The sequence below is a fragment of the Mobula birostris genome, chromosome 22, assembly GCF_030028105.1.
Source record: "Mobula birostris isolate sMobBir1 chromosome 22, sMobBir1.hap1, whole genome shotgun sequence".
In the NCBI taxonomy this organism is placed as follows: domain Eukaryota; kingdom Metazoa; phylum Chordata; class Chondrichthyes; order Myliobatiformes; family Myliobatidae; genus Mobula; species Mobula birostris.
The window spans coordinates 46,444,220-46,732,577 of record NC_092391.1 but is presented as its reverse complement, the minus strand read 5'-3'; the positions used below and the strand labels follow the sequence as shown (position 1 = coordinate 46,732,577).

Sequence of the window (288,358 nt, the reverse complement as noted above, 5' to 3'; positions counted from 1 at the left end):
GTAAATGATGTGGATTACGTGATAAAAACTCCAGATTGAAGAAAGCCAACACAGTTGTGTCATATAAATCTGATAAAACCATATTATGAGACAGAAGTTGCTACTATGACTGTTGTGGTCAGTAATAAGTCTGATCTTTATAAAAACTTAATGGATGATTCATCTGAAACTCATTTTAAACCCAACATTATTTCCGCTAGGTTACCAAATTCAAAAATTCTAAAAAATATTGATGAAAAATTAGCTCATTTACAGCCAGAGCAGAGAGAGCAGATGAAACAGTTAATTTTTAAATATAAAGATTTATTTCCAGACGTCCCTAGAAGAACCACCGTAGGTTCACATGATGTAGATGTTGCAGATGGAAAACCCACAAAACATCCATATCGAATGAACAGGGAAAAATGTGAACTTGCCGAACAAGAAATTAAGTATACGTTATAGAATAATATTATTAGACATTCTAATTCGAATTAGAGTTTACCGTGTGTTATGGTGCCTAAGCCTGACAATAGTATTAGGTTTTGTACAGATTACAGGAAGGTGAAAGCTGTGACAAAAACTGATGTATATCCAATCCCTAGGGTAGATTATTGTGTGGATAAAGTTGGACAAGCCAAATTCCTTACAAAGATTGATTTGTTAAAAGGTTATTGATGTGTTCCATTGATGGATAGAGGTAGAGAGATTTCAGCATTTGTAACCCCATCTGGGTTATATGAATATAATGTTCTTCCATTTGGGATGAAGAATGCACCAGGTACTTTTCAGAGGATGATTAATAGTGTGTTTCATGGATTAAAAGATACAGATGCCTATATTGATGATTTAGTTACAGGAAATAACACATGGAAAACACATATTACTGCAGTGGAGAAACTATTTGAGAGACTTTCAAAAGCTAACTTAACTATTAACTTAGCTAAAAGTGAATTTGGTCATGCCACAGTGACTTACCTTGGTTATGTTGTGGGTCAGGGAAAATTAGCATCTGTGCAAGCAAAAGTTCAGGCAATTTTAGAAGTACCCACTCCAACTGGTAAGAAAACTCTCAGAAGATTTTTGGGTATGGTAGGATATTACAGAAAATTTTGTAAGGATTTTGCAAACATTGCTCTTCCATTAACTAATCTCTTGAAGAGAAATGAAAAGTTTGTTTGGACAGAGTCTTGTCAGGAAACATTTGATAAATTGAAAACTATAATATGTAGTCAACCTGTAATCAAATCTCCTGACTTTGAAAAACCATTTTTGTTAGCTGTAGATGCTAGTGATGAAGCTGCAGGAGCAATGTTACTTCAAAGAGATGATGGTGATGAAGTTGATCATCTGGTAGCTTATTTTTCTAAGAAATTTAATGCCGATCAAAGAAATTATTCAATAATAGAAAGGGAATTATTATCCCTTGTTCTGGCTTTACAACATTTTGAAATGTATGTTAGTACTACTCATAAACCACTCACAGTTTATACCGATCATAATCCGTTAGTGTTTTTGAGTAAGATGAAAACAAAAATAGAAGATTATTAAATTGGAGTTTAATGTTACAGGAGTATAATATTTTGATCACTTATATTAAAGGTAAAGATAATGTGATCACTGATTGTCTATCTAAATGTTAAATGTACAATGAAAATTGTTTTTATGGAGTAGTATTTTAACATTTGTAACACTCCCACTGTATAATAGTTTGTAAAGTGCTGAAAGATAATACTGTGTATATTGTGTATGTTGTAGATTTTATACGTTTGTATTTTTTTGTGTAAATTGTTAATTGTTAAAATTTTGCTCCTTAAAAGACCAAAATTTTTTTTGGAGGGCGGTGTTACATACCTCAAGGAGATCTTGAGACTTTCTTGTGAGAATGATGTAATGGTCTTTTGGAGGTCACCTGATGTAATTTTCCCACCGATGTGAGGCCATGTGATGACTTGTTCACCACGGGTACAAAAGGGAAGAACCCTAGTGACGCAGTTAGTTTTCCAGCTAGAACATTAGTCAGAGTCTCTGTACCATTGCATATTTTCTTTATGTCGCAGTTTTATTTTTAAAACAGAGTTGTACGTTCTATTGTCAGGTAGAAATGGGTAAACTGCTGGACTGGCAGTTTACCCATTTCTGCCAGATTTGTTGATGTACCTTTTCAGTAGTATTGGAGAGTGAAGACTTTATCGAAGTACAGGACCTGAAGGATTAAGAGAAGTTGGTATTGTTTGGCAGTTTAATAAAGGATCGACCTTATTGAGTCTTCGTTGAAGAAGTAGTGACCTGCATCGAAGATAACTCCTGCCAAAACAGCAAGGAAGTTCATGCAAGGTTAGCTCTCTGGAAATAAAGGTCAGTTGTTTTAAGCAGTTTATTTCCTTCATCGTGAATCCTTTGGATAGAACCAGCAGGAAACTCACATCTATGAAGAAATCCTTCTCCAGAGAAGTCTCTCCCAATTGAATGTATAAATCTGTTGGACTTTCGACTTTACTGCTTTAAGAACTGTTTTCACTTTTATCGCTTTAAGAACCAGTACCGAGTGGCAATTTGTTGAATGGCCGCATAGCGGTTAACTTCCGGTTAAGGTTGTCGTTTGTTTTTTAATTGTTTATCAGTGTTTAATAAATGTTTGGTTGTTTTTATATAACCTGACTTGATTGATATTCATTGTTGCTGGTTACGTAACACATGCGTCTCATTATTAACTCTTTACTGGCTGATGGCTAGCTGTGTTGCCGCATCAGTGAAGGGTATATTTACAAGTTACCTCAGTGACTGTAAAGCACTTTGAATTGCCAAGTGGATGTGAAAGGCACTACATAAATGCACAGCTTGGCCAACCAGCTAGGCGACAATCTCTTGTCAGATAAAAGTAAAAGTGGCAGGCCGACAAATCCAGGGCAAGCATTAAAAAGGGCCACTTTTCAGCATAATTGTATAAGGGCTAAGAGAGTTGTAAAAGAGCGCCTGAAGGCTTTGTGTGTCAATGCAAGGAGCATTCGTAATAAGGTGGATGAATTGAAAGTGCAGATTGTTATTAATGATTATGATATAGTTGGGATCACAGAGACATGGCTCCAGGGTGACCAGGGATGGGAGCTCAACGTTCAGGGATATTCAATATTCAGGAGGGATAGACATGAAGGAAGGGGAGGTGGGGTGGCGTTGCTAGTTAAAGAAGAGATTAACGCAATAGAAAGGAAGGACATAAGCCGGGAAGATGTGGAATCGATATGGGTAGAGCTGCGTAACACTAAGGGGCAGAAGATGCTGGTGGGAGTTGTGTACAGGCCACCTAACAGTAGTAGTGAGGTCGGAGATGGTATTAAACAGGAAATTAGAAATGTGTGCAATAAAGGAACAGCAGTTCTAATGGGTGACTTCAATCTACATGTAGATTGGGTGAACCAAATTGGTAAAGGTGCTGAGGAAGGGGATTTCTTGGAATGTATGCGGGATGGTTTTTTGAACCAACATGCCGAGGAACCAACTAGAGAGCAGGCTATTCTGGACTGGGTTCTGAGCAATGAGGAAGGGTTAATTAGCAATCTTGTCGTGAGAGGCCCCTTGGGTAAGAGTGACCATAATATGGTGGAATTCTTCATTAAGATGGAGAGTGACATAGTTAATTCAGAAACAAAGGTTCTGAACTTAAAGAGGGGTAACTTTGAAGGTATGAGACGTGAATTAGCTAAGATAGACTGGCAAATGACACTTAAAGGATTGACGGTGGATATGCAATGGCAAGCATTTAAAGGTTGCATGGATGAACTACAACAATTGTTCATCCCAGTTTGGTAAAAGAATAAATCAAGGAAGGTAGTGCACCCGTGGCTGACAAGAGAAATTAGGGATAGTATCAATTCCAAAGAAGAAGCATACAAATTAGCCAGAGAAAGTGGCTCACCTGAGGACTGGGAGAAATTCAGAGTTCAGCAGAGGAGGACAAAGGGCTTAATTAGGAAGGGGGAAAAAGATTATGAGAGAAAACTGGCAGGGAACATAAAAACTGACTGTAAAAGCTTTTATAGATATGTAAAAAGGAAAAGACTGGTAAAGACAAATGTAGGTCCCCTGCAGATAGAAACAGGTGAATTGATTATGGGGAGCAAGGACATGGCAGACCAATTGAATAATTACTTTGGTTCTGTCTTCACTAAGGAGGATGTAAATAATCTTCCAGAAGTAGTAGGGGACAGAGGGTCCAGTTTGATGGAGGAACTGAGCGAAATACTTGTTAGTAGGGAAGTGGTGTTAGGTAAATTGAAGGGATTGAAGGCAGATAAATCCCCAGGGCCAGATGGTCTGCATCCTAGAGTGCTTAAGGAAGTAGCTCAAGAAATATTGGATGCATTAGTGATAATTTTTCAAAACTCGTTAGATTCTGGGCTAGTTCCTGAGGATTGGAGGGTGGCTAATGTAACCCCACTTTTTAAAAAAGGAGGGAGAGAGAAACCGGGGAATTTTTGACCGGTTAGCCTAACGTCGGTGGTGGGGAAACTGCTGGAGTCAGTTATCAAAGATGTGATAACAGCACATTTGGAAAGCAGTGGAATGATCGGACAAAGTCAGCATGGATTTGTGAAAGGAAAATCATGTCTGACGAATCTCATAGAATTTTTTGAGGATGTAACTAGTAGAGTGGATAGGGAAGAACCAGTGGATGTGGTATATTTGGATTTTCAAAAGGCTTTTGACAAGGTCCCACACAGGAGATTAGTGTGCAAACTTAAAGCACACGGTATTGGGGGTAAGGTATTGGTGTGGGTGGAGAATTAGTTAGCAGACAGGAAGCAAAGAGTGGGAATAAACGGGACCTTTTCAGAATGGCAGGCGGTGACTAGTGGGGTACCACAAGGCTCAGTGCTGGGACCCCATTTGTTTACAATATATATTAATGACTTGGATGAGGGAATTAAATGCAGCATCTCCAAGTTTGCGGATGGCACGAAGCTAGGTGGCAGTGTTAGCTGTGAGGAGGATGCTAAGAGGATGCAGAGTGACTTGGATAGGTTGGGTAGTGGGCAAATTCATGGCAGATGCAATTTAATGTGGATAAATGTGAAGTTATCCACCTTGGTGGCAAAAATAGGAAAACAGATTATTATCTGAATGGTGGCCAATTAGGAAAAGGGGAGGTGCAACGAGACCTAGGTGTCATTATACACCAGTCATTGAAAGTGGGCATGCAGGTACAGCAGACGGTGAAAAAGGCAAATGGTATGCTGGCACTTATAGCGAGAGGATTTGCGTACAGGAGCAGGGAGGTACTACTGCAGTTGTACAAGGCCTTGGTGAGACCACACCTGGAGTATTGTGTGCAGTTTTGGTCCCCTAATCTGAGGAAAGACATCCTTGCCATAGAGGGAGTACAAAGAAGGTTCACCAGATTGATTCCTGGGATGGCAGGACTTTCATATGAAGAAAGACTGGATGAACTGGGCTTGTACTTGTTGGAATTTAGAAGATTGAGGGGGGATCTGATTGAAATGTATAAAATCCTAAAGGGATTGGACAGGCTAGATGCAGGAAGATTGTTCCCGATGTTGGGGAAGTCCAGAACGAGGGGCCACAGTTTGAGGATAGAGGGGAAGCCTTTTAGGACCGAGATTAGGAAAAACTTCTTCACACAGAGAGTGGTGAATCTGTGGAATTCTCTGCCACAGGAAACAGTTGAGGCCAGTTCATTGGCTATATTTAAGAGGGAGTTAGATATGGCCCTTGTGGCTACGGGGGTCAGGGGGTATGGAGGGAAGGCTGGGGCGGGGTTCTGAGTTGGATGATCAGCCATGATCATAATAAATGGTGGTGCAGGCTCGAAGGGCCAAATGGCCTACTCCTGCACCTATTTTCTATGTTTCTATGTTTCTAAAATGCATTTATCAACGTTACTCTATAATGGACAAGCCACCCGAAGGCCTAGCTGGACATGGATAAAATTCAGAGACACCAGACATCAAGAGGTTAGTCATGGGCGTTTGTGAAGAATGAGATGTCCTGGACTGTCCAGTGGTAGTTACTCTCAAGACAATGGTCCAAGTTCTCCCACTATGCTCCGAAAGGATTATTGCACATTGAACAGAAATAGTTGTGAATATCTGGGGAAAAAATCAGCATTTCATGATGTAATGTTTAGGAAAGCACCATTGTGCAATTGTACTTCCAGACAATAGAGATTTATTGTTGCCTTAGTGGATAAGTTCCATGTCTCTTAAAATGGTGTGGTCACAATGATGCCTTTTTAGCAACTCACACATAACCGCAGGTAGCCCACAGATTGTTCCATTGAAACATTAGATCAACTCAGGATACCAGTCCAAAAGTGACACATGCACCTTGGCTAATGCTCTGCCTAGTTCTCTCGGGTCAGCTGACAGGCCGCCAGCTTGTGCACATTGCCTACACCACACAGCCATAAAGTCTGACAACAGCCCCCACACCCACACTTACCATGGCCTGTGGCCAAACCGCTCTCATCACTTTTTACTACAAGAGGCTCAGTTAAGCTGTTGGTTTGGCTGTCCACACTTCTTGTTCCCTCAGTAAAGCAGACAGCGTAATTAGTGACCTCGTTTAAACCACTTGAACTACCCTGGATGCTCTCTGTTCTCCTCTTCCGCCAGAAGGTGCAAGAACCTGAAAATGCATCCCACCAGGCTCAAGGACAGCTTCTAGTCAACTGTTAGAAGACAATTGAGTGGTCCCCTAGGAGGAAAAGGTTGACTCTCGACCTCACAATCTACCTCATTATGATCTTTCACCTTATCGTTTACCTGCACTGCACTTTCTCTGTAACTGTAACACTTTATTTTGCATTATTTTACCTTCTCCCATCTCAATGCACTGTGTAATGATTTGATTCATATAAACAACATGCAAGATAAGTTTTTCACTGTATCTAAGTATGTTTGACGATAATAAACCAATTCCAATTCCAATTCCCAGTTTATAGGTTTCACCATCTCTCAAAGAGTGGCCTTGGACTTTGTGGGACCTGTGCTTGCCCATCTCATCTGCTCTGACCTGATTTTAAATTGCCCCCTCCTGAGTAACAAACAGAGGTGACGTGGGCAAGAAGTGGAGAGGTGGCAGTGAAAACAATACCAGATCTGGTCCTTCAGTTCAATTCCATCCCAGCGTTACCTAATTTTAACTGAGACACTCGCATCAAGGACGGGAGACCTTCCATGGAAAAGAGCAATATCATGGGACCCAGAAGTTCAGCCAATCTGCAGGCCATTAAAGCAGTTCTGCATCAACTCACTGGACAGGAATAATACATGGAAACCTGAATTCTAGGCAAGAAAATACAATTTATCATTCATTTTTCAATTCTAATGAGAAAGCCTGGGCCTAAGAAGTCTGGTAAAGGGGAGATATAATGATAGGACATATATAATGCATGGTAGGGCCTTAAGGAGTATTGGAGGATAGAGAAACCTTGGCATGATTCACCAAGTACCTTGGGCAAACTTCTAGAAAAGCAGAGCCTTCTTTGTAATGGCATTTCTATGCTGATCCCAGGACAAATCCTCTGAAATGATAGCACCAAGGAATTTAAAGTTGCTGACCCTCTCAACCTCTGATCCCCTAATGAAGACTGGCTTATGAATCTCTGATGTCCTCCTCTTGCAGTCAATAATTAGCTCTTTGCTGACGTGGGAGAGGTTGTTGTTATGGCACCATTCAATCAGATTTTCAATCTCCCTCCTATATTCTGATTCGTCACCACCTTTGATTCGGCCAATGACAGTGGTGTTGTCAGCAAACAAATATGGCATTGGGGCTGTACTTGGCCAGACAGTCATAAGTATAAAGTAGTTAGGGCAGGGGGCTAAGCACACAGCCTCGTGGTGCTCCTGTGCTGACAGAGATTGTGGAGCAGATGTTGTTGCCAATCTGAACTGACTGAGGTCTGCACGTGAGGAAATCAAGAATCCAGTTGCACAAGGAGGTATTGAGGCCAAGGTCTTGGAGCTTATTGATTAGTTTTGAGGGGATGATAGTGTTGAAAGCAGAGCTATGATCAATGAAGAACATCCTGATTGTATGCATCTTCGCTGTTGAGATACTCTGGGGCTGAGTGAGGAGCCAACAAAATGGCATCTGCTGTTGAGCTGTTGTGACGGTAGGCAAGTCAGAGTAGCTTCAAGTCACTCCTCAGGTAGGAGTTGATATGTTTCATAACCAATCTCTCAAAGTGCTTCATCACAGTGGATGTAAGTGCTACTGGATGATAGTCATTGAAGCAGGTTAGAATGTTCTATACGGGTGTTGGTATGATTGAAGCCTGCTTGAAGCAGGTGCATATCTCAAATTGCCAAAGTGAGAGGTTAAAGATATCAGTAAACATACCAGCCACTTGATTAGCACAGGTCTTCAGCACTCAGCCAGGGACATCATCTGGGTCAGATGCCTTTTGTGGGTTCACTCTACAGAAAAGTGCTCACCAGTCAGCCTCAAAGACTGAAACCACAGAGAATGGTAAATGTGACTTCCTGAGTTCAAATATTATTTCTAATCCACTTAAAAATAGCTCAAGCTATCACAGGTTTGTATAAGAGATGTTGCAGAATATTATGTCCAATGAATTCCTTCCGGGAATGTTAAATTTGGTTTGGGAAATTAAAAACACAAGAAGGTCTGCAGATGCTGGAAATCCAAAGCAACACACATAAAATGCAGGAGGAACTCAGCTGGACAAGCAGCATCTATGGAAAAGGATCGATAGTCAATGTTTCAGGCCAAGACCCTTCTTCAGGAAAATTACATGTCCCAACATGAAGATTAAGTTAAATTTTGACACTGCTGGAAGGACAGCCCAATCACCAAACAGTCCCTGGATGTGGTGTCTGCATTGAGGGATTTGGTTTACATGATTTTCATGTAACCTTTTCCTAAATCATTTAAAAAAATGTATTTCAATGCATTTTAGTACAACTTTAAAGCTAAGCATGCCATTGATTTACAGCTGGAACTTTTATGAGGATTTTCTTTCAGCATGTGTATAATTGTTACTGGTTACAAAAACATTTGATGTATGTTCTTGCTCCAAGCACTACTTGTCCTTTGTATCAACTTGTTTTTCTATATCAAATCCCATATGAATTCTATTTTTATAGCTTTCTTGTGGGAAATCAGTGGTGAGTAATGCTACACTAATTGGATATCCTTGGTTAATGGTGCGGTCTTGCGTTAATGCAGAGAGGATGCAAAGGGATGCAGTGAAGGGCTGGTAATTTATCTGCAAGCCAGTGTAGTGTGTAATCTAGAGGTGACACTGTTCCCTGGGCAATTCTGCCCTTGTTCTTGTTACTAGAACTCATTAGTACTGAGCTGATGAGGCATCAGTGCATCCTGCAATGGGTACTTACTGCAGTCATAGTTCCCTCTAAGCTGTGCGCGTGCGCACGCACACACGTTTTTCAACCAGCGCACAAAAGGTTAGTTACCTAAAATAATGTAGTAGTTAGTAACTATACTTATTAAAAATAATCTTTTAGCTAAATGCTTCTGTTAACTATTTAGCTGGTTTTTCAAATACCAGAATGCACGTCACTAATTTACGTCACCTCACCTATCCTGTTCCAGTTTGTACAGCTGCATCACGGTGGCGGCCATGTTTAGCAGACAGTGTTCATATCATAAAGTTTACAAAGATCTGTTTCAAATCCTGTAGATAACTTACTAGGTTTTTACTGGAAAAAATATTGATTCACTATGTCGAATTCAAAAGAAGCGAAGGGCGTGAAGCGCAAAAGAACAGCAAATTTGTTTAAAGTTGAATGGCTTAACAAAATAGTAGAAACTATTACACCGAAAGCTCATGACGTCATGAACATTCCGCTATGAGAAATATTTATGTATGATCCGGAAACTGGAGTTATCTGTTTGTATTGTCATAATGCGAAATTTGCTGGAGAATTTGCTAGTGGAAAGAAATGGGATGATATTTGGAAACTTGACTTTTTGAAACATCATTTGGCAAATAAATCGCATTTGGACGGTGTACAAAAGCTCAGGCAACAGAACCCGTCATTACCCGTTACAGGAGTGCTACGCATGTTACGGTTGAATGCAGATGAGCGAGAGCGAAAACGATCAAACCCAGAGTAGATCAAAGTTGAGGTACAAGAATGGTCAGCTTTTGATTTCTCCGCAATTGCACATTGTGACCTCACATTTGGCAATGAACAAGTTAATGCCTTATATCTAAAATATCATGATTTTCTAGCTGAAAATATTGTAATAGTAAGACAGTTTAATGATTTCAACTTTTCCATGCAAGAAGAAATTAAATCCACACCAATTTCAAACTTTGCTCAAATGATGGCATTTGTACTTCACAATGACCTGTTTTGCGACCCTGCACAGTTGATGGACATTGGGGGAACCTTGTGCCTCATGCGGACTGTGAGCGAGGTTTTAGCCTAATGAATCAACTCAGAAACAAACTGAGAAACTGTTTAGGTGAACGTCATTTGGATATGTTAATGAGAATCAAAAGCTATCAACGGGATAGAAGTTCTATTAGACGAGACAGAGTTTACAAAGAATGGGTAAATGCCGAAGACAGGAGAGAGAAAAAATAATTGAGTGACTTAAATATGATAAAAATTAAATATCTCCAACCTGATGGCATGAACATTGACTTCTCTAACTTCCGTTAATGCTCCTCCTCCCCTTTATACCCTGCCCCTTATTTATTTACTATTTATTTATTTATTTATTTGTTTGTTCTCCCTTTTTTTTCTCTTTTTTTCTCCCTCTGTCCCCCTCACTGTAACTCCTTGCCCATCCTCTGGGTTTCCCACCCTCTTTCTTTCTCCAGTCCCATGATCCTCTCCCTTCTCCAGTCTCGTATCCCTTTTGCCAATCAACTGTCCAGCTCTTGGCTCCATCCCTCCCCCTCCTATCTTCTCCTATCATTTTGGATCTCCCCCTCCCCCCCCACTTTCAAATCTCTTACTATCTCTCCTTTCAGTTAGTCCTGACACGGGGTCTCGGCCCGAAACTTCTACTGTACCTCTTCCTATAGATGCTGCCTGGCCTGCAGCGTTCACCAGCATTTTTTGTGTGTGTGACTTAAATATGTATGTTATTTTGTTGTTATGCTGTGCAGTTTTATGCCAAATATTTTGTAAACCTACTTAATCTGTCCCATGTGTGCATTCAGTGCGCACATACTTTTGTCACAGGAAAAGAATTTGAACAACATAAGATTTTTGCACACACTGACTACTAAAAATTAGAGGGAACATTGACTGCAGTCACTGCAGAAGGGCATTAAGTACACTAACAGGCATGCAGGTCAAGCACTTTGAGTTTTATGTTCTGAACCTGAGTGAGGTTTCCGATCACACTCCTCGCTTGGGCCTTGTCGGAGAAATTCAGCAGATGAGGCCCAAGCTCTCTCATGTTTACAAGAATGAGAGATGGTCACATTAAGGCACACAATATCATATGGCCTGACAGGTAGATGAATGTTAATGCTGCCCCTGGCAAAGGTGTCTGGAACCAAGAGTCATTGTCCCCTAATACAAAGACGATAAGCCCATAAGACATAGGAGCAAAATTAGGACACTTGGCCCATAGTGTCTGCTCCATCATTTGATCATGACTCATTGACTTCCCTCTCAACCCCATTTTCCTGCCTTCTCCTTGTACCTTTCATGCCTTGAATTATCAAGAATCTATCAACATTTGCCTTAAGTACACCCTGTGCAGCCATTCTGCAGATTCAGCACTCTCCGCCTAAAGAAATTCCTTCTCATCTCCATTCTAAAGGGTCATCCCTCTATTCTGAGGTTGTCCCTCTTGTCCTAAACTCCCCCAACATAGAAAACATTCTCTCCACACTCTATTCAGGCCTTTGAACACTCAATAGGTCTCATGAGATTCCCCCCTCACTTTTCTAAGTTCCAGCAAGTACAGGACCAGAGCCATCAAACACTACTCATATGATCAGCCATTCATTCCAGGAATCATTTTCATGAACTTCTCTAGTGTCAGTACATCCTTTCTTAGAAAAGGGGCTCAAAACTGTTCACAATACTCCAAGTGATGCCTCCCCAGTGCTTTATAAAACCTCAGCATCACATTCTTGTTTTTATATTTTAGTCTTCTCAAAATGAATGCTAATATTGCATTTGCCTTCCTCATCACTGATTCAACCTGCAAGTTAACCTTTAGGGAATCCTGCACAAGGACTCCCAAGTCCCTTTGCATCCTGGATGTTTGAGTTTTCTCACCATTTAAGAAAATAGTCTACATTTTTTAATCCTTCTACCAAAGTGCAGGACATACACTTCCTGACACTATATTTTATCTGCCACTTCATTGCCCAATCTCCTAATCTATCCAAGTCCTTTTGCAGCCTCCCTGCTTCATCAACACTACCTGCCCCTTCACCTACCTTTGTATCGTCTGCAGACTTGGCCACAAAGCCATCAATTCTATTATCCAAATCATTGGCAAACAACATAAAATGAAGTGGTCCCGACACGTACCCCTGTAGAACACCACTAGTCACTGGCAGCCAATCAGAAAAGGCTCCCTTTATTCCCACTCTTTGCCTCCTGCCAATCCACCAATGTTTCATCCACGCTAGTGTCTTTCCTGTAATACCATAGGCTGTTATCTTGCTAAGCAGCCTCATATGCTACACCTTGTCAAAGGCTTTCTGAAAATCCAAGTACACAATATCTACTACTTCCCCTTTGTCTATCCTGCTTGTTATTTCCTCAAAGAATTCCAACAGATGTGTTGGGCAGGATTTTCTTTTAAGGAAACTTCAGCCTACTTTATCATGTATCTCCGAGTACCCTGAAACCTCATCCTTTAACAATCGACTCTAACATCTTCCTAACTACTGAGGTCAGACTAACTGGCCTGGTTTATACTTAGAGGACTGGGTGTAGCCCTGATCACTTCATTACAGCCTTTATAGGAAGTACTGTATGTCGTACTTTTGGAGGCTTACCAGTGCAGCCTGGAATGGAGGACATGAGCTGTAAGGAAAGGTTGGACAAGCATGAATTGTTTTCTCTGGAGTGTCGGAGGCTGTGTGAGGACCCAGTAGAATTTTATAGATTTATGAGAGGCAGTGATGGGATGGATAGATCCTCTTTCTCAAGCTAGAATATCAGATACCGGAGGACATGAATTTACAGTGAGGGGAAGAAATTTGAAGGAGTTGTGCGGGACAAGTTATTTCATAGAGAATGGTAGGTATCTGCAATGAACTGCTGGATAGCCTGACTGAAACAGATATGATAGCGCCATTTACGAGGCCATCAGATAGACATGTGAATATGCAGGAAATAGATATTGACAGACAAAAGAATGTAGAAGATAGAGAATAGAAGAGTACAACACAGGAACAGGCTACTTGACCAATAAAGTTGTGCCGAACCAGCTAAAAATCAAAGCAAAAAACGCTCAAAACTAATCCCTCCTGCCTACTCCATTTTCATATCTCACCATCAACCTATATCCATCCATGTGCCTACAAACACCTCTTAAAAATCTCTAGTATATTTGCGTCCACCACCATACCAAACAGTGCTTTCCAGGCATCCTCAACTCTCTGAGTTAAAAACTTACCCCTCACAACCCCTTGAATCTATCCCTTGTCGCCTTCAATTCATGCCCTCTGGTATTAGTCATTTAAATCCTAGGAAAGAGATACTGTCTGTCCACTCTACCTGTGCCTCTTGTAATCTTATAAACATCTGTCAGATCGCCCATCAACCTCTGGTGCTCCAGACATCACAATCCAGGTTTATCCAGCTTCTCGTGATAGCACCTGCCCTCCAAACCAGACAGTATCCTGGTGAACCTCTTCTGCACGCTCTCCAAAGCTTTAACATCCTTCTTATAGTGGGGTGACCAGCACTGTACGCAATACTCCAGATGTGGCCTAACCAGAGTTTTATAAAGTTGTGGTATAACCTCTTGACATTTGAACTCAATGCCTCAACTAATAAAGGCAAGTATTCCATAAGCCTTCTTAACCACTTTATCAACCTGTGTATCCACTTTCAAGGAGCTATGAACTTAGATCCCAAGTTCACACAACCAAGAGATTTAGTTCAATTCAGCACTTTGTTTGGCATGGGCATTGGGGTCTAAAGTGCCTGTTTCTGTGCTGTACTGCCCTAAATAAAAGTGTGTTTTAAAAAAAAGAATATTGTATAATCTGCTAGTTGAAAGTTGCCATCAAGATGTGGCAATGATTCATTAATGACAGGAATCTTCATGCACATAATGAATTGCTCTGGAATGTCAGCTGTAGTTTCTAGACATCAGTTGACAGACTACCATAGTCTGCAACAATCACAGATCAACAACACCCTTGTAAAACAATGCCAATAAGAAAAAAAACCATTGGGGACTTGATCACTTACATTAATTAGTTGCGCAACAGCTAAACCATGTTCCCCTGGCTCTCTGTACGAGCCTCTGATGGATTTTGCTTTGGGTTTTGGTGATTCTTCAAGAGTACCCCTTAGAAGTGATTCACAGCCTAATGTCAAGCTGCAGATGTCAGGAAACAACATTTGTTAAAGTCCTCAAGCCTCCTTGAGTCAACACTTGGATGCGTTATTTCACATAACTTCTCAGTGTTTGAAATTTATGAACCAGTTCTTTACTGAGGTCTGAAAAACCAAAATTACTCATTTGGATCCAAGTAAATCCCCAACAATTTCCTTTCACCTTAAAATCTTCCAACTAATTTTCAGCAGCAATTGTCAATGTGAAAAATAAGCCAACAATATTTCTCAATCCATCAGTTACACACACTTAAAGAAAGGCTTTCTTATAGAGCCAATAACCATTAGGTTCTTCCCTGAGGTGATTCTCTATTACAGTTTTTTAGTGGTAAATAAGCTCTCAGCCATTGAACAAATAATATAAGATACCAGTCAACACCTAGTCTGGGGTCTAGTGATACATTTAGACCATATCCAGCTCCAACAAACAATAGACCCAGACGGTGTAGTTAGATTTTTGCATATGAATTGCATAGTTCAAATCAGTAGATTTTCATCATTTTTTTCCCTTCTGCTCAGTTACAAGGATAGTTTATGGGATCCTCCTCTACATTCCTGCTATCCAGTACCCATATGTGAAAGATTAAACCTGACAGGCATGAGGAAATCTTTGACATCTCTGCCTACTGTTGAATACTTTGTAACAGGATGCATGAAGCATCAAAACCCCAATGATAAATTGTTCAATGAACAATACTTTTACTTTTACTTTAAACCCTCAGAAGTTTGGACGAAATGGCGCGTTTGGTGTTTGGTAATGATGAGTTTGAGTACAGAGAGAAAATTAGGAACCTGGTGGCATAGTGCGAAGACAATAACCTATCCCTCAACATTAGCAAGACGAAGGAATTGGTTGTTCACTTCAGAAGGAGTAGCGGACAGCACGACCCAATTTTCATCGGTGGTGCGCAAGTGGAACAAGTCAAAGCTTTAAGTTCCTCGGGGTCAATATCACAAATGACCTGACTTGGTCCAGCCAAGCAGAGTTCACTGCCAAGAAGGCCCACGAGCACCTTTACTTCCTGAGAAAACTAAAGAAATTTGGCCTGTCCCCTAAAACCCTCACTAATTTTTATAAATGCACCATAGAAAGCATTCTTCTAAGGTGCATCACAACCTGGTATGGAAGTTGTCTTGTCCAAGACCGGAAGAAGCTGCAGAAGATCGTGAACACAGCCCAGCACATCACACAAACCAATCTTCCATCCTTGGACTCACTTTACACCGCTCGCTGTCGGAGCAGTGCTACCAGGATAAAAAAGGACACGACCTACCTAGCCAACACACTTTTCGTCCCTCTTCCCTCCGGGAGAAGACTCAGGAGCTTGAAGACTCATACGGCAAGATTTGGGAACGGCTTCTTTCCAACTGTGATAAGACTGCTGAATGGATCCTGACCCGGATCTGGGCCATATCCTCCAAATATTCGGACCTGCATCTTGGTTTTTTTGCACTACCTTACTTTCCATTTTTCTACTTTCTATTTATGATTTATAATTTAAATTTTTAATATTTACTATCGATTTGTAATCCAGGGAGCGGGAAGCGCAGAATCAAATATCGCTACGATGATCGTACGTTCTAGTGTCAATTGTTTGGTGACAATAAAGTATAAAATATAGTTTGAATTCATGAAGCAACGGGAGCAAACAAGTAGCTGAAAAGTAAAAGATACAAAAAAACTGCAGATCCTGGAATCTGAAGCAAAAGAGAAACTGTTGGAGGACCTCAATGAGTCAAACAGAGTCAGCGGAGGCAAAGGGATGCAGGCCTCAGCACAAAATGTTGACCATGCCTATACTGGCACTGATGCTTCCTAATCCACTGAGTTCTTCCCACCAGTTTGACATTTGCATCTCATAGGTATTGTGGCCAAACACATTACAGAGTATGTTATAGGTATGTAAAAAGGAAAAGACTGGTAAAGACAAATGTAGGTCCCCTACAGACAGAAACAGGTGAATTGATTATGGGGAGCAAGAACATGGCAGACCAATTGAATAATTACTTTGGTTCTGTCTTCACTAAGGAGGACATAAATAATCTTCCAGAAATAGTAGGGGACAAGGGGTCCAGTGAGATGGAGGAACTGAGCGAAATACTTGTTAGTAGGGAAGTGGTGTTAGGTAAATTGAAGGGATTGAAGGCAGATAAATCCCCAGGGCCAGATGGTCTGCATCCTAGAGTGCTTAAGGAAGTAGCCCAAGAAATAGTGGATGCATTAGTGATAATTTTTCAAAACTCGTTAGATTCTGGACTAGTTCCTGAGGATTGGAGGGTGGCTAATGTAACCCCACTTTTTAAAAAGGGAGGGAGAGAGAAACCGGGGAATTATAGACCGGTTAGCCTAACGTCGGTGGTGGGGAAACTGCTAGAGTCAGTTATCAAAGATGTGATAACAGCACATTTGGAAAGCGGTGAAATCATTGGACAAAGTCAGCATGGATTTGTGAAGGGAAAATCATGTCTGACGAATCTCATTAAATTTTTTGAGGATGTAACTAGTAGAGTGGATAGGGGAGAACCAGTGGATGTGGTATATTTGGATTTTCAAAAGGCTTTTGACAAGGTCCCACACAGGAGATTAGTGTGCAAACTTAAAGCACATGGTATTCGGGATAAGGTATTGATGTGGATGGAGAATTGGTTAGCAGACAGGAAGCAAAGAGTGGGAATAAACAGGACCTTTTCAGAATGGCAGGCGGTGACTAGTGGGGTACCGCAAGGCTCAGTGCTGGGACCCCAGTTGTTTACAATATATATTAATGACTTGGATGAGGGGATTAAATGCAGCATCTCCAAGTTTGCGGATGACACGAAGCTGGGTGGCAGTGTTAGCTGTGAGGAGGATGCTAAGAGGATGCAGAGTGACTTGGATAGGTTGGGTGTGTGGGCAAATTCATGGCAGATGCAATTTAATGTGGATAAATGTGAAGTTATCCACTTTGGTGGCAAAAATAGGAAAACAGATTATTATCTGAATGGTGGCCGATTAGGAAAAGGGGAGGTGAAACGAGACCTGGGTGTCATTAAACACCAGTCATTGAAAGTGGGCATGCAGGTACAGCAGGCGGTGAAAAAGGCAAATGGTATGCTGGCATTTATAGCGAGAGGATTTGAGTACAGGAGCAGGGAGGTACTACTGCAGTTGTACAAGGCCTTGGTGAGACCACACCTGGAGTATTGTGTGCAGTTTTGGTCCCCTAATCTGAGGAAAGACATCCTTGCCATAGAGAAAGTACAAAGAAGGTTCACCAGATTGATTCCTGGGATGGCAGGACTTTCATATGAAGAAAGACTGGATGAACTGGGCTTGTACTTGTTGGAATTTAGAAGATTGAGGGGGGATCTGATTGAAACGTATAAAATCCTAAAGGGATTGGACAGGCTAGATGCAGGAAGATTGTTCCCGATGTTGGGGAAGTCCAGAACAAGGGGTCACAGTTTGAGGATAAAGGGGAAACCTTTTAGGACCGAGATTAGGAAAAACTTCTTCACTCAGAGAGTGGTGAATCTGTGGAATTCTCTGCCACAGGAAGCAGTTGAGGCCAGTACAATGGCTATATTTAAGAGGGAGTTAGATATGGCCCTTGTGGCTACGGGGATCAGGGGGTATGGAGGGAAGGCTGGGGGCAGGGTTCTGAGTTGGATGATCAGCCATGATCATAATAAATGGCGGTGCAGGCTCAAAGGGCCGAATGGCCTACTCCTGCACCTACTTTCTATGTTTCTATGTTTCTATGTTCATGATCATCTTGATTGGTTGCCGTAGATTATGTTGATGGTCATCCTGATTTTCTATGGGACTTCTGTTGGAGAAGGGCTGAAAATGTACCATCCAAGACTGAGTGTGCTTTGAGGGCTTGGGACAGTGAGCCAGCTGCAACTGGCCCGTTAAGAGCTGGTGTGAGGGAAGCAGATTTAGTGGATGGGAAATGGGCTTGAGGATTAAGCAGGTATCTAATTCGAGGAAAGTACTACTCCATGGCCTGGGTAGTGAACACTCAACTTGTCCTTGCTTCAACAATGTGTAAAAACATTCCTGTCAGTTTGCACTGTGGCCTGGCATTGCAATTCCAAAGAAAGGGAAGAGGCTGAAGAGCAGGTTGTGCCTTACAAGTCTGATAGAGTTTTATGGAAATTTGCAAAAATCTTTGATGACTTACGGAATCTGCTGTAACTGCTGACAAAGCAGAGGGGCTAACATGCCTTCCTCGTGGTAGTACTGATGTGTGGGTTCTGATAGATACTCCAAGATGTTGACACTCACACTTTCCACCGCTGACCCCTCAATGAGGATGGATGTGTGTTCTGACACCTTCCCCCTGCTGTTGTGCACAATCAATTCATTGATCTTGCTGACATTGGATGCAATACTGTTGTCGTCTTAAACCTTCTGGACCAGCCCATCATGAGGGACATTGTCAAATCCTGCACAAGAGCCCATGTCGACAGTATCAACTGCCTTACATTCACCAATCATCTTTGTCATCTTTTCAAAAATTTCAGCTTTTTAAGGCATGACCTGCACTGTACAAAGCCATGCTGACTAACCCTGATATGCCTGTACCTTTTTAGATACGTCATTCTTGACCCTAAGAACCTTGCACAGTAGTTTTCCTACCACTAATGTATGGCTCACTGGCCTATAACTTCCTGGATGATCCCTGTTGCCCTTCTTAAACAAAGGAAAAATGTTGGCCTGTGCTGAAAGAGGAGATAAAATCTCTGTCAAGGCCCCAATAATCTCTTCCCTTTCCTCCCACAGTGTTCTGGGATAGATTCCATGAGCCCTTGGGAATTATCCAACTTAGATAAGGTCACCTGTCTCCAGACTACGGATCCCGCTCACTCCAACTCTGGCACCAATGGCCCTGGACGCCTCCAGACCAGGGTCCCTGCTGCCTCCTGTTCGGACCTCCATTTGATCAGGCACCTCCAGACCGTGGATCCCACCACCGCCAACTCTGATTCCGATGACCCCAACACTTTCGGACCATGAATTACATGGCCTCTAGCTCTGGCTCCAGCCCAGACATGGGCAGCCACCATCTCCAGGTTGAGAGGTTTCTCACTGCCACTGAGCGTTCAGCCTCCCCCTCCCCCACCACCACTGCTCTCCAAACTCGGGTCTCTCAGGTTCCTCCATCACCTCATGGGTCCTTACAATCTCCATCCTACCTTTCCTGAACACCTCAACCATCCCCCCCCCTCCTCTGACACCACCAACTCTCCACCTCCCACCACACCCCATTCCCAGCTCTAATCCTTACTGTGTGCCTTCAGCATTCCTTCCAACATTCCCCTCTCTGAAGTGGAATGTTCTGTCCTCAGCAAGGGTTTTACCTTTGTCCCCTTGACCCCTTCTCCTTCCTTCAACCCTCCTCCTCTTCTTGGACTCCCCATTCTGGTTCCCTGCCTGCTCTGCATCTTTTCATCCCTAATTGCCGATAAGACATCAACCAGCTCGACTTCAGCACTCCTCTTTCCTACTCGGAACATGCCTCCTCTGAATGCACTGCCCTCCACTCTCTCTACACCAATCCCAATCTTACCACCAAACCCCCAGACAAAGAGGGTGCTGTCTGTTGTACTGTGGAACTGACCTCTAACTGAAAGGCCGGGCAGCAACTCTCCGATACCTCTTCATAGTCACCCCTCGAAAACAGCCCCTCTCTGAACCATCAGAAAATTGTCTCTGACACCACCACTAACCTCATCAACTCCGGAGAACTTCCATCTACTGCCACCACTCCCTACCAACTCCTGCCCCCCCCCCCCCCCCGCCACATGGATTATTTCTAGCTCCTAAGAAAGATCCACAAATCCGACTGTCTGGGTAGGCCCATTGTATCTGCCTGCTCTTCCCCCACTGACTTTTGCCTGCAAACCTTGACTCCATTCCATCCCCCTTGGTTCAGTCCCTTCCAACCTTCATCCTTAACACTTCACGTACCCTCCATTTCCTCAGAAACTTTTAATTCCCTGACCCTGTCCACCTTACTTTCACCATGGATGTCAAGTCCCTATAGACTTCTATCATCCAACAAAAAGGCCTTAAATCTCTCTGCTTCTTTCTCAATAAAAGACCCAACCAGTTCCCCTCCACCACCACTCTGTCTGGCAGAACTGGTTCTCACACTCAACAACTTCTCCTTCAGCTCCTCCCACCTTCTCCAAACTCAAGGGGTAGCCGTGGCAGCCACATGGGCCCCAGCTATACCTGCCTTTTCATTGGCTTTGTGGAACTGTCCACAGCTCCAAGCCTTTCCTGGTAATGCTCCCTAACTCTTCCTCCGCTACATTGATGACTGAATTGGTGCTGCTTCATGCACCTATGCTGAGCTCATCAATTTCATCAACTTTGCCTCCAACTTGTACCCTTCCCTTCAATTCACTTGGTCCATTTCTGATACCTCTCTTCCCTTTCTCAATCTCACTGTCTCGAACTATGGAGACAAAATGTCTACCGACATCTTTTATAAACCTATCGATTTTCATAGCTATCTTCACTATACCTCTTCCTACCCTGTCTCCTGTAAAAATGTTATTCCCTTTCCTTAGTTCTTTCACCGCTGCCACATCTGTTCCCAAGATGTCAAATCAAAAGAAACATTTCAAAACCTGTCAACAATTTACTAAACATTAAAAATCAGAATTGTGAGGCTGAGAAAGTATTCATGCTATGGGGATGCTTTTCAGCATCAAGGACTGGAAAATCTGGTCAGGATTGATGGGAAAATGAATGTTAATGCTACTAAATACAGAGAAATCCTGGATAAAAACCTATGAGCCTCTGTCAGGGAGCTTAAAGTCAGTCTTTCAACGGGACTTGGCCCAACAGGACTGTCAGAGCAACTATGGAATGGCTTAAAATGAAGAGAATTGATGTCCTTGAGTGGCCAGTCAGTGTCCTGACCTTAACCAGATCGATCACCTCTGGGAAGACCTCTAGATTGCTGTTCATCAGCACACCCCAACTAACCTGGTATGGTTTGAGCAATTTTGCAGGGAGGAATAAGGCTAGCAGGAAGGAGCTTAAGAAGGCTAGCTGTAAGGAGTTTAAGAATGAAATTAGGAGAGCCAGAAGGGGCCATGAGAAGGCATTGACGGACAGGATTAAGGAAAACCCCAAGGCATTCTACAAGTATGTGAAGAGCAAGAGGATAAGACGTGAGAGAATAGGACCAATCAAGTGTGACAATGGAAAAGTGTGTATGGAACTGGAGGAGATAGCAGAGGTACTTAATGAATATTTTGCTTCAATATTTACTACGGAAAAGGATCTCAGCAATTGTAGGGATGACTTGCAGTGGACAGAAAAGCTTGAGCATGTGGATACTAAGAAAGAGGATGTGCTGGAGCTTTTGGAAAGCATCAAGGTGGATAAGTCATTGAGACTGGATGAGATGTACCCCAGGCTACTGTGGGAAGTGAGGGAGAAGATTGCTGAGCCCCTGGTGATGATCTTTGCATCCTCAATGAGGACGGGTGAGGTTCTGGAGGATTGGGGGTTGCGGATGTTGTTCCCTTATTCAAGAAAGGGAGTAGGGATACCCCAGGAAGTTATAGGCCAGTGAGTCTTACTTCAGCGCTTGGTAAGTTGATGGAGAAGATCCTGAGAGGCAGGATTCATGAACATTTGGAGAGGCATAATATGATTAGGAATAGTCAACATGGCTTTGTCAAAGGCAGGTCTTGCCATACGAACCTGACTGAATTTTTTGAGGATGTGACTAAGCACATTGATGAAGGTAGAGCAGTAGATATAGTGTATATGGATTTTAGCAAGGCATTTGATAAAGTACCCCATGCAAGGCTTATTGAGAAAGTAAGGAGGCATGGGATCCAAGGGGACGTTGCTTTGTGGATCCAGAACTGGCTTGCCCTCAGAAGGCGAAGAGTGGTTGCAGACGGGTCATATTCTGCATGGAGGCCGGTGTCTAGTGGTGTGCCTCAGGGATCTGTTCTGGGGCCCCTACTCTTTGTGATTTTTATAAGTGACCTGGATGAGGAAGTGGAGGGATGGGTTAGTAAATTTGCTGATGACACAAAGGTTGGGGGTGTTGTGTATAGTGCGGAGGGCTGTCAGAGGTTACAATGGGACATTGATAGGATGCAAAACTGGGCTGAGAAGTGGCAGATGGAGTTCAACCCAGATAAGTGTGAGGTGGTTCATTTTGGTAGGTCAAATATGACGGCAGAATATAGCATGGTAATGGTAAGACTCTTGGCAGTGTGGAGGATCAGAGGAATCTTGGGATCCGAGTCCATAGGACACTCAAAGCTGCTACACAAGTTGACTCTGTGGTTAAGAAGGCATACGGTGCATTGTCCTTCATCAATCGTGAGATTGAGTTTAAGAGCTGAGAGATAATGTTGCAGCTATATAGAACCCAGGTCAGACCCCTCTTGGAGTACTGTGCTCAGTTCTGGTCACCTCACTACAGGAAGGACGTGAAAACCACAGAAAAGGTGCAGAGGAGATTTACAAGGATGTTGCCTGGATTGGGGAGCATGCCTTATGAGAATAGGTTGAGTGAACTTGACCTTTTCTCCTTGGAGCGACAGAGGATGAGAGGTGACTTGATAGAGGTGTACAAGATAATGAGAGGTATTGATCGTGTGGATAGTCAGAGGCTTTTCCCCAGGGCTGAAATAGCTAGCACGAGAGGGCATAGTTTTAAGGTGCTTGGAAGTAGGTACAGAGGAGATGTCAGGGGTAAGTTTTTTACGCAGAGAGTGGTGAGTGCGTGGAATGGGCTTTCGGCGGCAGAAACGATAGAGTCTTTTAAGAGATTCCTGGTTGGATACATGGAGCTTAGAAAAATAGAGGGTATGTGTAAAGCCTAGGTAGTTCTAAGGTAGGGACATGTTCTGCGCAGCTTTGTGGGCCGAAGGGCCTGTGTTGTGCTGTATGATTTCTATGTTCTATGAATGAGAAAATCTTGTTGTATCACATTGTTCAAAGCTAATAGAGGCTTATCCAAAAGATTACTGGCTGTAGTAACTGCGAGGGGTAGTTCAACGAAGTACTGGGCAAAGGGGATGAATACTTTTGAAATGCTGACATCTCAGCTTTTGAATTTTTAGTTTTTCATGCTTTACAGTTTTCCCTATTTTGGCGGGCTCTATTGTGAAAAAAAGGAGTGTGTGATTCACAAATATAAATTCTCAGTTAAGTTTATCAAAATCCCTGGTTATAATACTCATTTATGTGAACAGAGCTGGGGCTGAATACTTCTACAAGGCACTGTATCTGTAGAATAGAGATTATTATATGCCCGTTCACGTCCTATGGCTCTATTATTGTTGCTGTTTCTGTTCTTATATCACACCTGAGTCTCAGTGCTGTGACTTACAGAGCTGCTGCCTGACCCAAGTTTGATCCTGAACTCTAGAGTTGCCTGTGTGGAGTTTACATGTTCTGGCTGTGACCACTTGAGCTCCTCGCAAGTCCTCAGGTACCACTCCATCTGCAAAGACGTGCAGGTCGGTCAATTAATAGTCTCTAGCGTGTGGGTGAGTGGTGGGATCTGGGAGGAGCTGATGGGAGTGTGGGGGAGAGTGTAACGGGTTAGCTGTGAGCTTGTTGTGAATGGGTAGTTGCTGCTCAGCACAGATTTGATTGGCTGAAGGACCTAAATCTGTGCTGTTTGACTCTATCACTCTGTGACAAAATCTTAAACCTTCAGTGCTCATCCTGCACCTTTGATGGATTATAAATTCTCTGCAATCACTTAATCTCCTTGTAGGAGCCCACAGGATTGTTCAGCTTGTAAAGAATTGTCCTGTCATTTTCTGTGACAGTCCTTGAAGCAGTGATCCTTTACCATGTCCTGGTTCCTCAGTGTCTGTGGTAAACCATATATATATATGTTGTAACTGGGTTACCTGTCTGGACACGCCCCTCTGCTGACTGCTCCTGTGGCTCCTCCCACAGACCCCTGAATAAAGGCGATTGTACCACTGCTTCTCCCTCAGTCCAGGGCAGATACTCAGCATGGACGTTGGTCCATTTACTGTTAATAAAAGCCTTCCAGTATTTACTCTACTTCCAGTCTTTTGGAGTAATTGATAGTGCATCAGTGTCCCAGACGGATGTGGTCGGCCAGGGCCCGACGACACCACCACTTTCATCTCCAGGTACGTTCCAGGGAGCTTCAGGGAAATTCTGCATCATTTGCTCGAGAGCGCATAACACTTTGACACCACCCCACCTGGTGAGGCTGGCCAATTGCACCATTTCCCCTCCCCAATGGCGCAAAGAAGGCAGACTTCAGTCCAGAGTAACACCTGACTCCCCTCATTCAGAAGTGGATACAGACTGCACACATGTAGCCATGAAGGTACCAGGGATCCGCTCTTGCCAACTCCAAGGGTTTCTACTCCGTCACCGTCCAGCTGCCCTGCCATAATCCTGAACAGATTCGTTCAGACTCACAGATAGCTGTCTCCAGGCCTTTTATTGTGTATTAGCCAATCATCCTCCCAGGTCACCCTCCCACCCACCCCTCCCGTTCACCCTGCAACATTAGATGAAGACTTTGAGAGGTTACCATAAAGAGATTCAGGGAAAGTTTTTCCACCTGGTCAATGAACTGGCCACTGGGCGGTTTATGTAAGGTCAGCATCACCAAGAATGAAGATCTGAGGATGTAAACGTCCTACTAGAGAGAGTGGTCCACAGTAACTCTTAAAGGAAGAACAATTAAGTGTACGAAAGTGCCTTGTAAATAAATACAAGAAAATAACATGAGGAAAATACAATGAGACAAATGTCAAATTGTGTGCAGTAAGTTTGATGATAAAGGGAATATATTGGAAATTTCAGATATAAGCACTGAAGTAAACATTTATGTTTTCATAAGATGAGGAAGTCAGAATAAAAAAAAATCATTATTTCTTTGGTCCAAGTAATTTGACAGACATCCCAATCACATTCTAAGTACTGGGAGAGGAATAATAGAGTTAATTTGTGAATACTATAACGTCCACACAAATGTACCCATTGTTAACTAAAATGCTGCCAGTCTGAAGCTTGCCAAGATGTTATTGTCTGCAGATTTCAGAGAGCACTTATCATACCCTCAGGGAATCCCAAAGGGCATGGCAGCCAATGCAGGTTTCTTGGTAACTTGAAATTGTACTGCGATGCTTTTCTTGAAGCACCTAACTTCAGGAGTTTTAGAACATAGGACATTATAACACAGTACAGGCCCTTTAGCCCATGATGTTGGGTTGAACGTTTCAAAGTCCAAAGTAAATTTATTATCAAATTGCATATTGGTCACTATATGCTACACTGAGATTCTTTGAGGCCCTTTGATGAGGTTCTGCATGGGCGGTTGGTCAAGGAGGTTCAGTCACTTCAGTTAAACAATGGCTTCACTGGAGAAGCCAGAGGGTGGTAGTAAATAGTTGCCTCTCTGACAGGACTTCTGTGACTAGTGGTGTGCTGCAGGGATCGGTGCTGGGTCCAGTGTTGTTTGTCATCTATATTAACGATCTGGAAGATAAAGTAGGTAACTGGATCGACAAATTTGTGGATGGCAGCAAGAAGACTATCAGAGCTTGCAGTGGGATCTGGACCAGCTAGAAAAATGGCAGGTGGAATTTAATGCAGACTAGTGCAAGTTGTTGCACTTCTGCAGGGCCAACTAGGGTAGGTCTTACTCCGTGAATCATAGGACACTGAGGAGTATGTTAGAACAAAGGGATCAGTGAACACAGACCCATAATAAATTGAAAGTAGCAGCACGGGTAGATAGGGTCATTAAGAAAGCATTTGGCACATTGGCCTTCCTAAATTAAAATGCTGAGTACAGGAGATGGGAGGCTATGTTGATGTTGTGTAAGACATTGGTGAGGCCTAATCTGGAGTATTGTTGCAATTTTGGTCACCTACCTACAGGAAAAATGTAAATAAGGTTGAAAGAGTACGGAGAAAATTTACAAGGATGTTGCCAGGACCAGAATTATAAGGAAAGATTGAATAGGTTAACGCTTTATTTGTTGGAACGTACATGGATGGGAGGGGCATGGAGGGCTATCATCCAGGTGCAGGTCGATGGGGTAAGGCAGTTTAAATGTATCATCACAGACTAGATGGGCTGAATGGCCTGTTTCTGTGCTGTACTTTTCTATGATTCTATGACTCCCTCCAATGAGCTGCTTTCAAGTTATAGCGACAGAGAGTTATACAGTACAGAAAAGGGCCTTCCAAGCCACAGCCCCCAGACTGAACTTCTTGCCCATCCACACTAATCCCATTTACCTGCATTAAGGCCATATCCTACCATGACTTACCTTCTTAAATGTCTGTCTAAATGTCTCACAAATATAATGATTGCATCTGATTTCACCACCTCCTGTGGCAATAAGACCCAATTCTTAAAAATCCCATGAAACTCCCCAAAACGCCCTCCCACAAGTCACTGACTTTCTCTCCCTCCATCCAGGCTATGACACTCTCCATATCTCATCATGGAACTTAATCCACAAACTCCCTGCCTCCCTGAAGATCTTAATTATCTCCATTCTCTCACAATCCATTGAAGTTCTAAATTTGCTGCTGTTCTGCTCCTCTCAAGAAATCTCTCTCCTCCCCTCAAGAGGGTACATATCTCTCTATTGCTCCCTAAGAACTGAAGCTCTTCCTGTCACTCCCAGTGATCTTCCCCTCGGTGCCAACTTCCTTCCACTGCTCTCCAACTTCATGCTCCTCCTTCAAAGGGTTCTCTCCTTCCACTAAATATATGCTGGGTTTTTTAATGCCGTTAAGATTGTTGACTCTCTTTCCCTAACCCCAAGGACTAACTTGATTTTCCCTTTCCTTCTTGAAGCTGACTTTCTTCTTTATCACTCTCAATCATTTGGCTTTCCATTCCTCCCATTATCCCCTCACTGATGCTCTCAAACCCTCCCCTAAAGTAATAATTTTATATTCCTCCCTATAAGGGCCAACCCTCCTTCCTCTAACGTTGATCTGCTTCTATTCATCCACTTTCCCTTAAACTACAGACCCATTCCCACTTCCCTCAGCTCCCTCTCCCTTCAAGGACTGGAGGTAATTCTTCCCTGTAGTTGCTCACCCTCTTCCACACCAAGAACTGGTGCTCATCTTCTCCCAACGTACTGTGTGAGGCATTGACATATCCCTCATCCCCTCGAGCCCCATGATAAACTCACTCCAGCATTAAAGATGCTGACATTCATACCCCCCTCCCCAACACTCCCACAGATGGTGACTGTCTTTGCCATCCCGTAAAGCTGTTGACTCTATCCCTTTTTTCATTGTCATTGGACAAACCAAGAAATTACGAGAGAAATCAAAAGCAACAGTCAGTGAGGCTATAAAAGCCAGGTGGTTACACAGAACTGAAAGAAGCCCAATTCTGACACCTTGAAGGATTTGGAGAAGCACAGAGGATCCTTAGTACCTTAGGACAGAGAGATGGTTTCCACTCAGGGTTGAGAAAACTTTCAGTTGTTTTCCTTAGAGCAGAGAAGCTGAAAGGGGATCTAAGAAAAATGTTTAAGTTCCTGAAGTGTTTGGATGCAAAACTGTCAGAAGTCCAAGGGTACACATTTCAAATTGGTTTAAACACAGTGATGTGCAGATGCTGCTCTGGCCTATGGTTAGGCCACACTTAGATCCCCTCCAGTTCGCCTACCAGCCCTGACTAGGAGTTGAGGATGCCATCGTCTACCTGCTGAACCGTGTCTATGCCCACCTGGACAAGCCAGCGAGCACTGTGAGGGTCATGTTTTTTGACTCCTCCAGTGTGTTCAACACCATCCGCCCTGCTCTGCTGGGGGAGAAGCTGACAGCGATGCAGGTGGATGCTTCCCTGATGTCATGGATTCTTGATTACCTGACTGGCAGACCACAGTACGTGTGCTTGCAACACTGTGTGTCCGACAGAGTGATCAGCAGCACTGGGACTCCACGGGGGACTGTCTTGTCTCCCTTTCTCTTAACCATTTACACCTCGAACTTCAACTACTGCACAGAGTCTTATCATCTTCAGAAGTTTTCGAATGACTCTGCCATAGTTGGGTGCATCAGCAAGGGAGATGAGGCTGAGTACAGGGCTACGGTAGGAAACTTTGTCACATGGTGTGAGCAGAATTATCTGCAGCTTAATGTGAAAAAGACTAAGGAGCTGGTGGTAGACCTGAGGAGAGCTAAGGTACCGGTGACCCCTGTTTCCATCCAGGGGGTCAGTGTGGATATGATGGAGGATTACAAATACCTGGGGATACGAATTGACAATAAACTGGACTGGTCAAAGAACACTGAGGCTGTCTACAAGAAGGGTCAGAGCCATCTCTATTTCCTGAGGAGACTGAGGTCTTTTAACATCTGCCAGACGAAGCTGAGGATGTTCTACGGGTCTGTGGTGGCCAGTGCGATCACGTTTGCTGTTGTGTGCTGGGGCAGCAGGCTGAGGGTAGCAGACACCAACAGAATCAACAAACTCATTCGTAAGGCCAGTGATGTTGTGAGGATGGAACTGGACTCTCTGACGGTGGTGTCTGAAAAGAGGATGCTGTCTAAGTTGCATGCCATTTTGGACAATGTCTCCCATCCATTACATAATGTACTCGTTGGGCACAGGAGTACATTCAGCCAGAGACTCATCCCACCGAGATGCAGCACTGAGCAGCATAGGAAGTCATTCCTGCCTGTGGCCATCAAACTTTACAACTCCTCCCTTGGAGGGCCAGACACCCTGAGCCAATAGGCTGGTCCTGGACTTATTTCATAATTTACTGGCATAATTTGCATATTACTATTTAACTATTTATGGTTCTATTACTATTTATTATTTATGGTGCAACTGTAACGAAAACCAATTTCCCCCGGGATCAATAATGTATGACTACTACTACTACTACAACACCTCAGGATGTTGCAGGGCCTGAGTTATAGGGAAAGGTGAAATAAGTTAGGACTTTATTCCTAGAACATAGAAGATTGAGGGGAGATGTAATAGTTATACATAATTATAAGGGGGATAGTTAGGGTAAATGCAAGCGGGCTATTTCCACTGAGGTTGGGTGAGACTATAACTAGAGATCATGGGTTAAAGGTGAAAGGTGAATTGTTTAATTGGGGACGTGAGGGGGAACTTCTTCACTCAGAGGGTATTGAGAGTGTAGAGTTGATTTCAATATTTAAGAGAAATTTGGAAGGGTACATGGATGGGAGGGGTATGGAGGCCTATGGTACAGGTGCAGGTCGGTGGAACAAGACAGATTAATAGTTCAATATAGACTAGATAGGCCAATAGGTCTGCTTCTGTGCTGTAGTATTCTATTACTCTATGATTCTGTACTTTCTTACACGGTTAAAGTTAAAGTCTGTCCCGAGCCTTGCGGCCCATCAGGCCAGTGCTTACACCGGTTTCCGTGACATGAAGCGATTGAGAGTACAAGACTCCCCCCCCGGATAGGACGCCAGTCTATCGCGAGGTTAACCCCCAGCATTTTCCGGTACCCATTTTCAGCTGGGTGGACTGGAGCAATGTGTGGTTAAGTGCCTTGCTCAAGGACACAACACACTGCCTTGGCCAAGACTCAAACCCACGACCTTCAGTTCGTGAGCCCAACGCCCTAAACACTTGGCCACGCGCCACACACTTCCTTAAACAAAGGGCCCAAAGTTGCACACAATACTCAAAGTGTCATCTGGCAAATGCCTTATAAAGCCTCAGAATTGCATAGTTGATTTTTATATTCTAGTTATCTCAAAATAAATGCTAAAATTGCATTTACCTTCCTTTATGCTGAATCAGCTTGCAAGTTAACCTATAGGGAATCATGCACGAGGACTCCCAAGTTCCTTTGCTCCTCTGTTTTCTGAATTTTCTCCCCATTTAGTAAATGGTCTATGACTTTATTCCTTTAACCAAAGTGCATGATCATATGCTGCATTCCATTTGGAGACCTGGTTGCTGTGGCTTTCTCTCAGTAGTCCATCACCCAAACAGTATCCAAAGCAGGATTCTTGTTATTGAGGGCAAACGGACACAGGGGTACTCTGCACGGTCTGCCTATTTATTTTCCCCCTCCTAGCAATCATCCAGCTATCAGCTTCCTACAACTTAGGGGTGACTACCTCACTGTAGGTCTGATGTATCTCCTCGTTCTCCAGTATGAGCCCTTGGTCATCCAGCTGCAACAACATGGTCTGTGGGGAGTTGCAGTCGGATGCACCTCATGCCAATACTAGAGGGAAGGATGATTTTGGTAGCAGAAGAGAGGACCTAACAAAAGTAACAAGGAAAGTAGCATCTGTGCAGGCAGAGGGATGGAATTCATTTCAGGATGACACCCTGATGCAGTGGAGGGGGAAGATAGTTAGTTTACAGAAGTGAGAGGCAGGGGTGAAACTGGGGCTAGTAGGTGACATGTGGAACCTGAGGTGGAGACAGGAATACTGGGCAGACAGGCCAGGTGGGGTAGGGAAGCAGCGAGGAGACAAGAGGATGGTGGATAACAGGTTGAAACAGATAAGAAAAAAGATAAGGAAGGTAGAACGTGAATGGTCTGGTAGGAGTGGATAGAGGAATGCAGAGGGTGTGGGCTAGCTGAAAATGGAAACCCCACTGTTCATACCATTGGATTGCAGGCTGCTCAAGTGGAATATAAAGTTTTGATCTTCTAGTTTGTGTTTGGCCTCACTGTGACAGAGGAGAGGGGCGAGGATGAGGAGCCACAGACTCTCACAGCTATGTCACCCACACCTTCTCCTACTCTGTAAGAACGCCATCCCTTTCCCTTGGTTTCTCTGTCTCTGCCATATCTGTGCTTGAGATGAGGCCTTCTACTCCACCACATCTGAAGCAGCCTTCTTTTTCGGGAAGCATGGCTACCCCGCGACTGTAGTTGTTGGTGCCCTCACAAGCATTTCCTCCATTTCTCACACATCCGTCCCCAACACAAACAGAGATTCCCTGGTCCTACCTTTCACTCCACTGTCCACCTCATCCAGCATTTTATCCTTCAGCATTTCCTCTAACTGCAATGGGATGCCACCAGTTACATGTTCCCTTCTTTTCCTGGTCTACTCATCTGTCCCCATCCACCCCTCCCTCTCCCCAAGGCCTTTCCCCTGCAACTGCAAGAGATACGACTCTTGTCTCTACTTCTCCTCCCTCACTACAATCCAGGGACCCAAACGGCCCTATCAGGTGAGGCAGAGATTCATGCACACCTCATCAAACCTCGTATACTGCATTCGATGCTCGTGTTGTTGTCACCTCTACATCAGTGGGGCCAAGAACAGATCAGTTGACCGTTTTACAGAACCACTTGAGCTCCACACATGGCGGCCATCTTGAACTTCCAATTTCCTGTCATTTCTGCTCACCTTCCCATGCCCACACCGACCTGCCTGTACTCGGTTATCGCCAGTGCTGGGGTGAAGCCAAGCACAAACTAGAAGAGCAACACCTCGTATTCTTCCCAGGTGGCCTGCAACCCAATGGTATGACCACTGAGCATTGCATTTTCAGGTAACTCTGGGTCCCTTTCCCACTCCCAGCAGTCTTTTCAGGTGTGCTCACTGTGACTAAGCAATAGCAACTGAAGCTGGCAGTCACAAAAGGTTAAGTAGGTGATTACAGCCACTCAATTGTAAGTAAACGTTAATTTAATTTATTCATCTATTTATTGAGATACAGCATGGAATCGGCCCCTCTGCCCCTTCAAGCCATGCCACCCAGCAATCCCCCAATTTAATCTGAGCCTAATCACAGGAAAATTTACAATGACCTATTAACCTACCAACTGTTATGTTTTTGGAATGTGGGAGGAAACCGGAGCACCCGGAAGAAACCCACACAGTCACAGGGAGAATGTGTAACTCCTTACAGGCAGCAGTGGGAATTGAACCTGGGTTGTCTGCACTGTGAAGCGTTGTGCTAACCACTATGCCACTGTGCCACCCCATCGTACTGTTGTCTTTGTGTTTCACGAGTATAAGACACTTCAACAAGCAAACATTCTCTTGGAGATCCTCCAATGGAATCACCCCAAGATAGCAGCCAATAGCTACCAATGTCTTGCTTACTTCAGTATTCTGTGTCTGATAAATAGTTCCACTGGGTTCCATCTTTACAATGGCTGCACATTGTAACAGACAGCACACCTCTGAATGCTCAAACCACTTGCAGGAAAAAAGTAATTCACATGAGTGGTCTAAAACAGGGATTCCCAGCCTTTTTTTATGCCAGCGGTCCCCAACCACCGGGCCGCGGACCGGTACCGGGCCGCAAAGCATATGCTATTGGGCTGCGAGGAAACGATATGATTTGGCAATATGAGTCAGCTGCACCTTTCCTCATTCCCTGTCATGCATTGTTGAGCTTGAATGCACGCGAGGTCATTACCCGCACATCATCCATGTCAGTGCGGGAAGGAGATCAACTCCTCGAGCTTGCAAATGATGGCGGGCTGAAAAGTATGTTTCACATAACATCTCTGCCGGCATCCTGGATCAAAGTCAAGGCTAAATATCCTGAGATAGCCACGAAAGCACTGAAAACGTTGCTTCCATTTCCAACATATCTCTGCAATGAATGCAACGAAAACAAAATTGTGGAATAGACTGGACATAAGGAACCCCGTTCGAGTATCACTGTCTCCCACCACCCCTCAATAGGACCGTCTTGTTGCAGGGAACAAGTATTCAGCCCAGGGCTCCCACTGATTCAGCGATATTGGTGTGTTGCAATGATTCTATATGTTCATACGGGGAAAATATGTGCTGTGTGTTTAATATCCAAACATTACTTAAAATGTTATGATGTTATTGACTTATAAGTGACTTATATAACCATATAACCATATAATAATTACAGCACGGAAACAGGCCATTTCTGCCCTTCTAGTCCATGCCGAAACCTACTCTCACCTAGTCCCACCGACCTGCACTCAGCCCATAACCCTCCATTCCTTTCCAATCCATATACCTACCCAATTTTTCTTTAAATGATAATATAGAATCTACCTCTACCACTTCTACTGGAAGTCCGTTCAACACTTGCTTCAAGCTCCCCCTGTCCTCCCCTGATAATTGACTTATCACTATATTCATGCGAGGAAAATATGCGCTGTGTGTTTAATATTAAATTCGTTTGATAAAACCTTTTAGAAATGAAATTGAGTATTTTAGCCACTTATCACCTATATTCCAGTCGTGATTAACACCCCCTGCCCCTGAACAGAATCACTAAAAACGATTTGTAGGAAAAAAATTGGCACGTACACGCATGCGCACTGGTGCCCACGCAAGGCTTCATGGTCATTGTAGTCTTCCTCGGGGTAAACACAACGTATTTGACCGGGTTGGCCGGTCCGCAAGAATATTGTCAATAATAAACCGGTCCACATTGCAAAAAATGTTGGGGACCTCTGTTTTATGCCACGGACCCCTCCCATTAATTGGCGGGTCCATGGATCCCAGGTTGGGAACTACTTAGACTCTAAAAGTTTCTGAAGACTGAACCCACTCTGCACAACCCCACCTCCCCCCGACATCCAACGCTAGTTACAATGATCCCAATTTATGATAGTTAGAGCGAATATAGTTGGAGGGAAAGAAAGGAAGAGGAAGGCAAAGAACAACGTGGCTGGACAACATCAAGGATTGAACCAAGCTGGACAGGACTAGGGATATTGTGGACAAGTGTCGGGACAGAGGGGCGTGGAGGGAAATCGTCCGCCAACTGGAAATTCCAGATGCAACCTAACGACGAGGAGACCGAATATGCTCTTCACTGGATCTGATGTGCTAAATGACAAAGTGAATCTGGTCTGGAAACTTCTTTGACCCCTAGCACATAACTTAGCTGAAGATGTCTGACGCCTGGTTTGATGGAAGCCTGTTCTCATGCCTGCACTGTCAGATGTCTGTCTGATGCAGACCAGAGGGTCTCGTGGTGATGCCAGGAGCCTCCAGTTGTGGGCCAGTATCTGTGATCAGTATCCAGTGCAAATTGTTTCAAAGCTGCACTTCAATAACAAAATTGATTACATTTGAACAGGTTCTTTGAAGACCAGTTCTCATTTGAATTAACTGGCCGCTACTCCTGTTCTGTAACCCCATGTCATTTCTCTAACACCATACCCACTCTTCCTTTATTCATCCTTCCCAGTCCCACCTATCCATTACCCATCCACCTGGTTTTCTTCTCCCCTGACCTTCCCTTCCTCTTCTGATTCCTTCAGCTCACCTGGTTCCACCCGTCACCTTCCAGCCCCGGCCTCACTCCTCCCCCTCATCTCGTTATACTTGTCTTCTTCTCCACAACATCCTCAGCCGTGATCAGAATCAGAATCAGGTTTACTATTACTGAAACATGTCATGATATTTGTTGTTTTCTTGCAGCAGTACAGTGCAAGACATGAAGATCGCTATAAATTACAATAGAAGCAAATAATAAATTAATATAGTTACAATAAATAAGTATTCACTGCTGCTGCTGCTGTGCAATCGAGATTCTCCGGAGGGGAAGGCCCCGAATCCTCGGCTTTGCCTGGTGCTTGGCGGCCGGGGCTGGGGTCGAAGCACTCGGCAGAGATGGTGCTCGGTGCTCGGTGTCGGAGGGCTGGTTGGAGGCTCGAAGTTTTCGGACAGACTCAAGAGTCAGCTGTGGTCGGGTGCTTCCAGAATGCTGCATCGGCAAGTTTGTGGCGCTGGAGGTTCATGGCATGGAGAGTTTCTCCCTTCTACCATCTGTGTGAGATGATGGAACTTTTGAGAGATTTTGAGACTTTTTTTTTACCGTGCCCGTGGTCTACTCTTTATCAAATTATGGTATTGCTTTGCACTGTTGTAACTATATGCTATAATTATGTGGTTTTTGTCAGTTTTTCAGTCTTGGTCTGTCTTATGTTTCTGTGATATCACACTGGAGGAACATTGTATCATGTCTTAATGCATGCATTTCTAAATGACAATAAAAGTGGACTGTGTGTCCTCATAATCTAATCTAAAAATCTAATACAAACGAGAAATACTGAGGTAGTTCATGGGTTCACAGATCGATCAGAAATCTGATGGCAGTGAGGAAGAAGCTGGTCCTAAAATGTTGAGGCTTCAGGCTCCTGTACCTCCTCACTGACACTAGTAATGTGGAGAGGACATTTCTCAGATGGTGAGGGCCCTTAATGATGAATGACACCCTCTTGAAGCAGCACCGCTTGAAGAAGTCCTCGATGGAAGGGAGGGTTATGCCCGTGATGGAGCTGGCTAGGCCTACAACCTCTGAAGTCTCTTTCGATCCTACACTTCGGAGCCTCCATATCAGGCGATGATGGAACCAGTCACAATGCTCCCTACTCTGTAGATATTTTCTAGAGTCTTTGGTGACACGCTAAATCTTCTCAAGCTCCTTAATCAAATATAGCCGCAGGCTCTCGACCTGAGATTCTACCGTGCATTTCTCTCCACGGATGCTGCTCGGTCTGCTGAGTTCTTCCAGCAGTTTGCTTTTTGCTCCAGCTTTCAGCATCAGCAGTGACTTGTTTCTCCTGGCAATTGTAGAACAGGGCCAGATGCTTGTGGTTAAAATGACATTTGCTAAGTGGGAGTCTTTCAAAAGGGAGTTAGCAAGAGTTCAGGGCCAGCATGTTCCTTTCAGAGTGAACGGAAAGATGGCAAGGTCAGGGAACCTTGGATTACGCTGAAGGTTTGATCAGGGAAACAAGGGCGTGTAGGCAAACGGAATCAAGGGACTCTCTTCAGGGATATAATGTGTGTAGGAGAGAACTAAAGGAAAGAGAGGTCATGAAATATCCTCAGCAAGTTAGACATTCCATAAGCATATCAAGAACAGGAGAATAGCCAGGGAATGTGGGTCCTATTAGGAAGCAAAGGAATAATCTGTGTGTGGGCCCAGAAGTTGTGAGTGAGATTCTAAATTAATGCTTCTCACCTATATTCATCGGGAGAAAGGTGTGAAAGACAGTAAGTTCAGGCAGATGTTATGTGGATACGAACAGATCCCTGGTTACCACACGGTATCTTTCCACCAAAGTGTTTGTAACCCATATGCAGGTAAGTCAGAAATGAGCACAGAGAGTATGTGGGCGAGGTCACGGGAGAGCGAGCAGGCCCGGGGAGAGTGGCTGCCAGCCGTGTCCACTAATCCAGCAAGCGAGTGAATCCGATCAGCGATCCCACCTCTGCTCACCTCCACCCAGCCCCTAAACATTGTGTCTCGGGTGAGGCATGGGAAAGAGAAGACATATGGAAATTCTCCCCTCCAGCCCATCAGGAAATGCCTGTAGAACCCGCAAATCCATCCCCATAGTTCCTGCCGGTCTCTATGTTTGGGGTGTTCATAAGTCAGATGATCATAATCTGGGAAGGAGTTGTAACCTGAAACAGGTCAGTGTTAGGAAGGGAGATGTGTCCGATGTGATGGAAGACAAGGTCTGATGCGCCTGCAGAACCAAATGATATATATCCCGGGTTGTTAGGAGGAAATACTGGGGCCTGATGGAGATTTTGCATCTTTCTTAACCATATGGGAGGCACCAGAAGATTGGAGGATACCTAACGTTGTTCCATTATTTCAGTCATAGGGAAATTAGTAGAGAAAATCCTCAGGGATAAGATTGATTGATGTACATTTGCAAAGAAAGGGGCTGATCATGGATAGCTTTGTTTGGGGGAAATCCTGTCTCGTTAATTTGATTGAGTTTTATGAGGAGGTAACTAAGGAGACTGATGAATGTAGGGTGGTGGATCTTGCCTACCTGGACTTGATAAGGTTTTGACAAAGTCCCACAGGAAAAGCTGTTCCGGACATATGGGATCCAAGGCAAGCTAGCATTTGGATCCAAAACTAGCTTGGTGATAGGTAGAAGAAAGTGGTGATAGGAAGAAGCTTTTCAAGTTCAAGATAGTTCAAGTTTAATTGTCATTCAGCCATACACATTTATACAGCTAAATGAAATAATGTTCTTCCAAGCCTAAGGTGCAAAACATTACATGGCATATATAGTTATGATCGCACATACAGTCATAAAAAAAAATATTAACACAAGTCCCTGTGTTGCATGGTCTGAAGACAGACGGCACATAGGATGTTGTACTGGAGCCATGTTTCTGCAAGAACAAGCACACAACAGTTCCTCATCTCTCATCATCATGAAGCAGATGAAGGCAAAAAAAATTGTCTCATGCTGGGTCAGCTGCAGGCGAAACCCAGTTTGTCTTCCATCGAGTGAACACTAGATAGCAGCCTGATGAAAGAGGTCAGCCTCCAACCCAGCACAGATTCCAGCACATTTCTGTTCTCTCCCACACAGCCTCTGGCGCCTCTTCCCCAGGACTGCTGTAACAGGTGACTCTGTGACATGCGGGTGCGGTCTGTACAATTACTAAGGCCATGCAGCTCCTCGCCATCGGTCTCGTCATTGAACCAATGAGTTGGACTTGCACTATTTTATATCGCCAATGTCCAACAGGGTCTTGCAATCACCAGAAAAATGATTGAAAGTGTGACCAGGGATCGGTGCTGGGACTTCTGTTGTTTCTTATGTATATCAACAAATTGGATACAAATGTAAAAATTATGATCTAAAAATTTGGAGATTTCTGGCAAAATATTAGTGCATTTAAACCTGTAGGTACCAATGAAGGTCTGTTGAACAACAGGGGCAAAAATAAAGCTCATTATTATAAACAATTCTCCCTGCAATATTCCCTCATAATTCTAACAGTCATTAATATTTATATAAATTCATAACTGGCTTTGTTTCCTTGGAATATCTTAAGATGGATAAAGAGGCTGTCTATGTTAATGTTTTTTTTTACCTCACTGGGAGCAATTCCATAATGTGAGATGAAGAACATGATTTGAATAACTCTTCCAAAGAATTCCTGTGTTCTTTGACTTCAGAATGTTGTTTCATTCATAAAAATGAATGGTCTTTACCCAGATAATTTTCTAACTTGTGCTCCCAGAGGCAAAATGTACAACTCCCTCAACCTCACTAGGACTTGGTTCAATTGAAGGAACAGATGGTGGCATAGAGCATGAGGGATGAAGTGAAGTAGTTGTCATTTGAATTCTAAAATAAGATAGCTGTCTTATTTTCACAAACAATACTCACTGTTGTGCGCTCATGTGGTTTAAAGTGACATATCTGATGTCCACTCATTCATTAAAAAGTAATCTGTAAATCAATAGACAGGCATACTTTCCAACAGAGAATTCCATACAGACTGTTCATCTTAATTTGTGGCAGGTTGCTGATGTTAGTCTAATAAAATGCAATAGTTTTTGGTAAATATTTAATGCTAGTGACAGGAGAGGTTAGATTCATGATTACAAATATACTAACGAAAGAATACCACTCTTTCAAGAGCTTTGCCTCTGAGTTAAGATGTGCTGAGAGGGAGAAACCTAGGACAAGTTCTGATCCTTGCCAAGGAAAATGGTGGTAGGAAAAATCAAGGGTGAGTGCTTATGGATAGATGAAGGAGACTTTGAAAGGCGAATGTGTTCCCCCTTGACATTTGTGATGACTGAATCGATGGACAGTGACATGAAAAAACAAATGTCGGACTTACCCAATGCCCATTCAAAATAAATTAATAATGCTTTGAGAGACTGACATTTGTGGAAGGAATTGCTCAGTTAGTGAGGGCAACAATCTCAGAAACCCATATGAGCTCAGCAATGAAATAACGTCTAATCTCGTCAGTGATCTGGCCCACACCATCTGCGTAAGATGGTGTCAGATACAGTCAGCCTGCAACTTTTAATGAAAGGTCCCAGTTATTTCCTCCTGCATCACTGGATATATTGATGCTGCCTCATAGTGACAGCACCACAAAATACATCGGGCTCCTTCCGGACACTGACAACACCCAGTTCTACCTCACCACCACTTCCCTCAACCTCGCCTCTGTCTCGGGCTTGTCATGCAGTTTGTCCAGTAAGTCTGGTAAATAGTTTGCTCTTCTCTCAATTACTCTGTCTCCGCTGCATCTGCTCTCAGGATGAGGCTTTTCATTCCAGAACTAAGGAGGTGTTCTCCCTCTGCAAAGAAACGGGCTTCCCGTCCTCCACCATCAATGCTGCCCTCAGCCACATCTCTTCTGTTTCACCCCATCCTTCCACCACCCCACCAGGGATAGGCTTTCTCTTGTCCTCAGCTACCCACCCCACCAGCCTCTGTGTCCAGCACATTGTTCTCAGCTACTCAAAGAAGCAAATAATAAGTGATTTTCGACACCCGTTTGCACAAGGACCATCAATGAGTCTGTTTGACCCGTCCCTTTAACATTGTTTGATGCAAGTGTGGGAGTATGGTTTACGGGCTTCCCAGATACGTGGACGTAGGCTGGAAGGACCCCTCCTAAACATGAAGGTTGGTGCACATCCTTGGGAACAGAGAAAACATAAAAGATAGAACAATGCAGCACAGTAAAAGCAGTCTACGGTGTAGTACAACCTTTTAACCTACTCCAAGGTCAATCTAATGCTTCTCTCCCACATACTCTCCATTTTTCTTTCATCCTGTGCCTATTAACTATCCATAATGTGTCTGCCTCTGGCAGTGTACAGCAGGCACTCACCACACTCTGTGGGAATAGCTAACCTCTGAAAACCTGACCATACTTTCCTCCAATCACACTTTTGCAGACTGAACTCCGTCTTCCGGTTCTCAGCTCAGCTCTGCATCCAATCGGTGTCCCACTGAAACCTACGGCAACCTTCTACATTACCCACAACATCACAACCTTAGTATCAACTGCAAACATATTAACCCACCCTTCCGCTTCTTCATCCAAATCATTCATAAGAATCACAGTGAGCAGGGTTTTCTGCAGATCACCGAACTCCAGACAGAATACACTCCATTGACTACCATCTTCTACCTTCTATGGGCAAACCAATACTGAATCCACACAGCAAAGTTTCCCTGGATTCAATGCCTCCTGACATTCTGAATGAGCCTACCATGGGAAAGCTTGTCAAACGCCTTACTAAAAACCCTTATACTCCTCATCCACTGATCTACCTTCATCAAATTGTTTTGTCACTTCCTCGAATAATTCAGTTGGGCTCATGAGGTGTCACCTGGCCTTCATAAAGCCATGCTGACTATCCCTAATCAGGCTATGCTTCTCCAAATGCTCAAATATCCTGTTCCTTAGAACCCCCTCCAATAGTTTGATGTAAGACTCACTGGTCTATAATTCCCAATGGTATCCCTATTACTTTCTTAAATAAAGGAATAACATTTGCCACCCTCCAATCTTCTCCAATCTGTGGCCAGGAGATCATTGCTAAAAGGACAGCAATGTCTTCTCTCTCTTCCCATAATACCTGGGGTACACATCCAGCCCAGAGACTTATCTATGCTAATGTTTTTCAGAAGTTCCAACACTACTTCTTTCTTAATGTTGATATGTTCCAAAACATTGGCCTGTTCTATGCTGTCCACACATTCGTCAAGAACTCTCTGACTGGTGAGTACTGCAGCAAAGTATTCTTCAAGGACCTCCCATACCTCCTTTGACCCCCAGGCATATATTTCCTCTTTTATCCTCATTCTAGTCATCCTCCTGATCTTCATGTATGTGTAGAATGCCTTGGGATTTTCCTTAATTCTACGGACTAAAGCTTTCTCATGCCCCTTCTAACTCTCCCAAGACTCTTTTTAAGCTCCTTCCTGGCTACCGTATAACTCTCAAGAACCTATCTGATCCTTGCTTCCTAAAACTTAATATGCTTCCTTCTTCCTCTTGACCAGGTGTTCCACATCTCTTGTCAACCATGGTTCCTTCATCCTACCATTTATTCCCTGCCTCAATGGGACAAATCTATCCAGAACCTCATGCAGATGCTCCCCAAACAATATCCACATTTCTAATGTGCTTTTCCCTGGGTAGATCCGTTCTCAATTTATGCTCCCTGCCCAGGTTCATTGCCTAGTACTAGATCCAGTATGGCCTGTCCACATATTGTGTCAGGAATCCTTCCTAACACATTACGCCCTAAGTAAATCTTTTGCTCTAAGAGGTGAACTAAGCAAAGGCAGCTGTTTGTTATCCTGGCAATGGGCAAGATTCTTCCTTCTTCGACAGTCATCTGTACCACTTGTGTTCAACCTGGTTTGGGATACAAGGGCCTGTCTGTGGACAGGTGAATTATCCACACACTGTGGTCTGGAACTCATCCACAGAAGCACCACAAACCTACAAAGGAAGCCAACAGAAACTGAAATTGCTGGAGTTAACACTTGAGGTCTAACTCACCACATTTGCGGCTTGACTTTCAAATTTTTATTTCAGATTTCCATTTTAGTTTTGATTTTCATTTAGAAAAAGAGTAAGATTGCTAGAAAGAACTTTATATACCGCATCTGTGTGTCCAAAGCAAATCTACCTCCATCAGTAAGATTGCGAGAAGGATCCTTATACAGCACACCTGTGTGTCCAAAGCAAATCTACCTCCATCAGTGCTGGAGGTGTACTGCAAAACTGAATAAGTGCTACATTTAGTAATAGTGTGTCCATGTCACTAGTATATTGGAACTTGAGACAGATAATCAAGAGGCAGAGGAAGGTAATAGTGAAGAGATGAGGGTTGAGGAGGAGGGATAACAGAAGAGTGCAGAAGAAAATAAGGGGAGAGATTGAATTTAGTGCTTTAAACTAGACTCTGAGTAACTAGATAATCCATGATCAATTTCAAATACTGCCACTTGCTCTCTGGTAGCCTCGCACACCTGGCCTTTCCTCTATCAATGTAAGCACAAGTATAACACCAAACAAAATCACCGAACATTTAATCCCGATCCTGTTCTCCAAATCTGTCTATCACATAACGTCTTCAAGAAGTGCTTAGAATGATATAGGGCAAATGCAGGGGAATGGGACTGAGCTAGGTCGGCAGCTTTGGACAGCTTGGATGGTAGCTTCTGTGCTGTGTGACTCCGTGACGCAAGGATTCCTCACAATTCAACTGCACATCTTTGTGCCCTTCCCGGTGCCTGTCGAGCACATGCCTTTGATACTCTGATGCCCCAGTGAAGCGATTCCCAGCACAGGCCTCTCACTGACTGGGAAGCACTGACACCCACAGAAAGTCACCTGGAGCAGATCGCACGTTGACCTGCACCGTCCCCGCACCAGACCAGGTAACTCCAAGGGCACCAAAGGTTGCTGAGGGCGGGGACAGAAACACTGCCACCCTGAAAGAGGGCAGCAGGTTCGCATTCCACAGAGCTCAAACGAACCTGGGAGGGTCTTCAAGCACTGTCCAGAAGGCCACCCAAAAGCATGCATATGTATTTGATCATGCTCCCTAACTCCATACCACGTGGATATGAGCCACGGGGTCTGGAACTTGTACTTGGTACAACAGTAGATGTGAACCTTCTCTGTTAGCACACACAATGCCAGCGGTGTACTGATGGAGGAGAACACCAAGCTCTGTATCAAGTTCTAGGCCTCACTCTCTGCACTCCTTTACACTGGTGTCCCTGGGCACTATCAGAGGACAAATGGTCTAATTTTGATTTTGTGGCTACCAGCACCGCTATGGGATCCACCATCAGCTGAAATTGTGGACAACAAGACGTCACCAACCGTTGTAACTTCTAAGCAGGGCATGGGTGGCATGGTGTACCGTTGGCAGGTGGCATGCATCGGACTCCTTCTGAAGGGCCGCTCCAGCTACTGGTGAGATAATTCTGTCCTTGAAGCACTGCCCTGAGATCGCAGATCAGATGGAAGCCCATTTAATCTCTGCCGACAAGGAAGTTGCTCCAATCAACCGTCCAGTGCAAGTTCATTTCCCTCAAAGGAACAACATCCTTCTCGGTCATCTGCAATCGTATCTCTGAAATCACGCGTCTCCCTCAGATTCCAGCTCCCTCCCTCCTTTCACATCAAATTCCATCATCTGCTGACTCTTGTCCCTCTCTTTATCTCCTGCTGGCCTCTGTCGCTGCCTCCACCCTCCCCTCTCCCCATTTTCACTTCTTTTCTTTCTCCTCTGCTAGCCACTGGCCACTAATTCCTGACTCTGCCGCCCCCTCCCCCTCCCTCATCAGACTCCATCCTGCCCTTCCTCGCCTAGCTCCAGCTATCACCTGCCAGCCCCTGCCTCACCCCTCCCTCTAACTTCCTTACACTAGCTGTCTCTCCTCTACACTCTCAGTCCTGACCCAGGGTCTCAACGCCAACATGTCAATTATCCTTCTGGCTCCACAGATGCTGCCTGACCTACAGAGTTACTCCAGCAGTTTGTTTTACACTCAGGACTGCAGCATCTGTAGTCTTGTGTGTCTCATCACTTTTGCAGCCATGGTTCAGCCCACATGTCGGCTGATTCTCCATTTTAATCAATGGGTGTGGTCTAGAAACCATAACCCTCACCCAGATTTAGAGTCAATTCATCCTTCTTTATAGGTTCTTTTTATAGTCTCATGGAATCATAGAGATACAGCACCGAAACAGGCCCTTCGGCCCTTTAAGGTTGACCATCAACCAATCACATAATTACACGAATCCTACCCTAACCTTTTTTGTTTTCTCCATTTTCTGAACAGCTCCTTCCAGGTTTTACTACTCATTTATACCTGAGGGGTGGTTTCTGGGGGCCAGGTGACCTATCAGCCTACAGAGCATTGGGATGTGGGAGGAAAGTGCCCGAGAGAATCCCACACAGTCACAAGGAGAGCAAGCGGACTCCACAGGGGCAGCACCAGAGTTCGGGGTCGAGCTCAAGCGGTTCTGTTAGTTGTGCCATTGAACCCTAATGAGTCCTGTTGAATGAGGGCAGAGGGTCAATGTTTCTGCTGAACAGATACTCTGGATCCCTCGAACTCCACAGCAGCTGGAACAGAGCAAGCTGAACAACGGATGTTTCTCTTGCTGGTGTCACTGGTGTTGCTTTCATGCTTATTCCTTCTGGAAAAGTCTGTCTACCCATAGATTTTTGTTCAAGAGCCTGTAGGGTTGAGAAAATATTCTTTAGCACTCCAATAAAGTGATGATGGAAATATTGGTAAGTTCCCAGACCAGACTCTCGGTAAGAGTATAAGAATTTGGTGACTACTCAACAGCTTAAGCCTAATTTATACTTGTGTGCACAGGCTATACCGTAGCTACGCCGTAGGCCTGATTTATACTACTGCGTAGCCCTACGCCGTAGCGAGCATGCGTGGTGTGTCTGCGTCGCTCTGCAATTCACCACCAAAGCACTAGATGGCGGTGGGGTTTCTACGCCACTGTGTTGAGTTTCTTCATGAGAGACATGGACAAGCAAATGCATTTCAAATATTTTCGGATGTAGGCAGGAAGACTTGACGATTTGGTTCATCATCTCCAACCATTTATTTCGCATCAGTATACAGATATGGCGGAGGAAAGCAGCTGGGAATGCGTAGGAGGAAATGCGGTACTACCAAGCAGACCAGTCACAGCTGTTGCGGTCTGCGTCGCTAGGATGCGTGAGTTAATTTTTTGGGGAGGTACACGTCACCCTATGGCGTAGGGTATGGTATAGGGTACGCGGTACCTACGGCGTACATTTGACGCAGAAGTATAAATTGGGCTTCGGGCAACAACTTTGGAGAGAGAGGGATACATAATCTTCCATCAGAAGTTATCAATCTGCATTTATTACTCTGAGGAGGTGTTCCATTCACCGGACAAACCGGATAAAAATGTGCTGCTTGTGCTCTCCTGCCTATCTCTCTCACCATCCTGTTGGGAAACTCACAGGTGGCAAGATCAGAAAGGCCTTTGATCTGCAGCAGACAGGGGAAATCAACGGGTCGAGCAGCATCAGCGGGAGGAAAGGAATTGTCCATATTTCTTGACTAAAACCTGCATCAGGACCTGATGGATCATGCAGCCCCGAATCAGGGTTTCAACCTAAAGTGTCAACAATTCCTGTCTTCTCAAAGATGTTGCCCGAGTTCCTCCGGCAGACTGTTTGTTGCTCTAGATTCCCGCATCTTCAGTCTTTTGTGTCTCCAAGCTTTCTATCCGACTTGCTTCATTAACCTATCAACCAGATGGCTTCATCAACAACGTATCCTCCCGGCAAATCCGTCCTCACACTATCAGAGATATTCCTTTTCTCCTAGCCATCTCTTTGTCTTCTTTGCAATTTAAAACAAATATATTTTCACTCATTCCCAGTTTCTGATAAAGCATTTTTGACCTGGAACTTTAACTCTGCTGCTCCCTCCAAAGATGCTGCTGACTTGCTGAATGTTTCCCGCATTTTGTTGTATTATTCGCTATTAAAAAGATGTTTTACTTTACTTAATTTCACAGAAAAATAACAAATAACTCGTACAGTAGTTATTGCTGGGTTCTCTTCACAGAAGCAATGCCAATTATCCTCGAGTCAAATATAATGAATCCACATTCTTCTCCTTATTTGACCCAAAGTTTCCCTCAGTCTGAAGACTTCAGTCTTTCTGTGTCACTGGTTCTATTTTTAATCTCCTTTGTCTATGTAGAAATGGAAAAGTCTCCTAAATTGACCCAGGAGAGTACCAAGGTCAGAGATTTCCCAGTGCCCTGATAGAAATATGTGCAGCTTACCTAAAAAGGCCATTGAGTTTCGGATTGTTTACAATTTTTCAGCATTACATTTAACATAAGTGTTGCTTATCAAATTTCAAGATGCATTTTGTTTAAAAAAACACTTCTTACCAGCAATTATACCTTCCCATTCAGTGGAAAAGTACCGTATTGTGAAATTCTGGGGAATAACATAGCAGCAGGGGATAGTTTAAAAATGAGAGTCAGTGGGGAATAGGGAGTTTGGAACACAAATTCAATGCCTCAAGGAAACAGATAAGATACATCACTAGTCTATCTATAGTTGCAGTTTTGGATTTATACAGATGCTATAGAAGTGCAAGCAGTCAGTTTCAGAGACAGTTTGGACATATGAATGTATCCTAAAGCTACTGTTGTGTTCTAGCATGATATTAAGCTCAAGTTCATTGCTATTTCAACTGTAGATATGTATACTGCCAAACAGAACAATGTTCCTCCAGATCAAGTTGCACAACGCAGTACGTATAACTCACTTGCAACCCATAAAGTAATACTACCACACAAATTTACAAATAATAAGGCACATTTATGTCAGAAGTTAAAAAGTAAACAGTATAACACTACTGGCATTTCCTATGTGATGGGGTCTGAGTGGTGACAAGGAATTCAGTAGTTTCATAGACTGGGGGATGAAGTTGCTTCCCACCCTAACAGTCCTTGTCCTAATGCGACAGTAGCTCCTGCCTGACGGTCAGGGGTCAAGGAGATTGTTGGACGAATGGGTGAGATCACTGACAATGCGAAGGGCCCTGCATATGTAGCGCTCCTGGTATGTATCACGGATGGGTGGAAGAGAGACCCCAATGATCCCCTCAGTAGTCCTCACAATTATTTGTGGGGTCTTTTGGTCAGGTGCCTTGCAATTCCTGTACCAGACAGTGATACAGCTGGTCAGGACACTCTTGATGGTGCTCCTATAAAAGCTGGTTAGAATAGGGGGTAGGGCAACCTCACTCACCTCAGTTTCCTCAGGAAGTGGAGACACTGTTGTGCTTCCTTGGTTGAAGAAGTGGTGACATCAAACCCTGAACCATTAAACAGCATCCTGGCGTACGAGGCCCCATTTCCCAGGTGCGACAGGGCGGAGTGGAGTGCAGAGTCTATGGCATTTCAGTTATAAACGACCTGGAAAGGGTTACATTGTTCAATTTCAGTGATGTATGTAATTTCAGCGAGGGCTTTATCTGTCATTTGTGTCAGGACTATTTTGTTTTGCCTCAATTTTTAAAGGGACGATTTGTATGTTTAAAACTTATGAGTGATTTAAAAATGGCAGCCTGCGTTATCAAAATATTTCATATTGAGTAACTGAGTTTTAGTTTGTTAGAACAGTACAGCACAGGAACAGATCTCTTGCCCACAGTGTGGCGATTGGTGCTAAATAGTAATCAAATGGACAACTAAACTAATCCCTTCTGCCTACACAATGTCCATACCCGTCCACTTCCTGCATATTTACTGTATGAGCTTATCTAGGAGCCCCTTGAACGTCCCTATCATATCTGCCCCCACCACCACCCCAGGGCCTCAACATTCTCTGTAAAAAGCTTTCCCCGCACACCTCCTTTTACCCCCTCTCACCTATAACCTCTGGTATGAGTCACATCAGGCCTGGGGATAAGATACCGATCGTCTACTCAATCTATGCCTCTAATAACTGCATAACCTTCCATCAAGCTTCCCGTCAGCCTCCGCCACTCGAGGGAAAGCAACCCAAAATTGTCCAATCTCTCCTTATAGCATATGCTCTCATATCCAGGCAGCCTCCTGGTAAACCTCTTCTGCGCCTTCTCCAAAGCCTCCGTATCCATCTCTACAAAAGGGCAACAAGAATTAAATAGAGTTGTTCTCTTTATCCTTGAGCACACACACCTTTATAATCATACGGGGACGTTTCTCTCCAGACAGTGAGTGTTAATTTGCAAAGCAGAGCATTGAAGCATTTGTTCACAAATAGAATATTTCTCAAAGAGGGCACTTTGTTTCTCACTTAGTCCCAGCTGCATTGCCAATATGTGGAGCTTCCTGTACTCTGTTAGAGCATCAATTTGGACAGAGTTGGAGTTGAGTAACAGATACAGACAAAAAGTACTCTCTCTTTCTGCCACATAACACAAACTCATTTCCTAAGCAGATTCCATTGAACCAAGGCTGGGAAGGGGAGGTGACTGCTGCCGTTGTGCAATTGTCCCCTGGCAATGTCTTACACAAAGCTCGAGATTTCCTGAGTTCTTTTGGTCAGAATGTTTTGGGAAGTATGGGAAATAAATTTCCCACTATCACTGTGGGTGGTTGAGGCTCTTTGCCAAAAGTGGATGCTCCTAGAATATACAGGAATTCCTATTTTCCAGAGGGTATATGTGCCAATATCAATTATGAAAACAATGTTTTCCTCAGCAGTTTATTTATGGTGCTAAAGCACTACAGACACCAGGCTGTGACCATGAATCCAGGGCACCTGGTGACGAAGTTATCAACGGGCTGAAGAGAAGAATGTGAAGAGGATGAGCTAAAGCTAGGTCAAAAACCCCTGCATAACGTCTGATAATTCCGTTCATCGGCACAGTCAGATATGGTCACACTTACAGACATTGCATGAGATGCATCTGAACCTGACAACAGACCTTGTCAGAAGGTAGGAACATTCTGAGAATGCAAACTTTCAGATAATCTGTGACAGCTGGGAATTTTTCTTGGCCAATGTATGATGTGCATTTTGCCGAAACATGCAGCCACATATCTGCGTATGTGTGCACACATACGTGGACACAATTGTATGATATACACACAGGCCATTCACACAGACCCATGTGCCCTTGTGTATACATGTAACTCACACACAAGTTCAAAACCACCTGCATCCCTTCAGTTCCTGAACCAACTGGCACAACACTAATCACAACAGTTCAGCAAAACAATTACCATTTTAATCACTTTGCACTAAAATAGACTTCTTTTGTTCTGGTTGTGCTCTTTCTGTAAAGATTGTGTGTGATTTATGATTAGTTTGTGTCTTTCTTATGAATGCTGCTAATATTATTCTGTGTGCCTAGGCTGCTGCAAGTACGTTTTACTTTACACCTGTGCATACTGTATGTACTACTGTTTTTAACTTTCACACAATCCCTGTAACATTCTGCTTGATATGAATTTTAAACCACTGCTTTGCATTGAAGTAAAAAGAGAAACGATTTAGTCTCTATCTCCATAAATAAGAAATATTTAAATTAGGAAATATCTACCAGTTTTATAAACATTTTACTTACAATAGTTCCATAGCAGTTGCTTATTTTTAAAACATAATAGGATACAGTTGGCACGTGGCCAAGTGGTTAAGGCATCGGTCTAGTGATCTGAAGGTCGCTAGTTCGAGCCTCAGTTGAGGCAGAGTGTTGTGTCCTTGAACAAGGCACTTAACCACACATTGCTCTGTGACGACACCGGTGCCAAGCTGTATCGGCCCTAGTGCCCTTCCCTTGGACAACATCGGTGACATGGAGAGCGGAGACTTGCAGTATGGGCAAGTGCCGATCTTCCATACAACCTAGCCTGCGCCCTGGAAACCTTCCAAGGCGCAAATCCATGGTCTCATGAGACTAATGGATGCCTATATAGAATACACAAATAATATTTAAATATAACATTGGGACCTGTGCATAAACACATCCTGTATCCGTACTCCAAATCCCACAAAGTTCAGATTTAGAGACTTCTGCTGTAACAACATCCCAGCTATTGTGATTCACTTAACTGCAAGTAACAGAGAGTAACATCTTTATTCTGTTCCACCCAGTCAAGTTAAAAAAAAAATTGAACAAAATCATCATTATTGTTAACTGCAATCTTGTGATTTATTTTGAGGTAGGTTCTTGATGCTGAGGATGAGAAGTGGGTGGTGGCTCAGACTGATGGCCCAAGGGCACAGGATCCCCCTGGAAGTGATGGTGTGATGGTCTTCATCAGCTGTGGGATTGAGTTCAAGAGCCGTGAGGGAATGTTACAGCTATAAAAGACCTTGGTCAGAGCCCACTTGGAGTACTGTGTTCAGTTCTGGTCACCTCACAACAGGAAGGGTCTGGTTAATATAGAAAGTGTGCAAAGGAGGTTTACAGGGATGTTGTCTAGATTGGAGAGCGTACCGTATGAGAATAGGTTGAGTGAACTTGTAGTGATGGAGGATGAGAGGTGACCTGATAGAGATGTATAAGATGATGAAAGGCATTGACTATGTGGATAGCCAGAGGCTTTTTCTCATGCTGAAATGGCTAACAAGAGGGGGCATAGTTTTAAAGTGCTTGGAAGTAGATCAGGGGTAAGTTTTTCACACGGAGGGTGGTGGGTGCGTAGACCACACTGCCAGCGAAGGTGGTAGAGGTGGATAAAATAGGGTCTTTTAAGAGACTCATAGTTAGGTCCATGGAGCTTAGAAAAATAGAGGGCTATGTAGTAGGGAAATTCCAAGCAGTTTCTAGAGTAGGTTACATGGTCAGCACAACATTGTGGGGCAAAGGGCCTGTAATGTGCTGTAGGTTTCTGTGTTCTATGTTCTATCTTTTTTTTTCTTTGGATTGTGAATTACCACAAATTTCTGGGAAATTGAATTACTTTGAAGCTTTGATTTGCTCTCATCTAGACTGCATTCACGTCAGGAAGGATGCAGAGGCTTTGTAGAAGGGATTGACCAGGATGCTGCCTAGATTTATATTTTTGTGTGTGTGTGACTGTATTTTACTGACATCTTATATGTGCTTGCTACCTTATGTGTGCTACATAATGCTTGTGCTGTGTGTGACTGTTGGTGTTGTGTTTTACACCTTGGCACCAGGGTAACGCTGTTTCAATTGGTTGAATTCATGGGTATTCATGTTTGACAAATTGAACTTGAACTTAGAGGGAATGTGCCATAGAGAGAGGCTGAGCAAACTTGGGTTGTTTTCACTGGAACAGCCAAGGCTAAAGCCTGATATATACTTCTGGGTCAACGCGTCGCCGCAAACCCTACGCAAAGCCGACCCAGATCCCTACGCCAGAGCTTGCGTTGCTGCAACGCGCACCTCTCCCAAAACGTAGCAACGCAGACTGTAAGAACTGTGATTGGTCCGCTTGGTAGCATTGCATTTCCTCCTACGCTGCAATAGCTTCCCATTGGGCGACTGAAGGGCAGGGAAGGAGCTCTGGCTGCAATGCTTTCCATAAAGCTTTATAGACTTCCGAAATTATGGAGGACACATTTCGCTTTTATGAAAAAAGACGCTCGCTTCTTGTTTACCCCGAGAAAGACTACCATGACCATGAAGCCTTGTGCGGGCAGGTGTGTGTGCACGCGCGACGTGCCGGAATTGCAGAGTGACACAGACACACCAATGCACAAGTATAAATGCTCACAACGCGCGTAAGTCACTTGCGTAGGTTACAGCGTCCAGTTAACGCAGAAGTATAAATCAGGTTTAAGGGGAGACCTGATTGAAGTTTATAAGATTACGAGAGGCGTAGATAATGAAGACAGCCAGCGTCTTTTTTCCCCAGGGTGGAAATGGCTACGATTAAAGGCCATGCATTTATGGTGAGAGGTGGAAAAATAAAAGGAGATGTGTGGAGGGCAAATTTTTTTACACAGAGAGTAGTGGATGCCTAGAATGCACTACCAGGTGTAGTAGTAGAGACAGATACAATAGAAGCATTCAGACTAGATATGTAGATGAATATCCAGAGAATGGATGAATGTGGACTGATTCACTGATATATTGGACAGACGGCGGGAAAGCAACATGGCTTCAGTCACAGTGAAGACGGCAGTGTGGCATGGAGACCAGGCAGGAGTTGGTGCTGCCCCCCAGTGTTCACTCAGCAGAAGACAAGCTGTATTGTGGTTGTCTGCAGATTTCTGTATGTGCTCCATGTGCCTTGCGCTGTGTGTGACTGTTGGTACAGTGTGTTTCACCTTGGACACAGAGGAACACCGTTTCATTTGGCTGTACGCTTGTATATTCATGTGTGGCTGAATGACAACTAAACAAACATGTGCAGGCAGAAGTGATTAGTTTAATTAGGTCTCCTTAGCTCGCTCTACCAGTATGAGTCTGAGACGCCAGTGTATGTAATGTGACCCTGAGTTGTGTGACACCTGCACACACATTCACACTGCCAGCATGCAGCAGGAACATCAACTTTCATGTAATGTGCAATTGACTTCACTGGTGCAACAATGCAGTGGGATCTTCTCTCTCTGAACAGCGAGCGTATTGGCCTCTCAGAGCAACTTAAAAGGACAGAGCATCTTCATTCCTCTTGGAAGCTCACAATGGATGCAGCAATGATGCACTGATGGACCGGGTCTTCCAGCAGTTTGCTGATAAGACACTTATTGTGATTTTCCTTGGTCAGATGGCACATAAAACACACGCGCTGTGTGATTTCTCAGGTGTTGTGAGCCCAGCTAGAATTACTTCCAGTTGACATTAACATCCGGTTATTAAAACACTGAAAACATTATAAAGATTCCTTCAATTTGTATTGATTACAGAAAGGTAAAGACAACCTCAGTTCCTTAAGGTTGTCATAGCCGAGGTGGGTAGTGGGGATAAGCTCCCACTACTTATTAAATGCTCCCCATGGCGTCTGTCTCAAATAACCCCTGACAACCAAGTCCAGCTCCTGGCCTTCATGTGTGGCTTAGCTGCTAAGCCTGCCAGAACCATTTCTATTGACCAGGTTACCGGTGCCCTAAAACCAGTCACTTTGGGCAGATGAGGCTCGTCAGCTCATCTAGGAGAAGGGAAACTCTGACCTCAAACCTTTGCTCCCTTGCGGCTATACACAGACATGGGGAGGGCTTCAGGATTACATCCAGAGAAAAAATCCAGAGCTGAGGTCCCTAAGACAGTCCTACACTGAGTTCAATGCTGACTGGAAATTCCTGCGACGCCACTGGTGCCAAACTTCAAGGGTCTCTATCGTTCCATTGGATTCATCAGCTGCGTGGGCAGGGGGAGTCTGCTGTGTGGGCAACAGATAGCTCTCCACGCGGCACTGCCCTGGTTTGTGTGCCAGTCCACATTTCACATGGACAGCTAGGATGAAATATTCATGGTTAACCTTGACCAGTGGAGGGCCAGTCAAAGAAAATGTCTCTATTCTGAGGTTGGTGTTCTTTGCATAGATTTAGAAATTGAAAGCACGTAAAATTATAATGGATTAGCATCTTGTGCTGGATTTACCTATTATCTGAAATCTGGTTGTTTTAGAACTTTCCACATTAATTGTAAGGTTTGCTTAGACAACAAAGACAGCTCCATACTAAACTAATGCCTATTAACTTTCAAGGTCAATATTCCCTTAAATTTTATGTGCATAAGAATGAGCAACAAAATGGCAGTTTAATATAATCCTGGGAAATGTCTCTTTTTTTGTGAGCTTCTTTTAAAAAGCGGCTTTGGAATGGGGATAAATTATTCGATTTTGATGTCCAGAGGTTCCGTCTGTTGAGGATGCATGTGTTGTGCATGAAACATGGAAATAAAAGTACAACAAACTGAAATGTAAATATCATGTTGCTTTTTATTGTATGAGATCAAGAAGTATGGCTAAAATTATATCACACCTGGAGGATTTCGGTATCTTTGGTCTCCATACAAAGGAATGATATTCTTGCCTTGAAGAGGACATAACAGTGCATTGAGAGGATGTTTCTTGTGTTGAGGAGTTGTCCTGTCGGTAGAGACTGAGTGTGATTTCCAATATTCAATGTAAAATGTAAGTTCTACATTGTTGCTGAACAAGTTGGAATAGAAATGTACAACTGAAGGTATTTCCTTCCACATGCACTTAAATCAAATGAAAATACATTGAAAATAATTGCAAAGCTGACAATAAAAACAAAGAGGCATAAATTATGGTGTAGAACTCCCTGACTGTGATTAACTGCCCGTGCTTGGCCTCATCTCATATCAAAGTTTAAATGACCTTTTGCAAATTTATGAAATTTATTTCCTGACTGAAGCCATCTTTTAAGAGACTCTTAGATAGGTACACGGAGCTTAGAAAAATAGAGGGCTATGCAGTAGGGAAATTCTAGGCAGTTCCTAGAGTAGGTTACATGGTCAGCACAACATTGTGGGCTGAAGGGCCTGTAATGTGCTCTAGATTTTCTATGTTCTATGTTCTAGCCCTTTCTAAAATGGTGTCAAAAAAAAACAAATTACTGGAAGTACTCAATAGGTCATGCGGTATCTGTGGGGTTGAGCAGACATGCCACCCTGTAAAAACTCATTTCAGGGAGGTAGCACCATCAATTTGCAGGAGACTCCTGGAAATTCCGGGAGAGGTGGGATGTCTGCAATAGAGTCGCTCCTTAGCAGCTAGCCAGCTAGTTTAAATAACGGTAACCTGTTAATCTCACCTCAACATGTCTTTTACAGTCTTAACCCATCATGGGCAATAGAAAAGTCACTGTTGCAAACAGTGCAGCAAGCAACGCTGCCATTATTTTTGACCCCTATTAGGCAGGGGTACACTTCAGTGTAGTCTGGGGTGACGTACATTTTATATTTTCTTTTTTTTTTTGGAACACTCTGCTATGGCACTCTCTCTTGTTCTCTCTCTCTCTCTCTCTCTCACTCTCTTGCTCTCTCTCTCTCTCGCTCTCTTGCTTTCTCTCTCTCTCTCGCTCGCTTGCTCTGAAAAAAATCAGTTTCCAGGATATTGTATAGAGTTTGCGGGCATCAAGGAACCACTATCAATATGCGGGAGACTCCCGGAACTTCCGGGAGAGGTGGAATGTCTGGGTGAGAGCATAACCAACATTTCAGGCCAAGACTCTGCAATACAGCCGTGTGCTCAGAGGGCAATTAACCAGTATAAAGTGGTCAAAAAGAGGGCTGAGGTACAGGCTAGTAGGTGATAGGTGGAACCAGGTAAAGGACAGATGATGGGCAGAAGGAATCAGATGGGGGAAGTGATGAGTCTAGGTAACAAGGAAGGGAGGGAATAAAGGTGAACAAAGGGAGGGAGGGAGAACTGGGGAACACTGGTGAGAGTGGAAATGAATACAGGCATTGTGGGTTACCTGAATGGGGAAAATTCACTATTCATACCATATGCGTGTAGGGATATAAAATATTGTTCTTCTAGTTTCAAGTTCTCTCCGGCCTCCTTTTTAAATGACAAAGTCACTAAACACATCCTATTACGTTAGTCACTATCTTAGTCAACTGTCAAACCTAGTAAAAAACTATGAATGTCTTCATCAACTATAAATATTGAAAAACATTTTAAATTATTAAAGATCTACCAAATAATAGGACACAGAAGAGTGATAAAATCAATCCTGACCTCTGGTGCTGTCTGAGTGAAATATTCTCAGTTTCCTCTGCGTTCCCCAGTTTCCTTCCAAATTCCAAAGATGTGTGGATGGACAAGTCAATTAATCACTGTATTTTGCACCCACTGTGTAAATGTGCAGAATCTGGGGGAAGTGGCTGAGATCTGTTCCATCCAGAAGTCCAGTAATTGAGTAGAAATCTGTACAGACAGAAGCAGTGTGTTAATTGTGAGGAATGGGATACGGGGAAATGCCGCAGAGAATGGGTTATAGCAAAAATGTCCTGGACAGTGGGTTATGCAGAAAATGTCCCAGAGAATGGGTTATAGAGAAAATGTTCCAGAGAATCGGTATCAGGGAAAATGCCCCAAAAATTGGGATGCACTGTGACCTGGCATAGATGCAGAGTTACACAGAGTGAGGATGAAATTTGGAACGCACTGCCAGAGGAGTGGTGGAACCAGGTATTATCATACATTTCAGACGCATTTTTTGACAGACTCTTGAACAGGCAAGGCCAGAAAGGATGCCATTCTGATGTAGGCAAAGGGGATTCATGCAGATGGGTAGAAAGATCAGCATGGATGTACTTTCTTTCTTTGTCCTTTCTTTGCTGTTCATCTCTATAGCTCTATGAACTGATGAGCAGAACTAACCTCCATGAAAATCAACAAACTGCAGACAACAGAAATCTGAAGTAAAAACAGATAGTATTGTAAACACTGAACAGGTCAGGCAGCATCCTTGGAAAGAGGAAAAATTAAGGTTTCAGGTCCCATATCCCAACCATTAACTTTCTCTTTCCATAGAGCCTATCTGACCTATGTGTTTTCAAACTTCTATGTTTTTAATAGAACACAGAACATCAAGCATTACAGCCCACAATGTTTTAACCTACTCTAAAATCAATCTAACCCTTCCCTCCTACATAGCCCTCTAGTTTTTTCTTTCATCCATGTGCTTGTCTAAGACTTTCTTAAATGCTCCTAGTACATCTGCCTCTACCACCACCCCTGGCAGGGCATTCTACACACTCACCACTCTGCCTAAGGGTTATGTACCCCCTGTACTTTCCTCCAAACACCTTATAATTATTCCCCCGGTATTAGTTATTTCTGCCCCGGGAAAAAGTCTGACTATCTACTCTATTTATGCCTCTTATCATCTTGTATACCTCTATCAAATAACCTCTTATCTTCCTTTGTTCCAAATTCTGGACTTTTACTATATTACGAGAAAGTAATAGAAATATTTTTAAAAATTAAAATTCAGAAAGACCTAAAACATCTAAAAATGATTAAGAACATCTCAGAATCATTAAGGACATCTTACCTTTCTCCTTTGCAGCCATTCCTCTCCAATCAAGTAAGTGTCAAATCTGTTTAAGCACCTACTCTGGTCTGGTGCATTGCAAGTGGATTCTAAGTACGGCAAAACTAGTGTAACTGAACACCTTGCCACTAATCTTCACAAGGAGTCCACTGTCAAAATACTGTATCAGCCCAAGGAAGAGTAACCACCAAACTTTGAATATCTGTTCACACATAGGAATCACATCCTTAGTGCTTTTGTTTGGGAAAATGATGCAACTGGGTCATGAAATTGCTGACATTTGCCTACAAAATCCGGGCTCAAGGAGCAATGATTGATAAGAAATGTTGAAGTCCACCTGAAAGGACCATACTGCTTGTAATAGACCAGCCTCACGGGAAGGGTTGCAAGATGTTCGTGATATGCAGATGTGAATGGCCTTAAATTTCTACTTGTCTCAATTCTGGAGAAAGATACGGTAGTTCAAGCTTATTCATGTCAACTTCAAGCCAGCCTTCCTAAATAAATATTAGGAGGATATTCTCTTTGTAGGAGAATGTGTATATTCCCCATACCCTCATTGTCCAGTTAAAGTTACTTATAAAGTTTGTGACTGTCCAGTAGAACAAAGCGAACAGGAGACGGGCACATTTAGAAACTTTCACTGCATGTTAGTCAAAATAGTTTTATTTTTTCCAGCATTATGCATTTTCTAATTCTGCGATTAGTTTTGGAAACACCATTAGCAATTGAATGAAAGAGGATGCAGGGGTCTCATTCTTTACGACGAATTCTGCCCACAAGAATGTGAGCAGAAGTTAAGAAGTCAAGTGTTACCCAGAATTACATATGGAAACAAATATGTTTAAGCAATCTTGAACTATGTTTTGAAATGTTCCCCTGTGTTCTATCATATTCCATAAAATAAATTTGCTTCCTGTTCATCTACTTCCTTTGTAGACTGGAACATAAAATGAAGGATGGGGGCAATGGCTGAGTATAATTAAGATTTTTTTTAAGTGTATAACTAAAAGATAAGAGACTCATTTTTTCAGCTGCATTGGCGACATTAAGTTTCCATTCAACTGTTTGTTAGCAACAATTAATCCTTAGCTTCCCTCTGTACAGATCTCCACTCATTTACTGGACTGCTGGATGCTGCAGGGGTAGAGAACAGAAATGTTTCCTGAGGGATGTCTTGTACTTCCATGCACCATGATGAAAAATATTTCAGATTATGGTAGTGATGTATAGATTCAAGAAATGAAAAAAAAAATCCAGAACTGTTTAAACATATGCCCATAAATCTCTAACTGCAACAAATTCAATTGCAGGAATGAATGAAAAGAAAAGAACAATACATTTTGGTCACACATTAAATAATAACAAATTTCTCTTTATGAATCGAGATTAGATAATTCAAAGTCAGGATGCTGGTCAAAGTCCTGAACCTGATGAGTTATGATATTCAAGCCATCATCCACCACGTAAATTTGCAATAAAAATCTGGTACAGACACAAATGGGACTAAAAAGAGTCATAAATGTTTCGAGCACAGAAACAAGCCATGCTGGTCTTTTTGCCCATCTTCACTAACCCCAGTTGCCCATGTTAAGACCATGTCCTCTATACCTTGTCTAATTGTGTCCCTGTCTAAATACCTCCTTAATATAGTAATTGCATTTGATTTCTCTCTCACTTCTGGCAGCAACTTCCACTCTCTATGTAAAAAAATCCTACCTTCAGGTTCCCTTTAAAACTCCTTGCTCTCTCCTTTAAGATGACACGCTCCTATTTGTAGATACCCTTACCACAGGAAACAAATTCTATCTACTTATAACTCCTCTTATAACCCCTCAGCCTACATCATTCCAGAGAAAACAAGCCCAGTCTATTCTATAAGTCCCTGCAATATCCTGGTGAATCCAGCCAACACCCTCTTCACCCCTTCAAAGACAACCATATTTTCCTCCAGTGCCTCCAAGTGTGTTTTGTAAAGTTGCAATATAACATCCTAACTTTTATATACACTACCACAACTTATGAAGGAACATATGCCCTATGCCGACTGAGGCCTCTGTCAGTCAGAGTTGACCGTGGATAATGTGTCCTAGCTGTCTAGATACGCAAACCTGGGCAGTACGATATGGAGAGCAAGCTGTTGCCCATGTAGCAAGCTCCCCCTCCCCATGCATCTGATGAACCCAAAGGAACAGCAGGGACCGATACAGTTTGGTACCAGCAGCGTTGCAGGAGCTGCCAGTCAGCGTTGAACTCAATGTGGGACTGCCTTATGGACTCCAGCTCTGTATTCTCCCTCGGGGTTTACAGTAGATGTGCTCAATGGTTGGGAGCCCACCCATGTGAAACGCAGTCATAAGACAATCTTCTGGAGCCCACAGAGAATTGCCAATGATCACCAGCGCCATCTTGCTGACTTTAACATCCCCTTTAATGCTGATACTCAGCTGCTTCAAACTATCAACACACCAATCTGTGAACTCACAACCTTCCGCATCCTTCTCCCTGGTGAATGCAGAGGAGAGGTATTCATTTAGATCCTCACACAGCTTATCCCTTTGGTTCCACTCTTTTCCTGACTACTTTCTGCTGATGTACCTGGAGAATGTTTAGGATTCAGTTTAATCTTTCTTGCCAACAGTATTTCATGGCCACAATTCTACCTTCCCAGTTTCTATCTAAGTTCTCTCCCACACACTCTGCATTCCTCAAGAGACTCCTTTGATTCCAGTTGCCTATACCTGTCATATGCATAAATTTTGCTGATCAAAACATGCCCTTTGCTATCCAAGTTTTGCTAATAATCCTATCTTTACTCTTCATTCTTATTGGAACACACTGGCCTCAAACTTTTACTAACTCTCTTTTAAAAGATTCCCACTTGGTAGGTGTATTTTACATCTGCTCCCCATCTACTTCTGACAGGTCTTTCTACTGCTAATGAAATCAACTTTATTCAAGACCTTACCTTGAGGACCAAACTTATCCCTTTCTATAAGTGCCTCGAGACTTATAAAGTTATGGTTGCAAAGTGTTCCCTCAACCAGACTTCCACCATCTGCCCAAATTCATTTCCTGCGATCCTAAAATTTCCCCAGTATTGACTGGGTCAGCCAGGGAGTTAAGTGCCTGGATAGGATGGAATGCGTGAAATGTTCCAGGATACTTTCCTGAGTCAATATACAAAGTATAAAGAGCCCTACTCAGAAATATGCAATAATGGAGTCCTCTTGGGGAATGAGGAAGGCAAGTAGCTGAGATGACAATCAGGAGGGCCTCGTGACCATGATTTTAGTAGCTTTATGATAGTGATGGAAAAGAAGGACAGTCTAGAGTCCTAAGGTGCACAAGGGCTAATTTTGATGGAATTAGATAGGATCTGGCAGAGAGTCACACACAAAGTGACGGAAAATCCTGCTTTTTGTGGTGGATGGAGCTCAGTGAAGCGGTCTCCCAGTCTATGTTAGGACTCATCGATATGCAGGAGGCCACACTGGGAGCACCGGATATAGTAGATGACCCCAACAGTAGATGGCTGATGAGAGATATTGAGTATCTGTACAAGAAACAGAAGGGGGCATGCATTAAGGTTAGGAGATCAGAGATAAATTAATCCCTTGATGGCTACAAAAGATAGAGAACCCCAAACAGTGGGAAGGACATGGTCTATGAATTGCAACAGGAGATAGAAAATGCATGCCAAAAGGGCAATGATAGTCATAGAGAATTTCAATATGCAGGTAGATTGGGAAAATCAAGCTGATGCTAGATTTCAAGAGGAAGAATTTCTAGAATGCCTATAAGATGGCTTTTTAGAGCAGCTCGTGGTGGCTGAGCCCACAGAACATCAGCTATTCTGGATTGGGTGTTGTGCAATAAACCGGAATTGATTAGAGAGCTTAAGTTACAAGAACCCTGAAGGGCCAATGATCATAATATGATTAAATTCACCCTGAAATTTAAGGAAAAGCTAAAGTTAGATGTATCAGTATTACAGTGGAGTAAAGGGGCATGAGAGAGAAGTTGGCCAGAATTGAGTGGAAAAGAACACTGGCAGGGATGACAGCAGAGCAACAATGGCTGGAATTTCTGGAAGCAATTGAGAAGGCACAGGAAAGATACATCCCAATCCAGGAAAAAGTACAGAATGCAACTCAAAAAAATCATTAATAAGATAAAAATAGAATATGAAAGTAAGCTAGCCAATAGTATTAAAGAAGATACCAAATGTTTCTTCAGATACATAAGGTGTAAAAGGGAGGTGAGAGTAGATATTGGACCATTGGAAAACAATGCTGGAGAGGTAGTAAGAGGAGACAAGTAAATGGCAGGTGATCTGAATAAGTATTTTGCATCAGTCTTCCCTGTGGAAGACAGTAAATGTATGGTGGAAGTTCCAGGTGCCAGGAGTCAAGAAGTGAGTGAAGTTACCATTACTAGGGAGAAGGTTCTTGGGAAACTGAAAGGTCTGAAGGTAGATAAGTCACATGGACCAGATGGTGCACACCCCAGTGCCTTGAAAGCGCTGGCTGAAGTGATTGTGGAGGCATTAGTAACGATCTTTCAAGAATCACAAGATTCTGGAATGGTTCTAGAAGACTGGAAAATTGCAAATGTCACTCCACGCTTCAAGAAAAGAGAGAAGCAGAAGAAAGGAAACTATAAGCTAGTTAGCCTGCCCTCAGTGGTTGGGAAGATGTTGGAGATAATTATTGAGGATGAGGTCTCAGGGTACTTGGAGGCACATGATAAAACAGGCTGTAGTCAACATGGTTTCCTCAAGGGAAAATCTTGCCAGACAAATCTGTTGGAATTCTTTGAAGAAATAACAAGCAGGATAGACAAAGGAGAATCAGTTGATGTTGTGTACTTGGATTTTCAGAAGGCCTTTCACAAGGTGCCACACATGAGGTTGCTTAACAAGCTACAAGCCCATGGTATTACAGGAAAGATTCTAGCATGGATAAAGCAGTGGCTGATTAGCAGGAAGCAAAAATTGGAAATAAAGGAAGCCTTTTCTGGTTGGCTGCCAGAGGCTAGTATTGTTCCACAAGGATCTGTGTCGGGATTGATTCTTTTTACGCTATACATCAATGATTTGGATGGTGGAATTGATGGCTTTATTGCAAAGTTTGCAGACGATATGAAGATAGGCGGAGGGGCAGGTAGTTTTGAGGAAGTAGTGAGGCTACAAAAGGAGCTAGAGTAGGAGAATGGGCAAAGAAGAGGCAGATGGAATACAGTCAGCAACCGTATGGTCATGCACTTTGTTAGAAGAAATGAAGGGGTTGACTGTTTTCTAAATGGAGAGAAAATACAAGAAACTGAGATGCAAAGGGACCTGGGAGTCCTTGTGCAGGATTCCCGAAAGGTTAATTTGCAGGTTGAGATTGTGGTGAGGAAGGCAGAGGCGATGTGAGGACTAGAATATAAAAGCAAGGGTGTAATGTTGAGACCTTATAAAGCACTGGTGAGGCCTCACTTGGAGTATTTTGAGCAGCTTTGGGAACCTTATCTTAGAAAGGATGTGCTGAAGCTGGAGAGGGTTCAAAGGAGGTTCACGAAAATGATCCCAAGTTTGAATGGTTGTCATATGAAGAGCATTTGATGGCTCTGGGCCTGTATTTACTCAAATTCCACAGAATGAGAGGTGATCTAATTGAAACCTATTGAATAGTGAAAGGCCTTGATAGGGTGGATGTGGAGAGTGTGTATCTTGAGGTGGGAGAGCCCAAAACCAAAGGACACAGCCTCAGAATAGAGGGCTGTCCTTTTAGAACAGAGATGCGGAAGAATTTTTTTAGCCAGAGAGTGGTGAACCTGTGGGATTCTTTGCCACGGACAGCTGTGGAGGTCAAGCCTTTATGTATATTAAGGAAGAGGTTAATATACTCTTCATTGGTCAGGGAATGAAACAATACGGGGGAAGGCAGGAGATGGGGGCTGAGAAGAAAATTGGATCAGCCATGACAAAATGGTGGAGCAGACTTGATGGGCTAAATGGCAAAATTCTGCTTCTATATCCAATAGTCTTATGGTGTAATGGTCTCTCGCTGTGGAAGGAGTGACATCTCTCTCCCTTGCTCGTGAGAGAGAGAGATAACCTGCAGGTTGTCGAAATGATGGAGTGAACAGTTCATTTTTGATGAACTATAGATCATGGTCTCCTTTTGGGGGCTTTGCTGTTGCTTGCATGGTGGATGGTGAGAACGCTGATGCTTTATTCTTGAAGAACTTGGGGGGAGGGGAGGGGAGCAGAGGGCTTTGGGGCTCTACAATTTCTTTCTGCCTCTCATTCTTTGGGGTTTTTCTTCTGTTTTTGAGGATGCCTGTGGAGAGTAAGCATTTTAAGTTGTATACTGAGAACATTCTCCGAAATTAAATGGAACCATTGAACCATTAAACCTTCAAACTCTTGGAGATCAGCAGCGCTGTCTATATCTCCAGCAACAAGAGATGGGTGGGATTTTTAACAAGCATTTGCCCTTTGTGTTTACTGAGGGGAAATTTATAGTTACTCAAGAGATGCGGAACAAAGTGGAGATGTTTTGGAGAATACTCATATTACCATGGAGGAGGTATTTGCATCTTTACAGCACAGTAAGGTGGATAAATCCCAGGGTCTGACCAAGTGCTTCCTTAGACTTGTGAGTGGCTATAGAAGAAATCGTGGTGGGCGTTGCAAGTGATACTTGTTTCATTGTTAGCCACTGGTGATGTTCCCAAAGGGTGGAAGGTGGTTAACATTATTCTGTTGTTTACAATTAATAGCAAGGACAAGCCAGAGAACTAGTCATCTTGACATCAGTAGTCAGGAAGTTACAAGAGGGCATTCTGAGAGATAGGATCTACCAGCCTTTGGATAGAGGGAGTCAGATTAGGAGCAATCAGCATGGGTTTGAAGAGGGTACCAAACATTAAATGATAGTATGGCAGTGGATGTTGTCTATTTGGACTTTGACAAGACTTTGATAAGGTCCTGCATGGTAGGCTGGTCTGGAAGGTTAGGACCCATGGAATCAAGGGAGAGTTATCTAAGTGATTCAAAATTAGCTGAGAGTTTAGGAAGCAGTGGGTGGTGTTTCTCAGAATGGGGACTGGTGACTAGTGGTGTGCCGCAGAAATTGGTGTTGAGACTCTTGTTATTTGTTATTTATATAAATGATTTGGATGTGATTACACAAGGCTCGTTCAGTAAGTTTGCAGATGGAACTAAATTAGGAGGTGCTATTGAAGGTTATCGGATATTTCGAGGGGAGCCTGTTCATCTAGGAAAGTGTGCCAAGGAGTGGCAAATGGATTTCAATACAGGTGAGAGGCGATGCATTTTGGAAAGTCAAACTGAGGTAAGACTTACACTACGAATGGTACGGCACTAGGGAGTGCAATGGAACAGAGGGACATCAAAGTACAAATGCATAGTTCTTTGAAAGCGGCATCACAGGCAGACAGGGCTTTGAAAAAGGCAATTAGCACACTGGCCTTCATCAGTCAGGGCACTGAGTATGCATGTTATGATATTACGTATGTTATTGGTGAGGCCACACTTCAAAGTTCAAAGTACATTTATTATCAAAGTATATATACTACATTCAACCTTGAGATTTGTCTCCTTATAGGCAGCCACAAAACAAAGAAACCCATAGAACCCATTAAAAAAGAAGACCACCAAATAGCCAATGTGCAAAAATAAGAACAAATTGTGCAAGCATTAAAATGTAAGCATATAACACCTTGAACTAAAGCTCACAGAAGTGAGTTCATCGCCACGAAGCCAGTCATGACTACAACCAGTGCAGGAGCCCATTAGTTGCAGGCCGTAGCCTCAGTTCAGCACACAGACGAGTAAACTTGGCCAAGCAACAAGATGAACACCAGCACATTTCTCACCTCCGACCCCGCAAACCTGACCTTTTCAACCTAGCCCGGCACTTAAATCAGCCAAACCTCTTCACTCTCAGACCCGGGCCCTGCAGTTTCAATACATTCTCCACCACCTTCATTCCCTTTAAATGGTGCTGGTAAAACACAGCGACGACTGACTGGCAGCAAACAAAATGAATAATTGAAGTACTGTGTATGATCACTGCTACAGGAAATAATGTGTGGTTAAACTCAAAAGAACTCAGAAAAGATTTATGGGGGTCTTGCCAGGACGAGAGGGCCTGAGTTATGGGGATAGATTGGCCAGACAGGTCTTGGTTCCTTGCAATGCAAGAGAATGATTGGCAACTTTATACAAATGTTTAAAATTATGAAAGGCATAGATAAAGTTGGGTGGTAAGAGCCCTTTTCCCTGGGTAGGTAGATCCAAACTAGGGTGCACAAGTTTAGGGGAAAGACTTAAAAGGTACCTGAGGGGTAACTTTTCCACGCAGAGGATGGCGCGTCTATGGTACAAGCTGCCAGAGGAAGAGGCTGAGGTAAATGTAACAGTATCATGTTGGAAACACTTGGAGGGGTGGGATTTGGATAGATATGGGCAGGGCACAGGAAGTTCAGCCCATTGGGCAGGCACAATGTTCGGCACGGACGAGTGGGCTGTAGGACCTGTATCTGCACTGTATTACTCTGCGAGTCTGTGGCATATTCTCCCATATCTCGTATAATTGTCCGCATACTGTATGGTCTCAAAAAACTTCCTTTGACAATTTAAACAAATTCTTCTAAATTGCACTGAAGTACTCCCAATCAGTATTAGGAAATCTAGAATCTCCCCCATTTCTACAACCCTATTGCTCTTTCTGTGATTCACTTTTCCTCTGTAGTCCCTCTGTAGTTCCTATTGACCTTTTAGAGGTTTATGGTATCAGCCCAACAATGTGAACACCACCCTCTTATTGCTCTGCTCTACCTATAGAGTATCATTGGATGATCCCTCCAGGATATCTGCTACAAGTCTACCGTGCTGTTCTCCCTTTCCCAACAACACCCAGCACCCGTCCTCTTTTGTATCCCCCTCTGTCCCATCCAAAACCTCTACACTCCAGAACCCTCAACCAATTTTTTTCTGAGCGGAATTAAAAGTTTCATTATGCACCTACATTGACGAAACAGAAAGAGAATCAGGTCTATTATCACTGGCATCTGTCATAGAACATAGAGTACAGCACAGGAACAGGCCCTTCAGCCCATAATGTTGTACTGAACCCGTTAAATTAGTAATCAAATGGCTAACTAAACTAATCTCTTCTGCCTACACCATGTCCATATCCTTTCCATTTCCTTACATTCATGAGCCCATCTAAAAGTCTCTTAAAAATCCCTAATGTTTCTGCCTCTACCACTACCCCAGGCAGTGCATTCCAGGCATTCACCACTCTTTCTGTAAAAAAACTTGCCCCTCACATCTCCTCTGAAATTACCCCTTCTCACCTTAAATACCTGCCCTCTGTATTAGACATCTTGTGGTAAACCATATATATATATTGTAACTGGGTTAACTGTCTGGACACGCCTCTCTGCTGACTGCCCCTGTGGCTCCTCCCACAGAGTCCTGTATAAAGGCGTTTTGCCTTGCCCCTCTCCCTCAGTCCGGGGGCAGACACTCACCATGGAGGTCGTGGAGGTCGTATTGTACAGCGAATAAAATTGAAGCACCTTCAATAACTCCAAAACACTGAGGTTTGGTAAAATACTGAAAAGCTTTTATTCGCTGTACAATACGACCTCCACGACATCCACGGTGAGTGTCTGCCCCCGGACTGAGGGGGAGGGGCAAGGCGAAGCACCTTTATACAGGACTCTGTGGGAGGAGCCACAGGGGCAGTCAGCAGAGGGCGTGTCCAGACAGTTAACCCAGTCACGATATATATATATATATGGTTTACCACACATCTCAACTCTTGGAAAAAGATTTTGTCTGTCTGGTCTATCTACACCTCTCGTAATCTTACAAATCTCTTCCATATCTCCCCTCATTCTCCAGCACCCCAGAGAAAACAGCCCAAGTTTATCCAACCTCTTGTTATAGCACAAGGCCTCTAATCTAGGCAACATCCTGGTAAACCTCTTCTACACCCTCTCCGAAGCCTCAACATCCTTCCTATAATGGGGTGACCAGAAATGAATGTAATACTCCAGATGAGGCCTAACCAGAGTTTTATAAAGCTGCAATATAAGTTCTTAACTTTTGAATTCAGTACCTTGACTAATGACGACGAGCATGCCAAATGCCTTCTTAACCACCCTATCAAGCTATGTAGCTACTTTTTGAAAACTATGAACTTGGATCCCAAGATCTCTCTGCTCATCAGCACTGTTAAGGATCTTGCCTTTAAAAGTGTACTGTCTCTTTGAATTTGGCCCACCAAGGTACAACACTTCACATTTGCCCATGTTGAACTCCACCTGCCATTTCTCCACCCATATATACAACTGATCTACATCCCATTGTACAGTATCCTTGCCAGTCTTCTACGCATGCAATTAAATTTGTTGTTTGGTGACAGCAGTACAGAGCAAGACAGAAAAAGTTCTAAATGTTATTAAAGGTTACTAGAGGTTCTGCACTGTATCTCTAAATAAAATATATTTATAATAAATAAATAGTGCTAAAGAGGAATAGGGAGGCAGGTCAGGAATCTGAATGCAGAGAGAAAGAAGCTATTCCTGAAACAATGATATTGGTTCTTCACCCTTCGATTGACTTGTAGTTGAATAGCAGCAGGAGAAAAGAAGGCAGAGCTTGACAGGTTCTTGATTGGACATGGCATCAAAGGTTATGGGGAGAAGGGTGGGGGAAGAAGGATCAGTCATGATTGAATGACGGAGCAGATTCAAAGGACCAATTCTGCTCCTATATCTTATGGTCTTACAGTCTAAGATAGGACTAGTCCAATTACAACCGGTTTTCCTGCAACATCCCAGGAACTGGCATCCTGGGGGCTTCAGGGAACACAGACAGCCTAGGTGTTCAACAGAAACAGGCAAAAACATTATCAACTGCTTAAGATCAAGGTCATATGGTATGTATAGGATTGATACAACTTCCAATGTATACCCTCCACTCATTACTGCCTGCAATGAGCAAACATAGAAAGGATTTCGGATGGTGGTGAATATTGGTAGCTTGGGTTGAGGCAAGCTAGTTGCAAAGCTCAGCGAACACCATAACATCAATAGAAAGGGCTCTAAAAAGGCACTGCTGAATGCCATTCAAGAATGCGTCATTTTGGAGGTTTTTAATTAATTCTTGTCGCTCAATGAATGTTTCTTCTGGGCCTACACCAATCCTCCCACCCACACTTGGGCTCTCCATGCCCTCTGCTCAGGATTTCCTTCCATCAACCTCACGCCTCACTGAAGGTGTCAACACTTCAAGGATGTCATTTATAAACTATGCCCGTGTGTTTAAAACCTTCCATTGGCAGGGAGCTCTGTGAAGCTGTAAAGCTTCTTTCTTACATTTCCCAGGACACAAGAAAGACATACGGATTTTACTACACCTACATATTATTTTAAGTCCAGTAGGAAAACTTAAATCAACATTCTTTTACTAAACTTACCATTGACTTTATAATACACAAAGGTTCCTTAAATTAAAGTTTAACAATCTCAGAGTAAGTTATATGTTTTTTTGTTCAAAATTTAAAATAAGAATATCATAGAGGGTCATGGAGTGGAGAAATACAGGATGATGCAAGTGCTTCAACTCAGCGAGTCTATGCTGACTGTACTGTCTAGCCAGATATTCCCAATTTCCCGTGATCAGCTCGTACTTCTCTAACGCCCATCTGTCCACGTACCTATCCAAGTGCTCCTGCTGGCATAGCCACTGGTGCTGCAATCTCCAACACCATCTTCCGTCCTCTCCTGCAAAGATGTGAATGTGGGGACAATCACTTGGGTTTTCCGCGAGTGCTCCAGCTACCCCCAAATCCCAAAGATGCACAAGTTGGTAAAGTGATTGGCTGCTGTCAAATTGCCCTCAGTGGATGGTCGAATTGGCAGGGAAGAATAAAGTGGAATTAGTACAGGCTCAGTGTCAATGGGTGGTTGATAATTGTCACAGACATTGAGTTTGGTTTAGTATAGTCACATGTACAAAGATACAATGAAAATGTTTTGTTTGTATGCCATCCCTATGCATCATTCCAAACATAAATACATCGAGCCAGTACCAAAGGAGAACAATAACAGCATTCAGAAGTGCAGTGCAGGCAGATAATAAGATGTAAGTGCTGTGTTGGGGGTGGACTGAGAGATCAGGAGTTCCTTGATCATACCATGAGTCTTTAAGCCACAGGAGCAGAATTAGGCCATTGAGTCTTCTCTGTCATTCCATCATAGCTGATTCATTATCCCTCTCAACCCCATTCTCCTGTCTTCTCCCTGTATCCTTTGACACCCTGACTAACCAAGAACCTATCAACCTCCACTTTAAATATTCTCAATAACTTGGGCTCCACCATGGTCCATAGTAATGAATTCTACAGGTTCACCACATTTTCTAATCCTAAGAAATTCCTCCTAATCTCCGCTCTACAGTAAATGGACGTCCCTCTATTCCCAGGCTGTGCCCTCTAGTCCTTGACTCACACTCTATAGGAAACGTCATCTCCACATCTACTTGGCCTTTCAATATTTGATAGGTTTCAATGAGATCTCCCCTCACTGTTCTAAACTCCAGTGAGTAGAGGCCCTGGGCCATCAACACTCCTCATATGTTAACCTTTTCATTCCTGGAATCATTCTCATCAATCTCCCCTGGACCCACTCCAATGCCAGCAGACCCTTTCTTAGATAAGGAGCCCAAAACTGCTCACAATACTCCAAGTGCAGTCTGACCAATGCCTTATAAAGCCACAGCTTTACATTCTTGCTCTTACAGTATATTCTAGTCCTCTTGAAATGAATGCTAACATTGCATTTGCCTTCTTTACCACCGATGCAACCTTCGTTAATCTGTAGGGAATCCAGCACAAGGACTCTCAACTCACTTTTCATCGCTGATTTTTTTTTTGAAATTTCTCCCCACTCTGTGCATTCCTTCTACCAAAATATATAACCATACACTTCCTGACACAGTACTCCAGATGTTTCTTCTTTGTCCATTCTTCCAATCTGTCCAAGTCCTTCTGCAAACTCCCTGCTTCCTCATCACTACCTGCCCCTCCACCTATCTTCATATCATCTCCAAACTTGGCCACAAAGCTATCAATTCCATCATCCAAATCATTGACATATAATGAGAAGTGGTCCCAATACTGAATACTGCAGAACACCACTTGTCACCAGCAGCCATCTTTTAGACGACATGCTGAATCTTCAAGACTCCCGAGGAAGTAGAAGCACTGTTGTGCTTTCTTTGCATTTATATTTCTATGATGGGTCCAGGACAGGTCCTCTGAGATAGTGACGCCCAAGAATTTAAAGTCACTGAGCCTTTCCACCTCTGATCTTTCGATGATTATTGGCTCATGGACCTCTGGTTTCCCTCTCCTGAAGTCTACAATCAGTTCTTTGGTCTTATTGACATTGAGTGAGAGGTTGTCTCAATTTCCTTCTTGTATGCTGATTCATCACTGCCTTTGATTCCGCTTGCAACAGTGGCGTCATCAGAAAACTTGTATATGGTATTGGAGCTGTGCTTAGCCACACAGTCATAGGTGTAAAGCGTGTAGAGCAGGGGCTAACTACACATCTCCGTGGTGCACCAGTGCTGATGGAGATTGTAGAGGAGATGTTTTTGCCAATTCGAACAGAATTGGGTCTGCAAGTGAGGAAATCCAGGATCCAATTGCACAAGTGGGTATTGAGGCCCTGGTCTTGGAATTTACTGATTAGTTTTGAAGGAATGATGGTACTAAATGCTGAGCTGTAATCCATAATGAGCATCCTGATGTATGCAGCTTTGCTGTCCAGATGTTCCAGGGTTACGTGAAGAGCTAGTGTGATAGCATTTGCTGTACAGTATGTACCTATTGCTTCAGTAGGCAAATTGGAGTGGATCCAAGTGGCCACTCAGACAGGAGCTGATTTGCTTCAACATCAGCCCCTTCCAATCAACTTTGGCCAGCTCCTCTCTCATGCCTCTGTAATTCCCTTCACTCTACCATGATACTGATACATCTGACTTTACCTTCTCCCTCTCAAGCTTCAGAATGAATTCTATCCTATTATGATCATTGCTTCCTAAGGGTTCCCTTATCTCATGCTCCCTAATCAAATCTGGGTCATTACACAATGCCCAATCCAGAAACACCTTTCCCCTAGTGGGCTGAAACACAAGCTGTTCCAAAAAGTCATTTCATAGGCATTCTATAAGTTCCCTCTCCTGCGATCCAACACCAACCTGATTTTCCTAATCTACTTGCATATTGAAATACCCCATGACTATAATAACATTGCCCTTTTTTAAATGCCTTTTTCTATCTCCCATTGTAATTTATATCCCACATCCTGGCTACAGTTTGGCGGTCTCTTATAATTCTCGTCAGGATCTTTTTATCTTTGTAATTTCTGAACTATGCTCACAAGATTCTATATCTTCTGATCCTATGTCACCTCTTTCTGGTCTCACAGTACCACTGGCCTGGCTGCAGCTTTTGTACCCTGATAGGTCACCGCCCCTGCCCCAGCAGTATTCACAGGGGTATACTTGTTGCTGAGGAAAATAAGCATAGGCTGCCCTGCACAAACTGCTTACTCTCCTGGTGGTCAGTCAGCACTCTGGGTGTTACCACCTCAGTAAAAGTTTCATCTAAAAGGTTTTCAGTCTCCCAAATGGTCCTGAGTGCATCCAGCTCCAGCTCCAGTTCCTTGACCTCATCAGTCAGGAGCTGAAGTTTGCACTTCCTACAGATGTAGTCTTCAGGGAGAGCATTAGTTACCCTGCACTCCCACATCTTATAGGAGAAACATTCCACCACTATAACTACCATCCTGCCTACATTTGTTGTACCTTTGGCCATATCTTCTTAAGCTTAAGTTCTACAATCAACTAAAGATCTCCAAAGGGCTCAGGCACCTTTATCCTCTGCCTATTTATGCCAAAGCCTGGCCACTCTAACACTGGCCCACTCTAACATTAGCCGCTCCCACAATTACACTTCTTTCTTTTATTGGCTCAAATAAGACTCCTCCTGATGAGACTTCCTGATTTCAAATGGCTGCTCTTTCACTCAGTATGTCAAACTATAACTCACTCCAACCAGACTTACTGTTTCAAAACGGCTCCTGCTCTGTAAGATGTCACTGTCTCACTCATTGTTTCAAACAATGACTCACTCCCGATCAGACTTGTTGCCTTCAAATGTCTCCCACCCTGCAAGATTTCGCTCTCTCATTCGCTGCTTCAAACAGTCACTCACCCCCAATGAGACCTGCTGCTTTCAAATGGTTCCCGCTTTTCAAGATATCATGCTCTCACTTGCTATTTCTAACAAGAAGCTTGTGCAAGAGTGTTATCACAGCAGGATAGAGCTGTCCTTTAGCCTATCCATGCAACATGACTCTGTGACTCTTCATACAGCAAATGTAGAATGTCTTAGCCTCCAAGTTATCATTCTTCAACAGAAGAATAGTCCTGCAGTCATTTCTTTTTTGCAGCTTGTACCCTTCCCTGCCAAACATCTTATCCACTTTACTATGAATGCATCAATAATATAAGAGGACCACTGTTATCCTCCACCAAAAAATAATCTCTGCTTCAGCTCCTTAAGCTTGTGCAGTGAGGATTCCTGCTTGTGACCCACTCCGTGGGACTTGCCTCATACCCTAGCTTGGAAATGGATGTAACACTAAATCACCTTGCCAAGTCGCAGAGAATTTACCCCAGGCTTCCACGTATAGTGTGAACAGTGGTAAACGCACTTTTCAACCAAACTGAATTGGAATAGGAATTGGAATTGTTTATTACTTTCATACACAGTGAAAAACTTGGCTTGAATACTATTCATACAGTATGCGGTGCATTGAGGTAGAACAAGGTAAAGCACTAGCAGAATGCAGAATAAAGTGTAACAGCTACAGAGAAAGAGCAGTGCCGGTAAACAATAAAATACAAGATCATAACAAGGTGTAGGCATCCGTTAGTCTTGTGAGTCCATGGATTTGCACCTTGGGAGGTTTCCAAGGTGCAGGCCTGGGCAAGGTTGTATGGAAGACCGGCAGTTGCCCATGCTGCAAGTCTCCCCTCTCCACGCCACCAATGTTGTCCAAGGGAAAGGCACTAGGGCTGATACAGCTTGGCACCGGTGTCGTCGCAGAGCACTCTGTCGTTAAGTGCCTTGCTCAAGGACACAACGTGCCGCCTCAGCTGAGGCTCGAACTCACGACCTTCAGATCACTAGAGCAACGCCTTAACCACTTGGCCACGCGCCAACATAACGAGGTAGATAGTGAGGTTAATAGTCTACCTTACCATATTAGGAAACATTCAGTCGTCATATACTGTAACAGGAGGGGAGAAGCTGCCCGTGAGCCTGGTGGTACATGCCTTCAGGCTTTTGTATCTTCTGCCCGATGGAAGAAGGGAGATGAGATCATGTCCAGGGTGGGTAGGGTCTTTGATCATGCTGAAGATATGAATCTGGATTTAAATCTGGAAATATGAAAAATACTGTGTGGGAAAATTTAATCACATGACAGTGTGGATTATTCCTAATCTGTTTCCTGAATTGTAACATAGTGCAACATATGCTCTCTCATTGGTTCTGCTCATGTGGTTTGGGACTGTGTTACAAGATGTTGTAAACACAACTGCATGAAATTATTTAACTAAACTGAAGGGATTAATGAAAGGATGCGGAGGAAGATATCATTTTCTGATCCACATTAGATCAAGTTTTCCCTTTCAATAATCCTAGTGCCTAACATACAATCGTGGAAATATTTGAGGAGGAAAGGTGGAGGGAGGGGAAGACTGCATAAGTAGGGTTTATGCAGAAAACTTACATGGTAAACATTCTCTTGATCTGATGACTAAAGCCCATGAGGGGCATAAATAAGGTGAATAGCAAGTCTTTTCCCCAGAGTAGAGGAGTTCAAAACTACAGTAACTGCCCTGACTGGTGATTTACTACACAATGTTTCTGGTGATGGGCACTGCATTCAGAAGTTAATTTGCAACATTGGGAGACTTTGCAGTATTGGGAGACTTTGCAGTTCTTCGAACAACGTTTGTGTGTAGCCCCCCTGGCCAGCCTCAGGGTTGCTCGGCTCGCTGTTGTCTAGGGAAACAGCCCTCGGCCCCGCCAAACTAGGTAATTAGTTTGTGTGGATGCTGTGTGATGTACCCCACCCCGCCCAAATAACAGACAATACACCATATACGATTAAATGATTTACAGTTTGTAGATATTACTGGAACTATATAATTAATAGAGAGTAAAATATAAAAGGAAAATAAAAGGCGCCACACTTATCAAAGTTCAATCTCTTCATGCACAAACAGTTGGAGCTCAGGACCCTTCTTCTTCACCCTACGACTCCTCGGCTGGGACTAACAACGATGGTCGACCAGACACTCCCCACGAGTCCGTCTCCATTTCTTCTCCTTGCCGAACGCCCCACTCTGGGCCCAACCTCGTTAGCGGACTCACAGCACCTGATCCATCCTCTGTCTTTCTCTCCCGCCTTCTCCCCAAAACTCCACGCATACAATATCTTCAAATACACCAAAAACATAACAACTAGCCCAATTGGTTCGTAACATATTCTTATCACACTCTAACCCAAAACAAGCTGCTAGCACAAGAACTTTCTCAGCATTTAACATAACAAAGAAGCATTCCCAAGCATAACATAACATAGAAGCCATTTTAATTAGCCTATGCAGTAACATAAAAGACGAAACCCTCTTACACTCTCTCCCGCCAAACAAAGTCATGTCCTTATGACTTCTAAATAACTTGCCAGTCCTACAGACACACAACACACACATACACAGATACACACACTGACAGTGCTCCCCAAGCAGTGGACCTTACGCCAGTCCCACGAGCACTACATAGGCCAACCTCTCTGGGAGCTTCTTAACTCTCCGAGACCTCCGTACCCCCTCACCTAAACCCAAAAGGCTCAGACACTACTAGGGATACCTCGGGCCTGCCTGCCAACTCCTCTGTCACTCAGGCCACCATTACAACTCGAAGCCCTCTGTCCCGTGTCCAGGGCCCCGCTTCTTTTCCTTCCTGGTCCTGCCGTAACTCAGACTGCCCACAGCTAGCCCTCCCCACTACACCTGACTCAGTGGGAGCAGGGTCAAAGGTCTCTTCCTCAATCACAGGGAAGTTAGCGAAAGGCAGCAAGTACCACATGTCCAGCACATCATCCTTCGAATCCGTATTCTTCCTCATTCCCTCGATCGGTAGTTGCGGTTTGAGTTTCTGGGTTACCCCTTCAGCCTCCTGGTAGTTCGGAGCGTCTACTAAGAGGGTCTCACCCCAAGCTACTTTCCCCAGGCCGTACCACCACTGGGTCTCGTTTAAATTCGCTTCCCTCTATCTGTAACGACACCCTAGGGCGTGGTCCCTCTAAGCCTTCAGGAATAGGGTCTTTTCCTTTTGGAAATTCATTGGTACATTGCTGGAAACATGCTTCCCTGGAGACCCAAAGCCGTTCCCCCACTGGGCCTCCACTAATTTTCCCGACACCTCTCTGGTCAGCTGAACAACTGAAGGAGGGACTGATCCCCTGAAATGATCCCCCTGACACTGCAAGCAATTTAGCCGCCCTCCTAGCCAGAGAAGACACACTGAAAACTTTCTCCCCTCTTTCAAATAACTGACATCTGTCACTACGGTGTAAGTGAACCTGACAGCTCTAACACCGTCAGCAGCCCGCCTAATAAACTTTCAACCAATCCCTGTCGCTCTCCCTCAACCGAGCACTGCCACTCATCTAACAACTGCAAGGGAAGCGATGCTAAAGCCATCCTCGACCCCGGGGCGCAGGTGAAGTTGTTGTACAGTTCGTTTTACAACCGGTGTCTGAAGCATTTACCCTTGACAACCGCAAGGGCACCGGAGATTTTGGGTACCAGTGCCAGAAGTTATCCAGAAGATGATGATTGGTTAATGACCCTGGAGTTCATGGGGGCTTTGTCTGGGCACCCAGCGTGTCGAGTTGCTTCTGAGGACATGTGTAGCAGCCTTGAGCCGGTACCGAATTGTATGTAAACTCTGACTGTGACCTGAAAAGCACTTGTTGTTTGGTTATAATCATTTATGTTAACAGACTGAGATAGAACATGGAACACTGAACATAGAGTAGACAGGGAGTATCTGTTCCCCAGGGTTGAAATGTCCAACATGAGGGGTTATGCATTGAAGGTTAGAGGGGATAGGTTCAGGGGGGATGCGAGGGGTAAGTTTTTTACTCAGAGTGGTGAATGCCTGGAATGCGCTACCTGGTATGGTGGTAGAGGCAAATATATTAAAGGCTTTTAAAAGATATTTAGATAGGCACATGAATATGGGGAAGGTGGAGGGATATGGACATGGTGTACGTAGGAGGGATTAGTGTTTGGGTGTTTTTGATTTGCTTTTTAGCTGATTCAGCACAACATTGTGAGCTGAATGGTCCGTCCCTGTGCTGTACTCGTCTATGTTCTGTTCTATGTTAACAATACAGCGCAGTACAGGCCCCATGGCCCATGATACTTTTCGATCTATTAAACTACTCCAGGATCAATCTAACTCTTCCTTTCATTTTTCTTTCATTCATGTTCCTGTCTAAGAGTCTGTTAAATGTCCCGAATGAACTGGCCTCTACTATCACCCTTGGCGGTGCGTTCCACACACCTGTCACTATCTGTGTAAAAAATCTACCTCTGACATTCCCCTTGTACTTTTCTCCAATCTCCTTAAAATCACACCTTCTTATATTATCTATTTACACCCTGAGGAAAAGACGCTAGCTGTCCACTATATCAATGCCTCTAATCATCTCATACACTGCTGTCAAGTTATCTGTCATTCTCCTTCAATCCAAAGAGAAAAGCCCTAGCTCATTCACCTTTCCATATAAGGCATGCTTTTTTAATCAGACGACATGTTCATGTCCAGATTCACATTTTGTGTGGACTTCTTTTGATTGCTTTTTTCTTGTTTTTCTTTTGTTAAATACAGTTAAACCTTGATCCTTGCTGTTCTGTATGTACTCTAGCCATGTGGTGCCCTCTGGACTTGGAAGAGTTCCAATAAGTCAGCAGGGACCACATAATCCTACTTCAGGGACTCCGAGGTCCTGTTGGATAAGGATCTAAATCGTGATGCTGCCTGACCTGCTGCGTTCACCAGCAACTTTGATGTGTGTTGCTGTAATTTTTTCTTGTAGTTTAACTTTCCTCACGTTTGCTTATACACTGGACACTTTATTAGGTACGCCTGAATGCCGGCTCGTTAATGTCAATATCTATTCAGTCAATCATGTGGCAGCAACTCAATGCATAAAAACATGCAGACATGGTCAAGAGGTTCAGTTGGCGTTCAGAGAAAACATCAGGTTGGGAAGAAATGGGATCTAAGTAACTTTGAATGTGGAATGATTGTCGGTGCCAGACAGGGCGGTTTGAGGATCTCAGAAACTGCTGATCTCACGCACAACAGGCTATGTAACTTACACAGAATGGTGTGAAAAACAAGAAAATATCCAGTGACTGCCAGTTTTGTGAGCGGAAACACCTTATTAATGACGCAAACAACAGGAATTCTGCAGATGCTGGAAATTCAAGCAACACACATCAAAGTTGCTGGTGAACGCAGCAGGCCAGGCAGCATCTCTAGGAAGAGGTACAGTCGACGTTTCAGGCCGAGACCCTTCGTCTCTTCCTAGAGATGCTGCCTGGCCTGCTGCATTCACCAGCAACTTTGATGTGTGTTACCTTATTAATGAGAGAGGTTAGAGGAGAGGCCAGATTGGTTCAAGCTGACAGGAAAGTAACAGTAACACAAATAACCACATGTTATAACAGCAGTGTGCAGGAGAGCATCTCTGAATGTACAGTACAACACATATAACATTGAAGTAGGTGAGCTACAGCAGCAGAAGGCCATGAACATGCACTCAGTGGCCACTTTATTAGATACAAGTAACTTCCAGTGGATTTTCAGTAATTTGTAGTACAGCTGGTTCTCTACTCTTTGTAGTTTCTTTATCTGTAAGCCTGTGTAACAGAAGCGTAAACCACAGACTGTCCTTGTTGCCTCATAGGCTGCTCTTGCCCTCGGAGGAACACTGTTTCATTTGGCTACGTTCATGTATGCTTGAATGATAATTAACCTTGATAACAGCTCATACCATGTCCACCTCATCCTAAGCCACCACGTAGAGACATGGAGCCATAGAGCACAACAGCACATAGAAAAGTTCATTTGGCCCACCTAGTCCATGCCAGCCAGGATTTCTGTCTTGTCCCAGCTATCTGTACCTGGACCATTTCCCACCATACTTCTCCCATCAATACACCTATCCAAGCTTCTCCTAAATTTTATAATTGAACCCATATCTATCACTTCCGCTGGCAGTTTGTTCCGCACTCAGACCACCCTCTGAGTGAAGTAGCTCCCCTCAGATTCCTGTTAAATACTTCACCATTCACACTAAGTTCCAGTCTCATCCAACCTGAGGGGAAAAGTCTGCATGCATTCGCTCTATCCGTGCCCCTGATGGTTTTGTATACCTGTATAAGATTTCCCCTCATTCTCCTGTGCTCCCACAATACAGTCCCAACCTACTTAGCCAATCCCTGGGGCTCAGGCCCTCAAGTCCTTGCAGCATCAGTATGGATTTTCTCCACACTCTTTCAAGCATATCGATATCTTTCCTGCAGGCAGGTGACCAGATTTCCTAAGGGATGTTATGAATATCTCTCAGCTTATCACAACCAGAAAGTGAATTGGTTAAAATGTGTGGTCAAACTAAGCTTACATGTCTTGGATTTAGCAAACTGTCTCTTTTCTCCCAGCGGCAAAACCCACACCATCTCCCCTCCTCCCACAACTCCTCACCCCACCTACCCGCTCGATGCCTGCAACATCTGGCTTTGCTTTACAAACATGTGCAGATCCACTTTGATTTAAAAAGCAAAACCTTGAGCATAATCAAGTCTTAAGATCTTTCCCTTGAAGATGAAAGTCATCAGATCCCGAAATTTCATTGATCTCCGCTGTTCCCACTTTAGAAAAACAAGTATTTCTCCATAACTGTAATCACCACAATGCACCTCCTCCCACTCTGCCCACCAGGCATCTCGTCCCCATTCCATCCCCTGCCCTTCCCAACAAATTACATTTGAACCATTTTTATTGAAAGACCAAGATAATCCCAGGAAATGTTTTTAAAAAGATGTCCTTGGACTGTGGTTGAAGAAAAACATTTGAATGGAAGAGATCAGGTTTAAGGAACATCAAAGACCTATGAAGTGTAGTGGAACTTGAGAGGAAATAAGCAGTCACATCAGTGATTCTTCATTGAGAATTACTTCAGAAAGGATTCTCAGAACAAAAGCAGTGTTCTTCAGGGCTCAGAGTTTAATTATGCATAACTAAACACAAGATGCTGAAAACGGACCCAGGACATTAACCAGCAGCTTTATTGGTTTTGGATCAGTGCAAAAAGTTTACAATTTTTTACCCCCCACTGGCTTTGGCAAAACAACTGCCTGGCAAAATGAAAGCATAACCCAATCAAAAGGTGCCCCGTTCCTGTGAAGTTAGCTTTGTTAGCCAGATTTAGTAGTTACTAAATCTGGCTAACAAAGCTGCCCCCACCCAGCAATACGCAATGAAGTTTCAAACCGATATAATGTAAGAAGGCCAAAATAAATAACAAACAAGAACAAAGCATATAAATCATTGATTTTCAAACAAAGTTCTGCTTTATTCGTCCATGAAGCCAACTAGCCTGGAGAGAAGATGGAAAATATAAATCATAAAGGTTTTGCTAAGTAAATTTTATCTTTTGCGGTTGGTGTGAATATCTGACATGCCATTATTAAATACCTAATCTACTCATAGCAGGGAATTTAATATAATCAGCAATTAGTGAGAGTCACCCAGGCACTTCCAATCCTAAAGTATATCTGCCCACACAGTAAGGCTCATGCTTGTCAGGCAACTTGGGTGCAACATTTCGATGTTCATATACACGAGAGATGCTAGAAATCCAAAGCAACACACACAGAATGGTAGAGGAGCTCAGCAGGTCAGGCAGCACCTATGAAAATGAATAAACAATCAGTGTTTTGGTCCAAGGTCATTCATCAGGACTTTGATGTTTCTCACCTGATATTTCTGTAGTATTTCCGCTGACTCCAGTGGAATAAACTTCAGGGTCAGTGTACTGATATAATTATATAGGACATACAACTGTAACTCTCGCTTCGGCTAGTAGCTTAATATAGCAGCTTCATAAGAAATCTCGTTGGGTGGACGCCGCACGATGTGTCCCTTGTTACAAGTCAGTACTCCGAAGTAACAAACAGTACACGAAATGCGATTAAATGATTGAGTTTTATAATTCTTACTTTGACTATATGGTTAGTAAAGAAACACAAAAAAAAAGGGCACATTCTCATGAAACAGTCTATTGTGCGATGTTGGAGCTCACTGATAAGCCGGTCGTCCTCCATCGACCTCCTCTGATCATCGCTGACCTTCGGACCCTCGCTCCAAGTCCACTCCGTCCGGCAGTCGACCAACTCTCTCCATTCGCGTCTTCTCTCCTCATCCCTCCCCGGCAAAAGACCACGAAGGTCTCTCTTCCAGGCTCACAAGAAAGAACAACATTTCTCTTGTTGGATAGCCCCACATTCCAAACCCCGTTATCTCCAGTCATAACCCAAACATCGCTGCTACAGAGAAACCATTACATTAGCAGTGAAACCTTACAACATGTTACACAACATTACTGAGAAGCAAAGAACGTGGAGGCACAAGTATAAATTGCTACTAATCTCCTCATCGAAAATTAAATGGGGAATCTCAGTCCTTCAATTTTTAACTGTGTTAGGTGCTTCAGGTGTGGGCACGTGACCAAGTGGTTAAGCCATTGGACTAGCGACCTGAAGGTCGTGAGTTCGAGCCCCAGCCGAGGCAACGTGTTGTGTCCTTGAGCAAGGCATTTAATCACACATTGCTCTGCGACGACACCGGTGCCAAGCTGTATGGGTCCTAATGCCCTTCCCTTGGACAACATTGGTGTCGTGGAGAGGGGAGACTTGCAACATGGGCAACTGCTGGTCTTCCATACAACCTTGCCCAGGCCTGTGCCCTGAAGTGTGAAGACTTTCCAGGCGCAGATCCATGGTCTCGCAAGACTAACGGATGCCTTTAGGTGCTTCAAAAATGTTGATTTTTTTTTTAACTTCTCAATTATACCTATAGCTTTACACACTAATGACCTCATCTTCTCCCTCTTCCCGTTTTGAACCTGATTTGGCTCTGACAAGTCTGGTGAAGTGCTTTAAAAAACAGGAAGATTTTTCAGCGGGAGTCATTGATGGGAGTACTGCGCAGACGCAGGAGGACCTTTCCGGTGCAAGTCTGGTGAAGGAGAAGTGAAGAGAATGACAGCAGCAACAGGGGATTCTATAGTCAGTGGACAGACAGGCAATTCTGTGGACACAAAAAAGAAACACGGATGGTAGTTTGCCTCCCAGGTGCCAGGGTCTGCGATGTTTCGGAACACATCAATAACATCCTGAAACGGGAGGGTGAGCAGCCAGAAGTCATGGTACATATTGGTACCAATGACAGAGGTAGAAAAAGGGAGGAGATCCAGAAAACAAAATGCAGGGAGTTAGGAAGGAAGCTGAGAAGCAGGATTTCAATGGCAGTAAGCTCAGGATTGTTGCCCGTGGCACACGACAGTGAGGATAGAAATAAAATGAGGTGACAGATAACTGTGTGGCTGAAGAATTGAGCAAGAGGCAGGGATTCAGATTTCTGGATAATTGGGACTGGTGTGACCTGTACAAAAGGGACGGGTTGCACTTGAAACACGCATCAAATTTGCTGGTGAACGCAGCAGGCCAGGCAACATCTCTAGGAAGAGATACAGTCGACTTTTGACCAGCAACTTTGATGTAACATTGACTGTACCTCTTCCTAGAGATGCTGCCTGGCCTGCTGCGTTCACCAGCAACCTTGATGTCTGTTGCTTGAATTTCCAGCATCTGCAGATTTCCTGTTGTTTGGGTTGCACTTGAATCTGAGGGGGACCAATATTCTTGAGGGCAGGTTTATTAGAGCTGTTGGGAGTGGTTTAAGCTAATATGGTATGGGGATGGGAACCAGTATGATAGAGCTGCGGATGAGACAGCAGGTTTACAAGTAAATGATGTATGTAACATGAACGTAAAGTACAAGCCAATGATTGGGTACAAATGCAGACAGAGCAAAGCGTTAAATTGTACCACAGAGGCAAATTTCAAAAGGGTGAAGAACGTCGGACTGAAAGTGCTGTATTTAAATGTGCATAGCATTTGGAATAAGGCGGATGAACTCTTGGTGCAAATAGAGATTGGTTGTATGCCATTGTGGGCATCACTGAGTCGTGGCTGAAAGGAAGTTATTGTTGGGAGCTTAACATCAAAGGATATACTTTGTATCGAAAGGACAAGCAGGAAGGCGTAGGCGGTGGTGTGGCTCTGGTGGTAAGAGATGGAGTTACACCTTTAGAAAGAGGTGACGTAGGGTCAGAGAATGCTGAATCTTTGTGTGTGGAGTTAACAAACTGCAAGGGTAAGATAAAACATTATGGGAATCATATATAGGCCTTCAAATAGTAGCCAAGTGTGGGGTTGAAATTGCAAAGGGAGCTGTAAAAGGCATGTAATAAAGGTAACGTCACACTTACAATGGGGGACTTCAAAATGCAAAAGGATTGGCAAAATCAGGTTGGTGTCAGATCGAAAGAGAGGGAATTTGTTGAATGCCTACGAGATAGCTTTTTAGAGCAGATTGTGCTTGAGGTTACTCAGGGAAAGGCTATCTTAGGTTGGGTATTGTGTAGTAACCTAGATCTTATTAGGGAGCTTAATGTAAAGGAACCTTTAGAAGGCAGTGATCATAATATAATTGAATTCATACTGCAATTTGAGAGGGAGAAGCATAAGTCAAATGTATCAGTATCACAAAGGAATAAAGGGAATTACAGAGGCATGAGAGTGGAGCTTGCCCAGGTGGGTTGGAGGAGGATACTGGCAGGGATGACGGCAGAGCAGAGATGGCTAAAGTTTCTGGGAATAGTTCACAAAGCAGTATAGATATGTCCTAAGTTGGATGATGAGGAAGCTTTTAAAATCCAAAAAAATGGCAACTGAAAAAGCTATAAGAAGGGAAAAGATGAAATTTGAGGACAAACTAGATAATAAAAAGCAGGATACTAAAAGTTTTTCTGTCATATAAAGTGTAAACGGGAGGTGAGAGTAGATACTGAACCACTGGTAAATGATGCTGGTGAGGTTGTAATGGGGGACAAAGAAATAGCAGATGGACTTAATAAGTACTTTACATCAGTCTTCACTGTAGAAGACACTAGTAGTGTGCCAGAGGTCTGTGAGTGTCAGGGAACAGGAGTTAGTGCCATTGCTATTACAAAGGAAAAAATGCTAGGCAAACTCAAAGGTCTTAAGGTGGATAAGTCACTTGGACCAGATGGACTACATCTCAGATTCCTAAGAGAGGTTGCTGAAGAAATAATGGATGTATTGGTCATGAACTTTCAAGAATCATTTGATTCTGGCATGGTCCTGGAAGACCGGAAGATTGCAAATGTCACTCCACTCTTTAAGAAGGGAGGAAGGCAAAAGAAAGGAAATTATAGGCCAGTTAGCCTAACCTCAGTGTTGGGAAAGTGTTGAAGTCCATTATTAAGGATGAAGTTTCGGGGTACTTGGAGACTTATGGCAAAATAAGTCAAAGTCATCATGGTTTCTGTAAAGAGATATCTTGTCTGACAAATCTGTTCAAGTTCTTCGAGGAAGTAACAAGCAGTGTGGACAAAGGAGAGGCAGTGGATGTCATTTACTTGGATTTTCAGAAGACTTTTGATAAGATATCACACATGAGGTAGGAACAAAGTAAAATCCTATGGTGTTACAGGAAAGATATTGGCATGGATAGAGGAATGGCTGACAGACAGGAGGCTGCAAGTGGGAATAAAAGGGACCTTTTCTGGTTGGCTGCCAGTGACTAGTGGTGTTCCTCAGGGGTCAGTACTGGAACCGCTACGTTTTGCATTGTTTGTCAATGACCTGGATAATGGAATTGGTGGTTTTTTGGCAAAGTTTGCAGATGGTACGAAGATAGGTAGAGGGGTAGGTAGTGCTAAAGAAGCAATGCGATTGTAGCAGGAATTAGACAAATTAGAATAGTGGGCAAAAATGTGGCAGATGGAATACAGTGTTGGGAAATGTATGATGATGCACTTTGGTAAAAGGAACAATAATAGTGCAATCTATTATCCAAATGGTGAGAAGGTTCAAACATCAGAGGTGCAGAGGGACTTGTGCAAGACTCCCAGTTAATTCACAGGTTGAGTTTGTTGTAAACAGGGCAAATGGAATGTTGGCATTTATTTCAAGGGGAATAGAATATAGAAGTAAGGAGATAATGCTGAGGCTTTATAAGTCAGGCCAAATTTGGAGTATTGTCAACAGTGTTGGGCCCCATATCTCAGAAAGGATGTGTTATCATTGGAGAGAGTGCAGAGGATGTTCATGAGAATGATTCCCGGAATGAAGGGGTTAACATATGAGGAGCATTTCACAGCTTTGGGCCTGTACTTACTGGAATTTAGAAGAATGCGGTGGAATCTCATTGAAAACTGCCAAATACAGTGTTGAAAGGACTAGATAGGGTGGATGTGGAGAGGATGTTTCCTATGGTGTTGGTATCCAGAACTAAAGGGCACAGCCCTCAAAATTGTGGGGCAACCTTTTAGAACAGAGGTAAGGATGAATTTTTTTTCACCAGGGAGCAGTAAATTTGTGGAATGCTCTGCCACAGACTGTGACGGAGGCCAAGTCCATGGGTATATTTAAGAAAGAAGTTGATAGTTTCCTGATCAGTCAGGACATCAAAGGATTTGATGAGAAGGCAGGTGTTTGGGGTTGAGTGGGATCCAGGATCAGACATGATGGAATGTAGAGCAGACTCGATGGGCTGGATGGCCTAATTCTGCTCTTATGTCTTATGGCCTAACCATTTTGATTTATATTCAAGTCTTTGCTCTGTTCATTTTATGATCCTTCAGTAGTTAGGTCCAGGAAATATCCTGTTCAGTCAGTTCCCAGGTTCCCGATTTCTCGTTATCAGCTCACAATTCCATGCATCTAACCAGACGGAAAATGAATATCTCTAAACAAGCAATAGCAAACTTGTTTTTAATAATGACAGGTGCTCACAAGATGCTGGAGGAACTCAGCATGTCAATCCTGATGAAGGTTCTTGGCCCAAAATGTGGACTGTTTATTCCTCTCCATAGATGCTGCCTGACCTTATGAGTTCCTCCAGCATTTTCTGTGTGTTGCTCTGGATTTCCAGCATCTGCAGAATCTCTTGTGCTTATAAGTGGCAGATGCTGCTAGATTCACTCTTCACTAATGTATGGCCCAATGGTTTGATTAAGCTCGGATATTCCAATAAGGATGAGCAAAGATGTTCAAAAGTAATGTTAAAGTATTTTCAAAAGATGTTGAAAAAGCTGCTCACTGTGTTTACAGCTGCTCAGTTTCAGTGTCTGAAAATGTTAAGTTTATTACCACCGACATATGTCATTAAATGTGTTGTTTTGTGGCAGCAGTAAAGTGTAAGAGAAAAATATTAGCAGAAGTTACAATAAATAAATCAATAAATAGTAGATAAGAGGAGTGGTGAGGTAGTGTTCATGGGTTTATGGACCATGCAGAAATCAGATGGTGGAGGGGAAGAAGCTGTTCCTGAAATATTGAGGTGGAGGTGGGGGAGCTGAATTTTCAAGCTCCTGTGTAGAGAGCTTATATGCTATTCAAATATCTTCCCACACCAAATCCAATAATCTGTTTTAAACTTCTATGACATATCGCGTCATTTCAAAATGCTTTACAAGCAGTGAAGTGCTGTGGGGATCGAATGAAGTACTCTTGTTGTAAAGCAGCGAACAAAGCAGACAATTCTTGCACATTAAACTCCCACAGACAGGAGTGGTATCAGGACAACCTTGCTTTATTTTTAAAGAACTCTTCATGCAGCAAATGCCTGATCAAGTTTGCATAGCCCTCATTAATGCACCTGTGAAGGACTAGAGGGAGCTTGCTAAAATGGCTGATAGTCTACATTCAGCTAGGCAGCAGTTCATCAGTTCGCCTCCTTTCTCTGCCTCAATAAACCTAGTCAGCAAGGCCTCCAACATGAAGGTGCCTGCAGCTACAACACAGACAATACCAAGCTCGTGTTTTTATCGTGCTCGCTTTGCTATGAGCACTACAAGTGCTGACCACCTTGCAGCTTCAGTAGTGCCAGAGGTCCGTGAACACCGTGGGTTCCAGCTGCCAGGATTGTCTACTGTTCATCACAGACACCTTTTCAGGGCCTTGTTTCCTGTGTGACACGGGTGCTCAAGTGAGTGTGTTGCCAGCAATGCCTATCGATCAGGAGGCAAGGAGCGACGAAACCTCGCTGGTGGCCACCAACAGCAGCAGGATCCTGATTTACGGGACACGACAGGTGAAGTTCTGCTTCTGTGGGGGACGTTACACATGGGACTTTGTCCTGGTTAAAGTGGCCAGACCTCTGCTCGGTGCAGATTTCCTGTGTGCCCAAGGTCTGTTAGTCAATCTTAAGAACTGTCGGCTTGTGGGTGTCGAGGACTTTTGGTCTTTCCCCTGCTCACCCAGTAAGTTCCTCAGAGTGACGCTGTCAAACACACGCACCAGCACATGTCAGTTTACTTGACCCCTGCAAGCCCACATTCCCCACTGCAGTCGCAAAACATGGGGTCAAGCAAAGTACTTCCACAACTGGCCCACCAGTCCATGCCCACGTGCATTGACTGGACCCAGAAAAGCTAGCAACAGCAAAGGTTGACTTTGCCAAACATGGAAAGACCTGGCATTGTTAGCCTGTTGAATAAACCCTGGGCTTTGCCCCTCCAAGTGGTCCCTAATTCCGATGCTGGTTGAGCCCCATGTGGTGATTACTAACTCCTTAATGAGGCCACCACTTCCATTCATTACTTAGTCCCACACACCCAAGACTCTTTGGAATAATCTGGTTAGGGGCTGAATCAGGTGCTTATGATAACCCCATTTGGCCTCTTTGAGTTTCTGCGCCTGCCACTTGGACTGAAAGATGCAGCACAGACTTTCCAATGGCTGATGGACTCTGACTGAGGTTTTCTTTTTGTTTACCTGGATGGCATACTTGTCACCAGTGTGTCCAAATCCGAACACGTATCTCACCTCCGCACACTTTTCGAGCATTTAACCCAACGCAGGTTGATTCTGAACTGGAACTTCCTACCATATTCCCACAAAAGTGTTTTAACACAAGAACAATAAACGGTGTTGGCCAACCCTGCTAAATGCCAATCTCGGTTGTCAACCATTAACTTTCTCAGCCATCGCATCTCCGCAGAAGGTGTGAAACCCTTCCTGTCAAAAGTAGCAGCTATTACAATAAAACTACGAAAAAAACTACAGGAGTTTTGAGGTGTGGTAAACTTATATTACCCCTTCATTCCACAAGCTGCTGAACCTATGCCTCCCCTGTATCGAGCTCTCAAAGGCAATACCACTAATCACGTGCTTGACTTGTCAGCGGACATGACCAGGGCATTTGAAAATACCAGACAAGCTCTTTCCAACGTGACCCTACTGGCACACCCACTCCCCAAACACCAATAGCCATTACTACTGATGCTTCAGACTATGTTGTGGGTGCTGGGCATGAACAGTTAGTCAGAGGTGTGTGGCAGCCAGCAGCATGTTTGACCGTGATCTTCTCAGTCTCTACCTGGTTCTCTGCCTTTTTCAATTCTTCTAGAGGGTCGCCATCCCACAGCATTCATTGATCACACACCCCTCATGCACGAGGTGGCCCAAATATCAGAGCCTTGGTCTGCACGGCAGCAATGCCACGCGGCCTACAGATCCGAGTTCACAACTGATATACCACATATCAAGGAGAAAAATAATGCCCTGGCAAGCATTTGGTCCATAATGACAGACATGGAAGCTCGTTAACTCAACAACCGTTTTATTTTATTTTTTTTATTTGAAAATAAAATTATATACAATAAACCATTCAATGACTCTCAAACCTTTATATACATATGTTTCCATTATGGTCTCTACGTATCCATACTTTTGGCCACCCACATGGCAATCCGTTGGTTCACCTTACCACACCATTGTTGGGGGGTATACTCCCCGCCACCCGACCCGCCCCACTCCCGCGGATGAAGAACCCTAAGCCGTGGTCCTTCCCCAACGGGCCCTTGCGGAGGCTGCACCAAGTTTCAGTGCGTCCCTCAGCACGTACTCCTGCGGCCGAGGATATGCCAGTCGGCAGCATTCTCCCACGGACATTTCCATGTGCTGGTAGATCAGCAAGTTTCGGGCTGACCAAAGAGCTTCTTTTACCAAGTTGATGATCTGCCAGCAACACCGGACTGTTTTATTGTGATAATCACAAAACTGACCAGGGAGTGAACCCAACCAATCTTATACAGACGAGGGAGGTGACCATCACACAGCCCGGTTACAGTTTGGCATCAGTTAGTCTTGCGAGACCATGGATCTGTGCCTGGAAAGTCTTCACTCTCCAGGGCGCAGGCCTGGGCAAGGTTGTATGGAAGACCAGCAGTTGCCCATGCTGCAAATCTCTCCTCTCCACGACATTGATGTTGTCCAAGGGAAGGGCATTAGGACCCATACAGCTTGGCACCAGTGTCGTCGCAGAGCAATGTGTGGTTAAGTGCCTTGCTCAAGAACACAACACGCTGCCCCGGATGACCCACAAATACACAGGTGAATAACTGTATAACCCAAGCTAAAATGTAACAATAAATGAACTGGAACTTCCCACCATAATCCCACAAAAGCATTTTAACACAAGAACAATTAACAGCACTGGTCATTAGAAATGCAAGATGGGCTGTTGACCGCACCCCCCAAAAGCGTCACACTGCCCCCACCGAGGGGTCAGTCGTCCCCGGCAACTCCAGAGTCCATAACAAAGTCCAGGACACTGCCACCTGGGGCACTGGAGACCCTCCAGGGGAGGCCCTGCTTGTATGAGGCAAGAGACAGGGCTCATGGAGTGTTGTTTCCTTCCTTCAGCCCTGCTGGGCTAGTGGTGGCCAAGGGCTGAGGCAGTGCCAGCTGGTCCTGGTCATGCCTTCCGCACCCGATATACCAGTGGCTTTCCAGCCTGGGTGGGCAGTAGACCCATACTGGGGCCCCCACCATGTACTGCTGCATTGGTACCCTAGGCTGTCAGCCTGGCCCCTTCTGTGATGTGCAAGCATCGCAGACTGCAGAAGCAGCTCCACATCCTGCCTGTACCCTGGCCAGTAGAAGCGTGCACACAGCCTGTCCAATGTCTTTGCAACTCTGAAATGGCTGGCCTCCACCAGCCCGTGCACCGACCGCAGCACCGTGGCATGGAGCTCCTGGGGGACCACCAGCTGCAAGAGGTGTCTGTCACCATCGGACAACCGCCACCGCCGAAAGAGCAACCCGTCACGCACATCCAGCGTTCCCCACTGCGAGTGTGGGGCTTTGGTCTCTGGGTCCAGGGCGGAGACCTCTGCCCACTCCGGCCGTCGTCCCACACTCAGCCACCGCCTCACCCGGGCCAGCATGGGATCGCTCACCTGTTTGCTGGTCCGTGGTGGGGAGGTGGTCGCTGGCTGTCACTGTCGCTTGCCCAAGTTCAGCTGTGTTGCGCCACTGTCGGGAGTGCCACACTGCCCGGGTGGTTGCGGCCCCAGCTGAGACCGCTTCCTGGAGCTGCCCTGGGAGAGTGTTGCACCTGACACATCTACATGGCCCCCGCCCCCAGAGGGACAGCAGGATGCAGGATTCTCGGATGTCAACGAGGCACACCTCATGCTCCTCTGTGTTTCTCCCAATGCGGTGTGCAGCCTCCTCTTCCCTCGCATCACCGCAGTCACTGGTGACTGCAGCCAGCTGGGCCATCGTCGTCACCGCCCAGGAGGGGATGGTTGGCCCGTGTTGGGGAGAACACCGGGATGACTGATAGCGATGGTTGACCCCGTGTCCACCAACGCACGACATCTGATGCCCTCCACCATGCATCCATGGAAAAGCCTTGTTTTTCATTCACTCAGCCCACTTGGAGGGGCGACAACAGAGGGGTTCTGCTGGAGGTCTCGGGCGGTGCTGCCCACTCGGTGTTTCCTGATGGCTTCTGCCGTATGGTGCCGGTGTGTCACAGAGCGTCACGATACTGTGACTGATTGCCTCTCACGGCCAGCCATTGGGGCTGTTCACATAGGGGTTGATTATGCCGGCCAAGCCACGGTAGCCAATGAAGCTATTGAGCCAGAGCTCCAGGCTTACCGGACAGCAGTCATGGGCCTGCAGTTGGCTGACATTAAATTCAGGGAAGCTGGGACTCCTCTCCAGTGCGATCTCTCAAATGGTTGTCCTTATCCCATCGTGTCCGCAAACTGGAGGCAGGAGGACTGTTTTTGACTGAATACGTGGCCTCTCGCATCCAGGCCAGAAAGACACACAGAAACTAGTTACACTAAAGTTTGTGTGGCATGGCCTTAAAAAGGACGTGTGAATAGATTGCAGCCTGAGTGGATTGCCAACGGGCAAGGATTTACCATCATATTCAGGTGCCATTGGCACTTTTTGAGGTCCCTGAACGATGGTTTGACCATGTCAATGAGGACCTTCTTGGTCCTCTTCCCCCCTCCCACGGATTCACGCACCTCCTTACCACGGTGGACAGTACCTCCAGGTGGTCAGAGAAGGTCCCTCTAGTATCAACGACTGCCACAGACGTGGCTCAGGCGTTCATCAGCACCTGAGTTGTTTGGTTTGGCACCCCATCTGACATTTACTCTGGCAACAATCCCCAAATCAGCTCAGACCTCCAGGCTGTGAAGGCCAAGCACCTTGGTGTCATTGTCCGGATCGGAGTCCCTTTAAAATTACCTTGTTTATGTTACAATCTGGACCGTTGGTTCCCTGTTTTCCCGTGTCCCTCGACTTTGGTGATTAGAGGCAATTAACGCTCGGCTGAACCGGTAGTTTATAGTCTCCGGCTTTCAGTCATTTGGCGCAGGAGCGTCTGCAAAGTCACGGCGTGCCAATGCCATCTGGCCAGAGCAAGCCTAGTCTCTGCCGAAGCGAGTGCCGGTAATGCGCCTCTCCTCACCGGAGCAACCTTGTCTAGTTACCTTGCCGAAGCGAGCCTGCAAAGTTTCCTCATCAAGGTGGCTCAGTCAGTTAACCCGCCGAAGAGAATCAAGAGCCACTGTCTACTGTTCCCGGGCCGAGTCCAGAGCTCGCCACTACCCGGAGGTTCCAAGCACCACGTCCTGGCCCCGGCGGCGTCCAAGTACCACGTCAAGTCCTGGCTCTGGCAGCATCCAAGTACCACGTCCACGTCCTGGCCCTGGCGGCTTCCCAGTTCTGAGTCTGGCCCTGGCGGTCTGTGATTCCTGTCCTACCCCCTTGTCTGAATCCCTTCTCTGCCCCTTTCGCCTCTAGCCCTCGTCTGCAGCCCCCGCCTGCACTTCGGTCTAGTTCTATCGTCGGAGCTAGATAGGTACTGTCTGGTGTTCATTCGCATTGGTCTTGTCTTGTCTTGTCCTCGCCTCCGTGGGGTAAGTCTGGCCATCTTGCCATTGCCCCGCGGGGAGTCATGTCTCGTCCTTTTCTTGCCTCCGTGGGGTAAGTCAGGCTGTCTTGCCCTATGTCCTGTACCCACGGAGGGGTCCTGGCTCTCTGTGTCCTGTACCCAAGGAGGGGTCCCGACTCTGTGTTCTGTGTATGTGTCCATGGTTCCATGTACCTGCTCTCCCGAGACCAAGGCTCTGTGTTCCCATGTTCCTCCTGTCCCTAGCCCATATCATGTCCATGCCTGGTTCTGGGGTCCGAGCCCGAGGCAAGACCCAGGTACTGGGTCCTTGCCTAGTCTCGGGCTCGGAGTCCATACCCTAGCCTCTCCATGTCTCCTCTAGTTCTGGGAGCCGATTCCGAGCCCTAGCCCAGACCCTTGGTCCCAGCGTAGTCGTGGTCCTCAGTCCTTGTCCAGTTCGCTACTCCTGCTCCTGCCTAGCTCTCCTGATATCAAACAATAAACTAAACTTATTTAACCTCACAAGATGTGTCTTGCATTTGGGTCCACCCTTGCTCCCAATCCCCCGCCATTGTGACACTTGGCATTCGGCTGCATCGTGCCATGGTGTTTCACCCGCAGTCCAATGGCCCTCACTGCTCCTTCAAAGCTGCTCTGAAGGCTTCCCTGATGGATGAGTGATGGCATGATGGGTTCTGCTGAGGCTCAGAACAGCTCCAAAAGAGGGCCTGCAGTCGCCCACAGCTGAATTGGTATACAGGCAGCCGTTACGAGTGCCAGGTGAATTTATTCCTAACTTCCTGCTCATCCTCTCAACAGTGTTCCACCCTCCTCAGTAAATTCAATTTCTTTATGCCATTTCCAACCTCCATCATGTACAGCACTGTTGGGTTCCTGTTGACTAACATTCCTCCTCATTTGTTTTCGTCTGCCATGACGCTCACCAACATCCCTTTAGGCCCCCTTACGATGGCCCGTTCCACATTCTGGAATGCAAAGGAAAGACTTTCATCATAGTTAAGATGGATAAACCTAAATGTATTTTGCCCCAAACTGGCCCACCAAGATTTGGAGGATTCCACTATCATGCCCCTGCCGTCACAACATGGCCGTAAGTGTGTCAACACACCTCTGGACGAGCTCGAGGCCTCTGCGGTTCCTCCACCCCTGGAACATAGGACCTGAGCTGGGCCGTTCGTCCACACTCCAGACCAGGCTCACAATGCTGGTGTTAGTAAATCCTGTGGGGGGGGAGGGGTCCTGTGTAGGGTAATGTCATTGGTGGAAGCATACATAATTCACAGTCACCGACATTGAGTTAGGATTCACTTTATGATGATGTTATTATGTAAGGTAATTTTACCGCACTTTATGTTCAGTGTTTGGAGTACAATAAATGAGCTGCTGTGATTTTCTTAAACATAAAATGCTCCGCTGTTTTTATTTGCAAAAACCTACATTGTGTGACCCCGATACTCTAGGACGATTCCAGAGTTATTGAACATGTTGGCCAACGCAATCGCTTTGATCTGGCCACTACAGCCCTCTATGACAACAAATTCCACAGATTCACCACCTCCTAGCTGAAGAAATCCTCATCTCAGTTTTCAAAAACCACAACACCAGAGGCGAAGAGCAAGAAGGTGGGGACAAGGGAGAAGGAGGAGCATTTGCATGATTGCTTTGAGTTAGTGCACGGGACAATATTCAGGGATTCATCTTCAAACCTGAATGAATACACCACAGTTGTTATCGACTTTATCAAGACCTGTGTGGATGAGTGGGTGCCTTGAGAACATACTGGACATCCCCAAAGTGGTGGATGAACCAGGAGATTCATAGTCCACTGAGGGATAGGTCTGTGGCATTGAAGATCGGTGATCCACAACCATACAAGAGGTCCAGGTACAACCTACAGGAAACTATTTTATGAGCGTAAAAACAATTCTGGTTGAAGTTAGAGATGGAATCAGATGCACGTCAGCTCTGGCAGGGTTTGCAGGCCATCACTTCCTACAAAGTGAAACCTACCATCATGAATGACTGTGCTGCTTCAGCTCCAATTGAACTCGATGCCTCTTACGCAGGCTTTGAAAGGGGAAATAAAACTACACCTGTGCTAATTGCTGCAGCATCTGGTGACCCAGTGATCTCTGTCTCAAAGGCCAACGTGAACCCTTGCAAGGCATCAGGCTCTGATGGTGTACCTAGTAGAGCTCTGAAAAACTTTGCAACCTACTAGCGGGAGTGTTCAAGAACATCTTCAATCTCTCATGGCTGCAGTTGGAGATTCCCACCTGCTTCAAAAGGACGACAATCATACCAGTGCCTCAGAAGAGCAGGATGAGATGATTCAATGACTATCGCTCAGTAGCATTCACATCTACTGTGAGGAAGTGCTTTGAGAGGTTGGTTATGGTAGAATCAACTCCTGTCTCAGCAAGGACCTGGACACACTGCATTTTGCCTATTGCCACAATAGGTCTACAGTGGATTCAATCTCATTGGATCTCCAGTTGGTCTTGGAGAACCTGGACAATAGCAGTAGCTGTGTCAGCGTGCTGTTTACTGACTAAAGCTCAGATTTCAGCACAATCAGACCCTCAGTTGTAATCAACAAGTTCCAAAAGCTGGGCCTCTGTACCTCTCTCTGCAACTGGATCCTCGAGTTTCTCATCAGGAGATCACAGTCTGTGCAGATCAGAAATAAGACCTCCTCCTCACTGACAATGAATACCAGTGCCCCTCAACAGTATGCACTTAGTCCACTGCTCTACTCTGACGGTATGGCTAGACACAGCTCAACACCACCATCTACAAATTTGCTGATGACGCAACTGTAGTTGGCAGAATTTCAGATGGTGACGAGGAGGTGTACAAGAGTGAGGTAGATCAGCTGATTGAGTGGTTTTGCAACGGTGATGTTGCACTGAATGTCAATAAGATCGAGGAATTGCGGACTTCAAGAAGTCAAAGGAACACATACAAGTCCTCATCAAGAGATCAGCAGTGGATAGGGTGAGCAGTTTCAAGTTCCTGGATGTCAACATTTCTCAAGATCTATCCTGTTCCCAACATTTTGATGCAATTATGAGGAAGGTATGACAGCAGCTATATTTTGTTCAGAGTTTGAGGAGTCTTGGTATGCTATCTGTACAGATATACTATCAAGACCATTCTAACTGCCTGCGTCACTGTCTGGTATGGAGGGACCACTGCAGAAAGTTGTAAACCCAGCCAGCTCTCATCATGGGCACTAGGCTCCTCAACATCGAGGAAACCTTCAAAAGGCAATGTCTGAGGAAGGTGGCATCCACCATGAGGGACCCCTCACCCAGGACATGCCCCCTTCTCATTGCTACCATCAAGAAGGAAGTATAGGAGTCTCAACGCACACACTCAACATTTCAGGAACAGCTATATATATATACTTCGTGTAATTTATGTTTTTTTAATATTATGTATTGCAATATACTGCAGCAGCAAAACAACACATTTCACAATATATAAGTAATATTAAATCTGACACTAATGCTGATTTTAAAAGTATACCTGTTTATCTGAGGCCATGCCCTCTGGTCCTAGAATCCCCGAATGGAAATATCTTCTCTGTGTCCACTCTATCCAGGCCTTTCAGTCCGGACTCTTTCTTTTATGCAAGCAGAGTGAAAGGACCAAGGCTTCACCAAAGATTCCAGCAAGGTTCTACAGATATTTGGTGGAGAGCATTATGACTGGCATCGCTGCCTCATATGGAGGTGTCACAATGGGGTGCTGGGAACAGACCCAAATGCAAGACACAGACACTGAAGTACAAGGAACAGGACTTGACTGGAGTAGAGATGCGACAGGATAGAGGCCAGGAGCAGGGACAAGAACGCAGACTTGGGCTAGGGAAAGCGGGACCAGGACTAGGAACCATGGACTAGGAGACAAGGCTTGGACTCCGAGCCTGAGGCTGGACAAGGACCCAGAACCTGGGTCTTGCCTCGGGCTTGGATCCCAGAACCAGGCAAGGACATGACATGGCTGGGGTCTAGAGGCCTGAGCTTGGAGACAGGCTGGGGACTTTGCTCTTGAGGCTGAGTTCTTGAGTCTTGAGCTTGGCTTGAGGCTGGGGTCTTGGGTCTTGAGCTTGGCTTGAGGCTGCGGTCTTGGGTCTTGAGCTTGGCTTGAGGCTGGGGTCTTGGGTCTTGAGCTTGGCTTGGGATCCTCGGGTCTTGGGGCTTGGGATCCTTGGGTCTTGGGGCTTGGGCTTGGCTTGGGATCCTCAGGGCTTGGTTTGGGATCCTTGGGGCTTGGCTTGGGAACCTCGGGGTTGGGGTTCTTGGAGCTTGGCTTGGGATCCTGGAGGCTTGGGTTCTTGAAGCTTGGCTGCGGAATCCTCGGGACTTGGGTTCTTGGAGCTTGGCTTGGGATCCTGGAGGCTTGGGTTCTTGAAGCTTGGCTGCGGAATCCTCGGGACTTGGGTTCTTGGAGCTTGGCTTGGGATCCTCGGGGCTGGGGTTCTTGGAGCTTGGCTGCGGGATCTTCGAAGCTTGGGTTCTTGGAGCTCAGGGACAGACTGGGAACCGAACATCAACATAGAGCCAGGACTTATCCTTCAACAAGCCGGGACTCATCTTTAACACGACACTAACATGAGACAGGACAGAACATAGACATAGAGCCAGGACTTATCCTAAGACAAGCCAGGACTCAACTTCATCTCCACACCAAGGTGGGACAGGTCCCTCCATCAGGTAACGGCAGAACGGCCAGACTTACCCAACAGAGGTGAGGACAAGACAAGACAGATCCCCCCACAGGACTATGGCAAAACTGCCTGGATTACCCCACAGAGGCAAGGACAAGGGAAGACAAACACCAAAGAACGACAGACAGTCCCATCTCTGCTCTGGGGAAGCTCCAAGTCTCAGTTTGGCCAGCAACCTCAGCTGGCTACGGAAACAGTCGGATCCCTACCTAGCTCAGAGTGGCTGGCAGCCATTCAGCTGGCCTGGGAAACAGCCAAATCCATACCACAAAGACAGTCCCAACTACCAACAGCAAGGCTCCATGAAGCAATGGTTCTCTAATACGGCCTAAAGATGACAAATGGCCGCTCTAGCCTTCCACCAGCAGATTGCTCCAAGGGGGACTGACAAAACAAACCAGCAGCCCACACTCAACCCCAAAGCTACTTATATTCAAAGCTCCAAGATGGGAATTAGGTGCCTATTGTCATGTGTGAAGCCAAGCAGAACGGATGATGTTAATGAGAGAGATAACCAGAGACAATGGAGAGCCATTCAAAATGCTAATAAGAGAGAAGAGAGAGATAACAAGAGAGAGACACATAATTCAGATGTTGGCATCTGCCATAGACAGTTTGCTTTGAACCTGAACTGTTCATTAACAATCCTGCTGAGACAATAGGAAGTGTGAAGTTTGATGGACAGATGATACCCCATCAGGGGGATAAAAATAGCAGGTTTGCTAAGGCACAACACACCCGCCATGAGACCCTGGAAAGAGCATTCTGCCCCACAAGTTGGTGGGAGTTTGGAGGACCGATTCGCGGGAATCGGCCAGAGGCTCACAGGGTGTAAAGGTATGACCGGTGGAGACCTGTTGTGTGTCCGCCCTTGCCTGGGTGCCAGGTTCACCACGGAAGAACGGTCGCATCCGGAATGGAGGGGTCACAGTCGGTGACCACAGCGGGATCAGAAGGCATCGAAAGGTTTGCCTGAGACCTCAACTGTATCTCTCACTCTCTCTCTCTCTCTCTCCAACGCTACAACAACAGCAATTACTTTGAACTACACTAAACTGAACTGAACTCTGCTTCACCTTAAGACTGATCATTTTACCCCTAGACTGCAATAGAGCTTGGTTGATTCCTATTACCCTATGTCTGTGTATATGTGTATACTATCATTGCTAAGCTGTTACATTTATATCCTTGCGGTTAGTGTACTGTATTACTTATTTTTGTTAATAAAACTTTATTAGTTTCTAGTAATCACAGACTCCAATGAGTGTTCCATTTCTGCTGGTTTGACAACCCAGTTACGGGGTACGTAACACTATGCTTAACTCAATCAAACGAGGGACAGTTGGAAGACCCGGAGTCCTGAGTCCACGGACCGGACCGTGAACCGGAATGCGGAATTCACGGACCAGACCACGACAGGAGGCTACTATGTGCAAAATTGAAAGAGGCTGCAGAGGCTGTAAACTCAACCAGCTCCATCATGGGCACAACACTCCCTGACATCAAAGACATTTCAAAAAGCATCCACAAGTATCCATCATGAAGGAGCCTCAGTATCTAGGACATGCCCCTCTTCGCACTACATCCATTTGGGAGGAGGTACAGGAGCCTGAAGACACTTACTCAGCATTTAGAAACAGCTTCTTCCCCTCCACCATCAGATTTCTGAACTCGTGAATACCACCTCACTATTCCACTTCTATATTATTCATTTATTTGAATTTTTATTTTCTGTTATAGTTTTTTTATGTCTTGCATTGTACTGCTGCCACAAACAACAAATTATATGACACATGTTAGCGATGATAAACCTGATTAATCCCTGAACCTCTACAATGCACTGGCCTCACCACAGACATTATTTGCAAAGGGATTACAAGACGCCAAACTAATGAATGAGAACTCTGTGCCTGTTACTGTCTAAATTCATGGTTTGCAGCTGACATCCATACATTTCTTGGTACTGTTAGGTTGGCATAGAGCCACGGAAATGATAGTCTGGTAATAATTATGAAGTTACTCACCAAAGAGTCCTGGGATTTCCGTAAGTCTACCAGTGATTGTTATCATTATTTCACAAGTAGTCTGGCAGTGTGACCTCGGAAAAACGGAACACAAGTCTGGAAGACTGCTAACATTGAATGGGATGATAAACTGACTAATCAGTTTATATTAAGATTACAAGGATGTTGCCAGAATTTGAGAACTTGAGTCAGAGGGAAAGGGGGAATAAATTGGGACATTATTTCCTGGAGTGCAGAAGAATGAGGGAAGATCTTATAGAGATGAATGAAATTACATGGGGCAGAGAGAGATTGAGTGCATGCAAGCTCTTTCTCCTCGGGTTTGCTGAGACTAGAACAAGCAGTCGTAGGTTTAGGGTGAAAGGTGAAATGCTTAAGTGGAATCTCAGGGGAAATTTCTTCACTCAGAGGGTGGTGGGAGTGTGGAATGAGCGGCCAACAGAAATGGTGAATGTCACATTTGAGCTAAGTTTGGATAGGTGCGTGAATGAGTGAGGTTTGGAGGGATATGTTCTGGGCACAGGTACATGGGACTAGGCAGAAGGTGGGTCAACATTAACCGGAAAGGCCAATTGGTCCTGTTCTGTGCTGCAGTACTCCATTGAGGGCAACAGCAACATCATTTGAAAAACCACAATCTTAACAAAAGCATTTTTCAAGAATTTGTTCATGAATATTGTAACCAACTAATCCAATTTAATTCCTCGAGATGACAAAAAAGTTTGATGAGACCATTCAGTTTGATGCCGTCTCAGTGGATTGAATGAGGCTTTTAACAAGATCCTAAGCACTAGGCTTGTTGATGAAGTGGAAGTCTGAAGGTAGATACTGTAAGCCACTTGGATCAGATGGACTATACTCAGGGTCCTGAAAGAGGTAGCTGAAAAGATTGTGGAGGCATTAGTAGTGATCTTTCAGGAATCACTAGATTCTGGAATGGTTCTGGAGAATGGGAAAATTGCAAATGTCATTCCACTCTTTAAGAAGAGATGATGGCAAAAGACAGAAAATTATAGACCAATTAGTCTGACTTCAGTGGTTGGAAAAATGTTGGAGTCCATTATTAAGGATGAGATTTCGAGGTACTTGGAGATACATGTTAAAATAGGCCAAAGTCAGTATGGTTTCCTTAAGGGGAAATTTTGCCTGACAAGTCTGTTGGAATTCTTTGAGGAAGTAACAGGCAGGAGAGACAAAGGAGAGTTGGTGGATGTTGTTCACCTGGATTTTCTGAAGGCCTAGCATGAATAGGAGATTCATTGACTAGTAAGAGGCAAAGACTGGGAATAAAGATGGCTTTCTCTGGTAGGCTACTAGTCATAGTCATAGTCATAGTCATAGTCATAGTCATACTTTATTGATCCCAGGGGAAATTGGTTTTCGTTACAGTTGCACCATAAATAATTAAATGGTAATAAAACCATAAGTAGTTCAATAGTAATATGTAAATTATGCCAGGAAATAAGTCCAGGACCAGCCTATTGGCTCAGGATGTCTGACCCTCCAAGGGAGGAGTTGTAAAGTTTGATGGCCACAGGCAGGAATGACTTCCTATGACGCTCTGTACTGCATCTCGGAGGAATGCGTCTCTGGCTGAATGTACTCCTGTGCCCAACCAGTACATTATGTAGTGGATGGGAGACATTGACCAAGATGGCATGCAACTTAGACAGCATCCTCTTTTCAGACACCACTGTCAGAGAGTCCAGTTCCATCCTCACAACATCACTGGCCTTACGAATGAGTTTGTTGATTCTGTTGGTGTCTGCTACCCTCAGCCTGCTGCCCCAGCACACAACAGCAAACATGATCACACTGGCCACCACAGACTCGTAGAACATCCTCAGCATCGTCCGGCTGATGTTAAAGAACCTCAGTCTCCTCAGGAAATAGAGATGGCTCTGACCCTTCTTGTAGACAGCCTCAGTATTCTTAGACCAGTCCAGTTTATTGTCAATTCGTATCCCCAGGTATTTGTAATCCTCCACCATGTCCACACTGACCCCCGGATGGAAACAGGGGTCACCGGTACCTTAGCTCTCTTCAGGTCTACCACCAGCTCCTTAGTCTTTTTCACATTAAGCTGCAGATAATTCTGCTCACACCATGTGACAAAGTTTCCTACCATAGCCGTGTACTCAACCTCTTCTCCCTTGCTGATGCATCCAACTATGGCAGAGTCATCCGAAAACTTCTGAAGATGACAAGACTCTGTGCAGTAGTTGAAGTCCGAGGTGTAAATGGTGAAGAGAAAGGGAGACAAGACAGTCCCCTGTGGAGCCCCAGTGCTGCTGATCACTCTGTCGGACACACAGTGTTGCAAGCACACGTACTGTGGTCTGCCAGTCAGGTAATCAAGAATCCATGATACCAGGGAAGCATCCACCTGTATCGCTGTCAGCTTCTCCCCCAGCAGAGCAGGGTGGATGGTGTTGAACACACTGGAGAAGTCAAAAAACATGACCCTCACAGTGCTTGCTGGCTTGTCCAGGTGGACGTAGACACAGTTCAGCAGGTAGACGATGGCATCCTCAACTCCTAGTCGGGGCTGGTAGGCGAACTGGAGAGGATCTAAGTGTGGCTTGACCATAGGCCGGAGCAGCTCCAGAACAAGTCTCTCCAGGGTCTTCATGATGTGGGGGGTCAATGCCACCGGTCTGTATTCATTGAGGCCGCTGGGTCGCGGTGTCTTCGGCACAGGGACGAGGCAGGACATCTTCCACAGTACAGGAATCCTCTGGAGCCTCAGGCTCAGGTAGAAGACATGGCGAAGTACTCCACATAGCTGAGGGGCACAGGCTTTGAGCACCTTGGTACTGACACCATCTGGTCCTGCAGCCTTGCTTGGGTTGAGACGTTTCAGCTGTCTTCTCACCTGTTCAGCCGTGAAGCTCACGATGGTGGTTTCGTGTGGGGAAGGGGTATAGTCATGAGAGCAGGGTGGGGGACTGTGAGGAGGGGTAGGAGGGGAGAGCAGAATATGTGTTGGTTGGGGACCGACAACAGATGACTCATGTGGGGGATGGGCAGGGGTCACAATGTCAAATCTGTTAAAGAACAGGTTAAGTTCGTTGGCCCTGTCCACACTGCCTTCAGCTCCTCTGTTGCTAGTTTGCCGAAACCCAGCGATGGTCCTCATCCCCCTCCAGATTTCTATCATGTTGTTCTGCTGGAGTTTCCATTCATGCTTCTTCCTGTACCTGTCTTTAGCCTCCCTGACTCCGGCTTTCAGGTCCCTCTGTATTACCCTCAGCTCCTCCCTATTTCCATCTCTAAACGCCCTCTTTTTAGCGTTGAGGATGTCCTTAATGTCCTTTGTCACCCATGGCTTGTTATTTGAGTAACAAAGGATAGTTCTTGTCAGAACATTGCAGTCCACACGGAAGTTAATGTAATCAGTGATGCACTCTGTGAGCCCATCAATATCCTCTCCATATGGCTCACAGAGTGCCTGCCAGTCTGTCACCTCAAAACAACCCTGGAGCGCCTCATAAGCCTCCTCCGACCATTTCCTCACTGTCCTCGAGGTTGCAGGTTTACTATTCACCAGAGGCACGTAGCAGGGTAGTAGTGACTAATGTTATACGCAGAGGTCAGTGTTAGGACCGCTTCTTTTAACTTTCTATGTCAATGAATTGGATGACAGAATTGATGACTTTATGGCCAGGTTTGTGGACAGTGCAATGATAGGTGGAGGGGCAGGTAGTGTTGAGGAAGCAGGAAATCTGAAGAAGAATTTAGACAGATTAGGAGAATGGGCAAAGAAGTGGAAGATGGAATACAGTGCAGAAAAGAGTATGGCAGAAGGGGAAAAGGGGTAGACTATTTTCTAAACAGGAAGAAAATTCAGATATCATGGGTACAAAGGGACTTGGGAGTCCTCATGTAGGATTCCCTAAAGGCTACCTTGCAGGTTGAATGGGAGGTAAGGAATACAGATACAGTGTTAGCATTCATTTAGAGAGGACTGGAATATAAAAACAAGGATGTCACGCTGAGGCTTTATAAGGCATCGGTCAGACTACTCTTGGAGTATTGTGAGCAGTTGTGAGCCCCTTATCTAAGAAAATATGTGCTGGCATAAATAAAATGGGCTGAACGGCCTGTTGTGTTATAAACTTTCTATGATTTTTCTATGCTTCTATGCAAAGGATTGTACAAACCATCTCCAGTTACATGTCTGCACTCACATAATGGTCCCTTGCACCGTCCGTTGTGTATCAAGGTATGAAGGATAGTTCTTCATCCAATGTTTTGACTCACTGGGACAAGGGTGGTCAGAGGGAAGAGGTCTGTGGGAAAGAGGGAGAAGGGGAAGCTGGAATGGGCATAATGGAAAAAAAATAACTCCCTCTCAAGTTTAAGTTTATCAACCTCAAACATTAAACTTGTTTCTCTCTCCACAGATGCCCCCAGACCTGCTGCACTTCCTGTTTTTTTTTATCTTCTTTCCAATATTGTCATCCTCTTCAAAGCCAATTACAGGTGGGTGAGGTGCTCACTGGTGCCTTAGCCAAGGTCTTCAAGAACCCTCACAATTGACTGGCTAGCTTCACAAGCCTTCTGCACAGCATTAACTTACAGTGACAGAGGGATACAATATGGAAACAAGCCCGTCAGCCCATCAAGTCCAACCACCATCAACTACCCATTGACATGAATCCCATAGTAATCCTATGCTTTGATCACTAACCCCTCCTCCACCCACCTACCCACCACCCCCCCCCCCCCCAGCCCAATGCTCAGCTACACACTGGGAACAATTTTCAGCCATCGATTAGCATACAAGCTTCTTTGGGCTGTGAGGGAACACCAGGACAAAACAACACAGTCACTTTGGGGAGTAAATAAATAAATCCTGTACAGACAGCACCCAAGGCCGGGCTTGAACCGGTGTCTCAGGGACTCAGGGGCAGCTCATAGTTCCCGATTTTCCTTCTGGGCCCAGTGTCACTGAGTTGTTCTGGAGGCCCCAGGATCCCTGGTTGAAAGATAAGTAGAACTCTCTGTGCTAGTTGGTAAAACTTAACACTTATTTTTTAAAAAACCTCGGCTGGAATGCCCAGGTATGTTGGCTGTGAATTGGAAGCACTTTCAAGTTTCATGAGCCAATCTCCATCGGTTTGAAGATACAGGAAAAAAAAATAACATCTTGGACTCAATGTTTTTTGAGTCCTATCCTGACAGTCCCGCAGCAAGGTTAATTTGATATAGTCAGTAACAACGTAGAATGTTAAGCATAGATAGAAAAACAAACTTACCTTTCTCTCTGTCAGAGCACAAAACTGCTCAAGTGCTTCCATGGTAGGGTCGGGTTTGCAGAGAAGAAAGACAAAAGTTCTCTCCGCCAGTTCAAGAACTTCTGCCATTCAGCTGGGATTTTCTTGCGGTAGAAGTTTACCCCAAGATTGCAAACAATACTGAGGGCTGTGACCTGACCTCCTCTTCTGAAATCTCGCGTCAGTGCTGCAGTGGAGCTGACTTACAGAAACAAGAGTTCAAAGTGTGGTCTCTACCACGTCACACTTAAATACAGTGGCAACTGAAGGGTGAGTTTCTAGCTCAAACTAAGAACTACCGTTCAATGCTTGTATTTACATCTTTGCAAATCATTCCTGGTGCTTAATCACAGATTATTTCTGTGGAGGAGCTCCTTATTTTAAGCTCGCTCTGCCAAAATATTCTAGTTTCGATCAATACACTGTTACTTAATAAAATTACCATTAAAATTGTTGCACTCCCTGTCAAAATTAAATATTGATTAATTGAACAAAGAGAATGGAAGTATTTCAGCCTGCAGAAAATGAATACAGATGAAAGCAGAGTTAATGCCTCATTTATGTTGAAATAGAAACAGAAAATGTTCTGATGGTCAAGCAGCACTTGTGGACAAAACAGAGTCTGAAAGCTTTGCTGTGCACCGGAAGGGGAGCATCTCCTAATGGCTACCCATTTCAATTTAACCTCCAAATCCCATTCTGGCATGTCTGTCCATTGCTTCCTCTACTACCATAAGGCCAAACTCCTGTCTGAGGAGCAACTCCTCATATTCCATATGGTTAGCCTCCAACCTGATGGCATGATCATCGATTTCCCAGACTTCCAGGGACTTATTCTCCTTCCTCCTTTTCTCTTTTTCCACTCCACGTTTGGGTTATCCATTCCCCATCTTTATTCTCCTCAGCTGCCCATCACCTCAGTCCGGTGCCCCTCCTTTTCCACTTGAGAATTGAGAGAAGGGAATGGCACATTCAAATTGGCAATGGATTCACTACCTAAGGTCCAAGGGAGCACAGAACCCCACTAACCCGAGGGGCACCCCGATTAACGCTGGCCACACCTCCACAAACCCGCAGCCACTACGCTACCCTGTCCACCAGAGCCCGACATGCTCACCACGCAATGTCAACAAATATACTCAAAAACTTCTATAGTTGTATCGTGGAGAGCATTCTGACAGGCTGCATCACTGTCTGGTATGGAGGGGCTACTACACAGGACCGAAAGAAGCTGCAGAAAGTTGTAAATCTAGTCAGCTCCATCTTGGGCACTAGCCTACAAAGTACCCAGGACATCTTCAGGGTGTCTCAGAAAGACAGCGTCCATTATTGAGGATCTCCAGCACCCAGGGCATGCCCTTCTCTCACTGTTACCATCAGGTAGGAGGTACAGAAGCCTGAAGGCACACACTCAGCAATTCAGGAACAGCTTCTTCCCCTCTGCCATCTGATTCCTAAATGGACATTGAACCTGTGAACACCACCTCACTTTTTTTAATATACAGTATTTCTGTTTTTTGCATATTTTTAATAATCTCATTATAGGATGAATTTGGAAGCTTTAGAGAGGATGTCAAGGAGGTTCTTACGATCCTTACAATCCTTAGGATCTTTACGAGGATAGATTGAATGAGCTAAGGCTTTTGCCATTGGAGTGAAGGAGGATGAGAGGAGACTTGATAGAGGTGTACAAGGTGATAAAAGGCATAAATCAAGTGGACACCTGGAGATTTTTTCCCAGGGCAGAAATGGCTAATAACAGGGGACATCATTTTAAGGGGATCGGAATAAAGTATAGAGGGATGTCAAAGATACATGTTTTACACAGAGACTGGTGGGTGTGTGGAAGGCCCTGCCAGAGTTGGTGGTAGACGTAGATACATTCAGAGCACTTAAGAAGCTCTGAGATAGGCACACAGATAATAGAAAAGTGCAGGGCTGCGTAGGAGGGAAGGGTTAGATCGATCATTGATCATAGATTGATCGTGTTGTGTTAAAATGTCAACAGCCCATAGGGTCATGTATTGCACTGTCCTGTTATATATCATAATGAGATCCAGCACATCCTCAGAGAGAGTCCGTTTCCAGGCAGTAGCAGATTTTCAGTGAAGACAGCAGGGGCAAGCATTTTGAATTATATTTCAGAAACTCAGCAGTATCAACAGCATTAGAACATTTGTCCAGATGAAAATGAAATGAAAATAAATAATTCCAAATGACCTGTCATTTGGAGATCACCACATGAATGATAATGCAGTACAGTTCCTGTAAAGCTGCAGGAATTAATCATCTAGTTCTGGTTTCTAAATACATCATGATTTAAAAAATGACCAGATGTGTGATTTACCCTTTATAAAAGACAACAGCTTTACAAGTCTGCCATCCTGTGGAGATTCCTTGTATGGCAGCTGCATAAGGACATTCAACTTCTCGGACATACAGCTTGTGCCTACCACATTGCCTTTGTCCACCATTGTGTGTACTCATTCCTGATCATTAGCTCTTTGTGAACTAGTGGAGGTGGGAGGGAGGGACGGGGGGAATGTCACAGGAGCTTATTGTGGTATCACTGCCTGATTGTTGAGTAAGCAACTTCAAGTTCCTGGGTGTCAAGATCTCTGAGGTTCCAACCTGGTCCCAACATATTGATGCAGCTATAAAGAAGGCAAGACAGCAACTGTATTTCATTAGGAGTTTAAAGAGATTCGGTTTGTCAATAAAACACCTGAAAACTTCTATAGATGTACCATGGAGTGTATTCTGACAGGCTGCATCACTGTCTGGTATGGTGGGGGTGGGGGGGTGGCTACTACAGAGGACTGAAAGAAGCTACAGAAAGTTGTAAAATTAGTCAGCTCCATCCCGGGTACTGGTCTCTGTAATATCCAAGACATCTTCAAGCAGCGGTGCCTCAGAAAGGCAACGTCCATTATTAAAGACCCCACCTCCTGGGACATTCTCTCTTCTCATTGTTACCATCAGGTAGGAGGTACAGAAGCCTGAAGGCACACACTCAGCGATTCAGGAACAGCTTCTTTCCCTCTGCCATCCGATTTCTGAATGGACATTGAACCCTTGGACACAACCTCATTTTTCAAGTATATATTATTTCTGATTTTGCACTGTTTTAAAACTACTTAATATACATATACAGGTTTCCCCCGCCATGCGAAGGTACAGCGTTCCTATGAAATGGTTCGTAAGTCAAAATGTCGTAAAGCAAAGAAGCAATTACCATTTATTTATATGGGAAAAATTTGTGAGCGTTCGCAGACCCAAAAATAACCTACCAAATCATGCCAAATAACACATAAAACCTAAAATAACAGTAACATATAGTAAAAGCAGGAATGATATGATAAATACACAGCCTATATAAAGTAGAAATACTTTTCCACAATCATTACTGAACTGTTCTCCGTAGCAAAAATCTCACGCAAGCGCCGTCGGCAGAAAATCTCACGCAAGCGCTGTTGGCAAAAACACGGTGCAAGCACTCTCCAGTAACCTTTAAGCTATGAAGCTGCCAAATCATACCAAATAACACGTAAAAATACACAGCCGATATAAAGTAGAAATAATGTATGTACAGTGTAGTATCACTTACCAGAATCAGGACAGCGCAGAGCACACTGATGGTGGTGTGTTAGACTGAGTCGTCGCAGGTTGGGTGGTGCAGTGGCCCCACCCTTCCAGCTGCTGACAGATACCGAACCGCGAAGCACGCAGGGGTGCAGCAGTAGCCGGGAGGCACCCAGCACATCTTTAAGAAAAAAGCCGAAATAAACATGCTAATTAATTAGGCGCCACCCGTAATTGTCGGCCCAGATCAGTGCCGATTTCCGATTGCATCGTCTCTGATCTGGGCTGACAATTACATGTCAGGCAGCACCTAATTAATTAGCTTGTTTATTTCGGCTTTTTTCTTAAAGATGTGCTGTGTGCCTCCCAGCTACCGCTGCATTCTCCGCGAATCGCGGTGTGGTGGGACACTGGGTGTCATCTCGTCATCTGTTTCCATTAGAGCAGGCAGCTCATCTTCTCCTATGACTGCCTGCCTCGATGTCGAAGGTCGAGGTTCATCGCCTGCTGTGGCTGATGTGGAAGGCTGGCTTGACTACTGAGCCGCGCACATTTTTCTATCATACAGTTCTTTGTAAGGACTCAAACCATCCTGCAAATATCCCATAAACCTACGTACCCTTTCAAAATTAAAGTTGTACTTTATCATTGCAGCGAAAATCTCATGCAGTTGCTTCACATTCAGTTCCTGGATGACTTCACTTTCGGTCCATTCGCTACTGCATTCGGTTTCGATTGTTATCCTTTCCTCTTCCAATTGCATCAGCTCTTCATCTATCAGATCTTGGTCATAGAATTCCAAAACCTCTTCAACATCATGTTCATCAGCTTCCACAAGCCAAACTCACTTAGTCCTTACTTTGTTCACCACGATCTAAATGCTTAATTATGTCTAGTTTTACGCTAAGTGTAACACCCTTACAAGCTCTTTTAGGCTTTTCCAATATGTTAGAACTCATCTTGCTAACGGCTGCTCACAGGCACGTGTTTAAGCAAAGCCGGCGAGAATGCAGTTCCGAATCCAGGGGAGAGCGGCTGCTCGGGGCGCCCGCTGCCTTTTATCGCGCGCTGATTTTCCCTGTGCGCTGCTTTTTTTTCGTAACAGTGAAAACACTTTCTGAAAGAGAGAACGGTACTAACGTAGGTCTTTCGTAACAGTGAGGTTTCGTAAAGCGAACGTTCAAAAAGCGGGGGACACCTGTATACACTTACAGTAATTGATTTACTTATTTGCTTTCTTTCTTTTTATACTATCACAAATCGCATTGAACTGCTGCTGCTAAGTTAACAAACTTCGCGACACACGCCGATGATAATAAACCTGATTCTCCTTGTTGACACGTGCCACTTTTCTCTGATAGGTTGGTCGTAAGCAGGATTGCAAGAAATAGTTAAAGTATAGCCTCTCACTTCATCTTCAAGCCAAAGCACTGTGACAAAGACTGTAAGTCAGCTTGAACTGGGAAATGCCTCACTGAACACCGTGATGCAAAGGCCAGAACCCTTTGATGTCTTGGTTATCAGTAGAATGGAACATAAATGTGTTTCCAAGGCTGCAGGAGAACCCACAGAACTGTACCTCCATCAGCATCTTCAGGAGAAGGGAAGAGAAAGTTAACAAGAATGATCCACAAGGAAATTTCTGGTGGACCTTTGGTTCAAGAGTTGGACGACAGAGCCATCCAGGGACACACCTTGGAGAGACCATTTGCAAGCTGAGGCACTGATTTTGTCATATAAATAATATTTTACCTTATAAAGGCTTTGACACAATAATGTTGCAAGTTATAAGGTGTTGGATGAGAAAACTATCAAACACAAAATGCCTAATTTCGTTTTATTTGCAAAAGCCCACATTGGTGACCCTGATGCTTGAGGACGATTCCAGAGTTATTGAACATGTCAGCCAGCCCAGTCGCTTTGAAAGTGCTGGAGCTTTGGGAGAAAAATGCCAATGCTTGGTTTGTACAAGCTGAGGCCTAGTTCGCTTTTGGAGAATCACCGCCGACGATACCAAATTCTACTATGTGGTAGCGTCGCTCAGCAGTTCCACGGCTGCGAGAGTGGTGAGTCTGCTAGAACACCCGCCTGAACACGATAAATACCGATCACTGAAAACTCACCTTTTACAGACCCTTGGACTGAGTCTGTGCGCCAAACAGTTGTTTCCCTCTCCGGGTCTCGGCAATGATAAGCCTTCAGAGCTAATGGACTATATGCTGTCTCTTCTGGGAAATCACCACCCTTTTTTATTTTTAAAGAACTCGTCATGCAGAAAATGCCTGATCAAGTCGCATAGACCTAGATAATGCACTATAGGGAGCTCACTAAAATAGCTGATAGTCCACACTTAGCCAAGCATTGATACATTATTCCTCCTTTTTCCCTGTCTCAGTAAGCTCAGTCAGCAAGGCCCCCAACGTAAGGATGCTAGCTGCTGCGAACGCATGGTACCAGGTACGCGCTTCTACCACATGTGCGTTGGTACGAATGCTAGGAAGTGCTAACCCGCCTTGTAGCTTCGACAGTGCCAGTGCCAACTGGGACATCAGAGGTCTGTGAACAACATGGGTTCCAGCTGCCAGGGTTGTCTACTGTTCATTACGGACACCCTTTCAGGGTGATGCTTCCTGTGTGACATGGGTGCTCAAGAGCGTTTCCTGCCAGCATCACCTATTGATCAGAAAGCAAGGTGGGACAAAAGCTCTCCAGAGACCCCCCATGGCAGCAGGGTGCAGACTTACGGGACACGACGGGTGACGCTCTGCTTCAGTGGGCGACGTTACATATGCCACCTCATCATGGTGAAAGTGGCCAGACCTCTGCTCAGTACAGATTTCCTGTGTGCCCAATGACTGTCGGGCGATCTTAAGAGCTGCCGGATTGTGGATGTCAAAGTCGTTGGGTCGTTATCCTGCTCCCCCAGTAAGTTCCCCACATCGACTCTGTCAAGAGCATGCACCACCATATGTGAGTTTACTCGACCACTGGGCGAATTCCCAGACCTCGCCAAGCCCACAGCCTTCACTACCGCCGCAAAACATGGGGTGGAGCGCCATATCCTCACAATTGGCCTGCCAGTCTATCCCCGCGCATGTTGACTGGACCCAGGAAAGCTGGCAAACGTGAAGGCTGAGTCTGCCAATGTGAAAAGACTTGGTGTTGTACGCCGGTCGAAAGCCCCTGGGCTTCACCCCTCCACATGGTCGCTAAGTCCGATAGTAATTGCTGCCCATGTGGTGATTTCTGACGCCTTAAAGAGGCCACTACCCCCATTCCCACACATCCAAGACTTCTTGGCATGCTTAGCCAGAAAACTAATTTCCAAAGTCCATCTAGTTAGGGGCTACCATCATGTGCCTGTATGCTTGGAAGATGTTCCCAAGATGGCTATGATAACTCTATTTGGTCTTTTTGAGTTTCTGCACGTGCCACTTGGACTGAAAAATGCAGCACAAACTTTCCAACAGCTGACGGACTCTGTATTAAAAGACTTAGATTTTCTTTCTGTTCACCTGGATGACATACTTGTTGCCAGTGTGTCCAAATCCAAACACGTGCCTCATCTCCTCACGCTTTTCGACCACTTAAGCCACCACGGGTTGATTATTAACCCTTCTAAATGCCAGTTTGGATTGTCAACCATTGGCTTTCTCAGCCGTTGCATCTCCACAGAAGGTGCGCAACCACGCCCAACAAAAGTAGGCGATCTTTGGATTTCCCACTGCCCTGAATTACAAAAAAAAATTACAGGAGTTTTTAGATGTGTATTTCTATCACTATTTCATTCCTTAAGGGCTGAACGTCTGCTCCCCTGTACCGTGCTCTCAAAGGCAATACCCCTAATCACGTGCTTGACTGGTCAGCAGACATGGCCAGGACAGTTGAAGATACTAAACCGGCTCTTTCTAAATGTGACTCTACTGGCACTTCCACTCCCAATGCACCCAGAGCCATTACTACTGACACCTTAGACTATGCAGTGGGTGCTGTGAACGAACAGTTGGTCGGTGGCACGTGGCAGCCGCTCGCCTCCTTCAGCCGGCGGCAGCGTCTCCCTGAAAGAAAGCACAGCACATTAGACAGTGAGCTTCTCGGTCTCTATCTGGCTGTCCACCATCTTCCTTTTCTTCCAGAGGGTCACTATTTCACAGCGTTCATTGACCACAAACCCCTCGTGCATGCGGAGGCCAAAATATCAGACCCTTGGTCTGCACAGCAGCAACGCCACCTGGCCTACATATCAGAGTGCACAACAGGTATACAACATATCAAGGGAGAAATTACTGCCGTGGCTGAATGCCTCTCATGGTCAACCATTGAGGACGTACACGTAAACGTTGACTATGCTGGCATGGCAGACAACCAAGTTACTAACTCAGAGATCCAGGCTTACAGAACAGCAGTCATGGTCCTGTGGTTGGTTGGCATTAAGTTCATAGAAACTGGAGTTTCTCTCCTGTGCGATGTCTCAACCAGTTGCTCTCACCCCATCGTTGCCACAAACTGGAGACGGACTGCTTTTGCCTCCGTACGTGGGCCGTTCGCATCCCGGCCAGAAAACCTGACAGAAACCGGTTGCACTAAAGGTTGTCTGGCTCGGCCTCAGAAAGGACGTGTGTGATTGGACTGCAGCCTGTGTGGAGTGCCAGCGGGCAAAAATTAACCATCATGTTCAGGCGCCGTTCTCACCTCTCGAGGTCCTGAGCAACAATTTGACCATGTCAATGTGGACTTATCTTCCCCCGTCACACAACTTCTTTCCATGGTGGACTGCACCACCAGGTGGCCAGCGGTCCTCTCCCTCACATCAACAATGGTTGTTGACGTGGCTCGGGCATCCATCAGCACCTGGGTTGTTCAGTTTGTCACCCCATCTGACACTCCCTCTGACTGCCATCCCCATTCATTTCAGACTTCTAGGCTGTGATGGCCCAGAACCTTGGCGTTAGGCTACATCACCCCACAGCATATCACCCGCAGTCCAATGACGTTGCGAGCCTTTCCTTAAAGGCTGCTCTGATGAATGAGTGTTGGCATGATTGTCTCTGAAGTGCTGAGGCTCAGAACTGCTCCAAAAGAGGGCCTGCAGTAGTCCATGGCAGACTTGGTATGCAAACTGTTACAAGTGCCAGGTGAATTCATTCCTGACACCATGGCCGCCTAGTCGGCCTCTCAACAGCCTTCCACCCTCCTCAGTAAGTTCAATTCCTTTTCCCCTTTTCCTACCTCCTATCATGGTGTATAGCACTGTTGGGTTCCTGTTGACCTACATTCCACCTCGTTTGGTTTTATCCACCATGATGCACGCCAACATCTCCTTAGGGTCCCTTACGATTTCGTGACATATGCCGGTGTAACCGTCAGGCTCGGCCAGCACGTGTTCGTCTAGGGGAAGACAACTTCTGGCCCCGCCAAACTGAGAAATCTCGTTTGCGTGGATGCTGCGTGATGTGTTGCCCGGTTACAAATCCGCACCTCAAAATATCAAACAGAACACCACAATATGCGATTAAACGATTGACCTTTATAATTCTTAATTTGACTATAGGGTTAGTAAAGAAAATAAAAAGAAAAAAGGGTCATTTTAATGAAAAAAGTCAATTGCGCATTGTTGGAGCTCACTGTTCATTCATTTGTTCCCGTCAACCTCCTCGGACCCTCATTCCTCATTCCACTCCATCCGGCGGTATTCTGACTCTCTCCATTCGCGTCCTCTCTCTCCATCGCTCCCCGACGAAAGACCGCGAAAATCTCTCTTCCAGACTCACAAGAAAAAACGTTATTTCTCCCATTGGATAATATGCATTCCAAAGCCCTGTTATCTCTAGTCATAACCAAAACATTGCTGCTACAGAGAAATCTTTACATTAGCAGTGAAACATTACATAGAAGCCATTACATTAGCCTTAGCAACGAAACCTTACAATGTGTTACAACAGTAATATCAAACCTGATTCTGGTTAACACTACAATGAACAGAATACAAACAAAATATGCCCGAACCTGGAACAACATACAAACTGCTGGCAGAAGGCCATGATTCAAGCAGTGTCTGTGGAGGGAAATGTCAATATTTTGGGTTGAGACTTTTCATTTGATCCATTAAGTTCCTCCAAGAGCTTAGTGTGTTGCTTGGAATATATATTGCATTAACTCATTATGGAATATCCTGAAGCCTTTTATTATTCTTATTATTATCTTGAAAAATGCTTTTTAAAGTATGTGGAAATTTAAATGCAGTTCAATTTCCATAAGCCAGGTCATCCGTAACCTGGGAAACACTATATTTTATACCAACTTCCCCTCTTGTTCATGTTTTATTGATTTACAACACTGAATCACAGGGAATTTAATTTAGCTTTTTTGACACTGATCAATAGAAAAGACTCTTTTCTGTCAAAGTAAAAACAACTTTCTACAAATTGGTCTAAATTTATTACAATTATTAAACGCAAAATAATTGATTGCATAATTACTCACCCCCCTTCAAGGCAGTATTTAGTAGATGCATCTTTGGCAGCAATTACAGCCTTGAGTCTGTGTGGATAGGTCTCTATCAGCTTTGCACATCTGGACACTGCAAATGTTCCCCATTCTTCTTTACAAAACTGCTCAAGCTCTGTCAGATTGCATGGGGTTTATAAGTGAACAGCCCTTTTCAATTCCAACCACAAATTCGCAATTGGATTGAGGTCTGGACTCTGACATGGCCACTCCAGGACATTAACTTTGTTGTTTTTAAGCCATTCCTGTGTAGCTTTGGCTTTATGGTTGGGGTTATTGTCTTGCTGGAAAACAAACTTGTAGAATGTATCAGGTTTTCCTCAAGCATTTTCCTGGATTTTGCCTGATTCATTTAACCCTCGACCTTCACAAACCTCCCAAGGCCTACTGGAGTGAAGCATCCCCACAGCCTGATGCAGCCACCACCATGCTTCACGGTAGGGATGGTGTGTTTTTGATGATCTGCGGTGTTTGGTTTGCACCAAATATAATGTTTAGACTGATGGCCAAAAAGATTTATTTTGATTTCATCAGACCATAGAACCTTCTCCCAGCTGAATCCAGAGTCTCCCACATGCCATCTGGCAAACTCTAGCTGAGATTTCATGTGAATTTTTAATCAACAGTGGCATTCTCTTTGCCACTTTCCCAGAAAGCTGTAACCGGTGAAGCACCCGGGCAACATTTGTTGTATGCGCAGTCTCTCCCATCTCAGCCACTGAAGCTTGTAGCTCCTCCAGAATTATCATAGGTCTCTTGGTGGCCTCCCTCATTAGTCTCCTTTTTGCACTGTCACTCAGTTTTTGAGAATGGCCTGATCTAGGCAGATTTACAGCTATGCCATATTCTTTCAATTTCTTGATGATTGACCTAACTGTACTCCAGGGGATATTCAGAGACTTGGAAATTTTCTTGTATCCATCTCCTGACTTGTGCTTTTCAATAACCTTTTCATGGAGTTGCTTGGAGTGTTCTTTTATCTTCATGATGTAGCTTTTGCCAGGGTACTGACTCACCAGCAGTTGGACCTTCCGGATACAGGTGTATTTTTACTACAATCAATTGAAACACCTTGACTGCACACAGATCTCCAAACACAGATCTCCATTTAACTAATTATGTGACTTCTTAATACCAATTGGCTGAACCAGTGATAGTTTGGTGTGTCATATTAAAGGGGGTGCATACTTATACAGTTAATTATTTTGTGTTTTATGTTCATAATTAAAAAAGACACCTCCAACTTTCAAATCCCTTACTCACTCTTCCTTCAGTTAGTCCTGACAAAGGGTCTCGGCCTGAAACGTCGACTGCTCCTCTTCCTAGAGATGCTGCCTGGCCTGCTGCGTTCACCAGCAACTTTTATGTGTGTTGCTTGAATTTCCAGCATCTGCAGAATTCCTGTTGTTCGCTTTGTAGAGACCTGGTTTCACTTTGACATTAATGAGTCTTTGTCTGTTGATCAGTGTCAAAAAGCTAAATTTAATCCACTGTGATTCAATGTTGTAAAACAATAAAACATGAAAACTTCCAAGGGGGGTGAATACTCTTGATAGGCACTGTACATCAGGACCTGAAGTAAGGATCAAACCAAGCCCCAAGCAGATGCGTCATTTCAGTGTCCAGAGAGGACATGTACCAGTTAATGAGTGTTGGGATGGGAACACCAATAATGTTATAATGAATCAGTAGTCTGCAGAAGAATGTGAAGTGGCTTACCAGTGTAACACTTACAATCATAATAAGTTCCAAAGCATTTCTAAGAAATAATATAGCTGGAATTGAAGATGATATAGGCCAATTTGTGGAAGATTTGGTAGGAATTCCAAGAATCTAAAGCAACACAGACAAAATGCTGGAGGAACTCAACAGGTCAGGCAGCATCCATGGAGGGGAATAAATAATCAACATTTTGAACCGAGACCCTTCATCAAGACTCATCTCGACCCGAAGTATCAACTGTTCATTTCCCTCCACTGGTGCTGTCTGACCTGCTGAGTTCCTCCAGCATTTTGTGGGCACAGTCTCTAGTGTCTCTGCAAACCTCATCAGTGGGCTTCAGCTAGACCAGGGGTCCCCTACCTTTTTTGCACCGCGGACCGGTTTATTGACAATATTCTTGCGGACCGGTCGACGGGTGGGGGGGGGGGTGCGGTTTCAAATAAGGTTATACTCACCTCAACTTGTCTTTTACAGTGAGAGTTGCCAAAGTTCTCACTCCCAAATAAGGGACAAGCGTAGCAGTCAAATCCCGGGACACTTTACCCCAGGAAAGACTACCATGACCATGAAGCACAAACACAAGAAAAATCTGCAGATGCTGGAATTTCAAGCAACACACATCAAAGTTGCTGGTGAACACAGCAGGCCAGGCAGCATCTCTAGGAAAAGGTACAGTCGACGTTTCGGGCCGAGACCCTTCGTCAGGACTAACTGAAAGAAGAGCTAGTAAGAGATTTGAAAGTGGGAGGGGGAGGGGGAGATCCGAAATGATAGGAGAAGACAGGAGGGGGAGGGATGGAGCCAAGAGCTGGACAGGTGATTGGCAAAAGGGATATGAGAGGATCATGGGACAGGAGGCCTAAGGAGAAAGAAAAGGGGGAGGGGGGGGAACCAGAGGATGGGCAAGGGGTATAGGGAGGGGGACAGAGGGAGAAAAAGGAGAGAGAGAAAAAGAATGTGTGTATGTAAATAAATAACAGATGGGGTACGGAGGGAGGTGGGGCATTAACGGAAGTTTGAGAAGTCAATGTTCATGCCATCAGGTTGGAGGCTACCCAGACGGAATATAAGGTGTTGTTCCTCCAACCTGAGTGTGGTTTCGTCTTTACAGTAGAGGAGGCCGTGAATAAACATACCAGAATGGGAATGGGATGTGGAATTAAAATGTGTGGCCATTCCCAGTATTCCATGTCCAATACATGCCGATTTTTTTTCCCGCAAATAGGTTTTGCCTTCATCTTCCTGACTATATTTCTACTTTATATAGGCTGTGTACTTATCATATCATTCCTGCTTTTACTATATGCTGGTGTTATTTTAGGTGTTATGTGTTATTTGGTATGATTTGGTAGGTTATTTTTTGGGTCTGGGTTGGTAGGTTATTTTTTGGGTCTGGGAACGCTCAAAACTTTTTCCCATATAAATTAATGGTAATTGCTTCTTCGCTTCACGCCATTTCGGCACGAAAGGTTTCATAGGAACGCTCTGCCTTAGCGGGGGAAATAAGGGACAAACCAATTTAGCCCAATAAACGGGATACCCCAGCAAATACGGGACAGTTGGCAACCCTATGTTCAAGTTCAACAGTGCGTGACAGGGAATGAGGAAAGGTGCAGCTGACTCATATCGTTTCCTCACGGCCCGGTAGCACATGCTTTGCGCCCCAGTACCGGTCCATGGCCCGGTGGTTGGGGACCACTGAGCTATGCTTAGCAATGGTCCTTCTCCAGAGTGAAGCTCATCTCCCATCCTCGCTGCTGGGACTTGCATCTGCCCCATATTAACTTTCCGCAAATTCTTATTGATTGGAAAGCTATTGAACTGGGTCAGTGAGACCCAGGGTAGTGCTAGGAACTCACAGCTTGCAACACTGTCATGTGACTAGGTCAGAACTAGCCCATGAAAACTCATGGCAGTTGGCAAAATCTCAGTTTTGCCATCTATCAAAACTGTTAGGCTTTCGGAATGTTTCTTCATTTATGTTACCGTTACCCTAAAACTATTAAAAATTCGGTTTCATTTCAAATAAAAACAATAGAGACATTTTCAGTCAAAGTAAATTTATTGTCAAAGTACATAAATGTCATATACACTACATTGAGACTCGTTCTTGCAAATATTTACAGGACAGTAAAGAAATACTATTGAATTGATGAAAAACTATACATAAACAAAGACTGTCAAACAAACAATGGGCACAAGAAGATAAACTGTGCAAATAAGCAATAAATAATACTGCGAACATCAGCTATACAGTTCTTGAAAGTGAGTCTGTAGTTGTGGAATCAGTTCAGAGTTGTGGTGAGTGAAGTTATCCACACCAGAAGTTAAAAGCAAAAGCAAAATATCAGGCACATAATTAGAACAATTTATCTTGTCTTGTTGCAGTTCTCTTCATCCTAGTCATGTCCTCCTCATAGACTGGTAGGCTTCTGCCCTAGGTTTCCCAGCCACAGTTTATGTGTGTAGGATACCCACTGGAATTCCAATAACCCTCTATTCCAATGTCAGACTCCATGCAAGCGACTGCAGATTCAGAATACACTGAAGACCCAAATGAGTGAGGTTTACGTGGGTAAATGCCTGCTACAGAGCTGTCAGACCCAACACCTTAAGCAAGTCTGTGATAATGAACATGGGGATAAAGGTTTAAATTGGAGACAGGTTAGTTTTTGAGGCTTAAGTGACCATCGGATGTTATGACTGGCAGGCTCAGAATGGAAGAGTTAATGTGAGCTGAGAGGTATTCTTCATTGAGGGACAAAAAGCAGTACAAATATTAAAGTTGAAGCAAAGAAGTTCTGTGCCCTCATTAGGATTCTACGAGCATGCTGGGTCTCTCAGACAGTAAATGCACAAAACAAATCCCATTTGTTTCTCTTTAGACCAGAAGTAGTCACCACGTCCTTTGGCTTGTTGGAGGACCGTGTGTGTTTTTTTAAGAGCTTGACCTTTCTTTCTGGGCACTTCTCCGATGTTAAACCCTGATCTGCATTTAAGCTGGACGGGGGGTCTCAGTATTTTATTGAAAAGCTTGACTGACCATCTTTTTGTCCTGTCCTACGTCCTCCAGAGTTAAGAAGGAAATGAAAGGTTTTGCTGTTGGTTGGCATTCTCAGTAATTTAAGAACAAGTTTATCTGTAAAAGTGGTTGCCCCTCCTGCTCTCCTCGGGTTACAGACTTAAGCCTGACATCATCTTGTTCTGGCAGTAAATGCAGCCAAAATGGCCAAGGGCCCTGGTACAGTACCTGCCAACAAACATTCTGAATCAGCTTAGGATCAGGCTGAAACGTTCGACAAATGTGCATATTTGGGGTTTACTGTGAATCGTTGTGATTTTAAAACTCCTTAAGGAAACTTAAACCTCAATCATTTCCGTGCAGAAGGAATTATCAGAACCTCTGCCCTTTGATAAATACACATTCAAAACTTAAGTAGGATGATAGCATTATCTTATATCACTTGATTTTCAATATATCAATTTTGTTTTATTGCAACTGCAGAATTCCTCCCCTGGTGATGAAATTTCAGAAACGCATCACCTCTCCATCTCATATTCAATAATTAAATAGCTAAGCCAAACAGTTCCAAAATATCCCAGGGCACTGTGTTGTTGATGACTGAGCCAGTAAACTAATCCACCATTGTAAATCTGGAAGGATAACAGCGTAGCAGCTAAAGTGCTTACTACCTGGCTCTATATTATCTTGCAAACGAACGCTCAATTGACTTGGGAGGTCCAGGTCAATCCATTGGCAAGTAGCAGAGGGTGACCCCATGGAGAGTGCTAAATCCATTTTGCTTAAAAGCAATTTCTACTTAAGTGCAAAGTTTGCAGGCACTGAAACAATTTGATGGGTATTATCAGTCCTTCAGCTGAAAATCCTGGATTCCTTGATCTTCAGTTTCATTTCTTCAAGTGGCGGCTGAGATCGTTGCGTTCACTCACTTGTAGGAGAATGACTGTTTCAAAAAGCTGTCAGCTATAAAAAATACTGGCAGCATTGAAGAGGAAGTACATAATTATGATGGTTGTTTTTACAGTATAAAAGAATGGCAGCTGTTCCTAGGAAAACTGTTCTTACTTACTTCTCCACAACATGAGCAGGAAGTATTCCGAGAACAGAGTTCCATGGGGCTCGTGAACTGTTGCAACAGAAGGTATTTTCTCAGAGGGAACAAATATCTGTAATGTGATTATTGTGCTGTCCAGGAGCACTGAAGTCTGGTGTAAAAAAAAGCGGAGCAAAGATCTCCCAAGTAAATCAACCTACATTTGGGGGAACGGTCCAAAGTTGCCAGTGTCAGCAGCTTTATTGAATCAAGTCATAGAGTGCTACAACAGTGAAACAGGCCATTCAGCCCTTCATGTATGTGCCAACCTGCTCTTCTGCCCAAGCTCATCTGCCTGTACCTGGACCATAGCCCTGTGTACTTCTCTCATCCATGTACCTATCCAAACTTCTTTTCAATCTTACAACTGCATTTACCACTTCTGCTGTCAGCTCTTTCCACAGTCTAAGTGAAGAAGTTCTCAGGTTTATTTTAAATATTTCACCTTTCACCCTAAACCTATGACCTCTAGTTCTAGTCTCAACCAACCTGAGTGGGAAAAGTCTGCATGCATTCATCCTGTCTGTACCCCTCATAATTCTACATACCTCATTCTCCTGTGCTCCAGGGAATAAAGGCCAAAACTATTCAACCTTTCACTATAATTCAGCCCCCTCAAGTCTCACAATATCCTTTTACTTGATGTGTTTATTTGAACTCTCAGCGTGATTTAGAAAGGTGATGGGAAACATGATGGCCATATGTGCTCGAGGGTCTGTTATCTGAGATGGAAAAGGGAAGGGCAGGACTGGAAGCTCAATATCCCAAGATGCAGATGCCACAGGTGTGACAAAGGTAGAGGTAAGTGAGGAGAAGGTGTAGCCGTGGTGATAAGGGAACATGTAATAGCAGTATTTGGATAATTGTCCAGAGAGGCCATGTACTGTAGGTAGACTTTAGAAACAAGAAGAAGATCACTCCAGTGGCTCTAGTGGGCTGTATTATAGACCTTCCACCCCTCATAGTCAACAGGAACTTGAGGAGCAGGGGTAGGAATAATACAGTAGGAGATTTAATTTCCCCAGTGTTGACTGGTCCACCCAGAGGGCTGTTTTCCCTCCCATGTAGCAAGTCATCAGTATTCCATGCTACCAGGAGGAATGAGGGCCAATGACCCTCCTGCCTGCCCCCTGCCCACCAGGCACATAAGTTGTCATGAGTAGAGTTTGAAGCCTAGCATTTTTGAGGTCCTCATTTATCAGAGACCCTGCTTCAATCTTGACTCTGGCTTCTGTCTGTGTGGACTTTGCTCATTCTCTCTGTAACCACGTGGGTTTCCACTGGTTGTTTTGGTTTCCTCCCAAATCCCAAAGGTAGTTGAAATGGCCACTCAGATTGCCATTAGTGTGTAAAAGTGATCGGTAGAACCTGGAGGTGTTGATGGGAATGAGGGGAGAATACAATGGGATTGGTGTCAGTGGAAACTTGATGGTTGGCATGGCCACATTGGATCAAAGAACCTGTTTCCACACAATGCCTTTGTGATAAATCCAGAACGTTGGCCTCTGCTGCAACCTCGACATCCTAGCACCTTAGAAATTGGTAAAAATAGATGAGCAAATCTGTTGGAATAATACAGTTAGGACCACAAAATTAACTATGGAAATATAAATGTGAAATTGACTCAAGCTTTTGGCATAAATGTGTAGAGAACAGAAAACCAGTTCTTGAATATTTATTTATGGATTTATTTATTGATTGATTGATTGAGATGCAGCACAGAATAGGCCCTTCTGGCCCTTCGAGCTATGCCACCCAGCAATCCCCCGATTTAATCTGAGCCTAATCACTAGACAATTTACAATGACCAATTAACCCATCAACTAGTACGTCTTTGGACTGCCAGAGGAAACTGGAGTACCCGGAGGAAACCCATGCAGTCACAGGAAGAACGTACAAACTCCTTACAGACAGCAATGGCAATTGAACCTGGGTCGCCTGTATTGTAAAGTATTGTGCTAACCACTACACTACCGTGCGCCCGACGCTACCATTACTACGCTAATATGTAGATCTTATTTCAAGAGATCTGCATATAGACGTGAAACACCCTGGTTTCCTCGGCTGTGTAAGTCTGGTGAAGACGTTCTCCAGCCCCCACCAAATGTGAGATTGAGGTGTGAGCCCACCCCAAACCCCCTGTTTGTGTGGATGCTGTGTAATTCGTTACCCTGCTACAAATTAATGCCACAAAATAACAGACGGAACACTGCATACTATTAAAGGAATTATATTTATGAATCTTAACTTAAGGGTTAGTAAAGAGTAACAAAAAGGGCCCATTCTAATTAAATAGACAAATGTGCACAAGTTGGAGTTCATCTTGAATTTCTCTGTCACTCATGCGCTGGGCCCTCGGTCAACGTGAAAGCACACACCACCTTTCGAACATCGCTCTCAATCCATCTCAAACAAGCGGGTCTCCCACAAGATCGTATGCTGTGACCGGTTCTCCCCAGCGTCTTCTCTCTTCATCTCCTCTCGAACAAAAGCCCCAAGCCCAACCTTAGTGCCCCCCACCAGCAAAGCCTTCCCTTAATCCTAACTGGATGGCACACATTTCTCCTGTCTCTTATCTTTAACAGTAACCCAAACAAGCAGCTCGCACAGAACAACACAAAATGAAATACATACAGAATTACAGGAAAAAATATGAACCAGGGTACCACACTCTCCCCCCACCAAAATAGCCATGTCCTCATGACTTCAAAATAATTTGTCATCCTGTCATTAAAAACACCGTTTTCAAAGGAATTTCATGAACCTCCAATCCATTTGTAAAGAGTAATGACATATCTCGCTATGGGGATAGCTGTAGCACTCTGTTCCCCTGGTGCTACATAGGGCAGCCTATCTGGGGGTCTCCTAATTCTTTGAGATCTCCTAACCCAATCATCTACGTCTTCAGTTTCAGACACTCCTTGGGATACTTCTGGTCTACATGGCGAGGCCTCCCCCCGGTCTATTACTTGTGACTTCCGGCAACTCAGATCCCTCTGCCACTTGGCTGAGCTCAGATTTATTCCCAGTTACTTTAGAGTCCATTCCCCCCCCCCCCCGTGGTCCAGCTGCAAACCTGCCTGTCCATTACTAGCCCCTTCCCCTCCCATTTCACCTGCCTCAGTGTGAGAAGGGTTGGGAATCTCTTCCTCAGTTAGTGGGGAGTTAGCAAAAGACAGCAGATACTACACCCCATTTCTTCATCCTTCGAATCCCTATCCCATTCAGGGGCGGGGGCCGGTCTGATCTTTCCTGCTACTGATCCTTCAGTCTCTCCATGTTGTCACAGAGTCCTCTTACTAGGTGTAGGGTCCAGGTCAGGCTCTGGGTCAACACGCACCTCTTGCCCCAGAGGTAGAAGATGGTTCTGTTGGAGAATCTTGACGGGCCCATTCCCATCCTCTGGATTCAGCCGGAACACTGCTACATTTGGCATCTGACTCTCCACTACATTTAGGGAGTAGCCCCCCAGCAGTCAGCCAGCTTCCCAGGTAGCCCCAAATGCTTTATGGGAACTCAGTTTCCAGGCATGAATTGGGGGAACCTAACTTTCTGATCATACCTCCTCTTATTTCATTGATTCTGCTTGGCAGCCGCGACCCCAACTAATTCATAAACCTTTTTCAGCTCACTTCTCATATCAGACACATACATCAGATAAATCTTCTCCTTATCAGCCTCACTCATGGGGATCTGGAAATACCCACCCCTCAAGCCCAGCACACTGAACCACGTCGCACCATCAGGCAGGCCAGCATGTCCTCGATTCTCGGGACTGTATACTGGTTGGGAACTGTATGCCCATTCAGAGTCCAATTGTTCACACACAGCTGTATCATCCTGGCCACTACTATTGGAGATACACAAGGGCGTCTGGACTCAGTGATGATCCCAGCTTCCTTCAAATTCTGAAGATGCTGCCAAACGTTCTCCACCTCTGCAGGTGCCAGTTGTTGCAACCTTTCTCTGAACGGGGTGTCCTCTGTCACCCAGATGGTGTGGCGACTGCTCTTGGACCAACCCACATCAAACTCGACAGTTAAAAAGACATCTTCCAGCTTCAACATTTTCTCTACCAACGTAAGGTAGCGGGGTGTGCCCAAAGTTGAATGACTCGGCTGTCAACTTTCCTCTTTTCGGAGAGAGTTTCTCACCAGCTCGTGTCACAAGGACACTAGACATTACTGTCACCGGGAAGAGGCGTGCCATTGGCATCCCCCGCCTGAGGGTGACCTCCCGCTCTGAAGTGTTCCTGAGTCTCACTGTCATCCTGTTCGCCTGTACAACCGAGGGCTTCTGCAGTTCGGGCCTCACCAGTACCCCAGCAGGTAAGCCTGACTCCTCTTCATGGTCTTCCGGAGCATTCACCAAGAGGGGCTCGGCCTCGGGCACTCTGGGAAATTTGGGGTTTCTCATCGCTCTCGCTACGTCCTCAGGCCATAACACGACGGGTTTGGACTGGGTGAACCATACAGTCCCTCATTTATGCCCATCATCCAGCCCAGTGCGGCCATGTACTTCCTCAAAAGCAGCTCGGAGCAGTGGGTGAATGGACAATGTTTCCAGAAAGCTCTCTCCAACTCTCTCCTTGCAGGCTCCAACACTCCTCCTCACAATAGGAGTGTTCGTCCCCACGAGAATTGAAGCTTCGTCCCTCTTGACCGGGTCCGGACAAACCAGCACTAATGAATCAAGGAGATCAGTTACTCCCACATCTGCCTCCGAAAACTCCAGCTTCAGTGACAAGTAACCAATGTACAGATAGTCATCCGTACTAAGGCCCCAGATCTCTAGTGCACTGAGTGGCGTCAATGGTAAATGCATCAAATACCAACAGCAGAGTAACCTGAGAGCTGGTGTCAAGTATGGTTCTAGCATAAATATCCTCAATCCGTAGTGATACACTGGAGCTTGGCCTCACTAAGCTTTCAGAAATAGGGTTTTTTGCTTTAGGGTGTTCCTGGATATATTGCTGGGAACGTGTTCCCCCTGAGGTCCCAGGCCATTCCCTCACTACCTGTTTAGGTACCCGTCCTTCACACTCCTGCCTGAAATATCCCTCTTCACCACAGTTATAACAGACAATACCGGCCGCTCCCCTTCTCACGGGGACCCAGCCACTAACAGCCCTCTGTGTAGTCCGCCTCTTTGGGGTTCCGCCTCCCTATCAGGTCTATCGTATGGGGGGGGGGGGTGCACACCCACTGATAATCACCAGGACATCTCAGCCCTAAACTCTGCCACAAGCTCCTTCACCACTTCCCAGGGTGGGTTATCAGTGGTCAAGGGGACCACTACAGAGGACTGTACCCTGCAGACAGCGGCCTTCTGCGTCTCCATCGTATTCTCCTCCTTTCTAACCTCTGATCAGCTCAACAAACGAGGGAGGGGTGCTTTTACTGAGGCATTCGGAGACCCCAAGCAATCAGGTCCGGGGAATGGGCGCCTTTCACCACTTGGTCCATTCTTAACTGATTCACCTCAGCCTTTTGAATGGCCTTTCTATACTGCCTCTCTAGCTGAAAACTGTAGGCAGAAAACTTCTCACCCTTCTCCTGAAACCCCTTCATAAGCTCCAATGGGCTTCCCGTCACTCCAAACACCTTTTCTAGTGCTTGCATGTAGGCCACAGAGGTAGAAAGGGCTTCTGTATCTTTATGGGTCTCACTATGTCAACAGCTGGCCCCTTCAAACTTTCAACCAATCTCTGTCTTTTTTCATCATTAGAGCACCACCCCTCATCCAGCAACAGAGAGGTCTGCTCTGCCTAAGTCTCATACTCCTCCTCCCCTTTAGGGGTGGGCTTCGTTCCTGAGAACAGGCTGAGCCTACGATAGCTGGGACTTTGAACCTGGGTATTTTGCCATTTATTCGCCAGGGAGGGAAGGGCCGATACCAACTCAGAATGCTCAGCCCTCTCTGGAGGACTCATTAGACCCTCTGCATCAGGCCACCCCTTCCCCTCACTCCGCAGAAACGAGAGCAACTTGTCTTTAAAGTCTCCGCCCCCAGCTACGGGAAATTTGGTTTCCGATTCGGCATGCTTGCCTTCAGTCCCCTCCTCCCAGAAAGTATGGGCAACCCATGGCCCCACCCTCTCCAATAGTACCAGGCAATTCCACTGCCATTACGTCAGTGTTAGTCTGAACTACAGCAAAGTCTTTGCCAGCCATTTTATCAAACCTCGGCGCCACCCCTGCAACATCCATAACCACGTATCATAATCATTTAACCGAACAATAGTTTAACACAGGCTTAAACACAAAACCCACTGGCTCAATGCTCAGGGCAATCACACAGCATCCAACGAAATTGATCCCGGACGAGCCCCCACAATAAATCACCCTGGTTTCCTCGGCTGCATAAGTCTGATGAAGACGTTCTCCAGCCCCACCTAGCTTGTGAGATTGAGGTGCGAGCCCACCCCAAACCCCCTGTTTGTGTGGATGCTGTGTCATTCGCTACCCTGTCACAAATTAATGCCACAAAATAACGGACAGTTCACTGATACAATTAAAGGAATTATATTTATGAATCTTAACTGAAGGGTTGGTAAAGTATAACAAAAAAGGAAAGGGCCCATTCTAATTAAACAGTCAAATGCGTTCATCTTGAACTTCTCTGTCACTCACGTGCTGGGTCCTCGGTCAACGTGAAAACACACACCACCTTCCGAATGTTGCTTGCAATCCATCCCGAACAAACGGGTCTCCCACCAGATCGTATGCTACGACCGGTTCTTCCCAGTGCCTTCTCTCTTCATCTCCCCTCGAATAAAAGCCCCAAGCCCAACCTTAGTGTCCCTCACCAGAGAAATCTCCCTTTAATTGACCATCCTAATTGGATGGCACAAATTTCTCCTCTCTCTCGTCTTCAACAGTAACCCAAACAAGCTGAAAACAAGCAGCTCACACAGAACAGCACAAAATGAAATACATACAGCATAACGGTAAAAAATTATGAATCAGGGCATTACAAACGTACATGTAGATCTCTTACAACAAAAATATCTAAATGTACACATAATACAATTAAAAACGTATTGACTTGGAAATGTTTCTTCCACTGTAAGGATTAACTCTGTTTCATTAATATTTATTTCACTGACTTCTATAACATGAAATTTACTGCAACAAAACAAGAAATTTCACATCATGTAAGGCCAATTCTGAATCTGATCATATGATGTTCTATATCAGCTGAAGGTGTCTAACCTTGTGTGCAGCACCATCTACAGGGGCTGTTTGCAATATCAGCTGAATGCATTTGTTCTGTGTGAAGTGGGAAAGTTTTTTTAAGTGAAGAGGAATAATAGGGAATCAGAAAATGTTTCTCAGTATTTGAACTAACTCTGTTCAGCTAATAGCCATTCTGGTGTAAATTAGTCGATACTGTCCAAAAGCATTTAACGAGGCTTATTCACATTGTATTTGTAATTTTCCTCAGCTAGATCTATTTGTTATACAACAGACTTATATAACTTCTTATCCACACATAAAAAGTAATTTTAGAGTATTTTGAAATGTTTAGATCATGATAAGACTTAGTTCTGTTTCAGTATTAGCCTTTGTATTGCAAAATATTCCATACTATCCAAAGCATCTAACATTGCAAAAAAAAGTCATATGCATGTGTACATGTAAGCACAGGTGTAACGAAAAACTTATCTGCAACAACATCATAAGCACTTTACATCAAATATACAAAATTCCCAAGAAAAACATAAGCTAAGACAAAAATTATATGAGGAACACAATCAGAACAAAGTCCATTGTAATGCAGATTGGTCAAAGTTGTCAAAAAGTTGCTATACTGAGGTAGTGATCAGGGTTGTGCAGGCTGGTCCGAGGGAAGTAGCTAGTTTTGAACCTTATGGTGTGGGTCTTGAAGCTTCTGTGCCCCCTGCCCGATGGTAGCTGTGAGAAAACGGCATGGCCCAAGTGGTGGGGATCTCTGACACCAGACGTTGATTTCTCATGTAGATACTGCCAAAGATGGGGAGTGATGTGTCTGTGATGTATTGGGCAGAGTCCACTCCACTATTGTCTGCAACCTCTTATATTTCTGCACACTCGAATTGCTGTACCAGACCATGATGCCATCAGTCGGATACTTTCAACTATACATCTGTAGAAGTTTGTTAGAATGTTCGGTGACATGCCAAACCTCATGAACCTAAAGATGCTGGCCTGCCTTCTTTGTGACTGCATCTACGTACAGGCCCATGAAAAGTCACCTGACCTGTTAATGCCGAGGAATTCAAAGCTACTGACCCTTTCTACCATCTATCCCCAATGTACACTGAAGCATGTTCATCCCTCTTTTCCTTTCTGAAGTCAATAATCAGTTCTTTAGTTTTACTGACGTTGAACAAGAGGCTGTTATTGCGCACCACTCACCAGAAGTTCTATCTCACTCCAGCATATCTATATATCTGTACATTTATACATCTGTGCACTTGTCATGCTACGGTGACTCTGTAATTTCCTTTGGGATCAATAAAGTATCTATCCATCTATCTAGCTCAGCTGACTCATTACCACCTGTGATTGTCCTACAACAGTGGTATCTTCAGAGAATTTATATTATGGCATTGAAACTGTGGTTAGCCCCACCATCATGTGTATGTAGAGAGTAGAGCAGGGGACTAAGCATGCAGCCTAGAGGTGCTTCTGTGTTGATGGTCAGCTGGAAGGAGATGTTGCTACTGATCCATTCTGGATGAGGTGTGCCGATGAGGAAGGTGAGGATCCATTTGCAGAGACTCAGGTTCTGGGTCTCAGGAGCTCTTCAGGGGCTTAGGTCCTGAAACTGGATGATAAGTTCGAGGGATGGCTGCCTTGAACGCCAGGCTGTAGTCAATGAACAGCAGCCTAGTGCGTGAGTTCCTGGTGTCCAGATGGTCCCAAGCAGAATGAAGAGCCAGAGAAATTGCACCGGCTTTTGATCTGTTGTAATGGTTGGTAAACTGAATGCAGATCCAGGTAATCTCTGAGGCAGGAGCAGATTTATGCCAAAATCAGCCTCCTGAGCCATTTCATTATGCCTGTTGTAAGTGCTACCCAGTAGTAGTCACTGAGTCACCGCACTCTTTATAGACACTGGTACAATAGATGCCTTCTTGATGCAGAGTGCAAAACTGAGAGGTTGAATATGCCTGTAAATGCTCCACACACTTGGTCCACACAGAGCCTTAGTACGTTACCCGGAACAGACACCTTTCATGATTCACCCTGTTGAATGGCACCCAGATATCAAGCTCAGAGACTGAGATCACAGGGACATCTGGAGATGCAGAAGCAAACAATCAATGTGCAAAAGACAACAAAGGGTGAAAATACAATCAATCAATCAATCAATAAATAATCAATAAATATTGAGAATATGAGAGGATGAGTCCTTGAAAGTGAGTCCATAGGTTGTGGGAACAGTTCAGTGACAGAGCAAGTGAAGTTGAGTGAAGTTATCCGTTCTGGTTCAAGAATCCAGTGGTTGAGGGGTAATAACTGTTCCTGAACCTGGTGCTACAGGCCCTGAGGCTCCTGAACCTTCTTCCTGATGGCAGTAGTGAGAAGAGAGCAGGGCCTGGGTGCTGAGGGTCCTAGATGATGGATGTTGCTTTCCTTGATAGATGATGCTTTCCTGTGACAGTGCTCCATGTAGATGTACTCACTGGTGGGGAGGGGTCTACCTGTGATGAATTAGGCTGTATCCACTAACCTTTGTAAGATTTTCAGTTCAAGGGCATTGGTGTCTCCATATCCGGCTGTGATGTTGCCCCTCTCCACCTCTGATCCCCAGATGAGCGCTGGCTCATGGACCATTATAAAGACGGCGTGACAGCTCCTTAGAAGTTTGTGCAGATTCAATGTGTCATCTAAAACTTTGACAAGCTTCTGTAGAGACTATCCTGACTGGTTCCATCACAGCCTGGTATGGAAATACCAGTGCCCAAAAATGGAAAATCCTGCAAAAAGTGGCAGATACAGCCCTTGCCATCATTGAGGACATCTACAAGGAGCACTGTCACAAGAAGACAGCATCCATCATCCAGGCCATGCTCTCTTCTCGCTGCTACCTTCAGGAAGGTGGTGCAGGATCCTTATTTCTTAGAACACCATGTCAGGAACAGTTATTACCCTTCAACCAGGCTCCTGAACCAGCACTGATAACTTCTATCATCTCAACACCCAACTGATCACTGAACACAACCTATGAACTCACTTTCAAGGACTCTACAGCTCATGTTCTCAGTATTACTCATTTAAAATTTTTTTTTCTATTTGTCCAGTTTGTCTTTCTTTGCACAGTGGTTGCTGATCAGTCTTTGTGTGTAGTTTTTTATTGATTCTATTATATCTTACTGTTCTGTGAATGCCTGCAAGGAAATGAATCGTAGGGTTGCCTATGGTGATGTTGTTGTTTCTCACCCTTCATGGCTGGTGTGTGTGTGTATGAGTGTGTGTGTGTGTGTGTGTGTGTGTGTGTGTGTGTGTGTGTGTGTATTTTTCCCTCAATCTTGGTCCTCTACCAGAGGTCTGGGAGTTTGAGGATTCAGCACAGTATCCTTGCTGTTCCTAGTAGAGCGCTCTTCTGGACCAAGATCTCTGATGTTGCTCCCGGGATTTGTTGGAGCCACTCTCCCAGTCCAGGTGTCGCAAACCCAAATGCTCCTATCACCACCAGGATTAACTCTGGCTTTAACCTTCCACATCTTTTCTATCTGCTCTTTCAAGCCCTGGTATTTCTCCAGCTTCTCCTGATGTTCTTCCTGATGTTACTGTCATTCGGGATTGCCACATCTATTACTATTGCTCTCTTCTGTTCCTTGTCCAGTTGGTTGGCCAGTACCTGCTCATCAGTCTGTATTTGGAAGTCCCACAGGATCTTAGCTCTGTCATTCTCCACTGCCTTCTCAGGTGTTTCCCATTTGGACTTGGGACTGTCCAATCCATACTCAGTGCAGATGTTCCCGTACACAATTCCTGCAACTTGGTTGTGCCGTTCAGTGTGTGCTGTCTCTGCCTGCATCTTGTACCCTGCTACGATTTGCTGGATAGTTTCAGTGGAATCCTTGCACAGTCTGCATCTTGGGTCTTGTCTGGTGTGATAGACCCCTGCTTCTATTGCCCTGGTGCTCAGCGCCTGTTCTTGTGCAGCCACGATCACCACCTCTGCGCTGTCCCTCAGCTCTGACATTTCCATCCACTCATAGGACTCTCTGATGTCAGCTACCTCTGATAACCGGCAATGATGCATCCCATGTAGTGGCTTTTCCTGGCATGGCCTCTGGTCTTCTGGCTCTGCTTCACCCATTTCCATGTCCCCTGCCTACTGTCTGAGGTATTCTCCTAGCAGGTCATCCGTAAGGGCCATCTTCCTGACATACTCATGGACATTTCACACTTCCTCCAGGACAGTGGCCTTGACACTTCCAAGTATATATATATATATATATATATATATACACAGAATACTTTGATAATAAATTTACTTTGAACTTTCAACTTTGAACTCACTCTCAGGTATCAGTTTCCACCACTTCATTCTTGCTGATCACAGATAGCACTTAGTTCCTCAAGGGACAGCTTGATGTCTGGTACAGTGAGATGCAGACTGCAGTCAGGAGAATGTGGAGGACTCTCTTGGTAGGTAGAACAGTTTCAATGAGCCACTATCCAGTATCTATGAATTAACTTCCATGAACTACTGTATGACAGATTGTAAAGCATTTGCGTTAACATGACGAGCCTTTTCTAGAGTAGCTGAAATTGTCTGTTCAATTGTAATTCACAATAGTGTCAATTGATAGCCTTTGCATTACGAAATATTCTATAGGATCTAAAGGGACCTAACTGTTACCGATGGACTCAGCAGATCGAGCAGTATTTGGGAAGAGAGAAATTATCGATGTTTCATGTTAAGACCCTACATCAGGACTGAAAGAAGACAGGTGAGATGGCCAGTCTAAAGAGGAGATGAGGAGTTGTGAGAGATACGTCTAAAGTGATTGGTGAACTGGGGAAGGATGTACGATGACAGGCAGGTAGGGGAAATGAGCAGGGCTGGAGCTGGGAGGCTGCGGTAGCTGGTGAATGATAGGTGGAGACAGACAGAGAAAAGCTAAAACAAATAGAGAAGGCAAGGGGAGGGGAATGTGAAGATAGAAGATAGCTGCTGGATGGTGGCAAGCAAGAACACAAAGGGCTAGCAGAGCTAGATATAGATTAGTAAAGGAGATGAGAGTTGGAACTATTAGAGGACAAGGGAGAGAGGAATGACTGTTGGAAGCACCAGATGGGGGGTGGGGGGAGTAACCTGTGTATGAGTGGGTGGATGGAACCCAGTAAATGGAAGAAGACGAAGTTTGGTGCAAGGGTCTGAAGGAGGATGGGAAGGAGGAGAAAAATAGGAGGACTGAGGACGTAAAGGAGAGGGGGAGGATAAGGGGCAAAGTGAAAGTGGGAGGATAGGTAAAAAACAGAAAAGTGGTGGGGGAGGTATTGAAAATCAGAAAGCTCGGTATTGATACCATTGGGTTGTAGACCACCCAGGTAGAATATAAGGTCAATGCACTCAATGGTCACTTTATTATGTAGGTCCTGCAACAGTGCGGTGTCCAACACGTCAAACCCTGAGGTAGATGGGCTACAGCAGCAGAAGATCACTAACGTCCAGTCAGTTGCTAGTTTATTAGATATAGGAGCTACCTCATAAGGGTGGGAAGGAAGACAAAAATAGGAGGACTGAAGATCTAAAGGTATGCGTGGGGGGCATAAGGGACAAGGTGAAAGTGGGAGGAGAGGTAAAAAAAAGAAAAGTGGCAGGGGTTGGATACCAAAATTTGAAAGCTCAGTATTCAGATCATTGGTTGAACACTACCCAGGCTGAAGATCTAAAGGGCGGGGGGATGACCACTGTTGTAATGCATGGTAATTTGAGTTACTGTTGTCTTTCTGTCAGCTCAAACCAGACTGGCCATTCTCCTCTGACCTCTCTCATTAACAGGGTGCTATTGCCTACCGAACTGCTACTCAATGGATGTCACAGAATCACAGAAAAGTACTGCATAGAAACTGGCCATTTGGCTCATCTAATCCATGCTGAGCCATTTAAGCTGCCTAGTCCCATCAACCTGCACTGAGACCATGGCCCTCCATACCTATATCATCCATGAACCTGTCCAAACTTCTCTTAAACATTGAAATCAAGCTTGCATGCTCCACTTGTGCTGGCAGCTTGTTCCACACTCTCACGACCCCCTGAGTGAAGCCGTTTCCCCTCATTTCCCTTAAACCTTTCACCTTTCACCCTTCAATCCATACCTGCAGTTTTAGTTCCACCCATCCACAGTGGAAAAAGCCTGCTTGCATTTTCTCTATCTATACCCTTCATAATTTTGTATACTTCTGTCAAATCTCCTCTCAATCTTCTACGTTCCCAGGAATAAAGCCCTAACCCGTTCAATCTTTCCTTATAATTCAGGTCCTCCAGACCCACCAACATCCTTGTACTCTTTGTACTCTTTCTTTCAACCTTGTTTACATCTTTCCTGTAGGTAAGTAACTAAAACTGCATTGAATATTCCAAATTAAGCCTCACCGATGTCCTATACAACTTCAACATAACAGACCATCTCCTGTACTCAATACTCTGATTTATGAAGGCCAATGTGCCAAAAGCTCTCTTTACGACCCTATCTTCCTGTGACACTACTTTCAATGAATTGTGGACCTGTATTCCCAGATCCCTTTTATTTACCACAGTCCTTAGTGTCCTACCGTTCACAGTGTAAGACCTACCCTGGTTGATCCTACTGAAATGCAACACCTCTCCCTTGTCTGCATTTAAACAGATCTTCCATTTCTCAGTCCATTTTTCCTGCTGGTCCAGATCACTCTGCAAGCCATGATAGTCTTCCTCTCTGTCCACTCCACCCCCAATCTTGGTGTCATCCACAAATTTGCTGATCCAGTTTACCACATTATCATCCAGCTCTTTGATATAGATGATAAATAACAATGGACCCAGCACCGATCCCTGTGGCACACCACTTATCACACCATTCCAGTCAGAGGGGCAACCCCCTACTACCACTCTCTGGCTTCACCCACAAAGCCAATGTCTAATCCAATTTACTACCTCATCCTGAATGCTGGGTGACTGTACCTTCTTGACCAACATCCCATGCAGGACCTTGTCAAATGTCTTGCTAACGTTCATGTAGACAACATCCACTGTCTTGCCTTCATCCACTTTCCCGGTAGCTTCCTGGAAAAACTCTATAAGATTGGTTAGACACGACTTACCACACACAAAGCCCTGCTGATTATCCCTAATCAGTCCATGTCTCTCCAAATGCTCATATATCCATTCCCTTAGAGTACCTTCCATTAACTTTCTCATTACTGATGTCAGGCTCATTGGCCGCTATTTCCTGGTTTGTTTTTAGAGCTTTTCTTAAACAACCTTTTTTTTTAGCACTCCTGATTTTTTTCTTAAGTGTCGTCTTGCATTTCCTATACTCCATAAGCACCTCATTTGTTCCTACCTCCCTATACCTGCAATGCACCTACTTTGTTTTCTTAACCAGGGCCACAGTATCTCTTGAAAACCAAGGTTCCCTACACCTGTTATCCTTACCTTTTATTCTGACAGGTACATACAAGCTTTGTACTCTCAAAATGTTACTTCTGAAGGCCTCCCACTTACCTAGTACACCTTTGCCATGTTTTTAAAAATATTTTTGCACCATCCTCTGTAAACTCAGGAGACTGTCGTGCATGAAAATCCCAGAGTATCACCAGTTTCTGAAATACTCAAACCACCCCTCTGGCACCAACAATCATTCCATAGTCAAAGTCACTAGATGACATTTCTTCCCCATTCTGATGTTTGGTCTGAACAACAACTGAAACTCTTGACCTTGATGGCATGCGTTTATTCACTGATTACTGCCAAATGATTGGCTGATTAGACATTTGCATTTTACAGGCGTACCTAATAAAATGGCCACTGACTTTATTTTATGGCACTGTTTGCAAATCTTTTTCATAATTCATGTATAAACTTTCATCAATTGGATTTGGATATTGTAAACCAGATTTTAAACAACTTCTCTTTATATAAAGTAGAATTCTAGACTACTTGGAATCGATTTTCTCATTGTCAAGACTTAACTCTGTTTGGTTAATAACCTTCGCATTATAAACTATGCTGTATTATCCAGCACCATTCAGAAATATATTTGTTTAGCATCATCATCAGCATCATGGGCACTAGCCTCTCCAGCATTGAGAATATCTTCAAAAGACGATATTTCATGCCTCAAAAATAGTACCTATCATTATGACTTCAATCAGACAGAACGTACTCTCTTCTCATTGTTACCATCAAGGAGGAGGTGTAGGAACCCCAAAGACACACACTCAATGTTTTAGGAACAACTTCTTCCCCTCCACCATCTGATATCTGAATGGACAGTGAACTCATGTACACTACCTCTTTTTTTGCTCTCTTTTTTAATTCTAATACTTAGTTAATTTATTTTTGTAAGTATTTATTATTGTAATTTATATTTTTTTATTTTTATGTATAACAATGTACTGTTGCCACAAAACAACAAATTTCACAACATATGCTAGTGATATTAAACCTGATTCTGTTTCTGAAAAGTAAATTTTATTCATAATAAAATGCGTTTGTAAATACACAGTATGAAGCCTGTTACATTTTTAGTATCTTCTGGTCAACATTCAGTAGTGCTAACTTATTTTCTTTAAACTGCAGCACCATTGCAGCTCATGGGTTGCTACAACATTTCAATGTTTGAGGGGCTTCCTCAGCTGCCTCAGCTTCCACCCCCCACCCCCGCCCCCCATGTGTGGTAGTGGAAAGATCTCACACTGTGATCCTTCCCCACAGAGTTTTTGCATTGGCTGCACAAAGGTTCTGAGCATCCTTGGCAAGTATTCCTGCAACCTGATAGCAGCATTCTCTTACTGACATCTTTCTGTGCAGGAAGACCAATAAGAGTCAGGCAGACCAAAGTTGATGATCTTCCAGCAGCACTTGATTGGGACTCTACCCAAAAAACTGGCTGTGGAGGCGGTGCAGAGGAGGTTCACCAGGTTGATTCCAGGGATAAGGATGTTAGACTATGAGGAGAGATTGAGTCACCTGGGACTGCACTCGCGGGAATTCAGAAGAATGCGAGCAGATCTTACAGAAACACATGTAAACCTCAGGTTCAGCTGGTGGCGTTAGTCTAGGAGAAGACAATCTCTGGCCCAGCCAAACTTGTGAAATCTTGTTTGTGTGGATGCTGTGTGATGTGTTTCCCTGCTACAAACCTGTACCACAAAATATCAGACAGTTCACCATATGCAATTAAGCGATTGAGCTTTATAGTTCTTAATCTGACTGCAGGGTTAGGAAAGAAAATGAAAAGAAAAAGGGCCCATTTTAATGAAACAGTCTAATGTGCACATTGGAGCTCATGGCTGTCCATCCATTCATTTCCCATTGACCTCCTCCGAGCATTGCCAACCTTCGGACCCTCGCCCCCCAGTCCACTCCGTCCTGCAGTCTACCAACTCCCTCCACTCGCGCCTTCTTTCTTCATCTCTCGCTGACAACAGACTGCAAATACCTCCTCTCAGACACACAAGAAAGAAACAACACTCCCCTTATTGGATGGCACACATTCCAAAGCCCCCATTATCTCTAATCATTAACCCAAACACTGCTGCTGCAGAGAGAGCGTTACATTAGCAGCGAAACCTTTCCCAGGGTGTTACACTCTCCCCCGCCACCAAATTTAGTCACGTTCTCATGACTTTGAGATAATTTGCCAATCCTTCCCGCAAAGCACAAAGTCCAACCCAGGTGTAAAAGACAATGAAATAGCTCCCCAATATGATAGGGGCCACACTCTGTTCCGCTGGTGCTACATAGGCCAGCCTATCCAGTGGTCTCCTAATTCTCTGAGACCTCCATTCCCCCTCATTTACCTCTTCGTGTTCCGACACTACTGGGGATATTTCTAGTCTACCCGGCGAGGCCTCCCCCAGCCTATCACTCGTAACCACCTGCAACTCTGACCCCTCTGTCCCCTGGCTAAGCCCCGCTTCACCCCTTGCAGGGTCCCACTGCAATCAGGCTGTCCACAGATATCGCCTCAGTGTGAGAAGGGCCGGGAGTCTCTTCCTCAATCAATGGGGAGTTAGCAAAAGGCAGCATATACCACACCTCCATGTCCTCATCCTCCGAATCAGTATCCCTCTCAGGGGTGGGGTCCGGCCTATCCTCGCCTGCTGTGGGCCCTGCAGTTGCCTCATGTTTCCATAGAGTCCTCTTACTGGGTGTAGGCTCCAAGTTGGGCTCTGGGTCTACCTGCACCTCTTGTCCCGGGGGCAGCAGGTGGTTCCGATGGAGAATCTTGAGTGGCCCTTTCCCATCCTTTGGTTTCACCTGGAAAACTGGTACTTTTGGCATCTGACTCTCCACTACATAGGGCATAGCTGCCCAGCGGTCCGCCAACTTATGCTTCCCAAGTAGCCCTAAATTCCTTATGAGGACTCGATCTCCCAGCAGGAGTTGCGAGAACCTCACTTTCTGATCGTACCTTTTCCTATTTCCTTGATCCTGCTTGACAGCCGCGACCCCAGCCAATTCATAAGCCTTTTTTCAGCTCTCTCCACATATCAGACACCGACTTCAAATGAGCCTTCGCTGGTAGGTCGCCTTCATCAGTCCCAAAACAAAGGTCAATGGGCAACCTCGCCTCGCGCCCAAACATCAGGTAATATGCTGAGTACCCGGTAGCTTCATTTCGGGTACTGTTGTAACTGCGAACCAGATATCCAATATGTTGACTCCAGCTGCTCTTCTTGCTGATCTCCAAAGTCCCGAGCATGTCTAGCAAGGTTTGATTAAACCTCTTGGGTTGGAGATCACCTGCGGATGATAGGGAGTAGCCCTCAACTTCTCAACTCTGAGCATGCCCAGTAACTCATGGATGAGCTTACTCTCAAAATCCTGTCTCTGATCACTATGTATCCGCCTGGGGAGAGCATAATAAATGAAATACTTCTCCCATAACACTTTGGCCACCATGGACACCCTCTGGTCCTTGGTAGGGAAAACCTGCGCTTATCGGGTGTAGCGATCTGTGATGACTAAGACATTCGCCGTGTTGCTGTCATCTGGCTCCATTGACAGGAGATCCACACCCACCAGGTCCAGGGGCCCCGCTCTCTGCAAGTGGGACAAGGGAGCTGCCCGCGTAGGTAGTGTCTTCTGCCTTATGCATCAAACGCACAACTTGCAATATTCTTCACCCTCCGACTTCCTCCGGGGCCAGTAAAAACCAGACCCTGAGCAATCCATGGGTCTTTTCCACCCCAAATGTCCAGAGCCATCATGAAGTGACTTCACCACGCTCCTCCGATACTGCTCAGGCAGAATCAGCTGGGAACGCTGAGGTCGGTCCAGAAGTGATATGACCTAGTGTAGGATCTGGTTCCTCAAACCCAACCTGGGCCTTTCTCTCAGTAATGGAGGCACCACAGCGTGTTTCATCTTCTCTGCTTGGGCCATGTCTCCCTTTTCGACCGCTGACCAAATGGGATCGATACTTGGGTCATCTCGCTGAGCAGCTGCCACTTCCACAGGGCTCAATTCCAGTAACTAGTTTGACTTCAGAGCAGTCAGGTTAGAGTAAGCTTGTGGAATGGCATCATCAGAAGCTCCCAATTGATCTACCGCTCGATCCTGCCCTTGCTTTCTGTCTACCTTCACCATGATGGCAAACTGACACATGGCCTTCACCCCTTGGGCAGGGACGCTCTCCCACTCCTCGTCCCTGACCAGTCCCTCATGCGCCCGTCGGGACAAAACATCAGCGTCAATGTTCCTGCTTCCCGGCCGGTACTTCAGGCTGAAATCACAGGCAGACAACGCCACCAACCACGATGGCCTGTGGCATACAATTTTGCCAAGGTTGGGGTATAAGTTAGGGGATTGTTGTCCATCCTCACCACAAACTTGGCACCCCAGAGGCAGTCACTCAGCTTATCCACCACAGCCCATTTCAATGCCAGAAACTCCAACTTGTGCATGGGACAGTTTTTCTCAGAGGGCAACAAACTCCAGCTGACAAACGCAACAGGTCTCAAACCGGTGCCCTGATCCTGATACAGGACACCCCATAAGCCCTCTCGGCTGGCATCCATATGCAGTACATACAGCAACTGGGGGTTTGCAAAAGCCAGAACAGGGTCATGGGTCTGCATCTCCTTCAGTGACTGAAAGGCCTCTTCACATTCCACATCCCACCTTGGTCAAAAAGGCTCTGAAGGGCTAAGATACTCTTTACCCTCCTCTCCTTTTGACCTCCTCCCTTTCTTCCCCAAGGGAGGGTAACCACACAGAAGCTGATTCAATGGGTGACTCATTTTCACGTAGCCCTTCATGAACCTCCGATAGTAACCACACAACCCGAGGAACGAGTGCAAAGTGCTCACAGTCTGGGGCCTTGGCCAGGTGGTCACCGCCTCTGTCTTGGATGGATCCGTAGCTACTCCAAGCTGCGAGACTACATGCCCAACATAGCTGACAGGCATCTTGCAGAACTGACACTTGTCCAGGGAAAGTTTTAACCCTTCAACTTTCAGGCAGCCCAGCACCTTCAGTAGTCTCGCTTCATGTTCTTCCAAGGAGGATCCAAACACCTTGAGGTCATCCAGATACACCAATACCTCAAGTAAGTTCATATCCCCCACCATTTTCTCCATGACCTGCTGGAATGTTGCAGGGCCTCCCGATATGCCATGGGGCATCCTTTCGAACTGGAAGAATCCCAGTGGTCATATAAATGTTGTCTTCTCTCTGTCAGCCTCACTCATAGGAATCTGGTACTATCCACTCCTCAAGTCCAGCACACTAAACCACTTAGCACCACTCAGACAGGCCAGCACGTCTTTGATTCTTGGGATCGTATATTAGTCAGGGATGGTACGCCTGTTCAGAATCCTATAGTCCACACACATCCATACCTTCCCATTCTTCTTTCAGGCCACTACTATTGGGGACACATAGGGGCTTCAGGACTCAGTGATGATCCCAGCTTCCTTCAACTTACACAAATGCTGCCAAATGTCTTCCACTTCGGCAGGGGCCAGTCGCCGCGACCTTTCTCTGAACAGGGTTTCCTCGGTCACCCAGATAGTGTGACGAGTGCTCTTGGAACAACCCACATCAAACTAGTCAGTGGAAAAGACACCCTCCAGCTTCAACGTCTTCTCTATCAACCTCCTCTTCCAACCTGCAGGTACCGGGGAGTCCCCGAAGTTGAATGACTCAGTGGTCAACTTGCTCCCCTTTGCAGAGGGTTTCTCCCCGGCTTGTCTCACCGGGACACTAGACATTACCGTCACCAGGAACAGATGCGCCAGGGGCATCCCCTGCTTGAAGGTGACCTCCTTCTTCACAGTGTTCTTGACGATCACTGCCATCCTGCTCGCCTGTACAACCGAGGGCTTCTGTAGTTCAGGCCTCACCAGTACCCCAGCAGGAAATCCCAACTCTCCCTCATGGTCTTCTGGAGCCTCGCCCTCAGGCATTCTGGGAAATGTGGAGGTTCCCATCACTCTCACTACTTCCCCAGGCCGTAGCATGATTGGCTTTGACTGGGTGGACGCAGAGTCCCTCGTCTAAATTCTGTATCTGGCCCAATGCAGCTCTGCACTTCCTCAAAAGCAGCCCAAAACACCGGGTACATGGACAATGCTCCCAGAAAACTCTACCAGCCTTCTCCTTGCAGGCCCCCATTGGCCTCCTCAGAAGAGGTGTGTTTGTCCCCACTAGAACTGAAACGCCGCCCTTCTCATCAGGGTCTGGACAAACCAGCACTAATGTATCAAGGACTTCAGACACTCCCACATCAGCCTCCAAGAACTCCAGCTTCACTGATAAATAACCATCGTATGGATAATCACCAGCACTGAGACCCCAAGTCTCCAGTGTCCTGAATGGTGTCAATGGTAAATGCCTCAGACACCAGTTGTAAAACAAATGGTACAGCAACGTGACCTGCGACCCAGTGTCGAGTATGTCTTTGGCATTAATACTCTCTATCCATAGCGATACACTGGAGCTTGGCCCACTAAGCCTTCAGGAATAGGTTCCTTCACTTTCAGGGGTTCCTTGGTATATTGCTGGGGACCTTTTCCCCAAGAGACACCAGGCTGTTCCCTCACTGGGTCTCCTCTAAGGTTCCTGACGTCTCCCTCTGCTTAGGCACCCAGGGACTCACTCTCCGAGGGGCTTCCCACCACTCACACTCCCCGCCTGAAGAGTCCCTCTTCACTACAGTTATAACAGACAATACCAGCCCCGCTTCTCGCGGACCTCAGCCACCAGCGGTCCTCTGCATAATCCGTCCCCTTAGAGGGTCCACCTCTCTGTCAGTCCCATCATATGGGGGCGGGGGGGCACACCCACTGTTAACAGCCGGGATATCTCAGTTCTCAACGCTGCCACAGTCTCCTTTACCACTCCCCAGGTTGGACAAGCCATGGTCACTTTACCACAAGGGACTACTACCGAGGACGGTACCCTGCTGACGGAGCCCTCCCGCGCCTCCGAGGAGTTCTCCTCCTCCCGTACCTCTCTGACCAACTCAACAAAAGAGGGAGGAGGGCACGTCTTACAAGACAATCGGAGACCCCAAGCGATCAGGTCCTGGGACTGGGCCCCCTTGGCTATCTGGTCCATTCTTAACTGATCCAACTCAACCGCCAGAATGATCCCTCTGCATCGCAAGCAGTTTAGCTGCCTCTTTAGCCAAAAAATGTAGGCAGAAAACTTCTCCCCCTTCTCCTGACGCATGTTCTGAAACCCCGCCATGAGCTCCATTGGGCTCCCTGTCATGCCAGATGCATTTTCCGTGCTCCCATGTAATCGGCAGCATTGTCTCTGGAGTACCGGGACCTCACGGCTCTCGCCATATCAGCAGCTCGCCCCCTCAAACTCTCAACCAATTTCTGTCGTTTTACGTTATCAGAGCACTGCCACTCATCTAACAACTGAGAGGTCTGCTCCGTCCACATCTCATACTCCTCTTCCCCCTCTGGAATGAGCGTTATTCCAGAGAATATTCTTAGCTACTGGTCTGGACCCTCTGCCTGTGCACTGAGCAACTTATTCTACAGAGAGGCAAGGGCTGCTGCCAGTGCAGAACTTCCACTTTTCACTGGGGGTGGGGACTAATTAGACATTCCAAATCCAACCACTCGTTCCCCTCACTCCTCAGAAATGATAGAACTCTATCTTTGAAGACTCCGCTCCCAGCTACAGGAAACCCGATTTATGATTCAGTCTGCTCTGCTACACTCTCCTCCTCCCTGAAAGTATGGACAGTCCACGGCCCCTCCTCACCTGGAACACCGATAGTACCAGGCAGCTCCACTGATGTTACTGCAGCAAAACGAGGTCTACGCCCACCATTTTATCAAACCTCTGTCCCGCAATCGTAACTTTGCTGACAACTTTAACGGTACTTAACAGGCGAGTTACCAATTCATCGGGAGTACGACTATCTACCCCACTCAACTTGCACGCGTACGTTACCGGTAACCCCCGTGGTTGCACACCACCGCTCCACCCTGGCAGCATCTGTACTAACACAGACTGAAACACACAACCCACTGGTTCAGTGCTCAGGGCAATCATAGAGCATTCAATGAAATCAATCCCAGACAAGCCCCCACAATTATAACCCTCAAGTTTGGCCAGTGGCGTTAGTCTAGGGGAAGACAGCACTGATAACGACTGAACCCAGGTGCAGAGGAACAGGAGACTCTGCCACAGTGAGTGCTGACAACAACTCAGTCCAGCTGCAGAGGAACGGGAGAATCCTACGATGAGACAGAAACCAAAGGTTATACATAGGTACACACACAAAATGCCCCCACTGCCTTATTTTCACCAGTTCCACCAGCATTCTGTGTGAGTTGCTTGAATTTCCAGCATCTGCAGATTTCCTTGTGTTTGCGTTATACGTAGGAATACCAGCAGAGCATCAGTGGCACGACCGAGCAACATCGTGAGACAAATCATTCTCAACACTAGGATCCTGCAATCTGCATTAATCAAGAGTCCATATAGAAAGTGGAAAACCCGTGCTAGTCACAATTAACTTGACCAGATTAAACAGAAAGCACAAGGACTTAACAGTTCTGGTTAAGAGAACAATTAGTAAACACAGGTGCTTGAGAATCCTGGAAGCCCAATGCCCTACGGCAAGCCACAGAAGCCTGCAGAGCTCATGTCACACATTTACGTGATGAAGTGTTTTGAGAGGTTGGTGATTACTAGAATTAACTCCTGCCTTAACAAGGACCAGGATTCATTGCATTTTGCGTACTGCCACCACAAATCCACAGTGGACACAATCTCATTGGCTCTCCATTCTGCTTTGGACCACCTAGACAACTGCACAGCATAATTCTGGCTCTTGTTTAACAACTACAGCTTGACGTTCAATACTATCATCACCTCAGTATTAATCAACAAGCTTCAATACCCAGGCCTCTGTACCTCCCTCTACAACTGGATCCTTGACTTCAAACAGTACGGACCAGTAGTAACATTTCCTCACTGACAATCACCTCGGGGATGTGTGCTTAGCCCAATGCTCTACTCTCTCTGTACTCATGACTCTGTGGCTAAGCACAGATCAAGCACCATCTATAAGTTCACCTCTGTCATTGGTAGAATTTCAGACGGTAATGAGGAGGTGTACAGGAGTGAGACAGATTGTTTGGTTGAGTCATGTTGCAATAATGTCAGCAAGACCAAGGAACTGATAGTTGTCTTCTGGAAGGGGAAGTCAGAACTTAAACCAGTCCTCATTGAGGGGTCGGCAATGGAAAGGTTGAGCAGCTTCAAGTTCTTGGGTCTAAAATAAATCTCAGAGGATCTATCCTGGGTCGAAGACGTTAATGCAATTGCGAAGAAGGCACATCAGTGGCCTTACTTCATGAAGAGTTTGAGGAGATCTGCTCTGTCACTAAAGACTGTTGCAAATTTTAAGAGGTGCACGGTGGAGAGCATTCTGAGTGACTACATCACTCGCTGGAATGGAGGCTCCAATGGCCAGCATCTAAAGAGCCTGCAGAGGATTGTGAGCTCAGCCAGCTCTGTCATAGAGACAACTCTCCCCACCACTGAGAACATCTTCTAGGGGTGATACCTCAGGAAGGAGGCATCCATCATGAAGGACCCTCACCATTCAGGACATGCCCTCTTCTCATTATTACCATCAGGGAGAGACAGGTACAGAGCCACACTCAACAACTTAGGAACTCATAAATCCATGAACACTACTTCATTATTCCTTTTATTTGCACTTTTTATTTATTTTGTAACTTATAGTAATTTTTATGTTCTGCACTATACTGCTGCAAAACAACAAATTCCACGACATGATAATAAAGCTGATTCTGAATTCCTTTCCTCCCACAGATACTGCTTGATCCATTGAGTTCTTCCAGCAAATTGTTTATTGCACTTGATGTCTGTCTCAGTGAGTGACTCTGGGAACAGCTCATAGATCAGCCATAGGGGCTGAACCAAGACAAGGACCCTTGCATCTGTCTCCATAACCCCTTAGCAAAGGCACTGCATGCAAAGAGTTGCATGATCATCTCCTCCCAATTCAGCTGTCGCAGGAAAGCATGCATTGGAAATGTTACTTCAACTGTACAGGAAAGATCTAAAGTTCTCAAGTCGAAAACAAAGCTGACACTGCGGCTGAAAGGAATAATTAAATATAAAACGAATACCGCTAGTCTTCAGAGTCAGTTGACTCGATAGCCCAATTTTCTCAGGCAAGGCTGAACACAAGTAGGCAGCAAGACGTTGATGTGCTTAGTTCAAGTCTTGTCAAGCACTGCAATGAAAGGAATAGAGTTAAATACCTTCACAATGCAATAATAATTAGCTGACATGTGCATATTCACAAGCGCAATTGCCGTATCTGTTAGGCTGCCGAATCGGTGGTTGTGACACTGCAGGGCACCCCATGCTGACCACCACCGACTGGATTTGTGGTCAAATGTGGTTGCTTGGAAGAACTCTTCCATTAAGTACAGGCAGTGCAGCAGTGTCTTCACGACATCAGGAGCAGGTGGGACCTCAGCATGTAGTGAAACTCGGGGCTCGTGAGTATGTGTGCAATCATCTGCCAAGTTTATCTGTACAGTATGAATAAACCGGCATCAACTACTGCACGACACACTGTAAACCAGTTCTCTTTAGGAGAAGAGTAGTTCTAGAGTACTTGGAAATGCTTACCTACTCTAAGATGTGACTCTGCATAATTAATAGCTTTTTTGGTAGAAAGTACTCTATATCACGAAACATCAACTGCAAAACTCATTCACAACGTATCATTAAACATCCATCGACCATCTACTTGTTGTACGACAGGTTATAAACTACTTCTCTTTATATGACAAATGACTCCAGAGCACTTGGATATGTTTACCTCGTAAAACTGAACTATTCTGCTTGTAGCCTTTGACCTATCAAGTATTCTATATTTTGTAGCCTGAGGAAAAATACACACTCAGGACAACAAGGACTTTTTCAGATTTTAATTCCTTTTTCTGTTTTAGATGTTTAAGTGCCAGAAGAGGGTTGCGAAACAAAACGAACAAATTTACAACCAGTTCTTGCAGTTACAATCTCAGTTTAACTTTCGATCCACACCCTTGTGTATGAACAGAGCTGCGTATGCAGTATAAAAATACCAGAACTAATACGGTACTAATACGGTACAAATACGGTAGTGGCAATCCTACTTGGATGGTGAGGAACTTGGTATAAGCCGCGCTACCCAGTGCTGATTTCTTCACTCATGGAAATCTTTCCTCACCATGCCCAGCACACTCTGGGAAGAACCCAATTCCAACGCCTTACCATGTCTTCAGCAGAAAGCAAAATGGTCTCCCCACTATCCCGCGCGTGCGTAATGACATCACTGTCTCCCTTAAAGGCACAGACGACTATTCTAGCATTACCCAGATGGATGCCTAAGTACACTTTTAACGATACTGAATAAGATCCGACGGTCACCCGGTTCGGTTACATTCTCCCCTGCATTCAAGTAATTGTCCTCGATTGCTCGCTCACTACAAGGGTACTTCTAATCTCCTTAACTGCTTCTCTAAAGAGAACTGAACTGAGACTAGCCAGTATCTCAGACACTGCTGCCGGACTTATGGAAACCTCATCAAGGACTGACCTTGGTTCGCGATGTGGGTTAGGGTGCTGTCCAGCATTTACTTGTTTACTCCTGAGGGGTGCTGCTACAAGAGGGCTACTGACCTCTACCCCTGCATTAGCCATCGTTGGTTCCCCCGTCTCAGTTGCAGAAGGTGTCATATTTTCGGAAGATATGCTGTCTAGGCTAGGGTCAAGACTCTGTACATCTTGTTCGGACATGTCTTCTACCACTATCACACCATTCCCTGAATCCTCAGAATCTGATTCATGCCCCAGGGGCGAGCTGCCCTGAGTTACTGGAGTTTGCAGTCTCCTTCGGGTAACTGGAATGGGATGGTTCTCACAGGGCCTGATGTCTACCCTGTTCACCTTCTTGCTAGGCCCACCCTCCCAAGGTTCCACAGTGTAGGTGTTGCCCAGTACCTCTACCACCCTGTAGACGGTTGAGTTCCAAGCATCCTGGATCTTATTACGGCCTAATGGTCTGTTCCTCAGGTAAACCAGCACATCCACATCAACTTTGGGACAGTACACTCTGTCCTGCTGCCAGGCAATGCGTTCTGCCGCCTTCTGTTCAGAGTATTCTTTTGCTCGGGCATGCGCACCCCTCAGTCGGCTCTGGTGTACAGCTAGCCAGTCATGTTTCTGGTCCGCTGTCTGTTCTTGCCCCAGCAGAGCATCCACGTGCAAGTGGGGATCCACCCCAAACAACAGATAGTAAGGTGAATACACTGTCGTTGCGTGAGGTGTCACATTATATGCATACACCAACTCGGGTAGATGTTCTGGCCATCTGCGCTTCTTTCCTGGAGGCAACATGTGCAACAGATCATGCATCGTCCTGTTGAAATGTTCGCATTGCGCGTTTCCAGTAGGATGATGAGGTGTGGTACGGCTTTTCTTTACCCCGTATAGTTTGCAAAGCTCCTCTATGACCTCACTTTCGAAGTTACAGCCCTGGTCAGAATGCAATCTCTCAGGAAGACCATACTTCATGAACCACTCCCTCAAGAGCACCCTTGCTGTGGTAACCGCCTTTTGATCCCGAGTTGGAAATGCTTGGGTGAAGTTAGTGAGAACGTCCATGACCACTAAGACATTCTCACGCCCATCACTTGCCGGCTCCAACACAGTGAAATTTACCGCTACAACTTCAAGCGGCCTAGAAGCCAAAGATGACTTCATGGGGGGGGAGGGTGCAGATCCTAGGCTGCAGCATCTTAGTTAGTACACAACGTGGACAATTTTTGATCCACCGTGCCACATCCTCGTGTATGCCCACCCAAAAACATCGGCTTCTCAACAACTGCAGAGTACGCTCTATGCCTTGATGGTCTATAGAATCATGCACATACTCTAACACTTTACTCCTCAAGCTGTTAGGTATCAGAAGCTGGTAACACTCCCCAAGCTTCTCATCCTCAACTTCCCTACACAGTAACCCTTTACGCTCCCTGATACTGTCCCAGTGCCTTAACAGAGACAAAACAGGCTTAGGCAGAGTTTTACGCTCCTGGCCACTCAGCTTTCTTTTCTGATCCCATAAGTCTCTTAGGACACCTAACACAGGGTCTTGCTGCTGAAAAGTACACAAGTCCCCATTAGAATAACCTGGGAGGGTTGGAGTGTTCCCTTGCATCAGACCACTTACATCACTAGTACCAGCTTTCGAATTTGCTTAACCCTACAGCTGTTAAGACCAGCGGTAACCAATGCCGGGTCAAGGGCAGTGCTGTGATTGATCAAACTACAGATCACCACAGCCCCATCGAACTCCGCATCCTCTGAGGCAGGCTCAGGCTGACCTGCAAGTGGCTGCCTCGAGAGTGCATCAACCACGGTATTGCTCTGACCCAGACGATACTGGACATCAAAGTCAAACACTGACATCTCTGCTCCACTGCTCCCAACTGGGCAGTTTTCAAGTGGGATATAGGGGGTTATTGTCAGTGATTACAGTGAATTTGGACCCCAAAAGGTATCCACAAAACTTCTCTACTACAGCCCACTTAAGTGCAAGCAGCTCCAATTTCATGCTGCTATAATTCCTATCATTCTTTTCGGCATTCCTTAATCGCTGGATTGCATATGCTATAACCCTCTTTCCCCCTCCCTGCTGTTGGTATAACACAGCTCCTAGCCCATGATTGCTGGCATCGGTTTCCACTATAAAGGGCTGGGAGAAATCGGCAAAGCCAAGGATGGGGGATCTAGTCAGTTTCTCTTTGAGCAAGTCAAAGGCAGTCTGACGTTCTTCTGTCCAAGACTGTTGTAACAGCCGGTTCTTTTTTCTTGGGCTCCCTACATTAGTACACAAATTCACTACATCATGCAGTGGACCTGCAATCTTTGAGAATCCCTGAATGAATCGTCAGTAATAACTGCAAAAGCCAAGAAACGATCTTAAGTCCTTAACTGTCGATGGTACTGGCCACTGCTGAACAGCTAAGACCTTCTCAGGATCGGTGCCTATCCCCTTGGCTGATATCTGGTGTGCTACGAACTTGATCTCTGACTGCAGAAAATGACACTTCTCCAATTTTACCTTCAGACCAGCCTCCTGGAGGCGCTTAAACACAGTGTCAAGCCTCTCCAAGTGTTCCTGGAAAGTCTGTGAATACACCAGAATATCATCCAAGTACACATAGTCATAGTCATAATCATACTTTATTGATCCCGGGGGAAATTGGTTTTCATTACAGTTGCACCATAAATAATAAATATTAATAGAACCATAAATAGTTAAATAGTAATATGTAAATTATGCCAGTAAATTATGAAATAAATCCAGGACCAGCCTATTGGCTCAGGGTGTCTGACCCTCCATGGGAGGAGCTGTAAGGTTTGATGGCCACAGGCAGGAATGACTTCCTATGACGCTCAGTGCTGCATCTCGGTGGAATGAGTCTCTGGCTAAGTGTACTCCTGTGCCTACCCAGTCCATTATGTAGTGGATGGGAGACATTGACCAAGATGGCATGCAACTTAGACAGCATCCTCTTTTCAGACACCACCGTTAGAGAGTCCAGTTCCATCCCCACAACATCACTGGCCTTACGAATGAGTTTGTTGATTCTGTTGGTGTCTGCTACCCTCAGCCTGCTGCCCCAGCACACAACAGCAAACATGATCGCACTGGCCACCACAGACTCGTACATAAGCATGATTTGCAAAACTTAGACATTCATGGTTGCCTGAACGAGCCTTTGAAAAGTCGCCGGTCCATTGCAGACCCCAAACGGCATGCGAAGATATTCATACAGACCTAACGGGGTCGATAAAGCAGTCTTATGCCTATCGCGCTCCTCTACCGCCACTGGGTGGTAACCACTCGCAAGGTCTATTGTCGAGAAAAATTGCGCTCCCCGCAGGGCATCAAAACTCTCATCAATACGTGGGAGCGGGAACACATCCTTTCTGGTCTTAAGATTCCGTCTCCAATAATCTACACACAGTCTTATGCTACCATCCACCTTCCGGACCAACACCACAGGTATTGCTCTCCTGAATCACACCCTTCTTCAACAACTTTGAGATGTGCTCTTTCACTTCATTGTACTGATTCGGCGGAACGCGATGGTATGGCTGTGAAACAGGCTCGTCATCAATTAACTGAATTTCATGCTTGACCTTGTCAGTGTACCCAAGGTCTTCCTCTTCAACTGCAAAGTTATCCAGGTAGTTAACCAGCAAAGCTCTTAGCTGAGCTTGTTGTCCTTCACTACCCCCAATATCGAGCTTGTCTAGAATTGACTTTAACTTGTGATTACTACACTCCTCCCTCACACCCACTGTCACGTGATCAATGTCAGCTGAGATCCGCTGAAATCTTACTGCACATTGTTTATCACTATCCATGCACTCCACCTTTGACAGGATACCCAGCCGGGTCCTAGGTGCAAGGTGTACACCCTCTCGAGAGAGGTTTAAAACCTGCACTGGCACTATACGATTACCTGAGTCAATGAGCGTAGGAACGACTACAATACCTCCTGGTAAAGGGGTGTTAAGCGGCTGAAGTAACATTTTATGGTCACTACCAGAATCGCCAGTGGCCTTGCTAGCCGCAATGGTGACTACAGATCCAGCAGGTATGTGCTCAGTATCTTTTCCCAATACTTGAACTACTGCTTTCTTTTCAGTTAAGTGCATCTGCACTTTCTGGAAAACATCTCTCCAGTCAGAATCCAGCTTCCCTTCTAGGGTTGTGTCAAACTCTGCGTAGACAAGTTGCCTACACTGGCAGATAATGTTCATGCCTACAATACATGGGATAGGGGGTTCAGTGCTAACAGGATCCCTGACTACTAGAAAGCCACAATTTGGTATCTTCATGCCCATTGCTTGAACCTCTAGCTCTAAATACCCAAGGTAAGGAATATCAAGCCTGTTTGCAGCTGTTAGCCAAAGCCAGCCAGCAGTGGACAACATATCCTCGTCCTCTCCATTCAAGTGTTCCCGAAAGAACTGCTCGGTCAGGGTGCTTACCTAACTACTTGTGTCCAAAAGACAACGGACAGCCACACCTGATATTTCAAGCTCAACAACTGGACATGTTCCGATGGCGCGTTGCAACTGGTCACGGAATAGCTGTACATTGTCTGTATCTATGAGGTTCCACCGAATTGCCCGACTCCCAACTTCTTGAGGGCAGGAGGATGCAGACTCCACTTCCCTTGCACCCCGCTTCCGTGGGCAATTCTTGGCCAAGTGCCCTCCCACCTGACACTTGAAACATATCGGTTGCCCATCTTCTGTGAAACTAGGCTGTAAATTACGTCGGCCACTAGTAGCGCATGTAAAATCCCTCTGTACAGTGAGATCTTTCACTGCTTGAGTCAATTCACAAAGAGCTTTGCCCTGCTCTGTGATCACTTTAAGGACGTCATCTAGTGTGACAGACTCAGACTCAGACTCCTGAGCTGTAAGAATCGAGTATTGTGCCTGGCCACTGCTACACTTTGACTTTCCAGACCTTGTATTTCCCAGGGGCTCGTCTACGAGCCACAGACGAGCCTCCTCTCTCACTTCTATCATTGAGGACTCAGGGTGGCCCCGCACGAATCTGTGGAGCTCCCTTCTGAAGAAAGGATCCCTGATCCCCTCTATAAATTGATCTCTTAGCACCACCCTCTTATTGGTCACGGCATCAGAGAAGTGCTTCAGTATCAAGTTAAGAGCTTGGGCTAGGGCATGTGAAAACGCTCTGACATCTTCACCCTCACGCTGTTTGCGACTGTAGAAGCTATGCCACAGCTGGGGTACACTATGCTTGTCTCTAAAAGCTTCCCTGATAGGTGAACAAGCTTCCCTGATAGGTGAACAAGTCATCAGCACGGTCTTCCCCAGCATCACTGCGCATCCATGCTTCCTCTAAGGCTGCACCCCTGCAGGGACATAACAAAGTCATACTGATCCTGGTCAGACTGATTTCTACTATGAAGTGCACGTTGTACTTCTTCAATAAAGTCATCAACAGACCTCCCATCTTTCTCAACATCCCTCGTAAATGGAACGATGTGTCTTTCCCTTGGGACATATACATAGGACATTTTGCTTAATTTATCAATGGTTGCCATGGCTTCATCGTACCTACTACGCAATTCCCTAATTTGTTCATTGAAATCAAGTTCAACTGGTGTGTCCTCTGAGCATGACATGGTAAAACCTCAAGTCTTTAAAGTTCACACAATAAGCCTACAAAAGGGAGCTGCTGCTGTCCTTCGCTGCAAATGCGGTGACTTCACGGCCCGCAGTTCCCAGGGTCCACGTCACCGCCTGTGTCCTGACGTCAGTCGCTGATGTCCCGGCCCAGTCCCGAGGCTCCAGCACGCTCTACACGAGGCTCTACCATGCTGTCTCCTTCCACCCGAGGGGAACACGGTCCTGTCTTCACCACTACCATATTAGGTACTGTAAATTATACTGCATACAACAATCACAAACCCTCTAAACTGGCTTGGAATTAGCCCCTGGTACCAGATTTTGTAGCCTGGGGAAAAGTACACGCTCAGGACAACAAAGACTTTTTCGGGTTTTAATTCCTTTATCTGTTTTATATGGTTAAGTGCCAGAAGGGGGTCACAGAACAAAACAAACAAAGTTACAACCAGTTCTTGCCGTTACAATCTCAGTTTAACTTTCGATCCACACCCTTGTGTATGAACAGAGCTGCGTATGCAGTATAAAAATACCAGAACTAATACGGTACTAATACAGTACAAATACGGTAGTGGCGATCCTACTTGGATGGTGAGGAACTTGGTATAAGCCACGCTACCCAGCATTGATTTCTTCACTCGTGGAAATCTTACCTCACCATGCCCGGCACACTCTGGGAAGAACCCAATTTCAACGCCTTACCACGTCTTCAGCAGAAAGCAAAATGGTTTCCCCACTATCCCGCGTGTGCGTAATGACATCACCGTCTCCCTTAAAGGCACAGACAACTATTCTAGCATTACCCGGATGGATGCCTAAGTACACGTTTAACAATACTGAATAAGATCCGACAGTCACCCGATTACATATATAACCCAATATTGAACATATGTATATCATCATCTCTAAGCTTCACTCACTCAGTATGAATTAACTTCCGTCAATTGTTGCATGACAGATTGTAAACTACTCTTTACATGAAGAGTAGTTCTACACTAGTTAGAAATGTTCATCTCTTGGTTAGCTTTAACTCTGTTTAGTTGACAGCTTTGGTGGTATGAAGCAATCTGTATTGTCTAAAAGCTTCGAACTGCATTGGCAGCACAAGATGCAAAGCTCATTTGCAATGCATCAGCTGAATCTGTGTGTTGCACTGCATCCTGTAAATCTTTTCCTTCTGTGGAGAGTTTATACTGGAGTGGTCACAAACCTGAAATGCCAACCATTTCCCTTTCCACTCATGCTGCCAAGCCTGCTTTGACTTTCCAGCATCCTTTCTTGTCTTTTGCAGGTAGAGTAGCTTGAATTGTTGATCTCATTGTAGAACTTCACTCTATTTCACTGCTAGCCACTGAACCATGAAGCACTCCATGTTATTTCAAGGCTCGTCCTACACACTGACCACTCTCTGAGTGAAGAGGGTGGCCCCCAGTTTCTCAGGTTCCTATTAAATCTTTTCCCATCTTGCCTTAAGTTTATGCGCCCTAGTTTTACATATACATATACGCGCGCGCGTGTGTGTGTGTGTGTGTGTGTGTGTGTGTGTGTGTTGCAAAAGACAACAAAAATATTGAGGTAAGGTTCATAGACCATTCAGAGATCTGATTTTGAAGGGGAAAAAGCTATTCCTAAATTGTTGACTGTGGGTCTTCATGCTCCTGATGGTAGTAACGAGAAGATTGCATGTCCTGGGTGGTGGGGTCCTTCATGAAGGATGCCAATTTTTCTGAGGCATTGCCTCAAATCATTTATTAATTAATTAATTTGTGACGAATGAATCATTTACTTAATTGTAAAATTTCACTCTTTGACCATAGTCACTGAAGCAAGAAGTACTCTGCACTTTCAACTGAGTACAGAATGAACTGCAAAGTTCATTCACAGTGTGACTGTTTCTCAGTCACCTGATTCTACTTGTATCACAGATTGTAAACTACTTCTCTTCATAGGAAGAGCTCATGTAGGTGATTCTAAGTGAGATAGTGTGTAACTTAGCTTACCTGACCAATGCAATTTTAACTTTTGGCAACTCTCTGGACCCTCCCACTTTAAAATGGCCACCTGCATATTCAAATACCACTACCCATTCCCTTTCCTCTCCAACCTGCATTCTTGCTACCCATCTCCCTGCTATCACTTTATCGTCTAATGACCATTCATCCCGTTGAAGCCCTGCCAGCTCACAGGGGAGCAATCAGTGTGCTCATCACGACACAGTGTAAAACTCCAGCTGACACTTATTGTTCCTTGCTTAAACCCCTTCCGAATGGAAAGCGGCCCCCAGCCCTCCACTGCAAATAAACACACTGCTCGGGCAACTCAGTGGGTCAGGCAGCATCTATGGAGGCAAAGAGATGGTTAATGTTTAGTGTTGCAACCCTGCATCAGGAAAGGGGCAGTGGGGTGAAGAGGGAAGATGACCAATATGTAAAAGTGTGGACAAGGGCCTGGGACAGGTGATTGATAGAACCTGATTGGTGGGGTTGGGGAATAGTGGAAATGATGGACAGATGGAAGCAGGTGGGGGAGAGGGAGGGATATGTCTTTTTATGCACCTTACACCCCCACCACGACTCCACAGACAGAACAGATGCAGAGTCCCCTTAATCCTCACCTTTCATCCCACCAGCTTCCACAACCAGTAAAGCACCCCTTGCCAATTCCAAGTCCAACAGGATCCCACCAATTATATCTTCCCTTCTCTCCCCTTTCTGCTTTCCTCTCCATGACTCCATGCTCCCCACCCACCTCTCCCCATTCCCAGGCACTTTCCCCTGAAAGTCTCCAGGGCACAGGCCTGGGCAAGGTTGTATGGAAATTGCAGTAGTTGCCCATGCTGCAAGTCTCCCCTCTCCATGACACCAATGTTGTCCAAGGGAAGAGCATTAGGACCCATACAGCTTGGCGCCAGTGTCGTCACAGAGCAATGCATGATTAAGTGCCTTGCTGCCTTGGCTGGGGCTTGAACTCACAACCTTCAGGTCGCTAGTCCAATGCCTTAACCACTTGGCCAGGTGCCCACACTGCCACAGTAAGGCAAACATAAACTAGAGGAACAGTATCTCATATTCCCTCAACTCAAAAGAATGAGCATTGAATTTTCCAACTTCAGAATCAGAATCACAACATGTGTCGTGAAATAAGTTAACTTTACGGCAGCAGAACAATGAAATACATGCTAAATAAATACAGAGGTAAGAAACCGGTTACATTAGGTGTATTTATGTCTGTTAAATAGTTAAGATAAAATAAATAGTGCAAAAAAACAGAAATTAAAAAGTAGTGAATTTAAAAACGCAAACACGAGGAAATCTGCAGATGCTGGAAATTCAAGCAATACACACAAAAAATGCTGGTGAACGCAACAGGCCAGGCAGCATCTATAGGAAGAGGTACAGTCGAAGTTTCGGGCCTAGTGTCAGCCCGAAACATCAACTGTACCTCTTCCTGTAGATGCTGCCTGGCCTGCTGCGTTCACCAGCATTTTTTGTGTGTGTTGCTTAAAAAAGCAGTGAGGTAGTGTTCATGGGTTCAATGTCCACTTAGAAATTGGGTGGCAGAAGGGAAGGAGGTGTTCCTGATTTGCTGAGTGGGTGTCTTCAGGCTTCTGTACCTCCTTCCACTGGTAGCAGTGTGAAGGGGGCATGTCCTGGGTGGTGGGGATCCTTAATGATGGATGCCATCTTCCTAAGGCACGACTTCTTGAAGATGTCTTGGATTCTTCAGAGACTGGTACCCATGATGGGGGTAACTAATTTTACAAGTTTCTGCAGCTTATTTTGATCTTGTGCAGTAGCCGTCCACCACCATCACCACCCCATACCAGACAATGATGCAGTCAGTCAGAATGCTCTCCACAGTACATTTATATAAGTTTTTGAGTGTTATAGTTGACAAACCAAATCTCTGTAAACTCCTGATGGAATATTGCCATTGTCTTGCCTTCTTTATAGCTGCATCAATATGCTGCATCCAGGTTAGGATCTCAGAGAGGTAGCCCATTGCCCATGTTTCCCTTCCTCACTGTCGCCAGTCCTCCCATGATCTCTCTCACACTCTCTCTATCCTTTCACTTTTTTGTCCCCTTCCTCCTTCCCACCTGTCTCCATCCACCCATCAATTTCACCTCCTCCCCCCTCCGGTTCCACTTATTGCCAGCAGCCACTGTCCCCCCTCTCCCTCAGCACTTCTTTATTCTGGGCACCTTTCTTCTCCCCACCCCCCTCCCCAAGACCTGATGCAGGACATTAACCCAAACATCAACCATCCCTCTGCCTCCGCAGACGCTGCCTGACCCACTGAGGTCCTCCAGCAGTTTGTTTAGAACTCCAGACTCCAGCATCTACGGGGTCTCTGCATTTACTTCTCAGTCAGTCATTGAGATGGTGTAGGAGCAAGAGACAGGGAGATAAACGATTGACTGACACAGTCACACAGCTGGTGTTACTGATTCACAGCTCCAGGGTCACAGGTTCAATCCTGACCTTGGGTGCTGTCTGTGTGGAGTTTGTACGTCCCAACATATCGATGCAGCTATAAAGATAGCAAGGCAGTGACTGTGCTTCATTAGGAGTTTGAAGAGTTTTGGTATGTCAACAAATACACTCAAACTTCTATAGATGTACCATGGAGAGCATGCTGACGGGCTGCATCACTGTCTGGTATGGGGAGGTGGGGGGCTACTGCACAGGACCGAAAGAAGCTGCAGAGAGTTGTAAGTCTAGTCAGCTCCATCTTGGGTAATAGCCTACAAAGGACCCAGGACATCTTCAAGGAGCGGTGTCTCAGAAAGGCAGCATCTATTATTAAGGACCTCCAGCACCCAGGGCATGCCCTTTTCTCACTGTTACCATCAGGTAGGAGGTACAAAAGCCTGAAGGCACACACTCAGTGATTCAGGAACAGCTCCTTCCCCTCTGCCATCTGATTCCTAAATGGGCATTGAACCCATGAACACTACCTCACTTTTTTAATATATATTATTTCTGTTTTTGCATGATATTTTATCTATTCAATATATATACACTGTAATTGATATACTTATTTATTATTATTATTATTATTCTTTTCTTCTTCTATATTATGTATCGCATTGAACTGCCGCTGCTAAGTTAACAAATTTCACGACACATGCTGGTGATAATAAACCAGATTCTGATTCACATGAATGAGTGGATATCCCATAGGTGCTCCGATTCCCCCCAACATCCCCAAGGATGCAGATTACTGGGTTAATTGCTGCTTATATATAGGTGAGTTACAAATAACCAGATGAAAGATGATGGAAATGTAAGGAGAACTAAAAAACATTGGGTTAACGTAGGTGGGTGATTGATGGACGACGACTGAGCTGGAGGCCAGGGTCAAGGTCGGGTGTTGTGATGTTCTGTCATTCTGCTCCCAGCCTGTCAGCTGATGAGACAATTAGGATTCCACTAAAGGTAGTGGGCTCAGTACTGAGTAAGGGCTGTAAATCTGTGCAGATTGTCCCAACCTGTGGTGATTTACAGGACATTAATGCTCAGGCACACGACTGGAGTCTCTCAGAGGGACACCCCGTCATTAATTACCCCAACTTCTCAATTATCTGTGTCATGTGACTGATACGATACTGCAGTCTGCTCCCTCAGACCCTGCTGTTATTCACCATTGGCCTCTGTGCGACATTGTGATTCTTAAATGGAGTCAACGCGAGCAGAAATAACAAGGGCGGGAGTACAGAAAAGTAACAGTGTAGGAGGTCATTCAGCCCAGCAAGCCCAGAATAGCTCTCTGTCACAACAATCCGGGCTGCTCCGGTCTCATAGCCCTGCAAGTTCATTCCTGGCTCCTGTTGAACACTACAATTGATTTTGCTTTCTTTGCCCCAGTGTTCCTCATGACAACCGCTCAAAACGCTTTAAAATGCTCTGGTGAGATTTGGCTCTTTTATCTATCCCTGATTCTTGATCCCTCTGCCTTTGGGAACTGTTTCTCTCCACCTGTTCTCCCCTTACCCTTCATGACTTTATCTCCATCAGACCACCTGATGTCCTCTTGCATCCCAGCTTCTCCAGTCTGTCCAGGTAACTGAAGCCCCTTTTCACCGGAATCATTTCGGCGGATGTTTGGCACCTTGTCCAAAGTCTCGGCATTTTTCCAAAAGTGAGGCTCCCAAAAAGGGACACAATTTTCCTGTAGGAATGAAATAGTGTTTACAAAGTGACTTCTTTGCTTGTGTTTACTGTGCCTCTCTTTACAAAACAGGACAGTATTTTAACCATATGTTCAGCCTGCCACTTTTAAAATCTACTATGTGCACGCAAGTCCCAAATCGCTTTATTCTTATATCTGATCTTTCACTGTGGCCTTTAGTTTACATTCTTTCTTCTTATTCTTCCTCCCAAAAGATAATGTGTTTCACGTCTGTATATTAGATTTCATCTGCTAGCTATTCCACCAGCTCACCGATGTCTTGTTGAAATCTACAGTATTATCGCCCAACTTGCCGATTGTCAGTGCCTGCAACATTCTGTAAATGTGCAGAGAACATAACAAATGGCTTTGATAAAATAGTGGAGGAGAAACTGTTTATAACAACAGGTATCTGGGTAATTAGTCGTAATTCACCAAAGGTACAGAGGGAAGATGAAGAGAAGTTACTCAGTAGAAAGGGAGCTAGAAACTTTGGAAGAAGAAATTAGATAGTACCCATTACATTTATTGTCATGTGCACAATTACAGTGAGGGACAGATACAATGACAGCCTTGCTGGCAGCAGTATCACAGGCACATAGATTCAGACAACAAACAGAACATTAGTGATGAATAAATTATACAAAAGATTGAATGAAATAAAGACGCAAAACCTTAGTGCAAAAAAAATCAGTCAGAAACAAGCCTATGGTAGTGCAAGTAGTGTTCTATTGTGGAGGTAGGGTGAAAGATGTGTAAGTCTTTTCATGAACTTGATAGTTATAGAAAGTAACTGTTCCTCAGCCTGGCAGTGTGGAACTTCAGCGTTCTGAACCTCCTGCCCAACTGGAGCAGTTAAAAGACCAGGACTGAAAAAGAAATATCTCCACGTGAACGGGAAATGAGCAGGGAGTGTGATCTACTGAACAGATCCTGACACCCACAATCCTGTGTGAGCCAACTGAGCGAGTGAATATTTGACCGTGGGGGTGTTGATGATCACTGAGCAGATGTGGGGTGGGGTGAGATGCTGGCCCGTCTTCCCCTGGGTAATGCTGACCGGATGGTGAATCTGACACACTGTTTGACCAGGGCAGAGGCGATGAACGATGAGAGGAAGTAGGACACTGGGGGAGGTGCGGGGAACACTGGGGGAGGTGTGGAGAGCGCTGGGGAAGGTGTGGGGAGCACTGGGGGAGGTGTGGAGAGCGCTGGGGGAGGTGTGGAGAGCACTGGGGGAGGTGTGGAGAGCGCTGGGGGAGGTGTGGGGAGCACTGGGGGAGGTGTGGGGAGCGCTGGGGGAGGTGTGGAGAGCACTGGATGAGGTGTGGGGAGCACTGGGTGAGGTGTGGAGAGCACTGGGGGAGGTGTGGGGAGTGCTGGGAGAGGTGTGGGGAGCGCTGGGGGAGGTGTGGGGAGTGCTGGGAGAGGTGTGGAGAGCACTGGGGGAGGTGTGGGGAGCACTGGGGGAGGTGTGGAGAGCGCTGGGGGAGGTGTGGGGGCGCTGGGGGAGGTGTGGGGAGCACTGGGGAGGTGTGGGGAGCACTGCGGGAGGTGTGGGGGGTGCTGGGGGGAGGTGTGGGGAGCGCTGGGGGAGGTGTGGAGAGCACTGGGGGAGGTGTGGGGAGCACTGGGGGAGGTGTGGAGAGCGCTGGGGGAGGTGTGGGGAGCACTGGGGGAGGTGTGGGGGAGCGCTGGGGGAGGTGTGGAGAGCGCTGGGGGAGGTGTGGGGAGCACGGGGGGAGGTGTGGAGAGCGCTGGGGGAGGTGTGGAGAGCGCTGGGGGAGGTGTGGGGAGCACTGGGAGAGGTGTGGGGAGCACTGGGGGAGGTGTGGAGAGCACTGGGGGAGGTGTGGGGAGGCTGGAGCAGAATGGGGAATGAGGGAAGAAAGTAGTGAAGACAATGAGGAGAAAAGGGGTGCAGAAGCAGTTGGAAAGGCAGGAAGAGTGGGAGTGATTGGCGGAGGGGAGGGGAGGACTGGGATGAGGGGGGATTGGAGGGGATAAAGGGAAATGTGGTGGAGGAGAGGGAGAGTAGGGAACTGGATATGGTTGAGGAAGAGAGTGAAGGGGGAGCAAAGGACGGGAAATAGAAGGTGGAGATGTGTGGAATTGAGAGGGTGAATGGAGGGAGAGTTGGAGAAGGTGAAGCAGACATATAGAATACAGAGAAAGGGAAGTGGGGACAGAGGTGGAAGGGGGAATGAGAGTGAGGTGAAACTTCAGGGATTGAAGGGGTGGTGGGGATTTGGGGAGATGAGGGAAGCAGGAAAATGTCAATGGAAATAGAGAATGGGGTGAAGGGAAGGGGAGGATGCAGGGGAGAAGAGTTGTGGTGGTGAAGGGAAGGGGAGGATGGAGAAGAGGCGAAGCAGTGGAGGGGAGGATAGGGTGGAGGGGAGAAAAGTTGTGACAGTGAAGGGGAAAGGGAACGTGGGGGCTGGAGAGGAGAGAGGGTGAATGTGGTAGGTGGAGGTGAGTGGTGAGTTGGAGTGGGGAAGAGAGAGGGGAACAGTTGCTGTCTTAGCAGGAGATACCTCCAGTTTGGCCTGGTCAAGGTACATCTCAAGGCTAAATGTCTCATAGATTGTTTTTCAGAGCCCTCATCCCATGAGCAGGGAAGAAATGGATGCTCACCATGCAGAGGAAGGGAGGCAGGTAGAAGGTCAAGGAGGTTTTAAAGCGTGCCTCACTCCAAAACCATTTCTACAGTGGTAGGAGTGACTGCGTAGAGGCATACTTATAGAGATATACAGGATAGAAACAGGTCATTTGGCTCATCATCCATGCCAACCGAGATGCTCACCTACTCCCACTCCCACGTTCATGTGTTCAGCTCATTTCCCTCTAATCCTTCCCTATCCACGTACTTGTCCAAATGCTTTTTAAATATGATTGTACCTACTTCTACCACCCTCTCTGGGGGCTTGTTCCATACCCACACCACCCTCAGTGTGGAAAGGCTTACCCCTCAGAGCACCTTTAAATATTCCCCCTCTCACCTGAAAACAAGTTGCTCTGGTCTTTGACTCCTCTACCCTTGGAAAAAGACTGTTATCCGCTATCCTGTCTATACCCCTGTAAGGTCATTCCTCAGCCTACCGAGCTCCAGTGAGAACAATGCCAGCCTATCTAATCTCTCCTTGTAACTAAATCCCTTTGTTCCTGGTAACATCCAGTGAACCTCTTCTACATTTTTCTAGCATTATCACCTTTTTTCTACAGAATACTCCAAGTTTAGCCTAACTGATGTCTGGTATCAGAGTAAGATTTATTATCATTGACCTATGTCATGAAATTTGTTGTTTGCACCATATGTACAAAGGAATACATGAACAGTTACCATGGTAAAATAAAAAATAATTAAGTAGTGCAAAAAGAGAACAAAATTGCTCTCACAGCTACCTGGACTATACCTCTTCCCACCCTGTAACATAAAAATGCCTTCCTCCTTCTCTCAGTTCCTCCGTCTCCAATGCACCTGCTCTCAGGATGAGGCTTTCATTCCAGAGCAAAGGAGATGCTCTTGAAAAGAGCTTCCTTTCCTTCACCATCAATGCTGCCCTCAACCACATCTTTTCCATTTTACGCACGTCGGCTCATACCCCATCCTCACACCACCCTACCACGGATAGGGTTCCTCTTGTCCTCACCTACCATCCCCCCAGCCTCCGCGTCCAGCACATAATTCTCCAGAACTTTCGCCACTCCAACTGGATCCTACTACCAAGCACATCTTTCCCTTCCCTACCCCCCACTTTCTGGTTTCTGCATAGATCACTCCCTACACGACTCCCTTGTCCATTTGTCCATCCCCACTGATCTCCCTCCTGGCACTTATCCTTGGAAACAGAACAAATGCTACACCTGCTCCTTCACCTCCTCCCTCACCACCATTCAGGGCCCCAAACAGTCCTTTCAGCTGTGACAACACTTCACCTTTGATTCTGTTGGAGTCATATACTGTGTCTGGTGCTCCCGGTATGGCCTCCTGTATATCGGTGAGACCCGAAGTAGATTGGGAGTCTGTTTCGCCAATCACCTACGCCCCATCGGCCAGAAGAAGCAGGATCTCCCAGGGGCCACCCATTTTAATTCCACTTCCCATTCCCATTCTGGTATGTCCATCCATGGCCTCCTCCATTGTCGGGATAAGGCCACACTTAGGATGGAGGAACAACACCTTATATTCTGTCTGAGTAGCTGCCAACCTGATGACATGAACATCGATTTCTCAAATGTCTGGTAATGCCACCCCCTCCTTCACCGTTCCCCAACCCCTTTTCCCTCTCTCATCTTATCTCCTTGCTTGCCCAGCCTCCCTCTGGTGCTCCTCCCCCCATTTCTTTATTCCATGGCCTTCCGCCCTCTCCTATTAGATTTCCCCTTCTCCAGCCCTGTATCTCTTTCAGCAATCAACTTCCCAGCGCTTTACTTCACTCCTCCCCATCCCGGTTTCACCTATCACCTTGTGTTACTCACTCCCCTCCCCCCACATTTTAAATCTACTCCTCGTGTTTTTTTTCTCCAGACCTGCTAAAGGGTCTCAGTCTGAAATGTCAACTGTACTCTTTTCCACAGATGCTGCCTGGCCTCCTGGTTCCTCCAGCACTTTGTATGTGTTGCTTGGATTTCCAGCATCTGCAGATTTTCTCATTGGCAAAATAGTGAGCTACTGTTTATCATTCATGGACCATTCAGAAATCCGAAGGCAGCAAAGAAGAAGCTGTTGTTGAAACGTTCAGTGTACATCTTCAGGCTCCTGTACTTCCTCCCCGATGTTTGTAACGAGAAGAGGGTATGTCCTGAAAATGGTAGGGAGGCTAGTGCCTGGCTCGAAGGGCTGAATGGCCTACTCCTGCACCTATTGTCTATTGCCTATTGCCTGTGCTGGAGCAGCAACATGATGTCCCAACAGTTAACCTCAGCACTCCTGCCATGAAGACAAGCTTAGCTTCTTCCCCACCGCCAAAGATTTCTGATTGGCAATGAATCCATCGACACTGCCTCACTTATTTTTCCATCTTTTAGCACTATTTATTTAATTTCATTTTTTACATATACTTATTTCAATGTATATTTATAAATAAATATATTATATATGACATAAACATTTATAAATATTTAATTTATATTTTTATTATATGTATTGCAAAGTACTTCTGCCACAAAATAACAAATTTCACGACATAAGCCAGCAATATTAAACCCGATTCTGATTCTGAGGTTGCATCTATTTTAAAGCAAAGAGTCTGAACGGTAAGGTAGACGTACTTTGAGCATTAATTAGCATGTGGGAACATTGCAATCACTGAGGCATTGTTGAGAGAAGGACAGGCTGTGCAACTCAACATTTCAAGGCATGACAGGAGAAGATACGAAGGTGGAATGGCAGAATTAATGAAGAACTCCATTACTACAGTAATGAGGGAGGATAATCTAGAAGGCTCCTCCTCGACTGAGAAGGCAGAACTTGTAATCAAAGGTGGGGAGTGATCACTCTCTTCGATGTAGAGCAGATGACATAAAACTGTGGTGACGTTGATAGAAGGATCATTCGAGGACAAAGGATGATATTGATCAGTTGGTAAGATGGGCAGAGGAACTTAATCGTTGTTAAGTACAGGATGATTCATTCTGATAGGACTAAAAATGATTGGCCATACAGAGTGAATGGAGAGGATGAGAAGACCGATAGAGGGTCTCGACCTGAAATGGTGACTGTTTATTTCCCTCCATAGATGATGATGCCTGCCCGCTGAGCTCCTCCAGCATTTTGCGTGTGTTGCTCAGATATTATGGGCATTGGTGGTCATACCTAAGGATCCCTCAAGGTGGCAGCACAGATAGGAAAGATGGTGAAGAAGACATGGGATATTTGTCTTCATCAGACAAGACTAACTTTTTATATGAAAGCAGCGAAGTGGTGGTACAACTACATAAAACATTAGTTAGGCTGAAACTAAAGTACAATGTATGATTCTCGTTGGCAAAGACATGATCAGTTAGGAGAGGGTGCAGAGGATATCCACCTGGTATGAAATGCCTGGACAGGCAAACATGAGGAATTCTGCAGATGCTGGAAATTCAAGCAACACACATCAAGGTTGCTGGAGAACGCAACCATCTGAGTAGCCTCCAACCTGGTGGCATGAACATTGACTTCTCAAACTTCCGCTAATGCCCCACCTGCCCCTCGTACCCCATCCATTATTTATTTATAGACACACATTCTTTTTCTCTCTCTCCTTTTTCTCCCTCTGTCCCTCTCACTATACCCCTTGCCCATTCTCTGGGTTTCCCCCCTCCCCCTTTTCTTTCTCCCTGGGCCTCCTGTCCCATGATCCTCTCATATCCCCTTTGCCAATCAACTGTCCAGCTCTTGGCTCCATCCCTCCCCCTCCTGTCTTCTCCTATCATTTTGGATCTCCCCCTCCCCCTCCCACTTTCAAATCTCTTACTAGCTCTTCTTTCAGTTAGTCCTGATGAAGGGTCTCGGCCCGAAACGTTGACTGTCCCTCTTCCTAGAGATGCTGCCTGGCCTGCTGCGTTCACCAGCAAATTTGATGAAACACCTGGGTCTGTTTCCATTAGAATGAAAAATATGGATCAGAGATATACAACATTTTTCACATACTTTGCGCTATTTAAAGCAGAGTGCATTAGACACTAGACACTAGACACTAGAATACTACAGTACAGTACAGACCCTTCGGCCCTCAATGATGTGCCGACCCATATATTCCTTAAAAAAAAGTACTAAACCCATACTACCCTGTAACCCTCTATTTTTCTTTCATCTAGGTGCCTGTCCAAGAGGCTCTTAAGTATCCCCAATATTTTAGCCTCCACCACCATCCTTGGCAAGTCATTCCAGGCACCCACAACTCTCTGTGTAAAAAACTTACCCCTGATGTCTCCCCTGAACTTCCCTCCCTTAACTTTGTACATATGCCCTCTGATGTTTGCTATTCGTGCCCTGGGAAACAGGCACTGTCCATCCACCCTATCTATGCCTCTCATAATCTTGTAGATCTCTATCAAGTCCCCTCTCATTCTTCTACGCTCCAAAGAGAAAAGTCCCAGCTCTGTTAACCTTGCCTCATAAGACTTGTTTTCCAGTCCGGGCAACATCCTGGTAAATCTCCTCTGCACCCTCTCCATAGCTTCCACATCCTTCCTATAATGAGGTGACCAGAACTGAACACAATACTCTAAGTGTGGTCTCACCAGAGATTTGTAGAGTTGCATCATGACCTCTCTACTCTTGAACTCAATCCCCCAATTAATGAAGCCTAGCATCCCATAGGCCTTCTTAACTATCCTATCAACCTGTGCAGCAACCTTGAGGGATGTATGAATTTGAACCCCAAGGTCCCTCTGTTCATCCACACTCTTAAGTAACCGACCATTAACCCTGTACTCAGCCTTCTAGTTTGTCCTTCCAAAATGCATCACCTCACACTTATCCGGATTGAACTCCATCTGCCACTTTTCTGCCCAACTCTGTATCCTGTCAATATCCTCTTATAACCTTCGACAACCTACAGCTCCATCCACAACTCCTCCAATCTTCGTGTCATCTGCAAACTTACTCACCCATCCTTCCGCCTCTTCATCCAGGTCATTTATAAAAATCACAAAGAGCAGGGGTCCCAGAACAGATCCTTGCGGCACTCCACTAGTCACCGACCTCCAGGCAGGATACTTTCCTTCCACTACTACCCTCTGCTTTCTTCCTGTGAGCCAATTTTTTATCCAAACATTGTAGTAAGATAGGGAGTAAGAAGGTTAGAGGGGATTGGAAGATTATTTTTCATCCTGAGGGTGGGTGCAATCAGTCTTACACATTCTCCTAAAGGAGCTGTTGGAGCCAGTGTCTGGTTGATCACTTAAAGCATCAAGACATAAAAGACGACTGATCAAGTTCTTGCATGTGGTTAGTATAATTAGGCAGCTGGTCGTTGTGGGGTGAATGGCCTCTTTCTACGCTCAAATTGGGTTAAGTTTTTAGTCAGCAGTATAAATTAACTGCTGAACGTACTGGGTTGGATACTATTGGGAAAGGGGGAATGGCCTCTCAGGCAGGGGCAGGTTGAGTGGGGGTGGAGTACAAAGTAAAAAGTAAATTTATTATCAAAGTAGATATATGTCACCATATATAATCCTGAGATTTGTTTTCTTGTGGGTATGCTCAGTAAATCACACTCTAACCATGGACTTTTTACTCTCCTCCCATCCGGTAGGCGCTACAGGAGCCTCCGCTCCCACACCGGCAGGCACAGGAAGAGTTTCTTCCCTGAGGCTGTGACCGTGCTGAACCTCACATCACAGCACTAAGCAGTATTGCACCCATATTGTACTGTCTCAGTACTTTTATATTTGTGTGCTGTAGCACTTTTTTTATTCACAGTAATTTTGTAAATAACACTATTCTTTGCATTTCTGGTCAGATACTAAGTGCATTTCATTGGCTTTGTACCTGTACTTGGCACAATGACAATAAATTTGAATCTAATCTAATCTAATCTAAATCCAAGAAACAGAATAGGATCATCATAAGACAGCGCCCAACAGGATCGACAGACGACCAATGTACAAAAGACAAAAGAATTGTGTAAATACAAAAGAGTAAAATAGAAATAATAATAAATAAGTAAGTAATAAATATCAAGAACATGAGATGAAGAGTCCTTGAAAATGAGTTCGTAGGTTAAGGGAACAGTCCTGAGAAGTGCCGAGTGAAGATATCCTCATTAGTGCAGGAGGGAGGGGGGAAAGTGAATAGAGGAAGGGAAGCAGGTGTGCGGAGGTGTTAGGGAGAGGGGATGTGAGTGTGGGTGGGAGACAGAGAGGGTCTGGAGGAGAGATAGTGAATGAGGGAACTGGATGGTTGGAGGGAAGGGGGAGACTGACAAGATGGAAAAGGAGGCAGAGAGTTTGCCGGTGCGGAGAGTCAGGTGGTCAGGTAGGAAAATTTAGAGTTGAATTTAAGTGGAAGGTATGTAGGAAATGGTAAAGGGGAGTAGGGAATGGGAAGCAGGAAGAGGGAGAGTGGCTACAAGTGGGTGGGGAGGAAGAGAGAGGAATTGTTGGATGGGCGAAGGGAAGTTGGAGGTGGAGGGTGTTTTTGGTGCCCAAAGTGGAGAAGGGCAGTAGAATGTAGAGGGTAATGCAGTGGGCAGCAAAGAGGGCAGGTCAGGAGCGTGGGAGGAGAGGTCATTGAGGGTGACAGGGGTTTCTAGAAGACACGAGTAGGGGAGAGTGGTAAGAAGTAAGGGGGTTAAACAAGAGAGGAAGTGATGGAGGTAGACCGCTGGTGAAGGAAAGAGAAAGTGAGGAGTTGGAAGAATGGCAGGGTGTCGGGGGAGGGAGAATATTATATGAATGAGGAAAGAGGTGATGATAAGGAGTTGCATGGTAGGCTGAAGGAGGTGAATCCAGGTGGTGGGAAGAGTCAAAGGTGGAGCGAAGAGAGGAAATAAGGGTAAGGTGAGGGAAATGGGGAGGGGAAAGGGAATGGAAATGGGGATGAAGAGGAGGGGGAATGAGGAGGGTGATGACCAGATAAGAGATTGAGAGGGGATGGAGATTAGAGGGGAATGAAGGTGGATGATGAGAGGTGAGGGGGCATGAAGGGAAGTGAGAGGGATGTGGTGCAGTGAAGAGGGATGAAGGAAGTGAGGAAGGTTTCTGTGTTTTGGATATGGACTTGAACTGTGGACACCCCATCTTTCTCAGTTGTTGTTGTTGTTTTGTGTGTGTGTGTGTGTGTGTGTGTGTGTGTGTGTGTTTGTGTGTGTGTGTGTGTGTGTGTGTGTGGTGATTTGGGGGTTGATGTGCCTGTTTAATTTATGTTTGTTTTTTTTTGTGCTGGGAGGAGGGATTTGGGGGTTGATGATTGTATTGACTTTCTTTTCTTTCTTGGTTTCATGGCTATCTGGAGAAGAATTTCGTTGTTGTATACTTTGATAATAAGTGAACCTTTGAAACATTTTTGAAACGTTTGAGGGATGAGAAAAGAGATGAGGAAAAATTTATTTTACCAGAGGGTGGTGAATCAGGAATTCATTGCCACAGACCCAAATATACGTTGGGTATATATAAGGTGGAGATTGATGGGTTCTTGATTAATATGGGTGTCAAAGGTTATGGGGAATGGAGTTGAGAGGGATAATAAATCAGCCATAATGTAGTGGCAGAGCAGACTCGATGGGCCAAACGGCCTAATTCTGCTTCTATGTCTTATAGAATCCAACATGAGGTTGGATGAGAGTGAGTGAATTTAGAAGTTGAGAAGGTGAATGGGTATGGGTGATGAGGGAGGAATGATGAAGAATGTGATAGAGGTGATGGGGAAATGAAGAGGGATGTGAGTGGTGGGATGGGGAGAGCTGGGGAAGTGAGGAGGGTTGTGGGTGGGGAGGGCTGGAGGGAGTGAGGAGGGATGTGGGTGGGGAGGGCTGGAGGGAGTGAGGAGGGATGTGGGTAGGGAGAGCTGGGGGAGTGAGGAGGGATGTGGGTAGGGAGAGCTGGGGGAGTGAGGAGGGATGTGGGTGGGGAGGGCTGGAGGGAGTGAGGAGGGATGTGGGTGGGGAGGGCTGGAGGGAGTGAGGAGGGATGTGGGTAGGGAGGGCTGGGGGAGTGAGGAGGAGTGTGGATGGAGTGGAATGGGGGAGTGAGGAGGGATGTGGGTAGGGAGAGCTGGGGGAGTGAGGAGGGATGTGGGTAGGGAGAGCTGGGGGAGTGAGGAGGGTTGTGGGTGGGGAGGGCTGGAGGGAGTGAGGAGGGATGTGGGTAGGGAGAGCTGGGGGAGTGAGGAGGGTTGTGGGTAGGGAGAGCTGGGGGAGTGAGGAGGGATGTGGGTGGGGAGAGCTGGGGAAGTGAGGAGGGATGTGGGTGGGGAGGGCTGGAGGGAGTGAGGAGGGATGTGGGTAGGGAGGGCTGGGGGAGTGAGGAGGAGTGTGGATGGAGTGGAATGGGGGAGTGAGGAGGGATGTGGGTAGGGAGAGCTGGGGGAGTGAGGAGGGTTGTGGGTGGGGAGGGCTGGAGGGAGTGAGGAGGGATGTGGGTAGGGAGAGCTGGGGGAGTGAGGAGGGTTGTGGGTGGGGAGGGCTGGAGGGAGTGAGGAGGGATGTGGGTAGGGAGAGCTGGGGGAGTGAGGAGGGATGTGGGTGGGGAGGGCTGGGAGAGTGAGGAGGGATGTGGGTAGGGAGGGCTGGGGGAGTGAGGAGGAGTGTGGATGGAGTGGAATGGGGGAGTGAGGAGGGATGTGGGTAGGGAGAGCTGGGGGAGTGAGGAGGGTTGTGGGTGGGGAGGGCTGGAGGGAGTGAGGAGGGATGTGGGTAGGGAGAGCTGGGGGAGTGAGGAGGGTTGTGGGTGGGGAGGGCTGGGAGAGTGAGGAGGGATGTGGGTAGGGAGGGCTGGGGGAGTGAGGAGGAGTGTGGATGGAGTGGAATGGGGGAATGAGGAGGGATGTGGGTGGGTTGGGGATGAGGGAATGAGGAGGCCTGAGGAATCAGGGTATGAGGGGAATGGGGATGTGGTTGTGAAAGGAAATGAAGAGGGTGTGTGTGGAGATGATGTGGCGGTATCGGATGGGGAATAATGGGAATAAGGAGGCGAGGAAAGGTTGAGGAGGGTGATTGATGGAGAAGGGGTGAGGATAAGAGGGCAGGCGGATTAGGTTAGAGTGTGGGGTTAATTGAGGAGGGTTGAGGGGTGAACGTAGAGGGTAGAGGTACTGATAAGTGTTGAGGGAATAGGAAGTGCGGGAAAAGATGGAGATGGATTCGGAGTGAAGGGGAGGCCGGCCTGGAGCGGGGCCGAGGGGGTGGGTCTAGCGCTGGACCGCTGCCCGCCCGCCGGCAGGAGAAGCAGAGCTGCGGCTCGGAGCGGTAGAGGAGAGCGGCGGATCAGGTACCGCGGCCAGAACACTGGGGATCGGGCTGGGCAGCGGGCGGGACTCGGCTTGCGCCGCCACTCCAGTGGCCGGCGCTAGGCCAACGTGTCAGCGGCTCTCCAGCCGCCCGTCCGCCGGCCGGCCGGCCGGGTGGCTGGGCAGGCGCAGGCTCGAATTCGAGCCCGAGCGTCGGAGCAGCGGCCTGTGCGAGCTTGTTGCCGGCCAGGCTCGGCGCGGGCTGACGATGTGGTTGGTGCCTGGAGCGAAGGAAGGAACCGGATTCGGGAAGCAGCGGGGTTGTGGGCAGAGAGGAGGGGGCAGGGGAGACGGTATTGTGGGCAGAGAGGAAGAGTTTCAGTGGGTGAAGGTGTAGGCAGAGAGGAAGGGTTTCAGTGGGTGAAGGTGTGGGCAGAGAGGAAGGGTTTCAGTGGGTGAAGGTGTGGGCAGAGAGGAAGGGTTTCAGTGGGTGAAGATGTGGGCAGAGAGGAAGCGTTTCGGTGAGTGAAGGTGTGGGCAGAGAGGAAGGGTTTCAGTGGGTGAAGATGTGGGCAGAGAGGAAGAGTTTCAGTGGGTGAAGGTGTGGGCAGAGAGGAAGGGTTTCAGTGGGTGAAGATGTGGGCAGAGAGGAAGCGTTTCGGTGAGTGAAGGTATGGGCAGAGAGGAAGGGTTTCAGTGGGTGAAGGTGTGGACAGAGAGGAAGGGTTTCAGTGGGTGAAGATGTGGGCAGAGAGGAAGGGTTTCAGTGGGTGAAGATGTGGGCAGAGAGGAAGCGTTTCGGTGAGTGAAGGTGTGGGCAGAGAGGAAGGGTTTCAGTGGGTGAAGGTGTGGGCAGAGAGGAAGGGTTTCAGTGGGTGAAGATGTGGGCAGAGAGGAAGCGTTTCGGTGAGTGAAGGTGTGGGCAGAGAGGAAGAGTTTCAGTGGGTGAAGGTGTGGGCAGAGAGGAAGGGTTTCAGTGGGTGAAGATGTGGGCAGAGAGGAAGCGTTTCGGTGAGTGAAGGTGTGGGCAGAGAGGAAGAGTTTCAGTGGGTGAAGGTGTGGGCAGAGAGGAAGGGTTTCAGTGGGTGAAGATGTGGGCAGAGAGGAAGCGTTTCGGTGAGTGAAGGTGTGGGCAGAGAGGAAGGGTTTCGGTGGGTGAAGGTGTGAGCAGAGAGGAAGGGTTTCGGTGGGTGAAGGTGTGGGCAGAGAGGAAAGGTTTCGGGGAGACTTGTGGGCGGAGAGGATGGGGAGGCAGTGTTGTGGGCAGAGGAGGGGGCAGGGGAGATGTGGCAGAGGGGGGGTTTTGGGGGAGAATTGTAGGCAGAGGAGGGGTTTCAGGGGAGACAGTGTTGTGGGCAGGGGAGATGTTGTGGGGAGGGAGGAGGGGTGGGGAGACATGGGCAGAGAGGAGGGGTTTCAGGGGGAGAAGGTGTTGTGGGCAAAGAGGGGGAAGGGGGGAGGTGATGTGTGCAGAGAGAAGGGAGCAGTGGTGCCAGTGTTGGCGGGCCGACAGGAGCAGACAGAAGAGCCAGTGTTATCAGCAGAGTGGGAGGGGGCAGCAAGATGGTGTAGGTAGGAAGAGGGGGCAGGGAGGAAGGGGCGTGGGACACTGTAGGAAAGAAGGAGGGTATGAGGGTGGTGTTGTGGGCAGAGAGGAGGCAATTGGAAGGGGTATTGTTGACAGGGAGGTGTGGACAAGGTGAGTGCTGGTGTTGTGGGCAGGGGCATGTTTTTGTGCTACAGGGAACCCACCAGTTCACTGCCAGTCCGGGCCCAGCACTGGGAGCTATGAGAGGGATGGGGGAGGTTGGTAGTTGGCAGGGCGTTGATGGCTGTGGAACTGAGCACAGATAAGTGGGATCCATGAAGGGAAAATCAGGTTTAATGGTTCTTTGAAGAGTAGAACAGATAAGGGAGAACCAGTGGTGTATTGGCATGTATTTGGTGGTTGTCCCTAAAGTTCCTGTGCAGGAGTTTGGTCCATATGTTTAGAACACACTAAACTGAGGTAAATATAGTCACAGAAATTGGCCTTTCAGATCACCGCATCCATGCCAACCCTTTTTTCCCATCTACTTACCCTATTTGCACTTGTTAGAATGCTCTCAGTATCAACTGTCCATCTCCCTCTATGGATGCTGCCTGAAATGCTGAGTTCCTCCAGTGTTTTGTTTGTTCCAGATTCCAGCATCCACACGTTTGCTTCTATGCCTTGTTTATCTGTACTGTATCTGCCTAATAATTTAAATATAGTGGCTGCATCTGAATCTGCAATCTCCTCTGGTAGTAAGCTCTAGACATCTCCTGCTATCTGTTTGTAAACAAAAAAACTTGACCCTCCGATCTCCTCTAAAACTCCTCCTTCTCACCTTAAATTTATGCCCTCTTGTTTGAGATACTGAAATGGATTGATAATTGATTATCAGACGGAAAGCAGAGTGGGGATAAGTCTCGGGTTTACTAACTGAGTAGTGGAGGTACAGCTGCTCAGACCAATCTGTCCACAATCTCTTATCAGTAACTGGATGAGGAGACCAAATGTCATATTTGCTGATGATATAAAATAGGGTGGGTTGTAGGAAGTTGTAAAGAGGTGTCAGGGGAGTACAGAGACACTGAGAAAGTGGCAAGAACACAGTTCAACACTTATAATGTTGAAAAATGTTAAGTTATCCAAATTGGTGCACAAACCAGAAAGCAGTTATTTTTTAAATGGTAAGTTATTAGGTAATATTGATATTGAAAGGGACCATGGTAGTCTTGTTTGTAAGTTACTGAATGGCAAGATACAGATGCAGCAGCAATTGGGAGGGCATATAGTATAAGACCATAAGACATAGGAACAGAATTAGGCCATTCAGCCCATTGAGTCTGTTCCCCCATTCTATCATGGCTGATCCCAGATCCCACACAACCCTGCCTTCTTGCCATATCCTTTGATGCCCTGACCTATCAGGACACTTATCAACTTCTACCTTAAGTATACCCACGGATTTGGCCACCACCGCAGTCTGTGGCAGAGCATTCCACAGATTAACTACTCTGGGGCTAAAAAAAATTACTGCTTACCTCAGTTGCCTCTCAATTTTGAGGTTGTGCCCTCTAGTTAGGGATACCTCCACCAGAGGAAACATCTTCTCCACATCTTCCCTATCTAGTTCTTTCAACATTTAGTAGGTTTCAATGAGATCCCCTTGCATTCTTCTAAATTCCAGTGAGTACAGGAAGCTGCCAAATGCTCCGTCTATTAATCCCTTTGTTTCTAGAATCATCCTCGTGAACCTCCTCTGGATTTTTTCCAATGACAACATATCCTTTCTGAGATATGGGACCCAAATCTGTTGACAGTACTTCAAGTGCAGCTTGAAGAGTGTCTTATGAAGCCTCAGCATTATAGTCCATTGTGAGAAGATTTGAGTACAGGAGTAAACTTGCCATCTCACACCTGAAATACTGGTTTGATTTCTTTACATTAAAGATTGGACATATTAGCATTAAAAGGAGTTGTTTTTGTTATTCATGCAAGGAATGTGGGCTTCACAGGCTGAGCCAACCTGGTTGCCCTCATGAAGGTTGTGATGAGCTGCCTTCTTGAACCACTGCAGCCCTTGGTGTGGGTAATGCTGTTCGGGAGGGAGTTCCAGGATCTTGACCCAGTGATGCTAAAGGAACAATGATGTCTTTCTAGGTCAGGATGGTGTGTGGCTTGGAAGCAGCTTCCAGATGGTGGTGTTCCTGCTTTCACTGCCCTTGTTCTCATTGAGGTTTTGGGTTTGGACTCTTGGTGATTTGCTGCAGTGCATTGTACAAAATGCTGCTACTGTGCAACGGCAGTAGAATGAGTGAATGGTTGTGCATGGGGTGCCTTTTGTGGGCCACTGTGTCTGTATGGTATCAAACTTCTTGAGAGTTATTGAATCTGCACTCATCTGTAAGTGGAGAGCTTTCCATCGTACTTCTGACTTAAGCCTTGTAAATGCTGGATAGGTTTTAGGGAGCTAACTGAACGAATTCCTAATACCTCACCTGCTCTTGTAGCCACATTGTGTGCAGAGCTACTGCAGCTCAGCTTCTGGTGAATGGTAACCCCAGGACATTGATAAAGGGAGATTCAGTGATGGTAATGCCATTGAATGCCAGGGGATGATTGCTGGATTTTCTCATGTTGGATCGCATCATTGTCCTGCACTTGTGTGCTAAGAATGTTGCGTGCCAACTTTCAGCCCAGGCCTGGGCATGTCAGCTCCTGCTGCATTTGGTTGTGGATTGCTTCATTATCTGAGGAGTTGTGATTCTTAGCCATCAGTGATTATCGCTACTTCTGACCTTACAGTTGAAGGAAGGACATTGGTGAAGGGGTAGGGTATTACCATGAGGAACTCCTTCAGAGATGTCTTGTCACTGTAACGATTGGCTTCCAACCACTACAGCTATCTTGCTTTGTGGAGCTCAGCAGGTCAGGCAGTATCTGTACCTGACCTACTAAGTTTCACCAGTATTTTGTGTGTGTTAATTCAGATTTCCAGCAACTTTAGCACCTTCCTTTGTGCCAAGCATGATTCCAGCCAGTGCTACAAAGATTCATTAGACAGGTTCGGGATGGTGGTTAGCCTTATCTTTACCCCAGAGGTTAAGTTGACTAGGCCTATAGACGAAAGCTTACAAAGCTTGACAGGCCGGATGTAGGGAGTGTATTTCCCAAGCTGAAGGTCCTGGGAGTAGTGGTCACAGCCTCAGAATGAGGGTTAAGTCATTTAGGATTGAGGTGAGAAGAGATTTCTTCATCACAGGCAGATGGATCTTTGAAATTCTTTCCCCAGAGGGTTGCAGAGTATTATTGTGGAGTTCATTCATTTCATTGTTCAATATATTTCTGGATATTAAGGGAATCAAGGCATAAAATTGTAGTTCCTGTATAGTAGGACATGTCCAATTGCTCCTGTTTCAGCTCTGTATCAGGGCAACCCATGATTCCTTCTCCATAGTATTGCAACTCTTTTCTCCATCATATAGTTATCTGCTTCCCTCTTGACAGGTACAATGAAACCTGCTTCTATCTGTATGCAGGCAATGCATCCATGTGTTTCCTAATAATCACAATTAACTTGTTCCTCCTGTATTGTACTTGTGACCTTTGATCCTCAATCCCTCCATCCAAGGGAACAGCCTCCCAGTATCCATTCTGTCCAGACGTTTCATTATTTCACTGTTTCTGTCGTATCTCCCTTCTACATTCTCTTCAATGAAAGCAGTCTCAGTCTCTCTCAGTCCTCAGGACCAGCCCTCATCCTTGAATCTGTCTCCCTCAGTACGAACAACCAAGCTTCAAAGCATGGGTCTCTGCAATTAGATCCTCGACTTCCTTATTGAAAGACCAAAATCAGTATGTATCAGTAATAATAATTTCCTCATTGACAATTGACGCAGGAGCACCTCAAGGTTTTCTGCTTAAGTGCTTAGCCCACTGTCCTACTCTTTGTGCACTCATGACTTTATGGCTAAACACAGCTGAAATGCCATCATAAATTTACTGAAGACACTTCTGAAATTGACAGAATCTCAGATGGCAATGAGGAGGTGTACAAGAGCAAAGCAAATCAGCTGATTGAGTGGTGTTGCAACAGCAACAGCACACTCAACATCAGCAAAACCAAAGAACAGGTTGTGATTTTTAGGAAAGGGAAGTTAGGAGAACACACACCAGTCGTCATTGATGAGTCAGCAGTGGAAAACGTGAGCAGCTTCAAGTTCCTGGGTGTCAACGTCTCAGGAACTATCCTGTGCCCAACATATTCATGCAGTCACAAAGAAGGCACGCCAATGGCTGTGTTTCATTAGGACTGAAGAGATTTGCTACGTCACCAAAGACACTAGCAAATTTCTACAGTTGTACTCTGGAGAACGCTTTTGACTGGTTGCATCTTTGTCTGGTATGGAGCCTCCAATGCAGAAGATTGAAAGAGGCTGTAGAAGGTTATAGACTCAGCCAGATCCATCATGAGTACAACCATCCCCACCACTGATGATATTATCAAAAGGTAGTGCCTTAAGAAGGCGACTTCCATCATTAAAGCCCCTCGCCATCCGGGACATGCCCTCTTCTCATTACTACAATCAGGGAGGAGGTACGGGAGCCTGAAGACCCACACTCAACATTTTAGGAGTTGCATCTTTCCTTCCTCCATCAGATTTCTGAACAGTCTCTGAACCCTCCTTGTTATCCCTTTGTGTCTTTGCACAGTAGTGCTGTCACAAATCAATAAATTTTAAGCTATATGTCAGTGATGATAAATCTGATTCTAATTCTGAAACTGTAATTCCTCATCCCAGGAACCATTCTTGTAAATCTCTCCATCTCACTCATGTTCTCAGTCTTTCCTCTAATGTGGCAATCAAAATTGAACACAATGCTCTGTTGGAGACCAGACAAGTTCACCATCGCTTCCTAGCAGTTGTACTCCACACCCCTATCAATAAAAGCCCACAGTTGTGTGTGCCTTCTTAACTGCTTTCACCACCTCTCTTGTCATTTAGGATAGAGCAGGAAAATGGCACTGAGGTGCAGATCGACCATGGTCTTATTTATTTAGAGATGTGGTATGGTAATGTTCTAGCCCAACAAGCCCACACTGCCTAATTATACCCATGTGACCAATCACTCAGTCGTACGTCTTTGGAATATGGGAGGTAACTGCAGCACCTGGAGGAAACCCATTCAGTCACGGGGAGAACGTACAAACTCCTTACAGACAGTGGCAGGAACTGAACCTGGGTCACTAGCGCTGTAATAGCATTGCGCAAACCACTATGCTACAGTTCCGGCCCCAGTGGAAAGGTGGGAAGACAGAGGAGACACAGCTAGATATGTTCTTATTTCTTAAAAGTATTCAGGAAGCAGACCATCAACATCTTTGGAGGGAAAATCTTGAGCTCGTGTTTTAGATCAACACTAATACAATAAAAGTTCAGTTGGAAAAGTGACATTGTGCACCTCTGGGGTTCAGGATACGACGTTGCACCAGGAGAAAGATCAGATCAGGTTACTGACCCTCAGTGGAACTGTTGAGAACCTGTGAAAGCAATGGTCGTAGCAGGAGTGAGATGGAGAATTAAAGTGACATGTTCCCAAGCCTCCAGATTGTTTTTTGCGCACTTAATGGTGTCCATAGAGGTTCTAAATTGCAAAGAAGACCAAAGTATGAAGATTGAATAAATATTCCAAATTGAGAAAAGTACTGTTTGGAGGCCATGTTGATAGAGGGGAGGCAGAGGGAAGATAGTACACAGTTACATGGTAAGTGCTGAAAGGAGTTCCAAGGTGGGGGTGATGGAGAACGAGGAAAGAATGTGTCTGTGTTTGGAAGAGGCGGTTATTTGAAGAAACATTCTAATGGGGAAGCACCGATAAGAAGTTAGGTACACTAAGCATTCAGCTAGATGCAGATCCTGGCAAAGCAGTACCTTAAGCTTGTTCTACAATTTAATTGGAATGTGTGTCACCCTGTGGTTTGGATACTTTACCACTCTATCACCAAGTGCCCTGTTTGTAACTGTAGTCTCAGGAACTATTCTCACACATCCTTACTGGACCCTGCCCAGTGCCTTCACTTTGTTGTGAGATGCGGTGACCAGAATTGAATCAAATGTATCAGTTGTGGTCAGACTGGTATTCAACAAAACTTCTTTTCTGTTGTATTCTGTGTCTCAGTTGTATTCTGAATGCCTTATGAACTGTTTTCTCAATCTGCCTCTCAATGATTTGTACTCACATACCCCCAGGTCCCTCTGCTCCTTCAGAGCAGTTTATTTTGTGTTGTCTCTCCTTATTCTTCTTACAAAATGTATCACCTCACATATTCCTGCATTACACATTGTCTGCCATGTATTTTCCCACTCCACCAGCCAGTGTATATCTTGCAGCAACCCAACCCTGATCTCCCCAAGTTTTATATCATCCACTTTTTGTCTAGGCTGTTAATGTAGATAAAAAAACAGCACAGATTCCTGGATAATGCCATTATTCACCTCCCTCCAGTCAGAAACAACCATTCACCAGGAATCACTCTTGTCTTTTATTTAGCCATATTTGTATTCATGGTATTAGTGTCCCCTTAATGCCACATACTTCAAGTTTGATGAAAAGTTTATGTGGCATGTTATAAAAAGCCATGCACAGCACAGCAATGACATTAACTTTATCAAATCTGTTTGTTCCTCTATGATAAAGGTCTGTCAAGTTGCATAAGTATAAATGTGACCTTACCCACTCCAAGCTGGCTTTCCAATACCAATCCATTTTTCTCCAGAGTCCTATCCGATAAAACTTTCCCATCACTCGGGTTAAACTGACCAGCCTGTCATTGCTGGCCTTATGCTGACTTCCCTTCTGAACAAGGGAGTAACATTTGCTACTCTCCAGTTCTCCGTCACCAGCCCACTATTCAATAAGTGTTGGAACATAATCATCAGTGTCCCAGAGATTTCTTCCTGTAATTCACCTACTTAACTTTAGGCACCTTTTCTGTTATCTCTGTGGAGATGTAAAATATCCAAAGTCTCCTCCTCTGCTATTACTTGGATATCATCCTCTTACCTGGTGAAGCCTGCTCTAAATTTACTACCTAAACCCTGCCCTCAGCATCCACATGCAGGTCCCATCTTTGCTCTTCACTCTGTGGAACTGTAGATTCCATTTGTGTTGCAGATGATCTTTTCTTGTACACTCTTTATTCCAATTACCTCCCTTCTTTCAAATTTCACTTTATGTCTGATTCTTGCGTAATAACCATGTTCTCACTGGTATTTACAACCTGACGATCGTCCTAAGCAGCCACATTTTTGCTTTATTGTCCTTGCAAGAATCTGGAGAGCTCTGGATGTTTAGTTCTTCTCTTGCTCTTCATGGGAATGTGTCCATCCTCATCCCTTTGAAATTAGCCTTGCTTAAATTAAATGTTTATATACCACTAAATTATTACCTAATTTCCTACTTTACATTGGATTATATGTCCCCATAACTGGTAACTGTCAACTGTGTTCCTCTTGGACCGAATATAAAATTTCTTCTTATATACCTGGATGATCCCTTGAAATAATATTTCTAATTAACCCATTCTTATCACATAAGATTAATTTTGTGAAAAGAAGAATTTTTGGAGGGGATTTGAACCACCTTCTTGAACCACTGCGGCTTCTCTATTGAATATACTCCCACAATATAGTATAGGAATTTAGAGTCTATGGACTGATATATTCCAGGTCAGGGGAGAGAGTGCATGACTCAAAGCAGAATCTGCGGGTGATGGGGTTCACATGATCTGCCTCTATTTTCTTCTCTAGTTTTGGAAGTGCTGTCGGAATAGCTGAAGCAAGTAACTGGGATGCATTTTGTAGGCGGTACCGCACAGGGTCTTAATATTCAGGGTGTTCATCAAGCAGACTGGTTTGTCCTGGACAATGTTGAGTTGTTTGAGTATTGGAGCTCCACTTACTGACCTAAGCAGTCCGATAGGATCAAAAGTGACTTGGTTCCACTCCAGTTTTGAAGTGACGGGTGAGACTAGTGTGGGAACCAGATGTGGAGCTAGGAGGTGCCTGATGAAGCTGACAATTGCTAATTTGTGACGTGATAACTTATGGGTTGCTCTGCCCATTCTCCTATGTACATAGCACTTCTTTGTGTTCCTAGTGCATGTTTATGATCTCAGTCGCATCCTGAGTGCTCCTCCTCTATTTTGAGCAGTGTGGGCCAAGTGTCCCCATGAGTCACTAGGGCTATTAATTTCTTTTCCAGATGCTTTGAGTCCATCCTTGCATACACTCACCAGTCTGCCTGGTAATCGTTCTGTGATAGAGCTCGGAGTAAAGTATCCATTGAGGGACTCCGGTGTAACCGTGGCCTGCCCAACAGAGTTAAGTGTAGTGTATTGGGTGAAGGATTATAAGGCTTTGACTAATTCCACAGAAGACTGACTGAGACTCCTGGTCAGCTTGATGGTGAAGCTCATTCTGTGATGACAATCGTTTTCAAGACTTTCCCCAAACTATGAAAACAATGTACCCATTACTTTCTTCTTTGATCAGACCACTCCTGGTCCATCATGTCATACTCAGGGTGACAGTGATCAGGTCAAAGCATCTGAGCTCCTAAGCTATGACAGCAGAGAGACTTTGAGCTCTGTTGGTATTATCCATCAAGGTTCTGACATTCCAGATCCTGAACTTCATATTGTGGAGCAGACTTTGTCTGTCGGTGGCTTCTGCTACATGGGGTGTCTATGGCACATTGTATACCACAGGCTTCACTGGGTGTGGTCATATTCCAGTGGCAATGAGACCAAGATAGCTGGAGACCAGGTTCTGCTGCGTGGATATTAATGCTCACATGTTGGAGGGCACATGCCTAGCTGCCACCCCACATCCACCATGTGCATATGCTGCTCTGCGTGTATGCATGAACACAAGTAATTATGTTCACATATTCCCTAATTCCTCATCCCAACTCCAGATGTGGCTGCACACCTTGCCTATTGTGTCTGCCTCATTCCTGTCCTGCTTCTAGCCGTACACCTGGTCCTATTCCCAACGCCCGATTCCTGTTCCAGACCTGGTTCATTCCTGACTCTTGATTCCAGTTCCTTATCCTCAGCTTTTCCTGCACCCTGGCTCCAGCCACACACCTACTGGCATTCCCAACCTGACACCCATCTGAGCAGCATAACAAGTGAACTTGGAACAAAAACCATTTAATAAGATCATAATGGATCTGATTGTAACCTCCATTGTACGTTTCAGTCTTCTTACAATAACTTCTCACCTCTTTGCCTGTCAAGTATGTGCTTACCTCTGCCTGAGAAACGCTTAAGATTTTTTAAGATAAGATGAGCTTTATTTGTCACCTGTACATGGAAACGTGCATTGAAATGTGTGTCAGTGACCAACACAGTCTGAGGATGTGTTGGACGTAGCCCGCAAGTGTTGCCATTCTTCGGGCATCAACATAGCACAACTTGCTCTAACCCTAACCTGCCTGTGGAATGCGCTAGAAAGCTGATACACCCAGACAAAACCCACGTGGTCACAGGGAGACCATACAACCTCCTTACAGACAACGACGGGAAGTGAACCCTGGTCACGGATTGCTGGCGCTGGGAAGTGTTGCGCTAACTGTTCCGCTACCGTGCCGCTCACCCGCTGTCACTGCCACTTGGAGGAAGAGAGTTCCGAAAGCTCTCAGTAACTTCCAAGGGAGAGAAAAATTCTGTCTTGAGCTGGTGATTTTTAAGCAGTGGCCCTCAGTTTTAGGTTCTCACAGATTTATATCCTCTCCATCAGGATTCAGTATTATAGCCGTGTAACCATATAACAATTACAGCACGTAAACAGGCCATCTCAGCCCTTCTAGTCCATGCCAAACTCTTACTCTCACTGCTGAACTCTTACTCTCACATAGATGCTCTCCATTATTCCTCTCCATAGATGCTGCCTGACCTGCTGAGTTGCTCCAGCAATTTTTCTGTGCGTTACACAGAAATAACAAATGCTTGTATATAGTATAATCATGTTTCATAGTGGATATAATAACATTATTTTCATTCAATTTTTCTTAAAGAAAAATTAATAGAAAACTATTACAATATCCACAATATATGATGAAGCAAAAAATGATAAGATGATAAGATCTTTGCAGTCAAGATCATAGAAACAGTCGATTCCAGTTAATTGGGCCAGTATTGTGGAAGGTATTCCATCATACTCCTGATTTATGCCTTGTCAGTGGTGGAAAAGCTTTGAAATGTCAGGAGGTGAGTCACTTGCTGAAGGATACCCTTCCTCTGATGTTATTTATATCCTTGGCCTACCTAAGTTTCTAATCAGCAATTACCCTCCCCCCCCCACCCCCCACACCCTCCCAGAAAGTTGATGGTGGGAAACTTAATACAATTACATTGCCAAGTTAGTGAGTAGACTCTCTCTCTGATGGGAATGCTCATTGTCTTGCACTCTTGTGCCGCAAGTGTTACTTCCCATTCATCTGCCTGAGTTGTCTAGGTATTACTGCACGTAGATTTGTTTGTTGGCGGGGAATATTGAGCAAGCAGCAACGATTTTCCCAGCGTCAGGCCCATGATGGAAGTGAGATCTTGGAGCGGCCCCTGATATGATATTAATCCATTTCCATTACATAGAATTCATGTTTTTTGCTTGGCTATTGAAATTGGTTTCTGTGATGTCTGAACCAAGGAAACTGTCCTCTTGCAGTGATCTCCTAGCCCGGTCTGGGATGAATGCCCTCCAGTGTTTTCCTTTGTGTGAGGCCTAACGCCAGGCATGGGAATATTCTCACACTGATAACATATACTTCAGTTTTACTGTCACTGTTTGAGGATGCATTGAAACAAATACTGCCTTGATGTCAAGGACTATTGCTCTTACCTCACCTCTAACATTCAGTTGCTTGGACAAAAGCAAATGATATAGGGGCAAAAAGTTAATTTCTGCTGCCAAGTGCTCCTGGGGAAAGTCAAACTGGACACTGATGAGCAGATTATTGGTGCAGCACGATTGCCATAATCTCCATCACTTTGCTGGTGTCTGAGGTGGACTGAATGGGCAATAAATAGCCAGTCTGGATTTGTCCTTTTTATGGACAGAACATACCTGGGCAATTTTCCACATTGTTGGGTACATGGCAGTACAATAAATACATCGGACAGCTTGGCCCAAATTGTGAGTAATACTGGAATGCACATCTTCAGTATTACAACTAAGGTGTCATCTTTGCTGTATCCATTACTCTCATGAAGTGAATCCAGTTGTCTGGAGACTGGCTTCGGTGGTGCGGAGATCTCAAGGGGATGCAGGGTGGGATTATCCACTTGGCACTTTTAGATAAACATGGTTCTGATGCTTCAGCTTTGTCAGGACCCATTGCCATTGTTGAAGCTGGGCTTCCTCATCCAATAAGCCTTTGAGTCTGAACAGTCCAGTGTAGGAACAGCACTGACCACAGCAGTGGCATCAAATTCCCCACTTATTGCTCATGAACCATCCAGATTTTAGATTCAACACTAACCATTATGGGAAAATGTCTAAATGTAATGAAGTAATAACTTACTAGTGTTTCTCACAGTCAAATGTACTGCATTCAGTGTAGTCTCCTCTACATTGGAGAAACCAAATGGAAGATTGTATTGCAGAGCTCCTATACACTCAGAGCACAGGAGTGAGCCTGGGCTATCCGTTGCCTGTCACTCTAATACCCATCCTAATGGCACTCTAACCTGGCTGTGGCCTCCTACCATGTTTAAATGAGGCTCAACGCAAGCTTGGGAACAGCACCTCAACTTCTGCCTGTAGGAATCAATTCTGGATAATCTAACTTCAGATAATGTGCTGTCTATTCTTGTTTGTATCAGAATTGACCACCTTTGCCTTCCATCTCTTTTTTTTTTCCTCCTCCTTTCATTTATATATTCAGGTGCTTTTGCAAATCCCAGTAGGCCACACTATGCACTATTACACAGACTCGGCACATTGCACAGGCAGAGAAGTTTAGATGACCTTTAACTGCATTAATTGGTCCTATCACCACATTTGTTCCTTTGTCCCTTTCTTTGCTACTTAGACTAAAGTTGCCCTTCTTTTAAACCAAAAGACATCGAAGTAGAATTAGACCATTTGGCCCATCGAGTCTACCATTCTATCATGGCTGATTTATTATCCCTCTCAACCCCATTCTCCTGCCTTCTGCCCATAAACTTTGACACCATTACTAATCATTAACCGATCAACCTCTGCTTTAAATATACAGAAATTCAGTACATAATTCCTCTCAATTTTAGGTTCCTAGTTATTGAACTATAACACTTTAGCTCGTCTGTAAACTGGAGGATGAGTGCACTCCACTTCGGTTCTGACAAAGGGTCCCAGGACTGAAACATCAAATGTTTCTCTTTCCACAGATTCTGCCTGACCTGCTGAGTTTTTCCACAGTACTTTCTGTTTTTACTTAAGATAAAATATATGTTTAATTTCTCTGCCATCTCCTTAATTTCCCACATTTACTCTTCCTTTTCATATGTTGATGGCAAGGTTGCAGCCCCTTCTTTTTTTTTTGTTTCTCACCTATTATTTTGCATTTTCAATGCTGCAGTTCTTCCTCACATAGAAACATAGAAAATAAGTGCAGAAGTAGGCCATTCGGCCCTTCGAGCCTGCACCGCCATTCAGTATGATCATGGCTGATCATCCAACTCAGAACCCTGTACCTGCCCTCTCTCCATACCCCCTGATCCCTTTAGCCACAAGGGCCATATCTAACTCCCTCTTAAATATAGCCAACGAACTGGCCTTAACTGTTTCCTGTGGCAGAGAATTCCACAGATTCACCACTCTCTGTGTGAAGAAGTTTTTCCTCATCTCAGTCCTAAAAGGCTTCCCCTTTATCCTCAAACTGTGACCCCTCGTTCTGGACTTTCCCAACGTCGGGAACAATCTTCCTGCATCTAGCCTGTCCAATCGCTTTAGAATTTTATACTTTTCAATAAGATCCCCCCTCAATCTTCTGAATTCCAGCGAGTATAAGCCTAGTCGATACAGTGGTATAATTGGATTTTCAAAAGGCTTTTGACAAGGTCCCACACAGGAGATTAGTGTGCAAACTTAAGGCACACGGTATTGGGGGTAAGGTATTGATGTGGATAGAGAATTGGTTAGCAGACAGGAAGCAAAGAGTGGGAATAAACGGGACCTTTTCAGAATGGCAGGCAGTGACTAGTGGGGTACCACAAGGCTCAGTGCTGGGACTCCAGTTGTTTACAATATATATTAATGACTTGGATGAGGGAATTAAATGCAGCATCTCCAAGTTTGCGGATGACACGAAGCTGGGCGGCAGTGTTAGCTGTGAGGAGGATGCTAAGAGGATGCAGGGTGACTTGGATAGGTTAGGTGAGTGGGCAAATTCATGGCAGATGCAATTTAATGTGGATAAATGTGAAGTTATCCACCTTGGTGGCAAAAACAGGAAAACAGATTATTATCTGAATGGTGGCTGATTAGGAAAAGGGGAGGTGCAACGAGACCTGGGTGTCATTATACACCAGTCATTGAAAGTGGGCATGCAGGTACAGCAGGCAGTGAAAAAGGCGAATGGTATGCTGGTATTTATAGCAAGAGGATTTGAGTACAGGAGCAGGGAGGTACTACTGCAGTTGTACAAGGCCTTGGTGAGACCACACCTGGAGTATTGTGTGCAGTTTTGGTCCCCTAATCTGAGGAAAGACATCCTTGCCATAGAGGGAGTACAAAGAAGGTTCACCAGATTGATTCCTGGGATGGCAGGACTTTCATATGATGAAGGACTGGATGAACTAGGCTTATACTCGTTGGAATTTAGAAGACTGAGGGGAGATCTGATTGAAACGTATAAAATCCTAAAGGGATTGGACAGACTAGACGCAGGAAGATGGTTCCCGATGTTGGGGAAGTCCAGAATGAGGGGTCACAGTTTGAGGATAAAGGGGAAGCCTTTTAGGACCGAGATTAGGAAAAACTTCTTCACACAGAGAGTGGTGAATCTGTGGAATTCTTTGCCACAGGAAACAGTTGAGGCCAGTTCATTGGCTATATTTAAGAGGGAGTTAGATATGGCCCTTGTGGCTAAAGGGATCAGGGGGTATGGAGGGAAGGCAGGTACAGGGTACTGAGTTGGATGATCAGCCATGATCATACTGAATGGTGGTGCAGGCTCGAAGGGCCGAATGGCCTACTGCACCTATTTTCTATGTTTCTATGTTTAGTCTTTCATCATATGAAAGTCCTGCCATCCCAGGAATCAATCTGGTGAACCTTCTTTGTACTCCCTCTATGGCAAGAATATCTTTCCACAGATTAGGGGACCAAAACTGCACACAATACTCCAGGTGTGGTCTCACCAAGGCCTTGTAGAACTGCAGTAGTACCTCCCTGCTCCTGTACTCGAATCCTCTTGCTATGAATGCCAGCATACCATTCGCCTTTTTCACCACCTGCTGTACCTGCATGCCCACTTTCAATGACTGGTGTATGATGACACCAGGTCTCGTTGCACCTCCCTTTTTCCTAATCGGCCACCATTCAGATAGTAATCTGTTTTCCTGTTTTTGCCACCAAAGTGGATAACCTCACATTTATCCACATTAAATTGCATCTGCCATGAATTTGCCCACTCACCCAACCTATCCAAGCCACCCTGCATCCTCTGAGCATCCTCCTCACAGCTAACACTGCCGCCCAGCTACGTGTCATCCGCAAACTTGGAGATGCTGCATTTAATTCCCTCGTCCAAGTCATTAATATATATTGTAAACAACTGGGGTCCCAGCACTGAGCCTTGCGGTACCCGACTAGACACTGCCTGCCATTCTGAAAAGGTCCCGTTTATTCCCACTCTTTGCTTCCTGTCTGCCAACCAATTCTCTATCCACATCAATACCTTACCCCCAATACCGTGTGCTTTAAGTTTGCACACTAATCTCCTGTGTGGGACCTTGTCAAAAGCCTTTTGAAAATCCAAATATACCACATCCACTGGTTCTCCCCTATCCACTCTACTAACTACATCCTCAAAAAATTCTATGAGATTCATCAGACATGATTTTCCTTTCACAAATCCATGCTGACTTCGTCCGATGATTTCACCGCTTTCCAAATGTGCTGTTATTACATCTTTGATAACTCACTCTAGCATTTTCCCCACCACCGATATCAGGCTAATCGGTCTATAATTCCCTGGTTTCTCTCTCCCTCCTTTTTTAAAAAGCTTTATATTTTCCCATGTTCTCCAATTTACTGATTTTATTTTGGCAATATTTTCCACTAATAGTATCTCAGATTTTTCTCAATAACCTCACAGCAGTTCCAGTTTACCTGTTTGGGTTTTTGCTGTAAAGAGCTTGAAGGAAGGAGCAATCTTCCGGGACTAACGAAGGGTCTCAGCCTGCAACGTTGACTTTATTCCCCTGCATAGATGCTGTCTACTTTGCTGAGTTCCGCCAGCATTTTGTTGGTGAAGCAGTCTTCCAAGGTCGGGGGAGCACTGAGATTACACAGAAAATAATGAAAAGGCTGAACAGTCTGTAATGAATTTGAACGTTTAGACCAGTGAAAAAATTGGCCAGTAAATCTCTGTAGCTTTGTCCATCACACTGATGATTAAGGTTTGCTGTTTGATCGAGTGACTGTGAGGCTTCGGGAGAGGGAATGTTTCAGAGGGTGGACTCATTAAAGATCTCCATCCAGATTAGAAGTGACCATACTTCAGGCTGATCAGACCGGGACGGATTGAAGTTACTTTATAATCGTCAGGTGTACAGTGGAAAGCTTCCCTTGCACACTGTTCATAGAGATCAGTCCATTACATGGTACAAGGTAAAATGATAACAGGAAGCAGAATAAACTGTAACAGCTGTGTAGAAGGTGCAGTACAGATAGACACTGAGGTGCAAGACCATAATGACCCTTCTCATTGTTACCATCGGAAGGGAGGTACAGAAGCCTGAAGGCACACACTCAGTGACTCAGGAACAGTTTCTTCCCCTCTGCCATCCGATTTCTAAATGAACATTAAACACTACCTCTACTTTTTTTTTGCATTACTTATTTTAACTTAGCTATTTAATAGGCATATATATGCTTAATGTAATTCAGTTTTTTCTCTATAATTTTATTTATCATGTATTTCATTGTACATATGCCTGTGATATTAAACCTGATCCTGATTCTGATAATGAGGTAGATTGTGAGGTGAAAAGTCCATATTACTGTACTCATGAACCATTCAGAAGTTAATAACGGCTGCCCTTGAACCTAGTGGTATGTGCTTTCAGGCTTTTAGAGCTTTGCCCAATGGAAGAGTCAAGAAGAGAGATTCTCTGGAATGGGTGAAGTCTATGATTATGTTGCTACTTTACTGGAGCCGTGAGAAGCATAGACAGAGTCCATGGAGTGAAGGGAAGGGTGATGTGCTGAGCCTTGTCCACAATCCTCTGCAGTTTTTCATGGTCACAGGCCGAGCAGTTACCATGCTAAGCTGTCGTGCGTCCACATAGGATGCTTTCTGTGGTGCATCGATTAAAAATTGGTAAGGATCAATAGAGACGTGCCAAATTTCTTTAGCCTTCTGAGGAAGTAGAGGCGTTGGTGAGTTTTTTTTGTCTGCATCTACGTGGTTGGATCTGGACAGGCTCTTGGTGATGCTCATTCCTAGGAACTTTGAGCTCTTAACCATCTCAACCTCAATGCCATTGATGTAGACAGGAATGTACATGCTCCTTTTTTGAAGTCCATGACCAGCTTCTTTGTTTGCTGACATTGAGGGAAGGGTCGTTTTAATGACATAGTGTTACTAAGCTCTCTATTTTCTTCCTGTACGCTGACTCATCATTACCGTGAAGTCCTCTGCAAATTTGTACAGGTTGAGTACTCTTTATCCAAAATTCCAAAGACTGAAAACCTCTGAAATCCAAAATTTTTTTGAGCACTGACATGATGCTGCAAATGGAAAATTCCACAAGGTGCTGGGAAGGTTCTCAGGCGATGCACAGGTCTCTGCACACCACAGACACTTCTGAGAAGCGACATCACATATGTAATACAGAAGTTAAAAATAGAAAAAGTGCATAAAGCGAAAAATGAAGATCTAGATTGTGTATTGAAAGAGTGGATTCATCAGCATCAGAGTGAATATATGTTGCTTAACAGTATGCTGATCATAAAACAAGCAAATATCTATCACGACAAACTGAGAATTGATGGTAATTATGAACTTCAGCAGGCTCATTGCAGAAATTTAAGAAAAGGCATAATATCACATTTTTAAAGATTTGTGTTGATAAAGCATCTGCTGATCATGAAGCAGCAGAGAAATTCATTGATGAGTTTACCAAGATTGCCACTGATGAAAGTCTAACATGCTGAACAGTTGAATCAGTACAGGTGTATGATGAACGAGTGAAAGACAAAGACTGCTTACCAGTGGCATATAAGTTCAGAGATGAAAATGATGGCGATCCCAAGCTTTCTCATTATATATTCCAAAATCTGAAAAAATCCGAACTCTGAAACACTTCCGGCCCCAAGCTTTTTGGATAAGAGGTACTCAACCTGTAGATGGGAGTTGGAGCTGACTCCGGTCACACAGTCAGGAGTGTAGAGGGAGCAGCGTAGGGGACTGAGGACGAAGCTTTGTAGAGCACCCGGGTTGAGAATAACCGTGGTGGACATGTTGCTGCCTTTCCTTACTGATTGCACTCTGTTGGTGAAGAAGTCAAGGATCCATTTGCAGAGGGAGGAACGGAATCCTAAGTTCCGGAGTCTGGTGATAAGTTTGCTTGGAACTATAGCATTGAAGACGGAGCTGTAGTCAATAAACAATAGTCTGATGTATCTGTACTATCTGTGTAGATACTTCAGGGTGAATGTTGGGCCAGGGAGATGGTGTCCACTGTTATAGACCTGTTTTAGTGGTAGACAAATTGTAGCAGGTCAAGTTGTCTCTTCCCTCTCAAAGAGAAGGTGCAGTGTAGTATAATGTAATAGATACCTTAAGTTCATGAAGGGTCTTAATTGAACTGATATAGAGAAGGTATTTTCACTTGCAAGTGAATATATGGAGCAGGAGTGGGACCTGGAGCACGCCTCATCGTAAATCAAGTTCTGGGCTAATTCAGCCTTGGCCTTCTCACCACTTCCATGTCCTCTCCCTGCACCTCGACTCAGGTAATTTAAGTATCTTTCAGTTCACTGACTCTCCCTGCTGGAGAAAGCAATCTACTACTTCTCCACGTGAAATAGGTTGCTCTTGATCCTGAAATATATCCTAGGCTGGCAAAAGGACAAGGAAACTGCAATTGCTTTGGCCATCATTTATCAGTCCTCCATGACTACAGGAGTGATGCCTGGGGATTGAGACCTGCTGAATATTGTATGATTGTTTTAAAATGGGAGAAAAGGATAAACCAAATTACTATAGGCCATAGGGGTCAAATTATTTTTTATGTTTTTAATTAATTTTTTATGCATTTCTATAAGAATCTCCGAAAAAGAACCCAACAACAAAATGGAGATTTATACAGTGCAAAACAAACAAATCCAATATATAATTCATAACAGTGAGAAGAAAAAAAAAGCACCCAAAAGAAAGTTATGTAAAATTAATATCCACCCCAACCTCCCACTGAAAGAAAGAAAAAAAAACCCAGGCCAACCACTTTACATATATATAAAAAAATCTATCAGAATATTCAACCCCAGAGAACTAAATATATATATATATATAGGAACAAAATAATATAGTGCCGACTACTAAGAGTATAATACAATTCATAACAAAAAACCGTATAACTTTCAGGAAAAAAAAGCTGAAAGTAAGGGATTGTAGCATACTAAAAAAAATAAACTTACCCTAAAGAAGCACTATGAAAATATTGAAGAAAAGGTCCCCACACCTTATGAAACTTCATGTCTGAATTAAGAAGTGAATAATTAATCTTTTCGAGGTCTAAACAGGCCATAATATCATTAAACCATTGAGCATGAGTGGGTGGGGCAGCATCTTTCCACCTAAGAAGAACCAACTGTCTAGCCAAAAGAGAGGCAAAAGATAATGTTTGGCATTTAGTCGTAATCAGATGCATAGTCATTTCACCCAAGGTGCCAAAAAGAGCAACCAGAGGGTTAGGTTCTAAATGACAGTTAAGAACATGAGATAGGGTTAAAAAAGCTTCTCTCCAAAATTTCTCAAGACTTGGACGGGTCTAATACATATGAATAAGGGAAGCCTCAGCCCCTTTACACATGTCACAAACGGGATTAAAATCAGGATAAAACCGTGATAATTTAGTTTTAGACAGATGAGCCCTGTGTGCAACCTTAAACTACAAAAGGCAGTGGCGAGCGCATGAAGAGGTTGGGTTGACTGACTTGAGAATTAAATCCCAAACCGCATTGGATAAAGAGATGTTTATATCTTGTGCCCAGGCAATTCTGATTTTATCGAAAAGGGCATGCCTCAAAATCACTAACTTATCACAAATAGCTGTTAGTAAACAAATTATTAGAATTCATACCAAGAGCCGGTATGAACCTTAATTTGAGAAGGCACCAGTTAATTTAAGACAGCATGAATTTGTTAGGGAAGTTTGTGTCTGACTAATGATTGAATATTTGGAGGAGGTAACACACAGGGTTGATGAGGGCAGTGCATTTGTTATACATGGATTTTAGAAAGATTTTTGACAAAGTCCCATATCAAATCAGTAAAGTGGTAGGAGTGGTAAATTGGATTCATAATTAACTCTGGTAGGAAGCGAAGGGTAATGCTTGAAAGATCATAAGAGTTGTACAGAAAAGAAATAGGCCCTTAGGCAAACTATCAAGACACCAGAACCCATCTTTACACATCCCATTTTTTAGTACTTGGCCTGTTTGCCTCGTCTCCCTTGTGATTCAAATATCCTCTACATACTTGTTCAACTTTGTGAGAGTACCTGCCTCCACCATATTTCAGTCAGGGTGCTCCAGATTCCAACCACTCTCTGGTGGAAAAAATTATCTTTCTCAGGTTCCCCTTAAATCCTGCCCCTTAACCTTTAACTGTATACACTGGTTTTAAATACCTCTACTCTGGATAAAAATTTCTTACTGCCTCCTATGAATATTGCCAGTGATTAATTTTGTATGTGAAAGCTTGCGCAGAACTCAGCTCCCTGCTCTTTGTAACATATTTAGACTAATCAAGGCAGACTAGGACTTTTTTTTTTTCCTTGCAATGTGCGAGACCGTGGTGTACGATATTCAAGACAGGCATGAATAGGGTGAATGAACACTGTCTTTTTCCCAGGGAGAAGGAATCAAAGACTGGAGGGTGTAGGTTTGGAGTGAGAGAGGAAAGATTTAAGGAGGATCCGAAAGGCAGTTTCTTCACACACTGGGCGGCGGGTATATTGAACAAGCTGCCAAAGAAAGTGTTTGAGGCAGGTGCGATTACAAAAGTTAAAAGTAATTTGGATGGGTACATGGATAGGAAAGATTTAGAAGTATACATAACATATGCAGTCAAATAGTTCTAGCTCAGGTAGGATCCTTGGTCAGCATGGACAACGGTCAAATGACTTGTTTCTGTGCTGTATTCCTCCATGACTAAATGTACAGGCATTATAGTGAAGTTTGCAAATGATGAAATAAATATTAGTATAGATCACCTCGACAGGTTATGCTTATAATATTGCAGATGTTGGAAATACTCAGCAGATTTGACAGCATCTTTAAGGAGAGAAACAGAATGATATTCCCTGTTGGTGACCTTTTATCAGTTGTGGCTCTGAGAAAAAATTGGATTGGGTGGGATTTGCTTTCTTGGAAACAAGGGTATTGGAGCAAAAAGTGAAAACTCAGCAGGTATACTCAGACAGTATCTGTGGAGAGAGAAACAGAGTTAACATTTCAGTCAGCAGTCCTTCATTGGACTTGAGGACACTTAAACAAGCAGTATGTAATTATATAGAGCTTAGATAAGACCAGTTTCCCTCAGTAGAGGATTGCAGTCAGGAAAATAGTGTTAATGAAGGATTAATTGTGAGACTAGGAAATACTTTTACTCCCAGAAGGTAGGTGAATCCGGCTGGAATTCTGTGCTTGCAAGGATTGTAGAAACAGGAACCCTCATCTTATTTTCAAAGTACTAGATATATTCTTAAAGAATGGTGACCTGAAAGGTTATGGTTCTGTTAGTGGAATGTAGGATTAGACTGGGGTCATCTTGAACTGGCACTGATGGTGCCTCATTCTGCAGCATAAATTTTCAGTGATTGTATAAATTACAAAGTGTTTGAAATGTTTTAAGATCATTTGCTGGCTGTTGTTAAGAATAGTATTTGTCCTTCTTCAGATGTGGCCCTCCATTGTTCAGCAGGGACTGGAGACTGAACTGCGATTGGTAGCCAAGGCCAAATAGATTATACCTGAAGCCTAATATTGAGTTAGCTGCAATTTCAGCAGAATTGCAACTTGGGTCTTTCTCACAGCGCTCATGTGTTGAATGCAATGATCCCTGAGTTGTAGAGTAATAGAACAGCATAGCATGGATAATTGCCCTTTGGCCCAATGAGTTCATGCCAACCATGGTACCCACCCAGCTTGTCTCAATTTCCTACCACATCCCTCTCAGTCCTGTCTGTCCATGTACATGTCCAAGTGCTTCTTAAATTATACTATTGTATCTGCCTCAACCACTTACTCTGGCAGCTCATTCCATATACTCACCACCCTGTGGATGAAACAGTTGCCCCTCAGGTACCTTTTAAATTTTTCCCTCTCACCCTAAATCTATTACCCTTTGCCTTGGACTTTCTACCCTGAGGAAAAGACTGTTTCTGTCAACCTTATGTATTCCCCTCATTATTTTACCCATTTCTGTAAGGTCGCCCCTCATTCCTTCTACGTTCCTAGGAATGAAACGTAGACTTAGCCTGGCCAACCTTTCCAGGTAACACAGGCCCGCTAGTCTTTGTGAATCTTTTCTGCACTCTTTCTAGTTTAACTACATGTTTCCTATAACATGGTGACCAAAACTGTACACTGTACTGCAAGTGTGACCTCGCCAATTATTTGTACAACTGCAACATAAATGTCCCAGCTCCTACACTCAGTGCCTTGACTGATGAAGGCCAGCATGCTAAATGCCTTTTTCACTCAGTGATGCTGCTTTCAACGAACTATGTGTTTGCCCTCCTAAGTCGCTCTGTTCCATTACACTCCCTAGTGCCCTACCATTCATGGTACAAGTTTACGCCGGTTTGACTTCCCAAAATGCCTCACCTATAACATTTCCTTAGCCTGGGAGGAACAAGTGAACCCTTGGCATCGCAGCTGTAATGAAGGTGATCAGATATGGAAGTTTTTTTCTTGTTGCTATTGTGTGTAATTTTGATCATATCATTTTCTTTGAACTGGTTCTATGGTTTTCTTTGTTTTGTGGCTGTCTGTGGGGAAGATGAATCTCAGGGTTGTATACTGCATGCATACTTTGAAAATAAATGTACTTTGGATTTTTTTTAACGTATAGATATGTGAATGCTGTTGGTGTTGAGGTCACCTGGCAGAGTTCCATTGTGCAGACAGTTACCTAGCGCAGGAAACAGCATTGGTTATCTGGTTGCTGTTTCAAAGGTATCATAGGATGAGCAGTGGGTAGAAAGGAAGGAGTAATGATGTTGCGTAAAGGAACAAATCCACGAAGAGAATCAGCGTCAACCTTTGGTTGCCCCATTCAGGAACAGAATGGAAAATGAAAATTGGACTAAGCTGCTGCAAAAGCTTGGATAGAGGGGGTCTGTAAGACTAAATTCTTCTTGTGGAATTCAGGATGGTTTAGGATTTGGAACAAAAGTGAGTAAATCGTGCTGAGCCACAGATTTGCCCTGATTTGTTGAATGGCTTCCTCTTGCGTGTAGAGTTGATAAAATTCAAGGAATGGCTGGGGGTTGTCTGTGCTGTGTGTGTGAGATGGCTTCAGCCTGGCACTCTGCCTTCAGCTTCTCCCATCCCTTTCTGCAGCAGTAAGTGCTGGTTCTGCCCATTTCCCCGTTTGTGAGATTGTGCAGATGCTGCTGGGATTTGGGAGGTGGGTTGTGGGGGGGTTGGGCAGGAGGCTGACAATACAATTTGTGATGAACTTGGAGCAGTGAGAACGAGTTCCATGACCTAAACCATCTGTTCCGCCTTCTCGGGCTATATTTTTTTCTCTTCTCTGAGCAAATCATGCCTGAACTCGAGCCAGCCTGCCTTCAGCGTTTCAGCTGCAGTCAATTAGTCCACATCTATCCTCCCCCACCCACTCCCTGCAAGCACAACTGTTAACACTTTGATGCCCAAAACAACGCCAGCTGGTTTGTTGCCACAGCCAGGTTGGACACTTTCCAAATGGGACCAAGGATGAAGGATTCGGGTTACAAGAGAAGCAGGGATGGTTCTTGGAGTGAGAACAGTTATTTCCTACAGGTACAAAAGTGCGGGTGGTTTTAATGGAGAAAATGAGGAAAATGCTGTTGGAATGGTTAGCAACCAGACAATTTTAACTTTATAACAATCAGCACCAAAGGGGAAGGTGGAGACAAACTTGGATGTACTACCTGAAAGGATGGTGGAAACGGACTCGGGATTAACTTTCAGGATCAGATCAGTTTTATTATCAGACTGTCATAGAGTGTTACATAACAGAAACAGGCCCTTTGATCCATCTAGTTTGTGCCAAGCTGTTACTTTGCTTAGTCCAATCAACCCACACCTGGACCATTGCCTTCAGTACCCCTCCAATCCATGTATTTATTTAAACGTTTCTTAAATGTTACAATAGAACCCACTTACCTGGCAGTTCATTCCTAATTCAGAGCACCCTCTAAGTGAGGTTCACCTTACATTTTTCACCTTTCACCCTTAACCTATGACCTTTACTTCTAGTCTCATCCAACCTCAGTGTATAAAGCTTGTTTGCATCTACCCTATCTATACCCCTCATAATTTTGTATACTTCTATCAAGTCTTCCCTCATTTTCCTACACTCTAGCGAATAACCTCCTAACCTATTCGACATTGCCCTATGACTCGGGTCCTCAAGTCCCGTCAACATTCACGTAAACTTTTTCTGTGCTTTCTCAATCTTATTGATATCTTTCCTGTGGATGAGTGACCAGAAATACACACAATACTCCAAATTTTGTCTCACCAGCGTCTTATTAAACTTAAAAATAGCATCCCAACTCCTGTACTTAGTACAGTACTTTGATTTATAAAGGCTCTCTTTATAACACTCTGCACCTGTGACACCACTTTCAAGGAATTACAGATCTCTCTTCCCAAATCCCTGTCTTCTACTGCACTCCTCAGTGTAATATCCCGCACTGTGTAAATCTTGCCCTGGTTTCCACTCCCAAGGTGTAGCACCTCACACTTGTCTGCATTAAATTCCATCTGCCTTTTTCCAGCCCATTTTTTCAAATCTTGCTGCAAGTGTTGATAGCTTTCCTTGCTGTCCAGTATACTCCCAATCTTGGTGTCATCTGCAAATTTGCTGATCCAGTTTACCACATTATCATCCATTTCATTAATATGAATGACAAACAACAACAGACCCAGCACCAATCCCTGCAGCACTCCACTAGTCACTAGCCTCCAGTCAGAGAGGAAACCATCTACTACTACTCTCTGGCTTCTCCCATGAAGCCAATGTTCAATCAAATTTACTATTTCATCCTGAATGCCAAGCAACTGAGCCTCCCACGCTTGTCAAAGGCCTTGCTAAAGCCCACGTAGGCAAAATCCACTACCTATCCTTCATCAACTTTCTTGGTTGAAAAACTTTAAGATTGGTTAAACTTCACCTGCCACGCACAAAGCCATTTTGACTATCCCTAATCAGGCCATGTCTATCAAAAAATTTAGACATCATGACCCTTAGAATACCTTAAAATAATTTGCTTTCTGATATCAGGCTCACTGGCATATAATCTCCTGGCTTTTCTTAGAGGTTCTCTTGAACAATGGAACAATATTAGTTATCCTACGGTTCTTCATTACCTCACCGTAGTTAAGGATGTTTTAAATACCTCTGTCAGGGCTCTTGGGCTTATCCATACTAATTTACCTCAAGGCAGCAGGTACTTCCTCTTCTGTTATCTGGATACAATCCGAGACTTCACTACCGTTTTGCCTCATTTCTATAGACTCTGTATCTTTCTCCCAACTAAAATAGAGTGGCCAAAAAAAAACAGTTAAGATCTCCTCCATCTCTTTCAACTCCATGCATAGCTGATCGCGATGATTTTCAAGTGGACCAATTTTGTCCCTTGCTATCCTTTTGCTCTTAATATATCTATAGATATATTAAAAATTCTGAATTTCCTCTTGTGTTCTCTTGCATTTCTTGTACTCATTTTCTCCTTGCTGCCTAAAGCTGTTGCACACCCTCTTCTTGTTAGCCAGTGCCTCAGTATCTTTCGAAAACCAAGGTTTCCTAGACTTGTTATCCTTGCCTTTTATTCTAACATAAACATACAAGCTCTGTACTCTCAAAATTTCCCTTTTGAAGTCCTACTTACCAAGCATCCCTTTGCCAGAAAACAACCTGCCCCAACCCACACTTGCCAGATCTTTTCTGATGTCATCAAAATTAGCCTTTCTCCAACTTAGAACCTCAATACAAGAACCAGGCCTTTCCTCCGTAACTATCATGAAACAAATGAAGTTCTGAATACCAGATCCAAAGCTTTTCCCTACACACTCTTCTGTCACCTGCTCAATGGCATGAAATTTGTTGTTATGTGGCAGCACTACAGTGCAAGACACAAAACATTGCTATAAATTACAATAAAAATATTAAATAATGCAAAAGTAGAATAGCAAAGTTGTGTCCATGGATTCATGGATCATTCAGAAATCTGATGGCAGAGGAGAAGGAGGGTTCCTAAAATGTTGAGTGTGGGTCTTCACACTCCTATACCTTTTCCCGATAGCAGTAATGAGAAGAGGGTAATTTCCAGAGGAAAGTGATAAATGGTTAAAAATTGAAAAAGAATGACCAGCACAGGTATAAATGGCAGCATCCTATTCACACACCTCTTCAGAGACAGCCTTCCATTGACCCTGAAATGGAGCAAAGCTGTGTGTCTCATCCACCCCTCCAGCAGAAACCTATCAGGCTCTATTAGTTTTGTCAGTCATCAATCCAAAATTTCTTCAGGGTGCAGGTGTATACCGTGGTCTAAATATTAGAGGTCATTAGCGCAGTACTCAGAACCCTGTTTCCGTCAGAGTGGCAGGGTAGTATCATGGTCACTCAGAATAGGAACAGGTCATTTGGCCCACTATGTCTACACCAACCAGTGTGGCCTATCTATATTAATCCCATCTTCCAGCACTTGACCCAAAGCTTGCTTTGCCTGATTAGTTCAAGTGCCTACCTAGACAATTAAATGCTGTCCGTGACTGTTTCCATCAAAATCATGGTTAAGTTCAGTCCTGATGAAGGGTCTCAGCCCAAAACATCAACTGTTTTTTCCTTAGACGCTACTTGACTGTTTGAGTTCCTCTAGCATTCTGTGGGTGTTGCTTTGGATTTCCAGCATCTGCAGATTTTCTTGTGATTGTCATAGTTGAGTTTATTGTCATATTCACAGGTACATGTATGAACAGGTGCAAGTAAAACTTATTTTCAGCAGCATCACCAGCAGATAGCATCACATAAGCAGCACTCTCAAGAAAGGCAAGCATAAATTATTTACAATTCTTATAAGAAAGAATACAGTTGGAACAAAAAAGTCGATTTTAGTGCAGAGTGGTCAAAGTGGTACATAGTAAACTGGCTAACAACAGGAATTCTGCAGATGCTGGAAATTCAAGCAACACACATCAAAGTTGCTGGTGAACGCAGCAGGCCAGGCAGCATCTGTAAGAAGAGGTGCAGTCGACGTTTCAGGCCAAGACCCTTCGTCAGGACTAACTGAAGGAAGAGTGAGTAAGGGATTTGAAAGTTGGAGGGGGAGGGGGAGATCCAAAATTATAGGAGAAGACAGGAGGGGGAGGGATGGAGCCAAGAGCTGGACAGGTGATTGGCAAAAGGGGATACGAGAGGATCATGGGACAGGAGGTCCGGGAAGAAAGACAAGGAGGTGGGGGGGGGACCCAGAGGATGGGCAAGAGGTATATTCAGAGGGACAGAGGGAGAAAAAGGAGAGTGAGAGAAAGAATGTGTGCATAAAAATAAGTAACAGATGGGGTACGAGGGGGAGGTGGGGCCTAGCGGAAGTTAGAGAAGTCGATGTTCATGCCATCAGATTGGAGGCTACCCAGGCGGAATATAAGGTGTTGTTCCTCCAACCTGAGTGTGGCTTCATCTTTACAGTAGAGGAGGCCGTGGATAGACATGTCAGAATGGGAATGGGATGTGGAATTAAAATGTGTGGCCACTGGGAGATCCTGCTTTCTCTGGCGGATAGAGCGTAGATGTTCAGCAAAGCGGTCTCCCAATCTGCGTCAGGTCTCGCCAGTATATAAAAGGCCACATCGGGAGCACCGGACGCAGTATATCACCCCAGTCGACTCACAGGTGAAGTGTTGCCTCACCTGGAAGGACTGTTTGGGGCCCTGAATGGTGGTAAGGGAGGAAGTGTAAGGGCATGTGTAGCACTTGTTCCGCTTACACGGATAAGTGCCAGGAGGGAGATCAGTGGGGAGGGATCGGGGGGACGAATGGACAAGGGAGTTGTGTAGGGAGCGATCCCTGCGGAATGCAGAGAGGGGGGGGAGGGAAAGATGCGCTTAGTGGTGGGATCCCGTTGGAGGTGGCGGAAGTTACGGAGAATAATATGTTGGACCCGGAGGCTGGTGGGGTGGTAGGTGAGGACCAGGGGAACCCTATTCCTAGTGGGGTGGCGGGAGGATGGAGTGAGAGCAGATGTACGTGAAATGGGGGAGATGCGTTTAAGAGCAGAGTTGATAGTGGAGGAAGGGAAGCCCCTTTCTTTAAAAAATGAAGACATCTCCCTCGTCCTAGAATGAAAAGCCTCATCCTGAGAGCAGATGCGGCGGAGATGGAGGAATTGCGAGAAGGGGATGGCGTTTTTGCAAGAGACAGGGTGAGAAGATTAATAGTCCAGATAGCTGTGAGAGTCAGAAGGCTTATAGTAGACAACAGTGGATAAGCTGTGACTCCCGTCTCCCCTTCCCCCACCAATACTCTGCAACCCCGTCTCCTTCAGATCCCATGGTCAGCTCCTGGGTCCTCAGAGGCTCCATCTTCCTCTCACCCCAACCCTCCCCTCTCCATTGACACCCCCAGCCTCCTCCCTCCCCCCTCTGATCCCAGCTCTCATCCATGCCGGGTCTTCACCATCCCCTCTGACCTTCAACTGTCGGAGGCAGAACGCTCTGTTCTCAGTAAGGGCCTCACCTTTGTCCCCCTTCGCCCACACCTCAGCGAGTTCCGTGTTCGCCACGATGCGGAACTTTTCTTCCGCCGTCTCCGAGCCTACTTCTTCGGCAAGGACTCTTCCACCCCCACCGATGACCCCTTCTCCCGTCTTCAACCCTCCTCTTCTTCATGGACACCCCGTCTGGTCTTCTGCCTGCTCTGGATCTCTTTACCGCTAATTGCCGTTGGGACATCAACCGTCTCGACTTCACCGCACCTTGTCCACATTCCAACCTCACTCCTTCCGAACGCTCTGCTCTCCACTCCCTCCGCACTAATCCTAACCTTATTATTAAACCCGCCGATAAGGTGGGTGCTGTTGTAGTCTGGCGTACTGACCTCTACCTTGCCGAGGCACAGCGACAACTCGCGGATACCTCCTTTTATTTACCCCTCGATCGTGACCCCACTAAGGAGCACCAGGCCATTGTCTCCCACACCATCACTGACTTTATCCGCTCAGGGGATCTCCCATCCACTGCTACCAACCTTATAGTTCCCACACCCCGCACTTCCTGTTTCTACCTCCTACCCAAGATCCACAAACCTGCCTGCCCTGGCCGACCTATTGTCTCAGCTTGCTCCTGCCCCACCGAACTCACTCCTGCATACCTTGACACTGTTTTATCACCCCTTGTTCAATCCCTTCCGACCTATGTTCGTGACACTTCTCACGCTCTTAAACTTTTCGATGATTTCAAGTTCCCTGGCCTTCACCGCTTTATTTTCACCATGGATGTCCAGTCCTTATATACTTCCATCCCCCATCAGGAAGGTCTCAAAGCTCTACACTTCTTTTTGGATTCCAGACCTAATCAGTTCCCCTCTACCACCACTCTGCTCCGTCTAGCGGAATTAGTCCTTACTCTTAATAATTTCTCCTTTGGCTCCTCCCACTTCCTCCAAACTAAAGGTGTAGCTATGGGTACCCGTATGGGTCCTAGCTATGCCTGCCTTTTTGTTGGGTTTGTGGAACAATCTATGTTCCGTGCCTATTCTGGTATCTGTCCCCCACTTTTCCTTCGCTACATCGACGACTGCATTGGCGCTGCTTCCTGCACGCATGCAGAACTCGTTGACTTTATTAACTTTGCCTCCAACTTTCACCCTGCCCTCAAGTTTACCTGGTCCATTTCCGACACCTCCCTCCCCTTTCTAGATCTTTCTGTCTCTGTCTCTGGAGACAGCTTATCCACTGATGTCTACTATAAGCCTACTGACTCTCACAGCTATCTGGACTATTCCTCTTCTCACCCTGTCTCTTGCAAAAACGCCATCCCCTTCTCGCAATTCCTCCATCTCCGCCACATCTGCTCTCAGGATGAGGCTTTTCATTCTAGGACGAGGGAGATGTCTTCATTTTTTAAAGAAAGGGGCTTCCCTTCCTCCACTATCAACTCTGCTCTTAAACGCATCTCCCCCATTTCATGTACATCTGCTCTCACTCCATCCTCCCGCCACCCCACTAGGAATAGGGTTCCCCTGGTCCTCACCTACCACCCCACCAGCCTCCGGGTCCAACATATTATTCTCCGTAACTTCCGCCACCTCCAACGGGATCCCACCACTAAGCGCATCTTTCCCTCCCCCCCCCTCTCTGCATTCTGCCGGGATCGCTCCCTACACAACTCCCTTGTCCATTCGTCCCCCCCATCCCTCCCCACTGATCTCCCTTCTGGCACTTATCCGTGTAAGCGGAACAAGTGCTACACATGCCCTTACACTTCCTCCCTTACCACCATTCAGGGCCCCAAACAGTCCTTCCAGGTGAGGCAACACTTCACCTGTGAGTCAACTGGGGTGATATACTGCGTCCGGTGCTCCCGATGTGGCCTTTTATATATTGGCGAGACCCGACGCAGACTGGGAGACCGCTTTGCTGAACACCTACGCTCTGTCCGCCAGAGAAAGCAGGATCTCCCAGTGGCCACACATTTTAATTCCACATCCCATTCCCATTCTGACATGTCTATCCACGGCCTCCTCTACTGTAAAGATGAAGCCACACTCAGGTTGGAGGAACAACACCTTATATTCCGTCTGGGTAGCCTCCAACTTGATGGCATGAACATCGACTTCTCTAACTTCCGCTAGGCCCCACCTCCCCCTCGTACCCCATCTGTTACTTATTTTTATGCACACATTCTTTCTCTCACTCTCCTTTTTCTCCCTCTGTCCCTCTGAATATACCTCTTGCCCATCCTCTGGGTTCCCCCCCCCCTTGTCTTTCTTCCCGGACCTCCTGTCCCATGATCCTCTCATATCCCTTTTGCCAATCACCTGTCCAGCTCTTGGCTCCATCCCTCCCCCTCCTGTCTTCTCCTATCATTTTGGATCTCCCCCTCCCCCTCCAACTTTCAAATCCCTTACTCACTCTTCCTTCAGTTAGTCCTGACGAAGGGTCTCGGCCTGAAACGTCGACTGTACCTCTTCCATAGTAAACTGGCTATTGTGTTTCTAAACTGTAATGATTAGCATTGTGCTAGTGAGTTCAAGAACCGAGTGGTTGAAGGGAAGTAGCTGATCCTGAGTTCATGGTGTGAGACTGCGGGCTTGTGTGCTTCCTGCCCAGTGGTAGCTGCAGTGTATTCCGGGTACTCTCCACTCTGGGTAAAGAAAGACTCCCTCTGATCACCTCTAAATCTTACACTAAATGTGTTCTCTAATTTTAACCACCTCTGATAGGAGGAAAGGTTTCCTGCAGTCTACCTTACCTATACACACCCATAATTTTATTTCCATCAGTCCTGTCCACTCTTAACCTCCTCCACTCCAGGGAAAACAGAACTAGCCTCTCCATTCTTTCCTAAAACCGAAACACTCCATCCCAGGCAACATCCTAGTGAATCTCTTTTTCACTGTCTCCAGTGCCACTAGTATGGTGACCAGAACTGCAGGCAATACTCCAGCTGAGGACTGACCAACATTTTATAAAGCTGAAGCTTATGCTCTCTCTTCTTGCATTCAATGCCCCAGCAATGAATGCCATATCCCATATGCCTTCTTATCTACCTATGCTGCCACGTTCAAGGACAGGGAGGTGGAAGAGGAATAGGGTTACAGAGACTGGATGGTCAAGGTTTAAAGGGATATGGGCCAAATGTGGGAAAGTGAGAATAAGTTACATGGGAAGTCCTGCCGAAGGGATTCGGCTCGAAATATCTACTGTACTCTTTTTCTAGATGCTATCTGGCCTGCTGAATTCCTCCAGTATTTTGTGTGTGTTGGTTAGATATGAATTTTGGCTAGCATAGACCAATTGGGCCAAATGGTTTGTTTCCGTGTTATTTGATTCTATGGTCAGGGAATTTCAATTACCCCAACATTAAGTGGGATTTTGTTAATGTGGAAGAATTAGGATGGGTGGCATTTATAATATGCACTTAGGAGAACTTGTAGTGGTCCATTTGGGTAGGTAATCCTGCTCAGGGTAGGGCAGAAATAGAAACAAGCAAGTGGATGAAGTGTCAGTGTTGAGGCATACTCAAGATAGTGACCATAACTCTGTTAGTCTCCAAGTTAAGGAAAGGAATAAGGATGCTCCAGAAAGCAGGGGGTAAATCATTTTCAGAGTCATTTGGGACCTCACAAGCTTGAACGGGGACCTGATACTTGCAGGTAAATCTACACTTGAGAAGTGAAATCTTTTAAAAGTGAAATAGTGAGAGTTCAGGACCAGCACATTCCCATAACGGTGAAAGGAAAGGGCGGCAAGCCCAGGGAACCCAGAATGTCAAAGGCTATCGATGGAGCTCTGAACCTCGGGTGTTGACTGTGTGGAGTTTGCACGCTCTCCCTGTATTGCATGGATTTCCTCCCACATCCCAAAGACATGCTGGATGGAAATGGAACTGGTTTATTATTATAACATCTATCAAGATACAGTGAAAAGTTTGTCTTGCATACTGTTCATGTAGGTCAAATCTTTACACAGTGCATTTTGGTAGAACTAGGTAAAACAATAAAAATGCACAATAAAGTGTAACAGCTACAGAGAAAGTACAGTGTGGTAAACAATAAATTGTGAGGCCAAGAGTCCAATTTACTGTAAGTAGTCTTTTACCAGTGGGGTTCAAACTCCCCTTGAGCCTGGTGGTTCAGGCTTTTGTAAGGTCTGCCTGATGGATGAGGGGAGGAAAGAGAATGTCCAGAGTGGGTGGGGTCTTTGATTATTGTGGCTTCTTTACTGATGCGGTGAGATTGGTATGTTAAATGGCCAGTGTAAGTTGGTGGTAGAATATGGGTGAAGCTGAAGGGAATGTGGGGAGAATTTTGTGGGACTAGTAGAGGATCTGTGCGGACTCGGTGGGCTGTTCGGGGGTACTCGACTCTCTAAGACTTACCCTGTAAGTATTGACCCTGGTGTGTTAGTGAGTGGTCATATCTGGAGAGGAGCTGGTAGAATGTGGGGAGAATAAAATATGATCGGTGTAGGATTATTGGTCAGCACCGACTTGGCGGGCCGAAGGGCTTTTTTCCCTGCTGTGTGACTCTTTGATTGTGAGAAGTCTGGAATTTGCTGCCTGAAGCAATGGTGAAGGTAAAAAAAAAATATCAGAATATTTAAGATAAATTTAGATGAGCAATTAAAACACCGAAGCAAAAACTACTAGGGGCAGATTGTGGAAAATGAGATTAGTATGGAAGGTAACTGATGGCCAACATTGACACAGTGAGCCAAGGACGGTTTTCCATTCCCAGTGTATATCCAGCAGCAAGCATTTTGCTCAAGATTCCAACATCCGCAGTCTCTTTTGTGGCCATTTCCCATGCTATGGAACGTAATGAACTGAACAGTGTGTAAAATGGAAGATAAAAGAGTAGCAGGCATCGAAGTTGATATTTCATAATTTTCGTCAGAAAATAAATCCATTTGGAAATGAAGACTGTGGTTAACTAAGGAAGTTGAGGCTAATTTCAAAATCAAGGCAAACATTGATGGGAAGATTAGTGATAGGCAAAAGGATTGGGAAATATTGAGACATCAGTGAAGGATGACTAATACAAAATAAAGAAAATAGGGATTATCAGAGGAAGTTAACAACCAGAAGCTACGTGCTTGTATCCAGCAGCAGCAGCAGCAGCAGCAGGGAAACGACATGGAATTATAGTTCTATCTCAGGTAGGAAAGTTATTAAAGAAATAATTGAGGAATGGGATGAGTCCAGACTTGGGGTTGATCAAGGATGGTAAAAAAATAAAAATCATGTTTGACTAATGTGTTTTGAGTTTTTGAAGAAATAACAACTTATTGATGATGTTAGTTTACATAGAGCAAGTAAGGCTTCTGAGACAGTACCATGTGGAAAGCTAGTTGAAAAGGTTGGAGCCCGCAAAACTTAAGGCAGGTTAGCAAGTTGGATCAAATGTTGGCTTGACAACTGAAGGCAGAGTGTGATGCTGGAGAATTGCTTTGTGATCAGAAGCCTGAGATCAGTGGTATTCCACACGGTTCAGTGCTGCTACCCTTGTTATCATTACTTTGATATGAATGTAGGAGCTGTGATTAGCAAACGTCATATCGGCATCCCTGATGGTCTTTTGTGAAGCCGCAGGAGAAGGGTGATGTTTTTAATGTCTATTTTCCTTAGCGTGTACTCAGGGGAAAATCATGGATACCGAAGTAATGAGGGTAACCAGTAGTAAGATCTTGCATACTGCGAGGCAGGAGGTACTTGCAGCCTTTTGGTGCATTAAGTTGGGCAAATTCCTATAACCTGTCAATGTGCATCCCTCAATCTTATGGGAGGCCAGGGAAGAAATCGCAGAGGTACTTGTAGAAATATTTGCTTCGTTGTTAGCTACTGATGAAGTTCCAGGAGACTGGAAGGAGGCTAATATTGTTTCACTATTCAAGAAGGGTAGCAAGATCATGGTCTCTCTTTGGGTGCATTGCTGTTGCTTGTAGGATGCGGGCGCTGACGCTGATTTGTTGAAATAGATGGGGGGAAGGGGGAGGTTGATGTGTTGAAGCTCGCTGCTGCTTGCACTGGGGAGGGGGGAAAGGGGGCTTTGGGGTTCTTCTGTTTTTTGTGGATGTCTGTGAAGACTTAAGTATTTCAGGTTGTATACTGCATGCGTTCTCTGATAATAAATGGGACCATTTAAACCCCATTTGAAGGACAGGCTGACTTCATTGTAGGGAGGTTACTGAAGGGAATTCTGAGGTACAAGATCTGCCATCACTTGGATAGTCAAGGCCTGATCAGGATTAATCAATATCATTGTATGCATGAGAGGATATGTCTGACATATCTTTTGAAATTTTTCAAAGAGCTAACTAAAGGGATATATGAAGATGTTGCAGTAGATGTTGTCTATGTGGATTTAGTAAAGCCTTTGATAAGTTCCACATGGCAGACTGATCTGGAAACCTGGGTGCCATAGAATTCAGAATTGACTCGATGAAGGGAAGCAGAGGGTGATGGCTATAAGTCTGACTGAATGGGGTGCCCCAGGAGTCAGTGTTGGGACCGCTTTTATTCATGACTTATGTAAATGATTTGCATGTGAACGTACATGGCAAGAGTAGAAAGTTTGCTGATGATATAGGGGGTCTTGCTGGTTAACATGACTTGCAATAAAATCTTGATCAGTCACGGAGAGAGGCTGAGCAATGGCAACTGGTCAGGGGAGGTGAACCTACGGCACACGTAAACATTTTGATGGCATGCGGTATATGTCCCTCAATTAAAACTCACCCATAGTAAAAACATACATAACGATTATCTTTACTACCAAATGAAGCAGTGAATGATTTTTTTAAAAACCTGGGAATAATGAGATGAGATGTTTTCACAGGAAATATCACATGCCAGCTAGATAGTTGTGAGACCATGTGACTTTGGATGATTACAATTTGAAATCCTTGCAGATCTGGTGTATACAGCAGTATTTAATCGTAAACAGTTACAATAATAGTACTATTCAGAAATTGTTATTTTTCAATCGTCTTTTTAAAAGATTAATATTAATACTTTTAGAACAAGTTTTCTAAAATGGTTCATTTCTTTCAGTCTGTTTCTATGATACTTTTATTGAAGGTCAAACAATGAATAAGCAACAGAACTCATCCTTTCTCCTTTAAAAAAAAGTTCATAATTATGATTACTAATTCATGAATCGGTGATAATCTCTGTTCAAAATTACTATATCATGTGGGAGAAACTTTTAGAACATTATCGCCAATTTGGATGCGTGCTTTCAAAAAGATTTGCAACCCCTGGCAAATGGATTTCAACTTAGGTGAATGTGAGGTGATGCATTTGTACATTCAACCAGAACAGGAGCTATACAGTGAATGGAAGGGCACTGACAAGTGTTGTGGAACAGAGTGACCTGGGAATACAAGTGTAAATGGCTGAAAACAGCCACGTTAAGTAGACAGGGTGATGAAGAAGGTCTTTAGCGTACTGGCCGTTTTCAGTCAGGCATGGAGTTTAGGACAGGGAGATTATAGTGCAGTTTTATAAGTTGTTGGTAAAACAGCTCTAGGAGTATTTTTTTTTGTTGTCTTTTTTTAAATTTAGAGATGGAGTGGAATAGGCCTTTCCAGCCCTTCGAGCTGCACTGCCCAGCAACCTCTGACAATCCCGATTTAACCCTAACCCTGAGGCCTCCGTCGGTATAGGTTGGCCATGGATGTTAACGACCTAACTGTCTAGATATGCAAGCTGTTGCCCACGTAGCAAGCTCCCCCTCTCCAGGTATCTAATAAACCCAAAGGAACGGCAGAGACCGATACTGTTTGGTGCCAGCAGCGTCACACAAGTTGCCAGTCAGCATTGAACTCAACATAGGACTGTCCTAGGGACTCCAGCTCTGGATTTTTCCCTCTGGGTTAACTCCTGAAGCCTTCCCCATAAGCACGACAATGGAGGTTTGAAATCAGTGCTTTGCTTCTCCGAGATGAGTTGCCAACCACAGCTGACGAGCCCCATCTGCCCTAACCTAATCATGGGAAGATTTGCAATAACCAGTTAACCTACCCAATACGTCTTTTTGGACAGTGGGAGGAAACAGGAAGGTCCTGAGATCCACACCTTCCAGGGGGGGATGTACAGAGACTCCTTACAGAGGATGCCAGGATCGAACTCCAGACTCCAGCACCCCGAGCTGTAATAGCGTCATGCTAACCACTACGCTATCATGGTGCCCCAAAATTGTATACTGTTCTGATCACCCTGTTATAGGAAAGGCACTGTCAAGCTGGAGAAGGTTCAGAAGAGATTTACGAGGATGCTGCCTGGAACAAAGGTCTGAATTATAGGGAGAGATTGGCCACTCTGGATCTTTATCCCTTGGAGCATAGAATGAGAGAAGAGCTAAAAGAAGTTCGCAAAATCATGAAGGGTGTGGATAAGGTGGGCAATCATAGTCATTTTCCTAGGACGAGGACACAGATACAACGGGAGAGATTTAAAAAACACTTGAGAGATAACTTTTTTACACTGAGGATAGTGAATACATGGAATGAATTGCTAGAGGAAATGGTCTAGCTGGGTAGAATTACAGCATTTAAGAGGCTTTTGCATAGGTACATGGAGGCGAAGGGCTTATAAGGGTTCTGGGCAGAACACAAGCAACTGGGGCTAGCAGGGAGGATGCTGTGGTCAGCAGGGACCAGTTGGGCTGAAGGGCCTGTTACCATGCCCTATTACTCCATAACTAAGCAAATGCTAGACACTGAATAAACATGTCAGCTTTAAAAAAAACATTGAACATTGCAATAATAATGAAAAGTCAAGGGGCAAAAGGCAGCAGGAATTTAAAACATCCGCTTTGAGAAAGAAGAAGTATGAAGCATAATGATGGTGCTAAAGGGCAACACATCCCCTGGAAAATGGTCAGGAGAAATGCATCATATTAACGAGACCAAGCTCATTATGATGGGAATTTCTGAGAATTTCTCGTGTTTCTGTAAAGTGAGAAAGATATATTAAAATTTAATTGGCAACAGATTGATAGATGAAGTATAATTTGGGAACGCGTGAAGGCATCCACTCTGGCAGAAACAATAGAATGTGGGAATGTTGTTGAGCAGGGAGAGACAACAGTTCTCTGCAGTCCGGTGGGATCTCGGAGACCTAGTCTATGAAACACAAAATTGGCAAGCATATACATTGGTGAGGCCATAGCTGGAATATTGTGTTCAGCTTTGATCACCACAGAATACAACAGTCAAGATTGCATAGGAGAAAGTGCAGAAGAGATTCACCAGGATACTGCCCAAGTTGAACCTGGGAAGATTCATGGAACATTCGATTTTTTTTTTAGATATTGGGAATGGAGTTTCAAGGTAAGGAATTGTTTCTATAACTGCCCCAAGTTAATTACAGCAAACAGTTTGTTTTTTTAAAGGTGGAAAATGCCTGTATTGGATCGGGTGGAAAGAAGGCTCTCGGGGTTATTACAAGAAATGTGAAATAAAAACCAAACTTATTGAGAAAACTAACTTGTCAGATCAGGGAGCAGCGGTGGAAAACAAAAACACCTCAGGTGACTTTGATGTACCAATTTAAAAAGTGCCTGACGCCTGTTAGGGCTTGTCTGCCCAGCAGGAGATCACGGAGTGACTTGGAGACAATTCCTTGTGGGCTTCCCTCACCAGGTTTAAAAAGAGCTCAAGGCCTTTTGGAACTTCTCAGCGGGCTGCAATCATAAAGATCTCTCAGGCACTCAGCAGGGGCCAATAAAAAGAAGTGGGTATAAGTAAAGTGGCCATTGTTGTCGTGGCTATTGTTGCAGTAGACAGTGTTAGAGTGGTCAGGCTTGGCTCAACAGGCTAAAGCAAGAACAGGCAGAGGCTAAAAGTTAGAGGTGTAACGTGCATAGGCAGGATGGTAGTGCAACACCAGTCCTGTGCGATGTGGGATTTCAGGGTAGCTTACAGTCTCCCTGTTCACTACATCTGCAGGAGGTGGATCCAACTGCAGCTGCTGACTAACAAGTTCAAGGAGCAGGGTCTGGAGCCTGATGCACTTGGGGCCAGCCAGCAGCCTGAAAACCTCAGCAGAAGGAAAGGGAGTAAGCAGTCAGTGCAGGGTACCTCTGTGGCTATTCCCCTCGGCAATGAGTATATTCTTTTTGAATACTGTGGGGAGGAATGACCTTTTAAGGGACAGCAACAGCAGCCAGGTCAGTGGCATTGTGGCTGGCTCTGAGCCTGAGCAGGGAAGGGTAAAGACAGGCAGAGCAATAGTGGTAGGAGATTCGATGGTTAGGAGGAAGGGCAGGAGATTCTTGGATGTAGTCCATCTAGTCCAGGTGACTTATCTACCTTCAGACCGTTCAGTTTCCCAAGCACCTTCTCCATACTAATAGCAGCTGCACTCACTTCTGCCCCTTGATGCTCTTGAACTTCTGGCATGCTACTAGCGTGTTCCACAGTGAAGACTGATACAAAATACTTACTCAGTTTGCCCGCTATTTCCTTGTCCCCATTACTATCTCTGCAGCATCATCTTCCAGCAGTTCAATGGCTACTCTCGCCTCTCTTTAACTCTTTATATATCTGAAAAAAATTTGGTATTATTTTTGATATTGTTGGCTAGCTTACTTTCACATTTCATGTTTCCCTCCCTTTTGGTTTTTTTAGTTACCTTCTGATAGTTTTTAAAATTTCCCAATCCTTTAACTTCTGACTAATTTTTGCTCTGTTGTACACCCTCCCTTTTGCTTTTATGTTGGCTGTGACTTCCCTTGTCAGCTGCAGTTGCATCATCCTGTCTTCAGAACACTTCACAAACAGGAGAGAATCTGCAGATGCTGGAAATCCAAGCAACCCACACAAAATGCTGACGGACCTCACAGGCCAGGCAGCATCTATGAAAAGAGTATATTTGACATTTTGGGCTGAGCCCGTTCATCGGGACTGGAGAAAAAGGGTCCTTGTTAGTACATAAAGAAACTTCAAGGGTAAGAAGACTCAGATGGGAGTTATTTACAGCACCTTTTCTCTCCAGTACTGACGAAGGGTCTCTGCCCGAAACATTGAATATGCGCTTTTCCATTGATGCTGCCTGGCCTGCTGAGTTTCTCCAGCATTTTGTATATATTGTTAGAATACCACACCTTTGGCATGTATCTGTACTGCATCTTCCAAATTGCTCTCAGAAACTCCCAACCATTGCTGTTCCACTGGCATCCCTGCTAGTGTCCTTTTCCAATCAACTTTGGCCAGCTCCTCTCTCGTGCCTCTGTTATTCCCTTTAACACTGATACATCTGACTTTAGCTTCTCCCTCTCAAATTGCAGGGTGAATTCTATCATATTATAATCACTGATTCTTAAGGGTTCCTTTATCTTCAGCTCTCTATTCGTATCTGGTTCATTAGACAACACCTAATCCAGAATAGCTGATCTCCTAGTGGGCTCAACCTCAAGGTGCTCCAAAATGCCATCTTGGAGGCATTCCACAAATTTTCTCACTTGGGATCCAGCTTCAACTTCATTTTGCCAATCTATCTGCATATTGAAAACGCCATGACTAACATAACGTTGCCTTTTTGATACGTTTTTTCTATCACCTGCTGTAATTTGTAGACCACATCCTGGCCACTGTTGGGAGGCCTGTAAATTACTCCCAATAGGATCTTCTTGCCCTTGCAGTTTCTTAACTTTACCCATATGGATTCTACATCTTCCAATTCTATGTCACCTCTTTCTAAAGGTTGGATTTCATTTTTTTTTGCAGCAGAGCCACTCGTCCTCCTCTGCCTTCCTGCCTGTCTTTTCGATAGATTCTGTATCCTTGGATGTAAGCTCTTAACTACAATTGTCTTTCAGCCATGACTTCGTGATACCCATAATGTCATACCCGCCAGTCTCTAACTGCGCTACAAGATCATCTACCTTATTTCGTATACTGCGTGCATTCAAATATAATAGTCATACTTCATTGATCCAGGGGGAAATTGGTTTTCATTACAGTTGCACCATAAATAATTAAATTAAATAATAATAAAACCATAAATAATTAAGTAATATTATGTAAGTTATGCCAGGAAATAAGTCCAGGACCATCCTATTAGCTCCAGGTGTCTGACCCTCCAAGGGAGGAGTTGTAAAGTTTGATGGCCACAGGCAGGAATGATTTCCTATGACGCTCTGTGTTGCAGCTCGGTGGAATGAGTCTCTGGCTGAATGTACTCCTGTGCCCAACCAGTACATTATGTAGTGGATGGGAGACATTGTCCAAGATGGCATGCAACTTGGACAGCATCCTCTTTTCAGACACCACCGTCAGAGAGTCCAGTTCCATCCCCATAACATCACTGGCCTTACGAATGAGTTTGTTGATTCTGTTGGTGTCTGCTACCCTCAGCCTGCTGCCCCAGCACACAACAGCAAACATGATCGCACTGACCACCACAGACTTGTAGAGCATCCTCAGCATCATCCGACAGATGTTAAAGGACCTCAGTCTCCTCAGGAAATAGAGACGGCTCTGACCCTTCTTGTAGACAGCCTCAGTGTTCTTTGACCAGTCCAGTTTATTGTCAATTCGTATCCCCAGGTATTTGTAATCCTCCACCATGCCCACACTGAGCCCCTGGATGGAAACAGGGGTCACCGGTGCCTTAGCTCTCCTCAGGTCTACCACCAGCTCCTTAGTCTTTTTCACATTAAGCTGCAGATAATTCTGCTCACACCATGTGACAATGTTTCCTACCGTAGCCCTGTACTAACACCGTGAATCCTGTATTTGTTGCCCTTTTCAATTTTGTCATTGGGATGGGTTATACTGCAACCCATCCCACTGACTGCAATTTTGCCCTATCATCTGCCTGTCCTTTCTGACAAACTCATACACTACCTCTGCTTGTAAACCAACATCCCTGTCCTCAGCCCTATCATTCTGGTTCCCATACCACTGCCAAATTAGTTTAAGCCCTCCCCATCAGCTCTAGCAAACCTGCCTGCAAGGATATTGGTCCCTCTCAGGTTCAAGTGTAGCCCCTCCCTTTTGTACCTTTCCCAGAAGAGATCTCAATGATCCATATATCTGAAATCCTGTCCCCTGCATCAGTTCCTCAGCCACGCTTCATCTGCCATCTCATTCTATTCTTGCCCTCATTATTGCGTGGCACGGGTACCAACCCAGAGATTGGTACCCTGGAGGTCCTGTTTTTCAGCCTTCTACCTAGCTCTCTAAATTCTCTCTTTAGGACCTGCTCTCTTTCCTTTCCTATATCATTGGTACCAATATGTACCAAGATGTCTGGCTGCTTACCCTCCTCCTCTAGAATGTCGTGGACATGACCCAAGACGTCCCTGATCCTGGCACTTGGTAGACAACATACCATCCTGGTCTCCTATCGGGTCCAAAGACTCTCCTATGTACTCCTCTGACGATGGAATCTCCTATCACCATTGCATTCCCCCTCTGGCCCTTTCCCTCAGTACCAAAGTCTCAGTTGCTGTGGCTCCCACCGGGATGGTCATTCCCCCCTCCCCCAGCAGTAGTCAAAGTGGTATACTTGTTATGGCCACAGGGATAGTCTGTGGCAGCCGCCTATTTCCCTTCCCTCTCGGGACAGTCACCCTTTCATCTGCCTCCTGCAACCTAGGGGTGACTACCTCCCCGAGAAAAAGTGTACTTGCATTGGAGATGGTCGAGAGGAAGTTCTTAAGAATGATTCTGGGAATGAAAGGGTTAGCATTTGATGGCCCTGTGCCTGTACTGGTTAGATTTTAGAAAAATGTTGGGGGGGGATCTCATTGAAACATATCTAATACTGAAAGGCCGAGATAGAGAAGATGTGAAGAAGATGTTTCACTGAAATGCTGAAAGAAGAGAGGAATGTGTGTATAGTGGTGGGATCTTCTTGGAGCAGAAATTGCAGTGGATGCTCCACTGAATGCAATACCTGGTGGAATACAAGGGGGTGGAACTTATTCTTGCTCTTGCCTGGAGCAGAAGTGCAGGAAATAGATGAGATGCGGTCTAGGGATCTGTATTCTACGGTGGAGAGAAAGCCGTGGTCAAGGAGGAAGTGAGGCACTTCAAAGGAATGTGTCGTCATCGGAGCAAATGTGACAGAGAAACTTGCAGAGTGGAATGGAGTCCTTACAGGAGGCAGGTTGGGAAGAAATATCCAGTCAAGGTACCTATGGGAGCCTGTGGCTTTTAAGGGATGTGCTAGCTATCCTGTCCTCCCAAACGGAGAAAGAGAAATCCAGAAAGGGAAGGGTCAGAGATGGGTCATGTGAAGGTGAGTGCAGAGTGCAAACTAGTTGCAGAAATGATGCTTCAACCAACAAACCAGCTGCCGGTGGGACCTCAGTGGGTTGAGCAGCATCTGTGGGTGGAAAGGAATTGTTGATGAAACCCTGCATCAGGAGCTTGATACAATTTTTAAGATCTGCATGAGTGCAGGAAACATTACCGATGCAGTTGTCAATGTACTAGAAAAAGGTGTGAGGAGTGGGCTTTGATAGGACTGAAATTAATTCCTCAAAAAGACAAGTGTAGCTCAGCTCATATGAATGCCCTTTGTAATACCTTTGATTTCAAAGTAAAATGTATTATCAGCGCACATATGTCACTACTTACAACCCTGAGGTTTAGAGAGAAGTTCCACCAAGTGAATGTGTATGTTGGTGGAGGAAAAGTGTTTCAGAAAGAAGCAGAGGGCTTCAGACTCTCCTGACGCGGGATAGAAATGTATATCATGGTGACCAGGGACATGGAAGCTGCCAAATTTTCAGAGGTGTCGGAAGTGTCATCAAGTGTGTGTATTGGGGGAAAAAGAATCAAATGGAAAATCAAAATCAAGTTATCACTGTTCTAAATGACTTGAAATTTGTTGTTTTGTTGCAGCAGTACAATGCAAAAACAATTACTGTAAGTTATGTAATAAAATAATGCAGAAAAAGGGAATAATAATGGATTGTTCAAAAATCTGATTGTAGATGGGAAAAAGCTGTTCCTAAATTGTCGACTGTGGACCCTTAAGGCTGATTTATACTTGTGCGTTAACTCGACGCGGTAACCTACGCAAGTGACCTATGCGCATTGTAAGTATTTATATTTGTGCGTACTAGCTTAAGTAAGTGGGCTACGCCGTTGTGAGCATTTATACTTGTGCGTTGGTGTGTCTGCTTCGCTCTGCAATTCACCGCCAAAACACTAGTTGGCGGTGGGATTTCTATGCTGCTGTGTTGAGTTTCTTCGTGTTGAAGCTCAACACGAAGAAACTCAAACTTCAAACAATGGTGACTGAAACTGAAGGAGGGTGAATTTTCTGTGCTTGTCCGGCCACTGAGAGACATGGACGAGGAAATGCATTTCAAATATTTTCGAATGTCGGCAGGTAGATTTGACGATTTGGTTCATTGTCTCCAACCATTTCTTTCGCATTAGTGTACGCACAGTATACTCAGGGACTGGCAGTCACCATTCGAGTTTTAGCTTCAGGTGGAAGTCAGCAGGCTGTAGCAGCCAGCTACAAACTGGCGTCAAGCACAGGGTCCTCCATAATTTCGGAGGTCTGTGAAGCTTTATGGAAAGCACTGCAGCCAGAGTTCCTTCCTTGCCCTTCAGTCGCCCAATGGGAAGCTCTTGCAGCGTAGGAAGAAATGCGATGCTACCAAACAGACCAATCACAGTTGTTGCGGTCTGCATCACCGTGATGTGTAGTTACATTTTTGGGGAGGTGCAGGCTACGGCGTAGGGTACAGCGTAGGATACGCGACTACGCCGTACCTATGACGTCGATTTGATGCACAAGTATAAATTGACCTTTAGGCTCCGTGCCTCTTTCCCAATTGTGATATGTCCTGGAGGGTGAGGGTCCTCAGAGATGGATATAGCCTTCTTGAGGCACCACTCTTTGAAAATGCCCTCGATGGCAGGGAAAGAAATCCCCTGTGATGGAGCTGGCTGATTCTATAAACCTTCTGCAGCCTCTTGCAACCCTGTGCTTTGGAGGTTCCATGCCAGGCTCTGATGCAACTGGTCAGAGTGCTCTCCACCGTACATCTGTAGACATTTGTAACAGTTAGTATAGGATAGAAAGAAAGAAGTTTAGTGAGGCAGAAATGGGGTGAAACAATTGGTTTGCTCACACAGTCCTTGTGGATCTGGAGCAGAAGATAAAAGAGGTCTCTGCATGGCTGGGAAACTAAAATGTTGGAAGCTGTGGAAGGAAGAATTCCTGAACAAGTAAGTTCTTCAATTGTGTAGAAGGCAATGTTCTCATGTTCGGTGGTGGAGCTTTGGTCCAGAGGAAGATATGTGGAGGTGACATTTGGCCTCTGTGAGGCAGTGGCCAGTTTGGCAGACTACAACAGCACACCATTATCAGCCAGTTTGATACTAATGTTAATTTCATCAGTTTTGCCTCCAGCTTTCCCCCACCTTTAAATTCACTTGGTCCATTGCTGACACCTCTCTCCCTTTACTCGATCTCTCTGTCTCCATTTCTCGAGTTAGAAAGTTATCTTTGATTGTTATCTACTGATACCGTTTATAAACCTACTGACTCTCACAGTTATCTTGACTACTTCTTCCCACCCTGTCACTTGTAAAAATGCCATTCTCAAATTCAGAATCAGGTTTAATATCACTGGCATATGTTATGAAATTTGTTAGCTTTACGGTAGCAGTACAATGAAATACGTGACAAAAAAAAAGAGAAAAAAACTGAATTGTAGTAAGTATATACGTGTCTATGAAATAGTCAAATACGTAGTGCAATAGAAACAGAAATAAAAAGTAGTGAGGTAGTGTTCATGGGTTCAACGTCCATTTAGAAATCAGATGGCAGAGGGAAAAAGTTGTTCCTGGATCACTGAGTGTGTGCCTTCAGGCTTCTGTGCCTCTTTCCTGATAGTAACAATGAGAAGAGTGCATGTCCTGGGTGGTGGTGGTCCTTAATAATGGATGCCCCTTCCTAAGGCACCGCACCTTGAAGATGTATTGCAGGGGTCCCCAACCATTTTTGCACCGCGGACCGGTTTAATATTGACAATATTCTTGTGGACCGGCTGACTGGAGCGGGGGGGTGGTTGTTTAAGTAGGGTTAAACTCACCTCAACTTGTCTTTTACAGTTGAGGTTGCCAACTTTCTCACTCCCAAATAAGGGACAAAAGTAGCAGTCAAATCCCGGGACACTTGTGTTTACCCCAAAAAGACTACCATGACCATGAAGCCTTGCACGGGCACCTGTGTGCGCATGCGCGTACGTGCCGATTTTTTAACACAAATCAGTTTTGGCTTAATCTTCCCGACTATACTGTACATACATTACTTCTACGTTATATAGGCCGTGTACTTATCATATCATTCCTGCTTTTACTATATGTTAGTGTTATTTTAAGTTTTATGTGTTATTTCATACAATTTGGTAGGTTATTTTTTGAGTCTGGGAGTGTTCAAAAATTTTTCTCACATAAATTAATAGTAATTGCTTCTTGGCTTTACGCCATTTCAGCACGAAAGGTTTTATAGGAACATTCTACCTTAACGGGGGAGATACGGGACAAGGGCGGTCCCGTATGGGACAAACCAATTTAGCCCAATATACGGGATGTCCCGGCAAATACGGGACAGTTGGCAACCCTATGTTCAAGTTCAACAGTGCGTGACAGGGAATGAGGAAAGGTGCAGCTGACTCATATCGTTTCCTCGCGGCCCGATACTGGTCCGCAGCCCGGTGGTTGGGGACCGCTGATATATTGGACGCTACAGAGACAAAGATGACAGAGCTGCAAACAACAGGAATTCTGCAGATGCTGGAAATTCAAGCAACACACATAAAAGTTGCTGGTGAACGCAGCAGGCCAGGCAGCATCTCTAGGAAGAGGTGCAGTCGACGTTTCAGGCCGAGACCCTTCGTCAGGACTGCACCTCTTCCTAGAGATACTGCCTGGCCTGCTGCGTTCACCAGCAACTTTTATGACAGAGCTGACTAATTTTGTAAGTCTCTGCAACTCACTTTGATCTTGAGCAGTAGCCCCCCCACGACCCAAACCAGGTGGTGATGCAGCCAGTCAGAATGTTCTCCACGTTACATTTGTAGCAGTTTGTAGAAATTTGTAGAAGTTTTCCACTTTCTCAGTTCCTTCATCTCTTCACATCTGTTTCCAAGATGAGGTTTTCCTTTCCAGAACATCAGAAGTGTCCTCCTCCTTTAAAGAACAGTCTTTCCCTTCATTTGCCATTGATGCTGCCTTCACCTGCATCTCTTCCATTTCCCTGACATCTGCCCTTACCCCACCTTCCCACTGCCTTAATGGAGTTAGAATTCCTCTTGTCCTACCTACCATTCCATGAGTCTCTGCATCCAGCACATTATGTCCCTCAACTTCCGCCAGCTTCAATGGGATCTTACCACCAAACACATCTTTACCCCTCTTCACTCTTCGCTTTCCACAGGGTTCACTCTCTCCATGATTTCCTTGTCCATTCATTCCTCCCCACTGATATACCTCCTGGCATTTATCCCTGCAGAAACAGTTCTTCCAGGTGAGGCAACACTATACTTGCAAAGTCTTTCAGGGTTATCTCCTGTATCCGGTACACCTGGTGTAGCCTCCTCTACGTCAGTGAGACCTGATGCAGATTGGGTGACTGATTTGTCGATGACCTTTGCTCCATCCAGAACAAGCATGATTTTCCAGTGGCCATCCATTTTAGTTCCACTGCCCATTCCCATTCTGACATGTCGGCCCATGGCCTCCTCTACTGCTACGATGAGCCACTCACAGCCTGGAGGAGCAACACCATCTGGGTAGCCTCCAACCTGACAGTATGAACATCAATTTCTCTAATTTACATTAATTTCTCTCCCCCCCCCTCTCCTTTTCCATTCCCCTTTCTGGCTCCCCTCTTACCCCTTCTCTTCTCCTCACCTGCCTATCACCTCTCTCAGATTCCCTTCCTCCTTCCCTTTCTCCAATGGTCCACTCTCTTCTCCTATCACATTCCTTCTTCTTCAGCCCTTTACCTTTTCCACCTATCACCTCTCAGCTTTTCATTTCATCCTCCCCTCCCCAATTAGCTTGGCTTCACCTATTGCCTTCTAGCTTGGACCCCCGCCTTCTTATTCCAGCTTCTTCCCCCTTCCTTTCTGATGAAGGGTTTCAGTCCAAAGCATCAACTGTTTATCACTTCCATAGATGCTGCCTGACCTGCTGAGTTTCTTTAACATTTTGTGTCTAGTGCATGTGCAGAGCTGGGCTGAGGAGTGGCAGATGAAGTTCTGTCTGGGAAAGTATGAGGTGATATACTTTTGGGGGTTGAACTTGAAGGCAGAATGCAAAATTTATGGCAGGATTGCGTCCTTTTATTTCAAATGTGGTCCTGTAACTGTTGGAGCCTGCGATCTGCATTCTGGCGGTGTGTTTTCGGACCGTTTGAGGGATCTGGCGCTTTGCTGTCTCTGAAAGGGTTCCATAAGGCTGCAAGCAAAGCCCAGAAGCCTGGAGATGGTGCGGGGCCATGATCAACTCCATTTCTCACCAATCTCGCCACTGGAAGCACCGAGGAAAATTGAAATCATCAAACCCAGCAAGGTTTCAGCGCCATACACCAGCCTCTCGCTTACTGCTGCTGGAGGGAGTTGGCCGCATGTGATGGTCTCTCTCTCGCGCACTGCTCCTGATGGAAATTCCTTGCGTTTAAATTATCTCTCCCCACCTCTCCCCCTCTCCCCTCCTCCCTCCCCCCTCTCCCCCTCTCCCCCTCTCCCCCCCTCTCCCCCTCTCCCACTCCTCCTCTCCCCCTCTCCTCTCTCTCTCTCTCTCTTCCCCCCTTCCCCCTACAATGTTATTATGTGTTTCCAGTTTTTCTGGTCACTTCTTTTATTTTTATTGCTAGTTTGGTGATTGTGAATTAGGACGGCCTTTAGATAAAGGAACACCGAGCTGAACTCAAATATGTGTTTTGATTATGTTATATTCTGTGTTTTTACACTTTTTTTGTTGCCATTTCTGTGTTTTTTTTCACATGGGGGAAAGGGGGTTGAGGTTCCATGGTTCTTGTTTCGTGGCTGACTGTGGGGGAAAACTAACCAGTGTTGTATGTTGCATAAATACTTTGAATACAAATGTGCTTTCAATTCCTTGTTTCTTAGCAGTGTGGAGGAACAGAGAGATGTCGGGGTCCAAGTCCATAGATTTCTCAAAGTTTCTACGCAAGTTGATAGGGTGGTTAAGAAGGTAAATTGTGTGTTGAACTTCATTCGGTGAGTTCAAGAACAGTGAGGTAATGTGCAGTTCTATAAACTCTGGTTAGACTACACTTAGATCATTTTATTCAGTTCTGGTCACCTCATTATAGAAAAGATGTGGAAGCTTTAGAGAGGGTGCAAAGGAGATTTGCCAGGATGCTGCCTGGATTAGACTTATTTTGTAAGGAAAGCTGAGGAAGCTGGAGCTTTCATCCTCCTCTGCTCAAAGAGGAGAGATGATGTGATAGAGGTGTATAAGCTAACAAACAGCATAGCTAGAGTGTTCAACTAGTGTCTTTTTTCCAAGGTAGTACAAGAGGTCCTACTTTTAAAGTGATTGGAGGAAAGTGTGGAGGGATGTCAAAGGTAATTTCCTTTTGCACGGAGAGTGGAACAGACTGGCAGGGGTGGTGGCAGAGGCAGATACATTAGGAACATTTAAGAAACTCATGAAAGAAAAATGAAGGGCTTTGTCAGAGGGAAAGGTTAGATTGATCTTGGAGTAGGTTAAAAGGTCAGCACAAGACAATGGGCCAAAGAGCCTGCACTGTGACTGTGCTGTACTGTTCTATGTTCCCTGAATGAGAAATGGTTAATGGTCCCTGTCTGGGACCCTTCATTGGAACTGAGAAAAGGAGCAGGCCAGTCGAGGTGGTGGGGAAGGGCAGCGGGCAGACCAAGAGAGATTTCTCTGGAACAGTGAAACACTGTGGCAGTTCAGCAGCAGGTAAAATCCGATTAAGCACACTGGGCTTTCTCTGTGAAATGAAGAAAGGTTGAGCATGTTGACATTGGAGTGGATCTAATTTCAAACTACATGATCCAGCAGGGATTTGGGCAGGATGGATCCTTGTGGGAACTGGTGGAGGTCATATGTTCAGAATAAGGGGCAACCCGCTTTAGATGCTTGAGGAGGAATTGTTTCTGTGAAAAGGAATCTTCCGATTTTTTTAAAAATCCCATTGAAGTTTTGGAGGGTGAATAATTGAATCTGTTAAGGCCAAAATAGCAAATGAAGGTTGTGGAGACCAAGCAGGGAGAGGCAACTGAGGCCAAGGTCTGGTCACCAGATGTTACTAAATGGCTGTGCAGGCTTGATGGGCCAAATGGCCCACTCTTCCTCCTATTCCTTCTATTCTTGCATTCATTTAGCATGCATTATTTTCTTCCACACAATCCTTCACCAAATGACCATTCATGACCATTAAACAGAGTACTGATACTCTGGAGTGGGGGGGGAGGGGGGGAAGAGGGGGGGTGAAGAATGACGTCCCTGTGTTGAAACATAATGAGATGGGTGGCAGACTTTGTTCAACTTCTGCGTTGTGTTTACATTCCATTAAATCTGAGAAGGTCTAATTGTCTTGTGACTTTGTGACTCAACAGCTGAAATGCCTAAAACAGTCTGTGCATTTATGTGGAAGGAGACATTGGGGTTAACAGATTATTTAATTGCAAACCAAAGTATTGCCTGCTGACTTCATCCCAATGTGTAAGCCAAGATCTAGTCACTCTCTTTCGTATTTGTTCAGGATTCATTGTGTAAAGTGCAGCTTAGCCCTGTCTATCTGTTCTGATTTCTGCTCTTCAGCGCAGATGGGACGAATTGCATTTTCTTACATGAGCTGACCAATACCATCAAACTGGTCACGACCTTTTAGTTTGAGAGTGTTTTGGCCGAGAGAGAACGTGAAAGAGATGTTATGGAGGAATTTGTGGAGTGCTGCCAAGTCCATGCATGCACAGTGTTGACCAGAGTTATTACATCCATTGGTGAGTCAGGGGAGACTCGGGGCCTGGGCAACATAAACATCAACAGGATAAAAACAGAGCTTGTTATTGTATAGCTCCCTGGACGCAGACTCAAAGGCACCCTCGGGCTTCTTACTCTCCGTTGATCTTCCCGGCAATTAGTCCTTTCATTCCTTGCTATCTTATCCTGTCTGTTCCCTTTCTGATGCTTCAACAGATTGTTCCCAATTTTCTTTTTATTTTCTCACTAATGCCTCAAAACCCTCTTTCTATCTTTCTGGCGTTACTAGTGGCATTCCTAATTCATGATTAATCTCTGTGATCTGTTCCTGCGGATTAGTCCATTGTTCATGTCGCCAGTGAAGATTGCATGGTTTATGTTGTCGGTGATTCCAATGTTTATTTTATTTATTTTTCTTTTTCAGAGATGTAAACCTCCTTTGTAAGAACCTCCTTTGCTGCAAAGCCAACTCTCCGAGCAGTGCCTTCCTAACCAGAATGCTTTGGTGCTTCCTATTGATACTTCATTACCTGGGGAATTCCAAAGCTCAAGTCAATCCTGGTAAGAAATTGTTGGGTCCATAATTTTCATTCAATTGATTTGAGGGATTTATTTAACAAAGATTTATTTAACTGGTAACCTAGCAAGCAACTTAACTGGGCAGTCCTCTCCCTAGTCAGTGCCTGGTAGCAGCTGGGGGGGTCCTAAAGTGATGCTTAATTCATAAGACACAGGAGCATAATTCGGCCATTCAGACAGTCAAGTCTGTTGTGCCATTCAATCGCTCACACCCATTCCCCTGCCTTCTCCCCATAACATTTTACTCTCTTACTAATCAAGACCCCATCAAACTAAATATACCCAATGACTTGGCCGCCATGGCCGTCTGTGGCATTGAATTCCACAGATTTATTACTCACTGACTAAATAAATTCCTCGTCATCTCTGTTATAAAGGGATATACTTTTATTCTGGAGTTGTTCCCTCTGGTCCTAGACTCTCCCACTACTGGAAACATTAATCTCCAATGTAACCCAGTTACTGACCTATAAACATTGATTAGTCTGTTGGGAATCTTTCTCCTGTTGTACTTCTTGCTAGCAATTGTGGTCTCTGGTAACATAAAGTCAGAATTAGATTTATTATTACTGACATATGATGTGAAATGTGTTGTTTTGCAGCAGCATATAGTGCAAAAACATAAAAAAATTATAAATTGTAAAAATATTTAGTGCAAAAGAAGAGTAACAAGATACTCCGACAACAAGGGTCCATGGACCATGCAGAAATCAGATGGCAGATGGGAAAAAGCTGTTCCTAAATCACTGAGTGCAGGTCTTCAGACTCCTGTACCTTCTCCCCAATGGTTGTAACTAGAAGAAGTCGGGTCAGAGCAGCAGAGAAGGGAGAGGAGAGTTGCAAGACTTTTAGAAAAAAGAAGCAATTGCAGCTTTCTGAAATTAATTTAGGGAATGTGGGCTGTTATTTATTGGTCAGCTGTAGAGCTCAGAGAAAATGGTGAGCTCTGTGAGCCACAACTGAAAGAATCGCTGGGCAATATCACTGAGCAGTCAACATAGTTCTGAGGGACTGCAGTCACAGAATCAAAGTAATTTACAGCTTGGGCGAAGGCCCATGGCATAGATGCCAGCTAAGGAAACTATTTTGGCAAATCACATTTCCCTGTTTCTGTTGGTTAGTGCACTTCAAGATTTTTTTTAGTTGTAACATGGGTATCTGCTACACAATTCAGACAGTGAATTTCAGACCTTTGCTGTTGTGAGTGAAAAGATTGTTTATCATCTCCGCTTCTGCCATCCTCCCAATTACTCTGAGTCCTTGTCAGTCGAGGGACTGAACTGATATAAAAGGGGGCTTTTTCTCTGAAGAATGCTAATGAACCTGTTAGATATTTTTCCAGTGATATCTAGGTTATGGGTAAACTTTTCCAAAATTGTCCAAAAGATTGAGAAAGTTGCATCAGCACATACTGAGTTGCTATGATCTATTACGCTAATTTTAAGATAATTGCAATGACCAAAAGGCCAGCACTCGAACAGGGAACAGACCACATTAATTAATCGCCATGATAACTGTTCACTGATTGAGGTCCTTCAGGAAAGTTCTTGGTGCATAGCTATTGTTCAAATATACTCCCAATCATATTTTTACAAATAAAACTTCAAGCCACAACCAGCTGAGATTGAATTCCTTCTCTGAAATAGATGTTTACAAGACTGCTATGGCTTCATGGTTGTCATCATTAATGCTGGTTGATTTACTTAATGGAATTTTGCAGTTGCTGTGGTGGGATTTGAAGCCATGTCTCTGGGTCATTTGTCCAAACCTCTGGATGATTTCTGAATAATTATGCTTACAGAACTCTTAAACATTAAAATTGAGTTATACAAAGTGAGTGGATCAGGTAGTTGTGGTAAAGAATATTAATTTCTTGAAATAAAATTATTTTCAGCTGTATCCGTAAACTGCACTAAATTGCTTCCCTGAAATATATTGATACAGTTTATGTGTGGATTAACACTAGCTCCCAGTGTTAAACCTAATGTATAATATTTTTTCATTTCAGTCTATCAGAAAAAAGAAGACAATTAGTCTCCCACATTTGTTCTGCTGTTCAAAATGTGTTTGTGTCTGATCTATGAACTAATTGTACATAATCTGTCCATGTCTCATATCATCTTGTATCTTTGGTTAACAAAAATCTATCAATCAGATTTAAAATTAACATTGAACACGAGCAAAAACGTCAGGTATGGAGAGTTCCAAGTTCCTCCTGCCTTTCTCTGTAGGTATTGCTGTTGAACGGTAAGGGAATGATTAGAATCTTTATTCAGTGGTTCATTGCATGGTGGTTGTGTGGTGTGAGTTTTACATTTCAGGCCGTGGGAGTCTATTAACCAGATTTGCTTCTGTTTCATTACCTGAAGAATTGTGACTCTTCAAACATCAGCAAAAATCCACGTTCTTCATCAGTTGATTAAAGGAAGGTCTTTCATTGATGAAGCAGCTGAAGGTGGTTGGACAGAACACTGTCCTGTGATGTGGTGGAACTGGAGTGATGTCCTCCAATAACTACAAGCTACTTCCTTGTGCAAGGTGTAACTTGAGCCTATGAAGAATTCTATCTTGTCTCTGACTTCTTTGCCTCCAAAGGCAATCTGGTCTTTGGAACTTGGTACTTTGCTTGGACCACGTTTGAACCAAGAATGTTTAGCTGAGTGAGTCAGGGCAAAACCCAAGTTCGTTGTCATGAATTGTAAAGAGTATGAGGCTCTACATGGATCCATGTAGCACACCAACCATTACATCTTATTAACATGAAAAACCCATTCATGCCTGCTCTGTTAACTAGCCAATCTTTTGTATGCAGCAGCATGTTACCTCTTGCACCATGACCTTCAATTTGACAGATTATTGTTAGGTGTATGCTGTTGAATTGAACTGGTGAAAGGTGAAATGTTTAAGGGGGAACATGAGGGAGAACTTCTTCATTCGGACGGCGGTGAGTGTGGAACGAGCTCCCATCAACATTTAAGAGAAATGTGGGTGGGTACATGGATGGGAGGGGTATGGAGGGCTAAAGAATGGGTGCAGGTTGATGGGACTAGGCAGGTTAATGTTCAGCACAGATTAGATGGGCTGAAAGGCTTCTGTGCTGTAGTGTTCTATTTTCTCTATTACTCTATGCCTTGAAAGTTTCATTGCTTTGTAATAGTTTGATGGGGTGGTAATTGGCCATATTGGATTTGGCCAGATGTATCCAAGCTGTTTTCCTCATTACTGGCAAATTGCCAGTGATGTGACTCTGCTAAAAGTGCTTAGACACAAGCCAGCTGGTTCCAGAGCACAAACTTTCAGCACTTCAGCTGAATGTCTCGGATTCATCTCATGTTCTCAGCCATGTCGTGTCACTTGGGATAAATCAGACTGGTTACAGACTGACTTCTGCCAGGGTGACCTGAGGAGAATGCTGAGTTATTCAGCCGCACAGCACTTATGAATGGACACACTTGCATATTTCTGGGCCTCATCATTTGTGGTTAGGTGTTTAGCTTGACCATTATTGAAGCTGGGATTCTCAACAAGTCCCTGTTGCCGAGAGATATTGGATACAGCAGACTGATGGAGTTTTGATCGAATCTATTGACTGTGGAATTGCTTAACTTTGTCGATTTCTTGCTGAATTCTCCATTGAGGTTATATATTGCAGCTTCAAGAATTGCCACTTCATTTTCAGGTACGTCTAGTGCAACTCCCAGTGTTCAAGTTCATGTTAGTCATTCAACCGTACACAGGAATACAGTCAAACGAAACAGCGTTCCTCTGTGGCCAAGATGCAATACACAACACCAGCAGTCATATGCAGCACCTGGCACGTATAATTATAATAGCAAAAAAACACAGTTTAAAAAGTATATGAAATAATTATATTAAAGCTCAAGTCACTGAGTGTCATGGCCTGTAGATTGCTGATGCATGGATGTTGTCCTTAAGCAAGAACACCCCCCCTCACAAGTGCAACTGTAGAAGAGCGCGATCCATCTTGTCTTCCTGGGAGCAAGTACTGGAGAGCAGCAACCACAGGAAGGGTCAGCCCCCTGACCTAGTAAAGAATCCAGCAGCACACAGCCAGCTCCAGCGTCTGCTTCAGCGGTGACCGCAACAGGCGACATGAAGGCATGAGGCCGTGCCCACGCAACAACCAAAGCAATGCGGCTCCCCCGCCGTCGATCATTCCAATGAGCCAGCGACTCGGACTCGCAGTATTCTATGTTACCAATTTCCCACAGGGCCTTGCAATCACAAGAAGGATGTCCAAGCCAAACATTTCCACTGTTTGTTGGATCATGCACCTCCTGTGTGGCTGAAGCAGGCTGCAACCCGGTGCACAAAAAGTCCAGCTCCATTGCTATCCACCAACTCACTAGTGGGGTAGACCTGTCATATTTAATGCTCTTAAACATCCAGCAAAGCCCTGCAATTGTAAACAAGACATAAAGAACGAACAATTGCGCCCTTGTTTGGGCCCGGAGAGGCCACTGCATCCAAGTGCACTACCATCTTACCAATTACTTAGAGTCATAGAGCACTGCAGCACCAAACAGGCCTTTTGGCCCATCTAGTCTGTGCCGAGTTGTTATTCTACCTAGTCCCATCAACCTGCACCTGGATAGCCCTCCACATCACTCCCATCCATGTATATATCTAAAGTTCTCTTAAATGCTGAAATTGAACCCATATCCACCACTTCAGTTACCAGCTCGCTCCACACTCTAACCACCTTCTGAAGGAAGAAGCTCCCCTTCTTGTTTCCCTTAAATATTTCACCTTTCGTCCTTAGCCCATGACCTCTAGTTCTAGTCTCACACAACCTCAGTGGAAAAAGTCTGTTTGCATTTGCTCTTCACTTCTTTTGTTCGGCCAGGGTTTCTTCTTACCTTGACAGTGATAAGATTATAGCCATAGATTTCTGCTGCTGGTAATGTCCCACAGCAGCTCTTGAATGCGGCACTTACCTGCACCCACTTCAGTGTTGTGGACACGCTTACTAGTGCAGTCATAGCCAGATCTTGCAGCAATAAGGAAACTGTTAAGCATAAGTTCTTATCGGCTTACCTGTCCTCAAGTGGGCCCAATCTGGCTATTGCTTCCTTCAGGATCTTCACGCTCTTGGCACCGTCAAGCTATGCTTGGTGATGGGCGTTAAGATACTCCCCTACCCGTGGAGTATATTCTGTGCCCTTCCATGTGTGAATTAGGACATGGTGTAAACTGCTCAGGCTCTGGAATCTGCTTCATCTTTCAATAAAGTCATGGCTAATCCAATTGCAAACTCAGCTCTAAATCACTTTCTGACTATCTACCTTCAGCAACCTTTCACCTTGCCCATCCCCACTTACTTATCAGGCACCTGTCTGCCTCTGCCTTAAATATGGTCAAATATTCAAATACGGTGCTTTCACCTGTCTTTGGGACAAGCATTCCAAAGATACCCGACTCTGAAAGAAAACATTTGCCTCACCTCAACCTTGTTTTTAAACAGTGACCTTGACTCCTAGAAGAAACATTTTCTCCACACCCACTCTGACAAGACCTCTTTAAATCCACTCTCACTGTTCTAAAGTCCAGCAATTACTATAGCTGAAAGATAACTTCCTTACTTATGTTTTCAGTTACTCCTGCAATAAATGTAAATGTTCCCAGTATGGGTCCCTCTTCACCTTGGAACTCTATAGTGTTACTATCTACAGAAAGTATTTATTGATATTTTTCCTGCCAATATACACACTTCATATTTTCCCAAGCTGTGCACCATATGAATCAGAATCGGGTTTAATAACATTTGCATGTGTCATGAAATTTGTTAATATGCGGTAGCAGTACATTACAATACATAATAATAACTGTAAATTATGGTAAGAAGTATAAATTAAGTAAGTAGTGCAAAAAAAGTGGTGGGATAGTCCTCATGGGTTCAATGTCCATTCAGAAATCTGGTGACAGAGGGGAAGAACAGGTTCCTGAATCATTTGCAAACACAAGGAATTCTGCAGATGCTGGAAATTCAAGCAACACACATAAAAGTTGCTGGTGAACACAGCAGGCCAGGCAGCATCTTTAAGAAGAGGTACAGTCGACGTTTCAGGCCGAGACCCTTTGTCAGGACTAACTGAAGGAAGAGCTAGTAAGAAATTTGAAAGTTGGAGGGGGAGGGGGAGATCCGAAATGATAGGAGAAGACAGGAGGGGGAGGGATGGAGCCAAGAGCTGGACGGGTGATTAGCAAAAGGGATATGAGAGGATCATGGGACAGGAGGCCCAGGGAGAAAGAAAAGGGGGAGGGGGGGAAAACCCAGAGGATAGGCAAGGGGTATAGTGAGAGAGACAGAGAGAGAAAAAGAATGTGTGTATATAAATAAATAACGGATAGGGTACGAGGGAGAGGTGGGGCATTAGCGGTAGTTTGAGAAGTCAATGTTCATGCCATCAGGTTGGAGGCTACCCAGACAGAATATAAGGTGTTGTTCCTCCAACCTGAGTGTGGCTTCATCTTTACAGTAGAGGAGGCCATGGATGGACATATCAGAATGGGAATGGGACGTGGAATTAAAATGTGTGGCCACTGGGAGATCCTACTTTCTCTGGAGGACAGAGCGTAGGTGTTCAGCAAAACGATCTCCGAGCACCGGACGCAGTGTATCACCCCAGCCAACTCACAGGTGAAGTGTCACCTCACCTGGAAGGACTGTCTGGGGCCCTGACTGGTCGTTTGAGTGTGTGCCTTCAGGCTTCTGTACCTCCTCCCTGATAGTAGCAATAAGAAGAGGGCATGTCCTGGGTGATGAGGGTGCTTAATGATGGATCACAAGATCACAAGATCACAAGACAAAGGAGCAGAAGGATGCTGCTGTTTTGATTCATTGCTCTTTGAAGATGTCCTGGATACTGGGGAGGCTAGTACCCATGATGGAGCTGACTGAGTTCACAATTTTCTGCAGCTTATTCCAATACTGTGCAATGCTCTGCCCCCCACCATACCAGACAGTGATGCAGCCATTTAGAATGCTCTCCACAGTACATCTGTAGAAATTTGTGAGTGTCTTTGGTGACATACCAAATCTCCTCAATCTCCTAATGAAATACAGCCGCTGTCGTGCCTCCTTTGTAACTGCATCAATATGTTGGGCCCAGGATAGACCCTCAGAGATGTCGACACCCAGGACCTTGAAATTGCTCACTTGAAGATGCAAGCTCCTTGTCCACACACTCATTTTATCTATATCCCTTTGTAGTCTCCTTCTGTCCTATCACAAACTCTTCCGCTTGTCTATGCATTTCAGTATATTTTGCAGTTATAGCTTCAGTACCTTCATCCAAGTTATTAACATTAAAAATAAGGAGTTGAGGTTCTGACACTGATCCCTGTGGCACATCACCTACTGCAGTTTACTAACTTGGAAAACCCATTCATGCCTACGCTCTGTTAACCAGACAATCTTTTGTATATAGCAATATTTTACCTCTTACACCATCAGCTTTTATTTTGCACGATAGTCTTTGATGCAACACCTTACGAAATGCCTTCTGGAAAACTAAGTATAATACATCAGGTAAAATGCCATGTCAGTAGCTTTTTGTAGCAGCAGCATTTGAGTTCCAGTTTGGTCGCTGGCCGCTTGACCATAGTTTTCGGTCGGGCGCCGGATGCTCAGAGAGATTCGGCGGGGGGTGAGCGCCCGGCGCTCGGCCGGGGGCTGGGGTGGAGTAGTCAGCGACTTAGCCGACTCCCCCACCGGACTTAGTCTGGTGAGGAGGGTGTGAGGACACCCAGCAGGACTGAAAAAAACAAGACCTGACAAAGGGTGGATGAGCTCCTTGTGAGCCAACGGCCATCTTCCATGGAAGAGATTAAAGCCTCACCACGTACCTACGAATGGTATGCTATGCACTTAGTTAGAAGAGACATGATGAACTTGGGCGCTGCACCGTGTGCCTGGACCTGCCCAAGGCCTCCGCCTAAGGAAGGGCCGAGCTCGAAGAAGCGACCGCGGCTGGAGGCCGACATGGCCTCGGGCTTGATTTCAGCGGGGGCAGCGGTGGGCAGTGCCAAGGCGAAGGAGGGGCTGTGCTGGGTGCTGTCGCAAGATCGAAGAAGATGGAGGTGCATAGCCGCCAACCCCGGATTGGGGATGGCACCCACTGACTGACTGGCACCATTTGAAACATTGGCTGCTCCCACAGTTGGTGCACTGTGACTCTGGCCTAAACCAGGTAAACCAAATGCTGCAGCATCCATCTAGAGTCTTTCAACACCACCTTCTGAATCCATGCCCTTTCCTACCAAGAGGAACAGAGGGATAGGGAACACTGCCTTTTTCCTGCGTGGATTTGACCTGGAATCACTGCTAAGTGATAAAGGGTATGAGAGCGCCAAGGAGTTCCAGGAATAGATGACATGAGCCCTACTGCCAACCATGCACACCAGCACCATATCTGCACCACCCATTACATTCATCAGACACCTTTGCCAGCCATCATCTACCAGAAGCAACATATTCACCTGATCCCAAGGCTTTCTGGCTGCAAACTCCATGTTTAGCTGAGTGCTCCGGAGAATCTACCTAAGATCTGGAAAAGGTTCCAAGGGATTCTAGTGCCTGTCAGGTCGTGATGTGGAAATCTGGTCTGTTCTTTTGCTACCTTGTCAAAAGCATGCTGTCTGACAAGTCTATGAGAGTAGCTTCTATCTGAGGCTGCAGCTGTCAAGCCAGACTTGCCAGGACCTCCTTGGGAGTAATTAAGGCTGGACATTAAATGCTGCCCTTATTTTTGGACAGCAATGGGACAGCTTCTTTCTACAAGCCATTAGACTTAGAAATCCACATGTCTGCACATTGCGGCAGAGTCATAACGCAAAGATTTTTACTCCCTCGCACGTGGGATGGATGTACGATTTAAATAAATGCAAATTGATATCCACTCAAGTAATGATGAAAGTTATAGTTTGGTATAATTTCCTGACAACAGATGTGTGGCTGACTGGTTCCCTCTCCTATCCTTATCAGAGAGCTCAGGATTACCAGTCAAATAAGATAAACAAGGTCGAAACTATTGAAATGATGTGGACTGCACTGCCTGTTAATGTCCAATTGGATGGGTCTTCCCATCTGGAAATTGGCATTGTCAATATGTACCAAATAATCCCTGCTATGCTAAAAGTTTCAGTGACTATATAAATAACCCTGGAGTAAATGGCACATTGTGCATTTTTGATTCATTGGGATTTACTCTGTGTGGAGTTTGAACTGTAATTTCTTCAGTTCTCCTAGTGCCAATTTGCCCATTACTCAGGTGTACTTTATTGCTATTACCTACAGGCCTGTGCCGCTATGCACTGGGAATGCAGGATGGCACAATCCCAGATGAAGACATCACCGCCTCCAACGAATGGTACAAATCAACTGCGGCTCAGTTTGGCAGGTACAGTTCAACAGCTGGTTATCAGTGGTTGTCCTGGTTTGCATACAGATTGTGTCAGACCTCCCCCCTCACCTCACCTACTCCTTTGTCCAATCCTACAGTAACCACCCCTTTCACAGGCCACATCGTTTGGTTGTAACCTTTTCAACTGTGGGATCTAATCTTGCTAATTGTTCCTCATTGCAACAAATGAGATGATTTAATTATGCTAATATTCATTGCATGCCCAGCAACATCTGTGGGTTCCTGCTTCATAATCATTGCCGAGCACATCCAGGCAGACAAGTTAGGAGGAGTAGTTCAGTGCTTGTGCCTGCTCCTCCATTCTCTCAGTTCATGCCTGATCTGATTGTCAGCTCTGCATCTACGTGTGTAGTCGTGGCAACTATTCACTCTACTGCTCATCACACATCTGCCTATTTCCGCCTTAATCCTCAAGGAGTAGAGTTCCAGATACTCATGGTCTTTCAGGGAACAAATTTGGCAAAACTCTGCCTTAATGTAATATTTCAAGAAAATCTGCAGATGCTGGAAATCCAAAGAACCACGCACAAAATGCTGAAGGATCTCAGCAGGCCAGGCAGCATCTATGGAAAAGAGTAAACAGTTGTCGTTTCAGGGTGAGACCCTTCAGGACTGGAAAGGAAGGGGAGAAGTCACAGTAAGAAGGTGGGGGAGGGGCAGAAGAAGTACAAGTTGGCAAGTGATAGGTGAAACCGGGAGAGGAGGAAGTGAAGTAAAGAGCTGGGAAATTGATTCCCCTTTCTCCAGCCCAGCTCTTTACTTCACACCATAACCCTCCCTCTGTTTCACCTATCACCTTGTACTTCTTCTGCCTCTCTCCCCACCTTCTTACTCTGACTTCTGCTCTTCCTTTCCAATTTTGTTGAAGGAACTCAGCACAAAACGTTGACTGTTTACTCGTCTCCATAGACGCTGCCTGGCCTGTTGAGTGCCTCCAGCACTTTGTGTGTGTTAATGTAATATTTGTCCTTTAAAAAGGACAAGAGGTAAGGAAAAGTCATAGGGCAGCACTCGAGCAAGAGATGAAAGAAGTACAATTGTAAAAGATGATGTAGAATCAGAGATGTTGAGAGGAGCTAAAGAAATAATAAGGGAAAGAAGACACTGGCTGGAATACTGTGATCTCCAAACAGCAGCCACATGGTAGGAAAGTGTATGAATTAATGGTTTGCTGTAATCTTCATGTAATTAGGTAAGTTTAAAAAGATCGTGATGATAAATTTATAGAGAACATTTGAGATAGTTTCCTGGAGCAAGAGGTTATGGAGCCGGTGAAGGGAAAGTTGTCTTGGAAGTGGTAAATACTAATGAGGCAGGTTTGTTAAAGGACTTCAAAGTAAAAGATCCCTTAGGAACCAATGAGCATAACAGGAGAGAATTTTGTACTCTGTTAGAGAGAAGAAAACCTGAGTCAGAAGCAGCTACGTTTAATGTAACTAGACAGAATGAGGATGGCATTGGCTAAAGTGGACTGGCCTAGAACATGAGCAGGAAGGATACCAGGCAAGCTATAGTTCATAACACTCAACAAAATGTGTCCAAATAGAATGGAAAGGTTCTCAGGAATGAGGGAACCAATAATGGCTAACCAAGGAAGGGAAGGAGGGTGCTAAATTGAAATGAGCAAAAGATAATTTTTAAAAGGATGATTTAAAAAGCAGTAAAAGGTTCAAATGACCACACGTTGCAAGAGAAAGAGGCTGGGAGATGAGTTATGGGAAATGGGGAAACCTGTTCTACCATCAATCTTTATGGGAGAACACACTGTGAACATCCCATTAATGCCAAATAGTGCCAGGGAGGGATTAATGTCACCATCATTACCCAAAAAATAGTATTAAACCAACTAGTGGGGCTAAAGACTGGTGAGTTCCCTAGCCTGAGATGCCTGTATCACAGGTGGCTCCCAAAATAGTTGACTAAATAGGCATAATCTTCTGAAGAACCTTATTCTGGAGACAAAGCAGAGAAGTGGAAAACATCCTATTTCAAAAAAGATAGGGAGGTAAATAAGGACTAATTAGCCTAACATCGTTTGTTAGAAAATTGAGAATTAATTATTAAGAAAGTAATAGAAGCATATTTGGAAAATGATAATCTAAAGAAATAGAGTCAGCATGGTCTCATGACAGCTATCTTTATTGGATTATTTTTTGAGGAAGTACTCACCAGAGGGAATAGTAGTTTAGGACTTTCAGAAGGCTTTCAACAAGGCATGGTGAATGAGTAGTAATTTTATTAAACATGTAAGATTTAAGATAAAGGATACAGAAGACCCCATATCACAAGGGACACTGTAATTGACTTCCCTTCCAAGTGACTGGAAGACACTGTATTATCCCAACAATAGGAGACAGGTTTCTATGCTGCAGGTCTGCTTCCTGTTTGTTTCTTCATTATTCGCATTCCTTCTCCTATAAGGCATGTATACTGCCTTCCTATGTCAGTCAATACACTGGCTCCCTGCCCCTGACAGAGGGCCAAGACTGCACCTTCCTGCATCCCGTTGGAGTTATGGGGTCAAACAGCACAGAAAAAAGGCCTCTTGGCCCATGATGGCCATGTCTATACTCATCCAATTTACCATAAGACCATAAGATCTAGGAGCAGAATTAGGCCATTCCACCATTCAAACATGGCTGATTTATTTTCCTTCACAACCCCATTCTCCTGCTTTGACTTCTTAACCTTTGGCCTTACTAGTCAAGAACCTATCAACTTCTGCTTTAAATATACCAAATGATTTGGCCTCCGTAGTGGCAATGAATTCCGCAGATTCACCATTTCTGGCAAAATAAATTCTTCCTGTTCTAATGGGACATCTTTCTAATAACACTGGACAACAAATTTTTTCAGAAGTGTTGCTTCCTCAGAATTTTTTTGTATATGATAGACTGCTTGAAGATGAACACAAATATAATTTCAGACTACTTGTATCACATAGGAATTTGGAGAAACAACAAATTAACTTTTATTGAAGAAATATGTTTAATTGCATAATGGTGCTGATACTTTGCAATAGTTCAACTAAGTTAAAAATATTTTGTTAATGACTTTCATTTCTACTTGGTGTCTGAGGCTTCTCACTTAAATGTCCAACAATAATTCGCTAGCATTGTTAGATTCCAGTTGCCCTGCCATGCTCGTCACTAACAGTACCAAGATTTGCAGGGAAGAAGTCTAAATGGGAATGCAGAAAATGAATCTTTCAGCATCTGCAGATTTCCTCGTGTTTGCATCTTTAGTGACATGTTGCATTTCATGGTTTTATATGTTTGAAGCTTGCCTTTCAACCAGCTGCATATAGTTTGGAGCTCTGTAGATGCCGAGAAAAATTTCAACACCTTCCTTGAATACCTTCCTTGTGATTTTCTCCTGTCCCACAAGAAATTCTTCAAATTGCCTGTCATTGATGACCTGTTTGATTTGTGGACCAACAAAAATGCTTTCCTTAATCCTGGCATCAGTTATTCTGGGAAGCATCTGTCTCAAATATCAAAATCCTTCATAGAAATTTTTATGCCTGTTGATAGCAAATTCCATCCTTAAAGTCCTGAACCCAGTAATTATTACTAAAACCTGTCCTGCCATGCAGCAGCCATGCCACCTAAGCATGCCCAAGCATGCCTGGACAAGATGGGAAACTTTCCAGCTTACATTGTAGGCAACATTTTAATTGACTTGAATTATGAATTGAAATAATAAACATAAGTGATTTCAAAAAATGGTGCGTGGTAGGGAAATTTCATGGTGATTTTCATGATCAGCAGCCCAACATTCATAAGATACACCTAAAGGTATTCAGGAAGCAAAATCTTTGTTGTCCAGTGTAATCTAAGGCTGTGCCTAGAGTCTTCCACTAATGGAAACATCTTCTCCATGTGCACTCTATCCAGCCCCTTCAATATTTGGTAGGGTTCAATGAGATTCCACCCCATCACCCCAATTTTTCTAAACTCCAGTGAGTTTGCCCAGAGCAATCAAATTCTCCTCATATGTTAACCCTTTCATTCCGGGGATCATTTTCGTGAACCTCCTCGAGACAATCTCCAGTGTCAGCTCATCCTTACTTAGATAAGGCACCAAAAACTGTGCACTTCACTCCAAATGCAGTGCCATCCTGCCGACTTCAGGAAAGTTAACACATTACAGATTTTCCCCTGTTCAAGGCTTACGTCTAACCATTGTCTATTGTCAAGGAAACAAGACAATAACAAGACAGAGACTACAGAAACAGGCCCTTTGGCTAGTAATATTCTGAGCATTTGATTTGTAACCTTCAAATCCTTGGCAGGGTGGGTGCTGTTTTAGATATAAAACACTATGTTAATATTTGCCTCACCACACCCTCAGGCATTGCATTCCCAATTCCAACTGTCCTCTGAGTAAAGAAAACTCTCCAACTCTTCTGCACCTCATATCCCCTTCCTCCAAACCTATGCATCTTATTTTAATATCCAACCAGCTTCTGGATCAAAGTCCTTCATAAGTTTGCATAGCTCTCTCAGGATTCCCTCAGCCTCCTGCATTCCAGGCAAAGCGCTCCCAGCCTTCCTAGTCTCTCCTCATAACTGAAATGCTCCATTCCATGCACTACATTCAGTGTGGTGACTGGAAGTTATTATTATCACTGTCAATGACACCACCAACTTTCACAGCATCTCCAAACTTACTAAACGGACCTCCTAATCTCAGTTGCACAGCATCATAACTTAAAATCGCACAAGTCAGTCCTTCACCATCACCCTGTGTCTTCTGTTACCAAGCTAGTTCTGCATCCAATTTGTCAACTTACTTGGCCCTTCCTTTGGACTCTAACCTTTTAGACTAGTTTCCCATGTGGCACCTCGTCGAAGGTCTTTGTGAAATCCAAGTCTATTCATCAATCACTTTGCCCTTGTATTTTGCTGTCTCTGTAAAGTTCAATCTGATCAGAAGGTACCTCCACTAACAAAGCCATACTGACTACTTTTGATAAATCCCAAGAATAATCCTGTTCCTCAGAAGTTTCTCCAATAATTTCACTACCACTGCCCTTACTGTCACTGGCCTGTAATTTCTTAGCTTATCCGTGCCAACCTTCTGGGATATTTCTTGCTCTTCAGACATCGGACACCTTGCCTGTGTCCCAGCAGCAATTTAGAGCCCAGTTAAGACTATGATGAGAATATTGTGCACAGTTTTGGTTTCTTTGCCTAAACGGAAGGTGGATTTGCTACAGAGGGAAAGCTGTAAAAGTGTTATATAGCTTTGTAGATGGCAAATTTTCTGTGTGAGGAGTATTGAGTAGGTGAGAATGCATTCTTTAGAGTTCTGAAGAATGAGAAGAATCCTCATTAAAGTTACAAAATTCTCATGCGGTTTGACATGCTGGAGAAACCACTGTTTTGGAAAAAGGGGTTGTCCTTCTCGGAAAGACATTAGTTCACTCAGAGTGATGAATGACTGTAATTTTCTACCCCAGAGGGCTATGGAGGCTTGGTCACTGAGTTCACTCAAAACGTGTTTGGCACCTTAAGGGCTTCAAGGGACGTGGGAGTTGTGCTGGAGGGTAAAACATCAGCCATGATCTTGATAAATGATGAAGCAGGCTTGAAGGGTCAAATGGCCTAACCTGCTTCAATTTCATGTTGCCTCGTACAGTGCCTGTGGCTTCCTGCAGCTGGGTTCAGATAGTGAATGCAGTACTTTGCCACCTCCTGCATGCAGGATATTGCAGTACCCTCCTCACTGCTAACTAAGTTCATGCTAAGCGTTACTGCCTCTTATGTTGAGTTAATGCAGTCCCAGCTGCCTCGCGCAGATGGCCCACGTACACCGTTGACGAGAGTGCCTCTCATTGGTTTTCAGGCTGGAAAAGGACGAGGGGGATGGAGCCTGGTGTCCAGTCGACCTCCTGCATCCAGACAGTACAGAGTATCTACAGATTGACCTCCACGTCCTCACTTTCATCACGCTGCTGGGCACACAGGGGCGGCATGCCTTCGGAAGTGGGAACGAATTTGCTCGCGCTTACAAACTGGAGTACAGCCGGGATGGGACACGCTGGATCTCCTGGAAGGATCGCTGGGGTCAGCAGGTGAGGAGCCTGTTTCCTATACTCCAGTTATCTGCTTTTGTATTGCCTTGTATTTCTGTGGAGCTATTCCAGATGACAGCAAGGTGATGAAATAATTTCACAATGCAGACACTGATACTGAAGGTGCTTAGATAATTTCTTGCAGTAGTGCTAATTTTTAATAGTGTGTTTTAAATTTGTTCTGTCATCCTCCTCAAAAACCTGCCCATGTCTACCCATTCAAATTCTGTTTCCTAAGCTCATTAGCTCAAAAATTAGTGGGAAGTTAGAGGATTGGGAAGCTTTTAAAAACCTCCAGAAGGCAACTAAAAAAACTATAAGGAGAGCAAAGATGAAATATGAAGGTAAGCTAGCCAATAATATTAAAGAGGATAGAAAACTTTTTCAGATATACTACATAAAGTGGAAAAGAGGCATGTGAGTGGATATCGGAATGCTGGAAAATGAATCTGGAGAACGGGGGCCAAAGAAATGGTGAATGAACTTGCAAGTATTTTGCATCCATCTTCACTATGAAAGATATTAGCAGTATGCCAGAAACTTGAGAGTGTCAAGGGGCAGAAGTGAGTCTTGTTGCAATTACAAAGCAGATGGTGTTTGGGAGGCTGAAAGGTCGAAGAGTAGATAAGTCATCTGGACCAGACAGACAACACCCCAGGGGCTTGAAGAAGTAGTTGAAGAAATTATGAACGCATTGTTAATTTTTTTTTAATTGGGTTCTTTCAGATTTCTTGCTTTGCTTTGTGAACAACCAAATCTCAAGGTTGTGTAATTTATCCATTCTTTGATAATAAATGTACTTGAATTAGGAATGGTCTTTCAAGAATCACTAGGACCCGAAAATTGCAAATGTCTCTCCACTCTTTAAGAAGGGAGGGAGGCAAAAGAAAGGAAATTATAGGCTAGTTAGCCTGACTTCAGTGGTTGGGAAGATGGTGGGGTCCATTATTAAGGATGAGGTTGCGAGGTATTTGGAGGCACATGATAAAAATAGGCTGAAATCAGCATGATTTCCTTAAAGGGAAATCTTGCCTAACAAGTCTGTTGGAATTCTTTGAGGAAATAACAGTTCAATGTAAAGGAGCTGCAGTAAAGGAAGGTTTCTAGAAGGGCCGAGTTGGCCTGTTTCCGTGCTGTAATTGTATTGTATATGCTCATTAGGAAATGTTTCTGCTCAAAGCAGGATGGACAAGGGAAAGTCAATGGATGTAGTATAGTTGGATTTTCAGAAGGCCTTTGACATGAGGCTATTTAACAAGATAAAAGCCCAAGATAAGATTACAGAAAAAATACTAGCATAGCAGGAGGCAAAGACTGGGAATACAGGCGGCCTGTTTTGGTTGGCTTCTGACGACTGATGGTGTTCCACATGGGTTGGTGTTGGGACCACTTCTTTTCATGGTATATGTCAGTGATTTAGATGAAGGAATTGATGGCTTTGGGCCAAGTTTATGAACAATATGAAGATAAGTGGAGGGGCAGGTAGTGTTGAGGAAGCAGGAAGTCTGAGGAAGAACTTGGATAGATTAGGAAATTGGGCAAAAAATTGGGAGTTGGAATACAGCGTATTGAAGTGTATGGTCATGCATTTCGGTAGAAGGAATAAAGATGAAGACTAATATCTAATTGGGGAGAAAAATCATAAATCAGAGGTGCAAAGGGACTTGGGAGTCCTCCTGCAGGATTCCCTAGGATTTACTTACATGTTGAGTCGATGGTAATGAAGGTAGATGCAGTATTTGTATTTATTTCAAGAGGATTAAAATATAAAAAACAAGGTTGTAATGATGAGGATTCATTGGCATTGGTCAGACTGCATGGAGTATTGTGAGCAGATTTGCTCCCCTTATCTAAGAGAAGATGTGCTGGCATTGGAGAAGACCCAGAGGAATTCAGGAGAATTTTTTTTTCAATACTGAAAGTGTTAACATGTGAGGAGTGTTTGATAGCTCTGGGTCTGTAATCACTGGAGTTTAGAAGAATGAGGGAGGATCTCATTGAAACCTATTAAATACTGTAAGGCCTTGGTAGAGTGGATGTGGAGAGGATGTTTCTTATAGAGGGGAGTCCAGGACCAGAGGGCACGGCCTCAGATTAAGGGGATGTCCCGTTAGAACTGAGATGAAGATGAATTTCTTTAGCCAGAGGCAGTGAATCTAAGGAATTAATTGCCATAGACTGCTGTGGAGGCCCAGTCATTGGGTATAGTCAAAGCAGAGTTGGCAAGTTCTTGATAAGCCAGAGCATCAAAGGTTATGGGGAGAAGGCAGGAGAATGGAGTTGAGAGTGTTGATAAATCAGCCATGATGGAGCAGACTTGATGGGCTGCTCCTGCAGTGTGTCATATGGTCTTATTATTTCTGAATGTGCTTTTAGACAACGCATGCCAGATTACCATTTGCTCAGTGGCGTAGGAGTAACTTAAGGGAAGCATATTAAGTAGAGAGAGATTACGAGTCATCAGGGAGGAGGCTACATAGTGTCCACGCCAGGACCACCAGATTCAAAAACAGTTACTTTTCCCAAGCACTAAGGCTGATTAATACCCCCACCCACTAAACCTACCCTCCACACCCTCAACTACCACTGCTTTGTTATGTACAGACACTTGTGTGCCTAGCGTTACTTTATGGACATACAGTCAATCTATGTATAGAAGCGATCTAGACTTTCTCACTGCTCCCCCTGTGATCTCTGATGCCCTCTGACTCTTCGACTATGTACTCACGCGGACTCGCTACCACAGCTACGTATCCTTCGTGGGAACTTGTCTTCACCGCCATCTTGTTCCACATGGCTTCCAGCTCCATTTTCAGGTCTCTGGTTTGGACCCAGATACTTCTGCTTGATTGACTGATTCTCCCACGGTTCCTTTCTCTGAATCCTATGAGCTTACCACTGTGCAGAGATATCTGGTGACCCTGTCTAAGTCTCTGCCACAGCTCTGGGCCTCTTTCTCCTCTGTCTGTCACAGACTTCTCCAACATTTCATCCTACACCAGATCCACACCTTCAACCTCCAATTCATTGTCTTCCTCATTTCTAGTAAGGACCATAAGATCGCCAGTCTCCAACTCTGTTTCCAACGGTCCTGATGCCCCCAGACCACGGTTCCTGCTGCCTCCCATACCCCGGATCTCAACGACTCTAACTTCAGCTGCAACGGCCCTGGATGCCTCCAGACCAGTGACACAGTTGTCACCAACCCAAGTTCCAGTAACCCTGAATGGATCTAGATCTCAGATTCCACCACCACCAATGCCTTCAGATTACAGCTGTGCAGCCTCTAGCTCTCACTACAGCCTGGACATCAGCTGAGGCTTTCCTCACTGCTGCTGGGCCCCCAGGTTCCCCCTCCCCTATCACCATTATCCAACCCTGGTCTCTCAGGCTCCACCGCTGCCTCTCGAGTCCACACCTTGCTCCCACCCCACCTTCCTGAACGCTCTTTCCCTCCTCTCTTCTCTGGCACCACCAACTTTCTTCCCCCTCTATTCTTTGCCATGTCTTCACCATTTCCTCAGCCTCCCCCTCTCTGAAGCAGAATGTTCTGTCCTCAACAAGTACCTTACCTTCGTCCCCCTTCGCCCACACTTCAGTGAGTTCCACACCCACCATGATGCCAAGCTCTTCTTCTGTCACCTCCGTCTCCAAACCCACTTCTCTGGCAAGAATTTCACACCCCGTACTTATGACACCTTCCCCCCGTCTCCAACTCTCCTCTGCCTCTTGGACACCCCGTTCTGGTTCTCTGTCTGCACATCTCAAATTGCCAATGAGACACCAACCAGCTCAACTTCAGCACTCCTCTGTCCTCCTCGAGCCTTACCCCTTCTGAACGGACTTTCCTCCACTCTCCCCGCACCAATCCCAACCTCGCTGACAAAGGGGTTGCTGTTGTAGTGCGGTGGACTGACCTCTACCTTGCTGAAGCCAAGCGGCAGTTCTCAGGCACCACCTCATACCAACACCTCGAAGAGGATCACCCTCAGGACCATCGGAAAACTGTCCCTGACATCATCACAGATCTCATCAACTCTGGAGAACTCCCATCCATTCCCCACGCTGCTCGCTTCTACCTCTTACCCAAGATCCACAAACCTGACTGTCTGGGTAGGCCCATTGTCTTTGCCTGATGGCCCTGCCCACTGAACTCGTATCCTCATACCTCAACTCCATTCTATCCTCCTTGGTTCAGTCCCTTCCCACCTACATCCACGACACTTCTCATGCTCCCAGTCAATTCCCTGGCCCTGACTCTGACTACCTCACTATACTTGCTCTCTTTTTGCATATTTGTATTGTATTGCATTAAAATATATTGCACTGTACTGTTGCTGCAAAACAACAAATTTCACAACATATGTCAGTGATATTAAACCTGATTCTGATTCATACAAAGCTCACATTTGACTCTTTTCAGTGTGGACACCTACCTTGTCCACAGACGATGATCAATATAATCTCTGGAACTTCTTTCCGCCTGCAGGTCATCACAGGAAATGTCAATACTTATGACATCGTTCTTAAGGACCTGCGGCCTCCCATCATAGCTCGATATGTGCGGGTGATCCCAGTGACTGATCAGCCTGCCAGCGTGTGCATGAGGGTTGAGCTCTACGGCTGTGCCTGGACTGGTAAGTCCCGGGTTTTGCCTGATGTTCCCTTGCCGTGCTTTGTACTGGGAAGATTAGGAAGTGGGAGGGGGCTTTTCACCAACACCAGTTCTCAACCTGTTACCAGGACTGTGCGGTTCCCACATGCTGTGCAACAATTCACAACTATTCGTTTTATATGGAATTTACACATCTTCATATTTCACGCAATTCCTATAACTCATTCCCTGCTCCTTCCCTCTCCTGTTGCATCTCCAGGAAGACTGGTTGGATTCACTGTTGAACTCAGTTATTTTCCCACTACTTTTGAAGGTAATTGTGAAAGACTATTTGGCTGCACAGAGCTTCACAACTGTGCCGGCATGTGTCATTCTCACTGGAGCCCTGGACCAGAGCAAATGTAGTTCTTTATGCTCCCTCCCATGCCTGGCTGTGAAACTTCCAATCAAAGAAATTTCACATTCTAGTCGTTGCTAGTCACAGTGTCATAACTAACTGGGGACCGTGACTGTGAGAGAGAGTTGTTATGTACGTAGATGTGGAATTGGAAGTGGAGTGATGGTGTAGTGCAGAACCAGGCTCTAAGACCATGTCTTTACCATCAAGTACCCATGTATACTCATCCTGTTTAACAGTACATTGCTTGCTCTGCTTTGACAATTCAAGTGCTGATGCAGATACTTGTGTGATATTGTGAGAGTCTCTACCTCCATTTCCTCTTCAGACTTCCTCAGATCCCCTCTAAACCTCTTTAAATGTATCCCTTATGCTCTTGGATGCCTCTGCCATGGGAAACAGCTTTTCACAGTCTCTCTATCTGTACCCCTCATCATTTTCTTCATCTCTATCAGTCCTCCTCCTCCTCCCAGCCTCCTCTGTTCTAAGGAAAACAAACCCAGACTATCCAGTCCCTCCTCATAACTACAAGGGTCTCAGCATGGATTCCCACGTTTCATGTTTCCAATCACAAAACATCCCTCCGCTATCATCCTCTGTGTCCCAATTCAAAGCCATTTTTCCATCCTATTTGCCCATGCTGCTGAAGGTTTCCAGTATTTTTGACTTTTATTTCACATTTCCAGCCTCTGCTGCTTTTGGTTTTCATGTCTATTGATGACCCCTGCAGATGGCAAGACCTCAACGACATTCAGGAATGAATTGATAAGTGGCAAGTAATGTTGTGCCCGGGGGTGACCATTTCCAACAAGAGGGAGTCTCGTTACCTGACCTTGACTTTCAATGGTATTTGTATTTCTGATGCCCACTAAATATGGGGCAGGGAGTGGACATCACTGACCACAAACTCAATTGGAAGAGCATCATAAAAACTGTGGCAGAGCTTGGGTATGCGCCGAGTAACTTGCCCACCCAAACCCCAAAGTCTTTCTGTCATCCATTAGGTACAGAGGTACAGCTCAGGAGTATGATATGATAATTTCCACCTGGACACACATTGAACAGAACAGCACAGAAACAGGTTCTCCAGCCTACAATGTCTGCACCTTGCACGATGCCGCAAGCTTCCAGTCACTCGGTGAAGTGCAATACATTCGACTCTCCGCAGGTTCAATGTCATCCAGGACAAAACAACTGCTTGACTGGCACCCAGTCAACCTCTCTAAATATTCATTCACCTCTCTGCAGGTTCAGTGCCTGCAGTGAGCAGTATTTACAAAATATACTGGGCTCTCTGACAGCATCTCCCAAGCCTGCAGTATCTATCACCGAGAATGGCAACAAATTTCATGACATACAGTACGTCAGTGATAATAAACCTGATTTGGAGATCACCACCGCCAGTTTTCCCTCAAAGCTGTTCACCGTCCTCATTTTCAAATATAGCACTGGTCTTTCATTAGCGCTGGAAGTTCTGCAAATCCCTCCCCATCAGCACTGCACCTTCATTCGAAGTACTGCAGCAGTTCAGGAAGACAGCTCACTGCCATCTTCTCAAGGATGGCACAGCTCACTGCCATCTTCTCAAGGATGGCACAGCTCACTGCCATCTTCTTCGTTGGCATAGCCTACAAGATATAAATTAATGAAAAAAGGTGGCTGGACAGCAAGTAGTCTTTGCTGTGTGCAGACCGGGTAAGTTTTAGCATCAGTGCATTCTAAAAGAGTAACAGTTTGTTTATAGAATTATACAGCACAGAAACAGGCCCTTCAGCCCAACCCAACCGTGCTGACTGCGATGTCTATCTACACTAATTGCATTTGCCTGCATTTGGCCCATTTCCTATCCAGGTACCTGTCCAAGTGTTATTATTGTACCCTTCTGCACCACTTCCTCTGGCAGCTCATTTCATGTAGACACCACCCTCCGTGAGGAAAATATTGCTCTGAATTTTCTTTGAATTATTTCCCTCTCACTGAAACATATGCACTCTGGTTTTCAACCCCTCTCCCCCCTGGGGAAAAGATTGTGACTTTTTAACCTACCTATGCACCTAATAAATGATGCGGATGAAGAGGATATCAACAAGTTTTACGAAGATCTCGACAGTGCTTATGAGCAATGTAAATCTCAGGATATGAAACTAGTCATGGGAGATTTTAACGCCAAAGTTGGACAGGAAAGGATTGATAACATAATAGGACCCTTTGGATTAGGGGAGAAAAATGAAAATGGAGAAAGGTTTACTGATTGGTGTGTCAGAAACAACCAACTGATCACCAATACTTGGTATAAAAACCATCCACGTAGATTGTGTACTTGGATTACCCCTGGAGATAAAACAAGGAATCAAATAGATTTCATTCATTACCATCAATGAACGCTTTAGAAATAATATCACAAATTTTAAAGCCTACCCAGGAGCAGACTGTGGTTCAGATCACCATCCAGTGATAGCTACCATTGAAACAAAATTAAAGAAACTGAAACATGGAAAAAAGAGAAAGAAGTATATGTTGGGAGAACTTAAAAAAGATAGCATACTTAAGCAACAATTCAAGACAGCTGTAGAAGAACACCTCAATGAAAACGTTACAATACCTATTTGGGATGATTTAAATATGCTATACAACAATCAGCAGAGGAGATAATCCCAGTACAAGAAATCCAACACACCAAAAGGGGTGGATAACCCAAGAAATTCTAGATCTGATGGAACAAAGAAGGTTAGTGAAGAATAATGAAGTACAATACAGAGAGCGAGACAGACAGACCAGACAATTGTGCAATATTGCAAAGGAAGAATGGCTGAATCAAAAATGCCATGAAGTAGAAGGCCAAATTAACAACAGCAAAGAAATGCACAAGAAAATTAAGGAAATTACTGGAATTAAGAAGACCTCCTCTACAGGATGCATAAGATCAGCAGACAGATCCATACTAACAGATCCAGATAAAGTATGTGAGAGGTGGATTCAGTATATAGAGCAGCTGTCTGAGGATATTAGAAGGGAACCCCCAGATAGTAAACACCCTAATTCTGGCCCACCTATAACCAAAGAAGAAATAACTAAAGCAATGAAAAGCATGAAACATGGTGAAGCCACTGGACCTGATGAAATTTCAGTGGAAATGATGTAAGCCCTAGAAGATCTGGGCATAGGTATTCTTTTTGAACTGTTTAATGGCATATATCAGTCTGGAGTATTGCTTGACGATCTCTTCAAATCAGTATTTATAACTCTACCAAAAATTCCTGCAACTATTGACTGTGAAAATTATAGAACCATCAGTCTTATGAGTCACATAATAAAGATTTTGTTGAATATTGTTCTGAGTTGAATAAAAACAAGTTAAGATCAGAAACTTCTAAACTACAATATGGATTTATTGAGGATAGAGGAACTAGGAACACAATTTTCATACTGTGAATGCTTTCAGAAAGTGCAATTGAATATCAAAATTATGTCTTTTTATGTTTTATTGATTTCACTAAAGCATTCGACAAAGTGCAACATGAAAAATTATTTCAAATTCTCGCTAAACTAAACATTGACGGAAGGGACCAACAACTGCTTCAAAATTTATATTGGAACCAGACAGTGGCGGTAAAAATTGATGATAATATAAGCAGTTGGATTAAAATCAAAGAGGAATTAGACAGGGATGCGTTGCCTCACCGGAATTGTTTAATATCTCAGAGAAATAGAAGACCTAGATGGGATAAAAATTGGAGGTGTTAACATCAACAACATAAGATATGCAGACGATACCACCCTAATAGCAAGTGCTGCTGAAGACCTACAAATCCTCCTAGACAAAGTAGTACAAACAAGTGCAGATTTTGGTCTAACCATCAACTGTAGAAAAAACAAATGTATGGTAATATCAAAACAGGATACTCCCAACTTCCAATTGTACATCGGTAACCAGGAGATTGAACAAAAGACCAGCTTTAATTACCTGGTAGCCTTATATCACAAGATGCTAGAAGTAAAGTAGAAATAAAAAGAATTGCCATTGCCAAAACCAACTTCCAAAAAATGAAATCCATTTCTACCAACAAACGTATGTACGGGGTCTTTCTTTTGTTACATTTAAAATGGCGATTTTGTTATGTTAATCTGTGGAATGCGGCTTTGTTGTGTTTTAACGCTGCAGAGAGTTTGCGCTAGCAGCTTATTGTGGTTTAGAGGGTGATAAGAGGATGCTATTAGCCAATGGGTGGTTATGTATCGTTTTGTTTTCGGATGCCATGCTGTATGATATGACTGTGGACTGAGTTTTGGCGGGGAGTCGGGAGGAGAGACGAGGAGGACGGTGGACGTGCGGAGAGGCTCCGGTCGATCACTTCGGGTGGTCCCGAGCCGTGGGTCGACGGAATTCGGGTGGTCATCTGATGTCGAATTTGAGCTCCAACGGTAGCGCGCGAAGAACTTGGACTTTGATAAGTGTTGGCACCTTTTTTTTCCCATTACTTTCCTCTCTGCATCAAATGTATATTAATGCCCTAGAATTAGTAATATCTATAAAGTGTATGTGTTAAAATTTACTGGGTGTGCTGGCTGATGATTGATGTTTGAGATTGATTCGGGCGACGATTGACCCTGAGGGGACTGTTGAAGCAGGTGCTGGGTGGGATTTCCCCTAGACATACACGAGCCCATATAACGGAACGTTACAAGTGGGGGCTACCGTCAGGGATTTGGATTTTTTTTTCGGGAAAGTTGTACTTGTGGTTGCGGTAAGTGGTGTGAAGATGGATCGAGATAAGATTGTAAGTTGGTGTGAAATGGAGGAGGTACCGGTGAATCATGCGTGTGTGGTAAGCGGGGTCGATTATCGCATTTCGGTAGAGGTACTGGTGCGAGGGTTGAGTTTGATTAAAGGTATCGGGCAGGTAGAACTTGTAGCTAGAAGGGGTGGGAAAGAACTGGAAGCTAGCTGGATGTTGGTGCGGGCGAGTGCCGACGTCATGACTTTAGAATTACCAGCGACAGTCCACGTCCAGGGGGAGGCGGGGCTGTGGGGTCTCCACACTCTCTCCGAGGACGCAAGTGAGGAGGTGCCAGAGGAGGAGGAGCTAGATGAGGCCCCCGGCCGGGTGCCCGTAGCAAGAGGTAGAGGTGTGGAGTGGGAAGGTTTGGCCAGGCCTCGCCCCCATGGGCTTGAGGAGACTGCCGAGTTAACGGCTGCCATTACCTCCCTGGCAAGAAGGGTTGAGGTGCACCGCCCGAAGCTGAGAATTTTCTTGGGAGCCAAGCCCACCCCGGAAGGGGAGGATGACTATGAGACCTGGGTTGAAGATACATCCCAATTGTTAGAGGTGTGGCCAGTTTCTGATGAGGAAAAGAGACAGCGATTGGTGGAAAGCTTAAGGGGCGGGGCGGCCCGGGTGGTCCGCGATCTGAGAGCGGCACGCCCCTTGGCTTCCCTATCGGAGTGTTTAGACGCTTTGGAGGAAGTGTTTGGACTGTCAGGGGATCCCTGGCGGCATTTAGCAGAGTTTCAACGGATGGGGCAGAGAAGAGGGGAAAAGCTCTCCGACTATGCTTTCAGGCTGGAAGGAAAGCTTACGGGGTTGCTGCGACGAGGTATAGTGAGGGAGGACGATGTGGCGGAGTTAAGGATGAGCCAGATATGTAGCGGTTCCCGGGAGGATGACAGGGTGGCTTGGAGTGTACGGCAGTCATTTAAGCAGAGCTCCCCTCCATCATTCGGACGGCTGATCCGAGAGGTACGGGCCGAGGAGTGTGCTTTGGGCCGACCAGGGGGCTCGGACCCTCAGGGATGGTCTTCAGCGGTTCAGGAGGTGGTAGCCGGGATGAGACCAGATTCCGATGAGCGAGACTGATAAGGAGAAGACAGCCTTTATCTGTCCCCTGGGGTTTTTCCAGTTCGAACGAATGCCCCAAGGTATCTCGGGGGCCCCAGCCACCTTTCAGCGGCTCATGGAGCGGACAGTGGGGGACATGAACCTGCTGGAGGTATTGGTGTACCTGGACGACCTGATAGTGTTTGGATCTACGTTGGAGGAACATGAGGAGCGGCTGCTGAAGGTGCTGAGTCGGCTGAAGGAGGAAGGGTTAAAACTTTCCCTGGATAAATGCCAGTTCTGTAAGACGTCGGTCAGCTATGTCGGGCACATAATCTCGCGAAATGGAGTGGCCACCGATCCGGGTAAGATAGCCGCAGTCACCACCTGGCCGAGACCTCAGAAGGTGAGCGCCTTACGCTCGTTTTTGGGGTTTTGCAGATATTACCGGCGATTCGTGAAAGGATATGCGAAAATGAGTCATCCATTGAACCAGCTGCTGTGTGGCTATCCACCTGTGGGGAGGAGGAGGAAGGGAGACCGAGGGTCGGAGGTAGGAGGATACTTGAACCCGGGGGAGCCTTTTGGATTGAGGTGGGATGCTCAATGTGAGGAGGCGTTCCAATCTCTAAAAAGGGCGCTGACGCAGGCCCCAGTGTTGGCTTTTGCTGATCCCCGGAAGCCGTATGTTCTACACACTGATGCCAGTCACGACGGTCTGGGGGCTGTTCTGTACCAGGAACAGGGAAACGGATTGAGGCCAGTGGCGTTTGTCAGTCGGAGCTTGTCGCCATCTGAGAGAAACTATCCCACTCACAAGCTGGAGTTCTTGGCGTTGAAATGGGCGGTGGTGGACAAGTTGAGTGACTACCTATACGGGGCCCAGTTTGAAGTGAGAACTGATAACAACCCCCTCACTTATATCCTGACTTCGGCGAAGCTGGACGCTACTGGGCACCGGTGGTTAGCAGCCTTGTCTGCCTATGAGTTCAGCCTGAAGTACCGCCCGGGGAGTCAGAACATCGATGCAGATGCCCTGTCTCGTCGGGCGCACGACGAGTCGGGCACGGCCGAGGAGTGGAAGAGTGTCCCTGCCCAGGGAGTAAAGGCCATGTGTCAAGTTGGGAGCGACGGGGAAGTAGGAGCACAAATGGGAACGGATCGGGCAGTAGATCAACTGGGGGCTGACGGTGACGCGCTGCCCACTGTTTACTGTAATGTGACTGCTCTGAGGAACAGGCAGCTGCCGGAGTTGAGTCCCCAGGAAGTAGAGGCGGCTCAGCGTGATGACCCAAGCATTGGCACTATCTGGTACGCGGTTAGCCAGGGTGATATGGGGCAGGTGGAGAAGGCGAAACATGCCTCCGTTCCTCTACTACTGAAGGAGTGGCCCCGGTTGAAGCTGAAGAACCACGTCCTGTACCGAGTCACGTCGCCTCCGGACCACCCCCGGCGCTGGCAGCTGGTCATGCCTGAGAAGTATCGAAAGGCTGTGCTTCAGGCTCTACATGATGATTCCAGGCACTTAGGGGTAGAGAAGACCTATGGATTAGTCAAGGACCAGTTTTACTGGCCCCGGATGAGGGGGGAGGTGGAAGAATACTGTAAGACCTGTAGCCGTTGCGTCAGGAGGAAGACCTTGCCTGCGCAGGCGGCTCCGTTATCCCACTTGCAGAGTGCAGGACCCATGGACCTGGTGTGTATGGATTTCCTGTCTGTTGAGCCGGACACCAGCAATACCGCGAATGTTTTGGTCCTCACGGATCACTACACTAGATATGCGCAGGCTTTTCCTACTAAGGATCAGAAAGCGACTACGGTGGCAAAGGTGTTATGGGAGAAGTACTTTGTTCATTATGGCCTTCCCCGGCGGATCCACAGTGATCAGGGACGGGACTTCGAGAGCAGGCTTATCCATGAATTGCTGGATATGCTTGGGGTTGAAAAGTCCAGAACCACCCCCTATCACCCGCAGGGTGATCCTCAACCCGAGAGGTTTAACCGGACCCTGCTGGACATGCTCGGCACCTTGGAGATTGGACGGAAGAGTAAGTGGAGTCAGCACATCGCCCATTTGGTTCATTGTTACAATTGTACTCGCAATGATGCTACGGGGTACTCGCCCTACTATGTGATGTTCGGACGGGAAGCGAGGTTGCCCATTGATCTGTGTTTTGGGACTGAAGCGGGGGAAATACCTTCGAAGCCATGTCTGAAGTACGTGTCCGATATGAGGAGAGAGTTGAAAAGGGCGTACGAGTTGGCTGAGGCGGCAGCCACCAAGCAGAACCAGCGGAATAAAAGGAGGTATGATCAGAAGGTAAAGTTCGTCCAGCTATTGCCGGGAGACCGAGTCCTTATCCGGAATTTAGGACTACAGGGTAAGCACAAGTTGGCGGACCGTTGGGCAGCCACCCCATATGTGGTGGAGAGTCAGATGCCGAATCTCCCGGTTTACCGGGTGAGACCTGAGGGTGGGCAGGGGCCTGTCAAGGTACTCCATCGGAACCACCTGTTGCCTCTGGGTCGAGAGGTGAAGATGGACCCAGAGCCCGAATGGGAGTTTACTCCTAGTACGAGGACTCTGCGAGGGCGCGGGGCGCGGGAAGAGCCCGCTGCGAAGAAAATGGGGCCGGTCCCCACCTCGAGAAGGGATACGTCATCGGAAGATGATGATTCGGACGTGTGGTACCTGCTTCCGTTCGCTGATTCCCCAGTGCCAGGAGAAGAGACTCTTGGCCCTTCCATCACTGAGTCAGGGGAACCGAGGGAGGGTGTTGCAGAGCCGCCTGTATTACAGCCAGCATTGGGGGAGGAGAGGGTGGAGGCAGAACCTGAGCCAGAGGGCTCACCGGGGCAGAGGGATCCCGGTGAAGGGGAAGGTCCGACAGACAGGCTCGAGGGGTCAACTGGGGTGTCTGAACAGGGAGAGACAGCAGAGGAAGTCCAGAGACCTCAGAGGAGTAGGCGTCCCCCGGAAAGACTCACTTATATAGCGCCGGGAGAGCAGGGTGTGATCTCTACTGCCCTGCAAAGTTATGTCACTGCATTATGCACCTGGGTTGGGTTTTGTGTTTTACAAGGAGTACTAGTGAATTCTGTTAACATCATGAGGGCATGACTTTTTTTAGGGGGGGGGAGAGTGTACGGGGTCTTTCTTTTGTTACATTTAAAATGGCGATTTTGTTATGTTAATCCGTGGAATGCGGCTTTGTTGTGTTTTAATGCTGCAGAGAGTTTGCGCTAGCAGCTTATTGTGGTTTAGACGGTGATAAGAGGGTGCTATTAGCCAATGGGTGGTTATGTATCGTTTTGTTTTCGGATGCCATGCTGTATGATATGACTGTGGACTGAGTTTTGGTGGGGAGTCGGGAGGAGAGACGAGGAGGACGGCGGACGTGCGGAGAGGCTCCAGTCGATCACTTCGGGTGGTCCCGAGCCGTGGGTCGACGGAATTCGGGTGGTCGTCTGACGTCGAATTTGAGCTCCAACGGTAGCGCGCGAAGAACTTGGACTTTGATAAGTGTTGGCGTCTTTTTTTTCCCATTACTTTCCTCTCTGTATCAAATGTATATTAATGCCCTAGAATTAGTAATATCTATAAAGTGTATGTGTTAAAATTTACTGGGTGTGCTGGCTGATGATTGATGTTTGAGATTGATTCGGGCGACGATTGACCCTGAGGGGACTGTTGAAGCAGGTGCTGGGCGGGATTTCCCCTAGACATTCACGAGCCAATATAACGGAACGTTACACGTATTTCTATGACAAGGCTTAGGCTACTAAAATGTTGCATCTGGTCAATCTTGCTGTATGCTTCTGAAACATGGACTATAACACCAGAACTCCAAAGAAACTTAGAAGCGACAGAAATGTGGTTTCTTAGAAGAATGCTGAAAATACCATATAGAGATAGGGTAGTTAATGAGACAGTACTCCAATGTGCCCATACAAAAAGATCTTTAATGAGAGCATTAAATGAGAGGAAACTTAAATTCCTGAGCCATGTCATCAGAAAGGGAGAAATAGAATGCCTTACATTACAAGGTTGTATGCCTGGGAAACGCGGAAGAGGAAGGCAAAGCACAAAATATATGGACACTGTGAAAGAACTAAACAGATCTAAGTGTGCAAGATATCATTGACGCTGCATGGGATCATTGGATGTGGAAAGCCATGATCGCCCAAGCATGTAACGCGCAAGGCACATGAAGAAGAAGAAGAATGCACCTAATGATTGTATAACCCACTATAACCCCTCAGCCTCCTTCACTCCAGGGAAAACGGACCCAACCTAACAAATCATTCAGTATTATTCCACTCCAGGCAGCATTCCTGTAAATCTCCTCGACACCCTCCTTAGTCTAATCAGATTCTTCCTGACCAGAACTGCACACTGTACTCTTAATGTTAGAAATATGGTAGTATAAGCCCAGGATTTATGTAAGATGTTTCCATGGACCTCATGATCATTGATATCTGTGCCTAGATGGTCTCTATTCGTATCGTGGCCCTGTGGGACAAACCATTGGAAAACCAGGGTCGGCCATCGTCTATCTCAATGACTCTACCTATGATGGTTTCCAGGACTCCAGGTAAGCTCGTGATTCTGTGTCACAATATCAGACAAACAGTACTGTTACCTGTCAGTTCATGCTGACTTTCTACAGGCTGGATTAGTATTATCGCTGGTCCTTCTGCACACTACAGAGATATCGAAAGGTCCACTGCGTCCTGAGTTTATCCTTGTTGAATGGTAGACGACTTAGAAAGGCCATTCCCACACTCACACTGAACAGAGTGATCATTGCCCCTCCAATACAGCAGGTCTTGGATGGACAGGGTGTCCGTTCTGCACACGTCAGCTGTAGACAGACGTCTCTTTAATTTGCTTCTTCCATCAGAAATAAGGTCTTGACCGGTATTCATCAAGTGTTGATGGATGAGGACATAGAGAAACATGAAGAATGGAGACAGTGGGGCAGGCAGTTAGGGGTAGTGGAACATTGGGGTCTGAACAGAGATGTCTAAAACCAGAAGGCATAGGTTTAATGTCAGGGTTAAAACATTTAGAGTGGATGTGCAGAGGAATTTTTACCCCACCAAAGGGTGACTGGATCATGGAACACACAGCCTGATTTGGTTGCTGGAGACAGGTATATGCAAATGCACCAAATGCTGTAGGGATTCAGAAAGTCAGGCAGCATCTATGGAGGGATATAAACAGTTGATGTTTCAGGCCAAGGCTCCTCAGCAGGTTTTTTCATAGCATTTGCAAAGTGTCAGGCACTTGAACCAACAAGACCAAAAGGCAGTGGAGCAAATGCTGGTAGATGGGATTAATGCGGATCACTGCTTGATAGTAAACATGGACAGGATGGGCTGAAGGGTCTGTTTCTGCAATGTAGGATTCTGGGGTAGTGGGAGAAAGATGTGAGTGGAGGAAAGTGGTGGGATTAAGGAGGTGGTATGATTCATGGTTGGATGATTAAGACGAGTATGGGAAATGGGGGTGTCGGTGGATTTGTAGGAGAGGGAAGGGTTGAAGATAGCAGAAACTGAGAGTGGAGCAAGGAGATGAGAAGGAGGCCTAGACAGGGGAGAACGTTTGGGTTGAGGTGTGGGTCGTGGTGGTTAAAGTAGCAGGCTTTGGGATCTTGCTGGAGATGTAGGTTTCAGGAGAATAAGCACGTGTTTGTACATTTGGTATATGGAGGTGAGAAGGGGAATATTTCCTGGATGCACCCTGCCTGTGTCTTGACTCCATTGCTGGGACCTAACCTTGTGTAGTGTTGGCAGTCATCACTGGCCTTTGGCCTGCCAACTACCTCCACTCCTCTGTTCTATAACTTCCCATTCCACTGATGGAGCAATGATCTGTAGGTAGGTGAGGGGTGTCTGAGTGCCTCCCTGGTTGCCAGGCCCTGGACCTGACCCATTGTGGGTGCTGATGTTGAAGGAGCTGAGGCAAAATGTCAGAGACCAGCTCCTCCTGTAATCTGCACATGAAGCCTGTCTCAGTGGTGGGTGGCTGGGGAGGTGGTTTGCTTCCACCCGGCATGGAACCAGGGAGAAGCCTCACTGACACTGTTTTTTGCATAGGCTCAGCTACAGCGGCCTGGGTCAGCTGACGGATGGAATGCTGGGGCTGGATGACTTCACTCAGAGCCACGAGTACCGAGTGTGGCCCGGATATGACTACGTGGGATGGAGCAAGGACAACCTCCGCAGCCAATACGTGGAGCTGGAGTTTGAGTTTGACCAGCGAAGGAACTTCTCAGCCGTGAAGGTCAGCTATCTAAGAGTTCTGCCCAAACGGTTGTTTGTCCTTCTGTTCCAGACCTCTCACCCATTCCGCTCAGAACATAGCCTCCATCCGAATACTTGGCCACCACATCAACATGACCAAGCACTGATAACCATTGACACTTGTGTTGTCCCTTCCTCAGACCTATGTGTCGACCAGTTTATCTCCAACTGCTTATCACCCAGGACTATTGGTTTCTTCAAGACGCTCCATTATCATTCACCATAACAACTCCAAGCACTATATCCTGCCCACTGGGTTTTGCCTATGACCTATTTCAGGGGCTAACCAAGCCCCAACAGTTGGATTAAGGTGTTTGATATGTTGTCTGAGTTAAACTTTACTAATTCTTCATTATTAAGAAATCACACCTATGGTGTTAAGTGTAGACTGGTACAGCATGACTAACTACGGATAAATTTTGCATCATTATAGCCTGTGTATTGACATGTTCATGTCTCCTTGTGATCTGAAGCCCCGATTAGATGAACTGATAAGTAAATAGCCTTTAGTCTCACAGTTAATTGGGTAACCACAAGAGCTGGTTAATTAAAGTGAGATGACTCAGGTCATCAGACACCCAAAGACTGGGAACGTACTCCTGTGGTCCCAACTCAAAGTACAGACTGAGCTTAGCACCATGTCCTGACTACGGGATCTACAGGGAGAAACTGTTGTTGTGCCGTGACAGAGTGAGGTTTGAGCAACGGTGACAGAATTAAATAACGTGGTTAAATTACATGCGCGCTGAAAGAAAGGGCATTCCAGACCAGTGATGAGTGCAGCTATGGCATGTGTCACCGTGATCCACGGCGACCAAACCTATAGGAACCATCTTCAGCCCACAGAGCTCCAGCTCACACTTACACTTGGATACTTTGTTCCAGGAGAAAATAAGACAAACTGGAATGGATATAGCAATCTTAACACATCTAAACACTCTTTCCTGTGCATCAGGTGGCAGCTCTGGTTCACCCGAGTACCAGCGGGGCATCTGAATGGTGCACGCAGAAATAAATGGGTTAAATCTGAACCATTACACTGACCTAGTTATACATATTCTAGGATACTTAACTTCTAGAAGACGTTGGCAATGTGGAAAACCAAAAAGTAAAGGCTGTTGAGATAAGGATCTTGTCTCAGAAACTCAGGAGTAAAATTGACCTGGGGTGGAGTTAAGAAACGGTGTGGGAGTGTAGACTCAGAATGGCCCCATGAAGTGAGGCTAACTGGCTCCATGGTACCACCAGGGTGAAGGGCCGTGCATTCACCTTCCCTCACATCCCTCCCCTACCCTGAGAATTAGGGGCTGGTTTATTATCACTGACACGTGAAATTCGTCATTTTGCAACATCACAGGGCAAGACACAAAAATGATTATAAATCACTGAAATAAGTAGTACAAAAGATGAATAATAAGATAGTGTTCATGCATTCATGGCCTGTTCAGAAATCTGATGGCAGAGAAGATGGAGCTGATTCGAAAGCTTTGAATTTGGGTCTTCAGGTTCCACTCAATCCTCCTGTCCCTCACGTTCCCTACCCTCCTTTGTGGCCCCTCCTGGGCTTTCATTCCTCTCCTGCCTCACCTCTCGATGACTCTCCCTTCCCGTCTCCTCGGACCTGAGCCCTCCTGCCACATAAATAAAAAGTTCAAAGTAAATGTATCATCAAAGTACATGATTGTTACCAAATACTACTTAGAAATTCATTTTCTTGCAGGCATTTAAAGGAAAAAAAAGAAATACAATAGAATTTACCAAAAAAAACTATACACAAGGACTGACAAACAACTAATATGCAAAAGAAGACAAACTGTGCAAATAGAAAATAATGCTGAGAACATGAGTTGTAAAGAGTCCTTGGAAATAGTTCATAGGTTGTAGAATCAATTCAGAGTTGTAGTGAATGAAGTTATCGACACTAGCTCAGGAGTCTGATGAGTGCTGTATAACCTGGTAATAACTTCCTGAACCTGGTGCAGTAGGAGCCAGGGCCTCTGTACCTCATGCTTCACGATAGTAGCGAGAAGAGGGCATCGCCTAGAAGGTGGGGTCTTTGATGATGGTTGCTAGGTTCTTGTGATAGCACTCCATGTAAATGCACTCAATGGTGGAGAGGGTTTTATCTGTGATGGACTGTTTTGTGTCCACCTTCTTCTGTAGCTTTTTCCATTCCTGGGCATTGGTATATCCATATCAGTCCCTGATGCATCCAGTTAGGTCCTCTCCACTCCACATCTATAGAAGGTTGTCAAAATGTTTGGTGACATGCGGAATCCGCGCACCCCTCCCTTCCTGTTCCATCCCTCACACCCCTGCCTTCCTACCCTCTCTCCTATCTTTGTGCCTTCCCCTCTGCCTGCCCCTCATATCTCTCTCTTTCTCTTCACCCCTTCCTTTCTACCTTCCCCCTCCAGTTTTCCATCATCTCTTTCCCGTTCCCCTCTCTTGTGCCACACCTTATAGTCTGTCCGCCTTCAGTTCTCTTCCCCTCTCTCTTATTTCCCAACTTCCCCTGTCCACTGTCACTGTCCCTCCCTCTCCCTCCCTTTCTTTCCCTCTTATCTCATGCCCTCCCTGCATTTCTTCCAGACCTGCACTCCTTCCCTCTCTTGCTCTTCACTGCTCCCACATCCCCTTGCATTCTCCCCCACGTAACCTCTCCTTCCTGCCCCCTCTTATGAGCTTTTCCCTGTTCTCCAGGTGCACTGTAACAACCTGTACACCAAGTCGGTGAAGATTTTCCAGAGGGTGGAGTGCTTCTTCAAGCAGCGGTTGGTAGCGAACTGGGAGCATGACTCTGTGGGTGTCACCACGGTGATGGACGACAAGAACCCGAGTGCTCGGTTTGTTATTGTGCCTCTGGGCCAGCGCCTGGCCAAGGCCATTCGCTGCCGCTTCTACTTCGCCGATCGTTGGATGCTCTTCAGTGAAATTTCCTTCCAGTCATCCATTGCAGGTGGGAACATCCCAGCTCGTGCTCAGGAGCGATGGGAGGGTGGGAGCTGATGCTAGTCAGGCGTTCCTCCCTTCTCCCTCTGGCTGGAAAAAGATGTCCAGGCTAATGGCATTGACTAGCAGAGGATGTTGGAAAACCACAGTATATCAGCCCGCACGTTGGGAAGAGAAATGGCTAGTTTCAGTCTGGAAACTCTTCATCAGAACTGAGAAAGAGAGAAAACAGAGATAGCAGAGATGGTGGGGAAGAGCAATGGGCAGAACAAATGAATTTTCTGCTCGGGTGAAGAAGCTCCTAAGGGGAAGTTAAGTCTTTTCTCCGCAACACACACAAAATGCTGGAGGAACTCAACAGGTCTGACAATGTCTATGAGTTTTGGGCTGAGACTTTATCAGGACTGAAACGTCGACTGTTTAATTCCTTCCATAGATGCTGCCTGCTCTGCTGAGTTCTTCCAGCATCTTGTGTGTATTACTCAGGATTATCAGCATCTGCGGAATCTCTTGTGTCTCCTTTATCTGTGCAATAGCTTCCTAATATTGTAAAATCTGGGTAATGTACAATTGTATGTTGTTAATGACAATCTGCTGGTGGTTTGAGCAGTACCTGTGGGAAGAAAGGAATTGTTAAAACTTTGGGTCCTCCAGCAAATTGTTTGTTGCTCCAGATTCCAGCATCGGCAGTTTCTTGTGTCCCCTCTCTGTATATTAATATTATACTGTGAATCTAAAACAATACTATTTCTCTTCCCATAGATTCTGCCCCACCTGCTGACTTTTTCCAACCTATTTTAGTCTGAGGAAAGTACGAGCTGTATGGTGAGAGGGGTGGGAGGGCAGAGCAAGGCAACGCAGGGTAGATTATGCTTCTCACTTCTGTGAGACAGCATTTGATGCCACAAAATGCACTGACAGGACAGAAACCGTGGGAGTGCTGATGCACAGAGGGACTTCAGGATGATTCCACTGGAATGTAAGAATGGTGACCTGGCAGAAGTTTATAAAATTATTAAGAAAATTTTCCCTTGGGTGATACAGTCTAGGACCAGAGGGCTCAGAGGTAAGAAGGGAGAGATTTGATGGAGATCCGAGGTGTTTCACACTGAGTGTAATGAGTATATGGAACAAGAGGAGCTAGTTGAGGAGGTATGATTACTATGTTTAGAAGGGTACGTAATTGGATTGGAAAGGAGCAGAGAGGTACAGACATAATGCTGGCAAATTGGAATTGGTTTATTATTGTCATATTTATCTAAGATACAGTGTAAAGCTGGTCTTACATACTTTTCATCCAGATCAGATCATTACAACAGTGCATTGAGATAAAACAAAGTAAAACAATAACAGACTGTGGAATAAACTGTATCAGCTACAGAGAAAGTTGAATGTAGGTAGGCAGTAAGTTGCAAAGTCATAACAAGGTAGATTGTGAGGTCAAAAGGCCATCTCATCATCATAGGAATCCACTCAATAACTTCATCTCATCATCATAGGAATCCACTCAATCCACTTGCAACAGCCAGATAGAAGCTGTCCTTAAGCCTGGTGGTATGTACTTCAAGGCTTTTGTATCTTCTGCCTGATGGACGAGGGGAGAAGAGAGAATGAGATTAGTGTTGAAAGGCGTCACAGTTGGCATAGACGAATTGGACTGGAGGACCTGTTTCTGCAATATACAACTCAGTGCCTCAAAGTGTGTAATGTAAACTCACCAGAATTGTTCCTGGGAATAAGGGGTTCCAGAGTAGGAGGGAATGGGGAAGACTAAAGAAGATGCTCACTACAGAAATTATCACACTGTGGCATAAAGAGCAGTGGATCTCAGCATTGACCCTTTCCTGTGTGTCACTCTCTCTTCCCTTCTGTCTCTTCCTCGGCCATGAAAGTTTCCATCTCCCTCTCTCCTTGCTATATGCTTATTTTGTTGGAAACTGTTGACGGAGTTTCAATTTTTTTTCATCTCTGTTTGACAGATGTTGGAGATTCAAATCCTCCGGTGGAATACTCTCAGCCTCCCGTGAGGGAAGACTGTTCCCAAATTTCAGCAGGTTCCAGCAGTCCCAGGCTGGATGTAGGTCAAGGCCGGGGAATAGAGCTGAGAGCCACCTCTCTCCCAACACAGGCTGTGAAAGAATCTCTGAGTCCTGCTCTGACCAGCACTCCCAGTGGGCTGATCACCCTGAATCTTGGTAAAGTCTTCTCAATGTTTGTAGCACTCCTTCACTTGAGCCTCTCTCTCCACTGTCTCCACTCACCTTACTCATTGACAGATCCCCCACCTCATAAGGAGGTACAGGAGCCTGAAGACACATATTCAACATTTTAGGAACAGCTTCTTCCCCTCCAACGTCAGATTTCTGAATGAACCATGAACCCATGAACACTACTTCTCTATTTTGCTCTCTTTTTGCACTGCTTGTTTATACTTTGTATGTTATTATTGTAACTTGTAGTAATCTTTATGTATGCACTGTCCTGCTACCACAAAAGAACAAATCTCACAACGTTAGTGATAATAAACTTGATTCTGTTCTGACTCTGCCTTCTCACTCTCCCTGTGTTCCCTCTCTTCTATTTACACTCCCTGCTTCATTTACTGTCTGCCGTCTCCCGGCTGACTGCCCTTTGTACCTTTCCTTCTGTGTACTACCTGCAGTTATGTTTGTGTGGCGGGGAGCGGCCTGTTCTTGTAGACAGTCCTGGAGGTGGTGTGCGGTGCTGTGACCTGCACTGTTCGCTCAGATGTTTTTTTTCCCCTCTGCAGACAGTCCGCCTTCTCCCACTGTCATCAAACCCATGAACCACACCGAGGACGGCAAGACCTCCATTTTGATCGGTTGCTTGGTGGCCATCATCCTGCTCCTCCTCATCATCATCATTATCATTCTGTGGAGACAACACTGGAAGCGGATCCTGGAGAAAGTGCGTTCCTCCCCTTCCTCCACTGTCTCACCATGCCTTCTTCTCACCTCCCCAGCTGCCTTCTGCCTGCACGCCGCTTTCTCCTCCTCCCATTGACCCTCAGCCCCCCCCGCTTGCCATCCTGCACCCCCTCTGAATGCCCCACCCCACTGTACACTCTCTTACTTGCCTTCCCAATTCTTCATTTTATTTGCCCTTTCACTTGGCCTCCCCCCTCCCCACCGCCCCAAGCTTTACTTTCTCACCTACTCTCGCTTCAGTCAGTATATTTCAATCAGTTATGTACTTGCCACCTCTCTGAGTGATACTGCAGTCCTGTCATCCAGTGGCTGTGGAGATACTTTTCTGTTCTGTGCCCATGACCGCTCATGTGACGTTATTATCATTTAATCAGTTGAAGGTGTATTCTTATAATACCATACTCTGTTGAGGCAGCACCCTATAATCTCAGGGTGGGCTGTTATAGCTTGTGCTCTGCAGATAAATGGTTATGTCATGGAGGGATACCATTCAGCCTATGAGCTCTACTGGTCAAGGTATGCACAATCTAGCTCCCTTTTGAACACACTAACTGAATCTGCTTGAACATTTGATTTGGCCACTATTCCAGCCCTTGACCACTGACTGCATTATCACATTCCCTCTCTATTCTTCTGTTTAACATTCTGTGATTTTAAATCATCCTATTAGATCCCCTCACAGCCTTCTCTGCTCCACAGAAAACTACCTCAACAGCAGTGGTCCACATAACTAAAGCCCCTCATCCGTGGAATAATTGAGGGAATCATCTTCTGCGCCCTCTCCAAACCTTTTGCATCTTTCCCAGAGCGTGGACTCAGTACTACATCTGTAGCTGAACCAGCAATATTTAAAGCTTTATTGGGACTTTGTTTCTCCGTGGCTCTATTTATTAAGGCCAGGATGCAATATGCATTTACTAACCACTTACTCAACCTGCCTTTCAATGAGCTATCAGCATATACCCCGAATCTCTCTTCTTGCAGGCGTTTTAGAATTGAACCCTTTATTTTTGTTGCCTCTCCTGATTTTGCTAATGAGATAGCTCATTAGCAAAAAGCAGGAGAGGCAACATATCCCTCTGCTGTAGATTACACCGGCTTACCTCTCCACCCATTTGACTGGCCTATTTATATCTTCTTCATACACTTCACAGTTCCCACTGCTGCCATGGTCAGAGAGTCCAGCGGTATAGAAAGAGGCCCATCGACCCACTGTGTCTATGCTATCTGTCAAACACCCACTTAAACTAATCTCATTCCCAGTTTGATCCTGGGCATCCTGCAACGGAAAAAGAGTCGTTAACAACCTCATTGTACAGGGTACCGAGGGAATCGTAATCATTACTTGATAGAAAGTGTTATAGATTGACCAGGAACAAAGGTCCTGAATCAGAATAAAGGAAACTACAGAAATGAAATGGGTCTGAGAGATTGAGGGATTTCACTGGATAGGTTGTCAGAGGATAAGCGATGGATACTACTTAAAGAACGTGCATTATGTCTTGGTTGTGAAAGAGGTCTTAGCTGTAGTCTATGAAGGAAATTATGGGTGGAACCAGATTCAATATTACCAGAAAGAGCAGCAGCCCTGAGAGTTGGGCGCAGGTTAGAATTCAACAAAGGAGGGCCAACATTGGAGGAAGATAGAGTGTGAGAGTAAACTGTGGACAATGTAGCCACTGACTGTAAATATGCCAGGGGGAAAAAGGTGATGAAAGAAAATGTAGGCCCCCTACAGTCGGAAACAAGAGAAATTGTAATTGATTACAAAGAAATGGCAGCCCATTTAAATGGATGATCTGCTTCTGTCTCACAATAGAAGACATAAATAACCTCCCAGTGTCACTGCGTTCAGATGTGGCCCAAGTAAGTGTGTGTGTGTGTGTCTATATATATATAGAGAGAGAGAGAGAGACACACCACTGGAGCAGATTGACAATTCACTGACTTTAATGAGAACTGTTGCGGAATTTAAGGAAAACAATAAATGCTAGGCCAATAGATTAGATTAGATTAGGTTCAACTTTATTGTCATTGTTCCGAGTACAGATACAAAGCCTATGAAATTCAGTTAGCGTCTGACCAGAAATGCAAAGAATAGTGTTATTTACAAAATAACTGCGAATAAACAGTAAGTGCTACAGCACACAAATATAAAAGTACTGAGACAGTACAATATGGGTGCAATACTACTTAGCGCTGTGATGTGAGGTTCAGCAGGGTCACAGCCTCAGGGAAGAAGCTCTTCCTGTGCCTGCTGGTGTGGGAGCGGAGGCTGCTGTAGCGCCTACCGGATGGGAGAAGAGTAAAAAGTCCATGGTTAGGGTGAGATGCATCCTTGATAATGCTTTTCACCCTGCCCAGGCAGCATTTATGGTAGATGTTCTCAATGGTGGGCAATTGGGTGCCGATAATGTGCTGGGCAGTTTTCACCACACGCTGGAGTGCTTTGCGGTCGGATACGGGGCAATTGCCATACCACGCTGAGATGCAGTTGGTGAGTATGCTCTCAATGGTACAGCGGTAAAAGTCCATCAGTATCCTGGAACAGAGGTGAGCTTTCTTCATGCTCAGCAGGAAATAAGGGAGCTGTTGCGCCTTTTTGATCAGGATGGAGGAGTTCAGGGACCAGGTGAGATCCTCGGAAATGTGGACACCAAGGAATTTGAAGCTTGATACACGCTCCACTACAGCTCTGTTGATGTAGATAGGGATGTGAGTGTGACTCCTGGCATGCCTGAAATCCACAATGATCATCTTGGTCTTCTGGGTGTTAAGAGCCAGGTTGTTGTCGGCACACCACGCAGCCAGGTGCTGGACCTCGTCCCTGTAGGCCATCTCGTCATCTCCTCCGATCAGGCCAACCACCGTGGTGTCATCTGCAAACATGATTATGGAGTTAGAACCATGTAACTAAATGTAAAACTAAAGTGTCAAACTGAAAGTAAAATGCCAACTCAGCAGTTGGAAGCAATAAATAAGTGAATACCACTTCTTTACAGTATCAGTCAAAAGAGTAGTCGTCTTTCCCGGATAAGGACAAAGGTAAACAGGAAGCGTAAATGTTGCTGTGCTTTTGGTCAAGTCTCAACAAGACTAGAACAGAAAGAAAGGAGTTAAACACCACTATAATGAAACAGTAGTAAGTTGGAAGGTGCATATTCATGAGTGCAATTGTCAAATCTGTTGCACAGCCCACTTGCGGGGTTGTGTAGCCTCTGCAGCAAAGTCTGTGGTTGTGACACCCAGACATGCTGAGGAACAATGGATCCAGAGAGAGCGAAGAAGTGAAGAAATTCAATAAAAGCAAAAAAAAATGAGTGCTGGGTGATTTAATGGAGCTAAAGGCTGACAAATCCCCAGAGCCTAATAAATGTGAGCCAGGCTACTAAAGGAAATAGCCCTGGAAATAGCGGGTGCATTGGTGATCATCAGGTTTAGACTCTGGGGCATCGCATACAGATCGGAAGATGGTAAATGTAACCCCACTGTGTGTACTGCAGTATCCTAGTCTAGTGTGTACTGCATGCAATGTTCACGATGTGACGTCCTCTTCACTGGAGAAATCAAATGTAGCTTTAGTGATCACTTTGCAGAATACCTATGCTATGTCTACAGGAGCGACCCTGAGCTTCTGGTTGCCTTACGCTACTGCTTTGACCTTACTGTGTGTGGCCTCCTGCACTTTTACAACAAGGGCCAGTGTGAGCCCGAGGAACAATACCTCATCTTCCATTTTGCAGCCTTTGGACTCGTCAAATTCTCCAATCTTGGGTAACCCACCCTTTCCTTCTGTCTCTACTAGAAGTAGTCATTCCTGCCTGTCATCTGTTCGGTTTTTCTTGCCTGTACCTGTTCAGTTCATGTTATCTAACCTGCTGTGTTTTGCCTGTGTAATGTGTTGATAATAGTGAGACACTGGGCCAAGAGGCATAATCGCTTCTAATACTACAATATCTCCTTTGGTCTCACTCTATCAAAGATATTCCCTTTTTTAAAACCCTTAGAGTTATTTAACACAAAAACAGACATTTTAGCCCAACTTCTAACCATTTTGACTACTTTCAATTTTGGGTATCAATGTTTAACATTACATTTTTCTCCACCACGTCATCAGCCGCATTCCCACCCATTCACTCAATTTCTTCAAGTCTCTTTGAAACCTCATTATGTCTTCCTTCCCACTCACAATCCCATCTAGTTTTAACTTCATTGGAAAACTCAGTGAAACATTTGATCTGTTCAGTTAGGATGACTGGGGTTCAATTACCAATCCCTGCTGTAACCCTGCCAATCAGAGAAAGATCTGTTTACACTCATTGTCTGGTTTCTGGCCAATAAATAGTGTGGGTTATTTTGGTCTGTTACTCTTGTCATTCCATCCTGTAATCTTTTTGACATACCTCCTGTGTGGAACCTTATTGAAAACCTTCCAAACATTGAAATGCATCACATCCACTGTTTCCCCTTATCTATTCTACTAATCACATCCTCAGCAAACTCCAGCTATGATGAAGATCAGAGGTAAACTTTATTTCAAGCATTTGCTGTCTTTTGAGTTTTGTCCGAAGAATGTTGTGCAATGTAAAAGTATATTTCTGAACTTGAGTAATTACTACTTTCAGAAATGTTTTTCAAGGTGAACTTTTGTTTAAGTAAAATGTAGTTTGTAATTGGTAGTTAGTCCTATTGGTATCAGTAATTGGTCATTGGTCCTATTGGTATTGGTAATTGCTTTATTATTGCCACATATACCAAGATACTGTTATGCTTTTTTCCTTACACTACCTTAAACTACTTATGTTTTCATGACTGGCTTGCAAAATTAAGTTTTCCCACATGTAAAAATAATAAACCAATACCAATAATCTGCCATCCAGACAGATCATGCGATTCATAATTATATTGAGGTTGTAGAAAGAAAAACAAATTCAGTTACAGACAAAGTGCAGTGCAGGTAGACGTATAGAGTCTAATCACATTTTCTACCCTTGCCTTTAGTAACACTTTGAGAATCTCAGTAATTTTGGAAATTGATAAGCAGGTTGTCACCATCTCCCACAGTCATCTATTTTAAACCTTTAATAATCATTGGGATTTGTCATCCTTTAGTTTCCTTACTGCATTGGCTGTTGAGGGTGTAACTATTGTAGATCATACTCTATTACTTGCTCCAGAGGTTTATTCTGATGCATGCTTGAAACTCTGCTTGTTTCTCAAGGCTCCACGGAAAATCCTGGAGGAAGATGTCACCGTGCGCCTGTCGCAGTGTGATGACGCTATTGTCATAAACAACCAGACTCAGATAATCCAGACCAACCCCACGTATGAGCGTGTTTTTCCATTGGACCTGGAGTACCAGGAACCAGCCAGGCTGCTGCACAGGCTTCCAGAGCTCCCTCAGAGTGCAGAGGACTCGGGTTAGTAGCACTTTCTGAATCTGCATGCCTTTGCTGAGTTCCTGTTCCCAGGTCCCCTCCCCAAACCTGACTGCACCTGGCCCACCTGTAAAGATGAGGCATCTGACGTCCTACCTCCCTCCCCACTGGCCCCCGTTGCTGTTCCATGTTCCAGTTGTATATCTGGTCCATGTTCTCAATTCTGCACATCCCCACCCACACTGCCAACACTCTGCCCTCAGACCTGTCCTTTGCTCCAGTGCCAAGGTGGGACCCAATTGTTTGGCAAGAGATAATTGGCTAGGAAAGAGTTGAGAAAACTAAGTCCAAAGGGGTCTGTTGGAATTAGAATTGGAATTGGTTTATTATTGTCACACGTCTTAAAAGATTTTCACTGTATCTCAAGACGTGACAATAATAAATTCCAACTGCGTGCTGTTCACACAGATCAAATTATTCTCAGTGCATTGAGGTAGTACAAAGTAAAACGATAACAATGCAGAATAGAGTGTAACAGTTACAGGGAAAGTGCAGTGCAAGGTAGACAATAAGGTGCAAGATCATAACGAGGTCGGTTGTAAGGTCAAGTGTCCTGTTGACAAAATGCATGGACCGTGACCTCATCATGATAGTAGACCTGTTCTGTCAAGGTGACAAGCTCAAGACATCATGGCAGTATTCCCAACCCTGTTCAATTGTATCATGATCTGGCTGCAAACATCAGCCAGGCCATGACAGGTGCTGGACTGACCAATGTCCAAACTTCAAAGTTACCTCCAGCCATGGGGCCCAAATCCCCATCTCAGCTCAGCCTAGCCTCACTCCCACTTCTGGCTGATGAGAGGTTTAGAAAGCAATAATTCAAAACTAGCAAGGCTTTGGGACTAGGGGGAGACCTTGCTGAAACCCCACTACTCAGTGATGAAAAGCATCAGTCACAGGTTCACAATCTTGCCATCCATCTCACGAAAGACAAATACCAAGAAACCTCAGAGATGACATATTTCTGACAATTATTGAGAAAAGAGATGGGTCCGACTGTATAACAGAGTTCTTCCAGAGGAGTCCCACAAAGAAAGCTATCACTGGTGCCCTCTGTAACTGACTGCTCTCAGCAGCTGAAGAGTTATTTCCTGAATCACAGCACAGAAACTTCCCATCCAGATGTACGATGGATATGGCAATTACTAGGCAACAAATCCAAGAAAAATGAAAGAGGTAATGACAGCCACTATACATGCCACCTTCAATTTCCCTAAAGTCTTTGACTCCATCAGTTGGGGGAGAGTGGAATATCCTTCCATTAATCGGCTACTCACAGAATGTGATCTAGACTTTATACCTCAGGGGTATGCAAAGCATGATCCTCACCGGTGGGTCTACATAACAGTCAGTCTCAGTGATAACAGATGTCACACGAGGCTGTGTTATTGCCTCAACGGTTATCAAACTTTCTTAATACAATGTTGTGTTTCAACTCCTTGCAACTGTGAAGCTAATCTTCAAATCAGAATTAGAATCATGTTTATTGCCACCTGCATTAGTCATGAAGTTTGTTGTGTGTGGCAGCAGTACGCTGCAGGCAATAGCAAATGACTATACTGTAAGAAACAATAATATATAGATAGAGACGTTTTGCTTGTCACGCTGCTAGTGTTTAGGTCGGCAGTGAGGGTCCTCCATCTTTGGCAGTGTTCAGGGCTTCCTTCATCATGTCAGTAGTTTCTTCTCTGTTTTTGCTACCGTCAGTCATGCAAGTCCCGGGTGGAGACTCAGGAATGCTGTCGTATCCAGATGTAGAAGGGTTCTTTATTGCTGTTTCCGTAACAAATTTTTTTGACCAGTCAGGATTGTTAGCCCTGAGCTGAACCCCCAGACCTGGAGAACCAGTGAACCACTCTTAGTCTGCCCTCTACCTGTTTGGCACGGGTGACCCTACCAAGAGCCAAAGCATAAAGCCCTGACTCCAGTCAACGTAGCTCTCTGAAAGCACTCAGGATGTTCTCCATGTGCATCTGTTGAAATTTGCTAGAGCCTTTGGTTGCATACCAAATCTCCATTTAGAAAATAGTCAACCCTTTCATTTCTTCTACCAAAAGTGCATGATCATACACTTTCTGACACTGTATTCTATCTGTCATTTCTTTGCCCATTCTCCTAATATGTCTAAGTCCTTCTGTAGCCTCTCTACTTTCTCAAAACTACCTGCCCTTCCACGTATCTTCATATCATCTGCAAACTTTTCAACAAAGCCATCGATTCCATCATCCAAATCATTGACATATAACGTAAAAAGAAACATAGACCCCTGTGGAACACCACTAGTCACCAGCAGCCAGCCAGAAAAGACTCCCTTTATTCCCACTCTTTGCCTCCTGCCAATCAGCTACTGCTTTATCCATGCTAGAATCTTTCCTGTAATACCATGGGCTTGTAGCTTGTTAAGCAACCTCAAGTGTGGCAGGCACCTTGTCAAAGGTCTTCTGAAAGTCCAAGTACACAACATCAACTGATTCTCCTTTGTCTATCCTGCTTATTATTTCTTCAAAGAATTCCAACAGATTTGTTAGGCAAGATTTTCCCTTGAGAAAACCATGCTGACTACGGCCTATTTTATCATGTGCTTCCAAAGACCCTGAGACCTCATCCTTAATAATCGACTCCAACATCTTCCTAACCACTGAGGTCAGATTAACTGGCCTATAGTTTCTTTTCTTCTGCCTCTCTTCTTTCTTGGAGAGTGGTGTGACATTTGCCAGTTTCCAGTCTTCTGGAACTATTCCAGAATCTAGTGATTCTTGAAAGATCATTACTAATGCCTCCACAATCTCCTCAGCCACCTCTTTCAGAACTCTGTAGTGTACACCATCTGGTCCAGGTGACTTATCTACCTTCAGACCTTTCAGTTTCCCAAGAACCTTCTCTCTGGTTATGGTAACTTTACTACTTCATGCCCCTTGACACCTGGAACTTCCATCATACTGCTAATGTCTTCAACAATGAAGGCTGATACAAAATACTTATTCAGTTCGTCTGCCATTTTGCTGTCCCCTATTACTACCTCTCCAGCATCATTTTCCAGCAGTCCGATATCCACTCTTGCCTCTCTTTTACACTTTATGTATGTGAAAACTTTTGTTATCCTCTTTAATATTATTGGCTAGCTTACTTTCATATTCCATCTTTACCTTAATGACTTCTTTTAGTTGTCTTACGTTGGTTTTTAAAAGCTTCCCAGTCCTCTAACTTGCAACTAATTTTCACTCTATTATATGCCCTCTCCTTGGCTTTTATGTTGGCTTTGACTTCTCTTGTTAGCCACGGTTCTGTCATCTTTCCTTTAGAATACTTCTTCCTTTTTGGGGTGTACATATCCTGCGCCTTCTGAATTACTTCCTGAAATTCCAGTCGTTGCTGCTCTGCTGTCATCCCTGTCAGTATTCTTTTCAAATAAATTCTGGCCAACTCCTCTCTCATACCTCTGTAATTCCATTTACTCCACTATAGTACTGATACATCTGACTTTAGTTTCTCCTTCTCAAATTTCAGGGTGAATTTGATCATATTATGATCATTTACCCCTAAGGGTTCTTTTACCTTAAGCTCTCTAATCAATTCTGGTTTATTGCACAACACCCAATCCAGAATAGCTGATCCTCTAGTTGGCTCAACCACGAGCTGCTCCAAAAAGCCATCTCATAGGCACTCTAGAAAATCCCCCTCTTGGAATCCATCACTAACCTGATTTTGCCAATCTACCTGCTTATTGAAGTCCCCCATGTAAATTGTAGGCCACATCCTTCCAACTGTATACAACTCCTGTCAGGGTCTTTTTACCCTTGCAGTTCCTTAGCTCCATCCAGTATGACTTAACACTTTCTGACCCTGTGTCACCTCTTTCTAATGATTTGATTTCATTTTTACCAACAGAGCAACGCTGCCCCCTCTGCCTTCTTGCCTGTCCTTTCGAAGCATTGTGTATCATTGGATATTAAGCTCCCAGCTATAAACTTTCAGCCATGATTCAGTGATGCCTACAATATCATACCTGCCAATTTGTACCTGTGCTGCAAGTTCATCAACCTTATTCCATATACTGTGCGTAATCAGATACACCTTCAGTCCTGTATTCAACCTTTTTGATTTTATCCGCCTTTTACATCGCAACTCATCCTGTTGACTGCAATTTTTCCCTATCAACAGCCTCTCCTCACTACACGTTGCCTCTTGTTTGTAAACCAGCTACCTCATCTTCAGCACAATTATCTGCTTTGCCTACGGTACTTCTTGCATTGAAATATATGCAGCTCCGGACACTAGTCACACCATGCCCAACCTTTTGATTCCTGACTTTGACTGAGGTCTTACCAACATCTGCCTCCACAACCTCTTCACTAATTGTTCTGGCACTCTGGTTCCCATCCCCCTGCAACCCTAGCTTAAACCCCACCATGCAGCATTAACAAACCTTCCCATTAGGATACTAGTGTCTCTCTAGTTCAGGTGCGAACCATCCCTTCTGTACAGGTCCCACCTTCCACGGAAGAGAGCCCAATGATCCAGAAGTCTAATGCCCTCCCTCCTACATCAACTCCAAGTTCAGCCTCACCAGTAACTCGTACAGCTGCAACATACTGACTTCCGGGAACCTCTGACCCATGCTTGCTCAAAGTGGATGGTGCTGTGAACCTTGAGGCTCTGCGTTGGGAGCATGCAGGCACCATGCATGTGGTGCAGAAGTGCGCCCAGCGCCCAGCCCCCAGCCCCCACCTCCTGCTATGACGCTAGTAGAATCTGTGGTTCCTGCAATGGCCCCATCAGTCACCTCAGAGCCCACCAAAGCCTAGAGTAGAAATCAGGCATTCCCTGATCCCACAGAACTTCCACAGGAGGGTTAGGAGATGGTTAGAATTCAGGAGAGAAGAGTTGTTCTGAGGAGACACAGGGACTGGAGATGGTGGAATCTGATCTGTAGCGACAGTCTGCTGGAGGAACTCAGCAAACTCAAGCACCATTTGTGGGATGAAAGGAATAGACAACCGGAAATGTTGACAATTCCCTTCCTGCAACAGATGCTGCTCAGCCCTCTGGGTTCCTCCAGCAAACTGAGTTGTCCGGAGAGTTTGAAATTCTGGGAAAGATGATGTTAGAGGAGGTGACTTCCGAGTGTTGGTTTCAATACTGCGAGAAATCGGTGGGGGGGTGGGGTTGGAGTTTGTTGCACTTGGACTTGCTGAGAAACAACACGTGTACAGACACTTCTACAGCACAACAAAGCCAGAAGTGGGAGACGATGCAAAGGACTTTATATTGAGACCTGGTGTCATTGAGTTGGGAATAACGCATGTGCATTCCCTGCACGGACTCTGGTCTCTCTCAACAAGGTGGAACACGCTGAGGGAGCAGGTAGCTTTCCTGCCATCACGTTGAGGGAGTGAGTAGGTTTCCTGACAACACAGTCAGAGAGTGGATAAGTTTCCTGACAATATTGACCATAAGACCATAAGACAATAAGACAAAGGAGCAGAAGTCGGCCATTCAGCCCATCGAGTCTGCTGCGCCATTTTACCATTCAGCCCATCGAGTCTGCTGCGCCATTTTATCATGAGCTGATCCATTCTCCCATTTAGTCCCACTCCCGTACCTTCTCACCATAACCTTCGATGCCCTGGCTACTCAGATACCTATCAATCTCTGCAAGGAGAAACAAGTTTTGTGTAACACTGACTAGAACATTTGCTTAACAAGCACACCTGAGATCCAAAAGCCAAAGTCTTCTGCAGTAAAATTGTATTATTGTTGAAGGAGAAATGGAGGTTCTGAATGAGTTGCTACATCTTCATGTAATTGGATCTCTGACTCTCAAATAAAGTAATTCAGTTGTAAAGTTTGTTTTCACTTTCTGGGATTCCTGGTGTGATGTTCTATGAGTGACTAGTTACAGTGTCTCCTACAGCAGCGTAAATGAGTAACAGCAATTAACACAGAGTCTGGATCCAGTTGTCCATCACAACTCATCCCTCCAACATGTCCTGGCCTATCTCTTGCTATTGCCCTTGTCCTCTGACCTGTCACCATAGCCCATAGTTGTGTCACACTAACTCTCACATTGAAAGCAGAGGGTTGCAATGGAGGTGGGGTGGGTAAAGCTGGATGTGGTTAACTGGAGGGGCGGGAGTGAATAGGCAAGAACGATCGGATCTCCTCTCAATGACAGCCCGGCTCTTCCTTCTGCTCTTTGTGCAGTCTGCAGTGGGGACTATGCAGAGCCTGACCTGACCAAGGGCGCTCGACACCAGGGCTTCCAAAATATGGTCTCTCACTACGCAGAGGCCGACATAGTCAACCTGCAGGGCATGACGGGCAACAACACCTACGCAGTCCCAGCGTTGACCATGGACTCTCTCCTCAAGAAGGAGCTCAGCGTGGGGGAAATCTCTCGACAGCAGCTGCATTTCAGGGAGAAGCTAGGCGAGGGACAGTTTGGCGAGGTGAGTTTGTACATTCCTACAGGAAGGTGTGGTTGGTGCTTGCTCAACACTTGTTTTCCTGGGTAGGCAGACAAATGCCCACCTCCTCTATGGGGCAGGAGGGGCAGGAAGTGGAGGGTAGGGAGTTTGGGTGAGTTTGGGCGTGTTTGGGCTCGGTAAGCGATATGAGAGACTGCTGGGAGTGCTTCCCAGAGAAACGTGGATGTGAGTGAGAGGGTGATGTGGTTACTGAAAGAGGTGAGGGTGTCTGTGCAGACAGCAGGGGCAGGGCAAGGTTCAGTAGGAGTGAGGGTGTGGGATGTGGCTGAGACTAAAGGTGTGGGCTGTTGGTAGGAGTGAGTGTTTTGGCTGTCATTGGGGAATGAGGAGCTGGGCTGTCAGTGAGAGACAATGTTTTCATTTAGTTCAGTGATACAATGTGGAACAGGCCCTTCCTGGCCCAGTGAGATGCACCCCGTCCAGCAACGCACCTGTTTAACATGGGCCGATTCACAAGACAATTTACAATGACCAATTAACCTACTAATCTTTAAACATAGAATCGTAGAAAATAGGTGCAGGAGTAGGCCATTCGGCCCTTCGAGCCTGCACCGCCTTTCAGTATGATCATTGCTGATCATCCAACTCAGAACCCTGTACCAGCCTTCCCCCCCATACCCCCAGTCCCTTTAGCCACAAGGGCCTTATCTAACCCCCTCTTAAATATAGCCAAATGAACTGGCCTCAACTGTTTCCTGTGGCAGAGAATTCCACAGATTCACCACTCTCTGTGTGAAGAAGTTTTTCCTCATCTCGGTCCTAAAAGGCTTCCCCTTTATCCTCAAACCCCTCGTTCTGGACTTCCCCAACATCGGGAACAATCTTCCTGCATCTAGCCTGTCCAATCCCTTTAGGATTTTATACATTTCAATAAGATCCCCCGTCAATCTTCTAAATTCCAACGAATATAAGCCTAGTCGATCCAGTCTTCCATCATATGAAAGTCCTGCCATCCCAGGAATCAATCTGGTGAACCTTCTTTGTACTCCCTCTATGGCAAGGATGTCTTTGCTCCGTGGGAAGAAACCAGAGTGCCCAGAGGAAACACGTGCACTCACAACCTCTTATAAAGGGAGTCAGATTTGAATTCTGAACTCTGACACCCCGAGTTGTAATAACATCACGCCAGCTGCTGCGTTACCATGGTGCCCATGTGGGCCATCGGTCAGAATGACAGTGTGGGCCGTCGGTGAGGGTGACGGTGACGGTGCGGGCCGTCGGTGAGGGTGATGGTGCGGGCCGTCGGTGAGGGTGACGGTGACGGTGCGGGCCATTGGTGAGGGTGCAGGCCATCGGAGAGAGCTTAGGTGTGGGGCATCAGTGAGAACAATGGAGGGTAGGGTGTTTATCTCAGACTGGGCATGACACCCTCTGGATTTTCTCTCTAGGTCCACTTGTGTGAAGCTGTGAATACAAATGAATCCCAGCAGCCTGATCTTTTCAACAGTGGACACATTTCAGGCCTGGTAGCTGTGAAGATGCTGAGATCGGACGTCACTATACATGCGAGGTACCCTGCACTGCTGGGCTGGGCATCCTAGAGATTGACCCTGAGAGCAGAGCATTCTGGGCCTGAGGTAGCAATAGCATCTCAGAGCCCACAGATTAGTCCCAGCTGGAGGCTGTGTGAACTTCCTTGGCCACTTGGATCATTTCTGCCCTCTTGTCAACCAGCTTTGTGAGCAACATGGCAAATGTCACATTGTTGCATCACTGTGTGGTGCGGAGGCTCCAAAGCGCAGGAGCAAAAGAAGCTGCAGAGGGTGAAGACTCCGTCAGCCCCATCAGGGGCAAAACCCTCCCACCGCTGAGGACATCTTCAGGAGGCGGTGCCTCAAGATGGCAGCATCCATTGTTTAGGCCCCTCACCGTAAAGACATGCCCTCTTCTCATCACTACCACCATGTAGAAGGTACAGGAGCCTGAAGGCTCACACCCAGGAACAGCTTCTTCCCCTCTGTCATTTGATTTCTGAATGGCCCATGAACACTACCTGGTTATTTGTCTTTTGCACTATTAATTTAGTTATTATTGTAACTTATAGTAATTTATATGTACTGCTAGATAAAGATAGCACAATAATTCTGATACTGATTTGGCCTTTCTGCAGGAGTTGTCAGGGTGATCAGGGCAGTGTAGAGTGGACGGTGCTGGCTTTGGGCAGGTCTGTGCAGCATTTAACATTGTAAAGCGCTCTGCATCCCTTCCAGGAACAACTTTCTCAAAGAGGTGAAGATCATGTCACGGCTGAAGGACCCTAACATTATCCGGCTTCTTGGAATCTGTATCCGTGATGACCCTCTCTGCATGGTCACAGAGTACATGGAGAATGGGGATCTCAACCAGTTCCTCTCCCAGCGGGTGCTTGAGAACCACTTCACCTTGGCCAACAACCTCCCCAGTGTGAGGTAGGACTCGCCAACCTGGGGGAAGCAAAAGGTAATGGAGGTGGGAGTGGATTGGGTCCTGGAGAGATGCAGAGGAGCTTTGTAATCCTTGGGATATCTCAAAGTTCCTTTCAACCAATGAATTACTTCTGAAGTATCTCTACACGTAGGTTGAGGGTTGAATATTGTCCAAGACTCAATTTTCCTCTTTGATATTGGGTACAGAGTCTTTTGGGGTTTCTGAGGGGCTGCACAGGACCTCTTCAGAACATCTCCAAAAACCAATGAAGTGCAGTGGTTTCTCAGGGCTTCAGTAGAGATTTATGCTCAAAGGTCCAGGGAGGGTCTTGAACCCTTGTGAGGCAAGAGTGTGTCCCACTTGTTGATGAGGCACACTCTGAAATCCTGACCTTATACAGAGTACTGATATTGGAAGGAGTGAAAGATGGGCATCTGTAGGTCATTAAATGTAAGGCACAGACTGGTTCCGTGATAAGACCGGAGACAGATGGCAGAGTTTCGATCCAATCCATTGACTGTGCCCAGTGCTGTGCCAGACGCACGCTGAATGTACGAGCGTGGCAACTCAATCCTTAGTACAACTGGTGCTGACTTCCTGCATTGCCCAGTGATCCAGGGTTGACCCTCTCATTTTGGAGGTAGAGTGAGTGAGTGCTGGCCGACGAGGTTACATATTGTGGTGATGTGAGTCTCCGCTACTGTGGAAACAAGCAGCGGAACCGGACACCTTCACAGTAGGGTTTATCTGTGAGCAGCAGCTCGGGTCTGCTGAATCTTTCTGCATCTCTGAATGTTGTTTATATGAAATCCAAGCGGCATTTCATAAAATTTCTAATAGCGATCACTAACTTAGGGTTTCTGGAACTATCTATGTATGTATGTATGTATGTATGTATTTATTTATTTATTTATTTAGTGATTCCGTGGAGAGCCCTTCCAATCCTTCGAGCTATGTCGCCCCCGTAACCCCTAACAACCCTGATTAACCCTAACCTATACAGGACAATTTACACTGACCAATTCATCTACCTGGTGCGTCTTTGGACTGTGGGAGGAAACCGGAGCACCCGCGGAAAACCCACATATTCCATGGGAAAGACGTACAGAGACTCATTACGGAACAGTGCCGGAATTGAACTCTGAACTCCAGAACTCCCTGTGCAGTGATAGCATCATGCTAACTGCTACACTATCGTGGTGCCCACGGGATTAACTATTAACCTGGCTGGAGATTGACTAAGAGGCAGAAGCCAGAGCTGATGAATAATGAGCAAGTTAGCTGTAACCAAGTAGTCTCAATTTTCCTCGTCCATTTTCTTGCCCTTTACCCATGAGAACTACTTATCTAATGAAAAATCCATCTCGTAAGATCTCATAATGTACCACCTAAGAAGTAAATGTGTATGTCTTAATATTCCATGTAGGGGAAAGTGTTCATCACCTGTGGATGATGTGACCACAGACTCGCTCTGTGCTCATTGCTGGCTCACTTGTTCACCATTTGCTCCTGTGTTCCTCAGCTACCGGTGCCTCCTGCACATGATGACGCAGGTTGCCTCAGGCATGAAGTACCTCTCCTCACTTAACTTTGTGCACCGGGACCTGGCCACACGCAACTGCCTGGTGGGGAACCACTACACCATCAAGATCGCTGACTTCGGCATGAGCCGCAACCTGTACAGTGGTGACTATTACCGTATCCAGGGTCGGGCCGTGCTGCCTATCCGGTGGATGGCCTGGGAGAGCATTCTGCTGGTGAGTGTTGCCCATGGTTCACTTTGTTTTTATCCCAAATATACAATAGATTAGTTTGCGTCCAACTTGTGCCATCAAGGTGAACGTTCTGCTTTGGATATTGTTGGGAGGAGGATGGTTTTTTCAGGCAATGGTTCAGGGTGACACCTCCATGGCTCTGCTACTGGGGAGGGGAATTACAGAATGGATAGGCGTTTCTGCATCTATCAGCACATGTCACGCCTGGGTGTCTGTTACCTCCCTGGTGTTAGGGTTAAGGATGGCACAGAGTAGTTACAGAGCTCACTGTAGAGTGTGTCTAATGATAGTGGCCATTGTACACGTCAGTATAACTACATATGTAGAGAACAGGCTGAGACGCTGCAAGGTAGTTTACATGGATTTAGGAGCTTGGCAGGACCGCAAAGACAGAAATCTCAGGATTACTTCCAGTGCCACATGTGAGTGAGATTAGTAACAGACCGGATGAATGCATGGTTGGAAAGATAGAGCATGATGATTGGGTAGAGTGAAGTAATGTCAAGGGTACAAAACATTAACAGACCTGTATACAGTGCCTATAAAAGTGCTCATTCCCATTGGAAGTTTTCATGTTTTATTGTTTTACGACATTGAATCACAGTGGATTTAATTTGGCTTTTTTGGTTCTAATCAACTGAAAAAGTCTCTTTCCTGTCTAAGTGAAAACAGATCTCTACAAAGTGATTTAATTTAATTACAAATATAAAACACAAAATAATTGATTTCAAAAGTATTAACCCCCTTTAATATGACACACCAACTTATCACTGGTGCAACCAATTGGTTTTAGAAGTTACAAAATTAGTTAAATGGAGATCACTTGTGTGCAGTCAAGGTATTTCAATTGATTGTAGTAAAAATACACCTGTATCTGGAAGGTCTAACTGCTGGTGAGTCAGTATCCTGGCAAAAACTACACCATGAAGTCAAAAGAACACTCGAAGCAACTCCATGAAAAGGTTATTGAAAAAGCACAAGTAAGGAGATGGCTACAAGAAAGTTTTCAAGTCACTGAATATCCCTTGGAATACAGTTAAGTCAATCATCAAGAAATGGAAAGAATATGGCTCAGCTGTAAATCTGCCTAGAGCAGGCCGTCCTCAAAAACTGAGTGACCATGCAAGAAGGGGACTAGTGAGGGAGGCCACCAAGAGACCTATGACAACTCTGGAGGAGTTACAAGCTTCAGTGACTGAGATGGGAGAGACTGCACATACAACAACTGTTGCCCGGGTGCTTCACCAGTCACAGCTTTATGCCACTCTTGAAAAAACTCACATGAAATCTTGGCTAGAGTTTGCCAGAAGCATGTGGGAGACTCTGAAGTCAGCTGGAAGAAGCTGACATCAGCCAGGGGTTCTATGGTCAGATGAAACAATTGAGCTTTTGGCCATCAAACTAAATGCTATATTTGGTGTAAGCCAAACACTGCACATCATCAAAAACACACCATCCCTACCGTGAAGCATGTTGGTGGCTGCATCATGCTGTGTGAATGCTTCACTTCGGTAGGCCCTGGAAGGCTTGTGAAGGTAGAGGGTAAAATGAATGCAACAAAATACAGGGAAATCCTGGAGGAAAACCTGATGCTGTCTGCAAGAGAGCTGTGACTTGGGAGGAGATCTGTTTTCCAGCAAGACAATGACCCCAACCATAAAACCAAAGCTATACAGGAATGGCTTAAAAACAACAAAGCTAATGTCCTGGAGTGGTTAAGTCAGAGTCCAGACCTCAATCCAATTAAAAATTTGTGGCTGGACTTGAAAAGGGCTGTTCATTTATGATCCCCATGCAACCTGACAGAGCTTGAGCAGTTTCGTAAAAAAGAGTGGGGAAAAATTGCAGTGTCCCAATGTGCAAAGCTGATAGAGACCTAGCCATACAAACTCAAGGCTGTAATTGCTGCCAAAGGTGGATCTACTAAATACTGACTTGAAGGGGGTGAGTAATTGTGCAATCAATTTGTGTTTTATATTTGTAAAAAAATTTAGACAAATTTGTAGAAATTTGTTTTCACTTTGACACGAGTCTTTTTCTATTGATCAGTATCAAAGAAGCCAAATTAAATCCACTGTGATTCAGTGTTGTAATACAATAAAACATGAAAACTTCCAAAGGGGTGAATAGTTTTTATAGGCACTGTACCAACACCAAACAGTAGGGTGACTTTGGTAGGTTAAGCAACCAAAGAATCATCGAGCTGAAGCTTTAATTTTTTCTCTCTGTACACAGATGCTGCCTGACCTGAGTGTTTTCAGCACTTTCTATTTTTATTTCAGAGTATTGGCTGTTTTTTAAAATATTTATTTAACTTTTGATTTTCATTTGATGTTGGGGTTAAGCAGGAGATTTGGGACCCATGTATTAAAGATTCAAATGTAATCATGGTGATTTTAATCTTCACGTAGGTCGGACTAGCAAATGTGTAACAATAATGTGGGAGAGGAATTTCCAGTATGAATACAGGATTGCTTGTGGGGTTAATACACTGAGGAACCATCCAGAGAGCAGGTCACCTTAGAGAGTTTGTGGGTGAACTAGAGCAATTGTTCATTCCTGTCGGGTCAAAAATAAAATGGGGAGTGTGCCTCAACCACGGCTACAGGGAATTTAGGGATAACGTTATATCCAAGGAGAAGACTGCGAAAATAGCAAACCTCAGGCCTGGAATGTAGAGGAGGACCCAGGGATTAGTCAAAAGGGAGAAAATAGAGTTTCAGAGCAGACATGCAGGGAACTGTGTAAAAGCTTCAGTAGATATGTGAAGAAAACAACAATTAGTGAAGACTACTTACTGTCAAAACCAGGAGAGTTTATAATGAAAAGCAAAGAAGTCAGAAAGCAGGTGAACAAATACTGGGGTTTACAAAGGAGGACACCCATAAACTCCCAGAGATGATAGGGAATCTGGTGAGAGGGAGGAAAGAAGGAAATGAGTATAACTGGTGAAATGATGTTGGCAAACATGATGGGGCTGCTGATCAATAAATCCCCAGGCCTTGATAGTCTGTATCCCAGAGTATTGAAAGAAGTAGCCCTCAAAACCTTGAGTGTATTGGTGGTCATTTTCCAGCATTCTTTAGGTTCTGGTTCAGATTTTACATTTCAGACAGCAGCTGGTGTAACCTAAGTGTTTCAAAAAGGAGAGAGAGAGAAAAGAGAGAATTAGAGACCAGTTGGTCTCACATGGATGGTTAGAAGATGCCAGAGGCAATTACGGAAGGTGTGATAGCTGAACGTTTCTGAAACAGTGACCGGATCTGTCAAAGTCGACATGGATTTATGAACGGGAGGTCATGTTTGAGAAGTTGATTGGAACCTTTTGAGAATGTAACTGGTCTCCTGGATGGGGACAACCATGTTGGGGGGCACTTGGATTTTCAGAAAGCTGTCAAAAGGTCCCACATAATAGTTAATGTGCAAAGTTAAAGCATGTGTGATTGTAGGTAATGTGCTGATTAGGTAGAGAATTGGTTGATTGACAGGAAATAGTCGGAATAAAGCTTGGCCGTAGAACACAGAGTAATGGTGGAGGGGCATTTCTCTGGAGGTCTGTGACTAGTGCTGTTCTACAAGGATAAGTACTGGGACCTCTGTGATATGTATAAGAATCTGGATGAAAATATAGATGGTCTAATTAGTAAATTTGCAGATGAGGCCAAAATCGAAGTTGTGGATAATGAGGAAGGTTGTCAAAGGATAGAGCAAGATTCAGATCAGATGTAAATTTCGGCAGAGAAATGGATGGAGTTTAATTTGGGAGGTCAAATGCAAGAGGAATGCTCACAGTAAATACCAGGACCCTATGGAGATTTGATGTACAGAGGGATTTTGGGATGCCAGTCCATAGCTCCCTGAAAGTAGCAACACAAGTAGATTGAATGATTTTTTCAAAAAGCATGTGGCGTACTTGCCTTCATTGGTCAGAGTACTGAGTATGACATTTGCAACTTGAGTTGCAGATGTGTAAGACTCCAGTTAGGCGATATTTGGAGTACTGCGTGCAGTTCTGGTCACCGCATTACAAGAAGTATGTGGAAGCTTTGAAAAGGGTTCAGAAAAGGTTCACCAGGAAGTCCTCTGGATTAGAGAGTAGAACGATAAGGTTGGACAAACTTGGACAGTTTTCTGTGGAGCATCAGGGGCTAAAGGAGGCCTGGTGGAAGTTTATTCTATTATAAGAGGCATAGATAGATTAGGTTGTTGCATACTAGAGATTATAGATTTGAACTGAGAGGGAGAAAGTTTAAAGGAGATTTATGAGTCAAGTTTTTTACACAGAATGGAACCTGGAACGTACTGCCAGGGGAGGTAGTGGAAGTAAGTACAATGCTTACGAAGCATTCAGACAGACAGCTGAACAGGCATGGAATAGAGGGAGGGAGGGATACAGACCACATACCAGTAGATGGGATTAGTTTAGATTGTCATTATGGTTGGCACAGCCATGTGAGCCAATGGGCCTGTTACTGATCCTGATCAATGTTGTGAGGGAACGGGGGAATAATGCAGACCCGGAGGGATGCTGAGGCCTTGTAGTGCTGAAGGAAAAGATCAAAGAAATAGAAAGGGGAGAAGTCTGAGATCTTGCTTTTCTGGGAGCCAAGGTACGTGATATGGGGTGAACTTGGGTCAAGGGATGGGAATCAGAGCATAGGCTGAGCTGAGGTTTGTGGAGGTTGGAACAATGGGAGAAAAAAACGTGACTATGGGTGGAGAGGGTAAGCATGTGGAATTGCGAAAGGTTCTTACACACTGGTCTTTGCAGGGTAAGTTTACCACAGCCAGTGACGTGTGGGCATTTGGAGTGACTCTGTGGGAGATGTTCACCTTCTGTAGGGAGCAGCCATATTCCCAGCACTCCGACGAGCAAGTCATCATGAATACTGGAGAATTCTTCCGGAATCAAGGCCGACAGGTAAAATAGGGCGTTGTCTATAGTATTGGCCTCACTCATTGTGCTCATCTATATCTTAAATGAAAAAGAACTTCTGTTTATTTTAGTGTCTTGCAGAGATCCTAACAGCTTTTACTGTCAGTGAAGGAACCTTTTGAATCACAGTCCATCTATTGTAAGGGAAATGCTGTGCAGTATACATAGTAGTGAAAGAACCTACACATTGTAATAATAAAAAGCAGATAATCTCTCAAGACTGTTTGATAAGGCAAACTATTGGCTATAGTACCAGGGAAGCCCTCATTTTTCAGTGATGCCTTCACTATATTTTTGAAAGTGCCTCTGGGTCTTTTACATTACCCAAGAGAGCAGCTGGACTGTGTGTGAATATCTCATCCAAAAGATCACATTTACAGTAACAAGATTGTGCTGCATAAAATCCCAGGGTGTACCATCCACCCCACCCTGCCTCCTACTGGGGCCGATTGTGGGTCAGAACAGATGCTCACAGTCAAGCTCATTAACAGAGGGAGGTGGGATTCATGCTGACAGTGGCCTTCTGACCATTCTGTGCTCTTCCTCTCTGTGCAGGTCTACCTGTCTCAGCCTGTTGACTGTCCCAAGCAGATGTTTGATTTAATGATCAGCTGCTGGAGCAGAGACATCAAGGACCGGCCAAGCTTTGAGCAGATCCACCACTTCCTCCAGAAGCAGTTGGTCAATGGAACCTAGTTGTTGCATCTCCCCCCATTGCTTCAGTACACCAATGGACAACTTAACTTCATCGTCTGGTGCAGGAATTGACCAGCGGTGCCTGCTCTTGGTGAGCTCATTCTTTAGTGCACTTCCTGCTCGTGCCTCTCTATCAACACAACATTCTGTCTGCTGACCTCATGTACTGACAACAGGCTCGAGGTGGCTCCTTGCTATGGTAACACTCAAGGGACAAGGCATTGGGAAGGTGTCAATGTTGGAGTCATTTCACCGACTGTCAGTACGCTGAGGAAGCGGAGCTGTTTGGAGGTGCAGGCTGGAAGAACCTGAAGACACAGCCAGTGCTTGGTCACACAAGACTACTTTTCCTCTATCGTTCCCTGTGGCAAGGACAAGCACTGGTTTCCTTCTGCTGGCATTTCCTCGCATTGGAAGCCTGGAAGCTGCAGATGGACAGAGAAGTCTGTGGAAATTGGTGATCTTATGTCCTCGACCTACGAATGTAGACATTATCCCCAGTCACGCTTGAGGAGATGTCCAACCACTATAATTGTGCTGTAGTCACGGTTTTACATTGGTACAGACTGTACTTCAAGTGCCTTGCACTGCTGTGTGTTGAGTGGTGGGCAGTGAGATGTCAACAGCTGGATGTGTTGCTGTAGATAGGCAACTTTCACAGGTGACTGATTGGCTGACGCTTTGGTGGAACAGTTGGTGCATGTTGCGTCTGCACTGATGTTGTTTTCCTTCAGTGCTGGTGGCTTTAATGTGAGAGCTGTTCACAAATCCTGGGCCCCTGTCGTGGAAGTTTGGGAGTAGGGTTTAACAGAGTGGGCGGGGGAAGGAGGGGGTGGCATCACTTGGACAGCTTCCATTTCAGTGAGCCCTTTTCCCACTGGACATCCAAAGTCCTCGGGGATGGGTGACGTACATTTCAAGCTTGAGTATAGGAGAGCAGTCGGTACGGGGGCTTGGGTTTCAGTGAGATGCTGGGACCTGTGAGGATTGGGCTTTGGGGAAGATTGATGCAGGGGCTCAGCAGGGTTGCTGCGGTATATTTTTAACCTGGACAGTGCCTGAAACCTCAGAATAAAAGGTTGGTCATTCACAGTGGGCACCGGCCCCAGGGGTGGTGGACGAGGTGGGAAAGGTGCCACATGGGTGTGCGAAAGGAGGGAGACAGCTGCAGGGGAATGGGGAGGGTCCATCAACCTAGTTGACAGGAGCCCCAGAGGTTTGGGCTTGGCTCAGGAGAGCAGAAGGGAATGAAAGCATATGTAGATAGTGCAGGGAAGAGGCACTGAGGTAAAAGATTGAACAGTATAGCAGGCACAATGGGCTGAATGGCATCCTCCTGCTTTTGTTAATGCTATTAGGGTGGGATAGGCATTGGGCAGTGCTACCCGGGATGGTGGCTTTACTGGTGCTGGTAGACACGAGAAGTGTGAATTCACTGGATAGGAAAGCGGTAGGTGTTGGGGGTGAGGGATAGGATGATTGCTAAAGTGGTTTATTATTGTCACATATACCAAGACACAGTGAAAAACCTGCCTCGCATGCTGCCAATTCAGAGCGATTCATTACAACAGCACATTGAGACCACTCCCACTGTCTGCCCCCTCCACCATGATTGTTCACCTCAACGTCACCTTTGTACGTTAGCCGCTGATTCCCTGAATATCCCGGAAGCCATTAATAACAGTCTTGAATCTGCTTGGTAACTGGGCAACCATACTTTTGGGTGGAGAATTCCATGGATTTGCTGCCCTTTGGGTGAAAGACCATTGTTGTCTCTCATTGTTGTCCTTTGACTCCACAACCCCTGGTTCTAGACACCCCAGCCTGGAAAACCTCACCTTTGCATCAAACCACATAAGAACTTTCTGTGCTTCATTGGAGTCATCCTTCCAACATCTAGGCAATAAGGGCAGGTCACCTTGATCTCTCCTCAAAGGACAGTTATCCCCATCCCAGGAATCAATTCTCCCATTGCAAGTAGGTAGGGAGACCTGACCAGCCAACAATTATTCACGGTGCAACTTCACCAGGGCCCCATATAATTTCATAAGTTATCTTTATTTTGTACTCAAACCCTTTTGAAATAAAGACTGACATACTGTTTGCCGCTCTGGTTGTGTGCTATACCTGTTAATGTTCTGTGACCTGCGTTGCAGGCAGTGTAAGATCGTAAGACACAGAAACAGAATTGGGCCACTTAGCCCATTCGAGACTGCTCCAATAACTTACACCTATCCTGAAGGGCTTCTTCCTCTGCTGTTCTGATCGAGGTTCATCTGGGTATGTATGACCTGAACCCTTTCAAGAGAGAGGCAAGGCAGAGACAGAAATTGCTCAAATCTGGCAGCAAGTTGCAGAACTATTAAAAATGTATTAAGAGACCAAACGCCACAAATAATGTAAATAAATAGTATAAATAATGTCTAGGCCAAATTACTGAAAATATAATGTGAGATATCACATAGTTTCATTCTATGCTGCACAATCTCACCCCTTAATTGAACTGTCTGGTGTACATACTCATTTACACCCCCAGCCCCTCAGTTGTCAGCCTTGTTTGCAGATTATTTTCATGTTATTCATTAACTTCAAATACCAAAAACTGGAGGTGATTTTAGACAGACCTCACCCTGGTGATCACACAGTTCTGCTTCCAGCTCCAGGCAACCTTTCCGAAACCCTTCATATTTTATAATCCTACATTCCTACCCAGCAACACAAAATCTACTGGAGGATCCTCTCTCCTGTCCAGCCATCACCCACTGGCTCCTGTCTCACCACTGCCCCTCACTTCTTCACACTGGCTGTCTTCCCTCTTGTTGGATCCTGATGCTTTTGCAATCCAAATGTTCTTTGGAAGTCAGGATTCAGACATAAAACTTGTTCCTCACAGTCATTTTACTGAGTGTTACAAGAACAAAGAATAGAAAGGAAGCAGCTTGGCAAAAGACAAAGGAAAGAGAGCAGAGACAAAGGTGGGGTGTGGTCTTCTTATACCAGACTGCTGATATCAGCAGTTGTTATTTCATTGTTAACAATTAACCAATTAAATAGCCAGATTCAAGTCATGTGACACCTGCCACTGAAACCAAAAAGTTTTTAGAAAAATAGAGAGGCAACTGTAACCACTGAAAATTCACTGAACAATTACATGTATATGGGTGATTATATAAAATTACAAACAAGTATAACAAAGTTAAACTAAAAGAAAAATAACCATTCTAATCCAGCACTGCACCCTTTGTCCTGATGCTGGGTCTCAACCCGAAATCACGACAATTCCTCCTCTTCCCCCACCCCACTGATGCTGCTTCACCCACAGAGTTTCTCCAGCACATTGTTCGTTTGAATGCCCTTAGCTTCCCATGTCACTGCACCATTTTCGTCCTACAAGATCAGGAGCTCTTCACAAAGGTTGATCTTCAACCGTAAACCCATCAGAAATGTTTTTGACCAAGAGAAAGTTTGAGTTTATCAGCAGTCGAAAAGTTACTCGCGAGTTGCCCCATCATTTACAAGTGCCTATTGTGAACAGACCCAGCACACCACAGACATCTTGTTCTTTGTCATAACTTTTCATATGCAGTTTTGTGAGAACAGAGGGAGGAAGTTTGTCCTCAGATAACCTCATCAATCTTCCCTGTAGGCTACTCCCTCCCACATACCCCCAATTATCCCACCAACCAACTATGTGAGGGGTAATTTACAGTAGCCACCCTGTGCATCTCTGGAACATGGGAAAAATCTCAGAGCACCCATGGGAAATCCACATAATTACAGAGAGAATATACAAACTCCACACTGTGCCTGAGGTCAGAATTGAACATGGGTCTCTAGTTCTGTGAGGCCATGGCTGTACCTCCTTCAAAGTCTTGGCATGCAGGTCATCATCTCCTGGAAGTTCACAGGCTTTCAATCCCATTAATTTCCCTGACACTAGTTATTTTACAATTGCTAATATCCTGCAGTCCTCCATTTATTCTTGGATCGGTTATTCTTGTTGATTTCAGAGAGTTTCTCTCTGTCATCTTCTCAGAGGACAGATGGACAAAAACTTGTTTAATTGCAGTGTGGCTTGCTTATCTCTTTACAAAATTTCTCTGTCTGTAAAGAATCTACTTCAGCTGATCTTACACTTTTACACATCTGTAGAAACTTTTAGAGCTCTTCTTTAGGTTTCCGGCTAGATCACCTGTTCTACAGTATTCTACTTGATGCCTCCTTTGCTAATTTCTGTAAATTTCCCAGTCTTCTGCCAGACTGCTCTGTTCCGGCAACATTAGAAGCTTAAGTCTAATGCTATTTTCATTTCGTTAACCACAATCACGACAGCGTGATGGTTAGTGCAGTGCTATTACAGCTCAGGGCATTGGTTTTCAGAGTTCAATTCTGGTGTCCTCTAAGCATGTTTGTGCATTCCTTCACATGTGCTCGTGGGTTTCCTCCAGGTGCTCCGGTTTCCTCCCACAGTCCAATGATGTAGCAGTTAGTTGGTTAATTGGTCATTGTAAATTGTCCCATGATTAGGCTAGGGTTAAAGTAGTGGGGAGCTGGGAAGCACATCTCGAAGGGCCTATTCCACACTGTATCTCAATAAATAAAATAAAGAATCAGATGACTTTTTCCATGCAACAATTCTTTAAGGCTTGGGGTAGATTGGTAAAGTACTTTAAAATGTGTAGCAGTAAACAAGCAGTGACAAGCATTTTAGGAGTTAATACTTAGCCTTTCAATCATGTGTACCTTGGCTAGGACATCAACAAGGACATGTTTATGCTTGTGTGTTTCTATTTGGGATTTTTGCTTGAAGGGTTTTTATGAGTTTTTAAATAAGGTATTAATATGTTAAATGCTTGCTAATTTTAATGTAATTTCCCAATCGACTACCATAGCCAACTCATGCCTCATCCATTTTTGTTTCCATTGAAAACATTGGTTTTAGATCTGTACATACATTCTGATTACATTTCCCTAAATGCTGGAAGCCCTCAGCAACTTGTCAGCATCTGAGGAGAGAGCTTGATAATCTATCGTTGAGCAATTATTACCCGGAGAGGTTTGATTTCCATTTATGGTCACTGCACCCACAGTTCTACAGTGGTTATTTGATCATATGCATTTATTTCTGTTTGTGTTATTAATTTACCCACCTTGTCAAAAATGTTAATGTATTCAGATAAAAAGCTTACAGTTCTATTTTTGTACCATGATTACTTTCTCCACCTTTGAATGTAAGTATAATGTTTATATCTTTCAAGTCAGTGTCCTCAAACAATAACTGTTTTTCTCTCACTGCAGATGCCGCCCAACCTGCAGGTGTGTTTTCAACATTTTCTGTTTTTTACATTAATCCACAAATTGTCGTAAAATACTAGATTCTAAATAGCCTGTTCCCACATTATTGTTCAATATATTAATCTGGAAAACCATTTTGTATAAACTCCATGCATCTGTCTTTCACACGGTTACTATTGATGAGATTTGCACTGTTTATTTGTGATAATCCCCTGTTATTATTGTGTTACTTCATCACATGCACCTCTGATCTCCTGACTTACAATGTGCCCAACTATTTGGGTGCCTGTCTACAAAGTCCGTATGTGTTTTCTTCACCTTGCTGTTTCCAAACTGAACCTAACCTGATTTTCTAAACTAAGAACCTTCATCTCAATGCTCAACACACAAAGTGCTGGAGGAGCTCAACAGGTCAGGCAGCATCTACACATGGAGATAACAGTCAATGTTTTGGGTCGAGGTAGTCTTCCATCAACAGCTTTACCCCAGCTCCAAACACACACCGCATTTCTACTCACATACACATACCTTACCCCTACTAGAACTGCTTCAAACTCTGCATCCTTCACACTAAGGTACTCTTCAACCACATCTCCCTCCTGTCTTACTACACTGACGCTGTATCTGTACAAATTCTACAGTCAAAGCTATCCCTCTGT

At 45.0% G+C, this 288,358-nt stretch overlaps 1 protein-coding gene across 6 annotated transcripts; it reads left to right on the top strand.

The window, feature by feature from the left end:
* Positions 1–169,492: 169,492 nt before the first annotated feature.
* On the top strand, positions 169,493–287,847 carry LOC140186406 (discoidin domain-containing receptor 2-like). Of its 6 annotated transcripts, none has more exons than XM_072240644.1 (18): positions 169,496–169,624; positions 214,507–214,611; positions 221,946–222,082; positions 231,420–231,522; positions 237,397–237,625; positions 242,115–242,262; positions 252,943–253,048; positions 254,556–254,742; positions 257,466–257,721; positions 259,694–259,909; positions 260,485–260,642; positions 265,884–266,082; positions 272,308–272,552; positions 273,980–274,101; positions 274,802–274,999; positions 276,520–276,754; positions 281,544–281,693; positions 282,264–287,847. In XM_072240644.1, exons 3-18 carry the CDS (start codon positions 222,019–222,021, stop codon positions 282,402–282,404), a joined length of 2,757 nt encoding a protein of 918 aa, XP_072096745.1. In that variant the 5' UTR covers positions 169,496–169,624; positions 214,507–214,611; positions 221,946–222,018; the 3' UTR covers positions 282,405–287,847. The 6 variants fall into 6 exon arrangements, with proteins under 6 accessions (XP_072096751.1, XP_072096745.1, XP_072096748.1 ...); XM_072240645.1 differs by lacking the exon at positions 169,496–169,624 and adding an exon at positions 204,628–204,712; XM_072240647.1 differs by lacking the exon at positions 214,507–214,611.
* Positions 287,848–288,358: the final 511 nt, after the last annotated feature.

What these genes read in the sequence shown, in the direction of transcription:
- LOC140186406 (XM_072240647.1), top strand. Translation starts at nt 222,019, where the DNA reads ATGCTTTGGTGCTTCCTATTGATACTTCATTACCTGGGGAATTCCAAA. An exon ending in CAAAGCTCAAGTCAATCCTG is followed by an intron (nt 222,083 to 231,419) that starts GTAAGAAATTGT and finishes TATTACCTACAG; the next exon opens with GCCTGTGCCGCTATGCACTG. An exon ending in CCTGGGAGAGCATTCTGCTG is followed by an intron (nt 276,755 to 281,543) that starts GTGAGTGTTGCC and finishes TGGTCTTTGCAG; the next exon opens with GGTAAGTTTACCACAGCCAG.